The sequence below is a fragment of the Malaclemys terrapin genome, chromosome 3, assembly GCF_027887155.1.
Source record: "Malaclemys terrapin pileata isolate rMalTer1 chromosome 3, rMalTer1.hap1, whole genome shotgun sequence".
NCBI lineage: Eukaryota > Metazoa > Chordata > Testudines > Emydidae > Malaclemys > Malaclemys terrapin.
This window is the reverse complement of record NC_071507.1, coordinates 4,862,468-5,071,014: the sequence shown is the minus strand read 5'-3', so window position 1 is coordinate 5,071,014 and position 208,547 is coordinate 4,862,468. Positions and strand designations below refer to the sequence as shown.

At 43.7% G+C, this 208,547-nt stretch overlaps 3 protein-coding genes across 5 annotated transcripts; 1 reads left to right on the top strand and 2 right to left on the bottom strand.

The window, feature by feature from the left end:
• Positions 1-13,621: 13,621 nt before the first annotated feature.
• On the top strand, positions 13,622-103,404 carry XRN2 (5'-3' exoribonuclease 2). The gene is made up of 30 exons (XM_054022691.1): positions 13,622-13,778; positions 30,439-30,566; positions 30,650-30,761; positions 35,021-35,132; positions 36,626-36,684; positions 36,764-36,853; positions 38,035-38,107; positions 38,224-38,274; positions 38,897-39,054; positions 39,494-39,568; positions 39,662-39,795; positions 39,924-39,981; positions 40,076-40,183; positions 46,031-46,075; positions 47,605-47,742; positions 51,800-51,918; positions 54,603-54,738; positions 64,753-64,860; positions 64,942-65,031; positions 65,525-65,597; positions 69,082-69,165; positions 71,364-71,461; positions 71,550-71,629; positions 73,634-73,690; positions 78,141-78,209; positions 78,293-78,427; positions 79,956-80,089; positions 90,197-90,266; positions 96,819-96,963; positions 102,806-103,404. The coding sequence occupies exons 1-30, from the start codon at positions 13,704-13,706 to the stop codon at positions 102,866-102,868; spliced, it is 2,877 nt and encodes a 958-aa protein (XP_053878666.1). The 5' UTR covers positions 13,622-13,703; the 3' UTR covers positions 102,869-103,404.
• Positions 103,405-110,378: 6,974 nt separating this feature from the next.
• NKX2-4 (NK2 homeobox 4) lies at positions 110,379-112,019 on the bottom strand. Its single transcript, XM_054024190.1, has 3 exons — positions 111,635-112,019; positions 110,603-111,051; positions 110,379-110,524 (listed from the first exon to the last, which is right to left on the bottom strand). Exons 1-3 carry the CDS (start codon positions 112,017-112,019, stop codon positions 110,384-110,386), a joined length of 975 nt encoding a protein of 324 aa, XP_053880165.1. The 3' UTR covers positions 110,379-110,383.
• Positions 112,020-177,057: 65,038 nt separating this feature from the next.
• NKX2-2 (NK2 homeobox 2) lies at positions 177,058-194,821 on the bottom strand. 3 transcript variants are annotated; one of them, XM_054023179.1, is made up of 4 exons: positions 194,509-194,821; positions 185,539-186,217; positions 183,983-184,291; positions 177,058-177,365 (listed from the first exon to the last, which is right to left on the bottom strand). In XM_054023179.1, exons 2-4 carry the CDS (start codon positions 185,795-185,797, stop codon positions 177,250-177,252), a joined length of 684 nt encoding a protein of 227 aa, XP_053879154.1. In that variant the 5' UTR covers positions 185,798-186,217; positions 194,509-194,821; the 3' UTR covers positions 177,058-177,249. The 3 variants fall into 3 exon arrangements, with proteins under 3 accessions (XP_053879154.1, XP_053879152.1, XP_053879153.1); XM_054023177.1 differs by lacking the exon at positions 177,058-177,365 and having other exon boundaries at positions 182,907-184,291; XM_054023178.1 differs by lacking the exons at positions 177,058-177,365; positions 194,509-194,821 and adding an exon at positions 186,615-186,641 and having other exon boundaries at positions 182,907-184,291.
• Between the last annotated feature and the right edge of the window lie 13,726 nt (positions 194,822-208,547).

Sequence of the window (208,547 nt, the reverse complement as noted above, 5' to 3'; positions counted from 1 at the left end):
AGCAGAGGGTGACACCATTGAAATGCCGAGTGTGCTGATTTTTATGGCTCAAATGACACCTTCCTCACCTTTTTGTCACTACCTTGCCCACGGAATGCGATTGTATTACATTCTGCTCCATTTGAAATGTCGGGCAGGATGAGGGGGCAGTGTGGGGAAGAAGATGCAAAGAGGTTTATGCTAATTGCAGATGAGGCAGAGTGGAGGTGGCGGGGCAACAAGAAGAGGTGAATGCTGAGATCCTCATCACGGCTCTGACCCCTTTACACTGGGCAAAAGGCCCCGAGGAACAGAAAAAGACTCTAAATCCAGTGAGGGCAGAATTTCCCCAGGGTGGGCACTGGGGAAGACAGCCTTCCATGGGCGCATGGGGGAGGGGACGCAGGGTCACATGCCTGCCCAGATTTGCTGCTTGGCTTGGACTGAGCATGCTCAGTAACATCTGCTGAAGCCTAGGGTGACCATATGTCCCGTTTGGGCTGTGACAGTCCCTTTTTTAAGCCCTGTCCTGGCTTTTTTGGCAAAACTTGGAGTTTGTCCCGTTTGCTCTTGCGAACTGATGAGCCTTGGGCTAGTGCCAGGCAGTGTCCCGTTTACCCATCCCAGTGAAGCCGCTGCTTTCACTCTGCCCTCCGCCCCCCATCAGCAGGTGTGGGTCATCTCTGCTCACAGGCCCTGGTGTAGGGGGCATGCGTGCTGGGGCCAGAATGCAGGCAGTGCTTTGGCCCATAGACCGGCTTTGTACTATGGACAGAGCTGTGTAAACTACACGGGGGGCCACTGAGCAGTTATACTGACCTGCCCGCCTCTCGCGGCGGCACGTCTCAGCTAAGGAGCGTCCTTACTTCAGTGCTACAGCGGCACAGTTGCATCAGAGCAGCTGCGCTGATGCCCTGAATCTCCATAGCATGTCACCCAGCTGTTATTGTATTACTAGTAAAAGCAACACCCTTGTTTTCCCCTGGGTTACATCCTAGGGGAAGAACAATCAGAAAGGAGACTGGAAAGGGAAAATGCCGGCACACAGTCAGATCACCAGGTGCAAGTCATTCGTCATACACGGCACCTCGATAAGGGCTTTCATTTGAGGCTCTCAAAGCACTTCACCCACACACACACCAGTCAAGTATCACAGCGGCCTGGCTAGCATTCAACCAACCGTTCTCCCCACGGCTTTTGCACTGCCGTCTGCCCCTTCCTCTGAGTTATCCTGGGTCAGTTCAGGCCCTGAGAACCACCCGAGAACCCGCTCATCTAAAAACTATGTTTTAAAAGTCTATCCTGTTTATAGCCTTTTTTTTTTTTTAATCATGAAGGGTTTGCAGAATGTAGGTTCAATTGGGTAAAATAATAAGAACAGCTGATGGTATTTCAGTCTTTCTGCCCTCGGTCTCAGACAAAGGCAGAAAGGGAAGGGGTATGGAGATCAAATACCCTGTCAATCCCCCCAAGGTTTAGGTTCTGTGTTGTTTTGACCCAGATTTGAGTCCGTTCTGAGTTTGTTCAATCTGATTTGCTTATTCTGAATAGAAGCCAGTGCACAATAGTGTGGTCATGGCTATGCCTGCGGATAATGCGGATGTGATTGCAAAGCCCCATTTTGACAGAAACCTCTTCCAAAGCTGCTACACACATGCCTGCAAAAGAATAAACCCAATTTGAAGGGCTAGCTGCTGCCTTGGGGCAGACACAAAAGTGCCTCAGCTGGAAATTTCAGCATCATTCTGAGCACTCTTCGTGCAGCAGAAATTAATAATAGTTTAGGCTTGTTCACAAATGTGGAGCTCGCCATATGGCTCTGCCTAGGGGCTAGGTTTGCAGATCTGCACTTCAGATACACCAGCAAAAGGCCAGTGTTTAACCAATATACAGACACAGTCCCAAAAATCAATGGGAAAAGAACATGAACAGTGCAAGGTCCAGCACTCGAACGCCAGGAACTTCCACCGTTAAGGTTTCCTGTGCAACTTAACTCTGTCCCCTTGTGCATACACGTTCAAACATAGGGCCGGATTCTCAGCTGGCGGAAAGCATCTGAACTCACTAAAGTCAGTGGAGCTATTCTGATTTCCACGAGCTGAAAATCTGGTGCAAAGTCTTTAATGAGAGCCCGTGTAATTTTTTCAAGACCCCTGCTTCATTCAGTAGCCAGGCTGGATGGGCGCAATGAATGAGACAGCTGTTCAGTTCCTATTTGCATACTATTCACTGCAGCCCATCCAATTTGCATGCTGGAATAGTTCCATGGAAGTCAATGGACTTACTCCGAATTTACACCAGTTAACAGACTATATTGTGCTCTTGGTTACACAGGTGTAAATGTAAAGCCGCTCCACTGATTTCAGCAGAACTGCGCTATATTTACACTGTGCTAACTGCAAAGAGAATTTGACCCAAGAATAAGTGCAGATTTGCAAGACTTCTGTCTCCTTCACACAGCACGCCTTCCAACTTGCGCATTGTAAGAGGCTTGCCACAGACTGTTACTTGACTCAAACAGTCCCAATAGAGGCCATTCAAGGAGTCAAGTGGTACTGGAGGTGAGTAAGGGTATCACAAGATGACCCGAAATGATTCCTGCAGAGAAAACAGAATAGAGTCAGTGAATACAAAAAGGGCAGAGTTAAGGTTGATGGGCATCCCATAACTTTGGCATTGCTTCACTTTTGAGTGCTTCGCTTGGAAGCGTTAACATTCCTCTGACAAAGGGTTTGAATTTCCCAGGTTTTTTCCCCCAGCTAAGATAGATAGAGATATTTACATCTTTAGGTACCTAAATACACATAATATACAATACATAAAATACATGCAATATATTTGTAGGTAATATATATAAATATATTGTATGTATTGTTATATATGTAGTATATAGTCTATATATAAATATATATACATACAATATATTTGTATGTGATATACAATACATAAAATATATACAATATATTTGCATCTTTAGGTATCTAAATACCTTTGAAAATCTGGCCTTAAGTCCCATTTTCAAAAGTAATGTAGGCGCTTAGGAGTCTAAATCTCATTGACAGTCAATAGACTTGGGCTCCTAACTGCCTAAGTCACTTTTGAAAATGGGACTTAGGAACCTCACTCACTTCGGTGCTTTTGGAGCTATTACTGAAGGCTTTGAGCCTGCACTTAGGCATGAGTGTAGTTTTAAATGATGTCATGAGCATGTGCAAATGAGTTTTCAAGACTGAGCCGACGATGGGCCATTCACTCAGTCTGACCTTCACTTTTACAGAAAGCAATAGACGGTATTAAAAAAAAATCTAGTATAGACACTCCTTGGTGGACATAGGACCAGCTGCCCATTTCTCCAAGGTGCAATCCACAAGCACAGAGTCTGCTTCAAATCTACTGTGTGCTTCACAGAGATGAGGGTCACCACTTCCCACCCATGATCCTCAGCAAAATGCTTTCCTCCGCGATAGACATATCAGGGGGCAGGATCCGGCGTCAGATCAGCCCCTGTCTCTAAACGTAATGAGACGAGACAGAAGAAATCCAAGGAAATTTAAAAGAGCAGAATTGACCCTTGCCCTTTGTTCAATACTGAAGCAGGACAAGCAGGACTCTGCCAGCGGGGAAGTGGTTGGGGAAGGAGACATGGCCAGCCGAGAGGGATACACATCTTTCTGAGTTGCGAATCATAGAATATCAGGGTTGGAAGGGACCTCAGGAGACTCCAAAGCCCTTCCTGCAGATTTTACCACAGGACAGGTTCTATTCAAGGATGATCTGGTCCCCAGATTTTGTTCAGCCCCATGCTCAGGCAAATGTTCATTCGGTAAGCCTGCCTCCTTTTCCCAGGAGTAACCAGCATAGCTAGTACTAAAATCCCCAAACACTGCTAAGCAACATTGTATAAATTCTTCTGTGCAGAATGCTAATGAAATTTCAGCCAGATGAATTTAGCTTTAATATTCCCTAGAAATTATCTGGGAATTTGCCTCCGGATTTGGCCCAGTGCAGAGACAGTCTATTATATTTCTACGCCACCCTGGCTTCTTATCTATTCCCTTGCTGATGAGCCCTATCTGAATTCATTCCTCTGCTTTTTAAAAGAACAAATTAACTTAATCCTATCCTCCCTCTCTCTCTCTCCCTTTTTCCTCACTATGTGGTCTAGTTGGTTTCCACCCGGGCCAGATCCCTTAGTTGGTGTAAATTGATGTAGTGCTATTGACTTCAGTAGAACCATATTGAATTACACCAGCTGAGGAACAAAATGAAACGTATGCTGCTACTAACAGGCCTTTTGAATGACAATTTTTCCCCTCAATAAAATATAGAAGGATACTTAGTGAACAAAACCAAGGAGACGAACGTATTTATCTAGCTAAGGTATTTATATCGTTGCCATTACCCTGATATCTGAGGTTGATGGATTTCCACTCCATACGGCTAAATTTACCTGATATCTGAGTTCATCTTCATCTTTAATGTATTTTTTTCTCACGACCCCCCTGTGAAGTAGGGAAGTAATATTATCCCATTTTTCAGATGGGAACTGAGGCCAAGCCTACACTACAAACTTACATCGGTATAACTATGTCACTTGGGGGTGGGGGGCCATGAAAAATCCACACCCCAGCCTGAGCAACAGAGTTATACTGACCTAGCCCCCCGGTGTAGATAGTGCTATGTTGATGGGAGCGTTTCGCCCGTTGCCATAGCTACCTCCTCTCGCTGAGGTGGATTAACTACACCGACCAGAGCGTAGTAACGTCATAACTGCGTCGCAGCAGCTTTTTAAGTGTAGACCTCCCCTGATTCACAATGAGGCTACAGCCAAGATCCTTAGAGATCTTTAGGCGACGAATTCCCATTGAAAGACCATTGAGGATCTGGGCTTGAGTGACTTGCCCCAGGTCACGTTGGAAGTCTGTAGCAGAGCAGACATTTGAACCCCAGACTTTAGTGCCCTAACTACTGGCTCATACTTCCTCGCTACATTGTTTTTACACTGTCCTTAAGCCATAGTTATTAATTTTTATGCACCATAGCAAACCTAGTAAAAAGGTGCCAGCAAACCATGCGCCCCAAAGATTTTGCTGCTAAATAACTTCTAGGGAACGTCAGACCGAAACTCATCTGGCTACAGTCTCATTAGCATTCTGCAGGGGAGATCTGACACAATATGGTTTGTAGTTTTTAGCCCTTTCAGAATCATCTTGAAATCACTGATTCCGGGATGTAACTCCATTTTAAATCTCTCTGAATGAGGCAGTGCATTCACCACTACACTTAAATGTTTTCCATTCCCTCAGGCCAGGCCAGTCATTGACAAAAAGACTAATATTTGATGACAGATGGCTCCATGAGATCCTGGTAAGGCAATATCTCACTTTTGGAATTCAAGTGAGAGCCGAGTTCCTCTAGAGCATTATTTATGATACTATTATTGTGCCCAAACTCATTAGCTGTAAAACATTCTGCCAGTCAACTTTATTCTGCACTTCCACAGCTGTCATACTGGCAGCCCAAAGATTATGACAGATGATGCTGATGGACAGTAGGATTGCAATCTTTACAGCTGTAACAGATTTAAAGCTGCATGCCACTCATCTAAGGGAAAGTACTATCCAACAAAGTATAACAGATTGCTGCAGTTTATACACAATGACACATTGCTAAATTATTTTTGGAGAAACTACTGTACCACTACTGAAACATCTCATCCAGACATTTAATCGCTGTCTAGGTTTTAATGGTTTAAGACCAAATTTTAAAGGCATCCATAATAAGTGAGTCTGCAAAAGAGGATGTAGGCTCACAAAAACCCGCATTACAGCATCAGACTTTCAGTGCAATTACTGGATTTTTGTGCTGGTTTGCATGGGTAAAATTAGCCCATGAACACTTCTGTAGGCGAGTGCCTACCTGTGTTTGGAAAATTTGGGCAAAAGGTTACTTTTATCCATTTAAGAAAGAGTTGCCTATATACAGCCTGTCATCCAGAAGGGGACTTTAACCCCATTGACACCATCCTAGCAAAGGACTCTGTATTTGTATGGGGCACAGTGGCTCTGCTGGGATGGTGTCAGAAAGGGCTTCCACACACACAAAAGTGTGGGGTGGCTGGATCCTCTCTCCTGCAGAGCACACCCCAGCCTGCTTGAAGGCAGGCAGTGAAGGCTAGGAGAGAAAGGAGGTCCAGCATGCCCGGTGGTGATGGGCCTCACAACAAGCCCAGGAGCTGGCTCTTGTATTGATGGCCCCTGCCACTCCCATCCTGAGAAGGGGTACGGTTGTGGCATGGGGCAGAGACAAGGGAGACCTGTGACCCAAGAACCTCTTGATGCTAGAGAGGGCACATGGGTGCATCAGGGTTACAGAGGTCCTGGGTGTGACAGGTTGGAGCACAGAAACCCCCTGGGGCTGCCAACTGATGTGCCAAGACTACTTCTGCCCCTGCTTTCCCTGCCAGCTTGGGACTCCGGCACCCTGTCTTGCTGAGCCAGACACGCCAGTCTGCTCCAACACAGACCCAGGGTCTGAACCACGTGCCCCAAAGCTGCAGACGTAACTGAAAAGAACTTAAGAAGTGTTCCTGTCTTTAACACTCAGATGCCCAACTCCCAATGGGGTCCAAACCCCAAATAAATCCGTTTTACCCTGTATAAAGCTTATAGACGGTAAACTCATAAATTGTTCGCCCTCTATAACACTGATAGAGATACACAGCCGTTTGCGCCCCCAGGTATGAATACATACTCTGGGTTAATTAATAAGTAAAAAGTGATTTTATTAAATACAGAAAGTAGGATTTAAGTGGTTCCAAGTAATAGCAGACAGAACAAAGTGAATTACCAAGTAAAATAAAATACAACACGCAAATCTATGTCTAACACAGTAAGAAAAGTGAATTCAGAAAAAAACTCACCCTCAGATGTTTCAATAAGCTTCTATCACAGACTGGACGCCTTCCTAGTCAGGCACAATCCTTTCCCCTGGTACAGCCCTTGTCCTAGCTCAGGTGGTGGCTAGGGGATTTCTCATGATTGCTGCCCCCGTTGTTCTGATCCACCCACTTATATATCTTTTGCATAAGGCGGGAATCCTTTGTCCCTCTGGGTTCCCACCCCGCCTTCTCAATGGAAAAACACCCGGTTAAAGATGGATCCCGGTTCAGGTGACATGATCACATGCAGGGCCGATCAGCGGCACTTCGGCGGCAGCTCAATCGCGCTGTTTCATTCTTCTGCGGGTCCTTTGCCCCCAGGGACTGAGGGACCCGCCGCCGAATTGCCACCGAAGACCCGGACGTGTGGCCCCTTTCCATTGGCCGCTCCAAGCACCTGCTTCCTTCGCTGGTGCCTGGAGCTGGCCCTGATCACATGTCACTGTAAGACTTTATTACCCACTTGCCAGCACACAGGTATACAGGAAGACTTACAAGTAAAACAGAGCCATCTACAGTCAATTGTCCTGGTTAATAAGAGCCATCGAGATTCCAAACCACCATTAATGGCCCACACTTTGCATAACTACAATAGGCCCTCAGAGTTATATTTCATATTTTAGTTTCAGATACAAGAGTGATACATTTATACAAATAGGATGATCACACTCAGTAGATTATAAGCTTTGTAATGATACTTTACAGGAGACCTTTTGCATGAAGCATATTCCAGTTACATTATATTTACACTCATTAGCATATTTTCATGAAATCATATAGAGAGCAACGTCACACTGGGGTCTGGTATTTACAATCTAGTTCACCAAACGGTGTCATGTAAGGGTTCTACTGAAAGCCTATGTTCCCCGGGGTCATCATAATCTTTGCAAAATGTAGGCGTGGATAATATGTAAGGATATCTATACATAGGAAATTACATCGTAGGGCCTTGAAGTTAAAGACAGGTCACTCAGAGGCGACATATCTTGAGACAGGTTCCACCAAATGGGGTAGGATGCTTTTATCTCCCTGGCGGACTATTGTGCATTCTGTGTCTTATGATGGAAATCAATTTGCAGACTGAGTCAAATGCTAATGTGGGGACTTCAGGAGAAGAAATGAACAGGAAGAGGTGAAGAGTGTGCATGTGTGCGTGTAGGGAAACCCTGTTTACAGGTGAAGAACAAAGGACTGGTCTAATATATCAAGGGAGGGACGCCTCCCTTGCAGAGGGACACCCTAGCATTGTTCATCAAGGAGACAAAAGCTGCTAGCGGGCTTGGTCTCATGGAAGAAGGGTCTCAACCACCCTCATTGAAAAATGCTGTGAGCAGGACATTGGCCAAAGAACAAGAAGGCATCTTGCGATTTAAGCTTAGGTTCTAGAAATGTATGTTGCGATTTGATTTTATAGGTAATCCTTTGTTTCCAATATTTCTGCTTGTGATTATTTGTAGAGCTGCCTGGGCTGGGCACTGGGTACTGCGAGTGGCAGCCCGACATGCTGCTGCGGTTCCTGTCCCCGTTGCTGACCATGACCCTGCTGGTCTTGCTCGTCGTTGCTAGAGCCCTGCAAATCCGCGGATATCCACTTTATATCCATGCAGATCCGCATCCGTGGATATCAATTGTGCCCACGCAGCGCTCTAATTATGTGCCTCTCTGATCTTTGTTAAATAAACGTACACTTGTTTTCTCTATAAACAAATCCAAGTGTTGTGTGTTAAGCAGAGCTGGGGTCTAAGGTGTAACCAGTAAGCGGTGGTGTCCTGATCCTTTGGGAACAGCAGCTCTGGGAATTGTGTGTCAGCAGCACAAGGGCTGGACACTGCAGTGGGACGCTCGGAAGAATTGGGGCTGGAGTGGGTGCACCTATCGCTAACCTTCCTGAGGGACAGCAGAGCCTGCGTAAGCTGAGAGGGGAATGCTTGTGTTTCCTGTGGCTGGAGGTGTCAGTTGAGGCAGGCATGGGGAAAGGCAAATTTTCATGCTCAGGGCAGGTGGCAGCAAGGTGCCTCACAACCCTGGGTACCCCGGGAAGCATCACGAGACCCCATGTGAAGGTGCGTGCTGGTGCACAGAACCTCTTTACCAATCAACTAAAATTGAACAAAACCCACAGTTTGAAAGCTCACACCATGCAGGCTGTTGGTAAGAGAAATTTACCCTCCAACCTCATTCTATCAGAGGTGCAGCTCCCTCCCAATAGCCCTAAAAAGAAACCTCTACCCAATCCAGAATGCAGTCAGTCCACCAAGCATGCATGGGTGACAATTTTTATATAGTCCCTAATACAATTTAAAAAAAATAGCATTGAGATAATATCCTGCAAATATTTACACTGGTGCTTAACTTTAAACCCTCAAGTAGTGGCGTTGGCTTGAGGGGGTGAAATCGTGGCCCCTCTGAATTAAATGGCAAATCTTCTAGGTTGGATGTTGGACAGGCATTTTTACCATTGTTGTCCTTGGGAATTTTGCTTTACCAGTGAATTCCTACTATCCTTGTTGCTTCTCTGGTAGGTTATTATGTATTTCATGAGTCTATAGTTTCATTGGTGCAAAAGCACATATCTGGCACAACAGCACTGGGTCTTTTATTCAACTGACTGCTTGTTTGGATCACAATGCAGGGTCTCTCATTCCTTTAGGTACATTTCTGTTTGGCAAGCACTGGTGGACATTTCCATAAAGAGAGATTTCACATAATAGATTTCTGCACATGGCAGGGTTTGTTTTAGGATATGTAGCAAGGGCTACATTTTTGCAACAAAAAGTAGGTCGACTTTTTCAGTGAAATGTTTATTGAGGAATTAAAAATGTTTGGAGCTAGCAAAAAACAAGAATTTCAACCATAATTTAAGCCAGTAAGTATAAGGAAAGAAGATGATTAGTTTTGTTTACTAGTCCATTTGTCATTTTTATTATCAGAAAAACTATCAATGCTCAGGAACTGTTCATATTAAGTCACCTCTCTATGTGATAAGTATACTAATTTCTAGGAGTAGTAGTGCTACAATAACATGCTTCAGTCAAGGGACATTTTCGAAGGAGCAGATAAAGGCCTATCTTTACCTCATACAACAGATGTAGTACCAATCTGAGGTTACTGAGAAACCTATTCAAATCACAGATATGATCATATGTGGTTTAATATCATAGCTAAATGAAGCTATGAATAATGAGAAGTACAATATTGGGTTAATTTGTTTTACTGTAAATACCTACGGTTCTTTCCTTCCCCCTCTCCCTCTAATCAGTGTAGATGACTCAATACCCAGTACTGAGATTATTTTTATGAACGTTTCCCCAAACCTCTTTCTTACATCCTCACCAACGTCATTGCCCTAATGAAGTCGGTATATTATCACCAAGACATGGTAGAGTACAAAATCTTGATCACGAATATCTGAAGATTTAATTCAGTTTCAACATCCTCAAATGGCTACTTTATTTTTATTTGCTTATGCAATGTACAAATGCCAGGACAAGGTTTTTTTTATTGCTGCTCCCTGTATTTGTCACAAATCGTGCCCTCCAATTTTCCAGTTTGTGCTTCTGTTGAAACTGCATCAGCTCAGTTATGTACTTTCAGCGCTCTATGATCATTATGACTTTTCTTAAAGACTGCTGCTGTGGCTTGCTTTGTGAATCACCACAAGAGGCAACATTTCCGTAAATCCATTCTGAAGGGGAAAAAAACCCTCCCCTCTTACGTTTCCAACCTGTTTCATTACTGTGCAGCCATATCCTTTCTGTGGACCGGGGGGAGGGGGGGGAAATCGTAATAAGTCTTGTTAGCAACACCTTGCTTAATTTTCCTTATTCAACTGTTTTCTGGATTAAAAGTGTCATATAGCCAGAGCCAGAGGAGACATTTTTTTTACATAGTTTGTAGTTAGTTGAATAATGCATTTGGAAATGATACTTAAGGCAAAATTGCCAATTACCAATATGCACTAAGGAAGGAGCAGTGCATAGATGCACAGAAGTCAAAATTGGGTTCTTGGGTCCCCCTTTGCTGTCTATTGGTTTTATACCGCTGCCCGTCAGCACAGTGTCTGATCATCTTCCACATAAATCAATAGCAATGGAGTCCTAATGGACTTCATGGAGTCTCTGGAACTTCTTTTTCAGGGTAAAAATTCTGCTTGGGGTAAGTATTGTGGGTGTTTCAGAGGGTAAGTAATCGGCTATTGATCTATACAAGTGGGTCCTGTTGGGTTCCAGGAAGGAATTTCTCTCCAAGTCAGCTTGGCAGTGACTTTAGGGATTTTTCGCCTTCCACTGCAGTATGTAGAGGTGGGTCACGCGCTGCTACCTGCAATGAAGATGTTCTGCATGGGGGGAAAAAGCAGTACCTTATACTCCCATACTCCCCTGCACCAGTATGCAGAGTGAGCAACAATCCTGACCTTAAAAAATAATGTTCTTTTCAGTTTTCAAGAAGTCTTCTTTCTTCTTTATGAACTCACATCCTCTAAACAAGCTTGTTCTAAAAATCCTTCTGCTTGACTTTATACACTTTCTTTAGTTAAATATATAAAATGATGCCAAAACTTATAATTATTACTAATAAGAAATCATAATCCCAATCATAGATCCCAGGTTCTGGGCAATTATACAAAAATTAAAATTCATCATAACCAATAAAGCAATTCCTCCCAAAAGTTGGTCAATTGGTTATGGATAGATTGTAAGGCAGACAAGGTGGGTGTGGTAGTATCTTTTATCAGACCAACTTCTGTTGTTCAGAGAGACAAGCTTTTGAGACACACAGAGCTCTTATTCATGTCTGGGATAGGTATTCTGAGCATCTCAGCTAAAAGCAAGATGGAACAGTGACTCACTAATCCCCCCTTTTGTCCTATCACTGCAGGGGTGCTAATGGGCCACTCTACCTTGAATGGTACCTTAGACTATGTCTACACTGACCTCTGAAGGACAAAACTTTTGTCTTTCAGAGGTGTTTAAAAAAAACACCCCCAGAAGACAAAAGTTTTGCTGACAAGTGCGGGCGTGAACAGCGCTTTGTTGGCAGGAGCACTCTCCTGCAGACAAAGCTAATGCCACTCATTGGGGATGAAAGTGTCTGCAGGAGAGCTGACAAACAGCGGCTACACTGCACACCTTTTAGTGGCCTGGCTGTAGCAACACAGCTGTGTCGCTAAAAGCTGCGTGGTGTAGAATATGTGCTGACTACTTCTGCTAAACAATCTATTCCACCTGGGGTCTGCGATGAGCTGTAGAAAACCCCATGTGAGTCAGAAAAGCATTAATGGGCTGCTGGGGGCCCAGTCAGCCCAGCCCCATGACACCTAGGAGCAGGTGTCAGGCTGCAACGGAAAAGCTAAAAGCAAAGAGCCCGGGTTAGTTGGTGGCTGGCAGGGGTCAGGAGTTGAAGAAGAGTGCTGTCTAGCAGCACCTTCCTGAGGGAAGGTAGGCAGGCCTGGGAAGACCATATTGGTTGGTTGCCAATGCATGCCTTAGGTTGGCATGAGTCCAAGAGGGGAGGGTTTCAGAGTAACAGCCGTGTTAGTCTGTATCCGCAAAAAGAAGAACAGGAGTACTTGTGGCACCTTAGAGACTAACAAATTTATTAGAGCATAAGCTTTCGTGGACTACAGCCCACTTCTTCGGATGCATCCGAAGAAGTGGGCTGTAGTCCACGAAAGCTTATGCTCTAATAAATTTGTTAGTCTCTAAGGTGCCACAAGTACTCCTGTTCTTCTTTTTTCAAGAGGGGAGGGAGTGTTTGTTTTCTTGGTCTGCTCTAGAGTGAGGAAGGGTGAAGGGGGTTTGCTTTTGTGTTTATTTGGGCTTTTAAGTACCCTGGAAGGGGTGGCACTTTTAGCCGACTTAGGGCCTGGTCTGCATCTCAAACTTAGGCTGACCAAGGGGGGTGTGTGTGTGTGTGTGAAATTCATGCCACAGAGGGGTGTAGTCAAGCAGCCCTCAGCCCTGGTGTCGATCCTGCTAGCATCCTTCTGCCACCGCAAAGGTGTAATGTCACAAATTGCACCAGCCACAAGGGGTCACTGGAGGGGGCCTTATTTTTTACTGCCCTGTCACGACTTGCTGCCTGGCCCCTGGGGGCAGCAGGGGTAACTTTTATGCCTTCTGCCCCTCGCTGTGGCTCTGTCGGGCAGGGCCTTAACCCAGTGGCCTACCCCCCACCCCCTGATTCTGCTCCTGCCTCCCGTGCGGTCAGCTCCCCCCTGCCCAGCGCCTCCCACGAGTCCCCCTTTGCAGGGAGCAGCTGTCTCACGCCCACCTGAGGGCAGCGGCTTCAGCAGATGCCACTGAGCATGCTCAGCCCGTGCGAGCATGCGCAGTAGCAGCGCAACGGCCCGTTCTGTCAGGCTGTTGCGGACAGAGGCTGGCCCCGCCCGGGCGAGCCCCCAACGGCGCGCGGGGGCGCTGTAGGGGCTATTGAGGGTGCCCGGGACTGAGGCGGGCGAGCCCGCCTCTCCGCTTCCCGACTCCGCTACCAACTGTGAAGCTCCGCCCTCAGCAGGGAACAGGGCTGGCCCCGCCCCTAGCCCCTCTGAGGGGGAGGACGAGAGCCCGCACTGCGCATGCCCGAATATGGCAGCCCGGAGCCGCTGTAGTCACGTGACTTACCCCCGTTCGCTGCCCCCGCCTCATTCTCTGTCTCCCAGCACTTTTTCCCCCATCATGCCTCGCGCTGCCCCTTGCCCCGGAAGTCCGGTTGTTGCCGCCGCCGCCGCCGCTTGGATTCCAATTCCAACTACGCGGCCGCTGCTGTATCCCCACGCGGGGCCATGGGAGTCCCGGCCTTCTTCCGCTGGCTCAGCCGCAAGTACCCCTCCATCATCGTCAACAGCGTGGAGGAGAAGGTGAGGCCGGCGCCGTCCCGGGGCTCCTCCCCTTCCCCCCAGCAGCCCCCCGCACCACCCTCCCGGGGCTCGGCCTCCATCCCCCCAGCAACCCTCCTGCCCGGCCTGGGGGGCGGCTCCCAGCAGCCACCGCCTCCCCTCCAGGCCAGGGCTCGGCCCCAGCGACCACCTGCTCCCGGGCTCGGCCCCCAGCAACCCCCCCCTGCATTCTGGGGCTGCCCCCCATGAACCACAGACACACACACACACACACCCTTGGTTGAGCTGGGAGCTCTGGCCTGATCTTCAGCCCTCCCTGGGTGAGTCTCCTCAGCCCAGGCTGAGCGTGGGGATACAGCCAGAAAATCTTTCAGCGTGGAGATCTGGCGGTCCCTGGACTGTATTGCACTGTGTGTGTGTGTGTGTTGTGGATGTGACCCCCCCCCCCATTATGTTAGGCACTGTACAAGTATGTAACAAACACACCATCTCTCCCCACTTGTGAACAAACCCAAAGAGCTGAAAAGCTCATTAGTACACTGTAGATTTGTGACCTTGCTTGCTGTGTTAAAGTGCACAGTCCATTGTTTTTTGATACATTTTGGTGGATTGATTTATATCTAGTAAATGCTGGCGTGTCTTATTTAGGGCTAACTAATCCGCTGGCACTGTGCAAGTAATAAATAATAGGGAAGAAGCTGAATAGTGGTGCCATGATAGGATCCAGCATCTGCCTGTTAGTTCTTTGAATGGAAGCTTGAAGTTTTCTTATTATGTGGCTGCTGCTGTTTCCAAATGTTCTGAAAACTGGACCTTTTATGTAACATTTCTTATTGTATCTTCTGCAAAACTGAAGAGAACTGAACTTTTTTGCTCCTAAACTATGGTTAGTATCAAGTAATGTTTTTTGTGTTTCTCTCTCCCATACCCTCCTGGGATTGTAAGTCCTTGCTTGCTGTCTTTTCTACTTTCCCCTTCTGTTCATTTTGCGTGGCACAGAAGCTAGTACTTCTTATATTTGTTATAAGCGCTTTTAGTTGTATTTATGCCATCTTCCATTGGCACTATCATTAATGACAATTCAACTTTAGCTACCAGAAAATCATTATTGCTTAATGACTGACTGGATGAATTGCCAAAAGTGAATCTGAAGGTCTTTAGCACGTCTGGTCATTAATTGCCGTGAAATGTGTGACCTAGAGGTCACTGTTGCTGCTATTAAACTTTAGCAAAATGTGAAAAATGTAAAGGAAAAAATACTGTTGAAAAGTTGAATGGCCTGATGCTGTGGAGCTAGTGTTCTGTTTACAGTGCTGATTTCTTCTGGGCTGTTAGGCCTGTACAGGAAGTAACCAACAGAAAATATTCTATAAGATTTATAATTGTTAGCAAACTGCAGAGATGTGGAGGGATCACAAGGGTTTTTTTTAGCATGTACAAAAACCAGTAACTAAGAACGCTTCTCAGCTGCAGAGTTTTAGATTTTAAAGAAACAAACTTAAATGTAGTTTTACAATACTGATACAAAAATGTCAGTGTTTGGTCATAACCAATTACAAGTAAACTTGTGTAGGCTATGATATAAAAGTAACTATTGTAGACGTCATATGTTAGGGGTGGAAAATGGTGTAATGGGAAATTTTGGGGGAAGAAATGATTGGACACATTTTGTTCACTTAATCTTTTCTCCTATATAGACCTCAAACCACTTAATCGTGCTTATATGTGTTCTCTGAATTTCCTTCAATTTCTTCATAATTTTTTTTGTATTGAGAGGTATAACTGTGCTGTGACCTCTTGAAAGATTGTAAAGTGTTTCAGGATCTTTTACCTATCCATTCTCTTCTTCTGATATTTCAGTGGATGATTCAGTAGCTTGATAATGAATATTGTCTAACAGTTTTGGGGGTTTTTCTGTCAACGGTGGGGTGGAGGAGGATTAACTTTTCCTTACAGCAGTTGCTTGAGTTGAGCTTAAGTAATAATTTCTAGATCGGGATGGGCAAACTGTGGCCCGGGGACCGCAGATGACCCTTCAGACATTTTAATCTGCCTCTTGAGCTTCAGACGGGGAGTGGGGTCGGAGGCTTGCTCCATGCATGCTGGGGCTCTGCGCTGCTCCTGGAAGCAGCGGCATGCCCCCGCTATGCGTAGGGGCAGCCAGGGGGCTCCACACACTGCCCCCGCTGCTCCCAGTGGCCAGCAACCGCAGCCAATGGGAGCTGCAGAGGCAGTGCCTGCGGACGGAGCAGCGCGCAGAGCCACCTGGCTGTGCCGCTGCATAGGAGCCAGAGGGGGAGGGCATGCTGCTGCTTCTGGGAGCTGCTTGAGGTAAGCGCCGCCTGGAGCCTGCACCCCTGGCCTTCTCCTGTGCCCCTGCCCCATCCCTGATCCTCCTCCTGCCCGCCCTCCGAACCCCTTGGTCCCAGCCCGGAGCACCCTCCTGCACCCCCAACCTCTCATCCCCAGAACCCTTACCCCCAGCTGATGCCCTCACTCCCTCCTGCACCCCAACCCCCAATTTTGTGAGCATTTATGGTCCGCCATACAATTTCCATACCCAGATGTGGCCCTTGGGCCAAAAGGTTTGCCCATCCCTGTTATAGATGAAGGTCTAGAAACTTCAGCTTTTTTTGCTTCACCGTGAAAAGTCAAGCAACTCTTTCACCTTCCTTTTTTCTTGGGTTGGAATAAGAGTCAAACACTTCTTCGTGCTCTCCATATATGATAAACGAAAAAGGGCAAGAACACAGATTGAAGATTGGTAGTTTTCAAAATTGTTTCACTTCTCTTTTCAAATGAGCTTCACAAAGATCACAATGACAATAAAATGCACGTTGAAGAAGACATTTGTAAGTACTTTACTAGTTAAATAGCACTTACAGAAGAGGGAATTTTATTAAACTAAGGCAATTCAAAAGCAAAAGCAAAAGCCTTGACTTAATGTTAAGGTTGCTCTCATGAATAAACTAAACCATAAAAAATTAGGAATTTAAGGATTAAAAAGGAATAAAAGGCTACAAAGTCAAGCACTCAAATTAGGAAATGCCAAAATGAATGTTTCCTGTGCAACCTTAATTTGCCCCCCTTGTGCGTATGCATTATGGTAGTCTTACATGAGCTCTCTTTTAAACCAAACAGGACTCCAAGGTCATTGAGTGGAGTAGGATGAATGTGCTGTGGGAGTGAATCTGTGTAGTTAAGAAGTCTGTTTTCTATAGGTTCCCTGCCTTTTTTTATTGTGGAATTTGAAGGTTTGTGATGAGTGAAGCAGAGGATTGTAGGAATAAGGGGTTAGGGCCTTGTGGTTAGGGCAGTTGAATGCTGCCCTAGAGACTGGGGTTCTATCCCTGCCTCTATCACAGAGTTCCTGTGTGGTGCTGGGTAAGTCACTTCCCCCCAGACTTTTCACAGGTAGTCACTTCTGCATCTAATGAAAGGCTGTATCATAATGCATACACACAAGGGAGTAAATTAAGATTGCATGGGCAATGTTCATTCTGCATGGGCAATGTTCATTATGCTATTTCCTAGTGTGAAAGTACCTGATTTTGCTACCTTTTTAATCCTTAATTTTTATTTTGTTTTTAGCTTACTGATAAAAGCAGCCCTTGTTTGTGTATAAATCATTGAAAAGCTATTTTAATTTGATCAGACATCTGTGTAAGGGTAAAATAAAAATACATAAAATCTTTCTTACTAAGATTGTGATCACTTTCCTATCTTTTGTAACTAAAATCTTCACATCCTGGACAGCTCTTTGAAGAGTTTAAAGTATAATTGTGAGAGTGACTAATGTTTGGGACCACACTAAGTTTTTTTTTTTTTTTTTTTTTTTTTAAGTAATTGCTATTATGAGATTACATAAAATCATGGGACTAGAAGGGACCTCAAGAAGTCATCTAGTCCAGTCCTTTGCAGTCATGTCAGGAGTGATTATTATCTAGACTGTCCCTGACAGGTGTTTGTCTAACCTGCTCTTAAAAAAATCTCCAGTGATGGAGATTCCACAAACTCCCTAGGCAATTTATTCCAGTGCTTAACCATCTTGACAGTTAGGAAAAACTTCCTAATGTCCAACCTAAACCTCCCTTGCTGCTACGGTGGATAAAAATCAATGATTTAAAAAAAATTTTTTTTTATTTAAATCAGATTTTTTTGGTAAAATGCCTTTTGAGGAAAAAACCTATCTAAAGATCCATTATAGCTGAAAGATATCTCATCATGGAATAGGGATTAGAAATTCCAATTCTATAGTATGAGACAATGTATTCACGTACTGTTTAAGAAAAAATTTGTAAATGAGTTCCAATAGTTCATGGATTAGGGACCCAATCTTACGGGGTTCCACACACTTCTGTATAGATTATGTAGGTTAATCTTTCTATCTACCCAGTGGGGTTCAGTCTAGAAGATACCATCAGAGATGCTTAGTTTTGCAGTTCTCAAACTGTGGATTTGTATCTCCAGAGGTAATATGCTTGTTAACAGCAAAAATGTTTTAAAATAAATAATTAGAGGTGAGAAATAACAGACCTCAACTCTATTGTCCCTCTGCAAATTTGTGTACACAGTCAATCCCTTACCTCTCTCTAAAAGTGCAAAGTTTCAAAAAGTTCAATGAATAGAAGATTGTTGGGGGCGGAATAGATCTGGACAAGGAGAAGAAGTCTGCAGATAAATGTGAGAAGCAAGGGACATATGCTTGTTTTGTTAAAATATTGTATGTTTGCTGTTGAAGAAAAAAACAGAATACTTAATGTTGTCGTTTTAGTTAAATAAAACAATTTAAATGTCTGGTGATGTTCTCCTCCTAATACAGCATGGCAAGAAAAGCCTCCAAATATTGATTAACCTGTTGAATTGGAGATAGTTCACTTCCCAATGACTTCATAAATATCTGCTTCAATTACCTTTGGTAAATGAAATAACCAAGCAATCATTAATTTTCTGATATAGCTGTAAAACTAATTGGAAAAGTTTTTTCTAAATAAATCACTGTTTAAAAACGTATAGTGTGTACCTTCTAAAAATGAAACCTACATCTATCTCTGAGTTGTGAAGAATATGTATTAAGGTTATAACAACCAACAAGAATGCACTTTTATGTAGAAATCCATGATTAAATCGAGTCTTCCTGACTTGCGATTTAAATCAAATCCACCCTTCTTGCTGTAATTTAAGCCCATTGCTTCTTGGCCTATCTAAGATAGGCCAAGGATAACAGTTTTTCTCCCTCCTTCTTGTAACAACCTTTTATGTCCTTGAAAACTGTTATCATGTTGTCTTCTCTTCTCCAGTTTGTCCACATTTCCTGAAATATGTTGCCCAGAACTGGACACAGTACTCCAGTTGAGGTCTAATTAGCGTGTAGTAGAGCAGAAGAATTACTACTTGTGTCTAGCTTACAACATTCCTGCTAATACATCCCAGAATGTTTGCTTTTTTTTTTGTTTCTCTTTTCTTCCCAACAGTGTTACACTGACTCTCTCATTTAGCTTGTGAACCACTATCGCCCCCAGATCCCTTTTCACAATACTCCTTCCTAGACAGCCATTTCCCATTTTGTATGTGTGCAACTGATTTTCTTCCTAAGTGGAGTATTTTGCATTTGTTCTTATTGAATTTCATCCGATTTACTTAGACCATTTCTCCAGATTATCCAGTTCATTTTGAATTTTAAACCTCTTGTGGAAACAGTTTATGGGACATTTAATTTGTCAGATCCTGATGGTTTTGCATTGAATAGTGACTTACTCCATGAGTAAATCCTATTTATATGGGACACTACATGGAATAAATATTTGTGATTCTTGGTATCTAAATCCGGCCATAAATTTAAAAGTTGAGTTGGGTCTTGTGGAAGCTTGTCTCTTTTTGAAATATTAACAAGTCGATCCTTGCACTTTTACTTTACAAAGAGAGAGAAATAAACTGGTTAATCTTAAATCAAGCAGGAAGAATAAGAGAAAGAGATTGAAGATACTACAAAATCCTGGGGAGAATATTAATCAAATTCACATACACTAATAAAGCAACAGCTAGAGTGTCATATCTAGAGATCTATTTTCAATTGTTTGAACTATTTAGTTATGTCACAAGAGACATCATTCTCAGATACTTCAATCCATTACAAGACTATTTTTCATTGAAAATTTGATGGCAGGGTATTGGTTATATGAGCATATAAGGGTGAAGTTAAACCAAGCGGCTTTATAAAATCTTTAAAAAGAGCCTGAATATAAGCAAAATATAATCTTGAAGGTGAAGCAAAATATCACCAGAGGGCAGTTTTATCATATAGTTCCATATCAGATAGTTGTAAGCCTTTTATAACTGAATCAGTTAGCGATAGTGTGATGTTTGATTGAAAGAACAAACAGCAGTGAAGAGAAGACGGCTGTCTTGTCCCATTATATAAGTGAATCTCTCAGTTGACTAGAAAACTTCATAATATTAAATTTTTGTTCAAAGTTGGTGTAGAAAATAACTGGCTAACAGACCCTGTCAATGCATCTGATAACATTTTTTGCTTAATTCTCCATATTACATAATGTTCTTATTTTATGATTAGTCAAATAGTCCGAGATGTACCTTCAGAGAGAGAAAATTAGCTTTAAAAAAGGCTGAAATTATTCTGATTATAAATCTTACCATCTGATTTCTTTAATCTTGAGTATTTTTTTAAACATTGATTCTTGCTTCAAGAGAAAATACTTGCAGGATTCCTTGTTTTCATGAATATGGACTATCTGTAAGAGATGTGAAGCAAGACGTTATTTTTTGTCTTTTAAAACTGGAGTACAAGTTCTTCTGGACTTGGTGCATGATCTGTGATATTTTCTGCTTTCAGTTCTCTATTTGAATCTGGTAATACAAGGAATGTAAAGGCTTACCAAAAACCTCCAGATCTAGGAAACTGCTGATTTCATTTTAAGGATGCAGTCAGTGATGATAGTGCATAACAGTAACTCAGAAGAGACTTGATAAAGGTTCTTTCAGAGTACTGAATGATGCCACACGAGTTCGAGAATCTATAGGATGACATCACTAACAACTGCCCTCATTTATTCCCATGTTCATAATCTGAGCATAATAAAGTGAAGTTTGAACTATATTTGTAATTATTAGGGCTGTCGATTAATCGCAGCTAACTCATGCTATTAACACAAAAAAATTAATCGTGACTGCACTTTTAAACAATAGAATAGCAATTGAAATTTATTAACTATTTGTGGGTGTTTCCTACATTTTCAAATATATTGATTTAAATTAAAACACAGAATACAAAGTGTACAGTGCTCGCTTTATATTTATTTTTGATTACAAATATTTGTGCTATAAAAAACAAAAGAAATAGTATTTTTCAGTTTACCTCAAAGTACTGTAATGCAATCTGTCATGAAAATTGAACTTACAAATATAGAATTATGTACAAAAAATAACTGCACTCAAAAACAAAACAATGTAAAATTTTAGAGCCTACGAGTCCACTCAGTCCTACTTCTTGTTCAGTAAGTCACTCAGATAAAAAAGTTTGTTTATATTTGCAGGAGATAATGCTGTCTGCTTCTTGTTTACAATGTCAACTGAAAGTGAGAACAGACATTCGCATGGCACTTTTGTAGCAGGCATTGCAAGGTATTTACATGCCAGATATGCAGGGCCAGCTCTAGGTTTTTTGCTGCCCCAAGCAAAAAAAATGTTCCCCCTCCCCCCCCCCACTTTAACTTTTACACACGTTTGCGATGGTTTCTTTTTTTTTGACTGTTTAAAATTTTTTTAAAAATGAAAACAGAATTTGTAGCTAGTGAAATAAAACAATTTCCTACTAGTGTACTCATTTAATTTGAACAAAATCACAGTTACAAATAATTTGGGTTCAACTATACACTGTAATGAAAAACGTTAGTGTCTTCTGGTGCGCCCAGTTTCTCATAAATTAAAAATTTATATGAACTTAATTTTTCTGACTTTTATACTTGCATAGTCTTTTAATAATTCAGTGAAATCTAAATTTTTTGGAATGATACTTTCAATTGACAAACAATTTTGAGACATGGTGGACCATAAATAATTTTTTAGTAATTTCAGTTTTGAGAAACTTCGCTCACCAGAAGCCACTGATACTGGTAATGTCGACTTTTTAAAAATACTTATTTGAAGTATGAGAGAGTTTTTCTAATTCTTTCTGCCGTTTCTCTCTTTGTTGCTGGTAGGCAGCACCGGAAAGTTGTTGTCGGAGAATAACAGAGTTCTCACTTTTTGTTTGGGTACAGCAAGTCAGATACTTTTATTTTCTCTCTATCAATTGCATAGAGGGAGAGAGCTAAACAGGTCTCTCAACAGGTAAACAATTACAGCAAGCATTTATACCTTTTGTTACAGACAACAGCTGCATTTTGTTTATACATAGGTCATTCTGATATTTTGTTTTGCTCACTAATGTAGACTCTTAGTCTACATTCCATATTATCTACACGTTATCTACACAAGGTCGCAACAACTTCTCACACAATTCTTTCCCACTCGCCTCATGCATTCCTCGCTTCTACAAATCTCGCATTATTAGGGTTACAGTTAGCCTGACTCTTGCTAACAAACTGTCATGCATTGCAATCCCCTTCCTGTCAGTTCTTTCTCTGCTTCCACATTGTTTTCATTTTTGTTTCATTTTGGAAATTGGCGTGAATAGCACCGATAGGGCAGCATAATGCACACAAATAATTGTGATTCCTGATTTAATCAGTAACCGTTAACGTTTACACATTTACGCATGTTCACATTATGAGTGACCGTGTCACGACGTGACAGGTTATTTTTCACGTCACGCTCCCATCGCACTACTGGAGATTATTTTGATCTTCATGTATTTTTTCCCCCCGTACATTGGTGGATTTTTCTGGGGGGAAAAAAAGGATGACCGGAATGCCGCCCCCGGAAATGTGCTGCCTCAGGCATGTGTTTGTTTTGCTGGTGCCTAGAGCCAATCCTGCAGATATGCTAAACATTTGTATGCCCCTTCATGCTTTGGCTACCTGTCCAGAGGACATGCATCCATGCTGATGACTCTCATTAAAAAAAATAATGCGTTCATTAAATTTGTTACTAAACTCTTTGGGGGAGAATAGTATGTCTCCTGCACTGTTTTACCCACATTCTGCCATGTATTTCATATTATAGCAGTCTCGGATGATGACCCAGCACACGGTGTTCGTTTTAAGAACATTTTGACTGCAGATTTGACAAAACGCAAAGAAGGTACGAATGTGACATTTCTAAAGATAGCTACAGCATTTGACCCAAGGTTTAAGAATCTGAAGTGCCTTCCAAAATCTGAGAGGGACGAGGTGTGGAACATGCTTTCAGAAATCCTAAAAGAGCAACACTCTGATGCGGAAACTCCAGAACCTGACACATCAGAAAAGAAAAATCAACTTTCTGCTGGTGATATCTGACTCATGATAATGAAAGTGAACATGCATCAGTCTGCACTCCTTTGGATTGTTATTGAGCAGAACACCTCATCAGCATGGATGCATGTCCTCTGGAATGGTGGTTGAAGATGAAGGGACACATGAATCTTTAGCCCTTCAGGCACATAAATATCTTGAAATGCCAGCTACAACAGTGCCATGCGAATGTCTGTTCTCACTTTCAGGTGACACTGTAAACAAGAAGCAGACAGCATTATCTCCTGCAAATGTAAACAAACTTTTTTATCTGAGTGACTGGCTGAACAAGAAGTAGCACTGAGTGGACTTGTAGGCTCTAAAGTTTTACATTGTTTTGTTTTTGAGTGCAGTTATGTAACAAAAAGTATCTACATTTGTAAGTTGCACTTTCAAGATAAAGAGATTGCATTATGGTATTTGTATGCGGTGAATTGAAAAATGCTATTTCTTTTGTTTTTTACAGCACAAATATTTGTAATAAAAAATAAATCTAAAGTGAGCACTGTACACTTTGTATTCTGTATTGTAATTGAAATCAATATATTTGAAAATGTAGAAAACATCAAAACTATTTAAATAAATGGTATTCTGTTATTGTTTAACAGTGCGATTAATCGCAATTTTTTAAATTGCTTGACAGCCCTAGTGATTGTATCAGGCTGTTTAAGAATATTCTCAACTTCTGCCTTAAGATGTAGTATATATTATATCTTAGAACTGAAAAGACTTTAAATCCCTTTCTGACTGCAACTTATTTTTGCTGAAAGTGTTTTTCTCAGCAGGTAAATGAAGGTGATGCCCTAAACTTGCTTCAAGGATAAAATATTAGGGTTTAATGCTCCATTATTACAGTCAAACTATAATTTCACTTGCTTAAGATGATACTATGGGAATCTTAATATATACACACCAGTTGAGTGACCAGCACCATTACTGAGTTAAAACAAACATTCAGCAGCGTGAACTGAAAAGTTTCCAGTACTGAAACTTGTCCTGTTGAGTTAAACACTGATTCTCAAGAAGGAAGTTAAGCAAAATCTTTAGCCTGCTATTCAATACACTGCTGTACAGCCAAAATGCTTCTGAAATAAATGTAGTCAAACTTTACTAATTCTGGGTCACTGAGAACGAAAATGATGCTTAAAATTGTTGATTGGCTCTAGTTTTCAAGATATGCTATTGGGTCAGTATATACGACCCTTGACTTGGGAATGGCGGAGGATAAGTGAGTTATAAAGGGAAGGGATCTCAATTTAAACCAGAAATGACTAAAATACATCTTTGACTGGATCTATGAATAAATCTGACTGGGTTTGGACAGTACTTGCTTTTTAGGCAAAACAATGAATGATGCAATCTGAAGCTGGTATTGCATCATACATGATATGAATTGCATCATGTTATTCCTAGAAGTCATGGATGATGCAATCATAACGAAGCTTACATCACTCTGCTGAACAAATTACCCTATATCAGCTCTAGAAATCATACAGTGTCATGCTCTCTTATTTGTCAGTGTTTGATTTTGCAAAGGGACACATTTTTGTTTAGCCAAAGTGAGCATGCCTCGTACTTGTGTGAAGAGTGCAGATAACTTCTGCTATGTTTGTGGTGAAGTGACTTTTGCATCACAAAAGCGCAGTATAACCACTATGGTTAAGAAAGCCTATCACCTTTCTTTTGGCTGCAAAATTGGAGATCAGGACAAGAGGTGGGCCCCACACATATGCTGCAACACTTGTGCAACAAATCTTCGCCAGTGGTTGAACAGGAAAAGGAAATCTATGCCTCTTGCAGTGCCAGTGATTTGGAGAGAGCCAACAGATCATACCAGCAATTGTTATTTCTGCATGGTGCCTCCAGTTGGGAAAGGTGTGTCAAAGAAGAAAAAGTGGACTGTGCATTATCCAAACATTCCATCAGCTATACGCCCAGTACCCCACGGAGAAGGACTGCCGGTTCCTGATGCACCAGAATCATTCTCACTTGAGTCAGACAAGGAAGAGGATGAAACTTCTGGTCCTAAACCATCGATGTCACAGGACCCACATTTTCTCCCATCCTCCTCCTCTGAACCACACCTCATAACACAAGGTGAACTGAATGACCTTGTCAGGGATTTGGAACTACCCAAGAGTAAGACAGAGCTGTTGGGCTCCAGACTACAGCAGTGGAATCTCCTGGCAGGTGATGTTAGGGTTTCCATGTTCCGTGACCGTCAAAAGGATCTTGTCCCATTCTTCTTCATGGAAGGTGGTCTTGTAGCCTGCAACAACATCGATGGTGGGCTGGCAGCCCTCAACATCGTTCATGATCCAGATGAGTGGAGACTGTTCATTGATTCATCGAAGACGAGTCTTAAAGCTGTTTTACTGCATAATGGCAATGTTTTGGCATCAATTCCAGTTGGTCATGCAGTCCATATGAAGGAAACCTATGACAACATGAAACAACTTTTGAGGTGCATAAACTATGACCAACATCAGTGGCAGCTTTGTGGCGATTTGAAGGTTGTTGCTCTCTTGCTTGGTCTGCAGACTGGATACACAAAGTACTGCTGTTTTCTCTGCAAATGGGATAGTTGTGCAAGAGATTCCCACTACATCAAGAAAGATTGGCCACTCCTACAGTCATTGGAGCCTGGGAGGAAAAGTGTTCAGCATCCACCACTTGTTGAATCAAGGAAGATTTTGTTACCACCCTTACACATCAAGCTGGGTCTGATGAAGAACTTTGTCAAGGCCATTGACAAAACACAAGCAGCTTTCAAGTACCTCCGTGGAAAATTTCCAAGGTTAAGTGAAGCTAAGATAAAGGAAGGTGTCTTTGTTGGTCCTCAGATTGGTGAACTTCTTCGAGATGATGCATTTGACCATGCACTGCGTGGCAAGGAAAAGACGGCATGGAAAGCCTTCCAGTTAGTGGCAGTAAATCTTCTGGGAAACAACAAGGCAGACAACTACAGGTTGTTGGTGGAAAACCTCCTCAAGGCATACAAAAGCCTTGGTTGCAACATGTCAATAAAGATACATTTTTTGCACTCTCATCTAGATTTTTTTCCACCTCACTGCGGAGCAGTGAGTGACGAGCACGGCGAGCGATTTCACCAGGACATTGCAACAATGGAGAAACGCTATCAGGGCAAATGGAGCCCATCGATGCTTGCAGACTATTGCTGGACAGTGACAAGAGATGCTCCATTTAATGAATACAAGAGACAAGCCAAGAAGTGCCGAATAGACACTGAATAGGACTAAACTATGTACGTAATAGTTTTTTGCCTTTTGTTTCATAATAAATTGTATTTATATAACCCTTTTGCTGATTTTTAAAGTGTTACATAAACAGGACAGGTGAAATATTATCATGTAAAGCAATCATAAACACATGAAAAGACCTAGGTTTACAATTTATGATTAAAACTCTATCTACACAATATACATAGACATAAAATGTAAAAACTTAAATATCTTAGAAACAGTAGCCAATCAGTTGTTTTAATTGTCATATTTGAATTCAGCACATCAAACTATATAATAAATAGCACATTTTATCTCTGAAGCAGACGACTTCTCAAAAATTGTAGACCAGTGATATCAGTTACTAAACAAACTTCATTTTGAAGCGTTCCCGGTTGCTATGTCTGTAACGTATTTGACGCTCAGCTACAAAAAGCTAGGAAATGAAGTTATCACCTGACAAAACATATACTCCACTCTCCCACCTGCATGCAAACACCTTACTATTAACATAGCTATTATACACCAGGTTATTGCTTCCCCCTACAGCCTTCTTTCTTGTACGCACTCCTTCTCTACACTTCCCTCTCCCAGCAGTAATAGCTAAAGATATTTGAAGTGGCTAAATGTGTTGTGTGGGGGTATTTTGGTAATGGAAGTTCTAGAAGGTAGGTATTCCTAGGGAAAGAGTCTCATTAATGGGCTTTGGATCAAGCCTCAAGACACAATTGTGCAGTGATCACTTAAAATGTGATTATTAACAGCTTTTGCAGAGTGGAAATAGCTTGCATCATTTACCAGGACTGGGAGAAATGGTCCATGTCAGCTGCCCAAGAGGGAATGAGTTCTTTGCATGAGGAGCATAGAGGCTGATTCCAACTTGGACTGTGATTGAATGCCTCTTTTGTATAAGAGCTGCTCGGATATGTGTATGGGTTTGTTGTTTGTTTTTTAAAGTAGGATGACATTGCATTGTCCTTATCAAGGCTAAGGAGGCAGATCTCAATAGAAAAGGTGATTGGGTCTTGTAATATTTGTAGGCTGAGCATACAGATGGTTGTGGGGCTGTGCGCTCTTGGTGTATCGACTGTCTTTTTCTGGGTGGTATGCACTTAATATATGTCAGGTGCTACCACAGTCTAAAAAACTAATGACAAATTGTAATTGATTATGGAATTGTAATTTGGCCCCCTTGTGCCTGTGCGTTGAGTCTCTAATTACATGCTCCCATACATTTTTTTTCAACAGAAGCTCTGTCTCATTCAGTGCACAGGATGGATGGTGCTGAGGGAATAAAGCAGCTTTTCAATATCTTTGTCCTTATCATTCAGCGTGTGGCCCCATGCCTGCCTTACTGCATTATTTAGTTCCCGCTACACTGAATACAGAATTATTAATTTCCTCAAGGGATTTTCTGTGATGCTTGCTGCCATAATCCCGGAGTCTCTCAAAGAAAAATCAGTTTGTCTTTGGAACACCTTTGTGAGGTGCAGGGATGGTTGCATGGGAAGATAAAGGTCAGAATTTGCAAAAGTCTCCACTAATTTTGGGCGCTTCAGAGATCAGGCCCTCAGGAGTATCCTTCTGCTAAGTTTCAAGACCCTATAGTACACTACGGAGGTGCCAGAGCTCTTCAAAAATGATTTGTAAAATTTTAATAATGGAGAGCATTAGGTGTCCTTAATAAAAGGACTGCTACTGCTCCCCTTATAAATAGTAAAGAGGCAGGACCAAAGCATGTGTGATTGTGAGACAGCGGAATGACCATCTCCAGAAGTTTGAAAATTCAGAGGTTTGCAGCCTGTAATCTGTTTGGCGTTCAGTACAATCTGTTCACCTGTTTGATTTGGTTCTGTTCATTAGGTAAGGGCATTTTAAAGCGTGCCAGACTGGAAAGAAGAATTTGGGGAATGAAAGTTGGAAACTATTGATTTGGCTAAGGGAAAGTAGAGTAATCGATTTTGTATGGTTATTGGTCACAAAAATATAGACATCCATCTGCTTTGGAGACACCTTCCTCAAACTGGAAGGTGATGGGTGGTGTCTGAGCATCCCAAAACATCTGGTAGCCAATGGGCAGAATGAGATGTTTTCCCTCCCCACAAAAGGGAAAGCTGACTACCGGGGGGAAGAGGTTTGGCAGGATCACATCTGTTTGTGTACAGGGAGCAGGAGGAAGCTAGTCTTTCAAGGCCAGACTTAAACTCTTCTCACACCTTGAACTATAAATAAAAGTAATGAAGACGGTTAACTCCAAAGCAATCTGCAAAGAGTTACAAAGGGATCTCACAAACATGGGTGGCTGGGCAACAAAATGGTAGATGAAAATCAGTGTTGATAAATGCAAAGTAATGCACATTAGAAAATATAATCCCAACTATACGTACAAAATGATGGGGTCTAAATTAACTGTTACCACTCAAGAAAGAGATCTTGGAGTCGTCATGGATAGTTCTCTGAAAACATCCGCGCGATGTGCAGCAGCAGTCCAAAAAAGCTAACAATGTTAGGAACCGTTAGGAAATAGATAAGACAGAAAATATGCTTCTGTATAAATGCATGGTACACCCACATCTTGAATACTGCGTGCAGATGTGGTCACCCCATCTTAAAAAAAATAATCTATTAGCATTGGAAAAGGTACAGAGAAGGGCAACAAAAATAGTTAGCGGTATGGAATAGCTTCCATATGAGGAGAAATTAAAAAGACAGGGACTTTTCAGTTTGGACAAGACACGACTAAGTGGGGGATACAATCAAGGTCTATAAAATCTTGACTGGTGTGGAAAAAGTAAATAAGTGTTATTTATTCCTTCACATAACACCAGGCCTAGGGGTCATCCAATGAAATTAATAGGCAGCAGGTTAAAACAAACAAAAGGAAGCACTTTATACAATGCACAGTCAACGTGTGGAACTCTTTGCCAGGGGATCTTGTGAAAGCCAAGACTATAACAGGGTTTAAAAAAAGAACTAGATAAGTTCATGGAGGATAGATCCATCAATGGCTATTAGCCAGGATGGGCAGGGATGCAACACCTGCTCTGAATGTCCCTAGCCTCTGTTTGCCAGAAGCTGGAAGTGGATGACAGGATGGATCACTTGATAATTGCCTGTTCTGTTCACTCCCTCTGAAGCACCTGGCATTGGCCATAGTCGGAGGACAGGATACTGGGCTAGATGGACCTTTGGTCTGACCCAGTATGGCTGTTCTTAACTAATGTTTCCCAAAGTTAGAGGGAAAGCAGGTGCTTCTTTCCTGTCCCTTCACAGTTACCAGATGCTTAGCATAATGGGCATGAGTGCTTCTGCTGTGCCCCCAAATCTAATACAATAAAGATTGGTCATCTGTTCACCATGATTTTTGACTCTTCTAAAAAGAGAGGGACAACTGAAAAGTAGTGGTGTCTTTTTGTTTGATCTGTGCTGTAAAGCTAAATATTTAATATTGGAGAAATAAATAGTGGCCCTGGTTTATCTAAACGTGCCAGTCCAGCTCTTTTATAAAGTTTAAAGACTAAAGTAGGACTGATATTGTAAAACCTCCTACTGATTATAACTATAGACAGGCTCCTTGGTCAATCAAATTTACAGAAGCCATGTAAGGTCCTGCTGGCTCTACAACATTCTCTTTTGCAACGTTATTCTTGCTTTTGTGAACAGAGGGGAAAAATATAAACATGTTAAAGAACAATGTTTTAACCCTGGCTAAAACTTGTTTATGTTACCTAATTGTAGTGGGAGTGTTTTGTTTTATTGTCTGTGTGGACATATAATGTTTGCCCAGAACCATTTTTAAACAAAGCCTATTTTGCAGTGTAGACATGGTCTATGTGTAATCATGTTGTTGGCTGACATGCAACTGCTCTTTGCTCCTTCGCCTTTTTTAAAATCTCATTTGGGTCTGACGTATTTAAAGCCTCTCTGATAACAAAATTGTTGGAAATATGGCAGATACTGAAAGGCTTGTTATTACTGTGTTCACAGCCTAAAGAATGCAATGGCATCAAAATTCCAGTTGATACCAGCAAGCCTAATCCCAATGAGGTGGAGTTTGATAACCTGTATTTGGATATGAATGGTATTATCCATCCATGTACACATCCTGAGGACAAGTAAGTGACTCTTCTGTCACGTCATAAATAGCTTGTATTATATATTATCTGAAACGTTAACAGGATGTCTTGTTAAATTATAGACCAGCTCCCAAAAATGAAGATGAAATGATGGTAGCCATTTTTGAGTACATTGACAGACTTTTCAACATTGTCAGGCCAAGACGACTTCTCTACATGGCAATAGATGGAGTAGTAAGTACTGAAATGTTTGTATTCTTTCCATGTAATGCCTAATTGCAATGCTAAGGTTGATGCTGTCTGCTTTCATGAACTTCATTAGGCAATAGTTTAGCTTTTCATTTAATGTGTATCGTTTCAGTTATAACACCCGGTATTTGGCTAAAACATCACCTTGACGTATGTCGAAGAAATGTTAGCAAAGAAAGCTTTCTTGTCCAGTGTATTATATCGGGGTGGAGGGTTGTGTGGGATAGCTTCTGCTTTGCTTCATCAGCGCACAAGTCCATTGTAAATAAGGGCCGGTCTAATAGTCCGTCTGGCCTTAAATCCTATGAATCTATGAAATCAGTGGTAGTTTGTGCCGCAAGCAGGCTGTGAAAGATCAGAAAAGCCTACAAATGGACACTCAAAATTTAGCAACTAATTTAATTGTATTGTGAAAGATTTCAAGAACTCAGCTACATTTGTTGCTTGACTTCTTGCCTTGGCTGACTTGTATACAGTGCTGTGGGAAACGAGTTAATATAGGTGTTTTGGTTGAAGGAACAACCCAACAAAAAAGCATTATTCTAAGTATTCCATTTTTGATTATGTAACCCTACCAGTTACACTAAAATTTGTTTCACGGACTCCGGATCTATTTTTCTCAGGGTTCTGCCTGTGTGTATCTATTTGAAAGATTTCCTCCCTCCCAAATTGTAGATCTTTAATATCATTTGTGGTGGTCTTATAAACGTTTGTATATGCACTCAGTTTGTTTTTAAGGATACAGCAACATAATTAACTTAAATAAAATGTTCTCTGCTAGAGATTTTAGGATCCTGTGGCCCCGTGTTACAGTTTATAGTATTATGCAGCAAAAATGTCATTAGTAAACCTATTACTTGTGTGTTAAATTGTGTTAAAAGAAAGTTCATACTAAATTTCTCAGTTATACAGCACTTGTGAGTTTCATGTATGTTGCCAGGGAAATTTTAAATGCTTACACGTGGTGCGTGGCTGGGACTTGGATGCTACTAGCACCCACTGCTGAGTTTTCTCGCTGAGACAGGCACCTGGCAGCATTATAAAAGGCCTTTCTATCTTCAGTCATGTCTCTTAAGTTGCATCCTACCGCACTAGCAGATGCTATGTATCAAATCAACTTTGGCGATGATGTAGTGGCTAACTTCTTTGATCAATGCATTATTGAGCAGTAATTGGGGACGGATAAGGAAAATAAAGGGATGCATTGCAGCAGACTGCTGTTTCTGTCTGCGCAGGACTCCTGTGATCCGTGTGAGCAGCAGCTTTCCCCATTACTATGAGTAATCGTCAGACGCTTCAGCAGACATACAAGCAGTTCTGGGTAACTCTAGTGTAGATTCATATCTGGGCAGGCACTCATTCTCTCTTCTCCTTCCCATCCCCTGAAGCCACAGGGAGATGGCAAAGATCTAATGAGGAATATCCAACAGTAGAGGGTAAGACACGAGAGGAAAAGGAATTCCCAGCCTTCCTTTGTGATAAGTCTTGGCTTGGAATCAAGGATCTTCTCAGACTGCTCACTTGATCCCTCCGGATATTCCCTCAAGGAAGTCCCTAAGAAGCATCATCTTGGGAGTATCTCCTCATCTTGATCAAGTTCACTGCTAACTAATGCTTTACCCTAGAACAGGGGTCGGCAATGTTTGGCACGTGGCTCACCAGGGTAAGCACCCTGGCGGGCCGGGCCAGTTTATTTACCTGCTGACGCGGCAGGTTCGGCCGATTGCGGCCCCCACTGGCCGCGGTTCGCCGTCCTGGGCCAATGGGGGCGGCGAGAAGCGGCGCGGGCGAGGGATGTGCTGGCCGTGGCTTCCCGCCGCCCCCATTGGCCCGGGACGGCGAACCGCGACCAGTGGGGGGCCGCAATCGGCCGAACCTGCCGCATCAGCAGGTAAATAACCTAGCCCAGCCTGCCAGGGTGCTTACCCTGGCGAGCCATGTGCCAAACGTTGCCGACCCCTGCCCTAGAACATACTAACGTTTCCATTTGTTGGTATGTTTTTCCTCTGATTTCCAAGGATCTTTGTTGAACCTCTCATGTTCCTATGGCAAAGCACAATTTTTGCCTTGCCTGGGTTGGGACTAACAGAATCATATGTTGCCGTGCTTTGTAGAAATCCCAAAACAAGAGCGGTAAAGACAGCCCATCAACCTGGTAGAGCAGAAAATACTGAATGGGGAGCTTTGCCCATTTCTTGGGGCCGGGGGTGGGGGGGGCGCGTAGGGAGCACTTAGCATTATCTAGTTGTTAGTAGGTATTCTTGAAAGAACCAGGTGTGGGCAATATTCAAAAAAGCATTTTGCTGAACTGCAAGGACTAGGATTAGTTAGAACACTAGTGTTCTTTGCCAGCCAAGTGAATGGTTTAAAGGAACAGCTGGGTTCGCCATCTCTGCATTGTGTTCTGACTTATTTTGTTGAGGACACAATGGTAGGTTTCAAAATGGACTCTTCCATGTTTACCCCATTTCTGAAGATCTTATGTTGGGGTGCTTCACAGCGAATGTGGAGACTAAGTCCTGATAAAACTAGAAATATAGGCATGAATAAGCTACAGCTGAAGAGGAAACTGATGGGCAGGCACCCAGCCAAGCAGCTGGAAGTTTAGCGGAATCTGAGGCAAGGATGGAGGAAATGGGTGTCTGCTTCTTGAGTCAAGGGAATCCGTTGCTTTGGGATCATCTCTAGGTCTGAAATTGTAACTATAACAAGAGAGAACCTTATACTGGGAGTTCAGAGCCTGAACTTCAGGAATTTCCCTTATGTTTGCGCGCATTTTCCATGTCTCCACAAGGCATCAGATCAAGAACTCAAACCAATCTTGAAGGAGAAGGGAGGAAATCTATTGTAAAGTTAACATGCAAAAACTTATTTTTGCTAGTCATAGAACAATCAGTACATAAGTATCAAATCCTTGATTGTGTTTAGTCCACAAAGACCTTGAAAAATGAAACATCTAGATTGTAGCACTGTAATTCTTCAGTGGATATTATGCAAAATCATCTTTAGAAATTTGAGCTATGCACCTCCAATACTACTTTTCTTGGGAATGAGAAAGTAATGGCAGTAAAAACTTAATAGCAATATAAGCTCGTAGCATCCAGCCTACTGCTCCTATCTGTAACGGGAGAGACTTTCTTTCTGATAGCTCTTATGAGAAGAATCCCTGGAAAGGGATGAGGAAGTTGAAAGATACAAAATACGGCTTCAGAACAGGAGAGAGCGTTTTTTTGGGTGGATCTGCTACTTTCTGCTAATACAGCCTGCCAGTCCAAAAGGAGAAAAGGAAGGGCAGTTCCCAAAAGAATGGGAGTGGGACTCTGGATGTCAAGAGAAAATTGGGAGCAGAGTTCCCTAATTAAATACTGTTTAGGAGCTGGTGACTACTTAAGAGTTATGGGAGGCTGTTGGCTTTACTGGTTCCCCGGATGCTTCATGACCTGAAATGGATGTTTTTAAGGTTTCTAGGGGTGATACCTGAACAAGGCTATTGATACAGATGGGTGACTAAAAGGATGGCTGAAGTGTGAGTGGTCAGAAGCCTAAGGGCTTGTCTACACCGCTTTCACATTGTTTTGAGGTGGAGCAATTGCATTGATGGGATGGCAAAGTGCTCTCCCGTTTAAATAGTGTGTCTTCACCAGACATGCTACATCAATGCATGGTAGTGAAGACAAGCCCTTAGTCTCCTTTAATGTTCTAAGACTGGAGATACTAGGACTTTATTTATAAAGTCCATAACTTTATCCTAGACCACGTAAGGCAGCCAGGAAATCCCAAGTCACTACTACTAGTTTGGAGTCACTGCAATTGCAGTGGACCTGGCAGACCACTGTGACACTTGAGAAGCTTCTTGGAGAGCATATTTAGTTTTCACCTGACTTTTATCAGCCAGTGATGGTGAAGGCCAAGTATCAACATTCTTTCCCCCTTCCCTTTTGAAAATTGCAGACAACTTGCCCAGAAGTTGGCTCAGCAAAAGGACACACCGTGATACTAGTGCTGGCTTCCTGTGGTCTTACAGCTATGGGAACTCATTTGAGGGAGGAGGGAACATGTAAAAGAAGGGAAGAGCCAGCTGGAAGATGGAAAACTTTTTACCTGATTGCTTCCACCGTGATGTATTATCTAAATAACCCCATAAGGCTGTGTTGGGTGTTACCAAGTCACAGAAAACAACTGAGCAGATAAGGGGAAAAAAATCAAATATAATGTTGAGTAAAATACTATAACACATGTTTTAGGCTCCCCGTGCAAAAATGAATCAGCAGAGATCCAGGAGATTCAGAGCGTCAAAGGAAGGAGTGGAAGGTGCAGAAGAGAAGCAAAGAATAAGACAAGAAATTTTGGCAAAAGGTACAGATGTTTGCATCATATCTGATGCTACTCAGTAACTGATGGCTTTAAGTGTGAGAAATTGTTTTGAAGTAGACATAGTTTTTAACTATAGCAGAGGCTAGATAGTACAGAAAAACGTAGGGCTCGGTGACTGTTTTTTCATTTATGTAGTACCACAGGCATGCATAATATAGTAACTTATGAAAATATATCCTTACTCCAATGAACTTACAATCTATAGCAGGGCTTTGGAGCTGAGCTCCAGCTCCAGGCAAAAACCTGCAGCTTTGGCTCCGCTCCAAAGCCCTGATCTAAAGTAAATTGCGCAAAAGAAAAATGTCCCTTCTTTCTCCCATGCACCTCTGGATTCGTTTTAATTTTTTAAAAGTTAGGTTAGGAGAGATGGGGTGGTAGTTGTAATAGAGAGCTAATCAAAAGTGTCCTGGAGGAAGAGTGAAGATGCTTGTTGCATTAAATGAGAGGCAGTGGTATAAGGCACAGCGGTGCAAGTAGAGAAAGGAGACATGGGGAGCAATACTGTTAAATGCAGAGCAGCTGGGCATGAGTAATGAGCTGTAGTGAAGTGTATTGTTTTGATGCTGAAAGTCACTTGAACTTGATGTGGAAGTAAGGTGCCCCTGAAGGAGCTTAAGAATTGATGTGACATGATCTGAATGAAAGTCAAAGGCTATTTATTTTAGCTGAAACATGCTGGCTGAATTGGAGAAGTGAGTTGGCAAGGTTGGGTGGCTACGGGCAGTCCATGTGAGACCACTATGATGTGAACAGGTGTCCTCGCATTGGACTTGGAGAAGGAGGGGAAGACTTTAGAAATGTTAGAGGGAGAAGTGACTGGATTTGGTGAGAGCTTATATGTGAAGATAGAAGAATGGGAGGAGTCAAAAATGACCCCAAGGTTGTGAAGTTGAGTGACCAGATGGATAATGTGTGTTGCCAACAATGAAATGGGATAATGGAGAAGTTATAGGAGGAAGGTTCTTGGAAGCCAAGAACAGCTTTAGTTGGAGGAAGTCGCTTCCTAGCACATTCTGTCCAGTGTCTTGTAGCAGGGAGAAAAAGTTATGTTTGCAGCTACCTGCATGAACTATTTCATGTTTGCAGTGATGGTGTAGCAGTGTTGGTCCCAGGATAGTAGAGAGAGAGTTGAGTGAGGTGATTTCTTTTATTAGACCACTTTTTGTTGTCAAAGAGACAAGCTTTTGAGCTTACACATTTTTTTTTTCTTCTCACCCACCTTGTTTGAACTACTTCATGACTATCATTAAGTCTTGTTCCTTGTTAATTCTCTGCTTATTTTGATTGAAGATAACGCAGTGGTAACAGCAGCTTGCTCTTGGGTTGGTGGGAACAAAAATAGCTTTTATTAGAAGGGCTCGTGTTTTTTGTTCACTGTTTCAGATAAGTGATTTGTTTCTAGATAATCCTACAAAGTGGCGTTAATTTCTTATGATTTATTTTTGATGTGTTTTTTGTTAAACCTTTTTCTCTAGGTGGTTTTCTTCCTCCAGAAGAAGTGAAAGAGAGATTTGACAGCAATTGTATTACACCAGTAAGTAGTCTTGTACTTTAACCAGCTACTGCTAACACCTAAATGATGGGTTAATTTATTTTCTTCTATCACCTTTTAGGGAACCGAGTTTATGGACAATCTTGCTAAATGCCTTCGCTATTACATTGCTGATCGTTTAAACAATGACCCAGGTTGGAAAAATTTGACAGTAAGTTTCACACTTTCCTACTTCAAAAAAATTAGGGTGGGTGTATTAGTCTGAACTATAGTATGATTGAACAGTGTAAATTTAAACAGTAGATTAGCCTTGTCTTCTGGCACTATGGTGTTATTGGATATGGGGGTAACTTGCACATCAAGGATTTTCACCTAAGAGATGCATTTCATCCTAATAACACCATCCAATAGAGCCATTTGTTATGATTTTATATAAAAATGGGGTTTAAGGAGCACAATAATAGGATTTGATATTGAAAGCCAAGGTACATTGTCTCTAAAGGCTGTATGAGTTAAGACTCTACCCTTACGTTTCCCCCCACATTCTTACAGAATGGTTTTTGGTTTTTTTCCTTTCCTTTTTCTGTATTGGATTTTTAACTTGTGTTCTGCCTCTTGTAGGTCTCAGGCCTGAGTTCTTTCTCATTTATTGCAAGTGATTGGTGGATAACACAATACTAGGCAACCAAAATGATTCCTATCAATTTTATTATCTTGTCTTTCTGGCTTTCCTGTTTTTCCCATCAAGTCTTCCTGCTGACTGATAACATTGCATTTACCCTCTGTTGGGAGGGCAGAATATCAGCCTCTTCAGAGACTGCTGACCATTTCATTTACCCTAGATGGGCTGTTAAAATATGTTCTAATTTGGGGGGCATTTCCCTCCATAAGCAACTGAGTTTGTGAACTTCACTGTTGGTCTGTCTGGGTACTTGTATGGTCCCCATCACAGTGGTATCTGAGTGTCTGGGATTCCAGAGTTCTGAAGGAGGTCTGGGGGGGGGGGGGGGTCTCATGCATGTTTACACTGCTGGTTGTCCAGTGCAAGTTTTAACTGACTTTTAAACTTGCTTAGAAAACATTGGATACATTAGCTAACTGTCAGTCCTTATGTACTCTCTGATCAAGTTAATGTATTATTTTAATAGAATTGGTAGAAAATCTGTTTGAATAAAGTAATTTATACAAGTGTAAATAACAAGTGACTCTTAAATTGGGTGCAATGAGTGTATAATTCATATTGAAGTAAAGGCAATTTAAATGAAATTACTAAACATTTCAGGTGTTTGGCATTCATATGGTCAAGACACACAGATCTTAAACATTTACTCACTTCTTAATGTCAACAGCACAGTTAAAAAAAAAAATGACATAGCTCTAAATGTTTTACAGGTTATTTTATCTGATGCTAGTGCCCCTGGTGAAGGGGAACACAAAATCATGGATTACATTAGAAGACAGAGAGGTAAGTTAACTAAAATGTGCATACTTCTACTGTCTACTTGTAAGATGTGTTCAGAAGAATTAATGAAATAGCACATAATAGCTTGATTTGAACACACTTATTTTTCTTTTGTTTAGCTCAACCAAACCATGACCCAAACACTCATCATTGTTTGTGTGGGGCTGATGGTAAGTCCTTCTCCTTTGCTAGCAATACGTTTGTTGGTTAAGCTTTTTAACACTGGCAGTTTCCAGATGGTGAACAAGTTAAATGCTTAGGGTGACGGATGCATTTGAAGTATCCCATGGATTGGTTAATGTATTTTTGGAAGCTCTATTTTACTTTTGGGGGCAAGATCCAGTATTATCCATAGCTGAAGAACTATAGCTCAGTGGTTTGAGCATTGGCCTGCTAAACCCAGGGTTGTGAGTTCAATCCTTGAGGGGGGGGGGGGCATTTAGGGATCTGGGGCAAAAAATATATAGTTGGGGATTGATCCTGCATTGAGTAGGGGGTTGGACTAGATGACCTCCTGAGGTCCCTTCTAACCCTAATATTCTATGATTCTAAAATACAAAAAAAAAGAGAAGGAAAAACCATTGAAGCATTTGAAATATAAGGTATTAAACTAATTTATACCTGTAGTATCAAACGACACTGATTTTTACAGTACAGTATTTCAAATTGTACTGAATGCACCCACATGCCTTGCTCGCAGTTGTTTAAAATGGAATACACTTGGTTCTTTAACTCGTATACAAGCCTTAATGTCTTCCTTTCATTACTTTTCTTTCTTGCTCTGCTTGACAGCTGATCTGATCATGCTTGGACTAGCTACACATGAACCAAACTTCACTATAATCAGAGAAGAGTTTAAACCAAATAAACCCAAACCTTGTGGTCTTTGTAATCAGTTTGGCCATGAGGTTAAGGATTGTCAAGGCTTGCCAAGAGAGAAACAAGGAGAGGTAAGAGTTTTACCAGTTTGCAGTAGTTCTTTGATTGTTAGCTCAATTGTAGTAAAGTTTAGTGTCCACAGATGGTGGGTTTTGTTTTTTCGGGGTGGGGGAGAGGAAGGGGTTTGCTGAAGTACAATAGCAGTAATATCAATGGAATGCCTGACTTTATTCTCTTTTTTTACTTAAAAAAAAAAAAAAGTGTCAGTACAGTGCTAATTTGAAACCTACTCACTCTTTCGTTACTAGTTAGTTGGGTAAAACTACCATTAAAGTGATAGGCAATTTGTCAAAGTAAAAACAGAAGGAAAAAATAGTATAAAGACTTCAGGAATTTGACTTGTATCTCTAGACTTAATTCCTTTTTGATTAAACCTTTAATATTAAGCCAAAAAGTTTTAAGGTGGGCCAGCGTGTGATTAATACTTTTCCATATTCTTTTGTATTGCAGCATGATCAGTTTGCAGATTGTCCTCCTGGCTGCGAACAAGAGTTTATCTTTATCCGATTAAGTGTGCTGCGAGAGGTATGCAAAATTGTTTTGTGAAGCTGCTATATGTAAAGTCTATTTGTAGTAGCATATGACAAGCTTCCTAATGTTTGGGTTTTTTTGTTGCAGTATTTGGAAAAAGAACTAACTATGGCCAGTTTACCTTTTACTTTTGATATTGAGAGAAGCGTAGATGACTGGGTCTTCATGTGTTTCTTCGTGGGGAATGACTTTCTTCCTCATTTGCCGTCTTTGGAGATCAGGTATGTAAAGCAACTGTATATACAAGAATAGATTTATTTACATTTGTTTCTATAGATATATCTAGCATAGCTGTAAACAAGAGTGGCGTATAGACTAGAATTTAACTATTTTTATTCTTTATTCACAGGGAGGGAGCAATTGATCGTCTGGTTGGCATATATAAAAATGTGGTGCACAAAACTGGGGTACATTTCAACTTTTTGTGTAGCTATTAAAAAAAAATCCAGATTTTTCAGCAGAACCCCCTCTGCCACATGTATTAACTTGCTTATTTTGCAGGGGTACCTCACAGAGAGTGGTTATGTCAACCTACAGAGAGTACAGATGATCATGTTAGCTGTTGGAGAAGTTGAAGATAGCATTTTTAAAAAGAGGAAAGATGATGAGGTAAAGTATTTGGTTGTGGAGTTCAGCTTAGATGGCTTTTATGCAGTGTTTAGTAGAATTTAGAAACAGTTTTCCTTGAAACGTTGCTGTCAAGCTGTCTGGAAAGGCTCGCGAGCATGAGTGCCAATCTCGGGGCAGAGTGTCGCCAAACTGTTTGTTAGTTGTAGAACTAGATTTTACTAGCCAAGTAACAAGTGTGAACTCCTAAAGCACTGTAATATGGGGTCACTGACCAACCCCCTCGGGTACTCCGATCTGTCTTACCAGCCGGGTAAGCTTACCTTTGTGATAGATGGTCTCTTACACCAAGTGTCACGGCTATATTCAGGTTACTCCAAGTCCCAGAGGACCAGTCAATTACCCCGGGTCAGCTGTACCTCAGATCTCAAACCAAAGAGGATGCTTGTAGCCAATCCTATAATACTAACTAAAGATTTATTTACTAAGAAATGAGTTATTGACAAGATTAAAGCAGATCAACGTACAAAAAATGAGTCTTGGGTTCCAAAAGGTAATAGCTGCTATAATATGCTAGCTCTATATGTCCTTTAGGGCTGACCCAAGCCAAGTAGCTTGGGGATCCCTTGCTTATGCTTAGAAATTTTTGCCCTGTCTGAATTCAAAGCAACACAGTGATAACAATTCCTTCTTGACTAGGATTTTTTATGCCCTTCCCCCCACGTTCAAATAGTGGTGGGATGAGAGCTTGGGCATGTACCCTCTTCGTGACTGCTGGGGAAGCGGTCAGCCAAGTATTTTATCCGCTGATGTTCCACAATGGCTTGTCTGGTGTCTATAAGACACCTTTTGTGGGGGAGGTGATGACCCCTCTTGTGGTAAATTTAATATTTCACACTTGGTAATGCTTCTGTCCTGACTGGGGTTTTATGCATAAACTGTCAGTCCTTCATCAGTTAAGACTGAGCCGATGACAACACATCTTCCAATCTTCTCTCGCTCTGGTCATCCTTCGCCATGTTTGTCCATATCTCCTAGTTAAGAAATCATCCCACCTCTTTGGAGGCTGACCGCATGGCCGTTTCAGTTCTCGTGGATACCACTCCTATATAGCTGCAGTCCATCTGTTGTCACTGAGTCGGGCCACGTGTCCCGCCCACCGCATTTTGCTGAGCCTGCTTTCGACAACAACATCTCGGACTCCAGACTGCTGCCTAATTATTTCATTGGGGATGCGATCGTGGAGCGAAATGCCCAGAAATGTTCGTTCTATTGCCCTCTATGTGGCAGACAGTTGATGTTCTTCAGTCTTCGTCAGCGACCATGTTTTGCTGCCATATAGCATCGCTGGAAGCACGGTCGAGTTAAAAAGATTTGCACGAGTTATTTTGCTGATCTTTCCTTGGAGGATATCCCTGATGTCATTGAATGTGCACCATCCAGTTTTTTTTCTGCGCGACAGTTCGCCTTTCTGATCATGGCGCATGTTGACTTCCTGGCCCAAATAAATGTATTTGTCGGCCTCTTGGATCTGCTCTCCTCCAAGAGTTATTTGGGTTCTTGGCAGAACATCCGATCTCATATATTTTGTTTTCGACTGGTTCATTTTTAATCTGACTTGACTACTTTTCGCGTTCAGTTCTTTAAGCATTCTCTCAAGCTGGACTGTATTTTCAGCTATCAGCACTATATCATCTGCGAATCTGAGATGGTTTAGCCGCTCAGCGTTGATATTAATCCCACCTTTCAGGTCTGCTCATCGAAAGACCAATTCAAGACAGGCTGTGAATAATTTTGGTGAAACTGTATCTCCTTGTTTCACACCTTTCTCGGTGGGGATTCGGAGGGGAGTATCGAACAGCGATATATCCGTGCTGCAGCCAGAGTTTATTTCTTTTAATAATGTGATCTATTTTGCGCTGATGCCCTGTTTTGAAAGAGCTTCAAGAACGGCATTAGTCTCCACGCTATCAAATGCCTTCTCGTAGTCCACGAAGGCAATGCACAAAGGGAACTTGTATTCCCTTGAACGCTCTAGTAGTTGGTTTAGAGTGAAGATGTGTCTATCGTGCTGTAATTTCTTCAAAAACCGGCCTGCTCTCTAGGTTGCTATTCATCCAGGTTTCGTGACAGTCTATTTGTTATTATTTTGGTGAACAATTTATAGACATGGGCGATAGTTCTTTAGATTTTCTCGATCGCCTTTCTTATGCAGCAAAATGGTATTGGACGCTTTCCAACTGGACGGTATCTTCTGCGTTTTCAGTTAACGGTTGAATCTTTAGGCGAGAGCTTTCCAGAGTTATGACCTCCTGCCTTAAGCACTTCTGCTGTCAGACCGTCCTTGCCTGGAGCCTTCCCCTCTTTCATTTGATGGACTGTGTGACGGACTTCGCTGATGAGAACTGGGAGTATGTGTTCATCTGTTTGTTGAAGTGATGGCATTGGGACATCTATATGGGATGCAAAGAGCTGGGTATAGAAATCCCTGCAGGTTGCCTCCATCTCTGTTCGATTGGTTACCGATTCTCCATTCTTGTTCTTCAAAGCCGATGATGACCTATACAACGCCGGTTCCCGGGTGCATTTTTTGAGACTTTTACAAACTTCAGCAGCCTTTAGGAGCTTTTTGGTTCGAAATTTCTCGAAGTCTTCCTTCAGCTTCATTCGTATGAGCTTGCAGAGAAGGGAGTACTCAAGCCTGTCACTGCCATTTCTTTTCATTTTCCTCCTCTTCTCTAATAAGGTCTTTGTATTCTCCGAGATTCTTCCACTAGCTCTTTTTGGTCTTTCACGCTCAGCTGATTTCACACACCGTTCCAGTCTCTTGCTGAAGTTCTCATAATTGTTGTCACAGTCATCCAGGAGGCTCCAGTCTTCCCTGGAAATGTTTTCCTTCAGGATTTCCTCGTCGAAAGCTACTGGTTGGTGCCTTCTGTTCGCCATACACAGCGCCTTTTTCTCCACCTTCACAGTGAATGCGAGTCTGGCTCTCAGTAGGCGATGATCACTACCGATGTTAAATAATGGCACTACTGAAATATCCAGCACTATGCGTCTATCGATCAGAAAGTAATCTATTTCATTCTTTGTCTTCATGTTCGGTGCAATCCAAGTCCATCTCCTGTTAGCCTTCTTTCGGAACCAGGTGTTACTAATGAACATTCTCCTCGTCTCTGCCGATATAGCTAGTCGTTATTGTGCGTTTCATTCTCCGATACCATACCTTCCTATGAACTTTTCACCTTCTCTCCCTCTTCCAACCTTGGTGTTAAAATCTCCCATCACAATCGTATATGTGGAACTCTGAGTGAGGGTTTCCTCTAGCTTCTGATAGAATTCTTCCACATCATCATCTTCACATGCACTTGTGGGAGCGTAGATCTGGATGATTTTGAGGGTGCTGTTTCGGTTCAATAGGAGGTAAAGCACCCCGATATGCGATGACTTCAAATGGCATGAGACGATTTTCGAAGACCATTCCTTGTTCGATTAATCCGACTCCTCCAATTATCCTCGTGCCTTCTCCTTTCCCTAGAATGATCGTGCTTCCATCCCTCCAGCTGACCTCCATCTCCTTCTTTCGTCATGTTTCGCAAACACCCAGCACATCGCAGGCTGTTTTTTGCCTTTTCCTCCATGAGATGGTTTATTGATTCCTCCTTTGTCAGTGTTCTGCAGTTATAAGTGCACACAGAGAGAGTTGTCTGGTTTCCTTTTGGCAACCTGGCACCTGAGATTCTTTTCAGCCTCTCGTCGATCGAATGCATCACTGCTTCCGGAGTGGGGATCGAGGGACGTGCAGAGAACTGAGACTTGGTTTTCCGTGGTGTTTTAGCCATTGTTTTAAGCCACCCGCTTAACCCCGCTGAGGTTTTATAGTTTTAGTCAATACTTTTATAGCTGCAGAGAAAACACTTAAATATTACCTTATAATATGGGACACGTTATAAGCATCCTACATAAGGATGCAGCATCAGACAAGCATTTCATAAGGTCTAAACATTAAACACTTTCTTATAACTCTGTCAGTTTTAACAACATGCAGACAGGCAAACCAGACCGGTTTCCAGCTGTGCATCTGTCAGTGTTTAGTGTGGTCCAGGAGCACTTGGCAAGAGCTGGCATCTGGTTTGCCAGCATCATCACAGTGACCACTTTGAAGATGTTCACTGTATTGTACAATGATACAGGAAACACTGATAATGAAATAAGGCTAGTCTCTTCACACACAATTCCCTTTCCTACCTCCCCAGTCTCCACTTTGGGTCATCCTTCTGAGCGAATAATTCGATGGCCTTTCTTTGTCTCTGCCAATACCCAAGCAACGCTGTCGTGAAACTGACGTGATTTTTTTTCTTAGTTTCACTGCTGCCCACAGTGTAGTGAATAGCACCTTTGAAAACAGACAAACCTGCTTTGTTTTCACTTTGCGGCAACATGGGAAAGTTCTGAGCTCCAACAGGCACTGGAATGGTCTAAAAGATAAGATTTCACTCCATTGGGTATTTTTTCAGTTCATATTTAGTTCTTTCAACCGTAATGATTTGAAAATTCTTCTTTTAAAAACCAAGCTTTTTTTCTTGCCGGTGGCCAGTAAGTGAGTGGATTTTCAAGTCCTCCATAATTAATTCATTACTTTAGTGCAGGGAATGAGGCTGGCACAGTACATAACAGTACTGTAAAGACAGTCCTTGACTCAGAGCACTTACTTCTGTGTTAAAGCTGTCTAAAAGTGACCATGTGTTCACTTTTCTGCTTTGTGTCAAACCTGTTAGCTACACTGAAGGGTTCTTCAGAATTTAATATACCAATGACTATTTTCGTATTCTAAAAGCATTAACTATTAATGCTTTTTAAAATACAAAAATAATTGCACTTGTTCAGTCCTTTTGGCTGTATCACTTGTTTAAAGCTTCTTTACTTTTATGGCTTTTCAGTTACATTTTCTTCCAGCAGGTAGATTTTTGACAAATTTCCTGCTAAATGTGTTGGTGGCAGCTTTGTGCGTTGTATTAAACTTAGTTAAGTTCTAGAGAAATGTATTATGTTTGTGTTGTAATCCGTAAATTTACAATGCTGCTTTTTTTCAGAAGGGATCCTTCAGCTGTTTTAAGCAAATTCGACTTCTTGGTCAACAATAACAACTCACTACACTGCAGCATATTCCTAGCACATGGTTTATATTGCTAGAAAGTACTAAGCAAACAATCCTAAATAGCTTATTCATAAAAAGGAGAATAATAAAACCCCTCAATCAAGGGAGCAGAACTGCACTGAGTATCCAGTCAGAAAAACATTGGTTCAATGTTGGTAGGATGTACTGTATGTCATAACCATAATCTACAGTTCTCTCAATATCCTATGCCAAACTACAGTACAAATTTAGCACTTGTAGAAGAACAGGCTTTGGAGCAAGATCCAGGATCTTAAAAAAGAAGGGCAGGAATTTTTTGAGCCACTAGCAACTGTGGCAAGAAATGTGTATCTATGCTGAGTTACCCGTAGCACCTGGACTTCTGTAGTATCTTCACCCAGGTGGACAGACAGGCAAAACTCTGTTTTGGCATCTTCACACATGTGCTTTAAAGGCCTTGTTGTCCCAATGCAATTTGCTGAGTATTGTGAGCCATATTGAAAGCCCTTCAGTTTTGGGGGGTGTTTTCCATAGGATGCTAATGTAGCTTAGAAAAGCCATAGACCAGTAATCCTAGATGGGGCCAGGGAAGAGTTCAGTTCAGCAAGCCTCATAGGTCAGTAGCCATGACGCCTACTCAGTCTTGCTACTTAATCTTTCTTTGTGTGGTGATTAATGGAGAGACTCAGGAAATACTTTTCTAAAAGACTTGTAAGACCGGGTTACTTGAATTGTCTTTACTCTTGTTTTAGGAGAACTTCAGAAGACGACAAAAAGAAAAGAGAAAAAGAATGAAGGTAAATTTAAGAGCTCATTTTTACAGGCATTTTTATATTGTGACAAACAGAAATTTAGTCTCATTTCAGTAAATTAGATAAAACTGCAGTAACAATTGCATGGTTTTTGCCTTACTCTGAACTGTCTTACAGTGTTTTACAAAAAACTTTTCTTTTGTTAAAAATTGCAGCATTGAATGGAAAAATCACATAATTAAATCTAAACCTATTTAAAATAGGTGGGGGGGGGGAGATGAAGTTGCTCAAGGATAACAATAAATTGGGGCCTTTGGAATATAGGTACATCTGTATAATGTGACTACAGTATCAAATGCTTTACAGTACCAGTTGCACAGAGGGATTGTGCCATTGGGTTACAGTGTGTCAGCTAGTCAGCAGAGAGGACAGAAGATATGCCTCTTAATTGAGAGCCTGATTAAGAGTTTAGTAAACTGACTACAGAAAATTAAACAGTTAATGCTAAATCAAGCTTTAACCTTTAGACAGGTATGTCAGAATTCTACAACAAGGTTTCCTCTGCAAATGTAACTTGGTTACATTGTGACTAAAATATATGTGCAGATTTATTCAGAGTAATACAAAATACCACTTATTCACAACGGCAAAGTGTTGATTGTTGACAGCCTTAACATGTACTTGTGCATGTTAAACCCTTAAAATTGCATTTAATTTACGTTTTTTGTACTAAATGTCCTTCCTAATTTTTTAGAATAGATTCTTGCATGTTCATCTGAATCTAGGGTTTGTACAATAAACATGTTACTTGATAGCTCATTCAAATAGGTGTAGCTTCTTTACAATGTGATCTAATGATCCAAGAAACCCAGCAGGGCCTCACTACGCTGGGACCCTTGGCTTCAAGACAGCGTCTCTGTGTAGTACTTCTAATATGTCAGATACCCCCAACCATTTCCCAGAGCTTGATGTCTCTATTTCCTTGAGGCACGAGGACTCTAGATGTACAGTGGAGGAGTGTCATAGGGTCATCATCACTTCATTTAACCAACGTTTTTCAAACTTTATAGAGCCCCTTTTCATTGAGTGTTATGTGCATATCAAGTCTAAGCTTTAAAATAAGGATCAGCTGTATTGCTATGAGAGCACAAGAAAATGATTTATCATCTTCCTTGAAATGTAAATCCTATTTTTCACACTCTTAATAGCTAGATGGAGTTTCTTCAGTTAAAAAAAAACAAACCCATATTTTCTTCTGATGTTTCTGGAACTTCAGTACAAAAATGTAACTTTTTTAGAGAGCATTTAATAAAACCCTTGAAAATAGGAAGGCCTGAAATTGTAAGTGCCATCTTATCCAAGGGTATATTTTACATATATAAGATCTTGTTTAAACATACTTGTTCTAAACTGAACTGAATAAGTAATTGTGATCAAACTGTGTTCATTTTACATTCTAGCAACTGATAATCTAAGAACTCTAAAGGAATATCAGCTATATGTGCTCATTTTTATTCTTGTAATCTCCAATATTAGATTGATATCATTGTGTGTGTATTCGCTTGCTTTTGTAGCGGGATCAGCCTTCTTTTATTCCTGGTGGCCAGTTTTCCCCTCAAGCTTTGGGGAGAGGAAATAGATCTAGTCCTCAGGCAATCAGTAACCCCAGGCAGACAGCCTATGAAATGAGAATGCAAGACAAACAGAACTCGGTGAGTGAATGTTTAGATTTTAGTTCTAATTGTAAGAAGGAAAAAAGTAATGAATATACTAATGTTACAATTTACTTCTAAGCTCTTAATCACTCAATTTTTACTTTCTTTCTTGAAGAACAACTTAACTAGTCAAGTTTTTAATCAGTTTTCCAAGGCTACTTAAGTCAAGTTTTGTTCATTTTCATATTTCAAATATCATTGATTAAATAGTTCTGAAAAGGTAAATATAATGCAAAGAATGCCCTTCCAATCAAAAAGAAGCACTTTTAAGCAAACTTGAATCCTTACGCAAGATTATGGAGTTGAGGCTGTTATGAGCATGGGATTTCAGAACTTGCCCTATGTAGAAATGTAGGAAAAATAAAATAAAACTAAGCAACTGAATTGGGGTTAATATTTAAAAAAAAAATTATTCATTTTGCTAATCTTTTCATTTTTACTTCTGTCATGGTGTGTGACCTGTTGAATACCAGCTCAGTAGGGCTTTTCAATCTCTGATTTGAAATATAGTGTTGGTGGAATATGTTCACAACAGTTTTTTTCGGTTGTTTTTGAGGTTATAGAACAGTCATTCTAAGTGCTTTAAAATCTGTGTGGTTAATCAGATTGCCAGGAGATTTGTTGCATCTCTTAGAGGCACAGGGTATGTCAGTGGCCCAAATTTGGGGCCCTTTGGCCAAGGGATTCCTGAGCCCCTGGAAAACAGCTCTTCTTAAAGCTGACAATTTCTAGCAACTCCCCCCCTCTCATCTCTCCCCCGCCCTTCCCCCACAGATAGTGATCAAACCAGAGCTCAGGTCATTGCACTAGGGTCTCAAATGCTTGAGGGTGATCTCTAATACAGTTGCGTGCTAAGCCTCACATGTGTGTTCAGGAACCTGGTGGATTACTATGAGCATGTGCAGACAGGTTAACAGGATTTTTAGTCTTCAAAGTTTCACCCTAGCTGGATAGCTGAAGGTGATCAGCAGTGGTCCTTTTGAACCTGACCCATCCCACCTAGTGTCATTCTGAGTCCTACCTTGGGCAGGAATTTAAAAAGGTTGAAAGGCATATTGCTAAAATCTGTCAGGGTTGTGTGTGTTGGACAGGTAACTGCTTGCTGGCAGTAGAGGAGGTGGGGATGAATCTGAGTGAGAGGGGCTTGGGGTTGCATCTAGGGCAGTGGGATAAATGGAATGGGTTGTAGGGCAGGAATGGTTTGTGATCCAGATTTGGGGCTGTTTGAACAAGGAATGTGTGAGAGACAGCCCTGTGATCCATTACGCTTGTGAAGTAGGTAGATGAGCCTTAACCTACCTAACTGGAGAAGCAGATTCTTTTTCAAATAACATTTAAACTTGATTTCCCCCCCTCCCCCCAAGGGCTGGTGGGTGCCCTGCACTCTTTTGGGGTAACCCTCAAGAATTTGAGACACTGGTGCAATGATCTGAGCCCTGGCTTGATCTGTGTCTTAAAACTGGCCTATTCTGGCTGTAGATTTAGAGCACAGATAGTGATCAAGGCTCAGATCATTGCATCATGGTCTCCAGTGCTCGAGGGTTAGTCCCAACAGAATACATGCCACTCACTTGCTCTCTGGAGAAATCAAATTATAATGCTCTAGAAAAAGTATGCTTCTCCAGCGTTCGAAGGTTCATGTGCCTCATGGATTACACCGCGCACGTGCAGTGTGAGAGTTCAAGAACGTTGCAAGGCACCTGAGCTCAAACAGGACCTCTGTAACGCCAAGGAAATGTTCTGGCCTCTGAACCTGAGCAGCACACGGGTACTGAGTTCAAATCCACCCCAGGTTAGAAATTTGAGGTTTTAAAAAAAACAAACCCAGCTATCTCCCAAGACCAGTGAAACCCCAGTTTTACATAGTAGTCGGGTTTTTTTCTAATTTTAAATGAAAATATTTTTCATTGGAGACATTAGATTTGGGTCAATGTATAATCTATTCGGTATAGGTTCTTATACTATGCTCATATATTGTATGATGTTGGCTGATGCCAGAGCTAGTCATGTTAGCTTTAATTTTCTGTATCCTTTAGTGATTGCCAAAAAAATAATCACACTGTGCTGGTCCATGTAGTCCCTATTCTAGCCCAGGAATGGGTATAACATCCAACTTCCACTCCAGTGCAGGCAGGAAAACAGAAACCTCTTACAATCCCACCCCTGTGAAATGTCTGTCACAGCTGAATGTGCTCGGTTCTTTTCTTGTCTCCAACAGATGGAGATAGCCTTCAGGCTGGCTGAAAAATTGGTAGTTATTGTCTCTTGGAACAATTCTGTAGACTGTCCTTTTTGTAGGATTATTTGGTTTAGAGTGGGATGTTCTCCAGCGGAGAGTATTTTAGTTTCTTTTCCCTTGTGCTCTGAGTGAATACACCTGTGAAGTTGTAGGAAAAATGGCAATTTAAATATCAAATGGTGTACCTTTCAACTTATTTTCAATCTTAGTGCAATAGAGCAGGGGTTCTCAAACTGAGGGTCAGGACCTCTCAGACAGTTGCGAGGTTATTACCTGGGGGGTCATGAGCTGTCAGCCTCCACTCCAAACCCTGCTTTGCCTCCAGCATTTATAATCATATTAAATATGTTAAAAATTGTTTTTAATTTATAGTGGGGGTTGCACTCAGAGGCTAATCTGAAAGGGGTCACCAGTACAGAAGTTTGAGGACCACTGCTGTAGAGTGTATTAAAAAACACTCATCCAATTGTATTTTTTAGTATTGGTTGTTAGTGTTACATACTGAATGACTCTTTGCACTTACATAAGCTGTTTAGCTCTGCTTCGTTCAGTGGACCTTAGAAGATGTCCACACTTAATATGCACCTAAATCAGGCAGCTCTACGTTATGTACAGGGTCTCCCTTTTGAGCACTGGTGGTAAGAAATATCTACTGTGTATGTGCAAATTGTTCTCCTCTGCCTAGTGCCTTGTAACTTAGCCAAGTTCCAACCAGTTTTTGCAAAGGCTAGCTTCACAATGGCCAGGTTTTAACTTTCTAGATTCTGTTTCAGCTATAGTGCTGTTCAAAAATCAGTTTTCTATAATGTAGGGGGAATATCTTCCCGGCTGCCCCCAATATATAATAATAAACTGCTAATTATTTATACTTTCTAAAAAATATATTTATTTAGTTAAAAATTGCCCATACCTGCCTATGGGCAAACTTTTGGAAAGTTGAGTGAAAACTAGAGGTGGTTGTTATGGAAACATTTTTAACCAGACTTGACTATAGAAAAGTCACTCGTATGCAATGTATAGTAAGGATTCTCCTTTGGCTCTATTTGCCCATCCAAACAGTAAATGTACATTTCAATACAAATTTCTCTATTGCTAATAAGTATTTTTTGTCTGGTAAGCCTGGGTAAATAAAATTTTGCCATTTTAATTTAGTACTCGCTTTAATCCTGAAATTTTGTGTATTAAAGCAAAAGATGCATAAAAATTGTTTGAGGCTTTCATCAGAATTTTAACTTCCTAGCTCGTCAGTTTGTCACAATCTTGTGTTTAAGTTTTATTTATCTTAAATATCTTCTAACTGTGATCTGCAGAAATGAGAGACTTCCTAAAACTCTTTCTTCCATGTTAAGATACTTTTATTTGAATAGAGGCTCACTTGCAATTTGCAGAAATATTCTAAATTTGGCTGTCAGTTCTGAATTCTAAGTCATCTTTATATTATAGTCTGCACATGTGACCTGTTTTGCTGCAGTCATAAACAGAAGTCATAAAATAAACCTTGTATCCAATTGTTTTTTTATTCCTACTGTTAGACTGGACTATACCAAACGTTTTGTGCTTTGTCACAGAATTTCATGTTTCGTTACTGGTTTTTGTTTTTACATTCCAATGTTTGATTCCTATTATAAAGCCCTATTTTATGCTAGTGGACTTCCTAACATTTTAGGATTGTGTAGCATGTAGTTTTTTTTGTTTGTTTTAAGTAAAAATAACAAATTTTCTTAATTCTTCACACAAAACCATTAATTTTAATTTGAATATGAAATGCATAATAAAACCCTTTTTTCCTGTGTTTATATATGATTATATCCCTAGACTCCTTCATCATCTCCTAATACTAGTTTCACTTCTGATGGCACCCCATCCCCAGCAGGAGGAATTAAGCGCAAAGCAGAAGACAGTGACAGTGAACCTGAGCCAGAGGATAATATCAGGTGAAGCCATTTTTTGTAGCACTTTGTTAGCAAATTGCTGAAGTAGATGCAGCCTAATTAATGCCATTTAGCTTAGAGCAGCAGTGCCTTCGGATGCTTTCCTATGATCTTTTTATCCATGAGTAATTAATGTGGAGGGTTAGAATATTCAGTAAATTCCAGTGAGATATGTAAGCTATAGCTGTTAAATCTAAGTATCTCGATTAGTATGCATACAGGTTTTTGTCCTCCAAGCCACTACTCCCTTTGAGACCAAGCGCCAAATTGGCTAGACATTCAGTGTTTAGCTTTGATTATGTGAGCTGAATGCCACTGTTTTGCAATTGAATTTTTGAGCTATTTAACCCATAAAGTTCAGTTATACTAGGTGTGTGGCTTTATTTATATGGATTACCGAAATACGTCTTTCTTTTTTTTTTTTTTTTTTTTTAATATATTGATTTTATACTGGGTATGTGTGTTAGCTATGAGCAAGATGCCCTTTGATTAAATAAATGAAGGGATAGGAATAAGGTGAAAGCAAGTTTAGCCAACTCACTCATAACTCAAATATGGTTTGAGCCAAGGTCTCAAAAGGTGAAAGGCTAGAGAAGTCCACTGTCACTCCATTCCCTATTTAGAGTAGCTTCATGAGAAATGTACCAATTGGGGGCGAGGGGGGAGAGGGGAGGGAGACCTAGGTATAGAGAAGAAGAAAAGTTTATTTAAGTGTAGCACATTAAAATCTTAGTAGGGTGCAAAGTTTGGGTAACAAATTCATCACTGCATCCTGCATTCCATATTTGATCAATGTCCTTTGATCTTATGCCAAACTATTCTTTCTTTTCTTTCCTGTGTGTTCACACTGAAGTATAAATCAGCAAGCAGGAAACCTTGATTTAATTATTTGTGATATTTTTGCATTTATACTTATTAATTTTCCTAAAGACAGGTTTATTCTCATTTGGTGCAAATAAACATGTTTTAATAGTTATATTGACCAAATATAGCCATTACACTAAATTGGTTTACTTTTTGCTAACCGGGATGCACTGTCTATACATATTTATTTAAGCAAATACCTAGCTCATCATACATTTATTCATGTTCTTAATTTTTACATTTTTATTATGTTAGAAAAATTTGAACCATCCATTTGTTATCTACTAGACTGTCATTTTACTTGTAATTTGTGCAAGCCACATTTGGATGGAAATCAGAATTCAATTAAAAATGCAAAAAAAAATTAACATTTTAGGATTGTTTTAGTTAACTAAAACAATATCTTTAAATATGCTGGATACATAAAGATACAAAGAAGGTTTATCAAAACATGTTTTGCATTTAAAACTGATTTAATAAATGAAGTATTAACTATAGTTCATGAACACACTTTGGGCCAGACTTTCAAAGATATTTAGGTGTCTAAAGATGCAGATAGGTGCCTACTAGGTTTTTCAAAAGTTCCTAAGAAGCTTATATGTTTAATTCTCAATTAAATCAGCGAAATTAGGCTCCTAGCTGGTTTTTCAGTAGCACATATCTACATATTTAGATGCCTAAATACCTTTGAAAATTGCCCCCGTATCCTTCAGGTTTTTAGAATTAGTAAATCTCATCCTCTCACCTTGTTTTTATTCATAGCTCGGAAGAGGGAAACAAGCTTGCCTGCTTTATCAGCTGCCAACTGGTTTTTCAACTTTGAACTAGTCCAAATGAAAATACAAACTGCTAGTTAAACTGAAACCAAAAGTAATTAAAGCAAAAGCTTTTCTGCACAACAAACTGGAAGTACTTGCATTGGAAAAATAGCAGCGCTTCCTCCATTGTAAAGACTGAAAATAGTATAGATCAATGGTTCTCAACCTATTTACCATTGTGGGCTGCATATGCAGCTCTGTGTTATGTGGGCTGCAGCCACACAATATGTATACTACCTGTATGGGCCTGAGAATGTCACATGGGCGGCTGCTGTGTGTTGATTGGGCTGCAAGGGGATCACTGGTGTAGATAGATAATGAGTTGACCTCAGAAGTTAGATGGTTTTCTCCTGATTCTGTATATAATTGGAAAAGGAGCTCCCTTTTTAAGTCCTTAGAACTGGAGGAGAGCTCTCTGATGCAGCATATCTTTGTTTAAATGCTTTTAATAGATTATAGTAAGTTTAGGTCTTAACATAGGTTGTCATAGCTTCAAATTTTAAACAGGTTTATTTACTTTTAAAAATAAAAATGTATTTCAATTTTTTTAAATTTTTTTAAAACAATCTTTACCCATTCAAGCTGGGTTCAGGGACAGCACCATTTGTAGAAATCACAATGCTGTCCAGGCAGCAGAGAATAAGGACTAAACTACTTCTCAGGGTGTTACTCCTAAATTTTCAAGTTTGGCTTCCCCAATCATAACTTTCATCTCAGTCTCTGGCCAGTGTGTTTACTCCTCTGGCTCTTGGGTCTCTGTCAGTTCCCTGCCCACCCTCCCCAAGCCCAGGTTTAAATTAGTAGAAGACATTGTCAAACATCAAATGGTAATTTAGGGTGTAAGTGACTTTAAATTGATGTAGCTCTTGAGATGAGATGCTCGTCATACCATTACCCTCATGTTAATACAGCATTTGCCTTAGCTTTCATTGCAAAATATGTGACATTTAAATATGTAATATGAAAACAATTATAGACTAAAATCTAATTGTGCTTCTTGTGTAGGTTATGGGAATCTGGTTGGAAACAGCGCTACTATAAGAACAAATTTGATGTTGATGTATCTGATGAGAAATTCCGTCGTAAAGTTGTACAGTCTTATGTTGAAGGGCTTTGCTGGGTTCTCAGATACTATTATCAGGTACTTAAATTTTTATTCTATGAAATTTAATTTTCTTCCATGTCTGCAGCCCATCTGTCCTTCAGCAGATAGTGGCTGTAATCTGTCATGGATCCATAGGATTGGTGCTACGCCCCCAGCTTTGGAACAGTACCTTGAAGGAACCCCTTCCATGAGCCAGATTCCCCCAAGGGGTCTCGCTCGTCCTTCAGGGTAGGCCTCGCTGCCTCCTGAGACTGAACCTCTGGGCTGCAGCCCTTCTTCACACTGAGCTCTGTTCAGTCAGTCCAGCTGAGGGAAACCTCCAGGTAGAGACGTGTATTCTCTTCAGGGATTAATGCGCCTCTACCTAGTATTTACAATGACACTCTTAACAGCTTTTCAAAACAGCAGGGTTTATTAGTCAACTGGACACAGCATAGGAAGTCCTTAGGGTAGCATGGAGAAATGATGGCTAAAGCATAGTCCATTCTGGTTAACCCAGAGCCCCAGCCAAGCTGTAATGAAACTCTATTTTCAGGCTCTGTCGGATGTTCTTAGTCAGTTCCCAGATGCAAGGGCCCCCCAGCTTCCTCCAGAAGCCCACTCTTGTCCATCATACCTTCCAGTCCTTTTATTCTTGAGCTGGGGTGTTTGCTCAGCTTCCTTGCTGAGAGGCAGGGAGATCCATCTCCCCTGGGTCCTTTGGTATGTAGGTGTCCTGATGATTGGGTTTTTCACTGTCTTCTCGGGTTTTCTGGGGTTTGCCTCAGCCAGTCCTTTTTAATGACCCATTCAGGCTCTCACAGCCAGGAAACAACCCCCCCCATGTATAGTTAGCCTGTGCTAAGGACAAACTTAATCCTTTTTCCCCACTGGCAAGCCATGCAAAATACATAGGGAACTGAGGCACATGTAGGATTCATAAAATATTACAGAAAATTAATGCTTAATCACAACATCATTAAGTCATTTTAATATTTTTTTACTAGCGGTAGTTGAACAGCAGAGGATTGTTTCTAAGGGTGTAAAAGCTGTTTGAGTAAATACGCATTTAAATGTCTTGCACTGTAAATATTTGAAGCTACCAAGCTTTTTCTTTGAATTGAAGACGATAGCAATTAGCAAAACTAATTGCAAATGACCAAACGAGTGAATAAAGGGGAAAGAATGCAAACTGCTTGTAAGAATTTGAAAGGTACAGAATTGTCAGTCTTCTCTGTGGATTGTAGTGATGTTACATGAAGTGCATTATAATTGAAGGAATCTATATCTGATTTAAATCTTTTGATAATTGAGATGTCAGATTGGCAAGAGATTAGTTAGACATATTGGGGATTGTAGCAATGATGGTTAATAACTAGTTTCGTGCTCTGAGAACAAAACAAGCTGAAGTTTGTATGAACTGGGAATAGATAGTTTAAATAATATCAAGTAGCAAAAATAGTATGCAGCGGCGGTTTTTTGTTTGTAGGGTGTGTTCCCTGTTTAATTTTTGTTAGTGCTATTTCAATATGAAAACATGATATGTAAGTGGGGTTATATTAACTAAATACAACATTTATTACCAGTTTTTCTTGCTCATTAGATCAGTCTGCTAGGTCACTGATTTTAATTTGTGTTTTAAAATGAAATTCTCCATTTAGAGGTGGAGGATAGAGTGAACAGTGTTTTAGGTTTCAGGAAATCTTGAAAAGGCCTGGCATCTTCACTTGTATGTAGGTAACGAGGCAGGGTGCTTGCCATTCTTTAAATTCTGAGATTGCAGGACAGCTAAATATGAAGGCTAGAAAACATGTTTGCGAGTTGTAGGCCAGAAATTCCTGTTCCCATAAAGATGCTATTTCTTGTGCAAACAAACATTGTTCATTTTAATAATCACAATCTTTTTTTATCTGCAGTGGACTTGTGCGTAGGCTAATTGCTAACTCTATCTGGTTTATTTTTAAAGCATAGCTTCTAGAAACTTAAGCTGAGTAGATGAATTTGCCTTTGGTGTGACCCAGTAGGGCCGTTCTTAGGAAAGTTCCATCTAGCCCAGTGTCCTGTCCTCTGACAGTGGCCAATGCCAAGTGCCCATGAGGGAATGAACAGAACAGGTAAATATCAAGTGATGTCCCCCATTCCCAGCTTCTAGCAAACAGAGGTTAGGGACAACATCCCTGCCCATCCTAGCTAATAGCCATTGATGGACCTATCCTCCATGAATGTATTTAGTGTTTTTTTTGGTTTTGTTTTTTAACTCTGTTAGTCTTGGCCTTCACAACATCCTCTGGCAAGGAGTTCCACAGGTTGACTGTGTGGTGTGTGGAAAAAATACTTCCTTTTGTTTGTTTTAAACCTGCTGCCTATTGATTTCATTTGGTGACCCCTGGTTCTTGTGTTATGAGAATAGTCTCAGGCAAAGAGCCCTCCGTTAGGATATGAAAAGGATCACTTTACACTTGAAGAAGAAATAATGCTCAGGGTGACAATAGTTTAAATGTCATGAAATTCACTGGCTTACCGATAAACTGCATCAGAGGAAGAATAAAAGCAGAAGACTAGAAAAAATAGTGGTGTAAAACCATCTAACGGACAGCAATACAAAAACTTCCTGTGTCCATTTGCCTCAATTGTAAAGGAAGTCAAAAGTAGTACCACAGTTTCCATGACATAATTTGCAAATTCATGAAGGCAAAGCCATTCTGAAAAGTGAACAGAGTAACCAACCCAGCAGATCAAGTCTCGTTCACTTAACATGCTCTTGTCCTTCTTCCCTGTTAAAATCCCATCAAATCAGAGATGGTCTCACTAGACCTGTGGAAGACCATGAAGCTGAAGTTAGTTGCTTTTAAACCGATTAGGACTGTGGCATGCAACCTAGTGTCTCAGCATGTGTCCTGTGTCTGGAGCAGCAGCATACTGACAAGTGAATGGATCAGTAGGAAAGAGAACCTGTGCTTGCTAGAAGGACTGAACAGTTTTAAGATTCAGCGGCTAGCCAAGCAGTCAGAATGACTTTTTCTGCAGCTAACTCTGCAAGGCTTCCCACCTTCTTCAGGGATTTGAGACCACTTCCATTCTGTAAGTTTCATCGCTTTCCATAGGATTTCACTCTGCCACTCTGCAGATTTCACTCCCTTTGATTATCAACAGCTGACAAAAGTATCTTTTTCAGAAACACAAAGATTAGATTTAAAAAGGGAGCACAGACTTTTTTTTATGCTTGCATCTTCAAGCCTTTTAATGGACAGCCTCACTGAAGTAATCTCTTCTATACCCAGCTTGTTAAGACCTGTTCCAAAGTAAGATTCTGTGTGCTGAAATGATCAAGAAATGTCAAGGTTTAACTGCTCCAGACTGTTCAACGTGTGACTGTTGTTCAGGTTGACTGCAATCTCATTTTGAGTTTTATACCTAAAGAAGTAAAGGCATATGTACAGGCAAAGTAGAATGATATACAATGCTCTGATCAGAGTTTTAAGTAGGAAACTTACTTGATTTCCAGAAATACCTGTTGTGAAACAGCTATCCATAGTTACAGAAGGCAGCTGCTGTGTGTGCAAGTCCTTTTTGGAAATAGTTGTGTTTGTGAAAAGCGGCTTTCTATTTCTGAAGAAATCAAAATTCTCACTTGCCTAATAGATTCAGATTCAGTAACGTCTGACCAGCTTCTATAAAACTGGATATTGGAAATGTAGCTCAGTAGTAGTACCTGTCTTTTTCTGTGCATACTTTTTTCCTCTGCAACATCTGAGAGCATCTGCACCGGGGGTTTAATGTGCTTCAGATTCACACCTGAAGTTTATTTGGTTTAACATTCCTGAGTGTCCCTATGTAGACATGCCCTTAAATGCATAAGAGCTCTCATTAGCATTGCTTAATACCCACCAGCAAAGAAAATGTAGACTTGCAGCAGGGGACCTAGTTTCTGCAAGGAATCAAGTGGCTTTTTTTTTTTTTTTGTGGTCTGCCTTTATTGCATGACCACAATCCACCGTGCTGTGGCATTACCCTCATTGGATGCAGTTAGTATATTGCTTCTGCACATGGACGCGTGGCTCCTTGCATCAGAGCTGTGCGTATTCACCAGGAGTATTTGTTTTGGTGCACAGTGTGGAGCACCATGGGTACCTATCTCAGTATGCAACTGGCAACCGTCCAGCAAAGTGTCTTTTTTGAGAAGTTTTGGCAATGTATAGTGGGGCAGAAACAAGTTGTGCAGGGGTGACTGGGACTCTGGAGTCAAGTTCCCAACTTGCAGCTTTCTCCGCTCCACAGTATACCCATAATTTTAGCTCCTATTTTGAAAATCCCATGAGCCCACATGGGATTTGTCACTGTCTGCCATCTGACAGAAGCATGGAGCCTGAGCAGCTCTACATTATTGTCATGAGCGTTACAAGCACACGACTCTCATTCCTTAGTATTTGCAGATCCTCAAGAAGAGCCATGGGGAACATGATGACAGTGGGCAGATTGCTGTGGGATGTAGCAAGAACCAATTCAAGGCAGTTGGTGGTGGTCATGGAGTGCTGCTTCTGGACCTGAGAAACTAGCAGTGACTGGTGGGATAGCACTGTAATGCAGGCTTGGAATGGTGAGCAGTGGCTGCAGAACTTTGGGATGGGCAAGGCCACATTCCTGGATCAGTGCGCTGAGCTTACCCCAGTCCTCCAGTGCCAGGACACCAAAATGGGAGTTGCACTGACAGAGGAGAAGCAAGTGGCGATTGCACTGTGGAAACTTGATAGTGGATTGCAGCTGGTCAGTGGGAACTCATTTTATATTTGGAAAATCCACCCTGGAGGCTGTGGTCATGCAAGTGTGCAGGGGCATTAATCATCTCCTGCTGCACAGGACTGTGACTCTTGGCAATGTTCAGAACATAATGGATGGATTTACAGCAGTGGGGTTCCCAAACTGCAGTAGGGCGATAGATGGCACGCACATCCCTATTTTTGGCACCAGTCCACCTTGTCACAGAGTACTTCAATTGACAGGCTATTTTTTCTATGTTGGTGGATCGCTGGGGACTCTTCAGACATCAGGGTGCATGATGCTCACATCTTTAAAAGTACAGGTAGGGTTACCACACGTCCGGATTTTCCTGGACATGTCTGGCTTTTTGGGCTCCAAATCCCCGTCCAGGGAAAATCCCAAAAAGCCGGACATGTCCGGGAAAATCGGGACATGTGGGGCCGGCGGTGCTGGGCCGGGGGTGCCGAGCGCTGGGGGCCGGCGGGGCTGAGCACCGGCAGGGCAAAGCGCCGGCGGAGCCAGGGGGGTGCTCGGCCGGGGGTCCAGGGGCTGGGCCGGGGGGTGCTGAGCGGGCTGGGGCCCAGGGGCCGGCGGGGCCGGGGGGTGCTCGGCCGGGGGCCGGGCCGGGGGGGTGCCGAGCGGGCCAGGGATGTTCGGCTGGGGGGCCGGCGGGGCCAGGGGGTGCTCGGCCAGGGGCCGGGCCGGGGATCGGCAGTGCTGGGCAGGCCGGGGGTGCTCGGCTGGGTGCTGGGTCCCGGGCCGGCACCCCAGGGCCCGAGCCGACCCAGGCTGGAAACGCTGGCGGGGCCAGCCTGGGCCGCGCCTCCTCCCCCCACACACCGCCTTACCTGCTTCAGGCTTCCCGCGAATAAAATGTTCGCGGGAAGCAGGGGAGGGGGCAGAGTTGGGGCGGGGACTTTGGGGAAGGGGCAGAGTTGGGGCGGGGGCATGGCCGGGGCCGGGGCCTGGTGGAGTGTCCTCCTTTTGGAGGCTCAAAATATGGTAACCCTAGTACAGGACTGTTCAGAAAGCGACAAGCAAGGACTTTTGTTCCTGACTGGCAGATTACAATTAACGATGTTGGAATGCCAGTAGTTTCTGGGAGGAACTATCCTACCCTTTGTTCCCCTGGCTTATGAAACTGTACACTGGCCTCCTTGACAGCGCCAAGGAGAGATTCAACTACTGGCACAGCAGGTGCAGAATGACTGTTGAATGTGCTTTCGGTAAGCTGAAGGGGTGCCAGCATTGTTCTCACTGAGATCCAGTCTTGTGAGGAAACAGTATCCCAGTGGTTATAACCGCATAGTTGTGACCTATATAATATCTGTGAAGCAAAGGGGAAAAAGCTCCCGCCGGGGTGGAGAGCAGAGGTGGTGCTGAGTTTGAACAGTGAGACACAAAGGCTATCAGAAGAGCTCAACTAGGAGCTATATGGCTCAGGCAGGCTTTGAAAGAACACTTTTAAAGAGCTACAGTAATGCGTTGTGGTGTACTGTGCTCTACCTGGCCTTGCAGTTTGGAGGCCTGTTAGTTGTGTGGTGCTTGGTGTACATCTATGATGATTATGCTGCTTGTCATTGATCCTATGAGTTGTCACAGTCTACAATAACAAGTGGGTGTGGTCACTGCTGGCAGGCATTCTGCAGCACCAGTTGGGAACTCATAAAGATGAATTATTTTCCAAACACTAGTGTTATTGAGTAATGAAAACTTTTAAAAAATTCTGTGCAAGTTAAAAACAAATACATTAAGTTCTGTTCCATCAACTTATTATGACTTTAAAGAAGGGGAAGGAACACTCATTTCCATTTTAGCTACACATGTCAACTGTGGCACACTCAGGTCAGTATGTGAAGCTGTGGCTGACCTTAATGTCCTCTGGTGTGGAGTGATGTGGCCCCCTGATGCCACATGGAATGTTTGGGCTGGTGTGGAATTTGTGGGGTGCTACATTGGAATGCTCCATGGACTACAAAGGGAAGAAAGCCCATGACTGTTGAAGCTGTAGGTCCATAAGAATCTGCAGCGTCTGTGTTGGCGGCTGAAGAAGCCCCATTATGTCCTGGTGCTTCTCCCTCTTCTTTTCCTGCACCTTTCTCCTGTCTGCTCTTTCCTTCTCCAGGTGGTCTGCCATTTTAGTCCTCCTGACCCTCTGTTCATGCTCCAATGCAGCACTGGCTTGCAGGATCTTGCTGAACATGTCATCCCGAGTCCTCTTCTTTCTCCTCCTTATAACAAGACATGATTATTGATACCACTTCTTTAGAGTGCTTGTGTACGGTGTAATTCACAGCTCCAGCCATGGTCAGTATGGTCTGCTGGGGTGAGAGGAAATGAGGGAATTGCTAGGTTGCATGAAACTTGAGTATCCGACAATGGCACTGAATGCCAGCACCACCTTCCACAGGCAGTGGGGATTTTCAGTGGTATCTGACTCCTGACGCCAACACAGGCAAAGGGAGCACAGTGGCTGCTGGTATCTTATATCCTATATGCCATGGCCTAAATGCTGCTACCCTGTGTACTGTAGTAGTGCCTGACAAAGTAATTGCTGAGTGGCATGGGAAAGTGGCTTACAGTGGAGGAAGAAATAAGGCTGCCATCCCTAGAAATCTTTTGGGAGAGGATTACCAGACACCTCTGTGAAAGTGTTTCATTGCGATCTCTCAGGAGGATTCAGGAGACATCCATGTATACATAAACTGCTCCGCATGGTCCCCTTTCCTAGCTCTACAGGGGAATGAAAAGCAGATAACACTACCTCTTTGTTGTACTGCTCTCTTTTCTAGTACAAGTAATCGAATGAAAAATTAAGAGCTCTGTCCTGTCCCCATCCTCCTCCTCGCTGTTCACACCAGTGGCCCTTGAGTTAGGCTCTTCATAGCTATTAGCAGTGGTGTGCAGGGTGGTATTGCATAAAAGCAGCCAGTCTGCAGCTTGGCATCGGATCATTTGGTGCCTTCTGATATGCCTGCCACAGTTCCTTCACTTCCATGCAGCACTGCTGCTGATCCTTGTCATACCCCTTCTCCTGGATCCCCTGTACAATCTGCTTGTAAAGTCACTGTTTCTATGGCTGGCCAGTAGCTGTGCTTCCACAGCCTCTTCTCCCCACAGACAGGACATATTAGATCTCCTGGGCCTGCTCCGGGCCAGTGCACACCTGGAGCACGTAGCCGGCAGGATCAGTTGGGCAGTTGCACATAACAGTGGAGAGCTGCTAGGTGTGCTCGCCAAGCTGGACAATCAGGAAAATTCCTAGGGTGTTAAAGGGGGAGGAAGGAAGAGCAGGGGGCTGCTGGTGTCTGTGACCACTGGATAGAAGAGTTCACAGTTGTGACCAGAGTGGTCAGTGTTGGGCACTATGGGACAGCTAGCTGCTGGAGGACTGTTAGAGTTGGCACAGGTAAAGTAGTGTCTGCCTTCACACTGCACCAACCTCAGCACATGGATCGTGGCTCAGTGCCACTCGGGAAGGTGGGGTCAGCATGTCAGCGTAATAGAGAGCTTACATCAGTGGGAGACCACAAGTGTAGACACTTGCACAACTAGGTCTGCACCAGGCAGCTTATGTGGACCTACCTCTGTAGTGTAGTCCAGGCCTGAGTTGCAGCTGCCTATTTTTTGTGTGAAGCTGTGTGGCTGGTTTGCTGGAGAACTGAGTGGGGAGTAGAGCTTCACCCTCGCTTGTGGGGCCCTTCTTGAAGAGGGGGATTCTTTCACCTGAGTCCAATACACTTCTCTCAGGACTGTCTTTAATTGTGCAAAAAGAACAGGAGTACTTGTGGCACCTTAGAGACTAACAAATTTGTTAGTCTCGAAGGTGCCACAAGTACTCCTGTTCTTTTTGCGGATACAAACTAACACGGCTGCTACTTTGAAACCTTTAATTGTGCAGGTCTCTGTGCTAAGCCCTGCTCCAAGCCAACTGCCTCTCTGTTTAGTATAGCAGTGTGGATTCTTAGAACTCTTAATGTCCATTTCTTTCCTCTTTACTTTTTTTTAACCAATATGTAAATTAGGTGTGAATGGCTGCCAGTGTGGCGTTCAGTATTGCTGTGATTGTGCAACCCAGGCAAAGGGCAATGTGAATGATAAATGGAATGAAGAGATTTATAGGAGGAGATAGTGACAAAACTGAAATTATATAGTCTTGAGAGAAGATTTAAGAGGTGACTGAAATATTTACACCTAGCTAAGGGTTATAAAACTAAGCTTGCTGTATCTAAGGAGGTAAGGACTCGTAAGTTAGTTCTTTTGGAGCAGTTTTCATGTTCTACTCCTGGGGGAATTCTGCACCACTGCTCAATGTAGATTTTCATTTGTTTCTCGCCCTGGAGATTTAGTGCTACAGAGCTGCTGGCCACCACTAGGCGCCACTAGCCCCAGCATTGGCCTGGTCTACACACTATTGTACAGACACAACTAAAGGTGTGATTTTTACACCAGTTTAGACTGCTGCAGCTTGTCTGGGTGTAGACACTTTTTATATCAGTTAGGCTGGTGCCTACCAACTTACTGGTGCAAGTTTAAACCAAACTAACCAGTTTTAAACCGGTAAGAGTCCTCCTACAAATTCCACTACTTTAACCAAACAGGATATAGAGCCTTGCTCTACACTGCACAGTTAGGTCGATGTAAGGCAGTTTGTCGATCTAATTATGTCAATGCACACAATACAGCCTTGCTCCCGCCCATGTAAGTGCCCTATGACACTGACAAAACTCCCTACGCCTCTCAGGGAGGTGGCTTATGTCAGTGTAGTTAGGCAACTGTGTCAATGTAGACACTGCATTACTTACATTGGCTGCTGGCTGTCTTTTTGGTCAATTTCATGGCTCCTTGCTTAATAGAAAGCATAAATCTCTGACATTAAACAATATGCACGTTGAGGGCCTGTGAGCTGCTTTTGATCCTACTTACCTATGTGACAAATACATACTTGGGCTCTGGTGCTTTAAGCTTACTTGCACGTAGAGTCCCATTAACGTCACTTACTGCTCACGTGGAGCAGCTACAGGCCTCGGGCAGTGCTCTGTTTTGTCTGTTTTCCCCACCCCGGCATTTTTAGTAAAAGTCAGGGACAGGTCACGGGCTTCCGTGAATTTTTGTTGATTGCTGCAACCTGTCCCTGACTTTTACTAAAAATACCCTTGACAGAATCTTAACCTTATCCATGACACATGGCTATAACACTGGTGCTCACACTGGGTTAAGTTTAGTCATCGTTAGATAGCCACTAATAGGATACGTGACTATTTATCTCTTCTGAGCTGTATCATTTATTAGTCTCTTGTCTTGCAAAACTAGGGTTGTGCTTCCTGGAAGTGGTACTATCCTTTCCATTATGCGCCATTTGCCTCTGACTTCGAAGGTATAGCAGACCTGCCCTCAGACTTTGAGAAGGGTACAAAACCGGTAAGAGACGTTCATTTATTATTCTGCCTTTTAATAGGTTATTGGAAGTCACTCACATCATTCCCTTTTTTGTTTTGGCAGTTCAGACCACTTGAACAACTCATGGGAGTATTTCCTGCTGCTAGTGGTAACTTTCTACCACCAACATGGCGGAAGCTCATGACTGATCCAGTAAGAATAGTCTTTCTGTTACTGGTTTGTCTTAAAGGAATAATACTGACCAGGGAAAGTAACAGTTTTACTTGTCTGGTCATACAGCTTTGTGAAACGTGAATCTTTTTGTTTCAAATGTTTGAATATATTAAATGACTTTTCCTGGCCCTATTTCCATAGAGCCAAACCAAAATCTCCTCTGCTTCCAATAACTCTGCAAATTATTTCAGGAGTGGAAGCCTAGCTCCATTCTCCTGAACTCCCACAAAATCCTACCCTGCTTGTCTTGTTTGGTCAGTCCTTGACTCTCTGTTGGGTTTGTGGGGTTCCCCTGCAGCCTTTTAGCTTGGATGGTATTTTATAATACAGTGTATTCCTTTTTCATTAGCCATATTAAACAGTTTTGTCTTAAGCAGGACCAAGAACAGAGAAGGTTCATCCAGCTCTATGCAGACTTGTGAATCCACTTCCTAATTGTTTTTAATGGTCTTCTGATTTTTCTCAAATGCAGGAATCAAGTATAATTGACTTCTACCCTGAAGATTTTGCTATTGATTTGAATGGGAAGAAATTTGCTTGGCAAGGTGAAATTTAAGATCTTTTTCTATTTGAACTTGAAACCTTAATCTTCGTATTGGGGGGTGTCTGAAAAATGTGAACAAAATAGGAAAGGATTTTAATTAGATAATGATTAATGAGGTTTACTGTCATATTTGAATGCATTATTTAAGGAAGGAAAGAGCATTTTACAGCAGATATAAAAAAATAAATAAATTCATGTGAAGAGCCAATTATGATTCAGTAACTGATCGAGGATTAGCAATGATTAATAGTAATTTTAGCAGTCATTCTGGACCAGTTAATTTTGGCCAGAAATAGATTAATCATTTTTCTGTTCTTTATCAGCCTTACTATATAATTATGTCTTTTGTCTCCTTTGCATTTAATTAATGGACCGTATTCCGTTCAATCAGTAGTTCATTAGTTCCTTGTGAACAATGCTGTAGGCAATAAAGAAACATTTCAGGTACATACAAACTAAGAATGAAGAAATAATGTATAGTACTTAATGTACTCTCTTTTGCCTTTGAAGTATCAGTTGTATTATTCTGTCAATATTTAAATGTGGAGTTTTGCCAGTTAAATACAACATTGCCCTCCCATGATACCGCTAGGCAATTACGTGCTCTCCGTCATTGTAGTGTCCTCCCAAGTGTCCAAAAATAGAAATAACAAAACATCCTTTTTTTCCCTAGTTAATCTAATTCGTATAGAATAACTCAGTTGGTTTAGTTGGTCTATTAATTCTGGATGCTGCTAATGATTTTGCTCTAGAAGAAATGGCTAGTAATGATTCCTATGCATATTGCTTACATTAGACAATAGTGAGGAAAAAATACAAGTCCCCGTGGTGCAAACGGTTGTGCAGAGACCTTTCCCCATGCTCTGGAGTGTGTTACCCTCCAGATCTGAAACTAGATCTCCGCTGTCCTCTCCCTTTTCTCCTCCAGTGGGTTCATGCACTTTTTCTGACTCACCACCTTCCCATCTGTAGCCCCCTCCAAGTTTATGTGGGCATGATAGGGCCTGGAGGAGGTGAGACCTGGTTGCTGTGTAATGGAGGGAGCTGCTCAGGTTTGCAACAGAGATTGGAATGGTGTTTGTGATGGAAATTCAGGGTGTCTCGGTCAGGTAGTAGCAGTGTTCTAGATGCTGCTTGAATATGGTGGATCTAGAGCTAGACTGAACTTATTCAAAGATGATGCCCAGATTGCAGGTCTGAGAGACTGGGAAGATGATCATGTTGTCCATGGTGACAGATCATCAAGGGATGGGGCAGGACACAAGGAGCACAGTTTTGGGTAAAGACTTGGAAAACCATGAGAAGATGTCAAAAAGACAGGCAGGGACGTGGGTTTGAATGGAGAGTGAAGAGGTAGGTTTGAGAGTTATTTGCACAAAGTTGATAGTCAAAGTCATGCAAGTGAATAAGATTGCCACTGAGGGAGCACTGAGAGAAATGGAAGATAGCCTGTGGGATAGTTACCAAAAATTGACAGGAGATAAAAAGAACCTTCCAAACGAAACTCTGAAAGTGTTATTAGAGAGGTGTATTTTATCATCCATCCTCTCCTCTTTATTAGGACATAGGGAATATCCATTTATAGATCCTCCCCTAAGGGATGTCCAAACCACGTGCTCCTCTGCAGCTGTCAGCTTTCCCACAGCCCTTAGTTTAAAAACTGCTCTATAACCTTTTTAATTTTAAGGACCAACAATCTGGTTCCATTTTGGTTTAGGTGGAGCCCATCCTTCCTGTATAGACTCCCCCTTTCCCAAAAGTTTCCCCAGTTCCTATTAAATCTAAACCCCTCCTCCCTACACCATTGTCTCATCCATGCATTGAGACCCTATAATTCTGCTTGTCTGTCTGGCCCTGCTTGGCTCATTCTAGCCGCTTTTCACAGTGGAGTGCAAAACAGTGGGTCTTCGTTCAGCCATTCTACTAACTATAGGTGTAGAAATCCCCTTAACAATTAGTCTCTTGCAGTTTGTCCTCCTAGTTGTTACTCTTTGCACATATGCACCCTCCCCCTGGTTCTGATCCATTCAGGGAAGTGGACTTGCTTGTTTTGGAGGGGCATGATGTGTTAACCTTGAGCAGAACTATGTAAAGGATGCTTATGTGGTAATAGGTACCTGGAACACTGCAATGCCATGTGTTACTATAAATCAGTTTTTTAAGTCTTATTTCTGAAATTGTCCAGTTTTAAAAAAATTAATTCAGTTTAGCGAAGTAAATACTAAAGATTAAAGTTTTTAAATGAAATAATTACTTTAAAAAGTTAAGATTCCTGTATTAAGTATATAGCATTTCATTTCTGTCTTTCGTGGAGTATGGTTATAATCAGAAGTGACTAAAATTGGGATTCCATGTATATTTTCTGACTTCTGTATACTACTTTATTAAAATAAAATTAAATGTCAGCATTGCAAACACAACATGAAATCTGAAAATCAAGCTATTCTTGTATATAACATACAATGTTAACATGTAAAAATAGGTGCAATATAAAAATTGTCCCTAGGATTGCTGCTCTCACAATCCAGGGATGCTGCACCTGTATTCCCCCTCCCACCAAGGGCACCGCTTTTAGGCTCCTGAGACCTGTATCTCTGCCTTCTCACTGGGGTTTTTCCAGGCTGCCAGTCCCCTTCCTACAGGGATTTCTATAGAAAGTCAGACTGACAGAGCAGTCCTGTTTTGCCCACCCTCAGAGGCTTTCAACAGTGTGATTAGCCATTGTTTTAAGTTACCGCACAGCTTTTCCTAAGCAAGCACACTTACTCTGAAGGTGACAGCATTACAGAGAAAACATTAAAACAATAAAAGAACCTGCACGCATGTTAATCAGCTTATCAGAGATCACTCCTCCCACCCCCATTTCCACAAGTGCTCTGAGCAGTGTCAGTCCTTCCAACCCTTCCCTGAGGCTTGGGGCCTTCCTTTTGGATAGAAGCTCCTGTCCATTTGCTGGATCAGAAGGACGTCCCGGAGTCATTTTAAACTCAAGCTATTTATCTTTGTTGTCTTTGTCCTTTGGAGAATCCATTTTAAACTTGTATCGGCAAGTCTCCCTGGGAGGGTGGTACCTGTCTGGAGGTGTTACAACCTGAGTGAATTTGCCTAATCGCCCCAAACTCCCTACTGTTCTTAATTCCTGGACGGGCTCCCCCATGGAATTATATGCAGTCCTTGGCCCACAATGATACAAACTTAATGTAGTAAGATACTGTAGAAAATTGCCATATTTGTCAAAGCTCCTTGTGTGGTGGTGGATTTTTTTTTTTAATGCTTTTCCTAAAGTGTTTGGAAAATTCTGGAACAAACAGGAATTAAAAAAATTCAGTGTTGACTGAATCCTTTTGACTATTGCTTGGGTTTTTTTTTCTCCCTTTCAGTGGAAAAATTCAATTTAATCTTTCGTTGTTAAACAGGGTAACTTGGTGGCTAAGCTCAATGACTCTGAAAGTTGGGCATCAATACTAAGAGCTTGTTTTAATTAGGTGTTGCTCTGTTGCCGTTCGTTGATGAGCGCCGTCTGAGAGCTGCTCTGGAAGAGGTTTACCCTGACCTCACTCCCGATGAAAGTAAGAATTAGGATATTTCATTATGATGACTGTGATCGTTAAGGCTTTCATTATTAGTGTACTTATCTATCATGCAGTATTAAAACTCAAATGAACAGGGTATAATAGATGGCTGCTATTGATTTCCTTATGTCAAACTGCAACCTTTGCTCCACAAATAATTCAGGGGCTGTTAATGGAGTGATCTTTGTTGTAAAAACAGAATTATCAGCCTTCACTTGCACTTATTAAAATTAAGCAGATTCCTAGCAGAATTTTAACAGGAAATCTAATTTTCAGGTTATTGTATGAAATGATTCAGCTGGTACGCCCTACCTGAATGAGTCATTGCTAGAGGAACACATTTTAATCAAAAGAATGCACTCAATTATTTTCTGTGGTGAGACTGGTAAAACCAAATGGGGATACACTTGTCCTCTGTCCAGTTTGTGTCCAATCAGGATACAGGAATTTTCATGACCAGCTTCTAAGCTCCATATAGGTGGATTCTTCCAGGTGAGGTGCCAGCTCAAGGTGGCTTTTTCAGCCTGTTTCTGTTTTCAGGGTGGAAAGCCAGGATAAGAAGCTGGGAGGAGGAAAAAAGCCAGCCAGGAACTATAGACTCTGCCCTGGTGTCAGTGCCACCCTTCAGCTTCCTGTTGTGGACCCATTTAGGAACAGAGTTCATCAGGTCCATATTGCTACAAGCTTCCCTGGTGGCTTCAATATGACTGGGAATGGGGCTGGTGCAGGTGCTCTCACAGCAGTTCAGGAAGCATACCTCCATAGGGCGGGACATCTCTCAGTTGGCCACCATGCCCGAGTACAGGAGGAGGAGGAAAGTAGTTTGCAGGAGTATGTCAAGATTACCTTTTCCCTCCCTAACCTCCTGGAGAGACTAAATCCAAGAGCCTTATTCTGACTCAGCCAAGCTTATGCAGTTTCCCTCCCGATGCTCCAAAGGGGGTAGGTGGGAGCTTTATCTTCCCCAGTCTAAAAATCTCCTCCATACAGCCTCCTCTTAGCTTGCTTTCTCTTCTGTCCCTCTTCCGTCCTGTGCTGGGACTCCTGTACCATAGGTGCCAGTTGTAACCTGTGTTTATCTCCCCCTTCCCCTCCAGGGGATGAATCGACCAAAGAATGGGAAGGCTCTATCTCTTCCCTTTCCCAGTCTTATCCCCCTTTTAGAATTTACAGGTGGTCTCACTAGACGCATGGACCTATCCAGTGTCTCATGACATTGACTCAAATCTCTCCTATTAAGCAAAGGATCCACAAAGAAAACTAATTCAGAGTCCTTTCCATGCATCTCACTATCATCCAGATAGTAGTGAAAGACTGCTCTGTCCTGAACCCAGCAGCTGCCACTGAAGGTGGATTTGGTAGCGCATCTCACTCCAAGCCTCTTCCCTCTGGCACTCTTCTTGAACAGAGGTAAAAGCACTTGGGTGCAAACAATACCACAGAGGGGAAAAGTGTTGCCATCCTTGGAAAAAAATCCTGAAATTTGGGTCAGTCATCAGAGGCCCAGGGAAGCCTAACACGTGTTTGAGCCTACAGAGACACAAGTCCATTCTCAGACCTTTCAGCAAATCCTCTGCTTCTGGATGCCAGGGGAGAAGAATCTAGAAGCCTGCGTTCAGATCCTAGTCATGGTGAAGAAATTACTTTTATGGGCTAGTCGGGGAAAAGATTGCCTCCCTAGGACCTCTCTCTGCTTTCATATTGCTCTGCATTTCGGCCTATTGGGTGGAAAGTTAGGGCATACTAACACACAGGTTAAGCGCAGACTAATTTATATTTTGCAGCTTTGCAAGTCATTAACCAAGGAGACTGCCTCCACAAAGCAGATCGTCAGAGCTAAGCAGGAGCTCCTAATTCTGATTGGATATCTCCTTCCTGATGGACAGAGGATAGGGCCACATTGATTTGTTTGTACAAGTGTGGTCACACCATTGCAAATAATTAGCAGATAAGAAATATTTCCTTGATTGAGACCCATATCCCCCTGAAAAGTGCAAGCCATAGAGAAGAATTTGGACTTATATCAATGGAGTGTGCATTATAGTCTCTCCTTAACAGAAATGAAACTTTCAGTAGAGAATTAGTGAGCTACCGCAGACGCCTGTCAACAAAATGGTGCTGTCTTGGCATATATTGCTGTTTTAAATCTCCTTCATGCTGAATTATCATGCTATTTTCCCTTTCTCCTATTCTAGACAGAAGAAATAGTCTTGGTGGCGATGTTATGTTTGTTGGGAAACATCACTTGCTTTGTGACTTTGTTTTAGAACTGTACAAATCCAGTAGCACAGAGGTATATTACATTTGTTCTAAGGTTATTGCATTTGTGGGAGGGAGTGGTGTGGTTGTCTGCTTCAGCTGAAAAATTATTTTTTCAATAGCAAATGGATATACCCGCTGAACTGTGCCATGGAATCCAGGGAAAACTTACTCTGAATGAAAATGCAGTTCTTCCAGATCAGTGAGTATAGCTTTCAGTCTGAGTTGTTTGCTGCTGAAGGATACTTCCTTTAGCTGTGTCTAAACTAAAACAAAACTCCCCCACTCCTCAACAAAAATCCAGAAAAGTCTGACGTCTCTAAATACTTGTCTTTGGAATTAAGTACTGATTCCATTAGAGTTCAAAGCAGGTTGCTTGCTATTATCCATATAAAACTTCAACTAGTGTTTATGGTTTTCCAGTCCCATTGCATTGCTTTGCTTTGGAAGGGTTTGGTTTAAGAGCTCTGGAAGGTAGTGGGCTTTAACATGCTCGAGAAAGTGTCTTCATTACTTATGAAATCAACAGAGGTCATCCTAATTTCATTATTTGCCTTCTTATGACTGGTCTTATGTATTTGATATGAAGAGAATACTGTACACCACGTACTATATGATAAAACTTTAACAGGTGAAGAGCTGGGGTGTGGGGGGGAGAGATCATAAGTGGGCCTACTGTCTTCAATAATCTTGTGGTGTTTGGGTCTCTGATCATCTTTCAGTAGATTAGGGGAATCTTGTTCCAGTCTGATGTTGAGGTTGCAGCCCTGTGTGCTTTATTGGATCATGCCCATCGAAATTTTATATCATTTGTCTTCATACTATTGTTGAATTCACTAGAGAATAACCCAGAGAAAAGCATGCTTAATTTTCTGTCTGGGGCCTAGCAGTAAATTAGGAGCATACCCTTTTGATGTGTAATTTTTAAAACATTCATTAACACTTAGCTTTTTAAATGATGTATTAAGTTAGTTTGTGAAACCCATGTAAATAAGGTACTGAAAGCTCTGATAAACTTTGATTAAACACAAGAGGGAAGCTCCTCTAAGAATAACTTCTTCCCAATCACCCTGATTTGTGTTGATCAACTAATGTAACTTAAGCAAGAGTGGCTAATATAGATTCCCACTCCCGGGTCATGTAAACATTGAGGAATTGTATCAAAATTTCCTGCAAATTTAAAGCTGCACCGGAGGGAGCGGTAGTGCAGGTGAGGCTCTGGAAGATTGAATGCTAAGCAGTTGTGGGACCTGTAGTGCACTCAAGGCACCGAGTTATGGAAGCACTGGCTACACGAGTCCTCTCATAAGTCTATCATTGGTGCAGCTGTAAATCAGTGGCAAGTTTTTGCTAAAATTTCCTAGCATAGATGCAGCCCAGGAGAAGGGCTCTATTGCCATTTTATACTTAGAAGTATTCTCCTGGAATTCATTATTTTCTGAGGGTGGTAATACACACTTGCCTATGCGTTGGTTTACTGAAGCTGCAGTTTTTGGTCCAAAGGAACTAACAAGTAGATGGTGATCACCGTGCCCAATCAGGGGGTGCTTAGCACTTGTTGATGACCTAAAGGTTGATCCAGTAAGCTATATAGTATTCTGAAATTGATCACAGGCAGGAGTATGAAGCAGGGAGTGGGGCTTTTATTGCTGTCATCTTCAGAGAAGGAGCGTACTTCTGATTAATAACAAAGGCAGTTTCCTTCTGCGTGTCAAGTTGTTGACTGCTTGGATTAAAGGGGCACAGTTTAGCTAGCTTATCGGGGAGAGGTGTGATAGAACTGTGCATCCAATGTAGTCTACTTTAATTAGAAAGGAAACTTGCATCTTTTGGAAATTGCTGTTAAAAAGTATCAGAGGGGTAGCCATGTTAGTCTGAATCTGTAAAAAGCAACAAAGGGTCCTGTGGCACCTTTAAGACTAACAGTAGTATTGGAGCATAAGTTTTCGTGGGTGAATGCATCTGAATTCACCCATGAAAGCTTATGCTCCAATACTTCTGTTAGTCTTAAAGGTGCCACAGGACCCTCTGTTGCTGTTAAAAAGACGTAAGAACAGCTAGCCATTGTTTACATTGTAAAGCGATACAATTCTTCAAAACTTCAGTTTGTGTGGGTTATAGACTGCTTTGTTCAAACAGGAACGTGTGAATTATAACAGTCTCAAATTAGGGAAAGTGAAGTTGGTAATTTTTTTCCTTTCATTAGGACAGTAGAGTCTCCTGTTCCATTGTTGCGTGATCTGACACAGAATTCTGCCATCAGGTGAGTTAATGTTGTGTGAATGTACTGGTGGTTGTGGAGTGTTTTGTTTTTCTGCTTACTGAAATGTATCAATCCAGGCCCAGTGTAATCTGGGGTTCTGTAGCTGTTGAACTTGCTACAGAATCAGCCCCTTGTCATAGATTGCTTCAGAATCTAATCTCTTATGCATGTGAAGAAAACATTAAAGTTAACCAAAGATACAAAATGTTGTTAACTTTACCTTGTGTCCTGACATGAAGCATGAACTTTGTCATGGTAGGTTGCTGAACCTGAGTTGTCCTTCAGACAGTATAAACAAGTAAAAATACATCCAACGTGTTATGTTAAAATTTTCATTTGCATTTTAAAAATATTGCAGGAAATACTCATGACATACTGCTTATATGGTGCTCTATCAAACTGAATTGATTTTTGTAAGGGTAAAGATCAATAAAGTCAAATTGACAGTATCCCTTTTTAAAGTTAAACTGCAGTGTAATAGGTTGGTGTCTCGGTTCTTTGGTCTGTCCCTGATCTGTAAGAAACCCTTCCTACAGCTTTTCCCGATAAGGTTGTCCTTAGGGTTAAACTGAAGAGTAGTTCTAAGGGTTTGTTCTCCTTTTTACCTTAACCAGGGAATTTTCCTTCCTCTGTGACTCTAGGGCTCTTAAGTTTTACCTTAATAGGGTAGCTTTTTAGAAAGCCACCTACTGCTTGACACTTTTTGTAGCACCATGCGCTATGCAAGGTCATCTGAAGTTAACATTTCTCAGTGAGTCAAACCCAGTGTCAGTCTGATGTGGTCTAAAATGTTTTTCCTCTGTCTGGGATTCCTTTCCTTCCACTCATTCACTTTAGACATTGTTGAGGGCTTAAGCAAACCAAAGGGCTTACACCAATGGAGTTATGGTATAACAGACTTTCTCCACTTGGGTTTCTTTGTCCACGTCTTTACTCTCCCCAGGGGGTCTGGTGGCAAAGTTTTATTGCTTTTTTTATAAGAAGACCCTCCAAGAGACCAAAGCCCAGAAGACAAAATTAATTTCCCTGTCTTGGGGAAAGGCCCCCAGCCATCCCGGCCCCTTGACTACGTGATATTCTGCACCCTTCCCAGCAATCATATCCTAGCAGTTCCAAAGTGCTATGTGGATTTACCACCCACCCTACACTGGGTACACTGGTCTCAGGTCCTAAATAGAGGCAGCAGTCTTGAATTACTGCCCTCCCTAGATCACTTCCTCTCCCTGAACACTCAAATTCCCAGTCCTATAACTGTATTCTTGGCAGAAAATGCTGGAATAAGGCACTGCCAGAGCCACATGCTCCCCTGACAGGCCTTTAAAGGGCTGTTATACCACAGTACAGGCATCTTCTGAAAACTCCTTTGGTCACTAGATCCTGAAGGCCATTTCCCTTATTTTATTAAAAATAAAAATAATAAATACATTGTTGCTGGAAGCTCATTCTCTTTCCTGTATCTTTTCTGCTGTTCTGACTTAACGCCTTCATTTGATGATTAAAGGGAGTCTGTCTCCTCTTCTTAGTCTTCTATGCCTTTTGCGCTATGGCTTTCTCTGTCCCTGTAGTAGAGCCATAGACTGACAGATGGCTAGGAGAATGGGACCACTTTTCATCTGTAAATTAGAGTCCTCACAGAGAATCCCTCGGCTAATGCATGGCAGTCCTCCTGTATTCTGTCATTCCAGCTTTCTCTTTGAGGCTGGTGGCAACTGGTAGTGTTTATGGGCCTACTTTGAATGCATAGGGTTGCATCTATGTGTGCAGGGCCCGACCAGTGATGTTGGCACAGATTGACAGATGTCTTCTCAGAGAAGACCAAGTGACAGAAAAAACAAGTATCCCACTCATTGTGAAATCTTCACCTGTAGCCACATTTCTTTTGATTTGCCTACTTTTTGTTGCAGCATATGTAGGAATAAATGTTGACTTTGCCTTAACCATGATGATCTTTATTCATCATGAAGTATACTATTGTCCTCCCAGAACCATACAAATCTTCCAAGGGTAAATCTTTAGTCACAAAAGATTGAATTACTCATGCACTTGACAGTAAATTGATTTAGAACCGGAATGCTGTAGGTCATTCTGATTTACTTTAAGTTGGTGCATTACAATAGTGGGTGTCTAATGCTGCACCTGTAACCTTTCACTTCTGGAGATATATAAAATATTTGAGATAGTGAAAATCAGTCATGGTCTGTATACTCCCTAGTCTCAAGTGGGGTATAGCATGGCTCAGTTAGATAGGACTATCTGCTTGCAGGCAGTTCAAGACTGAAATATCCAGGATGTGCCTGTTCACGATATTATTAAAAGGACAACATGCTCAAATGGGATTTCGGTTACTTTCTAGTAACAAGTTAAAAGTAGTTTCAGGTACTACACCTGCCTCTGAGCGCCCTCCCCCCCCCCCCCCCCCCCCCCGCCAGATTGTAGTAATCACATTTTTTCTGCTGTAAAGCCTTTCCTTCCTTGTTGCGGTGCTCCTATGAGATACCAAAGGCTTTGACCCTGGTTTGTATCAAGACCCATGGCACCACCCTGCAGTTCTTTCCAGCCACCAGAGCATGTAGTCAGAATCCTTCTAGCCTCCAGCTGTATTTCCTTCTGACATGTTTTCCTTGTTGAAAACAAACATTTATTATCGTTAGAATAGATTTATTGCTGTTGCAAGGTTTCCCTCTTAATTCTTCTTTTTCATTATTCCTCTCAGTGCGGTGGGTACTCTGCATTGTCATAGGGTAGCCAGTGAGATAACAGGTTTCAAATGATGCTCTCCATGTGATTCAACAATGTCTATGCTGGACCCACACATACATTGCCTCTGATGCCTGGGTGAAGCTAAGCTTCTCAGCAGGTACTCTGTATGTCACCAAGGGCCAGAAGAGATGGGAATCTAGGCTCTGGTCACTTCTCATGCAACAGCTCTACAGAGTGATTCAATTGGCACCAGACCTTTCTTGGTTAAGGCCACGCCAGAGTGCCATATCCTCAGGTGTGCCAGAGCTGTGCCCAGCACACTTGGGGGGGAAGGGGTATACCTTTTCACCCCACCCTCCCCAATTCCAGGGGCTGTTCCACTGGCCCAGGGTAGCCAGAACAGTGTGCTCCCGTCACCTTGAACAGCTTACAGTACTGAGTCTACAGAATGCCACTGAAGCCAACTTACATATCATTGTATTGGAACGTCAGGCAGCTCAGTTGGGAATTGGGGCTTCCTTCATCAAATGCAAGGGGAAACGGTACTATTCCATGGAAGAGTGTCCCACCAACCCTTTCGCTAGCTGGCCAGAAGATTCTTCCTTGAGTGCACTGTTGGCCCTTTCTTTCAGTGCTCCCTCCCCCTCCCTTTCCAGAGGGAAAATATGCAGATACAAGAATATTAAATACTGATTAATAAAAAGACTTTCCTTTATTTACTCTCTATTTTTTCTTGCTTCCTTTCCTTGTTTATTATTTGTATTCACATAGCACCTAGGAGCCCTAGTCAGTGACTAACACCCCATTATGTTAGGTGCTGTACTAGCACAGAACAGACTGTCCCTGACCAAGGAGCTTACAGTCTAAGTCTCTTTACCTCTCAGTCTGCCCACCAAGCAAGCATTACATAAGAATGTCCCTACTGGGTCAGACCAAAGGTCCATCTAGCCCAGTATCCTGTTTGCCGACAGTGGCCAATGCCAGGTGCCCCAGAGGGAATGAACAGAGCAGATAATCAAGTGATCCATCCCCTGTCGCTCATTCCCAGCTTCTGGCAAACAGAGGCTAGGGACACCGTTCCTGCCCATCCTGGCTAATAGCCATTGTTAGACCTATCCTCCATGAACTTATCTAGTTATTTTTTGAACCCTGTTATGGTCTTAGCCTTCACAGCATCCTCTGGCAAGGAGTTCCACAGGTTGACTGTGCACTGCTAAGTTCTGCTAGAATGTGAAATACCGTGTGTGGGAACTTCAGTCCCCTTCTTTTCCTTAGGTGCCTGTGGATGTGCTGCTGCACCATAGGATTGTTTTCACTCTATTGGTACATAGGATCCCCGAAGATGAGCTCTAAAACGAATGATCTTCTTAGCTAGAGCTTTGGCTTGGGCCTCCCATGTTTAAGGGCTTGCAAGGTGTCCTTTCCCTATTGCATGTGGGACTAACAACTCCACATCCATTTCTGGGCTGACATCTAGTGCAGGGATAGAGGCATCCCTGAAGTATATTGGGACCTGTTTGAGCCAGTATATCCCATATGCCCTTGCCTGCACTTTTTGCTGGAAGTTTGGGGATGATGGATAAACAGCACTCCAATAACTTGGCTATTAGAAAAAATAATTCAGATTAGTACGCTGCATCACTTCTGTAAATAATGCAGCAAACTGCTATTTCATTAGGATAGTTTGATCTTACTTATCAGGCCAAATGTATATCCGGCATAACTATCTCAAATGTTGTTTTTCTCTTAGTATCAATTTCAAAGATCCACAATTTCAAGAAGACTTTGTTTTCAAGGCTGTAGTGTTACCTGGAGCAAAGTAAGTAATTGTCATCTTTTTCCTTCATTTTTATAATGATGCATAGAGAAATAAACTATTGTTCTCTTATTTTTAATATTCAGAAAACCTGCACCAGTTCTGAAGCCAGGTGACTGGGAAAAAACCAACAATAATGGTAGGCCTTGGAGGCCCCAGCTTGGTTTTAATCGAGACAGAAGGCCAGTTCATTTGGACCAGTCGGCATTCAGAACTTTAGGGTGAGTAGCAGTGAAAACACTTAGTGAAAGTAGCAGTCCTTAACTGCTTTGCTGAGATGCCTTCTATCTTCCCTTTTTTAATAATAAAGGAATATACAATGATCTATGGTTAAAGTTGGTATTTATATATAGGTCACTTAATTATATATTGAAAATCAGTACTGATGAGAGTTACATTTTCAAAATGTTCTTAAATACTTGAATTTTATAGTAGGCTTACATTCTTCCGTTTGATATTTTTTCTGTAAAGTATTTCTAATTGGCTTTCCTGCTGTGTTTCTTCAACTTTTGCTTCTTCAGTACTCCTTTGAAGTACTGGAGATTACAAGGAGAATATTACACAGAAGTAATAGTTAAGATTGTGTAACTAGAACTGGGATGTCTTCCATGTTTTTGTTTTCTTAAATGACGTTTGTTCAACGTTCATGTGGTCTGCCATAATCAATTTGATTTTGAACAAAGATGGAAGTCCGTTTACCAAGTTTAACTGGTGATCCAAAATTCCAAATGATTTTTCTGAGTATTTAGGAATCCTGCATAGTAATGCTGCAAGCAAAGGGATTGATCTGAAATTATACATCAGAAACAAATGGTTAGGTTTGTATTTTTCTAAGCTGAGATGCACAGGCAGGCATGTATAATTTTGAATCTGCTCATTGGGGAGAATGAGTAGCGCTAACAAGCCACTATTGAGTATTATCAGTGTAGAAGTACAGAAAATGCTTTAAAGGGGGTTAACATTAACATTACCAAACAGCCAGTTCAGACTGTCCCAACCGTTTGGACAGCTGGGCTTCAACCTCTTTCTCAAGGAGGAAGACAAAGGCACTAGAGATAGATAAGAGGCTTGGGGAAGGGAGAGAGACGGCTCTTGTAGAAAGCTAGGAAAGTGGGAGAGACTGTCCATTGAATTGTGGCCTGGAAGAAAGATGAGGAATGACAAGTTGCAAGCAACACTCTTCCTCCCATTCACACCCCGGGAAATAAAATTGTTTCGCTGCAAGTGCACATGAATCCCCTTCCCTCTTGCCATGCTTTACGGTCACAAAACGATAACTATGTTGAGAACATGTCTTATTAAAACATTAATTAAAAATACAAGAAAATTCCAGAACAAACCAACTTCAAAATCTTAGTGAAGGTACTTCTACACAAAAACAATGAAACAGCTCTTAAATGTAGCTGCATTTTCATTTTTCTACAGAATACGTATGATAGTTACCTAAACTTTTACACTGTTTGTGCAAACCCCTTCCCCCTCCTCCCCAAAAAAACAAAAAAAAAAACCCTTATTTTTCTTTGGCAAGCTGTGGTATAAGAGAATTTTCACAGTAACCAACTAGGTCATAAAAATGTGAGCTTCGTTCATGATGTGCATGGGACCCTTACAGGTGGTGAATTACTGCACTGTTCATGAGCATCTCCATCAGTACACTGGAGAAGCTGTAGTATTTGACTTGGTAGCAGCTAGTAAGATGACATTGAGAAAATAACTTCTATACTACTTTCCATTTCTTTTATGTTACAGCCATGCAATGTCAAGGGAAAGAGGACAGTCAGGAAGCGGAGTCTACAGTAATGCAGCACCACTTGGGGCTTATCAGGGAAACCCATACAGACCACTTCTAGGTGGCCAACCACAGATTCCTAAATTGTTGTCAAGTAAGTTTTTTTTTTTTTTCCCCCTCCTGCATTATCAAATGTAATGAATTTTAAAATTGAACTGTCTGACTTTTATTTTGCTACATCTACGTAGTATTCTTCATAATAAAATTAAAGGGCTATTTGGTTTAAGAGCACGTTCATGGGTTCTTTTTCTTGATAGGTTGCTGACTATAGGAAAGACACTTAGAATGGTTAGGAGTTACAAGACTTGAGTAAAGTGAATTATGTTTCTGCTTCTTCATGGGTTCTGCTATAGATTCCCCACTGTCCTGCTTTGGAGAAGGGAACCATTTTATAAAACAAAGTGACAACTTTGTGCATTACAGCATGGGCCAGTGCCCAGTCTGTGATTATGGTGCAGACAGATGCTTTTTTTTTTTTTTGGCAGTTTCTTGTCATTCCCTCTCCTCCCCTCCTCTCTCCCTCCCTAACCCCCAATGTTACAGGTGCTGATGTTGGATGTTAGCTCAGTTGTATTCTTACATTGGGAGCCAGCCTGTTAAATCACTGCTGAGGAAAGCATTTTTAAAAATTCACTTCATGGTGTTTCTAGTATATTGGCAGAAAACAACAAAATAGAAAACTAGTTGCCTGCCAATATAAAACAGAAAAGTAATCAGTTTAATTTAAAAGAAAAGACTCTCTTCTCAATCTATGAACGAACATGCTTTGTCAGAAAGTAGAAATGCAGCTACTACAATCTAGCATCAGCATCATCTAAAATTGTCCCTCCAAGCGATTTAACTAGGAGGGGCTGGAGATAGTGATACAAGCATCTGTGCTACTAAGCACAGTTGGGGGGGGTCCACTGGCCAACCTCTGCAATATTAATACTGTACTCTAGTATTGGAGCAGGTGCGTTTGTGCATGTAGAGTTACCATAGATTCCAAGGCTACTGTGACCATGTAATCTGACTTCGATATAACACAGGACATGAAACTTCCCCGAAACAATTTATCTTTGAACTAGAGCATATCTTTTAGAAGAATGTCCAAACTTGATTTTATTGCCAGTGATGGAGAATCCACCACAATGCTTTGTAAATTGTTCCAATGGTTATTTACCTTAACTGTTAAAAATTCATGCCTGATTTCCAATCTGAATTTGTCTAGCTTCAATTTCCAACCATTGTATCTTGTTGTATCTTTGTCTGCTACATTGAAGAGACAGTTATCAAATATTTGTTCCCCATGTAGGCACTTACAGACTCTGATCCAGTCACTCCTTAACCTTTTCTTTAAGTTAAATAGATTGAGCGCTTTGAGTCTATCACTGTAAAGTGTGGCTTCAGTCCAAAAAGACCATAAGACATGTCTCAAGGCAACTACCATCAGATACAAACTTTAAAAAATTAGTTACTTGCTTTGTCTTTGCCAAGAACTAGAATATTGAACAGATTTCGCTTTTTTAGTCTCCTTAAATTGTTACCTCTGCACTGTGTTAGTGCTTTGAAAACTTTTCTCTGTATGAGGCAGAAAGAAAGGGTTTTAAACTGTTGTATTGTGGGAATTTGAAACTTTATTCCTATTCAAAGATCTGTCAGTTATTTAAGACCCTCATTACTCAAGGGGTTCTGAATTTTGAGCCCATTTCACTTTTAAAATAAGTGTGAAAGAAATGGCTTGAACTACTTGTGTTGATGTAAACTAAGTTGAGATGTTGCAAATCTCAATATTTAAACTGTTCTGTCCTGCACAGGAGGATTAAGAAACTTGACCATCTCCTTGTACTCAAAGGGGAAGGAAAAAACATTCTTTTTCCTTTGTGCCTCTCTTTAGCACTACATAAGCATCAGCATTTTTTGAGGTAGTCATTCGAATGTCAACACTGAGGGTATGTCTATACTACCCGCCACATCGGCGGGTAGAAGTTCGATGTAATGGGGAATCGATTTATCGCCTCTCGTCTGGACGCGATAAATCGATCGGCGAATCGACGCCCGTACTCCACCTCCACAGAAGGAGTAAGTGGCGTCAATGGGGGAGCTGTGGCAGTTGACTCACCGCTGTGAGGACAGCCAGGTAAGTCGAACTAAGATACTTCGACTTCAGCTACGCGAATAGTTGCGTATCTTAGTTCGAACCACCCCGCTAGTGTAGCCCTGGCCTTACATTTTGCATCAAAGATGTTTAACATAAGAGTTACACTGATGTTGATTGAACTGTCTCGACTGGAAAACTCTGCTCAGAGTAGCACCAAATACAGTAGAACCCTGTTTGTCCGATCTAATTGGGACCAAGGCCAGACTGGATAATAAAAAATTCAGCCCATCAGGAGAATGGGCAAAGAGTTTTCTCTGTTATTTTAAGATGCAGAGTTGCTTTTAAACTAGCTGACCAATCTTGGGAAAGCATTAAAACATTACCCCCTTTCTCATCTACTTACCTACTTAACACAATATACAAACCCTTAGTTCTTGCAAATAATGTTTTGTTCATTTATTAACAAGAAAACCAATGAGAGTTTTTAACAAGTTGTACAGGTACTGATCATTTTTACACTCTAACCCGGAACATTATAGGGACTGTCTACAACAGTGTTTCTCAACCTTTCTATTGCAATTGCCTGGGGCCTCACACCACAGTGGCCCCTGCGAAGCTAAGTTATATGCGTCCGCCCTGGGTGGTGGGGGCCAGGGCTAAAGCATGAATTTTCCGTATTCCTGTGTGTGCACGCTGGTGGTTCAGTTAATGCAGAGAGCTGGAAAATGGAGGCTCAGGTAAACGGGGTTCTACTGTAGTCAATATCCTATTAAAGGGAATATGGACACTTACAATCCTAGAAAATATTGAAAAACTTCCAAAAGGTCATCTTTAAAAAGTCCTCTTTACTTTAATCCTTGGTTATTCACTGTATGATTGGAAAAAAGTGTCTGAGCTATGTGGCATAATAGATAAACTTCACTGACACTTACACCTGGTTAAATATTAATAGTCATGATTTGAAATGAGTTTAGTCTCCTCCTACAAACCCTTCATTAACCTGACATGCCAATATGTTTGATGTGCCCACAATTGCTCAGTATTCATCTGTTTTAAAGGCCTAAGTCACTTTGGGTGTTTTCACTTCCAAATGATTGATCTTGTGTTGCTCTCTTTGTTGCACCGCTTTGATGCTATTCTGTATGGTGATAGTGTAGTAAAATGTTCTAAGATCTTTTCTGTAAAACTGCATTTGTACTTCTTCAAGCAGGATTGTGTTGTTGACTGTCAGCACACATCCCAAGGTTAGAAACAGGATGGGGGTAGGGGGAACTTGGTGGGCTCTAAACATGTAGTGTGTTTAGACTTGAGTGGAAAACCTCTCATGGACAACAGTGAAACCTACAGGCTTTGCCAGAATCCTGATCTCTGAAGCACCAGCAGAAAACGTGTCAGATGGGGATTTTGTGTCCTGGACAACAGAGCAGAACAGCAAGAGAAGAGACTGAGCATGGGGAGTAAGACTTTCTTTCCTGTGTTCAGGCCCAGTTATCATTTAAAGTAGGCTTTTTTTTACCCTAAAATGGGTAATCATTCATATGTTGAAACCCTTAAGCTTTCCACCTTCCTTTCTCCCATTGTCAGACACTGCTACATGCTCAATCTGTTTACAGTGGGCAATAATGGTAGCAGATATATGGAGAGAACTGGGCCACAGAGAGGCAGGAGGAAAGTTAGGTGAACTGCCTGAAAAGGTACTAAAATGATGACTTTCATTTCTCTATTGAATTCTGGGGAAAACCCATTTTGGAAAAAAGATGAGTGACCAAGCTAGTTTTGAAGAGTTGGGACAAGCAGACAAGAGAGGGCAAAAAGCTAGTGGGAAAATAATGTTATAAATTTGCGGTACTTTTAGCCAGCTTGCACGCATGCATGAGAGAGAAAGAGAGATCAAATTAATTGCAGAATGGGAGAGTGTCAAACTTTATTATATTTCGGTAATAACAGAAGTCCCAGGAAGTGGAAGTGAACAGTTGAGATAAAATAATGGTAGCCATTTTAAATTAAACCTATTGTCTGGTCCCAATGTAGATGAGGTTTACTTAAGGACTACAGGATCAAACCTTTAAATTTATGAGGTATCAAATTGCACATACAGCCTTCCCAGCTGCTCTAACCAATGTGGAGTGGTTGTGGCTACTAAGAATAAGAACAGCCATACTGGGTCAGACCAAAGGTCCATCTAGCCCAGTATCCTGTCTACCGACAGTGCCCAATGCCCAGGTGTTCAGAGGGAATGAACAGAACAGGTAATCATCAAATGATACATCCCTTGTCCATTCCCAGCTTCTGGCAAACAGTGGCTAAGGACACCAGCCCTAACTACTAACTTTGATATATTTTTTTAAGTGTTTATAGTAATCAGAAATAGAAGAGAATGTGTAATGGTGTGGAGAGAGAAATGTGGTGATCAGAATGGAAAGCATAACTGTCTTTTGCCTTGGTCATAGGAAATACTTAAACTTCAAATCTTTGTGTTCATCTGAAGGGAGCAAAGGAAACAAATGTTGGGATTGAATAACCCATTTGGAGTACCATGAGTGTCTGGTACTGATTTCTGCATTTTTAAAGATCATGTCTTGGCACTTTGAGGGAGAACTCTCAAAGCAATCCTCTGAGCCTTAGATACATGGAGCTGATCTATTCATTTAGGTACTTGTGGCTTGCATCACCATAGCATCTGAGTGCATCTCGTTGTATAGAAGACACTCCAGATACAAATACAATCATTCCTTCAAATTTGAGGAGGCTTGAATCCACTGATCAATGTGGAATTCTAGACCATCTGTTTGCCCCAGGAACGATCTTGGGGTTTCCCCTATGTTTTCCCAAAGGAGCCCCATTCTACCAATTGGAAGAGTCAATAAAAGAGAAGATCCTTCCTTGAATGGATCCTTGGATTTGGTTGGTTCTCAGATCCAACACTTGCCAAGACAAGAACATTTCGTATTCTCATTTGAGCATTTATCTCCAAGGATAATAGTTAAGCTTTTTTTTTGATGCTGTTGAAGTCTCCCCTTCTTTTGGTGGGGTCCTGCAAATCTAAAATCCAGTCTATTCCTAATGTTAGATTTTCCTTTTCTGTCATTATTACTTCCCTAGTGCCAGTTTCCCTACTCTTCTGTTGCATGAAGATTGATTCCTGTGCCCCTGGACTTTCCCACGCATGTAGGAAAAAGGGATGTCAAGTCAACAATCTTATGGGCAGTTCAGCTTTCCTTTAACATGTGGCATCCGTTGCCATCTTCAGTCCTCTTAAAGGCATCTTTCAAAAAAGCAAGGAAGGTAAAAATTGTGTTGCCATTTCCTAAGTATCCTGAACGGAGTTGAGAGACGGCCAGCTCTTGATACTATCTCCATTTAAGGAGATAAAATCTGAATTGGAGGAAGAGGAGGGACAGAAAACTGAGAAGTTTCCTTATTCTTCACCAATTTCTGTGTTGCCTATCCCCTTCTCTTCTGTTGATGATACTGAGACCTTCCAGGAGATATCTTTAGCTCAAGCCATGAAAATCTAGTTTGACCTTCCTGCTACACTCAATTTATTTCCTAACTGCCCTAAATTTGGTGGCAGTTCACTTGAGGCTTAGTATCCACCTCTTCCAATACTTCAGTGATTGGTTAGTGAGGGAGCAGATGCTGTAGAGTGTACAGTCTGGTTTGCCAAAGACTTACAGGGCGTAAGGATGAGCCAAGAGACGACACACAGTTGATGGGCTTCTGTGGAGCTCTAGTCATACACACATTCAAGCTGAGAGCAATTTAGCTTCCTTCAGTAGACAGTAGTCTTCTTACTGAACTGAAGCAAACATTCCATATGTGTTTCCTGCAATATGAATGGTTCCCAAGGCAATAAAAAAAGGATTGAGCTTTAATCCTACTGCTATCTGTAATTCTGGCTAAACAGGGTTTTTGGGTACTATGGGCTTCTGGATCTAGCTGTGGCAGCTTTCTTATACCCCCCCGCCCCCTCTCTCTCTCAACTCAAGGACAAATGCCTCACCGAAATCCAAAGGCTCTTCCACTGGTGTCTCAAATAAGCCCGAGGACAAAATCTTCTTCTGTCAGGAGTTCTTGGAGACGATGTTGGAAAGTCAGAAGTCTTCAGCTAGGCAGTCCTACACTGCCAAATGGGAAAGATTTTCTAAATGAGACACACACAGATTATATCAAAATCAGATTTAATCATCTTCTTTCTGTATTACTATAAAACAACCACAGATGAGGCCAGAAGATAGGCCTTGATGAGTGGGAATAGTTGTATGTCAAGATAGTAATCTGACTAAAAAGCTCCCGGAAAACTCTCTCACATTTTAAACTATACAAAAATTGAATTGGAAAAAGTAGAGATAATGCAGTTAAAACTGTGAGTTGAAGAAGCGGAATTTTATTTTAGGAGATTTGTATTTTATATATGATGAGGTAAAATGGGACTCTAGAAGGGCAATGTGGTCAATCAAACCACCACCTCTTTTTCAAGAGCCTGCTGTGGGTGTTTCTTACCGTTGTTCTCTGATTTGACTTTGATGTGCCAATTTTCAGTTGATGAATAATTGTCTGTGCTGATAACTTGGGGGAGTCAAGTGCAGTCTGGTGGTACTGTGTGAATGGCATATTTGGTTTCTGCAATCCAGAGTATGTGATTTATGACTTTCATCTCAGTCAGTAAACTTGTCAATTAGCTGCATTTGAAAAGTGATTTTGATTAGTGCAATCAGTAAACATGAAATCTTGTCTTTGATTGCTACACTGATTAGATAAATTGTTACTTGAGGAGTTGCTGGAGAAGGCAGTTTATATGGCCTTATAGCTCTAGGAAATGCCTAATTTGTAAAGACCAAAGAAAATATTAACTGTCATTTTTTCCTCTCCTGCTTGTACCTTTTTGAAGTGCAATTCACTTTCAGGCTTTTTTTTTCCTTCTTAAAGTGATCTTCTGTCAGAACCATGCAAAGAATGGTAATAAGTTTGTTTTAAACTCTACTTCATTATTAAGATATTCCTGCTTGTGAATACTTAATCTGTGTGTTCCTCAGTGCTGTACAAGGAGATGTGATCAGAGCTACTTCCTGAAGGGGGCTATGTTCTAACTTTTCAGTTGGAGGGGAGGGTTACAGAGCTTGAAACACACATACACCAGGCGCTTGTGATTCGGGGGTCAATATGAAAGATGCACCCTACACCTGGTGGGGACTAACCTCCTCTCACTGGAGGGCTTTCCTTGGACTTTACTGAGGAGCAGAGGACATGAGGGTTTTATAAATAAGTGTTGGATTAAATGTGTAGCCCTGAACTGCCAGGAACAAGGGCAGCTTCTTTAATCTGCTTGGCCTCCTGGCTGCTTGGAGTGCTCCCCTACTTTCTGGCTGCCAAGAAAAGAGGGCGCACCCCTTCTCCATGCTGCTGGAAGTGTGAAGTGTCCCTCCCTTCTCCTTCCCCTCCACCCCACTCTCCATCTGTGTACTAGACAGGAAAGGGCAGTTTGACTCGCCTCCTTTTTTCCCACCCCCTAGACTCCCATACTGCTGCTGCTGTCCATCAGCAGTGACACAAGAATCTGGTCGGTCTGTCTGAGTTCTTTTACTGGACCCATTACAGCTGTATCTGAGTGGCTCCCAACATTATAAAGCGTACACATAAAAAAAAAACCTCTTCCCTATAGTCAGCAGGGACTGGACTTAATTTTTGTTCACTAGTTGGTTCTTTTTGCGGGGTGGCTGTGGGACAGCTAGATCAAAGGGAGTTTTTCATCCCATCCTCCTCCAGCAGAGAGTTCCAGGTTTGTGGGTCAGTTGCTGAAAGATCTGTCTCCTGAACACAACTCTGACTTGTGAAGCTCTTAGTTCTATTTCAGCGGCATGCATCTGTTGTACCTAGGTCATGTTAGCACATCGTGAGGTGGTCCCTGAAGTAATTTGGGGAAGAGTCTCCTGGGGAGCCCTTAAAACAGGGCCCAGAACCATGAATTTGACCAGGCGTTCAATAGGGAGCCAGTTAAAGAGATTAAAGTGCTGGGGTGATGTTTCTGAGCATATGGAACAGCTGTCAGTTTAGGAACCCGGTGACCGTATTATTTAGGTACTGAGAACTAAGGAATCTAGCCTAGAGGTCTTGTATGGCTGGATCACCATGGTAGAGTCCAAGCCCAGGAATGGGGACAGTTTTCTTGACAGCTATGAATAGAAAAGTGGGGCCATTTGCCAGGACTATGAGATACCAAGTAGACAGCCTAATTAAAAGAATTATGGGCATACCTTTTGGGTTAAATATTTAATCCTGAACTGCAGATCTTTCATTTTGCATCTCTTTTCAAATGGAGTTGTTTAAAATGAAAGGTTCGAAACTATGGATCATGGAAGATTGAAATGGCTGGTATAATCAGTACTGTTCCCTTCAATACATACTCAAGTGCTTTGGTACTATCCTAATTTGAATGATGAATCTACTTCTCTTAAAGTGTCCTATCCTCTATAATAGACCTCACTGTTTAAACTTTCTGATTAGTCTAATTTTTTCTTTTCCTAATTTGATCCCATAAATCCCCCAGCCCCTCTGCGACCACCCTAAAACATTATTTTTATATATAATGCATCATCGTCAAATTAGCAATTAGTTACAAGTGAAATGAGTTTGGGGAATCCCAGTCTAGTCTCTAATGGATATATTATTCCCACTACAAGTAACTTTGTAATCTGGCCTATGTGAGCATGACTCATTCTGATCAAAGGAGGCCCAAGGCAGGAAGAGCAGAACTGTTGGAGATCAGAATTTATTTCCACCAGCAAAGCTGTTATCTTCAGTAGGACCTGTCCGCACTACACAGAGTTCTCTCAAGTGCTACCATAAAAGGTTTCTGTTCAGGTCAGACTATTAAAATGCACAAGCAATCCAGTCTGAGTTCCTAGAAGAGAGGCTCAGATTTCCCTCTATCCATGCTTTTCTTAAAAGCTCAATTGAAAAAGTAAATGTAGAGTTCTATCAAATTATTGCTAAGCTTCGGTGTCCTTGCATATTGACAATTTAACAGGGTATTACTATCCTATCACAGCATATCCATTAGACAACTTCTGGAACCAGCTGTTATAATTAGGTCACACTTAAACACCATTGAAGATAATCAAAGATGTCACTGAAACTGAAGCTTTTGACTGATACACAATTTAAGTGTTGTGAACTGACCAGGGAGCTATTGATTAGATGTTTCTTTCATCCTGTTTACTGGTCAATTTATTTAGAAGAACAGCAGCCATTTAATTGCATGTCTTATTAAAGCAAAGTTGTTGCTGGTACATCTTTGTACAGAGTTAGAGCTTGACTACAAGAAAGCAATTGAAAAGTGGGTGGTCCCTTTCATTACCGTTTCTTACTGCTGCAATGCCATGTGTCCTGAGCCAGATTTTACCAATTTTTTTCTGTCTGTATAATAACTATTCAAAAGGACCCATAGTAAATCATAATATTCTGATGGCCAGACAAAGTTGAAAATACAGTATTCTTAAATCATGTCTCCACCCTATCAGCTTTCGGATTGTATGGTGAATAATTCAGCCTAATAAAGAGGACAGAATTATTGATTGATGCTTATAAAAATATTGCAATTCATTATCAATTTGCTCCCCTCCCCCCCCCTTACAAAAATCTCACATACTGGCGTATTGGTGAATGTATTTGGTGGTAACGCTAAACGTTGTCTGAAAGAGGCTTTTCAAAAGTTGAGGTAGGAGTCGTATGATTTCTTTTGATGTAAAAATTTCAGAAAATGTATACATTGAGGTTTAAAACACTAACCAGTGTATTGGTCCCAGTCATTGTCATTTGTTCCTCTTGATTACCTGAAATTTAGCTTTCCATTGTGTATATTAATAAGATACAAATGGAGAAATTTTGCTGTTTCACCGGTTTCAAGTCAGTTATTCCACTGAAGTTCAGTGGAATTAATTTACAATTACACCAGCGTAGAGTAAAAATTTGGCCCAAAAGTATTTGGCAGCAAGTCCAATTTGGGGTTTTTCGTTAGTGCTCTGAAACTTTTAAAAAAATGTTTTTAACACATATTTGACAATAAGTGATGTATGGCACTGGTTTTTGCATATTGTTTGACTTTTTTGTTTTATTATACAGATCTACGGCCCCAAGAATCATGGCGAGGTCCCACACCTCTGTTTCAACAGCCGCCCCAGAGATATGAAAGGTATGGCCACTTAAATTTTGTAAAAAGTTTTAAAATACTTAGCTCCCTGATAGTCCACAATATGTTATTCGTTAGTCTTAAAACTAGGCTTTTTATTTTCTATTTAAATATATTAACTTTTAAAAACAAACCGTTACAAAATATTAAATTCATGATGTATTTTTATTGTGGGGTGCGAAATTCAGTATTTCTCTTTCTAAAAGATTGAGTTTCTGGCTAAGAAAGAAAGCGAAAAAGAAAAAAACATGTTCTATTAAAAACCAGAAACTTCAAAATTAACTTTACTGTTGATGCTTTGGTTACCATTCTTGGATCTTTGGCCTTTATCTTATTGAAGCTTTTGAGATACCATGAAATTCAACACAGAGAGCTTAAAACTGCATTAGATTTTTGTACAGGCTAAACAAATTTCTTTTTAGGAGGGTTGTGGAGCTTAATGAGGCATAACTAATGGTGTTCCACTTTTATCATTTCTGTGCTGGAACCACAGCATTAGTACAGACTAGCCATTGATTCTTGCTACAAACCTCTTGAAGTCCTAATCAGCTTCTTTGGTACAACTTTTTCAGGCCTGACAAGCCTATTGTAGGGCAGTGTCACTGTAGGTCAGTAGTTATTAGTTGCCACTGAAAACAGTTTCTTTAACTACTTAAGACTGAACTGAATTAAATGCAGAAGGGACTCAGAGGAGGATTATAGAATCTGCAGTCCAATAAGTACCATGGAATAGAAAGAATGTGACATGGTTTGATAATAAGGGATGTTTTACATGTGTTCCTTCATTGATAAGTTGTATTCCCTTAAGTCGGATGGACTTTACAAACTCCAGGGTATCTGAAAGCTATGAATAATTATATTAATATATATAGTGCAATTTTATAATACAGCTTTAAAATGGACACTAACTTTGACATATGCTACGTTTACTTACAGCTGTTAATGCTGAGAAGAATCAGACTGGGGAAAAGTTGTTGGGCTGTTAACAAATATGCACACTTTCCATGGCAAGCATTTTTATCTCTCTCAAAATGAGTCCAGTTTCCCTTTAATTTGCCATGTTTAATATGGAATCTTGCCTTATAAACTTTATTTTCAGGGTTATCTTCAGCAATGTAACAAACTGAAATACCCGATCTTAACTAAAAGTAGCTTCACAAATAGCTTTTCTTTTGGTTTTTTAAGGAAACAGTACTGTGCGCTTTGGTAACTTGTAATGTTGTTTTACAATGCTAGGAATTTCATTCCATTCTAGAATCTCATTCTGTTGGGCTGCTAATTTCACTGACTCAGTATAATTGAACTAAAATTTCTGTTTGGGCTTCTGGATTTCCAACGTCACACTTCCACTTCTTCAACCAGTGTTGGCGCGCGTGTGTGTATTATAGTTTTAATAGTGAAGAGGTCTTGGTGTGGGGGCACAGAACTTCGTTTCCTTTTCACATTGGAAAGATGCCTGTACTTAGGGTCCAGATATCTGGCTGTACTGCCTCACTAGTATAGTATATGGGGGCATCACTGGCTCCTTAACCTTACCCAATGTGCTTTCAGTATTGTAGGTGGTGGGATGTGTGAACGTTGTGCAGTGTGCTAGTAATGTTACAATGTGGAGATCGCCATTCATTTCTTCAACTTCCATTTTCAATCTTCCGCCAATTACTTTATGGGACTGAAGTTGTTCATGCCATGGCTTAGCCAAGAAGGGAATCTCTTTGGAAAGTTTGCAGAAAATCCTTCCAGTTTTGAAATGGAAATAAGGTGGTTTTTCATAATTCAAGATTTTTATTTTTTTCTGGTACTTTTTGTGTTCATACCTCTTTGATTTATAAAACCACTAGCTTGCCAGACTTAGCTCCCCAATGAGGACAAATGCACCCACATTCCTGAAGATACTTGATTAGGAAGAAAAAAAAAAAGTTAAAATGTTTAAATGCACTGAGCATTGACGTTAAATTACTTGCCTTACTGATTTAAGCATGCATCTAAAAGGTGATGGGCCTGAGTATTTGCCTATTTGAATAGACTCTGCCAGTGCTTCTAAAGGACTTGAGATTGCGGGAGAGTTGGTTGTAATAGACCTGATACTTTTTTAGACCTGGGACTCTTTCATTGGTTCTAATGCCCTATAGAGTAGTGGTTTTCAACTTGTGGATAGTTACCCAGCAGGAGGGAAGTTGCCAACAAGTTTTTGTGGCATTGTGAGGCTGCTGTTAACGTGCTGTTTCGCCACTGCCTGCTCCTGCTGATGGTTCCTCCTCTTGCTCTGCCTGGGTTGGGGCAAATCGGGAAGTGAATAGGCATTGAAATCATAACGTACAGGGGGAGCGAGACAACCAGGAAGAAACTCTTCACCTAAAGGAGGCAGGACTGGGAGAATGTAATCTCCTCCACTTACAACAGCCAGCAGGGAATGTGGACGGAGTCCCATCCCTGCCAATGAATCTTTTGAGGAGCCAGCGAAGCAGGTTCAAAGATGTCTGGAAGGCTGGGTTGAAAGTGGTCAGATTTTTGGCTTGCTGGAGGGAAACTTGGTGCTTTATAAAATGCTTCTCTCAGAATCAAAAGGAGCATGTTGTCTGTACAGGAGTGTTTGTTTTTAGAGCCAGTGGTGTAACCGTCTCAAAGTATATGTAGGGGGAATAAATCCTTAAAACTGAGGACGTTACTAGTGAACAGAGCAGCTGTTGCATACTTGCAAACAAACAGTCTTACTGATCTGAGAAGTTCTGATAGTCAATCTAAAATCTAAAGCATTTGAGGCCTGATTAATACTGAATAAGCATGTGAGAACATAGGTGCTGGAACTAGAGATGCTGGGGGTGCTACTGCACCCACTGGCTTGAAGTGGTTTCCATTATATACAGAGTTGACAGTTTTGGTTCAATGGTTCTCAGCACCCCCACTATAAAAATTGTTCCAGCACCACTGTGTGAGAATGCTGTGTGTTCTAGGCTTGTTTTTTTCAATGGCAGTAGGTGGACTTAATTACTATATTTTAGAAGTTTTATATATTTAATGTTGTTTGTGGGCTTCGTTGATCGTAACACTAGAAAGCTTGAGAGATCTGGGTTTGACCCTCACTTCCTACCATTTCAGGGAAGAGAACACGATCATTTCACTATGAGTGTTGATGGCATAACTTGAAAATCTAAACTAAGCTAGGATTGTTTTAGATCGTTTGAGGTCTGAAACGTATTAACATTTTTCTTATTATAGAACACCTTCCTAAAGCAACCATAACTGTCACTTACCATGTGTATTAGGGTTTCATTACACAATCATACAATACTTATCATGTTTTGTCCTAATTCAAATACAGCACAAAGGGCACTGCCCTTCTGTCTGTGACTCTGTATTACTGCATGTATATTAAGGGGTCAAGCTATATATTAAGACAGAGCCTAGATCCTATAGTAATACATATGCACAATAGCACAGAATTTATTCCTGTGGGAACTGTAACTTTTAATTTCCTGATTTGTCAGATTAAAATGTCAACTGTAATCTTGCATTAATACTGTTTTGGCATATAAATAAGGTGCATAACCCAATGAGTGAAGGACCGAATGGAAGTCTGGATGCTGGTTTTGTTACTTTTAATACTATGTAGTACTTGCACAGCATTCTGAAAATGTTAGATGCTATATTAATATTCAGTAACTTAACAGGTTTAGCTAAAATCGTCTGATGCTACTACATAGCTGTTTCATTTTTACAGTGGCTTGAAAACAATAGAAATATCTAACAAGCTTTTAAATCTATGAAACACTCATAGTACATTGTCAATCCATCTTAGTAAACACTCCTAATATGCAGTTTACAAAATTACACTGCTAAAGTTAATGTACATTTTGCCTAATACAAAAATATATTGTGTAACTTTTGCCTTGTATGCAATAACTGTGAATTGCCAGAATCCTTTCTGAATAGTTGTTGCTGCACATGCATATTGTCTTATTAAAAATCAACATATTGGCTATGTAATTACTGCTTGGGGTGGTTTGGGGGGAGTTAAATACTCCAAATTCATGTTATGCACTTACTCCCTGAATAATTTAACTTGTTTAAGATCACCTTGAGTTACAAAAGCACAAATGCTTTTTAACCACAGTCCCTTGGTATTTGCATAGAATTTAAACATATTGATTTAAATGGAACCTGTTTTTAAAATTTTATTAGGAGAGACCTTATAGAAGCCTACACCTACATAGACTTTTGTGGCAAAGTGACTTTATAATGGAAATGTTGACCAACTTACTGAAATCAAATGATTGTTAGTTAATGAAAGACCAAAGTTCATGCTACTTAATGTTCATAGTGTTTTGATGGAATTTTCTCCAGTCACCACTATGATTTATCTGACAGAATATCAAGACACATTTTGAATCCAGTGTTTTGCCTTAAGATGAGGATATTATTTCAGTGAAATATAAAATTAACAATGTTTTTAACATGTATTTAAACAAAAGGAATATCTCTGCACTAGTCTTAGGTGATCTTGAGTGCTTAATTCACCCTGCCATTGATTTTAAATAATTACAGTATTGGTCTGACTAGTAAATGTTTTAGATAACGTTTTATGAATGCCTAGTCTGCTGTTTGAGACCGAAAATAGGTAAAAGGGGTCTATGATTCAGCAGTAATTAAGGTTTTGCTTCTGTGCAACGTTTAGTTCAGTTTCAGTAAATATTATTTTGCATATTGCTTGTAAGTGCCAAGTATTCATCCAGCATGAAAGAGTCTCACCTTATACTAGAAATCTTTGTTTTTATCTCTGTGGACTGTAAGAGTTCTTATTGCCTAGGTTTGGGACATCATAACTGTTCTTAAAATCTGGCCAGATAAAATAAACGTAATGCAGTTTTTACAGTGTAAAACTAAAATGAATGGGAATAGGAATTTAAACACGAAAGCCCTCTTTAAATGTGTACTTTCCCCCCATCTTGTTATATTTACCTTTTTGTGTTTTGGGTTCTCAGAAACAGCTTGCTGTGATCAATGCACTGGCTTAACATAGACTTTGTCTCCATTCCTATCAGTGAAGTTCATATTAAAACGTTCCCCACCCCCACCAATCCTTCCCTCAGTAAGCCCTACACTGATCTTTCAGCTGTTGTACAGGCGGCTATGTGTAATATGCTTGTATAAACTTCAAGAAGAAGAATGTGATCACCTTATTAAAACCCTGAGTGGTTGCTTGAATAGAGTGGGTCAAATTCATCCTCGATGTCACTTCATTGACTTTGGTAGAGTTCTGGCAGGGATGACTTTAGTATCTTTAACCAAATGGATCCAGCCCCAGGTTTTCAAAGACAAGGAAAGTAATACTGACATTAGTGTCATTGCAATCGATTTTAAAATTAAATGGTTACCCTACACATCAGTTGTCCAACATCTTGATATTTTATGCTAATTACTTTCCTCCTTTTCTCAGAGATCATAATCGAATATCAATGTATACCTGTTTAACAGTAACCAAAACAGATTTAAATTTACAGGATTTGTATGCGAATAATATCTCATTTTCTAATTAATTCTCTTTCCCCTCAACACAATGTGGTATGTGTTCTCTGCAGAAAATGTGGATTTTGAATTCTCTAGCATTGGAGAGATCATGTCCTAAGCAGTACATGGCTATATCATTTTTGTGAATATTTGTAATAAAACAAGGATGTGATGTGCCTGTTTTATATTTGTAATTTTAGACTAGGTACTTGAAGGCAATTAAATATTTCTTGCTGCTAGTAATCTAGGATGAGAAACTAGGTTAAAATAGATGTTGAATTTGTGTTCCCATATAAACTGTACACCAAATGTCAGTCAGTCCATGCCAATTAGTGCTTATGTTGCTAGGTCACCATGGTCAATTGAAAACTGCATCAATAGAACTTGAAAAGGTTTCTTCCCGATCAGACCTTCTGACATATTGAGCAGAATAATGGATGGGAAAAAACAGCCAAGGCCCCTACCCTAGATTCAAAATACTCAGCAGTAAGAATTCATTTGCAACCTGCAATTAACTAGAAAGAATGGACTCCCAGAGAGAGTCTGGACATTTAGAAAATAAAGCTTCATTCTCCTGTGTCGCACATGTTTACTCTTTGGGTAGTGTTACATTTAGCTAACTCGGTGACGTTTTGTTTCAAATCTACATTGTCGGTCACTGCAAACAGACTGGCAAACCTGTCTCTAAAATACAGGATGAGCAAAATCCTTTTATGGTGTTCAAAAAAATCCCTGACTCTGCAAAATGGAATTTGCATTCTTTCAAAAGCATCTGTTTCTTCACCTTAGTATGTCTGAGAGTGAAGCAGTGAGTAAACATGGTCTGAGAGTTAAATTGTGCAAGGCTTCTTCCTTATACAGTGTGAGCCAAATCATTTAGAGGCACTTGTAGCTCCCATAGATCGTGAGATGTCTGTGCAATTAACACAATAGATCTGTGCTTAAGCAAATTGAACCATTTATTATACATGTCTATAAAAGGTTGGGCTTTGTAGTATGAAGTTATATATAAATTAATAACCTGCTATAATACACATGTTCTTTACACAGAAATTCTGGGGCTGCCCCTCTTATATCTTGGAACCGCATGCTGCAGTCCCAGGGTGCAGCATTCCAGCAAAATCAGTACCAAGGACTAGGTGGACCAATGAATTACCCCCACAGACCGGATGATCGAATGGATCGGGGAAGACAGGTAATAAAGCACTGTGTGATTGTACGTTATTTTCTTCTGGGTCACTTGTGCAGTATCTGTGTTATGGGAAAAGGGAAAATACTCACCGCAAATATTTCGGCAAGTAAAATCTTCTGTTTCATTTTAAAGCTTACAATGGTTCTGTTGTAGGGGTTTGTCTTTAACACATCCTCATAGGTGAATTGAAGGACATATCAAACCCCCAAATTTAAAGCATCTATTATTAGAATTTTTTGTTTTGCTGAAAGATACTGATTTGACTTAGACTGGAAACTATTGGGCTATTAGACTCTAATAGCCGAAGATGTACAGGTGTACGCATGTGTGTAGCTAGCTAGTCTTGGAAGGATTTGATTTTCATTGGTAACTGGTAACGGTTGATTTCACTGTAGACACACAGATGAATAAAATATTTCCATCAACGATGATCAAAACTTACAGCTAGGCAAAGAGAAAAAATGCAGCTGGAGAACTTTTGGGAGTTTGATTTAAAGGATATTTACTTTGTATATTTTTGACATGTAGTGACGACAATTTATATTAACAGTTATAAAACTTTAATTTTTTGAATATAAAATCTGTCATTAAGTTGTCTGAGTCCCCCATAATTTCCTTCAACTGTGAAAATTTAAATTGATAAAAACGGGGTAAAAAGCTTAAATATCATCAGTATTATCTGTTGAAATTATAAAAAAGCAAATTGAATTCCACCAAAGCCTCTCTCCCCTACACACACACACACACATTACTTATTTAGATTTAAGTAAGCAAACATTAGAGAGTTCATATTCAAACCTTAGGTGGTGTTGCCATCATTTAAAAAGTACAATATAAATGTATTAAACAGCCAAAAACAACAGCATATTGTTCTCCCCACACATGCACACATTCTCCTCCATTTTCCCAATAAATAGGTAACACATCGGGATGCACAGTTGTACTAGAAACTTTGGGTACAGAAACTGTGTGGCATAGCACAGTCGTAAAACGCACTAGTGATGTCCTGATTAGACTTTAGGCAGCTATTTGAGTATGAGGCAGATGCTGTTTTTTGGAAACCAGAGCTTGTAGTGCTCAACTGGCAGGCAGGCTACCAAGTAGCAGCTGGAGAAGTAGTAAGGGGAAATTATCTCCCTCTTACCTGCTGGCTACCCGTGTTGTTTTCCAACACAATGTGTAAGCAAAGGTGTGAGCCATTAATAAGAATGTAAGTATACCTTTGCCTTATTTTCGTAGGGCCTGGCCCAGAAAAACTACTAGCAGCTAGCTCCCAAGAAGGGGAACAGTTCTTCCCTTTTTGGTGTCTTCTGCTGCCCACCATGCACTAAAAATGCTGTGCGTGGCGCCCTTCCTGATCCCCCTCCCAATGTGGCTGAAAGCCATAAAACTTGAAGATACTTCCCTCCTATTTTTGTTAGTTTTAAAGCAGTTTCTCATACTCCCCCTCTTCCCCGCTCCCAACTGTAGAAGGATATAGTTATTATCAGAAAGATAAGTTCTGGCCTGTACCACACATGCTGGATAACTGCCCAATCCTCTTGTTCTTCCCATTTTATAAATATAAAATAAAACCCATTTAATTGGGAACCTAATAGTGATGAATCAGTTGCATTAAATCTGCCTTTAGTTTTACTCTGTTGTAACTTCATTTAATTCAATGTTATGCCAGTGTAAAACGAGTAATACAACGATGAGTCAATATCCATATCTGCTTTGCTGGGGTAATTGCTTGGATACAAACTTACATTTCAGTGTCTAATGATAAAATTATGCACTTAATTCTGAAAATTCCATTTGGTTAGCCTACAAGCCTATTCAATATGCAGTATTGTTGTAGTCATGTCAATCCCAGGATATTAGAGAGACAAGGTGGGTGAGGTAATGTCTTTTATTGGATCAACTTCTATGTGCTAACCACTTATGCTAAACATCGGTTCAATCCTGTATTTAGCCATGACACTCTAAGTACCTTCCCCAGACCTGAAGAAGAGCTCTGTAGCTCAAAAGTTTGTCTCTCACCAACAGAAGTTGGTCCAAGAAAAGATATTATTTCACCCACCTTTTCTCTCTAATAAGCCTATTGAGAGCATTATACAGTTGTCATTTAGTGCTTGCTAGTGTGAATTTCCTGCTATGGCTTTTTCTCCACATCATGTTTCCCTTCTCTATTACAGTGGATCAATTTTACTTGAATGCTCTATAAATGAGTTGATGACTTGTACTGTGGCTGTTTAAAGCAACTTATAAACAAACACGCACACACACACACTAGAGATTTGTGGGAGCCTGTGGTAGTCGTGTTTAAATGGCTCATTTAAATAGCCCCATTTCAAGAAGATGTGATTTTTTTTTTTTAATGGACATTTCAAATGTGGCATCAACCAAAGTGTGTGACCACAATGAAGCTGCTTTGGCCATCTCTGCGCTAGGGAAACTCTTGATAAATTTCCCACCGTTACCAAGGCTGAACCAGTGATAGGAGCGGCCCGGGGGAGGCAGCCTGCCAGCTGCCAACACCATTTCCATCCTCGCGTCTCTTAGTTTTGCAGCATTATGTGATGCTGAAACATCTGCAGCCAGCACATGAGCTACCCTAGTGCTCCTAACTCAACACTCGTTCAGCTGAACCTGTATTCGCAACAGTGGGATCTTTCTCTGAACTAGGGACCTTTCTGAAAAAGCTTTGAAGATCAGTTTGATAATGTCTTTAGCTCAAGCTGCTTCTCTGGTTTGAAGTATGGTAGGGAAGAAGTAGGCTTATCGGGTATAGGCCTGTTAGCAAAGTTTAAAATGCTCAGGTATGGCTTTGAAACTCGACTGTAGACAAGCCATGTTTTAACACTATTTGGCCTGTGTAGAGGAGATCAGATTCCGTGGGTTCTAGCCTGGGGCACTGACTGGGCTGTCACATCTTTTATAGTGTGATTCTGTCTACACCGGTTGGCTAAACCATACCAGAACCTTCTTAATCTACACCACACTTCTTAAGTATAGTGGCTGAACTTTGCTAAAAGATGTGTATTGACAGGGTCAGTTCTGGAAAGCTTTAATGTAATTACTAAAAATGCATCTTCACCAAGAAGCTTGAAAACAAAGAATAAATGCTTAATTGCACCAGTCCACAATATGAGCTGTTGTGGTGATAGATAAAAAATGAATGAGGTATTCTCAGGGCTTCGGGGCGGGGGGGGGGGGCAGAGAGCATTGAAATCAGACTGGAAAATTGGATACTCCTCCTCCCTCTGCAATCCCAAACTCTGCTCCACAATCCTAGAATAACCAGATATTTCTGTTAAAGGGATCAGTGAGCACTGGAATAGTTCACTGTTGACATTAAAATTGTAGTCCCTATACATAAGGGTTAACAGTCCACCTAGATGGTGCTTCTCAGAAAAAATGTTTGTATTGTAGACTCAAGAAGGGAGCCCTGCATCAGTTCAAAAAGCAAACCTTCCATGTGTGATCTTAAGAGCTCAAAACAGGATATTTTATGAAAACTAGGTTTGCAGGATTGATGGAGCTAGCAATGAAGTCTGGCATGGTGCACTCTCACAGACCAAATTATTATAAGCCAATAAATTATTTAAATCTTTCCTTGTCCCCTCACAATTCTAGCAAATTGTTCCCCTCTTACATTAGATAGAAGCCACATTAGATAGAAGACTTAATGAATTTCTGATATTCAAGTCTGGTGTCATAAATGCAGGACTTAGCTTCTGCTTGATCCTGCAGTGAAGTTAAATCTAGGCAGTGACGACGTTTTTGGTCATATTCTAATATGTGATAATACTGGGGGGGGGACAGAAAACTTCTGGCCAAGAAGGCTTACTTTTTTAGAAGTGTCCTTATGTCAACTGCCCTTCTGTGTAACCCATTTTTAAGACGGTTGCTTTGTCTCTAATTTTAGTAATTAAGCCTTCTTTGGATTTTTTTTTTTAAATGAGGTTTTAGTTCACATTATGGTCTTGGGGCAAGTAAATACTGATCTTACATTATAAGCCACGTTAGAGTTTTAGGAGTGCAAAACAGCATCTGAAACTAGTGTTATCTATAAATGTCAAGGCTTTAAAGCCCTGAAAAAGGCTTAAAATGAAAGTGGACACACTTTTTATAGTAGCATAAGTAATTATCAACTCCCTTCACCCCTAAATCCTTTGCTGCTGTGTGGCCCGCAGTGGAGTGCTTACAGAATTGATGTAACTATCTTTGATGCGGATCACTGTTGTAGCAGTTGATAAACCTTACAAACACACCAGAAATGAAAAGAATAAAATGCAGTGTATTGCAGACATATTTAACTTAATATTTAGCCTATAATATAAGAATTGTACATTAGGAATAATTCTTTCCTGTGCAACTCTGTATCAGTGTCTAATTGTATGATTATATACAATGTTTTTTGAAAAAAAAATACTCTTTGGTGCACCTTTTTATTCTACTAAGAGACTTCTAAAGGAATGCACTCAACATGATTTTTGTTTAAATTGATTTTATTAAAAAAAAAGCTTTCTATTGGAGCACATTTTTAAAACAGTCAGTCATCAATCTCTTAAATGAAGGGATGGATGGGGGTGGAGCTCTGTTTAGAAAGGGTTTGGGGGCTGCCCAAGGGTAACACCACCAAGCTTGCATGAGCCACTCCTTTTGCACTTGTTTGCCTACTGCCCTTTGGAGTCAGTTTAGCTGCTGCTCTTACTCCTAATCACCCTCTGGAAAAGCCTGGGGAAGGAGCTGTCACCATCCCTCCCAAAGAAGTGAAAGACCATATATACCCAGTGTGTCAAATCACCAGAGTAAACTGAAAATAAAGAGGAAAGTAACTTTCCTTTGACCTCTTATGGTAAAGTTTGGGATTATTGGTAACAATGGCAGGCACCAAATTTTCAGTTTGGAGGGAGATTCAAGTTGACTGTCTCTCTATATCCCCTCAGATAAGCTGATGTATTGGGTGTGGCAACTAAATTAAATACAAATGTATATCTAAAGTGGTAACCACTTTACTTGAAGTTTTCTGTACTTTCAGTACTCAGTCTGTTGACATGCATTGATATCATGTCCCCTAGTATTTAAAATGCTACTTAAAACGGAACTGATGCCTACAAGACGCCAGCACAACAGAAATGCATCTAACAAGAAAAGTCTCCTGTAGCTGTAAAAGCATATGGTTTTTGCTTTGGCAGAAGATCAGCTGTCTACAACTAAAATATACAGACTTGGACCTGTATTTCAATGAAATTGAAATAAAGACAAAACATTGTATAAATTAACCATAATGGGAAGGTTAAGATGAATCCTAACTCGGGTAGAAGCATCCTAGGTGTCAAAGCACACCCTTACTGTGCATACTGAAGGTATTCTACTTTCCACTACTAGTCTGTGTAAAATGTGCGCGCACACATGTGTGTCTATATACACATAATGGCAGAGCCATGTTTTCTTCATGGATTTACAAAGTTTGCTTTTCAAATCCTGTTCTTGTTTTCATTTTGCACCTTTTAAATTCCTCTATTACTGAAAGCAAAAGGTTAGCAGTTACTCCTGCAGCTCAAATCACCCTCAATGCTGCCTTTTGACTTTCTCATTTAGGGTTATTAAATCTTTTCCAACACACATGGAAGTGTGAGTTTGGTGTTGTACAGAACTCACTCCGTGTGTAGGAGCTGAAGTGTGTGTATCCAGGAGAGCATTTGTAAACACTATTAAGAGATGTTTAGCTCTTTCTTTGGTAGCTTTCTGTGTAAAGGCTGTATTGTTTCAGTTTTGCTTGGAGTCTGGGGCTAGGCTAACTTGTTTGCTGTGACAGTAATCCAGAAAATAAACCCTTGCTTTTGTTTGTTTGCAGGGATATGGCCCCGGGAGGCCCTACCCTTTGCCACCTCCCTCGGGACGATACAACTGGAATTAGACTCTTGAAGTCTTCCATCATCAAAACCTGTTTTTACAATAACTGTGGAAAAACGAGGCATCTTTAAGAAACGTACTAGTAGTTTTTAAACTGCAATATGTGTTTTAACTGTGTATATTTCTTACTGATAAGATTTGATTTTGGGGGGGGGGGGAGGGTTTTTATGTTGCTTTGAAACAGTGTACTGGAGAAGACATGTAAAGCACTTACTAATGTGCTTGAGAGACATTTCATGAAGTAGGAGTACTGTTCTGCCTTTATTACTAGCTAAGCATCAATTGCATATGCCTGTCAATTGCAAATCAAAACATCCTTTAATTCACAACATAAGAGCCCAAAAATAGATACTGATTTTTAAAGAATGCCTAGAAATAGGGTTTTATTAGCTGTGAAGGTAGGCACAGCAGGCAGTCTAAGAAACACAATGTTTAAAGACACGCTTTTGTCTGTATTCTTTTTAACAACACTTCATTGATGTATTTGTCTCTCGAGTTTGATTTCTGGACTTCTAAGTAAAAATGTTTCAACTTTTACAACTTTCGTCTGGTGTGTTCTTGCTCTTTTATGCCTTTTACCTCGTAGAATATGAAATTAACAACAGATTTTACAGAAAATCACATTTCAAACAAAGGTTAACAAACCGTTAGCTGGCTAGTAAATGGAATGTATTTTTTAGGGGTATTTTTTAGTAATTTTCAAAGGGTTTTGCATTCAGTGTATTGAATATTGAAATATTCTTTTTACTTCACTGCCCTATGAAGTGGCTTTTGAAAATGTGCACTGGTATTAAGTGGCTTATGACTCTTTCCTCTGGAATATTTGTGTAGTTTTTATCTAAATGCATATGCACACTTTTATTTGTTAGTTATTCATTAATAACTTGGAAAATCCTCCTATATAAACATCCATATTTTTAAGACTCTAAACCTTTTAGTTTGCCCATAAAAAGTAAACAGTTCTCTGCTCCTAACATACACCATGCATCAGGTTAAGTCAACTATTTAAAAATGGATGCAATATCTCTAAGTAACCCATTTTATATTTTTCTTTAATATGCACATGTATGTATGCATAACTGTAGCCTTTTTCTATGTAAGTATTTGTTAACTCTTACATGAGGTTATAAGAAATAGTCTCTCGTGGACCATCTGATATAGGTGTCCTCCTTCAAGGGCACAAATGTTAATATTCAAATATAAGGGAAAAGGACCAGACCAACATAACCCTGAGAGGAAGAAATCCTGAACCTAGATTCATTTGCAAGTGATTGGGGATGGAGCAGAATACTTATTGTGATTCAAAGAGTAGTCACAGTGTTAGAAACTGATGTATACCATCAGATTGCAATGGCCTATAGTGCATTACATTAAAATGTTGTGTGTATAAACATTTGCTATTGACCAGAACAGGCGCAGCAGTGAAACTCGATTTTCAGACATATAGGCATTCTCAAAGCACTCACCTCATATGGCTGTTTTTAATATCAAATCTAAAGAAAATGTTCCGTTTATCCTTTTCAAATGTGACTGACAGCTAAAATGTCAGAGAATAAACATCCTGCAAATGGAAACTGAATGCACCTTTGTACCTGGGCTTTGCATCTTTCACAACTAGTGTACATGTCAGGAATGTCTGGTGTTTGTAGCAAATAGTTGCAATTGTGTGTACACTTACTGTCTGTTTGTTCTGTGCATTGCAGCTTCTCTCTAACCCCTTCAGAAAAGTGTCATTGTTTCCTGCAAAGCATCATTATTCAAATACATAATTTGATGGTGCAATTGGAGTACTGGTGTGACTTTCACAAGGTCATTTTTTGGCACGGCCTTACAATTGCATGAACCCACGGGTGGGCGCAAATGGCCAGTTGTCCCCAAGCATCAAAATTGCAAGTGCAGTAATTGTGTGTGCATAGTTAGACATGCAATTGCACACAGGCTGGGTTTGGCAAAGGTTCCAGTCTGTAACAGTGCATTCTTTAATAAGGAGTTCAGGAGAGGGATGTAACTCAGACTTACTCCTGCCAAAATCAGTTTCACTTGGAGAAGAAGAATTCCCTCCATTGCAGGAATTACTGGCTGAAATTCCATAGACTGGCTGTGTAGTGCATGAGGTCCTAGCCTCTGAATAGTCCCTTCTGCTCTGGCAACCTGCTAATGCACAGTCTGTTCAACGAAATAGCCTACCAGGTTAGCAGGACAAACTCTGGTGAGGGAAGAGGGGTTTAGAGAGCTGGTTTTAGCACCGTTTCAGGGCAGGAATCTTTCAGGATCTACTTAGCCCTGAGGGACTGTTTAGAACAGATAGGAACATGTTTACAAACCCTCCAACCAAAGCGACGCCACGGTCCGGCATGTCTGTGGCTTAAAAAATAAGGCCTTTCAAGGGGGAGGGACTTTCTCTGCAAGCGCCTGCTTACAATGGTTCATAACCCTGGGCCAGTCCTGAGAGCATTAAACTCGCATCTTTCTCCCTGCATTTAGCTGAACTGGTCTAGTTTCTAACTTTTTGCTCCCATCCTGGGAACAGGAACACTAATGGCTGTGAGAGTGGGGAGAAAGGCTCGGGCTAGAATTGAATGGAGCCCCTGAGGGAGGAGCAATGAGAGGTTGAGGGGGACTCAGGCGGGATGGGACAGGGAGACCTGAGAGCTGGGCTTTGGAGAAACGAAGGGCTGTTCGGTGCCACCTCGTTTGAACAGCCCCTTGGAGCTATAGTGGGGACGCTGGGGCATGGATCAGTATGGGCAAGGGCTGCCGCTCAACTCCCCTCCCGCACTGCTCCTCAGGCCCATTTCTCACCCCCCCGACCCTTTCCATGAATGCACTGAAAAGGGGAGCAGGTCCATACCCGGCGGGCTGAAAGGCAGACGACGCTTTTCTACCGATTTCTCACAAGACACTCGGGGGCGCAGCCTTCTGCAAAGCCGCCTTCAGAAAACACAGGGACCCCAGAGACTACCCCAGACCCACTGGGGTCAACGGGAAAAGCTCCCCTGCACTTCCAGCGGGGCAGGATCGGGCTAGCGTAAACCGGCGTTTTGGTTTAAACGGAGCTTGATCGTTCACACCGGGCGGGGAAAGGCTTCGCTGCGGGGCCCCCAGGACCTGCCTCGCTCCCTTCGTCCCTCTAAACACAGCGTTTGCTGCAAATGACCTGTTCTGGGGGAAGCTCTCTGCGGGAGCAGCCTGCGGGCAATGCTCGCTGGGACCCCCCCAGTGAGCCAGCGCCGATCGCCCTTGCAGGATGAAAACTCCCGGTGCCGGCTGGAAATCGCATCCTCTTCTCGCCCAGCCCCAATGCACCCAATGGGAGTCCTGCCACTGAGCTCACAGGCCTCTGGCTTCCACCTGATGCACGGTCAGGCGTGTCTGTGGCTAAAGAAAGTCCCAGGGGGCGGAGAGTGGGGGTAAGGGGGGACTTTCCCTTTCTCCGCAGCCGGCTCCTCGCGATCGATCATAACCCCTTGCCTGGCTGGGCACAGAACTGACCAACTACCCAACGTGTTGCCTCCGGGCACCCACGCGCGCTAGGACATACCGCGTGGGGGGTAAGGCCACAGCCGTGATGGACCCAAATCTCCCCGTGACTTCCTTACAGGAGGGGTAGCGAGCACAGGCCGTAAGAGCCGGCTGCGTCTCTCTGAAAGGAAAACAGAGACCGGGGGGGTAATTAGCAATTGAGCAAAACGTCCGATCTCCAAATCCAGCGCTTGGCTTTCCCCTCTAGTCAGCACCACCTTGGGCATCTCTTGCTACCAAACCGAGCGCATGGCTGGGGATCGCCTCTCAAAAACCAATGGTTAAAACATCCCAATCCGGCGCGAGGAGCTCTGCCCTGGCCCCAACCCTAGGAAAGAGGAGGGTGGAGTGGGGTGGAAGCACTGGTGTTTGTTTGTTTGTTTCACGCGTACCTGCCCCGCTCGCCTTCTTGGCCGCGTCAACTTCCAGGCTCTTTCCAGAGTTCAGCCGGAGCCGACATTCGCTTCCAAGGACCCGGTCCCGGTCTCTGAGCCGGCCGGAGCCCGCCAGCCCTGCGGGGAGCCCAAGAAAGCCTTTGGGCCACCCTAAACTTCCAGGGGGGCTTTGTTCCGCTTAGCCCCTTTCCCGCGTGGTTCTCTGTGAAGAGCCTTCGCCTCCTCTCCAGTTAATGAGCTGCACCCAGTCTGCGCGTTTGAACTCGGACTAAAGGCCTGGGAAGCCCCCCTTGCAAAAGGGATCCCGGTGGCGACTGATCAGAAAACGCAGCCCAACGGCCGGGAAGGTTGAAGCTCTCCGTTCCTGACCAGGGGGGTGCTAACTTTTAGGCAGACGTGTTACCCGTACGTTACAAGGTGGGTGAGGTAATTCATCGGACCAACTTCTCTAGGCTCTGCCGAAGAGCCCTGTGTGAGCTCGAAAGCTTGTCTCTTCCGCCAACAGAAGTTGGGCTTGGGCCAATCAACAAATATTACCTCGCCCACCTTTGTCTCTGCTAGAACGTACACACACACCCCTGATTCGATCATATACATTTCAGGGATGATAGATAGTCTACACAATCTATCTATATAATCACCGAATCAGAATATGCTGTGTGTATCTATGTATATACACAAACCCATAACTGATTTTTGTACATAAACCTATTTCCCCTCTGTTACATGTAGAGAAAAGATAATCTCTTTATATTTATATTTCCTTCTTAGTTCACTGGAAGCCGCAAGCGAAACATAGTAATCACCCCTATAGCATGGTGACAACAGATTGTTTCGTTCTGTCGTCTCTTTTCTCCGTTATAATAAAGTCCTGCCGTCTCTATTCTACCCGGGCAATGTTGTAAAAGGTCATATTCTCCTAAAGGTTTCAATCTGCTCCCTTTCTCCGCAGCATGTCTTTATGTAAACAAAGCTTTTTGTTCCAAGAGGGAAAAAATCAGGCTTGCAAAATGTACTGATTATATATCTGTAGCGACCTAAACTATTTCCCCAGACATTTAAAAAAATGCATCTTCCTTGTCCAATAAATCATGAGTATCTTACATTGAACTAGTGCCATCAGATATTAAACAATAAATTCTGAAATTAATTTTCTGTCCCGGAAACGAATAGTACATTGATCAAAACAACAAGAATTTTCCATATCCCTGCACTGCATTCACAAGCATACGCCTTTATATTATTTGCAAAACCTTCGTTGGTATCCAGTTGTATGTATATATTTTTTCAGAGATCATTCTATGGGTCTATAATACAGGCCATTTATTCCTCAGACAGTTTGATTTTTTTGCGTACCTCCAGAGGAATCCAAAAATTACTTCTTTTTGAAATATTCGCGATCAAATCACAAAATAACTTTTTCTAAATGTTTAAAAGTATCCGTTTGGCCGAACACTCATTTAGGATGTTATATCCAAATTATTTAAAGGGGGAGAGGGCGCGAAGCAGATTATAAAATCTCTTATCTATAAATTTAGACCAAAAATATTTAAGGGAAAAAAGCACGATAAACATTCAGTTAAAATATTAGATCAAAAATATGTAAGCCAAACCACCACCTCCCCTCCGCCCCCCCAAAAATCCAAGGCGGTATGGAAATCTTTCGATTAAAAATAGACCAAAAACATTCAGTAAAAACATCATAAGCTATAAAATCTCTCATGTTGAGGTTATATCTCTTTAGTGGAGAATAGATTTCACTTATTTGTTCTGATAATTTATAAAGCGCACCTTGTTACTGATATTCCATTTATTTGCATTAATTAAATAACACAAATTGCTCTGAGTATATTTAACTCCAGTCATGATTTATTTAATTAAATCATTCTGTAACTTGAGTTTTCATATCGAACACCCAAAACATACTAGTGTCTAAATAAATAAAAAATAAAATAAAACCCCTAAATAGACCTACATAATGTAACAGAATCACCGTCACTTCTTAGAGAGAAAAAATATTTATGGTTCTCTGAAGTGACAGTTAAAGATCAGTTTGGAACAAAAATTGCTAATATTAAGAGGCAAAAACGTCTTTTGTACAATGAAAACAGAATGTTTTGTGAGCAACCGCCGTTTCTTATATTATAAAAAATTGCTGAAAAAGTCTATGGTTTATTTAGTTTCTCTGTATTTTTATTATTATTATTATTATTCGGGAAGAGGCTTGAGGAAGAAAACACGTCGCTGTAATTTATTTTCCTTGTTATTTTCCTTGATTTTTTAATTTTTTAAAGACCCAGCATAATATTTAGCATGCTACCTAACTGATGTCAATTTCAGGGTTTGACTGCTGTCCATTTCAGGTTCTTGATCTTTTTGAATTTCCCCCTCGTTCCTAGCTGTAGCTATACTGTTGGCAATCATTAAATGCTTTCGACTAACAATATTTAGCTTCGGGTAAAATTATACTGGGATACCAAGAGCAGGTCACACATTTTGGAGGAATTTTTCTGAGTTTCTTTATTTCCATCAGGTCTGATTTAACTTAACCAGCAATCTTTCATCGTTGGGACGGGTCACATTTTACACGTAGGGAGAAGGGTGGTTGGTTGGTCAACATACATCCAAGTAAGTCCTTACTAAATAATAATAATTAATAATAACAATAAAAACGGTTTTTTTTTAATCTGAGCATCAAAGTTCAAAAGCTCTTCTGTAAAAATATCCTCGACGGGTATAATACAAGTCTTTTTTCTCGCTCTGATTGTTACCGCTGCTTTTCTTTCCCTGTCACCTAAACGGCAAGAACTGTTCTCAGCTAACATTGCTATATGCCTCATCGACCTTGAGTTACAATTCAATTTACTTTCAATCAAATAATAATGAAATTGCACTTAAGGGGCACCCTTATAAAATTAATTCTACCAGATAAGTTGCACTTCAAACGCTTTATTGTTCGCTTTCAATTGGTTTATAAGATAGAGACACCAACCAACTGGGTTTTTGTATTTTTTAACTAGCCTAAAAAAAAAAAAAAGAAAGAAAGAAAGAAATCGGAGACTTGATGGTGGTAAACACTAATTCTTGTCCATCTGCTGCGTCAGTTTTTAATTTGGTTACTCGTACATTACACTCAGTCCAAGTCAGACGATCAGGAGGGAAGTCCTCACCTGTACCTGGGCAGTGGCCTCAGATATCCTAAAGCAACGAGGGGTTTTTTTGTGTGGGTTGGTTTGGTTCTTTCTCCCCTTCCCTTTCCCTCCCCCCTGCCCCTACATGTGCAAGACTTTTTGATCAGCCTTTCAACTACACCGAAGAAGTCCGTACTTCTGCTGCAGCTTTGGCAACTCGGAGTTATAGACTTGGTTGCAATTCAAGTCTTTAAAAAAGGAATAATAATAATAATAATTAATTAATAATTAATCATATAAAATAAAATCAACCACGACAACGAGAGAGGAGGAAGGCGCTCAGATCTTTCCCTCCAGGGACGGACTCACAGGGAAGAAAGCCGCAGGCGCCAGCACTGTTGGGGTGGGTGGTGGCGGGGGGGTGCTTTTAGCCCGCTCCCCAGGCAGTCCCAGGCAGGCCCCCCCACCGCGTTACCACGTCCTGCTGTAGAGCAGGTTGGGGTTGACAAGGCTGCTGCTGTAATCGACGTTGGCTGTGTCCATCTGGGCCATGCCGCCGACCTGGCTGTGGAGGGACGGGGGGCTGGGCGACATCTCCTCCAGCTCCGGGGCCTGGCTGAGCGAGCTGACCTGCTGGCTCTGATGCTGGTGCGCGGCGCTGCCGGACGCCGGGAGCCCCCCGCTGGAGGCGCCCTGGGGCGCCGGCTGGTTGGGCGCCGCCGGGGTGCTGCTGGGGTTGCCCTGGCAGGGTTTCCCGTCCTTCACCAGCACCGGCACGGCCACCCGCCGCGGGGAGGGCTGCTGCTGGCACAGGCTGGTCTCCTGCTGGAGCTGCTGCGTGGCCTTATCCTTCGCCTGCCGCTTCATCTTGTAGCGGTGGTTCTGGAACCAGATCTTGACCTGCGTCGGGGTGAGGTGGATCATGCTGGCCAGGTGCTCCCGCTCCGGCGCCGACAGGTACTTCTGCTGCTTAAAGCGTCTCTCCAGCTCGTACACCTGCGCCTGGGAGAAGAGCACCCTCCTCTTCCGCCGGGGCGCCGCGTGGAGAGGGGCCATGGTCTTGGCCGCCTCGGCGATCCCGCCTAGGGTGCCCATGCCAGCCATGTTCATCCCGGCCGAGGGGCCCATGAACCTAGAGACTGTGAGCAGAAGGGAGGCTGAGAGCTAGGCCGGCCCGACGGGAGCAAGTCAACGAAATGCAGGCGCACGGGCCTGGGGCAGGGCTCTGGGGTGGGGGGAGGACCTGCCCCCCGCCACCGGGTATGAAACCTCGGCTGGATCGCAAGGGAGTGGGGTACATCAGGGCAAGGGAAACAGCTGTATCTAATCCCCATACAGCGCTGTCAGTCTGTCCCACAGACCCCTGTCTGTCTAGCCCCATACACCGCTAATGATCTAAATATCTAGCCTCTTACACCCCATCTATCCATCCCTATATCTGTTTATCTATCTATCCCCCCCTCCATCCATCCATCCCCATATCCATCCATCCATCCATCCATCCCCATACACATCTTTCGATCTATCTATCTATCCCCCGTTTCTCTAGTCAATGTCGACCGCGCCTGATTTGGGGTAAGGATCTGTGGCTTTCCCAAGCCAAGAAAGTCTCAACCTGGGGGCTGTGGGGTACCCAGAGCCTCCAACCTTCGGCCCTTCCTCCCTCCCGGCAAAGCCCCCCCCAGCCCAGTGTCCCCGACTCGCCCCCTGCGCCCCACTTACTTGTGGAGTACCTGGGGTCCGGGTTGGCCCCGTACCAGCCGCTGGCGGCGGCGGCCGCGCTGTTCCGCATGCTGTCGGGGTAGGCGGGCAGCTCGCCCATGTTGGCGAGCCCCCCGTTGCAGTAGCCCCCCACGGCGCTGTGGGGGAACTGGGAGACGCCGTGCGGCATGTGGTAGGCGCCGGCCGCCGCCCCGTTGTGGCCGCCCATGGCGTGTTGCTGCATGGCCGGGGCCGCCTGCGCGCCCTGTGCCTGGCGATAAGCCCCCAGCGGGGAGCCCAGGTGCCCGGCGCCCTCCAGGGCCCCGAACTTCTTGTAGCTCTCCTCCATGGGGCTCAGGATGTCGGTGACGGAGAAGGGCGTCGTGTGCTTGGGGCTCAGCGACATGGCTCGGCCGCCGGGCAGCGGGGGAGCTCGGGGGGGCTCAGCCCGGGGCGGTTGCCGGCTCCCCTCCGGCCGGCTGGCTGCGCCAAGAGAGGGGGGCTCCGGAGCGCGCCGAGCGCTCGCCGCGCAGGAGGAAGGAGGAGGGAGGCGAGCCCTGAGCTCTCTTATCTCGGGTTTATTTTAGTCCGGCGCCAGGTTTACGACAGACACTGGGGGGCGGAGCGACAGCCCCAAGGAGCCAACAACCGGCTGTGCCCAGGGGCGGAAATCCAGTTCGCTCCCCACTGCGCCCCGCGCCTTGCGCCCCGCTCCGGCCCCTGCGCGCCCGGACAGGTCCCCGCGCAGCGCTGGGCTCCGGCGCGGCGGTCCGAGGGCGAGTGGGAACCCCCAGCCCGTTGCCTCCCCCGCCCCGGGAAAGAGCCTGTGGGTTGGTGTCCCCCCTCCACCAGTCTTCCTCGCACAAGCACCAAAGGGAGCTTAGGAGACGGGGTTACGAGGACTCTCCTCTCCTATTGTAGATGCGCCTAATTTATGCGTCCTTGGGGCTCTTAAGCATCGTTTGGTGGCAGCGGCGGGGCACTTCCAAATTAGCTCAAAGTATCAAAATCCAGAGGCGAGCGAGACTAAACCCCACCCCGAGACTCTCTCCTGTAAGTATCCTGCTTTTACTGGGGAGGGGAGGGGGGCGCATTTCTGCCTAGGGCCCCCTCCCCCGTTTTCCTACTTTCCCGGAGCCCACGATCTGCGGGGGCCAGGGCGCGCTGTGGAAAAGGCTCCGTTTCACTTCTGCGCCGCCAGGCGTTATAACGGAGAGACGGCCTTCTCCGAGGCGTGTAAACCCCACCCCTTCCTCTCTCCCCCGGCTTCCCGACCAGCGTCTCTCACCAAAGGGACTAAAGCATTTTGGTTTGTTGAAGCCGTAAGAAAAGAAACACCCCGAAAGTCACTGAGAAGCCTCCAGGCGATGGATAATGAGCATCCGATTTGGGAACTCAACAAGCCCCAAACGCTCCTGGCTTACAAATAACGCCCAGAAAAGCCGCGGAGCTTAGAGTTGAATCCAGTATTGTTTCTCTAGGAGATCAGTAAAAAATGCCGCGTGGGAATAAGACTGCGGAGGAAAATAGAGACCGGAGACCTCACTCCCATCAGGGACAAGCCGTGATGTAAGTGTAGGAACAAGAAGGTATCAGATACTCCTCTGCCCACTCAACTTCCAGCTCTGGGAGGGATATTAAACCAGCAGCTCTCCAGAGATTCACCCAGCGGGGTTTCCCTCTGGCTTGAGCCCGATGTCTGTCTGGATGCGTCTTGGTCTTGAAAAGAGAAAATCCCTCGAACCGACTTGATCATAAACACTTGAAAGATTCCAACGCTTTACCCAGGGTGCCCGCAGGTCCCAAGGGGAGCGATCGCCAGGCGCGTTATAAACACGAACATTGTTCGTTTCTCTCCGGGCTCAGATATGTCTTAGTGTTTTTTCCGTGTCTGTGTTACCTCCAAGTACACTTTGGTTTTACGCCAGAAAAGAGAGGCCAGCAAGGGCAACCTCCTACCCGCAGCATCCCGTCTGAATATAGGGCTTCCCAATCCCCCCATGGCCCCGGCCTCGGGTACTTACTCAAGTCCCAACGTGAGATCCCCACACCCTAAGCCCCCCAGCGTGATTTACAACGAAACCTGCAGGGCGGGGGGTGGAAACAGGGACCCGGGGTCACTTTCCAGAACCCGACCGAGAATTAGCCCCTATGGAAACCGAGAAGAATGCCCGCACTTTCAGTCCGCAGATGCTGCGAGATAAAGGTGCGGTGCGGGCTAGTTCTGTGCCACCCCGGGCTAATTCTTTGATCAGCGAGTGACTTTCGTCTCTGGGAGTTGAAAACTCGTAGGGGAGGAGGGGGGGTTGGTTTTCTGCAGGAGAAGCAATACTCCCCCCACCACCCGCACACACACACTTAACGCGAACAGGGCCAGGCCGCCGGAAAAGTTTTTGCGTTGCGGACGAAATGAACTTTGGGACGGGAGCTGTTAGCTCAGCCCACGTGCCTGGCTTGAGGGTTTGCCCCTAGTCCTAACGCCACCCGCAGGACGTTTAACCCCTGGCTAGGAATGAAACAACCCCCTAGCCCAGGCTGTTCGCCCCTGGGTCAGGAGCCCCCCACTCTCAGCAAGGAGCGGATCTTACTGGGGGCCCGCTCAGCACTGCAGGACTGGCGCTTGGAACAGCGCATAGCTTGAACTTGCGTAGTTACCTTGTCAATGAACTCGCCGCGAACGGTTCGGAGAAGCCCTGTCACCGAAGGCCCTGAAATTCACTTGGTTAATTATGTAATGCTCCCCGTGGGAAGGAGAGCCAGACAAGCCTCCAAACACCAGCCTCTAGGGATCAGGGCTGACTGCGGCTAAAACAATCCCCAGACGGTTCTCAACGAATTGCCTAATTAGCAACCCTAGCTAGGGGGGTATTTCTAACCCGCCCAGGCCAACGGAGACTTTCTGTCGTTTGTGTGTGGACACAGACAAATCCAGCACGGTACATGCGTCGCACAGCAATGCGATTGTCTGTATCTGTATCGCTGAATAGCCTGTTTGCTGTGTATCTGGGAATTATCCAATGGGATTTACACGGGAATTAGCCAGTGGGATTTACATGTATATGCACATAGAGAGTATTGAGAGGTGATGTATAGAAAATGGAGGTAATACTCTGTATCTTGCACACCCGTGTGTGTGGTATATATTTATAGAAATGTATGCATTCAATAGAGACTACACCCAGCCGTGTGTGTATAGTCTCTAGTAAATATATACACTTTCTATAAGGCACAAATCAGGGCTACCGGCCTGCCCCGGGGGTTTTGAAGCAGATCGATTATTTGAGACCGGTTTTCCCCCTCTTCACACCCAGTCTGCTGCCCGCTCCGCTCTGCAAAGAGCGTGCACCGAGCTCACGCACCGCCCTTGCGCAATGCAGAGGCGGCCGTGGGGAGTTGCACGCCACCCAGGGTCACCTTTCGCCCAGCTCACCCCGCGAGGCTGCGCTCCGCGCGGTTGCAGGCAGGCGTTTCTAGGCGCCCGAGAGCCAGGCGCCCAAGGGGTCATGCATTCATTCCCCCCAGGAGCTTTTCGCTTGCCACCTCTGGTCATTAAGGTGACCCAAGACGTTTCCCAGGGTGTGCAGGCACGTGCCATATTTTGCGGGCGCAATCTGCAATAGGTTTGCTGGCTGCAGGCAGGCCGCCTTCCCCAGACCTGTATCTGGGAGCCCTTATCCCCCGGTTAGAGCAGGATTCGTCCGGGTTCCTCTCCTCTTCCTTTTGCTGAGCCCGCCACGCCTTTCGTGTCCCCCCTGCCTTGGCCAAGCTCGCAGGGCCCGATCCTGCAGTCCTGCCCCGCACCCCAAACTCCCACAGTCTCCAAGTGGGGACTTCGTGTGCGAAAGGGAAGCGGGAGCTGGGGTCAGAGAAAGCCGCTCATCTCCTTTCTTTGCGGGGAGCCGCAGAGAGAAGCCGCAGAGAAATCGGTGCGTGTGGGGGCTGTGGATATGGGACATCTGGTCGGGCCCAATTTGGCATTTAATGTCACTCAGGTACAAACCAGCAACGGAATAAAAAAGAAATCAAGAGACAGAGACACAGGGAATGGGCTGGATCCTCCAGGGACAACTCCCACTGAGTAAAATGTGCAGGATCAGGCCCACACGAGCTGGAGTTGGTTGTTCTCCACACCTGGTGTCTTGCCTCCAGTTCGTTCCCAGTTTCCTGCTGTTCTAAATGGCTTTCCCCTCTACAGATCTGTGGTTATTTCCCCACTAAAAAACGCTCCCCGGTTTCTTCCTTTTTTAACGAGATGCACCATTCGCGGAGGGATTCCAGCTAACTAGGAAACCAGGGCCTCCTAACCGCTGCTGGAAAGCAGGAAAGGGAACCGAGCTGACTGCAAGAGTTTGACTTTGCCGCAGAAGGACCTGAAGTCCACACGATGGGTTTCCCAGGCAGGACACGCCCAAACAATTTGACAACACAATTTCCCTTGGGCTGAGGAATCCTAATAGCCGGAACCTAACTACTGGGGAAGGGGGAGGGAAGAGTGCCACTGAAATCTGGAGATAAAACCAAGGTCACGTTTTAAGCAGAGATCGGGGATGTTTTCCTTAATATCCTGCCTGGGGCCATGTGTCCCAATGGCTGCCCATCACCCGTGTGGACGTGGGTAGCATCCAAGGTTCAGGAGTGGCTGGACCATTCACTCTCCTAGCCAGCTGGGCGGGCCAGGTGATGTCCGGCTGTTGGAGACAGACTGTCATAGTCCAATGGGACCTGATTGCACCAAATGCCCGATCTTAGGGCAGAGGCTGCAGGGTGAGCTCTGGGGTCAGTTCTGCGGAGGGAAAACAAGGCGGGGCGAGCCCCATGGACTTTAATGACGCCGGGCCCAGGTTCAAGCGTGCTTCGAAGTTACTGATAAACGAAGAGAAAAGTTTCAGAGTAGCAGCCGTGTTAGTCTGTATCCTCAAAAAGAAGAACAGGAGTACTTGTGGCACCTTAGAGACTAACAAATTTATTAGAGCATAAGCTTTCGTGGACTACAGCCCACTTCTTCGGATGCATATAGAATGGAACATATAATGAGGAGATATATATACACACATACAGAGAGCATAAACAGGTGGGAGTTGTCTGACCAACTCTGAGAGGCCAATTAATTAAGAGAAAAAAAACGTTTGAAGTGATAATCAAGCTAGCCGAGTATAGACAGTGTGATAAGAAGTGTGAGAGTACTTACAAGGGGAGATAGAGTCAACGTTTGTAATGGCTCAGCCATTCCCAGTCCTTATTCAAACCGGAGTTGATTGTGTCTAGTTTGCATATCAATTCCAGCTCAGCAGTCTCTCGTTGGAGTCTGTTTTTGAAGTTTTTCTGTTGTAATATAGCCACTCGCAGGTCTGTCACTGAATGACCAGACAGGTTAAAGTGTTCTCCCACTGGTTTTTGAGTATTTTGATTCCTGATGTCAGATTTGTGTCCATTAATTCTTTTGCGTAGAGACTGTCCGGTTTGGCCAATGTACATGGCAGAGGGGCATTGCTGGCACATGATGGCATATATCACATTGGTAGATGTGCAGGTGAACGAGCAGGCAGCAAGGCTGGGTCCCTGATTTGAGCACTGGCCTGCTAAACCCTGGGTTGTGAGTTCAATCCTTGAGGGGGACACTTAGGGAACTGGGGTAAAAATCTGTCCGGGGATAGGTCCTGCTTTGAGCAGGGGGTTGGACTAGATGACCTCCTGAGGTCCCTTCCAACCCTGAGAGTCTATGATTAATTTCCATCCCAGTAGGCAGTTGTGGGGAGGATTTCACATCAAGCACACGCCTAGAGCCGGGGAGAGCTTCCAGAGCCTTACACGTCTTCAGCGCCCCCACTTCAGCCGTCTGTCCCCTAAATCTACTAATAACCCCCCATTCTAGTCCCAGCCCCTGCCCCCCGACACAGCCACCTAGCGCCCAGCTCCCTGCCCGGAAAGCCAGCGAGCACGCTGCAGGGCTGACCTGCAAACACACGCCACGTTAGACAGGTGGCTTCTCGCATTGGTCTTAACGGGGCTACTCCCTTGAGTAAAGTTACTTGTGTGGGCCTGCGGGATCCGGGCAAATGCTCTCCTGACGAGTCCCATGGACTGCCACGCACACCTGTGTGTGCATTGCATGCAATTAGCCAACAGGGCCTGCACTGGCCGTGAAGTGAGTCAGATGCGTTGCAGGATCAGGCCCCTCAGGCAGCGTGTGACAGTATTTTCACAACCACCCTCCTCCCTTATTAGTCCCACATCCACCCTGAATGACTGTCCAGACTCCCCTCAGGAGGGGCTGTGCTTCTGTGGAGTAAAACAGATTCTTTCTTGAATGCTGTTAGCTTATACAGTGATTTTAAAACAATTCACATTATGAATTAGATTAGTTACACTATGAACTTGTGGACTTTTGAAGGTCTTGGTCAGCTGGAGGACCTTAAGTGCCCGACCTATGACTAGATAATCATTGCCCAGAACCTGTTTGACAGGGGGTAACCCTAGATTTTTTCTTTAATATACTGCTGGTGCCATGTGTCCCGTTCTACCTGTGTGAACGTGGGTAGAATCAAAGGTTCAGGGGTGGGTGGAACATTCCCTCTCTTAGCCAGCTGAGTAGCTAGTTGGCTACTCCATTGGCTAGTTGGATAGTCCATTTCTCCAGACTGCATGGGTATGTACGGGGGACGTACATGGTCATCTGCCTTCACGCCCCTTGTGGATAAGTTTACTGGGTGAGGGATTGATGGTAGAGGCCATATGATGAGCTTTATGGTCTGCAGAAAAAGTGATAAATAATTATCTTGTCTTGGCCCCTACTCAATGTCAACCAGGGTTTGATTTACTGCCAAGGCAATGGAGTCTTCTGAACTGGTTTCTTACCGGAAATGGTGTGACCTTATCTGATTAAAATATGACCACCTAGATCATTGTTGCAACCACTGTTATAGATTTTCAACAAATCTTGTATAACAAATGGCATGTAAGATGTCTCTGAAAAGGTTATGATTTGCTGAGTGGGATTATGCTATCTTTATGCATGTATCACTTTTGTATTTGAAGTTATGAATATTGACTCTATACCTGGATTTCAAATGTTTGCTCCCGGGGTAACACCCACAACGTAGTTAGCCAGCACATCTTGGAGGGACTATTCAAATTGAGTGGCCCATCAAAAGGACACTTAACTCACAGTGGACCATGGGTGATGCCCATCTACACTGAGTGGACTGTCCTGTAAACGTGTTGTCTGGAATACAGGTAATGGCTTCCTGCAATGACTGAGCGAAATTGAGCGTGAACATGTGATTGGCCCATGTGACTCCAAACACTAGCTGGTCGCCTGTGAGTCTCCACTAGCTTGGCTGAGTTTTTTGTTTGAAACAATGGGTTTCCCGCCACATGGCAGAGGATATAAATGGCCCTGGAAACCCCTCCATTTTGTCTCTATCCTGCTCCAGACTCTATCCTGCCATCTGGACTATGAACTATACTAACAGGAGCATTCTAACCAATGAACTGACGGTCTTGCAATGATTTGGAAGCAGCCAGAGACTTGACTTAAGCCAGTAGTTTATTCCATCACTGCTACAAGCCTGGACCAAGAACTTTGCAATTACTGTATGTATTTGATTCCTTTAACCAATTTTAACTCTCACCTTTTTCTTTCTTTCTTTCTTTCTTTCTTTCTTTCTTTCTTTCTTTCTTTCTTTCTCTGAATAAACCTTTAGATTTTAGATACTAAAGGACTGGCATCAGCATGATTTTTGGGTAAGATCTAAGTTATATATTGACCTGGGTGTGTGGCTGGTCTTTTGGGATCAGAAGAACCTTTTAGTTGATGATATGGGTTGTAAAGAACCACTCACCTTTACATCCAGTGTTTTCGGTGGTAATACAAGGACTGGAATGCCGGAGGAAACTGCTTTTATGACTTCTTGTTAGCCAGTGTGGTGAAACAGAAGTTTACTTTTATTGCTGGTATATCTTATGGGGGATTAGTCTTGGGGTGCATCTGCCTATTTCTCAGCAGTTCATCCTGAATTTGGCATCCTCAGTTGTGACCCACTGAGGCACGTTTACACATGGAATTTGTGCTGCAGCGGAATTTCAGAGACAGTCCACGTATGTTAATGTGGGCAGCCATAAACCATGACACAGATTGTGGAGGACTGCAAAATTACCCAGCTTCCTGGAGGTCTTCGTGCCTTGAACATAGTTGATAAGAACGCTGTGGCTTGGCTTGGTCAGAGTGCATGCACCAGATAAATGAATAAGATCTTGTTCATTGCAAGTTGTATTAGCATGGTAGTGATAAAAAGACTAGATAAGTTCATGTGCCCAAGCCACTAGCCCACACCGACTTGTGGTGCAGTTGTTTTCATGAAGACAGGAAAAAGCCATCAAACATGTTTGGTTGAAGAGTTTGGATTGCCCTGAATTGCTGAATCAGAGATGAAGAGGCTAGGTTAACAATATGATACGGGAGCGTCTTTGGAACCTTTTATTAGCCGCTAAAAACAAAACCATCAAAATCAAAACCAACCAAAGAAAATCTTTGAAAATCTTTAATACTAGGCTTGTACCGGTGCAGACTATAAGGGCTTGATCCAAAACCCTTTGAAGTTGGCAGAAAGAGGCTCATTGTTTGCAACAGACTTTGGATCAGGCTTTGCAAAAGCTTGAGGAATTAGAAATTATGTATGAAAATACATCTTGGAAAGTTAATTCCAGAGGGCCTGAGCTTTCAAGCTTTACTCAAGCCAAACCAGCGTGGATTTCAGTTGCAGGTTCCTTTTTTTAAAAAACACAACAACAGCCCAAAATTGTACGGATGTAGTTACATGAGTCACATGCTACACACAGTCTTGAAGAGTAGGTCATTTTAATAATAGAACTACAGAGATAACAACCCACAAATAAAATGTAAACCAGTGATTTCTACAGTACGTTCTAACCAAGGATATTTCCGAATATAAAAGTTTCAAGTTATAAATCACTTTAAAGACCATTTAGTCTTTTAGGATAAAAGGGGAAGTGTCAAATTAACAATTCTGCCAACTCAAAATCATCCTCAATCTCAGAGATTTTGTCATCTTGTCCATGATGACACAATTATTTTTGTATGATTAAAATCTAAAAATAAGTACTTCTGATCTTCTAAGCACCAATGCACCAAAGCACTTAAGCAAATATATAACTTTAAATACCCCAAATGATCCTTCCGGCTTCAATGGGAAGGCTCACATGCTTCAAGTTAATTGTGGGCTTAAATTTTAGCAGGATTGGGGTATTAGCGAGCATTGAACTTTACCAGAAACAAATTGCAACCAAAGCATTTAATTTGCTTGTAATGTTTCAAAAACTTAAATTTAAGAACCTGTGCTTGCATCTGTCTTGCCCCCTAAATAATTCTTAATGTCAATTTCCTTTGAAAGATCTTTTCCCCCCTTTTGATAGTCTATTTTTAAACCTGCCATCACCAATAGGTTGCAAAGCACATCAAAAGGGCATGATACAATTTCTTTCCCATTGGCTGTAAACACTTGCCAGAGCTCAGGCACCTGGAAGGTGACATGGATGCACAGCAGGGACTGGCAGAGCAAAGATATGGTCCAATATTTCTCCCAAAAGAGTTGGCGTCTCATTCTGCCAGGTGTAAAGTGAATAATAGCTAATAGACCGGCACGTGTAGTCAGGTACCAGTTGTGAGTAAGGGTCATATGGCTGAGCCCTTTGTGAAGATCTACCCATGTTCATACCCTCTAAAGCCATCAGCCTTGCAGTTCTAGGTTTATTCCCTCACATTGTTTGTAGGATACATAGGAGGCCCGAGCGAACTTTCATTGCAGTCAGAGGGTGTCTCATTTCATCAAATTTTTTGGGGGGGAGGGGATTAAACTGTATAAAGTAGCTAAGGTATTTCCCCCGTGCTCTGGATTTAAACCAGTGTTGTACTTATACTTGTCACTAGCTGGAGACAGAGCCTTCAGAGGACACACCGATATTTTAGGCCAATTTCTTATCTCCTAGCCACTCCGCTTTTCGCTGGCGATGCTTCGCTGGCAAGCTGCGCTTTTTAGGTGCCATCGATTGCACAGGAGAAATATTTAGCAACATGGAAACCACAAAACAGAAACGCACCCTCAGACGTTGACAGGTGCAATGAATATCTAAGCGAGTCAGGCTATGGGCCTGATCCAAAGCCCATCAAAGTCAATGGAAAGACTCTTTTACTTCAGTGACCTTGGGATGCTGTATCCCCACAAATCACAACCCTGCTTTGGTTTGGCCTCATTAGAGTCCCTTCATAAAAAGTGCACGGCCTCATCTGAATGCTCAGTACCAAGACGAAAATCCGGCCATTGGCTCAGTGGTCTCTGGTGTAGCCCCACCAGCTGTGATGTTGTCTCTGAAGGCTGTGCTCTCTTTTAGGTTAGGCTGTTGGTGTGCAGAGACCACCGCCTGCCATGTGGACCAATAACGTCTCATGGGGTGCTTGTACTCCCTCTTCCTGGGGGCGGAGACTGTCTTTTTGTTCTGTGTATGTACAGCGCCTAGCACAATGAAGTCCCGGCCCATGACTGGGATTCCTAAGTACTATGGTACTATACATAATAATTGAAAACAATAATAATAGCCCCTAATAGTGACATCCTCAGAAGAAGGCCAGACCTGAGGCCATGGATGGCAAGCGCTATGGCATGGCAGCTTTCAATGAGAATTGTGTCCATAGACTGCTGGGCTGGGCCTACGTTATATGGTCAATATAGCCAGGCAATAGCATTTGAATGGAATGGAGAGAAGAGTTGCACATCAGCCACAGTTTAACTGTGTTATAAATGAGTGATATTCTGTAGGCGAAAGCGCTCAACGGGTGATTGAAAAGAAGCATTTGAAAAGCCTTTGAACAAGTGTGGCATTGAAAACGACTTGCAAGTTAGTGACTATAAAAAAATACAATGGGCCCGGTGTCGCTCAGCACGACTGCCGGGGGGCCTGTGCTGCTTTACAGCAGATGAGACCAGGCAAAGGCCCAGGCCCGTTTTCCTCTTATGAAAGCTGCTCCTACTTACAGGGTAACAAGCACTTCACACTGCCTTGCCACGCAGCAACAGCGTATTGTGCTGGGAAGTATCAAGGCCTAAGAAATGTTTGACGGCTTCAGAGGGCCCATGAGTGTGCTCTCCCCGACCACCGAGTTCTGAACGGCCTGGGTCAGGTTCATCGGTGGAAGAACATGGCTGGAACCAGTGGCGATACCATTGATACCACGTGAGTATTAATGATTTGTTTGTATTACAGGACGGCCCAGAGCCCTTGCCCAAGATCAGAGCTCCGTTGTGCTCAGCATGGTGCAAACACAAAGAGACACAGGCCCTGCTCTGAAGCAAGGGGGCAACCAGAATTTTCCTGAGGAAACCCAGAGCTGGGCCACCCCTGCACTGCCCCCAGCCCCACACATTTTCCCCTTCGTGTGCCCGCTCTGCTGATTCTGCACCCAGCCCTGCAATCTCACATACACTGTCCGCCTGCTGCCCCCTACCGAGCCCCAAGCTCTTACCTGGAGAGGTAGTCAGGCCGAAGGGCAGTGTCCCCAGCAGGGGTCAGGCAGTGCTGGGAGCCTCAGACCCCATCCTCCCTCTGCCTCCCCAGGAAGCAGAGCCACTCTGCCCACTGCCTGGGTACTGGGGGTTCCAGCTTCGCTTCTCCCAGGAAGCTGAGGGTGGCCGGTGCCCATGGACACTGGAAGGACTGCAAAGGTGGTGGTGGGGTGCCAAGCAGTCCCATGGGGTCGGAATGCTGCTCAAATTTGGCTCTGCCGTCCTTCCATCATGACAGAGGGGCCACCGGGCCAAATTTGAATGAGTGGCATTACCACCTTGCACATGGGGTTGCAGGGCCACTTAAGGCAGGATGAAAAACTTCAGTTGCTGCAGAATTCAGCAACCCTCTTATAAAGTAGCATATTTAGGCCGGGGCACATAACCCCAGTGCTCCGGGATCTGCACTGGCTGCTTATCTGGGTGGAAGTTAAGGTGTATTTTTGTTTACTTGGAAAAGAATCCTGCAAGAGGTAGCTGCCCAACCGCCATTCATTTTCAATGGGAGATGGGTGCCTCGCTCCTTTGGGACCTCCCAGCCCAAATGACCTAGGACCTGCCTACTTGAGAGACTACCTCTCTCCTTGGGCCACACCACTGCTGTGATCAGTGGGGATCCTAGAGCTGGTGCCCCACAATTTTAAAAAAGTGGGGGCTGGCAGTAGAGTAGACCTGGGAGGGACTCTGAGCTTTGGAATTCCCTTCCTTGCTTGGCAATTTGTTGAATCTTCAGGGCATGGTGCAAAGCCAAAGCGCTTAGGCTTACATTTTTGATCGTGGGGGTATAAAATTAGGCTCCTGCAACCATCTTTAGGCATCTAAATAAAAGGGCCATAACAGTTAATGGGACTGGCATGTGCTAAGCATCTTTATAAAGCAGGCCGCTTGATTTTAGATGCCTAAAGATGGATGCAGCTTTGAGCACCCTGGTTGAACTTGGGCGCCGGGGAGGGAAGAGGCTTGTGGGGAGAGGCGTTCTGCTAGGGGTGTCAGACTCGTCTACATGGCAACTTACAGGACTGCAAGCCGGAGTGTGAGACTACAGTGCACCAGCTTGTGGTGCACCAATGTCCCATGGGGACACTGCTGGACGCAGCTTAGCATATTACTGCTTCCAAGTGCCTGGCACCAAGTTGCATTCTGGGACGGTCACTATGCCATGGCGGGGGCCACACGGGACATTACTGTGTGGCAAGCGGGTGCACTGTAGATTCACAGGAACTTGCCGTGGCGACAAGCCCTTAGTTTTATAGAAGTGAGTTAGCTGCTGTTTTTTGCTTGATGACGCACATTTTTCATTTGTGTCCAAGTTAATTGGAGTATTAGATAGGCACTGCGTGATACAAACCCCACACTGGGATGGAAGGGGTTAAAGGGCAGTACAGGGCCCAGCTAGCCCTGCCCCGCCATCCCTGCAGAGCATGCTCCAATTTGAAAAGGGAGCAACCCAGCTCAAAAGGGAGAAGGCTGGAGAGGACAGACTTCCCCTGCAAGCTCCTGGCAAAAGGGGTGAGGGGTGCCTCCCTGAAGTACCAGGACTGTATGCTGAACCTGGCTGTGGCTAATGGCTTGGTTTTCTTTTTCCTTTTCTGGGACCAGAAGTGGAGGGAGTGACCCACAGAGGGTAACTCAGAGGGTCCGATTCCTTCTCCCCCCAGGGGTCAACACTGCTGACCCTCCTAGAGCCCTGGGTCGTTGCCTGGTGGAGGGGGCAGGCCTGGGCTCCTTTACCACTACCCCACGACTGAGTGGATGCTAACTATTTGGCCACCCAACCCACCGAGGAGCCTACTACACACCTTTTGGTAGGTATTAATATAAATCCAAAGAACTGAATAAAAATGAGAGCTGGTCAGAAAATGGAAATTCTGCCCAGCGGGAAATCCCAAGATCTTGAAACGTTGTTTAATCCAGAACTGAGATGGAATATTTTTACAATATTTCCTTGATTTTTCATCTTGGCCTTTTTTGAGCTTTGATAAGGTCAGCACAATGTGTTTGGCTAAGATTGAAAGGCTTCATTTCAACTAATATATAATACAAATGACAGTCAAAATGAAGCCTTTCAGGTTTATCAGAATGAATATTTTTGATAATTTTTCATCAACCGTTTAGACAAAATCAATACATTCCCATGAAATAGTTCAATTTTTAGTCAAATCAACATTTTCTGAGGAAAAACAATATTTTGTCTGAAAATTTTGACCTGCTCTAATAAAAATCATTTGACTAGTGTGGCAGAAGTTTCATAGAAAATCTAAAAATCATTCTCATAATCAGAATGTATAAGGTAATTTATCTTAATCAGACATTAAATGCGCACAAATGGATTGTTTCTTTTGAAGTTTGTAAGGACTGCATTGTGAAATGTGATTCCAAAGAATAGGAACACTAAACAACCAACCAACCAGCAAGAAGTCAACTATTAGATTTGAATTCTCTGAATTATCATTGAATCTTTAAGCATTGCACATGTCATGTGAAAGATCACCTTGAATTAAAGATATGTTTGGGAGCACAATGTTTATTTCACCCATCAGGTTGGCCTACTGACCACAATGGCGGATTATGGTTGTTTTCATACATAGGTTACTGTTGCTATTTTTGCCAGTGTCTATTACAGTGAAGATACTGACCTTGCAAGCTGCAATTGACATGTGGATGAAGGCTGAATTCTTTTTTAAATATTCCAGTATATATGATAATTTCTTCCTGTGGCAATGCTCCGAAAAGTGACAGTTTCTTCTAAATAATCAGCAATAGTACTTATTGTTGAGTTACAGTGTTATGATCTGTTTGCCTCGATTCAGCTGTTACCAACAATTTGCAGAGATTGAAAGAGGCTTTGAAATGGAGGCTTAGGAATTGCTTTCAAAAGACATCAGTAGATTGAAAAGAAACCTGGGGTTTTCGTGCTCGCTGAAATCATTTTCACACAAAACCCAGCTTTAGTAGTTACAAGTGTTGCTTAATGACCTTGTTCATGAAAGACAAAAAATGTTGTCATAAAGACATTCCTCTTTTGGGTCACAGATATTTAATGTGTATTGCGTGCCCATATCAAAAGGAGAAATCAAGTACTTATCAGCAGGCAGGTATTTACTGATTGCACATTTGCTCTAGCAAATCATATACCACCCAAAGAAAGGCCTTTCTATGCTGACAGGAAAGCATTCTTAGATTCACAAATGGAATGACCCTTTTCTTGCTTTAATGAAGTGGCGGTAGCTTTCCTCTGGTGGACCCACCAGAGAAACTATCTGCTGCTTTTTTAAGGCCTGATACAAAACCCACTAAAGTAAATTTACCACATCTTCTGGGAAGTGTGAACACCAGAGCCAGTATTCCAGCAGCTGTCTCACTACTGCTATATACAGAGGCAATATTACCGCCTTATTCCTGCTTGCTCTTGGTTATACATCCCAGGCTCACATTAGCCCTCTTAGCCACAGCAAGATTCTGGGAGTGCATGGTCACTTGGTTATCCACTATGACACCTAAGGCCTTTTCCAAGCACTTTCCAGGATGCAGTCCCCCGTCTTACAAGCATGACCTAGAGTCTTTATCACTAGAAGTAGAAATCTAGTATATGGCTTCATGAAAATACATGTTCGAATGAGCCCACCTTACCAAGTCATCCAGAACACTCTGTATAATTGACCTGTCCTTGTAATTATTTACCATTTGACCAATTTTTGTGCCGTCTCAAAGCATGACCAGCAATGATTTTATATTTCCTCCCACATCATCAGCAAAGATATTGGATAGTACTGGGCCAGGAACAACTCCCTCTGGAACCCCACTAGAAACAAGCTATGGGCTGATGCCTCCTCCTTTGCAATTACTTGTTGAGATCAATTTTTAATCCATTTACTATAGGTTACATTGACTTTGGATCAAAGTAGTTTTTTAGTCAGAATGGCATGCCTATGTAAACTGTTACCTTTATTAAACAAATTAGAATCTCATTGTGCAACATCAAGTTTGTTTGACCAGACTAATTTCCAAGAAAGCCGTGTTAATTGGCATTCATTATGCTATCCTCTTTTACTTTTTTATTAATTGCATCCCCCATCCGCCTTTCTATGGGTTTGATGTCTGACTGAGGCCATTCTGTTTACAGTTTTTAAACATTGGCAGAACTTGGGATTGTTTCTCAGTAATCTGGAACTTCCCCACTGTTTCAAGGTTTGCTAAAAAGGCCCCACCAATGGTTTAGAGAGCAACTTAGCCACTCCTGGGTGCAAGTTACCTGGTCCTGCTGATTTAAAAATGTTTAACTTTAATAGTTGCTGTTTTAACATCCTCCCTGGTTACTGCCAAAATAAAAAAATATATCCCAAGGTAGAATACCTCATTCAGTGTCTTTGTAAATATACAACACAAATAGTTATTAAGCACGTCTGCCTTTTACTTGTTTTCTGCATCTTTATTGAAGATTATACCATCCATATCTAGCAATAGACCTATCCCACTGTAAGAATTCCTTTTTACTGTCTATGACAGGGTGGACTAGGTCTGTAGGTGCCCTGCTGGAGGTCTCACAGCCCTGCGTCACTCTGCCCCAGAATAGAGCAGCTAGGAGTCCTCCAGGCAGCCTATAGTGGCTGCAGAGGAGCAGCCAATCAGAGGGACTGCTGGAGTGGCCAATAGGGGGCCAGGAGGGCCAGATAAAAGGCAAGCAGCAGAGCAGGGCCTTCAGTTGCTGTATGTATGTGATGAGGGAGGATCTGGTGCCTGGCTGGCTAGATGACCATCAGGACCATGGACAGCTCATTGCAGAGAGCTCACCAGGCAGAGCAGAGCCCATGGAAGGCTGCCATAGACCAGGTGCCTGGCTGGCTGGACAGAATAGCAGCAGGACCATGAAAAGGTCAGTGTGGGTAGAATGAGCCTGGGGGGACTAAGCACAGAACCTGGCCAGACCAGATGAGGTTACCGAGATGGGCCCTGCTGGTCTGGTTACAGACTGAGCCCAGGGAGGGGTGCTGAAAAGGACACCAGTTGAGGGTACTGAGATGGGCCCCAGCTGTGTGGTTGAAAAAGGCAGTGCCTCTGGGAAGCCTAAGAGCTATGGCCCCATACCAGGGCAGTGATAAGAATTCAGGACTATATACCCTGGAAGGGGAGACTGGGTACGTAGCTTGGCTGGAGGGCTGAGTTGCTGAAGACCCACCAAGAGAGCCATCGGGTGCTCATGAGAGGTGGGTGCCACCCTGAGATAAGAACTAAAATGAAAAGCAAGCTCACACTGAACCAACCAAAGGAGGCCAGCTGCGAGAGGTGGGTGAAGCCCCTGAAAAGAACTGTGATTGCATGTACATTGCCCAAAGAAAGGGGGTGCTCACAAGAGGTGGGTGCCAACTCCATTACACTGTCCTTAACCTTACTGGCTGGAGATTTTACATTGAGACCTTCAGCTTCTCTTATCAATTGTCTATCTTTTCACTCTTAATTTATGGTCATTGCTATTAACTTACCTTTCTTCCATTTGTTATATATTGTTTTACTTTTTTAAATTGCAGCTTTTTATTTCCATTCTTGATCAGGATGGATCTGGAATGACTTTTAAATGAAGAAGTCATCTTTCATGATTATGGACTTGTGAGATTTTTTTCTGGGCATCTAATAGTTTTTTTTAAACAACTTCCAAGTATCATTCAGATGTTTTTTGTTTAAAAATTTCTACCCAACCAACTAATTTTGCTCATAATTATTTTCAGCTTTTGAAAATTGGTCCCTTTGTATGCATGCGCATGGGCACGTGCACACATACACACTGATCTGAACTGCATTCTGTTTGCACATAATGAAAGTAATTCGCTCTCAATCACTTGTACCACGGCAGCCACTAAAACTTAGTTCAGTGATCAATTCATCTTTTCAGAAAGAGGTCTAAATTAGAATTACTCTGAGTTGAGTGTAATACTTTTTTGTGTTTAAAAATTATCATCTATAATCTTCCAAGGATGCTTTACTAGTGGCAACACGAGGCTCCTCAAACATATGCCCCCCAGATTGAAATCTCCCATGATGATGCAATTTTTCTTTCTACACATTCTAGATAGATGCTTGAGCAGGAAGAACTACTCCTTTCTTGTTTGAGTCAGTGTCTATAACAGACACCACCTGTAACCCATCTTGTGATTTAACTGTCACAACACTAATCCATAATCATTCCGGGTCCTGTGCTTCTGAATTGTCAAACTCCAAAGCAGGGAATGGCATGCCTGATGCAGGCATGCCAACTCTGATCCTTCTACCCACTCTGTCTTTAACAAATAGGGATGTATCCAGAAGTTTAAACATTCCATCCACGAGCTAGTGAAAAGGATCAGCAACCAGAGGAGTTTTGTGAGGGAGTTCTCCAGGTGGAGGAGGAGCGACTACATGACCCTTCGGGTGAGTCTGTCTGCTAGTTTGTTCATTGCTTGCTGGATTAAAGATGATCACTTGGTCTATTTGGGGCGGGGGCTGTGTGCTGAGCCTAGCGGCCCGCTAGGCCAGGCTGAGAGCTTCCCAATGAGGCTCTAGCCTGCCATCCTTTGGTCCCTGACCCCTTTAAGAGCTCTTGACAAGGGGGCAGGGCTAACCCAGGGAGAACAGGGGATTAAAAATGCATTTTTAAAGCGACCAGAGGAGCTAGTGACCCGGGGAGTTTTGTGAGGGAGTTTAGAGAGGGCACATGAGAAGCAGATACACCTAACAAACATACTCTAAACTTAAGCTAACAACCCTCCTCACAAAAACCAAACCCACACCTGGCAAGAATGCAGCCAGAAGTCCAGCAGCGGAGTGGAGACTATCCAGTTTATTGCACTGAATGCAGCATGTATGATTATCTGCCTTGGGGGCAGGTGGCATATGTGTGCATTTGGTGCAAGCAACTCATGGCCTGCAGAGACAGTACTTTTTCACTAGGAGGGTGGTGAAGCACTGGAATGGGTTACCTAGGGAGGTGGTGGAATCTCCTTCCTTGGAGGTTTTTAAGGCCCGGCTTGACAAAGCCCTGGCTGGGATGATGTAGTTGGGAATTGGTCCTGCTTTGAGCAGGGGGGTGGACTAGATGACCTCCTGAGGTCCCTTCCAATCCTGATATTCTATGATTCTATACAGGCTTTGGAGACCAGAGTGGCTGAACTAGATCTAAGGTGGGGACGGAGAGATACATAGATGAGACTTTCAGGGACATGGTAGAGTGGTCCCACCCCCAGTCTGACAGCCTTGGTGCTGTTGAGGAGGATAAGACTCTGGGAAGGAGAACATCAGGCTGGAGTGGAGGGAAAAGACCCCATAGTTGGGATTCTCCTTCCAGATGTCATGGCACCCTCCTGCTGGCCTGAGGAAAGGAACTCAAATAAAAATGTACTGTAGCATAGATGGCCATAAAGCGGAGGGAAGAAAGGAATGGGGGGAAAGACACTTTCATACTCCATTCATATCAGATTCACTCACTTAATAACACCACACAATTAGTTTTATAGATTACAGAAAGCTCCCATAAAGTATAACACCCACAAAGCTCCAGACACTGCTGTCATAGGTTAGGAACTAAGAATGTGGCCCACTAGGTACATACTCACGCTTGCGTATTATCACTCATATGTCTAGGTGCCTGCTCAGTCGAGGAAAAGGCATGTGACACTAATCGGTAACAACGGTTAGCAAAAATCTACAAGTTAATTCAATAGGTTATGACAATTTCTAGACATGTATTGAAACAGAATTTCTTTCAGAACATCTCTAAGAATACAAATGGGATTTTCAAAAGCCGGTAAGTAATTTAGGCCCATTAATCCCATGGAAAATCAATGGGAGTTGTTCCCAAGTCACTTAAGGCCGAATTTACAAAGACATTTAGGTGCCTAACGATGCAGATAGGTGCCTAGTCACTGTCAAAAGTCCCCTGGGGCTTAACTCCCCCCCCCCCCCCCCCAAGGCACCTAGGCCCATTTGGAAAATCCCACTGTCTCATTCTCATTAATAGCATAAGTGCTTTGAAGTCTGGATGGTGCAATTACTTCATGCATAAACTATTCATCTCAGAGTCTAGATCTGGGATCAAATGTGGTTTAGGTTTCAAGTGAAATAAAAGGGGGTATCACACTATTAATCTAGTCCCTCATGGATTTTAATCTAGATAATTAATGTATCCTATAATGTGACATCTGGGCAATCTCTGCTCAAGAGAAAAGATTGGCGTAGTATGGGCAAAGCAAATCAGGACTAATAGGGACCGGTTCCAACCTCAATGACATCAGCACAAGTCAGAAGTAATTTCATTGATTTCAGTGAGTTACATTGGGGGGAAACTGGTATAAAATAAATCAATACCCGGCTTAATGGGGGTGGCAAGAGCAGTGGGAGGCTGGAGCAGGAGCACGGGGCCAGCTGGGGCGGAAGCACAGGTGTGATCAGAACAAGCCAACGTCAGTGCTCCCAGCCAGGTTGCAACATTAAGCAGACTGAAGAGACTGTCTTGAGGAGCCTATATACCTGCCTTGGGATCCCCTGGGTGGGTCCTGACCTGTGGATTGGCTGAACCCTGGTTGAATGGTGTGGGGCCTATAACAAGACTAGCTGGTAATTGCCTCTGACTCCTCACTCTCTCTGGCTCTGGGATGACTCATTGGGCAAAGCAGGTTCAGGCTCAGAAGTAACTCTCGGATGAGAGAAACACTTGCATGGAACCTCACATAGTAGTATATCAACCATAGATGCTTGCATAGACAAACTACACTCAACTCTAGACGCAGTGGCCCAGATCCTCTGAGTATTTTAGGTGTCTGTGATGGGAATTACTCATCCCTGCAGTGCCTCCTTCTGGCTGTCCTGGGGACTAGCTCTGCTAGCCAGTGCGCCTCTTCTGATGGTGTCTCGCCGTCATCACTCCCACTCCAGGACCCACATTCCTCCCATGACCACAGTTTGCTCTTCATGACACAGGCCTCCAGCCGTAGCGTGCTCTGTTCTCCTTTCTTCTGGGAGAACTGCAGTCCACTATCCAGCCACTTCCCTCACTGGCAACTGCAGCCAACTGTCTGGCCACTTCCTCAGTGGCAAGGGGGATGGGACCCGGGTGCGCCCACTACTCTGGGTCCCAGCCCAGGGACCCTGTAGATGGCTGCCACTTGCTGCATCCCCTCTGACTCCTCTGTTCATTTCCCTTGGCCACTTCCCCATGGCCCCGAGCAACCTCTTCACCCTTGCCTCAGGACCTCGGCCTGCAAATCCCTGCGGCCAACAAGGAGCCATCTTTAGCTTTCTGGTGCACCCCCGGTAACTGCATGCAGCACTGCTCTGTCCAGGGTGCTAGTTCCCTTCTGCCTGGCCAGGAACCTGACCTTCCCTCATCGAGCTCCACTTGGCTACTGGACTTGCTCTCCCTGCTGCTCTTCTTATATGCGCCTGCCTGGCCCTGATTGGCTGCTCCTTGCAGCTCCTTTCCTATTGGCTGCTTTTTGTGCAGCCTCCCAAGGGCTCTATTAACCCCTAACAGGCCAGTGTGGGGGCAGTGTCTAACTCCAATTGAACTCAGAGGTGGGTGTAGGGCAGGGGTTCCCAAACTTGGTTCGTGGCTTGTTCAGGGTAAGGCCCTGGCAGGCTGTGAGACACTTTGTTTCCCTAAGTGTCCATAGGTACAGCTGCTCGCAGCTCCCAGTGACCGCGGTTCACCGTTCCTGGTCAATGGGAACTGCGAGAAGTGGTAGCCCGGCCCGTGCCACTTCCCACAACTCCCCTTGGCCGGGAACGGCGAACTGCGGCCACTGGGAGCTGCGAGCGGCAGTACCTGTGGATGCTCAGGTAAACAAAGCGTCTTGCGGCTGGCCAGGGCCTTACCTGGAACAAGCTGCGAACCAAGTTTGGGAACCACTGGTGTAGACTGTATTTCCTAAAGTAAAAATGAGATGGCCTGGGGCTCACCAGAACTGCCCTCCCACACTGCCCAGTGATGAGGTTGACCGCCCTGAGCTCCATGCTGCCTGGGACTGGCGCTGATCCCCAAGCCTCAGTGCACAGCACTTCACATCACTGCCCCCCCACAACGTTCCTCTGACTCTCTTTGATAAACTGGGCATTTGTTCATTTGCTCTTCCCAACTGATCAGTTGGGAAGAGCAAACAGGACAAATGCCTGGTTTTTGTCCCCGTCCTCTTCCCCCCCCCCCCCCCAAAAAAAGGTCAGGATGTCTGGGACAGAGCTTAAAAAGGGGACTGTCCCAGCCAAAGTGGGACATATGGTCACCCTAGTTAGGTGCCTAAGTATCTTTTAAGAGCTGGGCCAGAGAGCTTCACACTTTGCCATGCAAGGTCTACAAATATTTATTAGAAATGGCACCCTAAAATGTAACTGAAACCCATAAAAAGTGAAAAGCCCCAAGAACAATGAGGAATGCTACTGAGTGCCAAAGGGTAGTTCTAACAAGCCAAGCCAAGCCAACAAGCTTATTTGTTGTGGCGTTTTTTTGTTTTGGTTTTTTTACTGAGGAAACTATTCAGAATGTGTCAATAGCATGCAACAATTCACAGGATGCAAAGCCTTGAACAAACATGAAGGTCATTTTAAAAAAAAAATGCCATTATTCGGTCCAGTGGCACTTATGCAGGTTTAAAATATGTGGGGTGTTTTGAAGTTTCATCAGAACAACAATCAGATGGCTAAGGGGTCCAGGCCTCTTCTGGCTGGTGTTAAAAGACTTCATAAGATAAGTTTCATTCTTTAAAAAAACCCAGCACCTTTACTTCTCTGGTATTTATTTTTTCCCATATTCAAGGCTTTTTTCTCTCTCCTGGATTTGATCATCGTGCTAATGAACTGAGTTCTTTCTGCTCCAATGTGCACGTGGGGATGAATCTGACACAGAAGCGTTACAAGGTTTCTCAGCTCGGTCATCACCATGGAAGTGCTTTCTGCAAAGTTATCTCCGCAGTGCGAGGAGGGATTGTTACCTTGAGCTAGGAGAAGAAAACAGAACAAACACACAATGGGACCAGACAGTGCAGGGATCAATGAGATATAGAGTCTTTTACCTCTAGGAGCCTGATGTAGATCAGATACACAGTGCCAGATCCTCCGCTATGCTGAACACATTCTTGATGCAGCTGAAGAAGGGGAGTAGGGAAGGGGAAGTTGCTCTAAACCATCTTGTTGTTTCCTTGATTCTAAGGATGCTGGGAGCCAAAAAAGGGCTTCTCTAGACCCTTATCCAGCCAAGAACTTAAGCATGGGCTAAACTTTAAGCATTGACTTCAGTGGGACAATTTGTATTTTCAGAGTTAAGTGTTTTTGTTGCATCAGGGTCTAAAAATTCCTGTCTCCCACAGTTCTATGGGGCAAGTTGCCGTCATGCAATTTGCTCCTGTCAACTTGCCTGCTATGGGCTATAATGTGGTACAAATTAACATAGGTCCATTCACCTCAATGAAGCTGTGCCACTTTCCACCAGCTGAGACCCTGGCCCTATATTTGAATGGTGGGTGCATAGCTGAGTATTTGCACTGCATCATAGACAGTGAATCACTGAGTTAGAGGAACACGAACGCTGATTGGCACCCGCACAGTTTAGTATTTTATGGGCACAAATTGGAGAGAGGCCAAACCTCTGTTTAGAGGGAAATTGAGGGTCCTATCCTAGCAGGAATAAATCAGTGAGGCTTCATTGAAGTCAGTGTGCCAGATCCCCAGTGCATGGAACTCAACATTTCTCCATTCAGTGGAGCTGGGCCAATTTCTACCAGCTGGGGAGCTGACCTATTGGCCATAACGTTCAGCTTTAAAACTAATGTGGGAAATTATTTGGGCTTCTAAGCCCTTTTTCATGAATCTTACCTAGCATATGGATGACGTTCAATGTTTTGGGGCCTCGCTCTGCAGCCTAGGCACACACCGTCCCATAACCTCAATGGTATTTAGAGGTCTAAAGACCTCTGAGGATCTGGGACTAAATCCCTCCTGACATCTATGAGTATTTTGGGTTTTTTTTTACCCTGCAGAATCAGGTCTAGTGGTGGGTAGACATGCTTCTGTTGCTTGAATATTGATAGGACCTTTATTGTGTTCATTCTAGCATTACACTTCTAATTAATTATGACATTTTATATTAGTCATTTTTGACTGCAAAGCTGTAAAACCTGGCAAGCAGTTAATTAGCTCTCACTATGCAAAGGATAGCAAGGAAAATATTTCTTGACGAATCCCCTTTCTGTTTGTTCAGAAAGGTCTTACCTGTGAGCTGGTTTAAGCCTTGCTAGATTCGTACTTTGAAAGATGCTTTTGTCAAAGGGTAACCCCTTGGAAGAGAGGTTTGAGGGGAAAAGGTTATTTTAGTGACATTGTTGAGTGAATCCAAGGGAAATCAAGTATCTAAACAACTCCCAGCCTGGAAGGATTTTTTTCCTTCTGTTTTTAAATATGTACTCCCCTTTATCTTCATAAATCTTTCTCCAGCACTGACATACACCACCAACAAATTGTGGATTAGAGGATGCAATTAGTCATCTTCCACACTTGGTATCCCAATCAGATGGGAAAGAGTTTTGTTAGTGTATATTTTGATTTAAAGATAGAAGATTTCTGAGATTGGGACTTGTTAATTGGTCTTCATTACTGCTGTATTGATTGTTTTTATCCACCTATTGCCTCTTTCCATAAACTTAGATCATGATTCACTTTAAACATGTCAGTAGTTCCCTTGGCTTCAGAGGGAGTAGCCATGTGCTTCAAGTTACTGATATTCATAAGTATTTGCAGGCTCAAGGCCTTAGTTTATAAGCTCTGTGGGGCATGGACCACCTTTTCCACCTAGATGTGTACTGCACTTAGCATCGTGGGGCTCTGTTCGCTTCAAAAGGGGACTCTAAGCACTAACATAATGGAAATGATAAATACTACTACTCATAGCTCGCTGGGGCAAGGGGTGTTTCTTCTTTCTTTATGTGTGGGGTGCTAGGACATTTTGGGTCACTAGTCAAATAAAATAATAACACAAAAGAGGATAAGCAGACACTTTCTTCAGCAGACAGACCCCTTGCTCCCATGGGTTAATTTGTCATAAGCAAGGTTTTTCAAATCTGTTGTTAAAAAATTGTTACAAATGAAACACATTAAGGTTGCAGAGCTGGCATTACAGTAATAGAGGTGACACACACACAATAGAGTTGACATTTTATTGAAAAAAAAAAAACGAAGAAAAAGAGGGGTTGTTTTTTTTTATTTCCCTTTCATCAGTAACACTAAGGCACAGAAGCTTTTATTACATTGATGATCTCAATGGCTATTCAAACTTCACACAACTACAGAAGCTCAAGGAAAGTTAGTGGGAGTGAAGAAAAGCTTTTCGTAGCTTAAAAACAAGTCTCTCTCACCAACAGAAGTTGATCCAATAAAAGATATTATGTTATTCTCTCTGGGGGAAAAAATCAGTCCGCGAGAGACTTGAACTTTGTTGAGAAATCAAGGTAATAGCTTGTTCAACAGTACATTCAGAACATAACATTTAATCAATCCTTGGCCATGGCATATTATTGACCATTATATGCAGAGTCTTGGCCTCTAGTTCTGGTTGGATGCTTTTAGCAATAAAGCCAGGATAGGGAGTGCTTTCATACAGGACAATACACCATTTACTAATCCATTTATAGATGCTCTTTGCCAACTTTTGCCCTCCAGTTCTACATGTGAAATTGCATTGTCTTGTGTTGAATAGGCTCTGGCAGAAGCAAAAAACCATTTTGACACATAATTCACTAATAAGGAAGAGAATTTTAGCATCGAGGGGGAAAAGCACACCAATGTGATCATAGGAAAAAGGAAATTAAAATGTCAATATTCCCTTGAACGAAACAACATCCTGATCACAACAGACAGAGAAAAGAATCAAAAGAAGCGAAATCACTGTCATTCTTTTGAGCATACAGGAGATTTTTCCTAAAACCTTTAGCGGGGCCATGTTCTCAACTGATGTAAATCAGCATGGCTGCACTGTAGTCAATAGAGAGATGCTGATTTACATCACCTCAGATCCATGTCATTCAAACTCAGGTTCAGCTAATCATAGACCATTTGGCTTTCGGCTGTGGCCCCCGGAGCGGTGGGGCTTGGGCAGGCTCAGGTTTTGGTCCTCCCTCCAAGGGTCGTGTAGGAATTTTTGTTGTCAGAAGGGGGTTGTGGAGCAATGAAGTTTGCAAACCCCTGTTCTAGGACAACCTACCATGGGCCCTGCAAGCATGATTGGTTAGGGAATACCTAGTTGGAGGAACCTGCCAGGGCTTAGGCATGAGCGAAGTGCTGGGTATCGGCACTTGGGTGGCTTTGCATATGCCTACAAACAGCAATTTAGGCATCACAGGGACTTTACCAGCAGAAACATAGGCACCCGCGTGGTTGGAAAGCACCCGAGTGGGGGATTTAAGCAGGGCTTAATTTGTGCCAGGGCTTGCCAAGGCTGAGCCCCGGCACCTCTACACTCGGCAGTTCCTAGCCCTGGCACTTCTCGGCTGGCTGCACCAATTATGAATGTAAAAAATTGCTTGAGCCTTGGCACCTCTTTCATTACAAATTAAGCCCTGGTTTTAAGGATCTAAATTTTGGATTTAGGTGCCAAAAGTGGAAGCAAGGTGCTTGGATCCCTTTGTGGATCTAGCCCAGAAAGACTAAGGGTCATATTTGTAAAGATTTCTAAAGATGCAGCTAGGCACCTAGTGGCATTTTCAAAAGTTCCTAGGTGCCTAACTCCCATTAGGAACTTGGAGCTAAGTCCTTAGAGGCATTCAGGTTTCTAATTCCCATTGGAATCCGTGGGAGTTAGGTGCCTAGATAGTTTTTGAGCCCTAGGCAAGTCTGAAAATTCCACTAGGCACCTCTCTGCCTCCATAAGTGCCTAAATTCCTTCAAAAATCTGGTCCAAAATCATACAAGAAACTCCGTGGCAGAGCTGGGAAACGAAGCCCTGTTTTCCAAGCTAATGTCCCAACCACTGGACCATCTCATTGCTCTGGGTCTTTGGTTCAGTCATACTGGAGTCAGTGGGGTGCTTGTGCACTCCAGAACAGATGGGCAGGGAGGGGGTGGGAACCATGGCTTCCCTCCTACACTCATTGGCTAGTGTAGGTGTGGGACCGGAATGTAGCAATTTAGAGCTGGTATATGGCAGCCGTAAATTACTGTCTCCTTGGGAACAAGGGAGGAGTAGGGAAGGAGCTGGGGCTCCCAGAGTCACACTGCCTTCATTGGGTGCTGCCACATACTTCCCCTTACTGTGGGCTGTTTCCTGTGATGCAGTCTAGTCCCAAGTCCCATCTGTCTCCTCAGCTGCTATTCTGATCACCTCGTGCGTCAGAAGTTTATGGCCTGTTTGTAAACATGAAAGTTACAGTCCGGTGCGAAGCGTTATTTTGACTGTAGAGAGGTAACACAGCTGAAAAAGGAATCATGGCCACACGCAAAGCGAAATGTAAATGCATTTAACTGAGCTGACAAATTGAAAGTTATTTCATATTGAGAAATTATGAATTCAAAGCAATTAAGTGCAACTGAGTAAATGTCTTCATCTGAAATATCATCCAAAATGTCATTTTAATAATGCTGGACAGCATGTTTCATATGGAGCCTTTTGCAGAAATCCTTTATAAATGCACCAATCTAGGATTCGAATAGATAGGACCAGGTTCTCTGTTGCTGTGGAGCTCCACCAGTTTCCATCAGCAGAGGCGCTGGATCAGACAGTTTCATCAGTGTCAAACTGAGGCCTGAGTTGGAACCTTCCAAGCCGTCCTGAGATGCACGTAGCTGAGATGCTCCAGGAACAGAGCAAGGGCCAAGTTGTGCCTCAGCAGCAACGAAACAGGTGAACTGATAAACTTGTCCCCTAGTTAAGGAATCACTTGATGCCTTGAAGAGAATTTCTGTATCAAGGTAGAAAAAACTTTGTGTTTAGCAGTAGGAGAAAAAAGCTCTTTGAGTGAGAGCAGCTGTGTTCCTGCTTTGTCTTGTCACTGCTTTATCTTTTGATGCTCCCAGTGTTAGCACTGAAACTCATGTTCACTGCATGCATAAAGGTACCGGCTGACACTCTGCATACCCTCATTACATTGTACTTTTATTGCTTTTTAACGTCTGCTCTCTCTTTTGCTCTGGGTTGACACTACTGCAATTTCCATCACCAATGAGAGGCAAGGATTTTCTCTACCATCAATATTCCTTATCTGATTGCTTCCTCGCTGTGTTTTTTGACCTCTCTTCTGTGGCTTTCCTTGAGTGCACAGTAGATGGAGCTGATAAAGAGTCATGTGCCCCCCTCTCTTTTCGGTGCGAAGTGTGTGTGGGTTTTGAATTTAGAATCGAGATGTTTTATATTTCTTTTGGTAATAATTAACCTGGCTGCCTGTCATTGCAGAAGAACAGACTTACCAAAAAGGCTTATGCCTTGACCCTGCAATCACATCCGTGGCGGTGGACCGGCTGCTCGTGTAGAACCCTGTTGACATCAGTAGGGCTTGGAATGGATGCAGGGGTCTGCTTGTGCATGGCTCATTGCAGAATCAGAGCTGTGGTTACTATGGTGATTGTCTTTGTTCTTTGTACAGCGCCTGACGCAGTGGGGTCGTGGTCCATGACTGGGGTTCCTCGGTATTACCACAATAACAGCAGCAGTAATAATAATAATAATTATATAATAACCCAGTGCTTTTTGAACTGAATACATTTTAAAAAAGACTACGGCTATGTCCTCCTTGCTTGACTGGTTTCTCTAAGTCTAATGGCTTGTCTACACAGTAGGGTAATGTGCTCTATAGGGGTGTCATGTCTAAAATGCACTAACTAATGTGTTGTGCATGAATTGGTCTGTGTAGACCTTACTGAGGCACATGATGTAGAGCGCATTACCCAACTGTGTAGACAAGTCTTTAGATAACAAAAGAATTGTTCGAGGAAATAAATGAGGATCTCAGCATCTGAAAGGCTTCTCAGACCTAATGATGATAAAAAAAGTTACAAGCCCCTTATTGGTTTCTTTCCTTCTTCTTATCTCCTTTAATTTAAATAGCACATCCTCTTTCTTCTTCTGATAACTTAGGCTGGCATAGCTCATTGACATTTATATTTCTAATGTAATGCTCAAATGCTAAAATATAGAGATTACATTTTGGATCAACACATTCAGTTCTTAAACCCTGAAAGTAATTATCTTTGGTGCACGATGAAATGAAAATATTATCATATTAACAGTTAGCAAATCTATCGTGTGAATGCTAGGCTGTGTCATCACTTCTAACCTTATCGGCTGTTTTCAGGAATTTAGATCATGACTCTAAAAATTCCCTCTAGCCAGAAACTTCTAGGGAAATCTCAGATGACCCTTCTCTTAGTACTGATGCTTTTCATTTGTTTCAGCTGTTTGATTTACAAGGATATTGCAAAAAGCGAAGGGCTAGATTCTACCTTCAGATACATGTTTGCAACCACAAGTGAGTTTGACCCAATAAAGTTTGTTTAACAGGATCAATGAGCGGTGACATGGATGAGGTGTGACATGAGACTCCTGCCAGTCTAGAAGTGCAATTTCCCAGTAAGACCAGGTCATATCAGAATTGTAAAACCTTTTACATAACTTGTAAATTGCAGTAGCATGTTGGAGTGCTTTCTCCCGGCAGAATTTAATGTGCATTGGGGATTCACCATTGGCAGAGGGCAAGGGGGTGTTTGCACTATCATTGTCCTTCCTGACTTCCACCAGAGGGAGAGCATCTTGAAGTAGGAGTCCTGCTGAGAAGATGTGCTGAATCAATGTATCCCTCCATGTGTCCTGGCCAGGGCCCATCTCTGGCCAGTGATACCCACTTTTGGGGCTGTCTTGCCTGGCTGCATGCCCCACCCCATGGACATAGGCACTACTCCATGGGTGCTCCGGGGCTGGAGCACCCATAGGGAAAAATTAGTGGGTGCTCTGCACCCGCCAGCAGCCAAGCTCCCCTCCCCCCCATCTCCTCCTCCCCCACTAAGCGCGCTTCGTCCCTGTTCCTTCACCTACTTCCAAGCATTTCCCGCCCGGCTGCCACCAAACAGTTGTTTGCACACTCCGGGAGTGAGGGGGAGGAGCGGGAACATGGTGCGCTCAGGGAAGGAGGCGGGGGAAGAGGCGGGGCCGGGGTGGGGATTTGGGGAAGGAGTCGGAATGGGGGCAAGGAGGGGGCGGAGTTGGGGCGGGGACTTTGGGGAAGGGGTGGGAAGAGGTGGGGCGGGGTGGGGCCTCATGGAAGGGGTGGAGTGGGGGTGGGGTCGGGGCAGAGCAGGAGTCGAGCACCCACGGAAAACTGGAGAAGTCGGCGCCTATGTCCATGGAGGGGAAATTGCATATGCTGTAGTATTGGAGGGACTAGTACATCTTTTAGGAAACGGTGTCGATAGCCTTTCAGATGGTGCAAGCGAAAATGACCGACCATGTCGAGATTTCACATCAACCAACTGTGGAGTATGGCTGCGTTGCTTCAGGGCATACGCCCAGCAAGAGGAGAGGTTGCGACGAAAAGGAAAAAGCTCTATTGAAACTCAGGATCAGCACTGCAATCAACATGCTTTAGGGCCAGATGTTCAAAAGTGCTCGGCATGCAGTTGTTGCCCTTGGCCACTTAATTTTGTTACCTAAGTGGGAGATGAGCTCTTTTGGAAACCTAGACTGAAGCTTGTTGATTGTAATGCAATGTTGAACACATGTTTCAATGTGTGTGTGTGTGTGTGGGGGGGGGGGGGTGTTGTTTTTTGCTTTTCGGGTTTGTGGCATGGGCAAATGGGATCAACGGAACCTGCTGGTTGCTGAGTACTTTTGAGTATCCAGCTATTTTATTTAGTTGCTTTTTTGAAAATCTAACCATTTGTCTTGCAACAGAGGGAAAAGAATTCCAGATCTGATAGACAGTACAATCCCTTGCTGCAGTGGGTCAGGAAAGGGTTTCCTCCCGCAAAGTATTGTTTTGTTTTGATGTTTCCTCCTTCCTTTGCAGCACTAGAGATGACCACAGCTGGCGATTGGACGCTGGGCGGGGTGGACTGGTGCTCTGAGGTGGTACTGAGAATTTTCCCTCCTATGTGTTGGCTGGGGCCTTGCTCACATGTTCAGGGTCTAACTGATTGCCATATGTGGTATCAGGAAGGAACTTTCCCCCAGGGCATTTTTGTGTGTGTTTTGTTTTGCCTTTTTCTGTGGTATGGGGAACAGGTTGCTTGGTGAGCTCACCTGGGAATATCTCACTTAATCAGTTCCCTGCCAGTGCAGAGGCCTTGAGCATTGGTGTATCTCAAGCCTGCTTATTCTTTGTCTGTGGCACATAATAGTCTAGTCTCCTGTGAACTGTAATACTTTGATCTAATTTCAGTGGTTGGGTTTAGTGGGTGGTGGTATACAGGAGGTCAGAGTAGGTGATCTAGTGGTCCCATCTGGCCTTAAACTCTATGATGAGTGGATGTTTTATTAGACCAAGAAGAATTTTTGCAACATTTTTAGCTGTTAAATAATGAGGAGTTCATGTCTGTTTACACACAGACTAAGCCATTGGATCTTTCCATCTGAGTATGGGATAGCTCAGTGGTTTGCGCATTGGCCTGCTAAAGCCAGGGTTGTGAGTTCAATCCTTGAGGGGGCCATTTAGGGAATTGGGGTAAAAATCTGTCTGGGGATTGGTCCTGCTTTGAGCAGGGGGTTGGACTAGATGATCTCCTGTGGTCCCTTCCAATTCTGTTATCTTCTATGATTTGTAGGCACCCAGCAAAGCCAGGTCTGCTATTTTCATAGCGACATTCAAGGAAACAGTGGAACCCCCAAAAATATTTTCACTCTGCAGAGTTGGCTGAGGTGCTGTCAGAAGCCAAACGTGCTTTTTCTGAACCAGGTTCTCTTGTAGCTAGAAAGATCCTAGCCTTTACAAAGAGAAAATGTGGACCAGCACTTGTTTCACATATGTAGCAAAGTGCCTTTGTGTCTGCAAAGCCATTCATGCAAGACACTGAACTACCAGAAAGTGATGATTTCACTCAAGTATAATGAAGAGTTCATTCCTGATGAGCCTCTTCAAGACTCCATGGTCAAATGTGTAACTGAGGCCTACTTAACTGTTCCCAGACATCTAATTTATGAAAAAAAATTCAGAACTATGCAATTAAACTAAATCATTGAGATACCTCAAGGTTTCCAGAGTGAGACTGATCTCAACGATGCCCTTTCTTGACCCACCAAATTCAAAACCCCAGTCAAGAGAAGTCATAAAACTTTTCAAGAGGTTCTTGGAAATTCATGTAAAGTTTGAAAATAAGTCAATTTGTTTTTGTGAAGATGAATTTGAGCTGTCCTGATCTGAGCACTGCTGTGTTACTCGTCTGCATTTGGTTTCATTTATTCACTGATTTATTAGATCACAAGGAGCTTTCTCACGTAGCTTTTGGGTGTTGTTAGAGCTCAGGTACATGTGATCTTGCTTTCAGTACCATGAACACTAACAAGATAGTTTTACACGTAACTTAGGGAAGCAGTAAGCTCCCAGAATGTTGTGTGAAGCCAGTGGGGTCTGCAGATAACCAGTACCAATCTAGATCAGGGTCTTAAACCGTACTACCATGTAATCAGAGAGGGAAGAGAAGAGTTTAGGTTCATCAAGTCTGTGACATTAAGAGTGCCATTTCCAAATTGTTTTGCCAGTTTTCATGCACAAACCGGAATGCAGCATTTTATGCACAAAACAGGTATTTGTGTATCCCACTGGTGAGCATGTGTTCCAGGTCTCTACTGTGCTGGATCCACAGAAGATATGTCTGTCCCACCACAGTTGGAGAGCCGTGACTCTTTAGCTCAAACTCATGGTTTTAGCTCTGGGGGGGTTGTCTGAGCTAAGACAGTGGCTGTTATATTTGCACCTATTAATGGTGTTTTAGAGACTTCAGGACCTGATCCAAAGGCCATTGAAGTCTGTGGAAAGACTCTGATTGGCTCCAAATGACCATTTGCATGTGTATATAACCAGCTTGCACTGACAATCACAACATTATGCACACAGATGGAGGCATGCAATTATGGGCACAATTCTATGCATTCAAGTGTGTATTTAAAAAAAATGTGATCTGTAAATTCAGCCAGCATTATGCACGATTCTTGTTATTGACTGTTATGAACTGATAAATGATACAGTAATTTTTAAAATAAAGCTACTTGATATTAAAACAGACCAGAGGTCTTTATATAACTTGCACAATTGTATTGGTTAAAAAAGCCATTTTTCACTGACATTAGTGTAAAAAAGAGCCATTTGTCACTTTGAATCCAGTAGGATTATTTGTGTGTGTTTGCGGGAGTGGGGCCTAAAACAATCTTTTGGTGTTCTTACAACACAGGTTGCCCAAATCTAGTTATTTTTCAACTTTGCCAAAAAGTGCTCTCTCTTTTCAGATCACAGATGTTGTTTTTTCAACCAATGGGAATTGTCATAGAGTGTAATTCCCAGAAAATGAGTGTTTTGTAGCAGAAATCTTGGAAGACCCTACCCAACGATCTCTCTATTGATATGATGTATACACTCAACAATTAGACGATGTCGTAACATGAAATACATTTTTAAAACAGTAACACCAGGATCAATGAAAGCTTTAATAAAACGAGTGTATTAACCTAAAGCTACGGGAAAATAGTCCAAACCACAACATTGTCATGTGTCATATTTTTTGTCAACTTGTGGTGATTCAAACATCAGACATTCTTGCCCTTTAGCAAAATGTTTCTATTATCTTTTAAGAGACCTGAATACAATTATGAATCCTTGTTCAGTGTCTGCTGTGCTAACAAATAATCACGCATACCTCTTGGCTAGTGAATCAAGACACAGTATTTGATTGAATGGTGCTATTCTGAATCCAGGTGTCATTCATTATACAGACGTGATATGTATTTGCCATGTAAAAAGACTGCCATAAGATCAGGGTCAAAAGACAGGAATAATGGGGGTCTATGTCACACGAGTGATCAGCCAGTCATTAATGTCCAGCTCCCATTTCTGGAAAAGGCTGATATTAATCATTCTTTGCTATCTGGACAGCTCCACTTGTGGAGCTGGTTGTATGTTGTCCTCTTTTACAGCTACGGCGTGAAATAAATTAGATAAAGGACAGCTTCAGTCTATTTAGGAGAAAAATGGCATTTGCGTGGTGCTAACTGCAAATTCTTTGTAGGTAACATGTCATGCACAGGAATACACGGGTTTTTATCCAGACAGAGGCAAATGACTACCCTCATTATTATTATTTTCTTTTTAAAGCCATCTGGCCGTGGCTGAAATTTCTGGTAAAATGTTATGGGCTCGATGGTGACGTTGGGCACAGGGCTGCAGAAGTTGCTCTGTCCCACCCCAAGAGGCCAGGTGACTCGGGCATACCACCGAGGTACAGCCCCTTCCTGCCTTCCCCTTTGTTTCCAGGGGAGTGGAGAAGTGAGGGGAAGGTGGCAATTTTTGGGTAACGGTAGATTACAACAGCTCCAGCCCCAGGCTGCACAGGCTAGCTAAGAGGGCTGTGTGGAGCCAAGATTTCCTGCCTTCTCCTCACCCACCGGCTCCACGGAAGGAGGAAGTGGCTACACAGAATCTGTTTACTCCTGTGAACCTACGTCCTGTGCAGGGGTGAGAAGGAGGTTCTTATTCCCCTGTGAGGATGTGCAGCTCAAATCGCAATCTAGCCCATAATGCCCAAAGGTTGCATTAGCCATTGTTCCAGGCATATCAGGCAAAGTTCACCCTCAGGGCCGCCTTTGCACTAGGCCTGCCATGATGGAATTCAATGGAACATCAACAGAACATGACTGGCAGCCCAGCTGCAGGCATAGAGAAGCCAGTGGTCGAGGGGTTAATCCATGCCCAGTTTTCTTGTTCAATGTATCTGCAGGGGGAAAAAAACACCTTAGCATGATGCAGCTTCCACCAATCAGAAGAGTCCCCTTCTGTTAGGCTTTGTCAATGCAGGCCCGTTTTGTGCTTGTTGACAAAGATATTTCTGTTTGGAACATAGGTCAGAGCCAGCCACAGCTTCTGCAAATAATGAACCTGCTTCTTCTTTAGAAAGCATCTGTATATACATCTATATAGGTAGAAAATGTTAAGAAATCCTAGCTATAAAACTTTATCTTTTAGCATTGAATGTAGCAAATTCTTAAGAACCTGGTAGTATTGTTCCTCCCCTGCCCTGCTTCTAGGCCAGGTGCTTTATGTTCAGCTTTATCGTTACCTACACAATCAGGCATTTGACAATAAACCCAGAAAAAAATAATCATGAAGGTCTTTGGGATCAAATGAGGTCAACAGAAATGTCTCTGGTGGCCCTGGTAACTGCAATTCTAACTAGGACAGGCAACTGTGTTGCTCTGGAGCAACAGCATGTACATTGAATCCACCAGTGACAATAGAGACCTGCTAAAGGTCTCCTTGACTAAGGCACTGACTCAGCAAGGTACTTAAGCCTGGGCCTAACTTTAAATATGCAAGTAATCCTATTGATGTCAAAGGGACTTACATTTAGCCCCATACTGAAGTGCCTTCCTGAATAGTGAGTTCAATCCTTGAGGGGGCCATTTAGGGAACGGTGGTAAAAAAAATTGTCTGGGGATTGGTCTTGCTTTGAGCAGGGGGTTGGACTAGATGACCTCCTGAGGTCCCTTCCAATCCTGATATTCTATGATAGGGACCTATGTCTGCTTGGGTTAGACAGGGGGAACAAGAGAGATTAACTCTATAACCAGTGTTTAGAGCACTCATCTGGGGTGTAGAAGATGCAAGTTCTTTCTCCAATGACTATTTATTTTCTACAGAGTGGAACAACTGCAACAGGAAAGACTGAGAGATACCCAACCCCTTTCCCCAGAGGACCCTATAGTCCAGTGGTCATAATAATGGGAGACTTGGGTTTGAATCCCTGCTCCACATCCTGGATGAATTCTCTAGCCTCAGAAAGTTATAACGGCGGCTGGGAAGAATCACCTCAATATTTCTTGAACAATGGCTGACCTGGCTTAAGCACCCAACTCCAGGAGAGGAACCCTGGCTGGGAATCCTGAGCAGAGTTAAGGTTCTCCCTCCAGCCTGGAGTTAGACACCATAGTCCCTTTGAGGGGCGGAGCTCAAGCCAACACGCATCTCCTTGGCATTTCCTAGTAGCTGGTTTAGGTGGCTCCCCGTTCAGGTTGCTGGCTTTTGTGAATCCCATTCTTAGTCTTCCCATGTATTGGGCAGGGAGCCTGAGCGCCTAATTCAGGGGTGTGAATTCCACTGGGTGCAGGGCTCTGAGTCCAAATACCCCTCCCCACCCCGTGAAACCCAACCCAAGTGCCCAAGTCACTTTTGACATTGAGACTTAGGCTCCTTGGTCAGTTAAGCCTTGTAACGCTGAGTGAAGCAACTCCTAAAAAACCTTTAAAAATGTGGGCCTTAGGCTCTTTCGAAAATATTACCGCAAGCCATGCTTCATGCCCCACTAAAACACACATATTTGATTTTTATTTTAGGAGCTCTTTTGAATCCACCCAGTGTAGAAACATTAATTGCAGGGCAGCTCAGAGGTTTGCATTTCATAATTCCCACCCCCCCAAAGTTAGTGGAAGAAACCTTTCAGAGCTTTGAAGGATCTCCTTGTTATGACAGATGTCTACATCTACGTAAATAGAGAAGGTGCCAGCAGATGGTGCTCAAAAGTACATAGCATAGTTTCTGGGGCTTTGTAGGACCAATAAAACTCATTGTGCATAGCAAATGGCTTCCTTTGTGCATGTCTTTACATCAGCTCTTAACAACATGCACATGTGCTCTTTGTTGGAGCGAGGCCTCTAGCAGGTACAATATCTAAAGATCTTTGCTATTTTGATATCCTACTAAAGATCTGGGAGCATTTAGAAGATTGGGAAAAGGGAAAGTCTCTAGGTTTCACTACAGGCCTGATCTGGTAAGAGTGTCCTCAATGCCCACTGAACTTAGCTCAGCCCCTCTCAGAACCCCTTATAGTAACAGGCCCTTATGATTAGTTATATTACAGTAACAGATACATGCCCCCAATGAAGATCGGTGTGCCAATGTGCTAGGTTCTGTACATATTCCCCACTCCCCAAAGAATATTAACTCTGAACGAAGTGGTGGGGAGAACAGAAATGGAATGTTAATAGCTCCATTTAACAGATTGGAAATTTAGGGACAAAGATAGGGTTAAGTAACTTGACCAAGGTCACACAGGAAGTCTAGGCAGAGCCGAGAAGGGCTCAGGGCTACCGAGTCCCACTCTAGTGCTTTAACCACAAGACCTGTCTGCCTCTCAGCTTCAGGGAAAATACTGCATTAGGACAAATCTCATGATGAAAAGCAGCATTTAAATTACAGCAGGTGTTAAGTGGAAAACTGGGGCTTCCCCATATTAAATAGATGGGAAAGGCCAGTGTGGAGATAATTTCTATTGTATTGTGTTTCCCAAGAGTGCAGAAAACCAGTTAATGGACATTTAAATTGTATGGCTTGGCACGCTGGGATTTCAGCCTGGTCAGAGCGCTGCTTGTCAATTATTTACAAGGTGAAGTGTAACTCTGCCACTTAAGAAGAGTGGGGGGAAAAAGGCCTTAAAGGAATTTCTGTGTCGTCTAATAGAAAAATGTATCATTGGAAACCTGCCCATCAAGCACTGTCCAGCACTTTGGTCATGCGCCTCTCCACTCAAGTCTCTATGAAACAGTGATGTGATCAAGGCCCACCAAGTATCCTTCAGAAAACATTTGATGCGGGGAAATGGTGCGAGTTGATAAAGACGTCGATAGCGGTGTGTCTGAAGTGGAACTTAAACTAAGTGCTGAAAGACTTTGAAAAGCACTGACCACAATTAAGCACTTAATCAGGAAGCAGCTGCAATTTTCTGAGGCTCAAAGAACGAAATCAAGAAGTGCAGATCCAGAGATATGAAGGCAAAAATGCCTCTGTGGCAATTAAGATCCATTCTGCTCAAAGATCGACAATGGCATTGTGGAACTCCTTTTGTTGCACAGGTGATGTGCTGGATTATCTAATATGTAAACCATTGTGCCCAAAATGCCGCTCAATAAATAAAACAACTGCTCCCATTCACCTATTAGCCATCTCTGGGAGTCAGTTTCTGATATTATCTATTTTAATCACTACAGTTTTTAAATATTGTTTTCCCCCCCAGCATATGGAAATAAGGCAGAAGTATTTACACAACACAACAGCGAATGAATGATATTCACAGGAATATAGGAACTGTCAGGCTGGATCAGACCAGTTGACTCATCTAGTTCAGTAGCCTGTCTCCAAAAGTGGCTTGTGACAGTGCCTCGGAGAAAGGTTTCAGAACCAGGAGTAGGTAGTTATGGGGTTACCTGCCCCAGCCCTTTGCTTAACCCCCTTTAGTTATAGACTGGTTTCTGACATATACACTATTATCTATAGTTAAACATTCTGCATGAAATGTTGAAGGAGCTAAAGTGTACATTTGTATTTCCATTGCAATGCTCTGCTGTCCTTACACGGGAGGGACAAGCTTGTAAGAAATTCACAGTCCAAGCTCCAGAATGTCATTTTGCTGGGCCAATTTTTTTTTCAGCGGAACAGCTTTCTGTCAAATATGGCAATTTTGTTGAAATCAAAACATTTCCCAGGAACGTGTCGATTTTGCTGAAACCTTTTATGGGAAAAAGTTCACACAAACTGTGTCTCATTTTGGTTTGATGATGTCAATGTTTCATTCCAGTGAGGTAAAAACATAGTTTTGACTTTGTCATTTTGATTAATTTAGTCATTCATTGTATATTAAATATTCTCTATGTTCATATCATGTAATGTAATGTAAAACTGAAAGGAATTGAAATGATAAAATCAAAATGACATGATTTACCTTCTCAAAACGAAACAAGATGAAGATAGTGTTCTATGTTCTTATGTTCTAGTGGCGGTGGTTTGGAATGTTCATTTCACAAGAAATTTTGAAATTTCAGCTTTTCATTCTGATTCAGAACACGCCCGCAAATTAGAAAGTGGGCATTTCCCGCAGAATGGAAATCTCTGTTTCCAAACAGCTGTCGTAGCAGGTCCTGCTGGTGCAGGATAGGGGAGTGAATCATTGCACAATTATAATGAATTAGGAAAATGAATTCACTGGGCTGCTCATTGAGGACATTGTCTGAAGAAGAAACAAATTCACCAGACTACCCCATTTTTGTTGTCTGCGGGGAGTTGACCCATAAGTCCACCTTAGAAGATGCTTGAGGGAAGAGAAGACCAGACTGTTGCTAACGATGATAGAATGCTAAAGATAGAGGAAGATGACTACATCCAACAGGCCTTCAAAGGTTTACAGAAGACCTGCCACAGCCGGTAGGAAACAGTGGAATGATAATAGTGCTGGGGGGGGTGGGGTGGTATGGTGGCCAGGTTGGAAAGTTGCTATATGACTCTTAGCTGTTCATTATTTACTATCCCCAAACATTATCAATATGCAGAAAGGAGCACTTCAAAAGGGCACAGTGGTAAAATTGGCCAAGCCTGCCCCATTCACCTACTGTGGAAACTGGGATTGAGCTGATGCTAAAAATAGTAATATGTGGAAAATGGCACGATAAAGATTGGACAAAGAAGGTGACTTCACAGATATAGAATTCCCCACTGCTAAAACTTCTCCCCCAGGCTCAAGAGAGTCATGTGTATCATGAATAACTTCTTGGACTGCTCAATGGAGGATCTCTTTCAGTCCACCTGACTGTGCTGTTTAATTCAATGGTCACTCTCGGTCAGAATTTGGGATGGAGCACAATTTAGCTGTAACTATGCAAATTTGGGAGGCTGCCCCTGTGAGGTGCTGCCCACCCTCACTCACGTTGGCTTCAAGTAGCTTCATTCAAGACACCTTTGAACCTCTCCACTCCTGCCTCCCGTTCTATACCGGGAATGCCAGGTTTTAGAATCCTGTATTGGGATGTGCCCATTTAGGGTATATGGAGCCTTCCAACGGAAGAGCTATCCTGCTGTAAGAAATGAACACTGAATGGCAAATGAGATTGGGCTGAAGGTACGTCTATTTTACTCTGATTTTGTTTTCTCTTTTTTCTGTGTGGGGCAGTGCCCCGACTGTCCCAAAGGTTGAATCATCATAGATCTAACAATATTGTCCAACATAACTCTGTTCTTGTCCCTTTCAACCCTAACTCATTGATGTACCTATATAATAAGTGTCACTGGAAGTACTCTGTGCTACAGCTGTTGTTTGCTCCACTTGATTTTATATCATGTTGTTATGTTCTATTGTTGAGTTTACCCTTATGACTTGAGAGAATAACTGGTTACATCGCCAGTGAATGTAAAAATACAGTGTTGTCTATAGAATTAATCTATAGCTACATACTTAGCAGTTCACTGGTTGTATCATGTCTTTTAATTAGGACCCGTTTCAATGTCCACTGATGTTCTTGGGAATCTTTCCACTGATTTCAGTGAATACGGAATCAGGATTCATAGATTCTAGGACTGGAAGGGACCTCGAGAGGTCATCGAGTCCAGTCCCCTGCCCGCATGGCAGGACCAAATACTGTCTAGGATCTTCAGGGCTGCATACAAAATCTAGCACAGTAAGTCCTTTGCCCTGGTTGGGACCTCTAGGCTTACTGCAATAACAATACATAATAAGTCACCCTAAATTAATGTTGGTGAAATCTTTATGCCACACTACACCAACAGGTATTTTGTATTTGCCATGTGTGTAACTCACAATCTATGTTAGGAGTATTTTAGAGAAGTTTGTTTAATGTTTTTAATTGGAATTACATTTATATTCATCTCCTTGTGAAACCTGGCGTCTTAGCCCTGCTTCAGCTACGTAGTTAAGTATGTGTGTACCTTAAAGTATGTTAATAGTCCCATTGACTTCAGTGAGATTATGCACATTCGTTAGTTTACACATATGCTTAAGTACTTAGTACAAAATCAGGGTCAAAATTCCCATTTCTAGCTCTGCGTGAACACAAAACATTAGACTTTAAAGCTGTAACATTTTTACACCTAGAAAAGCTATGCTTTAGCCGGGTATTTTTAGTAGAAGTCATGGACAGGTCACGGGCAGCAAACAAAAATGAATGGCCCATGACCTGTCCATGACTTTTACTATATACCCCGTAACTAAAACTTGGGTTGGGGGGCTGCAGGTACTCTGGGGTGAGGGGCAGTCCGGGGGCACTGCGAGTCCTGGGGGGGTGGCCCAGGACCCCCACTGGTGCTGGGGGGGGGAGATTGGCGGGACTGGCAGGCTCCCTACCCGGCTCCCACTGGCATGTCACCACAGCTCCTAGGGGGAGGGGAGTCCAGGGGGCCTCCACGTGCTGCTCCCACCACAGGCGGAGCCCCCATTGGCTAGGAACCACAGCCAATGGGAGCTGTAGAGGTGGTGCCTGTGGGTGCGGGCAGTGGGTGGAGCCCCCGGTCACTCCTCCCCCTAGGAGCTTTGGGGACATGCCAGTGGGAGCTGGGGACCCCCCAGGTAAGCGCTCCCCTGCACCCCAATCCCCTGCCCTAGCCCTGAGCCCCCCTCCTACACCCAAACTGCTGCTGCTGGCCCAGGGGCTTCCTGGCTCCGGCAGCTCCTGAGCCAGCACCAACCGTTGCAGAAGTTATGGAAGTCACAGAAAGTCACAGAATCCATGACTTCCGTGACCTCCGAGACAGACATGCAGCTTTAGCTATGATTGATCCAGGAATGAATTTTACCTCTCCTTGGTACTAATTTATGAGTGTGAGTTTGAGAGAAAAAAATTCCACATTTAGGGGGAAGAGGAGGTGTGGTTTGAAGATTGTTAGACTAAATCCCAGGGAAAAATGTTAGTGAGCAAAGGGAGGTAAGGTCTTCAAGGGGGCATGATAAAAAAGTTTATCATGTGGCTGTGCCATTTATACACATCTGTGGTGTTTATTTTTATGTCTTCATAATGCAACTAGTAACGTACAATTATTCTTTCACATGAACTATGGTGCTATGGGGATCTTTTATTCTCTGATGGCTCTAACAACAGGCAGCAGATGGAACGGGATACATCTCAGCCTATGCAAAAACATGCCAAAGCAAACATATACAGAATGATTCGTAACTTTGCAGCTAAAAAAAGAAAACCTAAGGTAAAAAAGAATACACAAAATAAACCGAATGCCATTATGTATTCAATTATTATATAAGATAATGAATGTTCAAATTATTGAAAAATTATTTTGCACATCCCCCCAAATCAGTTCTCCGTGATTTTTGGTCAACAAACATACATGCTTCTGGTATGATTTTGTATACCAATGACTGACAATTTGAGCATCAAATTAGAACTCTGAAGAAGACAGCATCTGGGAGATGCAATTTTAGCTTCTCAGATGGGCAAAAAATGAAATGCAGTAAAACTTCCTACCACTAATCTGGGGGAAGTTCCAGTGTGGACTAACAAAGTGCACTAGTGAAAGCTGGAAGTGGGAGCTATGTCTGATGACATCACACCCCCTGAAGGCCATTGAGGAAGCACCAAATCATCTCCAAGAATCCGGGATGCTTTGAAATAGGGCAAGGGCACTCACTTTGGCTGCTGGTATTGATACTAATAAACCACTGGGGCAGTGGAGCTCTGCACTATCTCTGCCGTAGGCTAGACACAATCTATGTTATGTGACCAAAAATAATGAAGCTAATCTACAATCCCCAATTAACAGCAAACGTAAGTAAAATTTATATATATCCAGGCCAAGTGAATTCATGTTTTACAGGGTGAAACAAAAATATTATGAATATGAGAGAGGAAAGCTAAAGATCTGATAGTGTAAACTTATTCATCTGTCCAGACTCCTGCACCAATGGGATTCTGCTTGGGACACAGAGTTTCATACGTGATCAATATCTTGCTGGATTGGGGACAGAGGTGCTAGACTACTAGGTAGAAGTAACAGCGCAATCTAACACTCTTTCTTTCTTCAATAGCTCAGCAAGATGGAATTGATCTATTTAAACAATGCTTTCAGTCTCTGCACACGGTAGAGCTGAAAATGGCTTTGCCCAAGGTAAAATTTGAAGGCTTTATTGAAGCAGCTCCCTTTCAAAAGCCTACCTCCAGATTAGAACTGGTCAAAAAAATTTCAATAGAATAATTTTCCATTGGGGAAGAAAAAAAAAACAGTTTCATTGAAATCTAAACACTTCATGGGAACATGTCAATCTTGATAAAATTTTCAATGGGAAAAAATCAGAATGAATTGTTTTGACTTTCTCATTCAATTTCAACAATGTAGCATACCAATATTTTGATTTGATAAGGTAAAACATTTAGTTTTGACTTAATAATTTCATTAATTGCATAGAGAATCTTTTAGTATCGCAAATATTCATTTTAATATTATTATATTATATTTAGTATTATGTATCAGCTATATTATATTTAATGTTTATATACTATAAACATCATGAAATCATAATCATAAAGTCAAAATGAAACTTTTTTACCTTATTGAAATGAAATGGTTTTACTTTAGCAAAATGAAATGTTTTGACATTATTGCAGTGAAACATCTGATGGACTTGCATGTAAACTTTTTGGAATTTTTGTTTTGTGGGAAATTTTGAATTTTTTGCTCCGATTTAGAACAATTTTTTTTCACTGTCAAAATGTCCCAAGGAACAGAACGGATGCTTTCTGACCAGCTGTACACTACAGCAAGGATCACATAAGAAAGAAGCAATTTCTAAGCAAAGCAAAAATTGAATAGGCTATATATAACCTAAGCCTGTGTAAGACTGAGGGTTACCCAGCAACTTTTTTATGGATAATTTGTTCTTGCAAATTCATCACTGCAGTGTCCCAAAAAAGAAGTGACATCTTGTTACATGAAGAGAGGTCTCATTACTTCAGGTTTGCAAAAAAAGGCAAAAATGGGAAAAAATGAGACTTTTACACTATGGGCCGTATGCTCAGCAAGTGTAATTTGGTGTAGCCCTACTGGAGTCAACTGAACTTTGTCAGTTTACACCAGCTGAGGATCTGATGCTATATCTCTTTTAAACATTGAATATAAACTAAATAGCCTAAATTCTAGCAACAGGTTTAAATCACATCGTATCAACCCTACTGACAACAATACAAGATGGAGTGGGATTTATACAGGGCATGCACCCTCCCAATAATACAAAGAAATGCTTTCATATGATCCATTGAACTCAGTTATCGAACACATATACAGTTGCCTTATTGTTAGATGCAGAAAAGGCTTTTGATAGTGTTGTGTGGCTTTCTCTAGTAACAGTGCTTAGAAAATATGGTTTGGGCTCATCCTTCCTGAAAAGGATTGCAATATTATATTATTCTCTCTTGCGTCCATTTTAGGAAATGGACATCTTTGCCCACTTCAGTGCTGCAGGCATGTGAAGGGGTTCTTACTCCTGTGTGTGGGCATGTAATCTGGGTCACAATCTATCTCTTAGCGTGAAGGAGATTTAGGGATAAGAGGGCATAACAGATTCAATGGCAATTTGTAGGTATGCGAAAAGCAAGGTCACCATTTTACTTGAGGAACAGAAGAAAGCATGATATGCTTTTATTATGGTAAAATGTCATCACTCAAGTGCATCAAGAAGATGGAGAACAAAGTCTGAGTGCCTTTGCCTGCTCAAAAGGTGTGATTCTAAAATGAATGATATTATCATGAAGTGACTTCTTGCTATTGTAAAATATGATAAACAAAATAAGGATGGGTGGAGGAGAAGGACAGGGTAAGATATATTGGGTTTTTTATTTTTTTTTCTCTTTTTACCGGACTTTTAAAGAAGCACAACATTTGAAGACACACAATATATGCAGCATACATTATTTACCTGAGGAAACAGCCATGAATTATACAGGATTCCCCTCTACATTTGGTGACCTGTGAAGATTTGCTAAAAACAGGAGCACATTCTAACATCTTATCCTCAGCTGGAGTAGTACGCCTATAGCCCAGTGGACTTTGGTGGAATGATGCTGATTTTCACAATTAGAGAGCTGACCCTAGTAATATTTAAAAGTAGAAGCAAGAAGAAAGAGAATAAAACCCTTTATCCAGTAGTCTTTAAAACCCTTAACTTAGATACAAAGTGTGAGTATCATGTGAAAAGGAAGCACTAGAACTTTATTCTCAACCAAACAGACGTGACTGATCACAGGAAAATACTTTTACAACCTATTCAAAGCCATGCCTATGATTTACATTTAAGAAGGAGGGAGATAAAGTACTACAGTATTATAACAGGTTTTTAAATAATAAACCTAAACCATAAATGAAACGTCAAGATACATTCTGTTTTCCAATGGTAACATTTGTATATATAGTGTTAAAGCAGGTAGCCCAGAGTATGTTGCTGCGCTTTCTATAGTTTCATGTATTGTGGACAATCTAGAAAGACAGCAGTTCACCATGTGTACACTGTACAAACTTCAGCTTCATTTTCAATGGTTAAGTCCCCCAAAGGAAAAAACATCATTTAATTGTTCTTAGGGACTGATCCAAAACCCAATTAAATCAATAGACGTTTACCCATGACTTCAATGAACTTTGTATCACGGGGTAATACAAAGCCACTTGATTTACAGGAGATGAAAAAATATAAACGAAACATATTGGGCTATAAAAGGCAATGCTAATAACATTCACTCTTCTGCTATTTTAGAGAAGATTTATAAACCATTTCATATTCTTTTCTCATTAGGTCATTACTTCCCTAGGTTCTTATTATTTTATTCCGGTTTCAAATGTAGTTATTTTACTTTGGTAATGCACTATACAAAACTCCTTACTGAAGTCAATGGCAAAATGCCCATTGATTTCAATGGAAGAAAGAATGGGTTCAGAATACCTTTCTTGGAATTTTTTCCCTATACCATAATCATAAGTACGTTCATTATTATGTGTGGATTCTGTGCCGCCTTAGTTTTGTTTTCTCTCTATTCTAAAACACTTCCTCCCTAAAAAGAGGACCAAAATATAAAAAGCTTGGAATTTTTCAGACACTGTTTGGTACATAATGTGGAATTTTAAGTGGCTTCACTTCAGAGATTCATAAATTAAACGGTCTTCGGTAATATGCAGAAAACATCTGCTGTACAAAGTCACCATTAATGATAACATTGAATTCTCTTTTGTGATAGATTTTCATCCAGCTGTACCTAACTATGAGAGGGACCATCAAAGAAGGCCTACACATTTTTCTGTCCGTTCAGAATCATTTAGAAAAGCATCCCTAGAGCATAAGGGAATTTTTCTTTTGACCTTCAAAATCATAAACTCTGCAAATCATTGGTAAGAATTGTGTAAAATTAGCCCTTTGGCTAAATTAAAACAGATGTACTATACCTGAGATAAATTAGAAGGATGATCTAAACCTATTAGGTACAACACTCCTTGGTCCATATATATATATATATATATATGGACCAGGTGAGCTATAAATTGTGACATATTCATCTGGAGAGAGAAATATATCAATCGGTACAAAGATGGAAAACTCATACATATTGAAAAGGATTTACAATATATTCTTGCTATATGGATTAATATTGTTCTCAGAAATTTTCTTTTTAAGGGCCTGATTCAAAGCCCACTGAAGTCAGATGTCTTTCCACTGATTTAATAAACCTTGGATTGAGCGGCTCTTTGTTAATTTCAAAGTATTAAAGTGCACAAAGCTGTAATTGTAGTTGTTTGGACTGTTCTTAGTGGTTTGATGTGATGAGCCTTATTTTGGTTTAGCATTTTGCAGAATGAATTGCAAACATTATAAAGTGTTACCTTAGATATTCTATTCTGTTGAATACATTTTCATTGCACTTGGATATTCGTGTCATCAAGACAGATTCTGTCCCCAAACCCAGGTCCTATGTGCTGCTGCTTGAGCTAGTGTGTTAAAAAGTAGAAGTCTGACATGTCACCCAAGGCCACACACCCCCAGTCCACTGGGTCCAAGCTTGGGTGGGCCTTAGCCACCACCTATGCTGCCACGTCCACATTGCTATTTTTAGCATGCTAGCTCAAGCAAATCAGGCTACCCTTGCTGGTAATCAATAATCCTACCTCCCAGTGTAGACGTACCCAATATTGCTCATGGAAAGCACCCAGACCAGTTTGGATAGGATGGGTCCGACTGAGGATATGTCTTCACTGCACAGTTACCCCAAGCTCTTACCCAATTTTCAGCCCAACCCCTTCCCCGCACTGTCTATGCAGAAAAACCTCTGACTTGGGTTTGGATGTGCTCCAAGTTCAAGTTGGCTTGTGCGGCTGGGTGTGTGTTGTAGAGCATGGGTAACATTTTAACTTGAATTGGAACCTGCCCACTTTGCAGTGTGAACACAGGCTAAATCACTCGAGAGCTAATAGTACTCCAGTTTGGTCAAGAGCCTTAGAGGTAACTAAGCACCTAATTCCCCTTGATTTCAATAGTAGTTAGGTACCTAAATGCCTTTGAGGATCTTATTGTCCCTCTCTGTAAAATGCAGTGTAGTAATCCTGCCTTTGTTTTTATCTTTTTAGATTGTAAACTCCTTGGGGCAGAGACCATCTCTTACTATGTCTATACAGTGCCTAGCACACTGGGAACCCCATAGCTTGGTTAGAGACTCTAAGCGCTACATGATGATGTAATAATTAATAATAATGATTAATAAATGGTTCAGACATTAAACCCCCGAACATTAGGTCTTTTCTCAGATCACTTTTTGGGTGAAAAGATCTGTAATCAGGTGGCTGTCAGAATAATAGTAGAGTATCGCTCAGTCTCACCCTGGTGTAATTTGAATCCTATAGGTACAATACATGCACTGAATACTACTTTTCATGAAATATGCGTTTTAAAATAATCATATTCAATGAACCAGGACATATTTTAGTTTAACAAGTGAGCACTGACATAATATTTACTTTGGAAAGGTTGAACACTTTGCATCGCAATGAAAGAAACTTTCTGTCAAACATCTAGTTAACTAGTAGGATGGCATCTTTCTAATATTTACTTTACGTTAATGACCCTTGCTTCAGTTACATTATGTTTGGATACACATGTCTTGGTGCATTCAGACTAGTACCTAGGTTCTTGACTTAACAGCTCCCCCATCTGTCCGCCCCTTCTCCCCTCAAATAAAGCTATCACAGTGTAAAAATTCGGATTTTTTTTCTGGTTCAAAAGGGTGCACAAGAGTTCACAGTGCACCAGCAAGTCCTAGTATTTGTCTCTGGCATTCCAGGCTGGAGGAACTGAAATCTCTTTCTCAAGACGGATGATGTATCTATTGTTAAAGCGGAAATCCTGTCAACTGGGAGGATTTACACGGTTTTTTTTTTTGGTCTTCTTCCCATCTTGCACTTCAGAAATTGCCAACGGCTTGCATGGAGGCACAGTTAAAGGTTCCACTAGTGGAGGAAGTTGAAATATGGAACCCTGTGGTATGTAATAATAAGATAGCCTGATACTAGCATACTGCTGAAGTGTACAAATACTCATTCAGAGGAGGGATGTAAGCATACAAATGCTAGTTGCCCTAGAATCTCACTGAACTACCGTAATTAATGGACAGTATGTCTTGCCGGCTGAACCTTGGAATATGCTTAATTGCTCAGAGCAATTTAATCTTCAGCGCTACCAATTTCAGGAAGATTACTTGTTTTTTGCAGCCTGAGCAGAGAGTTAAAAGTCAAGTTGTTTAAAATGCTAGCACACTTTAGGTTTGCGTAATGGAAGACTGAAACAACAGGTATTTCCACTGAAAGCCCTGGTGAACGAGCAACTTGTATAACAGAAAAGTGCCTAACTAGGGGAGGATTAGTGAAATATTCTGATAATTTAAGACACTACACAAAACGTGAGGTGAAAAAAGGCCAATAGTCTCTATTTTATTTCACCCTCCTCAAAATAGTATTTGAGCACCTTCAATAAGTGCATTAAGTGACTTGACTAACATCTGTAATATGTAATTATTAATTTCTTCCTACCTCTCTCCAGGGAGAAGTTGAATGTGAATTGGGAAAAATATTAAATATATTATATGTACACTGTGCTCTGTGTTTCTATTAGCAAAGACAAGATCAAACTGATTCTAAAAATACTGGGATGGTGATTCAGATGGTGATACCGCAGAGTTCATCAGATATTAATCAGAGGTAAAAAAATGTGAATGTAAGTAACCACCGTGAGTGAACTTACTGAATTGAATGCAAGATTTTCCACTTGGTGTTTGTCAATGCGGCTGTCAGTTACCACTCACCAGGCACTTGTTTTGAAAATGACATATTCTGACAATTTCAAAACTTTACATTTCAAAAAATGATCCTTTCCCATGCAAAGTTTAATTTTGACAAAGTGGCATTTTCCAATGAAAAACCATTCCATTGAAGAATTACCATCTATCTTTACCTAAAAGTTCATCTTTCTGTCAACTTTCTTCCCAATCTCTTGGACTCTTTTTCCCCCTAATTTTCATCTTAGAAAAAACACCTGGGTTTGTGGCAGAGTGATTTTCACAACATTCGCTTGCAGCTAAGGACTTACAGCACTCACACAAGTGCTTGCCTTGTGCTTTAATTGAAATTCAGTTAAAGCTAATCCCTGGAGCTTTTTATGAACTGACCTCTCTTACAATTGTTTCTACATCGTTGTCTGGGATTGTGGCTGAAGAAAAGATGGACAGTGGTGGATTGGAGAGTAAATTGGACTTCTCAAGCTCTGAGAGAGCTGTTACCAAAGTGGGTACCCCAGAGGAGAGGAAGGGGAATAAATGAAGGGACCAGGAGGAGACAGGAACTCATCTAATTGTTTCTGCTTGTGCTTTTTCTCTTTGTTTTCCTCCTCCTCTGTTTGCCTGCTTGTTTGCCATGTCCCAGAATTAATTGTGATCGGTGGCTTGAGTGAAGAAAGGCTTACTCTAATTGAATTGGGGAAGGATTACATGCTCGGGTATTCAGTCTCCCTTATTGGGTAAAGAAGCAGAGGCCTTATCATCAAAACAAACTATGTTCAGAGTACAAGCAAAGCCACTATATGAGCCAACATTCTAGCAAGTGAAATAAAAGAGTGAACACATCGACTATCCTATGTAGTTGTTTGTCCTGGCCCTGAGGAATCAAGAGATATCAGATCTTTAAATCACATCATTCCGATTCCCATCTTGCCTCCACCCCCATATATTCCAATTAAAACTGGATATATCTGGCTACTATTTCAAAAATTGCCCTTCAGCTTCGGACACATTACCTACCCGCACCCCGTAGCACGCGTATCAGTAAGTGTCTATGTGTATCACTGGCCTGAGAGCCAGCCAGTCGCCACTTTGTAGAGGTTCATCAGCTTGGCAATCAAAGTTCTAACTTCTTGAATTAATCCCCATCCATGACTCTGCCCCAACATCCATTCAAGTCAATGGGAGTCTTTCCATTGATTTCAGTGAGCTTTGGATCAGGCCCTAGATTCACACTGTGTGAGTCTGTCGAACCTTTGAGATATGTTTGGCATGTAGGAATATAACTGAGCCCTAACAGTTCTCATTTTGCATGCAACACCGGATCATAACTCACTGGATTCAGTACATGTGTAAAGTTTCCTAGACCTGAAGAAGAGCTCTGTGTTAGCTCGAAAGCTTGTCTCTCTCACCAAGTTGGTCCAATAAAAGATATCACCTCACCCATCTTGTCGCTCTGGATTCAGTAGAGTCACACTTGTTTTGAATAGTTGCATGCGATGATATTAAATTATTGGACGTATAATACCGACTTTGGCTCAATGCCCTTTGTTGCTGGAGTGTGTATCCTCGCATGGAGATGCCAGGAACTGCAAATTTCACGTAGTGTAGAGGAACACATGGTGAGCTTGTTGGGCATGCCTAGCTGAAGGCACATCCTTGCCGTGTCTACCTGATTCTTATTTTCAAAGACTTCATGATGGATCTGAGCGTTTAGCTCCATTTTTTCATGCAGTATCTGATCTTCACTTGGTCTAGTGATACCTGGGCTATCTACACAGTGCATGTGGGGAAATTGCCAGCTATGAGTAACTTAAATTGAGTCGAAAATTTTCAACCAGGTATCACCTTAATCCTGCAATGAGCTCCATGAGAGGGGACCCCTGCTCCATTGCCAATGGTGAGTCTTCTCTGCCCTCTGACATCCTCACGGGGTATCTCAATCTTCTCTCTCTTTTCCCCTCGTGAATTACTCCCCTCTGAGATCCCCCATCTCTCTATTTTGCTTTCAAGCTCTTCTCACCCTGTATGTTCCCTTCTGTCCTCCCTGTCTCTGTCTCCCCAGTATCCTTTTTAGTTCTGTGTCTACATCCCAAATTTCCTTTTGTGTATGTCCCAACCAGGGGTGAAAGTAAGTTAAAGGACTTACTGGTATGCCGGAGTCCTGAGCAGAGGCGTGGCCTCAACCGGAAGAGGCGAGGCCTTTAAATCAAGATTTAAAGTCCCCGGGGCTCTGGCTGTGGCTAGGAGCCCTGGGGCCTTTAAATCACCCCTGGAGCTACCAGCTGCAGAGGCGGCTGGGAGCCCCAGTGCTCAGGGGCGATTTAAAGGGCCTGGGGCTCTGGCCGCCACTACCGCAGCGAAGCTCCGGGCCCTTTAAATCGCTGACTTAGCCCTGTTGCCACTACCCCGGGGCTCCGGCAGCTGTACCGGCTTACTTACACCTCTGATCCCAGCCAAGGGTCTCCCTGAACCCACACCTTTGTGTCCTCACCCAGCTATGTCTTTGTGGGTTATTTTATTTGATCTTGGGGGTAACATACAGGCCTGTCTAGCTATAATCAAGAACACCAGAGAGTTGGATGGACACTCTTTTATTGAAGTGTAGCAAAAAAGCGAACTAAAGAACAAAGGTAGCTGTTAATAGCACTTATTGGTAGCGCTGTGTGAATAATGGATAGTTTTGGTTTGCTGTCAATTCCAATAAATAATTAAAAAGAAACTTTTCAGGTTGACTGGAAAATGAAATGTTTTCGATTTCTTTGGCAAATTGAAAAGTTGAAAAAAAGGTCATTTCAGGTCAAATGAAACGTTTCATTTAGATTCTGAGCTTTTTTCCCCATTTCCTTTTTAACAGGGCCGGCTCTAGGCACCAGCAAACCAAGCACGTGCTTGGGGCAGCACATTTTCAGGGGCAGCATTCCGGCCATCGTTTTCTTTTTTGCTTAGGGTGGCAAAAGCCTAGAGCCAGCCCTGCCAACAGTAGCGCGGGGCGGGAGGGCCCTGGGACCACTGCGGTTCGTGTCGGGGAGCAGCACCCGCACTTTGTGACTGGGTTGAGCGGGCTCCAAGCGTGGGACACTCGGGCTGGGGACCGCCACGCGGGGCTCACGGAGCTGCCTGCAGGTGCCGCAGGGCAGCCGCCCCCCAGCACCGCAGCCGGGGCTGGGTGAAGCGGCCCGAGCCACCCAGGGACTGCGGCAGGGCGACCAGGAGCAGCAGCAGCAGCGGGGCCATAGTGGGGACCGGTGCCCGGGGCGCTGCCGTGCAGGGCCTGCGTCCCGCTCTCCAGGGCTCCGCTCCTTCTGGGGCTACCCTGCGCCAGCTCCTCAGTCCCCTGCCGGGGCAGTCCCCCAGCTCTGCCCTCCCGGGTCCTGGCCGGTCCTGGAGGAGGGAGCCCTGGCTGGAGGGACCTGGGCTGAGGCACGGCCCGGGACCCCCGCTGCTTACCCCAACCCTGCCAGCGTTGGACCGGCTGGAGGTGAGGGGGCAGCGGGTGGATTCAGCACTGGTGGGGGGGAGTCCAGGGCTGGGGAGGCAGGGGTCTGTGTGGGGGAGCCCAAGGCTAGGGTGGGGGGCAGCCAAAATTTTTTTTGCTTGGGGCGGCAAAACACCTAGAGCCGGCCCTGCTTTTTAAAATTAAACAAAATGAAATGAAAGGTAATTTCGAAATGAAGAGTCATTTGGAATGGAAAAGTAGAGCTGTTTCATTTTGAAAATGTCAGAATGACGTGGCTCCAAACTCTCGTTACGGGGACGAGGGGCTGGGCCTGCTGAAACAGAGTAAAAAGAGACCTTGCATGGGTCAGACTAAGGTTCAAATTAATGAAGTGGGAGTGAGGGACAAATCAGATTCCCTGCTCCCCTGGCTAGCCAATGGGTGGATAGAGCCTCTGGAGGGGGAGGAGCCACCCCTGAATCCCCCAGCAAGTGCTCTCCTCTGCCTTTCCACTGGAGTTGTCCCAGTTGCTGCAGGCCCCATCAAGTTTTCTACCAGTTGATGCGGGTAGGTGGCATTGTTGTGCTTTGTATCACAGCCGTGCCAAATAGCTCAGCTGAGATTGGGGGCCCTATTGTGTTAGGCCTGATCTGCACCTCAAACTTAGGTTGATCCAGCTATATCATTCAGGGATGTGAAAAGTGTCCTGTGCAACGTAGTGAGGTTGACGTAACCCCTCCCCCCCCCCCCGGTATAGACATGGGCGAGGCTGGTGGAAGGATTCCTCTGTTGATCTCGCTACTGCCTCATGGAGAGGTGGATTAACTGCATCAGTGGAAAACCCCCTTCCGGTAAAGTAGGAAGTGTTTACACTGCAGCACTGTCACTGCACCGTGGTAGCAGCTGCAGTGTAGACGTAACCTTAGGCACTGTGAAAACATATAAGATAGTCTCTTCCAAAAAGAGTTTACAATCACAGTAGACAAAGGAGAATTAAGAGACAGGTTAAGTGACGTCTGTAGCAGGGCCAGGAACTGACCACAAACTGGATCTTAGGTCACCAGCATACCCAAAAAACATCCTACAGTTCGGACTGCTAGCGTTGCAGCTGTTCTGTTGTCAGTTGGAGGGCTTTTGTCTACTGGGCTGTCAGTCTGGCCCTGCACAGGAGCACAAATGTCACTTGACAAGTGTCAATAGTTTTTAAAATGCTTTTTGTACACAACTTGTATGATTGCAAAAAACATCATGTAATTGGAACAAATTAAAAAAAAAAGACTGGAAATGGCTAACATCATCAAGAAATATTTTCTCTTTAAAGCACCGAAGTAAATTAATTTTAAAAAATATGTTTAAATACCATCAGGACCAGGAAACAAACGCAAGTCAATGCTGATACTGGTGCATATGGATCAAGGACAATATATGTCACATGCCACACCACCTAACAGCTCATCTACTTAGTCATTGTTAATTCCTTTGGAAGTTCTGTTAGCTGTCCCTGTTTTACTCTTACTGGTGTAATTGTCAGAACTCCCCTGAAGTCAACGTTGTTCTTTAATTCTTGTCTGTTTTATTTAGTTGATCTAGTTATTATAATGTTGCCTACTTTCAGTCTTTTTTAACCCGTACCCATTTGTTAACACTTGTAAAACATTCGCTGGGAGGACAATAGGGCCTCTGGAACTTGCTTCCCTAACCTTGGTTTGAAACAGCCCAAACCTGGCCTCCTGGAAATTCTGTTAAAAAAATTAATTGTTTGATAGAGTCAGGAGCAGGGAGGGGAAAGCTGATGATGCATTCCTGGGGAGATTATAGGGGTCATTTTGCTGCTTTGATTCATTGGCTGGCTAGGCTCATTCGTTATTTGTGTGTAATTATTATTATTATTATTTTTTTTTTTTTTTTTGCTGCTGAGTGGTTACCATTCACCAATGGAAGTTGGTCCAATAAATGATATTACGTTTCCCACCTTGTCTCTCTGTCATTTATGGCTGTAAGTCTAAGCATCTAGGAGCTATGGACCAGCATCCATGACTACTAAATGCCAGGTGGTGTAGAAACACAATGGAGTAACTCCATGGCACCACAGATTTATAGCAATGTTAGTGAGAGCCGAATGCAGGCAGTTGGTTGACAATAGTTTGTCCTTTGGCTTATTGGCTGTCATCTTCTAGATGAGTTGCATTGCCGTGTGAGGAATCATTTAATAGAGCCCCAGTGTAAAATAGGTTACACGACATTTCAAATAAAAACCTCTCCCATTATGATGGAGTGTCCTTAACCTCAGCTAGGAAAGAAATCCGTGTGAAGGAAAGAAGCAAAACATGCAAATGCATTTCTCATTTTCTTAGTATTAGAAAGTCAGATTGGTCTCTGATGTATTTTAGCACAAGAGAAACATAAAAACTTGTCAAGTATTTGCACAGGTCAAAATAAGAATTAAACAGCTGGAAAAAAAATAAGGTATGTGTCTAGCCATAAATTCTGTATGTTACAAAAAAAATTCATTGCCTTCTCAGAGACTCCCAATTTCAGTTCACATCCACTCAATCCTTCTGAGGGAATAAAGCCAAAGAATTATTTCCAGTTCTTTACAGACATCGGGCCAGATCCTGAGCTGGTATAAACTGGTGCACCTCCATTGAAGTCGATGAAGTGACACCGCTTTATATTGACTGAGGATCAGGGTCCTCCAGAATCTACTTTGATCTAGTTTTCAGGAGAGAGTGAATGGAAAAAATAGGCAGCATCTTCATAGGGGTAAATCCCCACCCCGGGTAATGCAGTGGGACCAGTAATTCTGCCATTCAAAGGGATGGCGTGAGCAAATTTTGGGTAGGCTGCAAAGATGGTTTGCCCCCTCTGCATGGTGGGGAATCCAGTACTGCAAGGGTACCTGCTGTCCTATGGCTTAGGAGTGGGGCAGGAGGGACCAGAAGATCTGCTGCTATGTGTGCCAAGTGGCCTGGGATGGCACAAATGATCTGAGCGGCTAATAGTGACTGAAGCCAACCCAACCTCGAGCGAGTGTGTTTCTAGGGGAGTCTTGCAGGGATTGGTTCCTCACTGATACTGTCTGCAGTTTGCAGACGACACAAAAATTGAGGAATAGTAAATAGTGTAGAGGACAAGTCACTGATGCAGAGCAATCTAGATTGCTTGGTAAACTGGGCACATGCAAACAATATACGTTTTAACATGGCTAAATGTAAACGTATACCTCTAGGAACAAAGAATATAGGTCGCACTTACAGGATGGGGGATTCTATCCTGGGTAGGGAATGACTCTAAAAAAGATTTGGGGGTTGTGGTGGGTAATCCGCTGAACACGAGCTCTCAGTGGGACACTGTGGCCTATAGGGCTAATGCGACCCTGGGATGCATAAGCAGGGGGATCTCGCGTAGAAGAAGAGAGGTTATTTTACTTTTGTATTTAGCACTGGGTGTGTCCACTGCTGGAATCCTGTGTCCAGTTCTGGTGGTGATAATTCAAGAAGGATGTTGATAAACTGGAGACGGTTTGGAGAAGAGCCTTGAGAAAGATTAAAGGATTAGAAAACATGACTTACAGTGGGAGACTCAAGTAACTAAATCTATTGAGCTTTACTACAAGAAGGTTAAGGGGTGGCTGGCGTACAGTCTAGAAGGACCTGGATGGAGAATAAATATTTGCTAATGGGCTCTCAGTCTAGCAGGGAAAGGTATAACATGATTCAGTGGCTGAAAGTTAAAGCTAGACAAATTCAGACTAGAAATTCGGAGTACATTTTAAACAGTGCGAGTAATTAACCATTGGAACAATTTACCCAGGGTCGTGGTGGATTCTCCATCACTGACCATTTTGAAATCAAGACTGGATGTTTTTCTAACAGATCTGCTCTAGGGATCTGGGGGGGAAGTTCTTTGGCCTGTGTTATATAGGAGGTCAGACTAGATTAGAACAATGATCCTTTCTGGCCTTGGAATCTATGAATCCATGACCATGAATTTTTCCTCTCATGGGACAATAGCTCTGGAGGTTTATTAAGACAAGGCATTGCTATATGTATTACTACCTATATTCTGAATGGCATCATTGGGGGATATCTGGAAATCTCTCCAGGAGGCCTATGAATTTCACTATTGCACCTGTAATGGCATTATTTTTAAACTAGTCATCTGACCTGGAGACCAAACTAGAGCTCTAAACTATTAACTAATCTTTGATAAGCTAGATAGGAAGCAGGGGTTTGATTACAGTAGCAGAGTAGATTCATCAGAAGCAAATAAGAGTTTTCACAAAGAGAAACACCAATGGGATGGATTCTTCTGCAGATGGGAACTAATTGGGTAACATTATTCCAGACCTCAGTAGAACTAAGTTCTCCAAAGGCGGAAATAGATGCCTGCTGATTGGTCACATGACTGTTTTCAGCCAATCATGAACCAGTACTTTTCTCATCCATGCAACACTTGGCACTTACCTACCTGTCCATGGTTTTCTGAGGCTTAATTTAAATTTGTAAAGTGTTTTGGATCCTGGCACTTACCTAGACATGGACAAATTATTAATTCTTGTTTTTCTTGCAGTGAGATTATCTCTAATCACCAGTTGAGGAAATGGCTTCGCTTTATTATTTGCAAAGTTAGGGCCTGATCTAAAGTCCACTGAAGTCCATAGGAGTGTTCTTCATTGACTTTACCAGGCTTTGCTCAAACCCTATGTGTATGGACCACCATCACAATCACCAGCTTCTCAACTCAACAATGCTAGACTTCTATGCAAGCCAGGTTTTGAAATCCCCCTAGGACTGGAGGTTAAGAGGCTGGTGATGGCCTTCAGTAGGTTTGGATAGTGAATATTATTAACTTTGGTATGTTACAACAGAGTAACAAATAGAAAGTGGTCAATTGGCTGGAAAATCTATTCAAAATAGATTAGAGATATGAAAATAAGATTTGCCATAGTCATCATGCTTTAAACGAGGCCTCATTTACGGCATAATATGATGCCTGGTGAATTGTAGTGTTGAGAATTAAGTGAAAAGAGAACAATGCACTTCATGGGGCTCCATGGAAGTCTACCTGGGCATAGGGCTCTGTCCATGCTGTTCTCTTTGTAGCGTTGGGGAGAGAGGGGAGGACTAGCAGGCAACTATGGCTGCTTTTGTAGGGCATTCTTTAGAGATGGTTTAAGTGCCAAATTCTGCTCTTGGAAGCACCTGCGCTGCTCCCATTGGAGTCAATGACAGTCCTAGTTGTGCATGTGAGGGCTGAGTTTAGCCCTTAATCTCACAATGTAAAGCTCCGTGAACTACACTAACTAGGGAATAAGACAACTTAAAGTTCAGTCAGGACTTCCCAGCAAGGATGTCCACAGGACTTTCCCCATGGACGTCTTTTCTACTTATGGGGACTTCATGGGGCAAAGAGTCAATGGCATCTGAAATCTCCGGGAGGTGATTTATTTTTCACTATGAGCTTGAGAGCCTGGGTGCCTCTAGTCCAGAGTGAGGTGTGGCACACAGCTGGGTTGCCCCAGGACTTGCTAGGAAAAGAATTATGCCTCTGGGTGTGTGTGTGTGTGTGTGTGTGTGTGTGGGTGGGTGTGTATAGTAGTAATCTGCTAAGGCCCTACCTATTGGCAGATTACTACCCCCTAACCTTCTCTGGCTCAGCTGTGATGGTTGGTGCATTGTGGAGGTGGAGACAACCCTCTGCCCTGTCTCCACCCCTCCTCACCAACCTACACAGTAGGAAGTTAAGTTAAGGGGGGATGACTGGAGTTATTTTTTGACCTGCCCAGAAAATATGTGGATATTCCCATTACAATTACTGCTGAATTCTTGCAATATGTTAGATTCACATTAAACTAGAAATGAAAAAGATATTGGAGTCAAAGTATTCTATGAATTCCCTATATCGCTGATTTTCCCCTTATTCTACGTTCTTTATATGTTCACGTTGATTTGTTTGGCATTTTTATGACGTACTAATTCTTTGTCATTGGGTTTTTGTTTTGTTTTTTGCTGAAAGTTTCAGATTAATATTGACTTGTTTGTACATTTGTATTGTACTCCACTTAGATAAAAAAGAAAAAAATATTGGGTAAAAAGGCAGAGAGTACAGATTGGACTCTCTTTCAATTATTATCATCCTTAAAAACATATCTATTAGAACACACTGAGCTATTGTGTTTGAAGTTTAATTGTACACCATTTATTTTGGCCAGTTTACTTGCAATTTTTATTTTAAAGATATCTTTCTCTCTGGTTCTGCTCAAAACCCATGAACTATGGCAGGCTTCCATGTGGTGTCAGACTGTTTTCTACTGAATTTGTAATGCAACAGAGATTTGAGCTTTTCAAATTTAATGTTGAGTACTTCAAATGTACTTCAATAGGATGATTCCTATAAATAAAGATACACATATGCATAATTGTTTGCAGGATCAGGGCATCTTAACTCAACCCAACCTAGTGCAGATCTGCTCTATGTTCTAGCCTCATTTATATTTAAAACTGGCACTAGTGGAGAATTTTCCATTAATATTATTTTTGACAGAAAATTGTGGTTTTGGTTAAAATTTCTTTCCACTGAAACCTTTGATTCTTCATCAAAAAAATCAAACACCTGAAAATGGCAATATTTCAGTTTGAATGTGCTGCCACAGTGCCTCATGGGAATTGTAGTTCACTGACCTCATGCATCCATTCTCGACTATGGGCCAGGCACCCCACTTGGACTTCATGTCCCATGATGCATCATGGCTAGGGACTCCCATAATGCATTGCCTGCTCTCTGCAAGAGGGGAGAGCATGGTGCATCATGGGACATGTAGTCTGACCAGGAAGCCTGAATGATAGAAAAAAATAAGAGCATGGTGCACCCAAACTACAACTCCCATGAGGCACTGAGGTAGAATTTCAGACTTAAAATACTTTTGTTTTCAGCCAAAGCTTTTGGTTTTCATTGAAATATTTCAGGTTCATTAATTCCCAAAATCTCAACATTTTCTGTGGAAAAAGAAATCCCATTAGCTCTACTTCAGCTGTATCAGCTTTCTACCCAGAACTCCTCCAAGTGACACTTTGAGAGACTCACCAGAACTGTACACAAACTCTGAATTGGTGAGATAGTCGGAGTGAACCTAGAAGAGAGGGAGGAAAAAGGCTCTTACCTTATAGCAGGGGAGCATTCCCAGTGGCTTGGGCTCTAATCAAAGGTTCTTTCTGCCATTGAGCCATACGCCACTGAAGACTCCATGATGAAAGGTGGTGCAGAGATGATGCCATGATTAGAGGTGGGATGCAGGGCTGAGGCAAGTGTTTGCTGAAGAACTAGAGGTGCCAGTCAAGCTGACATCACTGTGGGTGAGGTAGGTGAAGGTGCATCAAGAACAGGCCACACTTACCTTGCGGGCTGGAGACAGGCCAGCTCTAGTGCACTCCCCAACTCTGGGACTACTCTACCCACTGATACCAAACACAGAGTGGGGAGGGGGAAAGTCATGTGTATATAGATTATAAACTCTTTGGGACAAAGAGCTGAGTTTGTACAGCACCTAGCACTGTGGTCCTGGTCCAGGATTATGGCTCCTAAGTGCTGCAGTAATAGAACTAAATAATAATAATAATAATAGGCATTAATGACATGTCAAAGGGGCATTTGCTTATCAGACGTTCACCCCAGGGGGGTGCGGAACTGAGGTTAAGAACTAAGGCCAAGGATAATATGGGGGATGGGTATTTTATGTATTTTTCCGATAGACATAGTGTGGCTTTACTGTTGCTGTGTTTCCCAAGTTGCTGCTGGGTCCCCCTGTCCTCTAATAAAGTTTTTCCTTGCATTATACACAGAGTTGGTGCTTGTGAGCAGGGAGTAGTGCCAGTTAAAGGTGGCCAGGGAAGGTAGCCGATTTTGCCCAGGGTTCTTGGGGTTGGAGCCAGTGTATGTGTAGATATCTGAACACAGCCCTCATTGCTGCTGACGGCCCCTGGCGGAAGGGTTCACAAGAATAAAGGAACCCCGCCATCGCAAGGATGTAGCAAACTGGAATAAGAATTCACAATGGGGAAAGAGTCACAGCTCTCATGCCAGTGGCTTAAAGGCCTCACAGAAAGAAGTGAGGTGCATCATGGACTCTACGGTTCTTGCTGTCTTATTGACCCTTAACTGTCCTTCCTTGGGAGGCTCCAGGCCAAGAATGGACTTGTCCCTCCCCCCACCCCCACCCTGTGGATTATACAGCAGCGAAGTCTCATGTTACCCTATTCCAACTGGTATTTAAACCATGACCATCAAGGCCAACTGTAGACACCACCAGCCTGGAAAGCTCTGCAGGCTCAGTTTGCATGGATTCATACAAACCTCCTCCTTGGGTACCACTCACAAGGGCGCCAGACCCCAAGTTTCATTCTCGCTCATGGGCTCAAATGGACTCGAACCAAAATTCAGGCAGAAGCTCCATGTTTCACTTCTTTGCAGAGCCTCAGCCCATGCCCCATCCTGCTGCCATAGGGCACAGGGAACGGCAGACTCCCCTTGGGTAGGGGAATCCTTGCCTGGTGAAGATCCAGTTTAGCCAGAACTTTGTCACCCTCTCCTGTTCTGGGCTCAGAGATGCAGTGGGAATGGAAGGTCCCACACAGGGTGCAGTCAAGATGGGAGGAAAGCCCAGGGGTTGTCTGTAGGTGAGGAGACACTAACACTGGAAACGCCATTCTGGAGCCGGCCACCTATGGTCCATCCCATACTGAGCCCAGTCTACCACAGTGGTCAGCCGCAGATGCTTCCAACCATGCATGAAACCCTGCAGGCAGCACTTCTGAAATAACCTGCTACCAGGGGAATCTCTACTGAACTCCCAATAACTGGAGGTGGCAGATGTTGGAACACGTTTATTGCCCAGAATCCTTTGTTTGTGCAACATTTAAGATGGTGAGTGTGAAAGAGGGAGAGTTGAACTCCTGGTCTCTCCTTTGTCAGCTCAAGGAACTTCCCCCTAAGCCACAATGACATTTGCGCTGGCTGAGGAAAATGGGTGAGGGACACCCCAGCTGGGTGACATTTGACAGGCATGATTTTCTGGGAAGCCAGAGTATGGTCTTAAAGAGTGACTGCCATTTATAAGCAAAGAACAAAGCCATAGTTTGAGTCATTCAAGTGAATTAAGTCACCTAGAGAGTTGGGCAGCAAACAAAACTCTCTCTTTGCACAACAGCTTGAAATTTCAAAATAGCTTTTGCTTCAAAGTGGAACCTTTTTTTTATTCAATTTTCGAGGATTTTTTAAATAAAAAATGTTATTGACAATGTCATCAACATACTGACTGACTTTTTTTGTTTCCTGGAAAGCAATCTATTAAAAAAAAAATTTAAAAGCCACAAAAGTTTTCCTCAGCAACAAAAAAAGAGTTGACAAGTTTTTGTGAAAAAAAATTGTATTCAAATAAGGGCCATTTTTAATGAAATAAACTTCATTTGAAACTGTTTTGCCAGCGCTCAGGGTGATCTTGCCCTGGAAGCTTTGCCATTGATTTAATAAAGCCAGGGTCTGGAAGCTGGTTACCAGGATGGGCTATGTTCATCTCATTATTCAGAAGGAAAGAAAAATGTGGCATAGCGTATATAAATCTTTAAAAGCAACTGCTCTTTCTGAAGTTTGGAGAGATACTAGTTCGGTGCTTATCTTCCAGAGAAGAAATGGAAACCCTCATATTGAAGACTTATGAACCTTGTGAAAGGCCAGAGAAAATTGCTGGTTGAAATCCTAGGCCCAGTGAGGTTAATGGGAGTTTTGCCATTGACTGGGATAGAGTCCAGATTTCACCTTGAGACTCTAATTAAGAATAAACTAATATGTCTGACAAGTATAATCGGATAGGGTCAGTCCAACAAGGCTATTTTGAGGAAGAAACAATGAACATATAGATATTCTATTACGTAATGAGCTAATTAGAGACACAAGGTGAGTGAGGAAATATCTTTTACTGGACCAACATCTACTGGGGAAGGAGACAGGCTTTCAAGCGCCACAGAGCTCTGCTTCAGGGTCTTCTTCATGAAGATGAGTTCTGGGTAGCTGGAAAGCTCGTCTCTTCCCCCAGTGCAATAACAGATATTACCTCAGCCCCGTTAGTTCTGCAATACCCTAACCCCAACATGGCTGCAACACAAATAAAGACAGAGAGCTGAGCCGACATTTCCCCAGAATTTAATTTTTCATCAAAATTGCAAATTTCCACCTGAAAAAAAAATCAACTACATTTTCACAAATTATTTTTCTGGGTGTTTGACCTGCTGTTTGATTATTATTATTATTATTATTTTGAATTTGATGAAAATTTGTAGCCACCGTTTTAATTTTGACAAACTAAAATAAATAAATAAATCTGGGATTGTGAAATGTTTTCCATAGTTTTGATCCACTCTCCATACAAAATAAGGCCCCAGATAAAATAATAGTTAATAAAATAGGGCCAAATATAATGAAAAGTGTTAGTGGACCTGACCCAAAGCCTGTTGATTGAAATCTGTAGGGCAAATCAGTTGAGTAAGGCAAGGAGGGTTTGGTGCACAACATATAAAGGTGAGCCAGTTGGTCAGATAAGCTTGGATTTGCAAAAATAATCTTTGGATTGGATTCCTCATAAAAGGCCATTAAGGAGACCAAATAATCAGCAGACAAGGAAAATCTTGTGTCATGATTTCCCAACTGGCAAATGAGAGCAGACAGAGAGTCATGCAGACTGGTTCTTCCTGAGGGTGCAAAGAAATGTATTAGCGCTATTTACATTACAATAGCACGCAGAAGCCCCAGCTGAGATCAGGTCCCCATTGTGCCAGTTGCTGTATATACACACAGTAAGAGACTGTCCCTGCTCTGTCAGGCGTAGGCTAGATTTTCAAAGGCATTCAGGTACCTAAAGATACAGATAGGCACTTTGTGGTATTTTCAAAAGCACCCAGGCGGGTTAGGTGCCTAACTCCCCTTGATCCCATTTTTTAGGCAAAAGTCCACTAGGCAAGATAGATAATGGGGAGGAGGAAGAAGGGACAGATTATTATCTCCATGTTACAGAAGAGATACTGAGGCACAGAGAGATAACGGCCCAGATCCTGAGCGTTAAGCAGCTAAATACCTTTGAGGATCTGGGCCCTAGTGACTTGTCCAAAGTCACACAGGGAGTCTGTGGCAGAACCAGGACTTGAACCCAGATCTCCTGGGTCCTCATATTCTGCATCAGAAACAGGCACAGGACAGGAGCAGTTGACATCCTGGACTAAGGATGCTCTTCATTCTTCTTGAGTCCTGTTCCGGATGTAAGTGGCGAGCTGGCCGTCATCGGCTGTGAACCACTCCCACTGCTACTTCGATGGGGCCCAGATCCCACAGCCCCCGGTGACACTGCCCAAGTATTGAATTGAAACAGGAACCTGGCTGATTAAATGTTACAATGATTCATAACCTTTGCCGCTGAGCTCTATTAGCCTGGCGAGCTAAGATGCTCTCTGCAATTAAAGTCTGGGCCAGTGCACACTGAAATCAATGACAGTGACTCTAATGGCCTTCAGGGTGCGAGACGATCACCTGTGCTCATTAGGAAGCAACTGCAGGGATGCTGGGGTGGGGGAGGGGGAGGACTCAGCACTGTACAGCGGGCCAGTTGCAATGTGGTCCCATTGTGCTAAATGTTTTTGAAACACCCTGAGCGACAGTTCCTGCCCCAAAGAGCTCCCAAGCTAAAGAGATGAGAGCAGAAGGGTGGGGGAAAGCAAGTGCTCTCATCCTCATTTTACAGAAGGGAAACTGAGGCAGGGAGCAATTCTGTGACTAAACCACGATCACCCAGGAAGTCCGTGGCAGAGCCAAAAGTCAGCCCAAGCCACTGGCCTGACCATCCTTCCTCCCTTTCGCTGTAGCAATACTGGAGTAGCTGGGCCCAGAAGAAATACCCAATGTAGCTATATCCGAGTAGGCACAAAAAGATTTGGCAATGGGCCACTTGGTTCTCAGTCCAGCCGCCTCCTGGATCCACTGTCAATTTAGGGCTTAATTCCCTGCGGCGCTGCGCTCTGTGTGAGCAATTTCACCAGTGCACAAGGGGGTTTGAAAGCTTGCCAGCCCGGTGTGGTAACATCTTGCACTCGCTTTGCACTGGTGTAGCCGACTGCGCAAGGTGTAGGGCAGCAGAGACTCAGGCCTCTATTGAGTACAATGGGTGCAGGGCTGGGCCATATATAACGGCAGCTCTCGTGGAATTACTCACTGGTGGGGCCTGGATTTAAGTCAACAGCTTCATAGTTTGGCGACCGTGTGGGACTGTATTCCCACGAAGGTTTAGGGCACGCCTCTCTCCATTAAAGTCGATGGTAGCTGGGGAACCGTTGCTTTCCAGCTCTGAAACTGCCAGCCTGCGGGCCTTGGGCAAGGCCTTTCACCTCCCTTTGTCTCCATAGAAAATGGGGCTCACGCCCGGCGTGAGGAGCAACATTGTACAAGAGCAAAGCACTTCATGAACTAATGCATGCGGCTAGATTTGGCAGCAGAGCATGAGGAAGGGAAAGCCGTCTGCGCCCGGCTTTAAGCCCTTCTGCTTCACCAGCTACTGGCAAACCACCTGCCTTTCCTCCCTGCTCCTGCTGCCCTGCCCTCTAGATTGACTGGGGACAGGAGCAGCTCACAGGGCCAGATCCCGTGCAGACCAGAGCCATGCAACAGCATGGAGCAGCTGGGGAGGGAGACAAAATACCAGACACCGTGGCAGTTTTGCTAGGGCCTGGAGTTAGAGGACACGAGGGAACAGCCATGTGCTAAACCATCGCAAGGGGAGCTCTGGACCCTACCTGTCAAGTCCTGGGGAAATCCACACTAGTGCTACTCATTCCTTATCCAATTGCGCCACCCCGCGGACAGTCGCGGCATCGCCTCCCCACCCTCCAATTCTCGACTTTCACCCTCAGCGCTAACACGGTAGGCGTCCGGGTTTGGAGTCAAATCCGCCGTTCTCCATAACCAGGGGTGGGGGGAAAGCGACAACAAGCGACCCCCTGGCTCAGAGATCGTGGCAATGAACAGGCTGTTTCGGTCGGACAGGCTCTTGGAGAGAGAGCAGTTCATGTATGAGCAAATCATCAGTCAACCCAGTGTGGTTTGTGTGTTTTAATCGATTTTTAATCAAATGCCCTCACATTTTGCTTTGTGCTAGCACTTGAAACTCGAGTGCTGCGTCACATAATGAATGGAAACTTGAACTTTTTTTTTCAAACACAGAAATGAGTTGTCCTAGCACTGGCTTTCCTAGAAGGAAGAATTCGTGTCTTGCTTTATAACTTCCAGCTGTAATGTTACCAGTCGTTTACTTCTTCCCTTTTGTAGGCTGCTGACTAAAGATGACTTCATAATAGTAGATCACGGAACCGGTTGTCTTCCACCCATTTTGTGTTGTGTTTTGAGTTGGACACAAGGGGCAATCTGTAAGTAAAAAAGAGGCTGGCCATTTTCTAGTGGCGGCATGAGCTCTGATCTCAAAGCGAGGGGGGTTTATGATGGCAACCAAAAACCAACCCGGAGGGATCCCGGAACAGCTTTCATTCCGGGCCCAGAATGTGATTTCAAGTTAAAAAGTCTTCTCCTGGACCTCCACTCTGTTCTTTGCTGACCTCGGCAATCTTTGCTTGCCTCAGTTTTACCCTGTGTCTTCTTTCCCTACACCACACCCTACCTGTTTGTGAGCCGGAGCTCCTCCTACCCCCTCTGTCCGCCCCTCATCCCCCATCAGGTCAGTTGCAACTTTAAAGCGATAGTGTTTGCATTCCCATAGGTCCATAAGTATATTGCACGATGCACTTTTTGACCAGTCACTTTCTTCTGGTGGCATTTAGTATCGATCAGAAACAAGCATATGGTTATAAGCCTCTGATATTCGTCTGTGCTACATGTGTGTGCAAGCCAGCCAGCCATATATGCATACTAGAGGTATGTACACACACACAACCACAAATGTGTGTGTCTGTATGTACATATATATACACAGAGAGAGAGAATGAGAATGGAAAAAAAATACAAGATAAAGAAATCTACTGAGGATTGTGTGTTTTTTTATTTACACCTCTAATATTTATATATAAAATAAACATACAGTGGGCACACACACATTGCACATGGAGGAATACAGTAAAATCTCCAATATACACAGTAGCTGTGTGTCTGGTTTTCAAATCTAGCTGCTACTCAACCAACAGAATCTGAAACTAGAGTCACACTTTAAAAACAGCACTCGCGTTTATAAACTCACACAGCTGGTCAGATTCTTCCATTAACAAGCTGAGGGGTTTTTTAAAGGGGGGGGAGGGAATACAGCAAATGGAATAAACTGGAGTCTTCATTTGTTGGGGGGGGGGGGTTGATTTATGCTTGGCCACTCGGTTTTGAACACAATTTAGGTAGGAAGTGGCTTCAGACGATCAGGCTGATGCCTTTTAACTTCTCTCTCTCTCTCAAGTTTTTTTTTTTTTTTGGCTGTGAGATTTTTTTTTAAGGTTGTTAAAACAAAACAAAAACCCCACCTCTCGGAACTGGAGATGATTTTCAATGGGAAATAAAACCATTTATCATAAGGACAGTTCAGAGCGGGGGAGGGAAAAAAACCCAGTGACAAGAAAGGAAGAACTTTGATGACCCCTTGTGGTTACGCAGTGCCATTACAATGAGATTCAGGGCTGGGTAGTTCATTCCCCTCCTTCCTTAGGGGACCCCCCGCTCCCGGTGGTTTGCGGTGATGCTTTACTAATAACCGTGCCTAAAAATCGAAGTCTTCAAGGGGCGGGGAGGGGAGGAAAGCAATAAAAACTAGATTGTTTCCTTTGCAAGATAGCCCCGGCCCGCGTGCGTGGCGGGGAGATCATGGGGTTTATTTGCAGATGCTGGGATAAAGGGAGATGCTCCATCGGCACGGGGAGAGTGTCACTCTTATGAAGCCACAAGTGCATATTTCCGGAAATAGTGCACACTACACTATCTGCTACACACCGCCACTCCAGGCGTCTCGTCCGCGGCGCGGCTTATGGGGAGCGGCCTGCTTTAGAACGGGGGCTGTGTGTGTGTACACACACACACACACACACACACACACACACACACACACACACACTCCATCCCCTGGCTGCTTCGGTCCCTTCATGACGACAGCTGAGAATTGGTCTTAGACTTGGTAAATATTGGATTAGCTTTTCATTGCCCAGCCCTCTTGAAAAGGCCCGAACAACCCACGCCAGGTCTCGGCTAAGCCCGACAGTCAATAGGTAATGAAAGTAAGTTCTTTCCCTGGCTTAGGGGGGTTTCCACCTCATTACCAGGTTATCTGATTCCCCTAAATAGTTGCTCTATAGACGGGGGGAGGGACACTAAGAAGCGAGCAAAAGGAGGGAAATTAACCCTAAAGCGCAGGTTTAACTATCATTTCCGTTGATTGGGTTGTGGTTGGGGAAGGCCATGATTCATCCCGCAGACTCGCCTTTTCTTTCCTGTCTCAGACACGATTCTATTTTTACAGATCGCCCACACGGGTGTAATGTGTTACCCACGTCGCCTAACAGTGGAAGGGTAAAATATCTGTCTGGCCCACAACAGGCTACGTTGGAAGAGGCCCGTTAACATTTCTGCGTGTTGATTTATTTCCAGAGAGCTACAGTTTATGCCTTACTCAACACAAAACCAAAAAAACCCAACAACAATAAATTAAAAAAAAAAACCCAAACCAAAAACAAACAAAAAAACCCCCAACAACCTTCCATCGCGTAGGAAATCCATCCCTTTCCCCTTCACAGCATCACACAACCCAAACTAGCAATGGCAGGGTTTGTGTGCGCGTTACCAGTCAAGATAAACAGTCTGATCGGTGTATTAAGGGAGTTAGTATGTTAAAAGAAAGGATTTTCGGCTATTTTTTTTTTGGTGTGTTCTTGAAACAAAAAAAAATAATCAAAGTTAGCCCGGTCAGCTGTTTGCTCCCGTCCTGTTTGGATTTAGCTCCTTGAATGCTTCGTTATTTCTCTAATATCTCCAGCTACTCTCCGGCGCGATGGATGGGTCGGACACGTCAGGTAAAGGAAGGCCACCAGGTCTGGCCCTGGTGGAGATTGTTAACCGCGAGCACCCCTCGCCCCAGCCCGAGAAGGCCTTCCCGAGAAAGGCCCGGGCGGGCGACTTCTCAAAATTGCCTGCCTGGAACAAGGAAGCACTATCACAAGAAAGAGACAGTTCTCTTCAAGAGAACAAAAAATGGTCAGTCCGCAGCGTTCTCCAGTTGCGCAGTGAGAAAAAGCCTGCATAACATTACACCCCCTTGTGAATGAAACCTTGTTCTCCCTGCAGAGGAGAAAAACCCAGCTAAGCCACCCGAAGGCAGCGGAACTACAATTCTTGATCGGGGTGCAGCGTCTGCCATTGGATTTCATTTTATGGGCGAGATTTGTTTAGGCCCCGTGCAGATGCAGGAATTTAATTTCCTGTGAAATGAGAGACCAACTTGTCAGTGGGGCTGGAGAAAAGGAGGCCCTGTTATCCTTCAAAGAAGAGAGAGGGGGGTTCTTTCCCCCTCCCCCCCCTCTCTCCCCCAGAATAGATATAGCACGAATTTTTAATTCGTCTTCCTTTCACAGACAACAATACAGGTTTTGAAAGCAGGACACAATTTGGGTTTTGTGAGGGTCAGCCCAGATGGCCATATGGAATACAGCATGTACAACACGGGTGACAATGGCCCCAAGTGACAGCCAGAACAAAACCCAAGGATACTTCGCCCTGACTCGGGGATGCACCGCTCCTGATAAACGAATTGAATGGCACTAAAAAGAAGACCAGGGGGAGGGGGTTGGAAAGCACTGTCTCTCTCTCTCTCTTTCCCCCTACCCCTGTCCCCTCTGTGTTCTCTCTTTCTCTCTGACCTCCTTAATATGTACGCCTCTAACATCCTCAACTACCAGCCTCCCCCATTGTGCTGTTTTGTGGTGGCTACTGTATATTGTGCAAAGATAGACTGCGCCAAACTGCCCCGGCGGCGTGTGAAATATAAGGCCACGGGGGGGTGAGGGCCACACAACTGGCTTGATGGACTTAATAGGGTCCAAGCAGAAAGTGATTGTTTCCCTCCCACCCGCTCTGCGCGGCTGGTGGAATTAGAAGGGGGGAAAGTGTCCAGCTCTGTAATGTGGGTTCCTTTATTCACACACCACCTAAATCTATTTTCACTCCACTGTCACTTCACAGGGAGCTCAGCCGCGCCTGGCTCTAGGGATGGTTTTAAAACATAAAAATCAGATTCCCTGTTTGCAACCAAACGCTGCCACTAATGCATTTAGATCTCTCGCTGCGTCTGTTCAGCTAAGACTGGGGGGAGCTTGGCTGATCCTGCCCCGGCAGAGCCGTGACTTGCTGATTGCCAGCCAAGTTGTTGCCGATTGCCCTCGGCTTTCGGGGGGCTTTGAGGAAACCCGGACTCATTTCTTGGCTTTTGTGTGTGTGTGTGTGTGCGTGCGTGTGTGTGTGTGTGTGGGTGGGTGGGTGGGGGTCCGTGTGGAATAAGGTTTCACCTGAAGCAACACCAAAAACAACCCCCCCCCCCAGGCTCTGTGAAGCGACTAAACCAGGGGAGAATTTCAGCGGGTGTCCACTTTGCGCTTTAGTTTCCTAAAACACCATTGCAAGAAATTGCAATCACATCTGGGACTCCAGTCCTGAAGCAGATCCGCGCATGGCTAGAAGGACCCCCCCCCCGTTCACCCCCCCCTCACCAGCACTGTCCACTCCGAGCTATGGATCGCCGCCGATTTTGTTACAGATAATCATGTTTGCGCGCGATATTGAATTAAATCTGATCATCCACAAGAGCTCGGCTGGGAATTCAGTGGGGACGGTTCCGTTTGCTTTCCGTGCTCACAGCCCCCGCCGTCCCTGCTGTTTGTCGATCTTATAGCAAGAGGGGCAGTTTCAGAAACGGGGCAGCATTCAACTCGGGAAGAGTGAAAAGAGCCTGGCTGGAAAGTAACCTCTATCCCCACGACAGAGGGGCCAATGCATTTCGGGTCAACTCTGGGCATATTCGAGTAGGTGTGCGCCTAAAAAACGTGTGTGCGTGCATCTATTATATACAAGGGGGAGAGAGAACAGAGTGAGAGGCAAAAATTGTGTACCTATACACACACGCGCGCATAACACACACACTCGCTTTCTATCTGGATCTGTGCGTCTTTTAAATGCATATTCTAACCTGACCATTTAAAGAGCCAGAGGAAGTTTTACTTTAAAACACGGTTTAGACAAACTTTCCTACACAATCCCACCGCATCTGGAGAGCTCCCCATACGCGGCGGCACCCCGCAAATTCCCCACGCGTGTCATCACACGCAGAAGGGGATCTCCAGGGAGCCAGTCGCGGGCCGGAGATGACAAATTCCGTTTGGTTAAAACGGGTTTTAGGGCAAACTTTACATTCCAAAGCCGACCGCGTTCAGGGAGATCCCCGTGTGCCCCACGACTTGCCCCAAAGCGTTATCTGGCCGCAGGAGCAGAAAGAGGGTATGAACCCACCCCCCTGCCACCCATCAGCTTTCTACCAACCACTGCTGGCTAAAGGAGGACTTCGAACTCACCCCGCTTAGATCAACCCCCGAGCAAAGGCAAGCCATTGAGACGATCTGGACTCAAAAGCTTCTCCGCTGAAGGGGCACTCTAACATTTAAGTGAGTGGTGGGGCTTATTTTTTCATTTCCACAAAGTCACTCCAGCGCCTTTGTCTCTCAAGTAGACACAATGAGGCAGAACGCAGAAGAAGAAAAAAAAAAGATCCCTGATTGTCTGCAGAAAGTTTGGGGAGGGTGATTAAAGTTTCCCTAAAAGTTCTAAGAGGGGAGAAACTCCGCTGAGCTGTTGGCTGGAAATCCGCAGCAGGCCAAGCACGGATTTCCGAGTAAAGAGTCCATCATTCCCCACAAACCAACTGGCACCCAGCGAAGATCTCATTGATCATATAATCAGGCTCGCCTTCCCCCTAAAGAATCAGTCCTATCTATGTCTCTTTAAAGTGAGGGGTCTGCGGTGATCCCGCGTTAGCCACAAAGTCAAACAAAAACGGTCTTTGGTTGTTGGGTTGGTTTTTTTTAAACACAGCATTTTTATTAAAATTCCTATCAAAAAATCGAAAACCTCCCCGCAGCGCGCGCCCCCCGGGTTTATACACAATGATTCGCTGGAGATTTCTATGGAGATGATCCAAACATTTCTTTTCCTTCTACATTTTGTTTGCTTGCTTAATATTTGGGAAAGATTTGCACCCAACCAAAAGAAGAAAAGAAAATAAACCGCCCTGAATGTTACTTATGGCAACAATAACCACAGATATTTACAAAATATATATATATCGCTAATAGTTGTCAGAATTTATACATGGCCATAAATAGGTAACGTTTCATATAAAAAAAAGGGAAATCAAATTCTCTATTTTTAAAGTGTCCTCCACTTGTTTTATATACGACTGACAACAGCTCTACAGCACACAAAAGTACTTTACGCAATCACAAGAGCATACTGGTTTATTCTTATTACTAGTAGTATTTTTATTTTTAGTTGTAGGTAGACAGGACCACTGCATGGCGCAAAAATTTCTGTAAACATGGCGCACAAAAAACAACCCCCCCCCAAAAAGAGAAACAAATTGAACCCCAAAAAAGGAGGAAAAATAGGAGAGGGGGAAAATGCATCATCATTAATAATAATAATTAATATTCATATCCCCCCCCCGAGGTTTGATATTGGAGCCTCAGTCTCTTTTCTCGGCAATGTTCACCAAGTCCATTGTTGGGCCTGCACCAAATGATGCGCTGTAGGGTACTGGGGGTTGCTGGCGGAGCTGTACTGGGCGTTATATTGCATATGCTGAAGCGATTGGGCGCTATAGGCGGAGAAGGGGATCCCAGCCTGGAAAGTAGCGGCGGCTAAGTCCTGAGCTTTGAGCGTGTGGCAGGGTTTGCCGTCCCTGACTAAGACGGGCACTGCTACCCGGCGTGGGGAGGGGAGAGGAGTCACTTCCATACCTTTCTCAGCCCGGGCCCTCTTCATCTTGTACCTGTGGTTCTGGAACCAGATCTTCACCTGGGTGGGCGTGAGGCGGATGAGGCTGGCCAGGTGCTCCCGCTCGGGGGCGGACAGGTACCGCTGTTGTCGGAACCGCCTCTCCAGCTCGTAGGTCTGCGCCTTGGAGAAGAGCACCCTCCTCTTCCTCTTCTTGCCGGAGTCGCCGGCGCTGGACGTCTCCTTGTCGTTGTCCGGGGATTCGTCGGCGGAGGGGTCGGGGGATTTGCTGGAGGAGTCCTGCTGGGAGTTGCCGGAGGCCAGCCCGTGCACTGCAGAAAGGCCATCAAGAGCATAAGTCAGAGGGGTGCTGCTGGGGGGTGGGGGGGATCCCCGCCTGGGGGCACCTGCGGCTCTGCTCTCTACCCTCCCCTGCTCCAGCCGGAAAATACAGCGAAATCCCCCCTACCCTGGGGAGGCAAATCTCCCAGGGGGGCACCAGCTACCCCCAAGCCTCGCTTGGGCTGAGGGACCATGGCTTTCCCCTAAAAAAATTAACCCCGCGAGGAATAGGCAGTTACCTCCTACAATCCACCCAAATAGCAGCAAACACTGGAGGAAAAGTAAACTACTACACACGACACACCATTCCCATGTATGTTCCCAACGATATGGCCATCTGCGACACACGTGTGTATATGTACAGCTATCAACATATATGAATACAGGGAGATGGGTGTTTTATATTATATAGATTGTGAATATAAATATTTATATGTATCTATCTATATATACACACACACAGTCACATTTATAATTACACACACTTTTAGATACATGGAGACATTCATGTGCATGTCTACAGATCTATTCATCCGTCGGTTTGTATACACTTTACAATAGAGCCACATCGATTCGGATCACATATTCCTCGCCTAATGTTGCATCTCTTTTACATCTATTGGACTTTGGACCTCAAGCGATTTGCTGGGGGAGGGGGGGGGAAATACGTGGATTGATTTTTAAAGGATAATTTAACAGTCCCTTCATTGATCACCACAGCCGCCGGGCCATTTAGACATTTCTGAACTGTCTACACCGAAGCGATCCAAGATTGCCACACAAGGGTCGCTCTGTTTGATTTAGCAAACTCGGTTCCTGCTATTTTTAGATCGCTGGAGGCTACTTTTGCTTTTCTTTCCCTAGGCTGGGTTGACTTCTCTCTCTCTCTCATTCTAAAAACAAAACAAAAAACAAACACATAAAAATAACCCCCCCCCTTGGGGAAATAAGAGACTTCCGAAACCTTATTTTGATCCCAATCGAATCAAAACCAAAGAAATCTCTCCCTGCGGCTAGTTTGACTCCGGAGAGCCTTGTAAAACCACCACCACAACCCAGGGTAAATCGGAGCGCGAATGCTTCCTGTAATAGCTCTTAGGAGGAGATAACAGATAGGAGGTTTTATTATTAATTATATTATTATTTAAGAATACACGTTAGAGGCTGCGGCGCTGAACGGATGAATCACAAGACAATGCAGTCGGTACACGGAATCAGTGTAAATTTCACTACTCACAGGAATACTGGATGCTTTCCGTGCTGGCCAGCCAACGCGTATAGGGATTATCACTGGTATCATAGAAAGGGTTTTTCAAAGGCAGAGTTTGAACCCCCTCCAGCGGGTTTTGCCCCAGAACGCCGGATTTCTTGGGTGGTTCCGACCCCTCGTTCTCTTCATCCGCTCCTTCAACGAGGGATCCCTCTTCATCATTGGTGTCAGGGAGGTCTAGGATGTCCTTTACAGAAAACCCCGTCTTTGTGTTGGTCAAAGACATATTCTGGCCAAATTTATGCAGGAAAGTTGAAGCACCAGTTTGTCAATCCGCTGTTGCACAAAACACACACACACCCCACAAACCGCACACACCCCAGAAAGAGGGGAGGGTGTGTGTATGTTGGGGGGGGGGGGTAAGAATAAAAAAAATCACGAAGGTTGATGTGGGGGGAGCGAGGGAAAAATCAGCTGCGATATAGATAAATATTTTACAGCCTTGCTCTGCTGCGGAAGAAAAAAAAAATCACGGAGCACAAGTGGCAACTGGCTTCTGAAATAGTTTGTAACTCCAGGAAAAATGCCAAAGTGCGTTTTACTTCAGGGTCTCGTTTAAACACACGGATCGGCTGCCTGCTGCTTGGGGAAAACAAGCCATTGCTGGAGAGAGCAGTCCATATAAGGTTGGTCTCCACATATGAACCTGCAGAGAGGAGGGGAAAAAAATACATTAAAAACGCCAAAGGTTGGCCACGTGTGGGCGGGTGCTAGGAGTCAAGTGGATGAAGACAGTGTTTGCCGATGTGAAATTGCGGGGTTTGGGGGAGATTGGAGTCTCCACCATTGGTTCTGTAGCACATGATGAGTAGTATAACGTGTCAATTAATTACAAAGATAGGGAGGGCCTTTCTGCACGGTATTTACATACAAAGGAGCTGATATTCCACACACTCGAAAGTACGTTTTAAACAAATTGCTTCGGGAAAAAAAAAAAAGGGGGGGGGGGGGTTTGCATTCATTGTCACTCTCCACTGATGGAAAATTGACTGTTTACAGCGAGCGACGTTAAAAGGAAATCTATTCAAATTATTGGTTGTTACCTAAACAAGATGGCAAGAGACCAACTTATGTAAACCTCCTAGGTCAATATTTTGGTTGAGGCTTAAGGCTGAGTACTATAAATTAAACAGCAAGTAATTGATTCTAGTTTGCTCCGAAATCAACCGAACTGGCAATAAATGTAATCAATCGGTACCCAGACAGGCGCGGGCGATTTCGGTGTGTTGTTTGCAGAGAACTAATTTATTTCTCTCTCTGTCTTCTCCCCACCAAGATCACTTGCTAATTTGGATGGATGTGCAGCGTTTAGACGTGGGGCTTAGAAAGGGAATGCAGCCAGATGTTTAATTTCGGTGTTGAATTTGGAGGGTTGTTTTTAATAAGTGGATCTCTCTCACAGCCATTTGCAGACACATATATTATAGAGGCGAATGAATAGCGGCCTCTGCGTTTTGAAAATCCGCCTTTAAAAATAGCAACGCTAAATAACACCCACCTATCCGTACGTCTATAATACTTTCTCACTGCGGCTTTATTTCATATTTCACTCCTCCCCACGTCTTAAATGCCCGTGGGTGCCCCGATTCCACGGGGGGGGGGATAGGAAACGGAGCTAAAAGAAGCCGTTTTAGCCAATTCTCCATGGGCGCATCCCCACCTCACCAGTCCACCCGGTTGTGCGCCACTTTTCAGCTCGCTTCGCTCCGCGCTAGCGCAGGACTTGGTTCAGTTGGGAGGGGTTAATGGTCCGGAGCCCTGTCTTGGGTCTGTGCTGAGAGTCCTATTCTCCTTTTGACCTACTAAGTGAACTATCCCAGTGCGCCTCCTCCGACCCCCTCCCTGCAGCTCCCTGGGACAGACACCGCGCTCTATTTGTTTCGTTCTTGTGATATTTGGGTGGGGTTTTCGTGTGTGCTACATTTTTGGACAAGCCAACTTGATGCCACGATCCCGGAGGAGTTGTGCCCTTTAAAGGGATCTCTGTGGGGGTTTTTTGAGGGGAGGAATAAAGATGGGGAGTTAAATGTGAGATTTGCATCCCCCCCCCCGGGATTTTCTCCCTCCTCCCCTCCCTTTTGGGGATGAGCAGAGGATAGAAGTTGCCTTGACTTTCCCTCCCAAGAACTGGGCATGTTTCAAGGAGGTGCTGGGGGAGAAACCGCAGAGCAAGTTATTATTGTTGATCAGTTTGTTTTGCTGTCCCTCACCCTGCCTCCCCTCTAGTATGTGATGTGGGTGACAATGCCTTAGGGTTTTAGCAAGGCCCTGAGCGCATCATGGGTGGTCGGACCCGGGCAAACACAAATACAAACCGATTGCTAAGCTGCGGACAATGGGCGAAATGTAGACAAATGTCCGGCTTCTGTTGGAAGCTTTTGTCCGAGCTCAGTTTTTGCATTTATTTCAGGGGCGAAATAATACATGATTGACGCCCTCTTTCAATGGGTTCTAACTGTTTGGAATAAATCTGAGGTTGTTGCTAGTTGTCATGGCATTCAACTGCTTTCAATGGACTATCTCTTCATTCATTTCTGAATCCTTCCACAATATTAAGGAAACTCCTTCATGTTGATGCTCACTGACTCTTCTTTCCTTTGCAGTCGAGGCGTTTTTTCCCCTGTCTCTTTTTTAATGTTGAAAAAAAAAAAAGATTGAATCCAGGACTACCCCTGTATTTATTTCTTGGTCACTTTCCTTAGCCAACTAGGAAGCGCAGTAAAACAAACCAAGTGAGAGAATTGCGTGTGTGTGTGTGAAAATTGTGTCGTTCATAACACAAATAACAACAGCACTGTGGACCCAACAGCTACGATTCAATAAGAGAAGCCACCTCAGATAATAAGCCACCAGTCCAAGAATTTAAGCCACCACGACAGCGCAGGATTTGTATGGCTTTGTATGGGTCTCCCTCTGGCAAAGAAAACAAAACCGAAGGTGGAAGATGAATTACCAGCACAATATTTGTAGTGTAGCAGAGCGCTGCAAAGTTTTCTTATGGGGGGAGGGGAAGAAGCTCCATGAATTGTAGAGAATTTCCTCTGGGGAAGACTAAACAATTGAAAGTGGGCAAGCTAACCACAGATTTCTAGTAAGGAAATCAGGAGTAAATAGGACCTATGAGATTTGATCAATATGAAACCAGCGAAACAACACACACACGCTCACTCTGATGAACTTGTCTCCGTTCCCGCAGACCACCTGATAGGTAAATATTTTCCTAAGGGAAAACCAGGGCTCCTGGACCATTAATCACCAGTTAGCCAAGCACACACCGACCGAACAGCACAGCTGGACTGTGACCAGCTAGTCTCCTTTGTACACAAAGACCTGCCATAAGTCATAATTTTGTCCCTCACCCCACCCCCTCCATATTGAACGCTTGGTCCCGCTTAGAAACACGGCTCTGGACAAGTTCCCACAACTATGGTGGAATCACGTGAGTAAAAAAATCAAATCCAGTTTCCCGGTGGTTTAACAAGGTCAGTTTCATGATCTAAGGGGGCTGGAATGAGCTTGTGTTAATCCGCCTTCTCTTCCCGTCTCCCCCACGCTCTGTCTTCGGGGTGTACATTTTGCTGCCTTTAAGCTCACGTGTGACCGCGTCCAAACCTAACTGTGTGGCGCAGTCGTTTGCCACGACCAGCCCAACTTCAGAGAATCCCCCTTTTTTGAGACGGAGACCCCCAAATAGAAGCAAGCTCCCCCGAGAGTGAAGCCCCTTATTTCAGAGAACAAAACTGGCTTTAATGAGGGTCCAAAGGGGAATCGCTTGTTCCCCCTCGCCAGAAGAGCGCCTGGCCGACACAACAGGTGTGAGGTCCATAAGAGTAAGGTTTTCAGGCGGGCCTGCTGCAGATGACGTGACTAGGTGATGAAATAGACACACAGCACTATGGCGGATTCTATGTAAAGAGAACTATCGGCCAGATCAATCTAGGTGCTCCACGGAAGGTATATTTCCCAGCTCCGGTTTAATAACTGTGTGGACGCTTGATCCGCATTGCATCTGCTTCCAAACTTTCTCGGTTTGCTTTCGCTTCCCTTGTCCGATTTTTGTAAACAGCCCCCCCTGAATTTCTGACCCTTTGTTCCCTTTTAACGGGACCCTTCCTTTGCCCTCTTCCCCATTCTATTTTGTTCTGATCCTACTCCGATTCTAGGCGAGAGGGCCAGGCAGTGTGAAAGGCCAGGGTGCAGAGGGAGGACATGATGGTGGGAAAGACGCAGGGAGACATGGGCGAGATAAGTCCCCCAACTTCCCCCAGTTCAGTGTTCCGCCTAAGCAGGAATTGTGTTTCTAAATAGCGGTTGGCTCAGTTCTGGGATTTTTAATAATCAAATTTAGGACTGGCACTGGCGCCAGAGAGGCATTTCAGGAAGATCACATCAATATCTAGACTCTCCAAGATCTCCCTGTCCGTGTCCTGTTGGCATTAGTAGCATGGGTAACTTGGGGAGGTCACTTACAATATTATCTCTGCTGATTAAGAGTAAATCGATCAGCAAATCCTAACCAAAATAAATAAAAAATCCCTGGACACACACACACACACACACACACACACACACACACACACACACACACACCCACCCACACACACCCTCGCAAAGCGTCAGTCAAATTGCCTTGCAGCAAAGCCCTCGGCTAACCCTGAAAAACCGAGCGAGCGCTGACCCTGCTGTTTAAAAAGGCTGGAATGCTCTTTCAGACAGATCCCGCTGAATTTAAGCCCCGGAATTATAGGATGGAGGGGTTATTTGAACAACCGAACAAGAGGCTGAAAAGGAGAGGTGCGTGTACACAGTATAAGTGCCGGTACTTCAGCACAAGTGCCCTCTAGGAGTGGGGAAGTGTTTACCTGTTTACTTTTACAGGTAGCTCAAACACGAGGCATTTTTTGCCCTTTTCACTCGTTTCTGGAATGCGGGCTCCTTAAGGCTGCAGCGCACCCCGGGAAGACATTTCAACAGCATTAGCTTCAGCAAGGGAGGCAAAGAGCCACCTCTCTCAAATGAACGCGGCCGCCCTCCGAAAACACAGACATGCCTCGCGAAGGAAGCGTGCTAGGGTCAGCCTCTGCTCTGGGTCCCTGCGCCATGGGGAGAAAGGTGCCAATGCAAGGCTGAATTTCTGTCACAGGGCACACATGGGAATGGCCAGGGCTGCGTATGAAAACGTGTTTCCCCATCTGTCAGACCGATCAGCCCGTTCAATATTTGCTCCCCCACTATCCCAGGACAAGGCAGCAAATCATGGGTCTATTATCTAGAGCCAGCAAAGGAGGTGGCTTGGATTAAAGTGGATAGAGACCTTTATACTGTAGTAGGCAAGGAACGACCCAGTTAAAACAATCACTTGGCCTTGGTATTCCAGAGCCGGAGGAGACGACATGCATTAGTTTTGCTAGTGGTCAGAAGGGTTTCCAGTCATTAAAAAGTACAAGGTCGTTCCATTTATTTTAAGCCCCTAATTTGTTTGACTTCATTTTCTCCTCGTGAATGAAAAGGTGTTTAACAGAAGTCCCTTTTTTCCTCCCCGTACAGTATATGGGGCTGACCTCTAACCCATCACAACATCCCATCTCAGATAACAGCCTTCAAGTGGATTACTTTATTGTTTGATTAGAGCAAAGGTGCAAGAAATTGTTTTCATTCACTCCAGACAAACAAAACATATTGCACCTTAACGCTCTGGTGAGGATTAGTGAAGCTGACACAAAGCCTTTGTTCGGGGAGAAGGTTTATTTTATCTTTGGTTTGATACTCTTAGATAGAAGACACTTGAAATCAATGGGGAAGGAAAATATAGCCCCGTCTACTTCTGATAATGGTTATGAAGAGATTCACCTTCGAAACATGCCAGGAAACAATACAGGCTTTGTTTTATAATGTTGCAAGGGGAAAAGGAGAGATGCATCCACAAGAGGTGTCATCTTTTGTTGCTGATTTAAAAAAAAAATGTAACATACAAGAGCTCTTCCCTTGAATAGACAACTTAAAACCGCAGGGCTTCGGAGCCCACAATTTTATAGCCTTATTATATATCTAAGCATACATCCACCTATGTATAAAAACCACATTTAAATGGGCGTGCTATTTCACTTGACACCAGTATTTCTGGTTATGTTTTGCAAAGCACTTTGCAAGGGCAATCAAGGGAGCGAACAATAACAGCCCCTAAAACTCAAGTCTAAGCAACAAGAAAGGCGACTGAAATAAGGACCTGCCCATGTGAAATCCTTGGAGGTTTAACAAAAATCAGCGTTTTCCTTTGCCTCTGAGATTGTAGAATAACAGAGCATCTCAACCTCTTAAATTGATTAAAAAAGGCTTCTTCATTGACTATAATGAGGAAGGGTTAATGTTTCTGATGGGGAAATGTCCTTCTCTTTTCGTGGCTGGAGGAATTGCAGCAGCAAAGACTTTACCCGTGTTTTAAGCATAGACAAATACGCTCTGATCTGCACAGCTCATATTAACCCTACTCTGTCAAGGAGTCAGAGAAATCTGCTATCCAGGCAGTGAAAATGCAATCTTCACAGAGAAACAATTAAATCGTGTTCAGGACATAGGAATCTAAATGAGCTTTTCATGCTTATGATTATTCTTTGGTTTTTTTCCTCCCTCAAGCCCCAACTATGATAACATTCTCAATTCACCCCCCCCCCCAGTGGTAAAATTGGAATAGAAATTATTTTTTTCCCCCGTGGGCTAATCGGTCACATTGTGGGTTATGTCAGACCCGAGGGCACATGTTAGGACTTTGATAAATGCACTTTAATGAGATCTTTGAAATATATTGCCAATACAAATCATAGACCATACATACGCCTGGCAGTGTGTTCCCGCACCTTACGGAAGCGGGAAGCCAGGAGATTTGTGCTTCGCGTGACTTGCGACACTGGGAACCACCGAGTTGCTGATTTTTTCTGTAAAAGCTTTAAGTCTGGCCCCGGGCGTATCCTTTCCGTTCCAGTCTATTATAACTGTTTTATTTGTAAGCCAAATGTTTGGTCCCCCCAAGCAAACCCTTCAGCTTTATTCGTTCGCATCTTTCTAATGATTAAACGTGTCCCAATGAGATTAAGCATTGGCAGCCTGTCTCAGAAGTGTTCTTTCTTCCAAAGGGGGAAAAAAACCAACCCCAACTCTGTTTGATAAGGGCAATTTGAATGCAGGAGATCTATCATTTCTTTATGAAATACGGCGCTGAAAGCACTTGCTTATCTGAATTTACTTCCTGTATCTCCACTCAGTAGGTAGGAGTTTTTTTTTTTTTAAGCGAGCCATTGATAATGATTTTAAAAAATGTATATTTCAAGCTTAAAAGGATGGACTAATTTTGAAACTGAAATTAATTTGAGGCACATTAAGCGGAGCTCTTCACTCCTGTGGAGTCTGGAAAGGAAAGAAGGGGATGGATTTGCGAGTTTTAAATCGATTGCACCCCCCGATTGATTGGAAAACCCAGCTCCGAGGAAGAGCGGAGTTGCAGCCCATAACAAACCACCACAACGACTCTGGTGCTCTGGGATGCAAACGCCAGGGTTAAACCTGGACCAACGCGTCGCGTTAAGTTCGCAAGGTGAAGATGAAATCACAAACACCCCGCGCAAGGGGGAAGAGACAGCCGAGTGCAAATTGTTACTTTTGAACCATTCCTGATCCTCTGGCGGACTCTACTGACTCAAGCGAGAAATGTCCCAGCGGCACAAGGAAGGGAGTTGTAACCTACCCGCTTACCTTTCCTCCCCAGGAAACCCACAGCCCCAGCCCAAGACCTTTCACCTAACAAACCCACCCAGCCGCCTTGTGGCACGGGCTTGGCCGCGCTGTCAGCAGCTAGGGCTGTGAAATCACCCACCCACGTTGAGTAATTGAGTGGAGGGGGGTGTCTGTGGGGAGGGGGGATTCTGAGCTCTCGAGTGTCTAGAGCAGGCAGGTAATAAATGACCCGAGGAGGTTCAGGGATGGGGCGAAAGCAACCGCTAACCGGAGCGCTTTGGGTCGCTACCTTCCCCTTATCCAGCTGGTCCCTCTTGCAGCCCCTGCACTGGTGCCCCAGGACAAACGCTTCTCGCGGGCAGCTGAAGCAAGACCCGAGCGCAGCCCGACGTCTCCTTCTCGCAGAGGGCGAGACTGACCCCCGCACAGTGCACCCCCCCGGGGGGGCTGGGTAGCCTCCCCCACCCCCCATCGCCGGCCACGCCACCTCCGCCCCCCTCTTCCGCGGAATTCACAAGCAGCTGCTCACCTTTGCACTGCGCAAGCCCAGGTAAAACTTTAACCGGCTCTGTGCGTGGGAAGGGGGCGGTGTGAAAGCGGCGGGGCTCGGGTGCAAACCGCTAGTGCGCCATCCTCTGCCCCCAGCAGCAGAACCCCCCTTCCCCACCTGCTGCTTCCGGGCCAGGAGAGATCAGCGTCCGTTTGTACAAGATCTGGAGGGGGGGGGGAAGGGGAGGAAACTCCCCCCCCAAAAGCCTTTGGGAAGCCAGCTAGAACCTTGCACCCCGGTGATCCAGCTTGGGGGACCCTCGGCGAGTTCCCCCCCCTCGTTTGGAGGACCCAGTGCCCCTGGAACAGCGATGTCTGTCCGACCAGCTCCCCATCCACCTGTCCGTCCCTCCTTCCCGCCCGCTCGCCATCCATCCATCTCGCCAGACAGCCACGTAGCCACCTCTCCCGCCAGCCAGCCACCTCCGCTGTCCGTGTAGACGCATCTGTTCCTCCCAATTTGCTCTGTCTTTCAGTGAACGACCTCACCCCCGGGGCGAATCTACCCCCCATTTTCTGTACTTCGGGGCGCTGCCTAGACCCCCCTAAAGTTACACCCAGCAGCCGGCACCCCCCCCCCACCATGCCCCTCCCCACCCCTCCAGGTAACCCGGCTCCCTCCCCCGCCCCATGGCCAGGAGGAAGCGCCCAGTGGCTCACCTGGAGCGAGCCGGGAGCTGCTCTGCGGTGGGCGAGGCGCTGGCGAGCTCCGAAGGCGCCTGTCTGCTGCGCCGGGGCCTGCGGGGGCCGCTTTATATAGCCACGCGCGACGCCCCGGCTCGGCTGCCCCTCACATTGTCTCCGGCGGCGCTTTGCAGGGCCGGCCCCGTGGCCGCTCGCCCGGCGCTCCCCCTCTCCGCCTTGCCCCGCGCTGTTTGTTTTCCTCCGCGGCGCGTGACGCGCGAGGCGAAATATTGGCCATATGGCCGGCGGTCATAAATTGGGGAGAAGCGCAAACACGCCGGTTCCTGGAAGGCCCGGCTGCTCCCAGCCGGCGGACTCGTGCCCGGCCTCCCAGGCAGGCCCCTTCGCACCCGGATCCCCGCAGAGCCGGCCTTCCCCGGCCGGCCAGGGGGTTGGCTCTGTTCCCCCCCGGCCCCACTCCCCACCTTGCATGTGGCACCCAAGCCGGGTGCGGTGCAATGTCCAACTCTCCCCCACCGCCCTCCATAAATCGCTCTGTAGCTAAGGCGCCGTAAAAACCAAAGAGCCAGATGTGGCACGTTATTTATGTGTGAAAGCCCGTTTACATTAGATAGGCTGATCCAAGCGTTGATAGCACCGGGCTTGCGAGAGATTAGAGCTGGCTTTTCCACCGACGGCCCCAGCTGCAGCTCGGGGTTTTTGTTTTTTGTTGTTTTTTTTGTTGGCGGGAGGTGGGTGAGGGGTCGTGGCTGAGTTTCCCTGGAGCCCAGGAATGAAAAGTGACCCTCGCTTGCAACATCCGCATGCAAAAGGTAGAGGATGATAGTGGGTGTGGGTGCCACTGCTGGCATGAGGGGCTTTCCTAGACTGGGACCTCTCCTATCCCACCCCCTTCAGTAAATAATTTTGCTCCTTCTTTTTGCACATCAAGGGGCTAAATTGCAGAAAACAACAACTGCCACCCACGCATTTATCCTGCCACCCTTCCTCACCCTGAGTAGCATCTTACTCCGGGAGTAGCCCCCTCCCTCTGAAATCAGGGGGACTACTCAAGGAGTAAAAACAACAAGGAGTCCTTGTGGCACTTTAGAAACTAACAAATTTATTTGGGCATAAGCTTTCGTGGGCTAAAACCCACTTACGGCGTCGTCAACAAGAGGAAGTGTGACAGAATCAAGCCCATGAGTGTTTTGTTTGTTGGTTTGTTTTTTAAAATCCAAGGGTCTAAAACTACAATTAACCCTTCCCTCTGGCCACACTCTGTAAACTTGATGAACCAGATTGTGATCCCCATGAGTGAGCAGTTACTCACCTGAGACCACTCACTCGTGGGACTATGGCCTTCCTCTGTGCCACATTGGATTTTGCTGTGACTTTATCGAAACCAAATTCCCACCCCTCCCTTCATTTTTTAAAACTCCAGCCAGATCCTTGCCTTCTCTTGGAAAAGCTCCAGCCTCTAGGACAGGGGTTCTCAACCTTTTTCTTTCTGAAATCCCCTCCAGCATCCTATACAAGTTCCACAGTTTGTGTGTGCCACAATAGCTGGTTTTCTGCGTATAAAAGCCAGGGCATTAGGGGGGTAGCAACCAGGGCAACTGCCTGCGGCCCCATGCCCATGAACTACATTGCTCAGGCTTTGGTTTCAGCCCCAGGTGATGTAGCTCAGGGCCCTGGGTGTCAGCCCCAGGTGGTGGGGCTTCGGCTTTCTAACCTGGGCCCCGGCGAGTCTAACACTGGCCCTGCTTGGCAGCCCCACTGAAACCTGCTCATGGCCCCCCAAGGGGCCCCGGACCCCAGGTTGAGAACCACTGTTCTAGGATACATGTTCCTTAGCTAAACATGTTTCCTTTAAGGTTACCCAACACTTCCCAGTATAAGACCCTGTTTTCAGTTTCTTATAACTTTGTCAAAGTTCAACTATTTGGGTGGCAGTTTTCCATGCCGGGTGTCTGCCTCAGGTTGAATTCTTTAAGGGGGAAAGTTTCAGCCCTTTCCAGCCATTTCCGAGAACAAGAGTAGCGAAGAATGCATTGTTTTGCCCCTGTTCAAAGAATTCTTACAGCTGTTTCGTTGAGAAGCTCTTGGGCCTCCATGCTTTGGAGCAGGGATTTAGCATTTGGGAGGAGGGGTGCCGTGGTGTCAGGGATGTGTCTTGTGCCCTCCCTATGAAGAACAGCCCAAATTTGGAAAAATCTCAATTTGCACGTGCTTGGTAGAGACAGGTTAGAATTTGGAAGCTAAATTCTCTGAAGATTCTGTCTGCACTAAGCATGCTCCAACCCATGCAGCATTTTCTCTGCAGTTGCTGCTCTAGGCCGCTTGGGCCACTGTGGTGATGAACACAGGAACTGAGAGCAGGGAGACTGTCTAGCCTATGTTTTAGTGCTCTCCCTGTTGGTGGCCAGGCAGCATGCAGGAGGAGGCAGAAGGGACCAGAGCCAGACTGGAGGGGTGTGGGAGGGCATCAGAGAGAGTTGAGTTGGACAAGGATCCTGGAGGGAGCCTGGGCCTGCAAGCTGGGAGTAGGGATGAAGACCGGGACTGGTTGATCAGGGAGACTAGCACAAGGAGCTGGACTGGGACAGGCTGGTGGGAACAGAGGCAGAAGGGTCTGTGATCCCAAGAGCCCACATCCCTGTTGAAAACTTGGAACAGAGATTTCTAAGACTCACCATGTGCTGTCAGCAAATATCTGTGAAACCCACCGCCAAAGGGTGTGTCTCACCCTCCTCTAGTGCTTGCCCACATATAAGATGACAACCTACTGCTGCTACCTGTGTTAATTGGAGTGGCAGAAGTCGGTCCTGTGGATCGAACGGTTCCAACGTTGCTGATGAGCTGTCTGGGTGCCAATGTGATTCCACGTGATAGACTTTCTGGTTTTTCAGACTGTATCATGTATATGCACAGGGGAGAGAGGGACAAATGAAAGTTGCACAGGCAATCTGAATGCTGGCATTTCCTAAAGCTGACTTTGCACCCTTACTGTTCTTGTAACATCGTTTTGGATTCAATCAATATTTGACAAACAGAATGATAAAGGGATTCTATTTCCCATTAGAAACAATAGCAAAAGAGATTTTTGAAAGACCCAGAAAGAAAACAACCCCCGTATTCATTTAATAAATGCACTTACGTAACATTTAAAAGTGGGAAGAAGATGTGTTTGGAGCTGGAAAAGTAGACAATTCAACAGGTGCAAAAACAACAACAACAAAAAACCCCACTATAAAAACCACCTTTTAACCTTAGGTTCTGAATACAAACAATACCTTTCCAACTGCTAGTTACCTCCTGGCTCTTCACAATGCACCAAGAAACCTTTAATTACTGCCGTAAAATCGCATGCAATACTAAGCCCAGCAGTGGTTGTTGATCTTGAAATGGTTACTACTGTACTTCACACTTCCTCTCGGAAATTAAGTCTTTATCTGTTGTTAAAAACAGGTTACACGGGGGCTTTATTGAAGGGTGTATTTCACAGGTGGGGAGAGACTTTTTGTTGTTTGTTTGTGTGATCCACATGGAGGTGTTGCTTCCTGTCAGAAAGGGCCAGATTCGGATACCATTACTCCGGCTGAGTAGCAGCTTACTCCATAAGTAGCTCCATTAACTTCAATGGGCGTACTCAGCAAAGGCTGTATACCAGGTGGATAATATGTTGTTGCAGCACACAATTTAAGAGAAGATGTGGACAAGAGGGAGATAATCCAGAGGAAAGCATCCACAGTGATCAAGGGTTTAGAAAACTCAACCTATGAGGAAAGGTTAAACAAACTGGGCATGTCTGATCTGGGGAACAGAAGGCCTTATAACAGCCCTTGAATATGGTAAGGCCTGTTACACAGAGGACTGTGATCAATTGTTCTCCATGTCCACTAAAGGTAGGACAAGAGGCAATGGGCTTAATCTGCAGCAAGGGGGATCTAGGCTAGATCTGAGGAAAAACTTTCCAAGGGAGGTTGTGGACTCCCCCTCGGAGGAGGTTTTTAAGAACAGGTTGGACAAAGAGCTGTCAGGGAGGGTCTAGGTTTACTTGGTCCTGCAGCAGGAGGCTGGACTCGATGACCTCTCAAGGTCCCTTCCGGCTAGGCCTGATGCAGTTAGGCCTCTGGGAGGGGGCGGAGTCAACGCTCCTCCCACTTCCTGTCCCCTCCTGACAACCGGCATGAGTGGGGGACGTAGCAACCCTGTGGTGCCTTCTTCCTCCTTGGGCTCCGGAAGCATTATTATACTTATTCACTCGGCATAGTACTTGCTTATTATACTTATTCCCATTGGGTGCTCCCGGGCGTCCATTTGGAATGGCAAATGGACACCAGGGAGCACCCAATGGGAATAAGCAAGTACTATGCCGAGTGAATAAGGTTGGCAAAATCTGGCCCTAAAATACTAGTAACATGAATAAGGATATGGGACGACTAGTAGAGGGAGGTGTTGCTCTGGCTGTGTGTGCGTGTGTGTGTGGGGGTTTCCAAACCTGCCCGATGAGTTGGAAGACCAGTAGAGTAAGAAGGAAGAAAGATGAAGATCCCAACTTTCCATGAAGAGGCTCAGACTCCCCGTAGGTCCTTCTCCCATTTCAGCTCTGACCGCCTCTTACTTGCTGTCTCTCCTAGGGCTGCTCACTTGGTCCTTGGTGGCTTTACAGAAGATACAACATAACTCATACTTCTGAGTTTCGTTAGATGTTAAGCCCGGAGGGAGTTGTCTGGTTATTATTGGTGCTGTCTCACCTCTGTCAGATATGGTCCCTCTCACCACAATATATGGGCATCTCACTACCTCTAAGTGTTACCTGTGTGAGGTGGGGCTATGCCCTGATACCCATTTTACAGATGGGGAACTGAAATATGGAGGCTAAGGGCCAGATTTTCAAAGGCATCTAAGTACTTCTGAAAATCCCTCTAGGCACCTACCTGTATCTTTAGCTGCCTAAAATCTGGCCTTAGTGATATGCCTAAGGTTACATTGGAAATCTGTGGAGAGGAGAGATTTGAACCCAGCTCTCCAAAGTCCAAGAGGAGGACCCCAACCATAGGGCCACCTTTCCACCCAACTCTCATTCAAGCTTGCAGGGGTTTCCGTGGCTTTGTGAGACTCCTTGAAATGAAAGATCCCGGGCCCATTAATTCACTAGGATGTGACATAAATACAGGATTTTCTTGTGTGACGGCTTGTGCCCCAGTAAGACAAAAACCACGCTGCTCATTTCCATGGGAGAAAGACAGCAACACTAAGGAATTTAAGGGGATAAAAATCACATATCAGGTGAATACATTGGAAAGTATATAGAACAATGTACTTGGCATTATGTTCTGACACTTCACATTTCTGTGAAGAATAAAATGGGCACATTCTCGTTAGCTCCGTGGAGCACCAGGTGTGAGTGAATAACAGCATAGATAATTGCCTCGCTGAGATCTGACGTGGGTTACAGAGTACCATGGCATATGGCTTTACTGCACTTCCAGGAAGTGAGAGCTCTATCACACGCTTGCTTTTGGACATTGATGTGCTACCTTGGCAGTTCAACAACATAAACTAGCAACTAGGGGAAGTGAAATTTATGTTTGCAGCGGCTAAAGGCCTAATCCAGGAAGGCACTTAAGCACGTGAGAAATCCTTCAGTGCGACGACTCACGTGCCTAAAGTGAAACACGTGCTTCACTTTACTGTCTTTTTCATGGGAGTTTGCAAAGTGCCTAGCACAATGGGGTCCTGATCCCTGATCAGGGCCCCTCAGCACTACCCTAATGCAAATAACACTACCTTTCCGTCCACTAACATGCATGCCACAAGCTGCGGCCCCTTCTACATGGGGGAGCAGATTTTCTGTCTTGGTCCACTTCCTTTGCAATGCTCAGGTGGCACAAAGGAGATGCCACTGCCTGCAAGTCCAGGGGAGACGGCAACAGGGGTAGTCAGCAGAGCCAGCCTCTATGCTTGGGGCAGGGGGAGGTTTAGGGGTGAAACGAGAAGCTGCGGGAACCTGCTGTGCTCCTGCAATGCTCCTCAGGGCCCATCTACCAGCTGGTGCATGTAAGAGCAACCCTAAGCTGCTCAACACTATGATTGGGGCTAAGAAGAAAACCAGCGCACCAGAGCCAGGTTCCTGATGGCCTCTTCCTTCTGCCAATGTTTCTACCATGCAGTCAGGTATGGTGTATGGCTGAACCATAGTTAGTTCAGTGATCAGAAGCATCTTGACTGTCTGACGTTAAAATCATTGATGGATTCTATTGCTCTCTGAGGGATGAGTGTATAAAACTCATGCAACACCCATCTTGCCTCTTTGTACTACATACGTTGGCCTCGGATGTTTTACGTAAATACAGGAGCCAAACCGGCGCCTTGAATGAACAAAATGTGCTGTCACCCAGGCCCAGCTATGGGGGATCCAGGCTCATAGCTGGGAGAGTTGAGGTGCGTTGTCCCACCCGTTCTTCCCCACTGGCCCCTCATGCATCTCTGGCTGTAGGGGCACACTGGCCTCAAGCTCCCCTGCTGGGTTGGTTAGTACAGCTGACGCTTTATCACCTGGCTGGCTCATAACCTTAGCCCCAGGGGGCTGAGAATACTGATAGCAGCAAGACTCAGAGGATGGGAAACCAGTGCTGAATCAATAACCTAATGGAGAACAGAGTGTGGACAATAATTCAGTGCTGATTCCCCTTCAGACACAGGCTCTGTGCTGCTGCCCTCAGTGACCTGGGGGGGCAGGCAAAGTAAAGATCTGCCTGTCTTTCCTAGGAGCTGAATGTGGCTCTTTCTTCGTGTTCCATCCCAAGAAGACTGCAGCAGATAGGCCCACACGGGGGGAAAAGAAAGACCAGTGCCCATGCAGGGGATGTCAAGAGGAATGTGGCCTTCATGGCTGACCAGCTGATGTGCAGTTATCCAGGGGCAGGGTAAGGCAAGAGCGAGGTTTGGGTGGAAGGCAAATGGCTCAGGGATGGAAGGAAACGGAGAGCAGGTGGGTTCGACCTAGTCATCCCTGAAACAAAAACTCTTGCTCATGCCCATAATCAAGTGGGAGGCCGCCCCTCTTGGCAAACAAGCTGCTGATAAGGGCACTTCATTAGCAATGATTATAATCTGCCCCAGGGAAATACACGGTATCTAGTGACAGCCTAGCACCTTGCACGGCTCTGTGTGTGTGAGATGTGACATGGGGTGGGAGTCTGTGTGAGTGAAGACCTCCTATGGGGTTGAAGGACACTCTCCCTAGGAAATGAAACCCAACCCACAGACACTTGGTGCAAGCTGTCCCATTCCGGGGGGTGGTGGCAAAAATGTCCTAAAGAAGTATTTCAGGGATAATTGTGACAGTATACAATGGGGGACTCCATATCTGATTTAGTGATGGGATTGTAATAAAAACTCTTGCAAATCCCTTTCCCACAAATCTCTGACATACGGACTTCCATTCATTCATTCATTCATTCATTCATTCATTCATTCATTCATTCAATTGTGGTCAAATATGAAAATAAGGAAACAAGAACAATACGAAAAATAGTTGTCCTATTTATTTCAATAAACATACAACAATGTGCAAAAATTATGGAGTGTTGCCCCTCCGCTGAGCTGTAGTAGATGGCAGGGTCTTGCAGCAGCCATACAGTATGTCCTTAATGTAACTTGTTTATTTACACTGTATGCATCAGTCCTGGAACAGAGGTGGTCACAAACGGCACACTGGCTTCCGCAATCTCAGCTCAAACACGTCTGCCCAGTTCCCAGGGAGCAACTCAGACGCAAGAGCTGGCTTTGGCAGAGAGCAAGCATCTTTGCTGCTTGCCACAGCTCCCCCCAAAATAAAGTACATCACAACGCTGACAAAAAGGTAACAAAAAAAGTGTTTGAGTCAAGAAAAGAAGTTGCAAGACTACGTGTAACAGCGCGCCCTGGGGATTCCTGCCATCGCAGTACATTCTTTGCCTATTATCATCAAAATTAATTTGTCTTTGTTCTTTCCCCTTCAGAAGGTGATCAGTCTTGGCCATTATTTTTAAAGCTGAGTGCCTAACGAAGTGAGCTGATTTTCAGAGATGCTGAGCACTCAACAGCTCCCACTGACCACAAGACACATAGAACGAGTACACCGAGAGCTGTGGGCACTTAAAACACAGACAGAGGCAGGTGGCCTGTCTACATTAGAGCTCCCAGCCCTGCTACATTATTGCTGGTGGAACAGTTCCAGTGATAATACAATGGTGGGAGGTTTTCAGAAAGGTGCCATTTTCGACCTGGTCCGCTGTGGTCCATCTAGCTAAATTGTGTTGCTGAACTAGATAACTTCTTGCAAAATATAGAATGACCATTTGGCAAATCTAATCTGGTTCCAATCGACAGTCGCTCATAAAAATATAAACAGGTGTTAATATGAAAAACAACAGTAACAATATTGTGGCTTGGAAATAGAGCATGACCCAGATCCTCAAAGGTGCCTAAGTCCCAGAGTTGTTGAGGATCTGGATTCATTGCACAATACGGGGCCTGAGCCTGAATTTCTCATGCTTCCTAAATTCTCACAGACATCAGCTGGAGTCCTGGCTGTGTGAGAAATGCAGCAGTAGATACACCACACTCCTGGATGGGGTGGGGCAAGTTAGTTTCCCCTAACTCACTTTAGATCCCTTACACTCACTCAGCTCTATTCCCACGTGCAACGTATATGAGAGGCTAAGACGGTGTAACTTATAGATGGAGGAGCACAAAGATTGTGTATATTAAAGTCACAGGGGAGCGAGTGAAGCCTCCATGGTGTGTAACTTATGCTAAATTAGACTCCCAGGCATGTCAGCAGAATGGGTGTATGTATGTCTGAAGGACTAGGTCAGAGTGCATCAGGGTTTCAATTGACACCACTTTACTCATATCTGAATTGGGCCAAATATAGTTAAGTACCATAAATCAACACTTACAAAAGGCCCAGTCTTGCTGCCACTTAAGTCAACGGCAAAACGCCTCCTGATTTCAGTGCCCCCTAAGCACATTCATGTCACACACACAAAACAACCCCCACACTTGATTCAGGCTACCAACATATTTGAGGAATCAGGGCAAAGACTATATCTCATTTGTCATATCCATTGAGTATACACACCTGTGATTAACAGATGGCCACTGGCTGTCATTGCTGATTTAAACACATATAACAATCTGGCAGTATCAACCCGACTCTTAAAGACCAGATTTTCAGACTAACACCTGAAAAGTAATCCAGTATGTCTCTGAAACAAGGAAAACACCAGTCCTGTTCTTGTTACAGGCCTCTTCCTGTTTTAGGTATGAAATACACCTTAAGTTAGATGTCCGGAAACAATAATTTTTAGTAATTATTCTCCATTTTCCTTTCCAGCATACAGCATTCAGCACTGACCATGCCTGATCATAAATTAGCATTGCTTGTATGGTGATAATACCTAGCTCTAATATGGCACTTCTTATTAGAAGAGCTCAAAGTGCTTTACAAAGAAGTCAGTCTCATTATCAGCCTCTTAAAGATGGGGAAACTGAGGCCAGGGGTAGGTGACTTGCCCATGGTGAGTCAGCAACAGAGTCAGAAAATGGAGCCCCCCCAGACCAGTGTACTGTCCTGTGGATCACAAGGCTTCCCCTAAGGTATGTCCCTACCAGGGACCGGCTCCAGGCACCAGCCGACCAAGCATGTGCTTGGGGCGGCACCTTGGGGCAGGGCGGCGCTTGATTTGTTATTTTATTTTATTATTTTTTTGGATTCGGCGGCGTGGCGCTCGGAGGGGGGACAGGGGCTTCAGGCGGTGTGGTGCTTGGGGGGGCGGGGCTTCGGGGGGGCAGGGTCTGGGGGGGTGGGGGCTGGCGCAGTGTGGTGCTCGGAGGGGGGGCGGGGGCTTCGGGCGGCGCGGCGCGGCGCTTGGAGGGGGCGGGGCTTCGGGCAGCACGGTGCTTGGAGGGGGCGGGGCTTCGGATGGCATGGTGCTGGGGGGCGGAGATTTCGGCGGCGTTCGCGGGGTGGAGTACGGCAGGGCGGCGCTCTTCTTTTTTGCCTGGGGTGGCAAAAAAGTTAGAGCCGGCCCTGGTCCCTACAGCCACAGGGGTGAGTGTGGGGTCTCTGTTGCCGTCACCACTGGGAGAGGACAGAGCAACTCTATTTAGATTGTAAGTTCTTTGGACCATTTTACTGTTCTGCATTTGTACAGTGCCTAGCACAATGGAGCCCTGGCCCAGGACCAGGCATCCTAGGCTCTGCTGTGTTAAACTTAATAGTAATAATCTAATACCAAGAAAATGAGGCTTTTTGCTTGGCCTGCCTGAGAAAGGAGAGTCCAGGAGCAGGATGGGAAGAGCTGGAAAAGCACGAGAAAGGGGAACCAAAGAGCAAGAGGGCTGGAAAAATCACCAGACCCTCACACTTACTGATGAAACTTCTCTGCCAAATGATGATGTTACAGAAACAGGGGGAGTGGCCAACAACTCCTTCCAACTATCCGCCCACAGCGCCTTGCCTGGCAAGACTAGACAGGAGGGGGTCTCACAGAGGTAGGTGATTGGACAACATGCTGGCAGAGTAATGTAATGTGGCCATGCGTCAGGGAATGTACATTTGAAATGCTCGTCTATATTGAGAGGGCTCTGGACTAATCAAAGCCGCCCAGGAACAAGATCTAGGCACCCAGAGAGAAAACCCTAAGTCCCCGCTGACGTCACTCGGAGTGTGAAAAGGTGTGCGCTTGTATTCGGAGCAGGATAGCGAATCAGACTGAAAACATAAATCAGTGCTCCGCACCCTCACGTGGGAGACTGGCCACCATTTTTAAAACTAGGGGCCAGATTCTCCTTGCTTAGGGACAGCCTCAATTCTAAACGACTGGTCTGATGTGTTAAGGCAATTCCTAAGGGCCTAAATTGCATGTGACGAGGCCCATTTTTGTGGATCTGTGTTTGATGACCACCGTCCTGGCTGATGGTAAGGAGTGAGCCGGAACCGTCCAGAGCAACATACATGAGTCTCTATAGCTAGGGCTAAAGAACTGTGTGGCTGGTGCTTTAGCAGACTTACATCCTCGGTGGATTACGCACCTGTGCCTGCTCTGTAACAGACACCGGCCAGTGGGTCACAGGTGTATCATTCTGCTCGCTGCAGAGGAGGAGCGGGGGAAGGAGTGTCAGAAGCACCGGAGACAATCAACAGCCCCAGTGCTCCTAAATCCACCAGGCACTTATGAAAATCTCCCTCTTGACTTCATTTCCAAGGGCCCCCTTCATGCAGTGGAGAGGAGTGCGGGTTGTGGCTGTGCTTAGGACATATGGGAAAATGAAAGCAGCATATGGGCCTGGAGGAAGCAGTCCATGGCGAAGTCAAATAAAGCACTGAAAGCACTAACACGAAAGGCAAATAAGAGCTGAGTAATATATTAGTGTTTGGGGTTTATATTAGCTTAGTACCGTGGGAGGTTAGAACGGATTAGCAGGATTGGTTCTGTTTTCAGTTTGCACAGAAGACCATTCAGGTTGGTTTTGCCATGTTGCATACAGTCTACCAATGCAGGGGGGTCTCATGGCTTCAAGGTTGTACCTGGCACCTTTCGCCAAGTCCAGGAGGGTGGCTCCCGAAGGGGGCCGTGAAGGGAGTGGCGGGGCAGAGGGGAGAAGGGATGCAACCTCTAGGATCCAAAGACACACAAAGGAATAAGAACGCCGTGCGCTTTTATGGCATTGTTCAGAGCGCCTGGCCTGGCTCGCCCTATTTCACTGTAGAGGGAGCAGGCAAAAGGGGGAGGAAAGGCCCAAAAAGTTATGAAACAGTCTGTTTGTTACAGAACTGGAAATGTTTAGAAACATTTTGACCGGCTCTACAGTGGGGTGAAAAGCCAGATGTGTGGGGAGTGGGGGAGGCAATCAAAGCAATTTCACTGAAAATTCCCCCCCCCCCTTGGGTTAAATTTGACACTCAAAACATTGACATGCCAAAATTAGCAAAATGGCCACCGTCCCTACTCACTGCCCTCTCCCTCTCTCCCACGTGTGTTCCCCCAACCTCTCTCTCTAGCCCCCTTTGTGCTCCCCCAACCTCCTTTCTCTCAACCCCCAACTCTTTCTACCCTCTCCCCGCCCAAGTCCTCCTGCTCCCTGTCTCTCTTCAGACTTTTCCTCTGCACCTTGCTTGATGGTATGAGGGTGCGCCTCCTGCTGGCAGTACATGGTGCTCTCCCCTGGGCTGTGCTGAGGGGTGCAAAGGTGACTTCATCTCCCGCTCGGCTGCGGTGTAGCAAGACCCTGAGGTGGTGGTGGCTGCACTTCTCCTCGCACAGCAAACTCTTTGTTTGGGGGACAGCAGAAAATCGGGGGTGGAGGAGAAGACAGGGACAAAGGAACTGTTGTCCCCTTCCCTGGGTGAAAGTTGGGGGGGACGACTTATTCCCTGGGTGACCCCTTAAAGTCACACCATCCACAAAGGGAATTTAAACTAGTTCGTTTTTAACACCCTCTTTGGGCCCGAAGAAGTTACGCTGGTGTAGATACCCTTAGATTCAACTCTGGACTTGGCCCAGTATTTTTAACAAAGACTTGGAGAGCACACTAATAAAATACAAGCCCTGCTCTGGTCTCTCCCATTGCTAGCTGGACAGCCATTCCAATAACAATTACCCTGCTGGCAAGTAAGTTAGAGGAGGCAGTATGGTCTAATGGGTGGAGCATTGACCTAGTACTCAAGAGATCTGAATTCTATTCCAGATCTGCCCCGACTTTGGATAAGTTATTTCACTTCTCTTTCTCCATCTGGAAGATATAGTTATCCCTATGGGTCTCCTTTGTAAAGGGCTTTGAGATCTGCTGAAGAAAAGTGCTCTGGTTTTATTATAATGCATCTTGGCCAGTGTTTCTCAACCTTTCTTGATACCCCAGGGACCGCTTGCTGTCTTCTTAAACTGTGTCAGGGAGATCTCAGGGACTGGCGCCGGCCCATGGTCTGGTCCTTGAGAAACACCGATTCAGGTGATGAGAATCAGAAGCCTATTTGTGCTCACATGACCCACTCCCTGCCAAGTGGATTTCAAAGTGTCTGTCGGACCAGCCACATGGTCAGGATACAAGGCGCTGAGGGTCAGTAAGGCCTGGGCAGATGGCGTTTGCTAATTGGCTGAATCTCAGATTGCACTAGAAAAGGTAACTAACTAGGCAGTACACACCGTATTTCAATTGCCACTTGAGTCACTGAATACTGACCCCTGCCATATGACAGGGGTATTAACCTTTGGAACCCCTACTAAGGTCACGTGACTAGAATGAGGCAATAAAAGTTTCAGTTGATTGCCCGGCCCAGCGCGTATCACACCCTTGTTGAAGGGGAGGGGTGTGTTCCCTCCTCGAGGCTGAGCCAGGCAACGCCTCGTTGAGGAGAGCGTGAGAGGAACAGGTGATGAGAGGAACCCTCTGGAGAGGTTTGAGAGTCAATCCAAGCGGGAAATTTGGGTTGGAAGACTCTTAAGGGAAATGATTTCTGTTTTAACTGGGATGCCGATTGAGGGGGTGTCTTGAAACAGAGAGGACTGCCCTAGGAAAAGCAGGGGACAAGGAATTTCCCTCAGTCAGGTAAACAGTTCACTGTGGCCTAATTCTCATTCAGGCTACATCCCTTTATGTCTTTCTGGCAGTGCAATGGAGCCTTAAAAGGTAATTGATGGCCAATTTCGAGGCCCTTTTCCACTGCCAGAGATGAGTAAGGGGTCCAGCGTCCATAGGAATCTGGTCCTGACAACTTGCTTGTAATGAATTGAAGGAAAGCTGGTGAAAGGGGAATTAAAGCAATCTGGGGTGAGCCCTGGCTCACTGCTCTGACTGAGGGGGAAAGAATGACTCTGTTGCTTCGCTTTTAGAATTTCAGAACTCCTATTTATTGTTTTGTAGCCACAGGGCCTGAGTCCCTGTGAACCTGCATTTCGGCTAGTCTTTTAGGCCAGTGCTAAGTGGGTGCAACTGAGCATTCGAGTCCGTGACAGCCCCAGTTTGAGCACGTTGATGCTAAAGCTGTAGTATCTCACGCTGTTCACTCAGGAAGTGCC

What these genes read in the sequence shown, in the direction of transcription:
- XRN2 (XM_054022691.1), top strand. Translation starts at nt 13,704, where the DNA reads ATGGGAGTCCCGGCCTTCTTCCGCTGGCTCAGCCGCAAGTACCCCTCC. An exon ending in ACAAGAAATTTTGGCAAAAG is followed by an intron (nt 35,133 to 36,625) that starts GTACAGATGTTT and finishes CTTTTTCTCTAG; the next exon opens with GTGGTTTTCTTCCTCCAGAA. An exon ending in GGAAGCTCATGACTGATCCA is followed by an intron (nt 65,032 to 65,524) that starts GTAAGAATAGTC and finishes TCTCAAATGCAG; the next exon opens with GAATCAAGTATAATTGACTT.
- NKX2-4 (XM_054024190.1), bottom strand. Translation starts at nt 112,019, where the DNA reads ATGTCGCTGAGCCCCAAGCACACGACGCCCTTCTCCGTCACCGACATC. An exon ending in GGACCCCAGGTACTCCACAA is followed by an intron (nt 111,052 to 111,634) that starts GTAAGTGGGGCG and finishes TTCTGCTCACAG; the next exon opens with TCTCTAGGTTCATGGGCCCC. An exon ending in ACCAGCCGGCGCCCCAGGGC is followed by an intron (nt 110,525 to 110,602) that starts GCCTCCAGCGGG and finishes TCGCTCAGCCAG; the next exon opens with GCCCCGGAGCTGGAGGAGAT.
- NKX2-2 (XM_054023177.1), bottom strand. Translation starts at nt 185,797, where the DNA reads ATGTCTTTGACCAACACAAAGACGGGGTTTTCTGTAAAGGACATCCTA. An exon ending in GGAAAGCATCCAGTATTCCT is followed by an intron (nt 184,292 to 185,538) that starts GTGAGTAGTGAA and finishes GCCTTTCTGCAG; the next exon opens with TGCACGGGCTGGCCTCCGGC.